We start from the raw sequence: 257,500 nt of genomic DNA, 5'->3' as shown, positions 1-257,500 counted from the left end.
TATGCATATCACTACATCTGAGTATCAAACAGTAAATCCCTTCTCCACGAAGGATGACCGAATGAAAGAAAGGATAAAGAAAATTCGTTTAAGCTTGCAGTGTTAAATTTTAAAATAATTATTTACGCTTAAACATAGATTTGAATGTTACAGTGTGTATTTTTGCCGATGGCTTAATTCAGCTTTGCAGCCATTTTCTCGGCGGTAGCTTTACCAGTCTTCAACCATAGTAACCTGGAAATTCACCCAAGCATTTCACCCACTGAATAAATTGAACTAACAAAACGAGGAAATCTCCATACTTTGTAATCACAATATGCAAATATTTAAATAGGAACCTCAAAAGTAAATTTAGCAAATCCTGTTTGTTTTGTCTCAAAATGGTTTGTTGACCTTTCTTGGTTTGTAACAACAGAAGAAGAAATTTTAGCAGTCTACGAAGCGGCTGTGCCAACTAACACAAAGAAAAGTTCAAAACTCGCCCGACAGTGTTAAAAAAATACAGTTTTGGTTAAGGGCCCATTAACCGATTCATACATGCGTTCGCGCGCGTTGCTAAGGAGGTAAAATTTCACTTCAGCCTGCGCGTGGAAAATAAAAACAACTTAATAACTTGCATATTGGCTTACATTTTAGACGTTTCTTTTTTTGTGTTTCACAAGATGCAAATTAAAAAAGTACAAGCAAAGACAAAATAAGAGAAGAACAGAAAAACAAGAGCAAAAGAAAGAGAAAAACTAACTCCATGTGGCTTTGTTGGATCTTACCGAAGTACACTGATAGTGTAAATTGCACTCGTGCTGATAGGGTAACTTCCAATATATATTGGGCGCACTTCCAGTTTCTTTAAATGCTAAGGAAAACATGGTTTTTCATTAAATCCAACCTTTTTCAACGAGTTTCGATTGAAGCCAATGTTGGAAACATAGGTATGCATCCCTTCCTCGAAATCATGCATTTTTCAGAAAATTATAAATTTTGCGATGTTTTGAAATTCTCTCAAAATCTGACCTTTTAGAAATGAAACAAAATCTATGCATAGCGTAATGAGGATTTCAATTAAAATTTGAAATCAATGAAAAAAATCTCGATAAAGTAATTTGCCCGGGAGCCTTTGCATTTTCTCACCGTTAGTCACATGACCGTGGGCGTGGCCTGATGACGTCATCACTAGTGTTCCTTAGCAACGGCTCGAAAAGATCGGTTAATGGGCCCTTAAGGTCATTCTCCAGTATTGCATTGCGCATCCCTACTGCGCATAATTTAATGCGTGCTTAGCGCGCGCGCATTAAAAAATGGCGGCTTTTTCTTTACGGCTGGACCTCACCATAGAGGTAAATCGTCATTTTCTCGCAAACGAGTATGGTGACCTATCATTTTTTTCTGTTGTTTTGAATTGAGTAATAAATTTCTCTGTGTAAAATAAATATGGACCAATTCTCAGAGTAGAACAAAAAACAATCGTCGGAAACGTGAATTTGGCAAGCAATCGTGACTACAATCGTGGTGCTATTGTAAGGATTTATTGGGTATAACCAGGTGTTGTTGCTCCTAAACGAACATGGTGACCCCTCATTTTTATTTCAAAATTTGTGTTCCTATAATATAATCAATCAACAGGCAAAGTTTCGGAAAAATCTCAGTGCAGACTTTATTTCAGTGGAATGACCTTAAGAAAAGGTCGACTTGTGGCAAGCCTAGCGGTTCTGTTGCAGTTCAGTTCAAGTGATGTTGAATCAGACTGCCGTTAACGACTCGAAAGGTGAATCTTTTCCGTCAGATGTTAATTTACAAGATGTAACCCACACCATAGAAGTAGAAATAAGCCCGGAAAAATACAAATAACGAGATTTTATAAAGCTTTTATTGAAGTACTGATCTGTCGACAGCTAGCAAGCTGCAGCTCGCCACAAGCGACCTTATGTACTGTTTTTCTGTCCTGTATTCATGCGCAATTAGATCTTCTGCGAACGGAAACAAAGTAGAGAGGGATGAGTGAGTTTGACGCGTTTGTCATGTTCGAATTTTAAATCTAAAAGGAACTTTTGCTCGTTTTTTGTTACCCTTCTTTTTCCTACAGAAAATCATTTCTGTTTTCTTTTGTCCGGACAAGTATTCCATTTGTTTCAGGATTGGGCTTATTCCAATTCTAATTTGAAATACACTCTTTTTTTCTAATGATAATATTGTTTTTCCGGACGAGGCTGAATATTTGTATTTTTCTGCCAGTTTTAGGTTGAAAATATCCTTGTGAATATTCTTAGATTATAGCATATAACATTTCTGTTTTCGAATGTATTTGGTGTCTGAATGGTGTTAAAGTAATTTTAAGGCCAGCCTGCAGGGATTATTAATAAAGACTTATCGATACAATGCACATAACTTCCTGCAGAAATGTTATTAGCATCGAGCATTCGGCTAGTGCTATTTTTGTTGCTTTCTGGCTAGTTTGTTGTTTAATTTAGTACGGTTTAGGTTGGGGATAGAAAAGTAACTGTACTGTAATTACGAATTTTCAACACACAAAATTATATTCTTTTCAAAATCTCAGCCTCAGCCTCAGGTTTATTCCTTAAGTACTCTTAAAATTTTGCAAATTTCAACCTCATTGTTCTTGTAGGTGAAGGAGATCATTAATATCTATTATGTGTTCAGTAAGAACTAATTTACAAATAGATGCAGAGGAAGGGATTTGAATTTATTGCCTTTTCCCTGTCTGGCCTCCTCTGGGGTCTCCTCCCCATTAGAGAAGTGAGATCTGAGGATATAAGTACCTCTGGATGGATTTCAATTAAAGATGTATGGCTAAATTGCCTTTGATTACCATCTTGGCACTGGAAAGGGTCAGTAAAAATGTTATGAAGAAGGCTTATGGGAGATAACAAATTTACAAGAGAATCTTACTTACCACAGAAAGACAATAGCAATAGATGATCTAGATATTTACTGCTTGTGCCACTGTACAATAATTTATGTCTTTTCCTTTAAAACATATACTATTTGTTTTCACAAAATTCATGGTGTACAGAATTACGGCCGGGTGGTAATTTTTCTTTGCAATTCTTGAGTTTGTAACTTTTTTGATTTTTCTACCAGTCAGGGAAGCCATGAATCTTGCCAGTGCCAACAGTAAATAAAAGAAATAACCTTGAGAAAAAAGTTGTGAAACCTGTATTACCTGATGTTGTTTCTCTACTCATTACTTCGACTTCTATCTCATAATCATAACAAACATGACAACAATTTAACACGTTTTCAAACACTGAGAAGAGAGTCCAAATTATAGCACAGCATAGCCCTGTATTTTCGATGCAATTTATGGTGTTTGGTTTGTGGTGAAACACTCTCTCAAATGCTTGATATATGGATATTCTTTCGGGCAGGGAAAGAACCTATAATCTACCGCAAAACGAATCGACACAGTACGCCACGAAATTCCATGTGCTCAACTCCTTTATTTTCTAGCCCATAATTTTACAATCCAATCCCCCGCGCGGCAGACGCCTGGGGCTTTTCTACTCAACAAAAGGTTCAGTTCAATCGTCTGTCCATATATATTGACTGTTTTTATACTAGAGGACGCATTATCCATCCAGACGGCTAATGAATAACGACAAACAACAGCGTAAATATCTGCCAGCAAAAACTATATAGTTTGTAGTGACAGAAGCACCCTTGCTAAGTAAGATTGGCAGTCATCCAAGCGATTGAAATTACCTCTATTCAAATAAATCAATAAAGTATGTAGAAATATCGGATTTTAACGAAACTTGGCCAAAATCTTCGTCAGATACTAGCGCACCAAAGTGTTTGAGGCTTTTAAAATCGAAATATTTTTCCTGTGACGTATCATTGAGTAACAATAGTCAGAAAATTTCCTATTGTCCAACTTTAAAAGGGATTCCCTAAGCAACCATTTACAGGATTTACTTGTCTGCTTTCACCAACATGGACTTCGCTCACCAACTGCTTGCTCATGTGGCAATAGAAATCAAGCCTTTAAACCATTTTTAACGTATTCATTTCGTGCTATTAATTTTCCGTTCCCAGCTCGGGAAGCAAATGCAAACAATTGAAAATAGGCGTTACCATGGGAATTAGGGAACCGGTCTGGAAAAAAACAAATGTTACCCCCGAAGCCCTGCTCCACCCCTCTCTGGATTTTCTTAGGCCTTTGACCCCCACCCCTCTGGAATTTCCAATCCCTTCAGCGGTGGTATGGATATTTTCTGGAACTATGCATTGTAAAAATAGATGCTATGTATATTTAACATTGCACATTTAGACAACTGTTATAGCTATGATATCCTCTGCATGTTCTAGACGAATTCATGAATTAATGGATTTGGGAGGGGATCATAGATATTCCAAGGCTGCCAACATTCAGGAATGAATTTGTGAGGACCTCAGAAGCAAGCATCCTTTTGTATCATAACGCAGCCATTGGACTTGATGAATTGGTTGCCACAATAAAAGCAATTCTAAGAGAGTGGCATATCACTAATCAGTAAAGGATAATTGATATGATATTTTCTCAACATAACTTGAACACAATATTCTTTTTCATTATACATAATTATTAGAAGGGTAATCATAGTCTTTATCTTCTCATGAAAATTATTGAAAAGCAAGAAAAGAAATACTCAGTCAAGGTCAAGCAAAGATTCCAGTATGGTCTATTAGTTTATAAAAAGTGAAGTCTATTGTTAACTAAATGCTGATGGTTCTCTGAGACCTTTTTCATTTCCACAATTACTCTTAGTTTCATATATAACAAGGTAGAGGCTGCTCTTCTCCTGCCTGGAGAAACAAACACAAAAACACTGCATGGGGTAATAACTTTTGTTTATTTCAGAATGTTTCTTCTGGCAGTTGGTGCTAACAGCTTCATTCTGAAAATGTACACCCAAATCCAAAACAGTTCTTGGGAGCTGATCACTGTTATTGCATAAAAGTGAAATGAACTCCACAGAAATGAGAAGCAAAATGATGTGTTGTGAGGGGTCATTGTAAAGTTGGAACAATCGTGTACTTTCAGCTGCTTACACTATTTCTTTTAATTTTATGCCAGTGAACAATAATTAACCACTTTTAATAATTTCTTGAGATCAACTCATTCTCGATTACATTCATTCAGCCATTGATATGTATATACTTCATTTGGAAAAGGAAACCATACAACACATAGTTCAGGCAAAAATATTTACTAGAGAAGGTTTGATTTCAGGCTAACTTTACTCAAAAAAGAGTCTAATAATCAAGAAGTTTCAAAACATTAAGCGATAAGAATGGCCACAGGTGGACACAAGTTAAATCATTGGCTTAAATCCATTTGTAGGAAATTAAACTCAATGCAACTAGGTCTCGCTCGTGTTTAGGTAAAAACAATTCCACTCATTTTGAGTTACTCGGCTCAGTTTATATCTTTTAAGTTCAATCGGAATTGGCAGTTACATAAAAACTGAAAGCACTGTAGGAAAAATAACTATAAACTTCTTTACTTTAAATAGACATAGTTTTTCATGTAAAGTACACTAAACAGGCAACTTACATTTCTGGATACAATTGTACGTACCGTAGCGCTCCAGATTCTTTAACTAAGCGACCTGCTTCCAAAAACCCGGCGAAAATAATGTGTTATCTTTCTAAGAAGTCATCGATCACTACCTCCTGCATAAGTTTTCCGCGTTCTAAGTGTACTGTCGTTAATTAATATTCACGAGTGAACACATCTTTAGGTCACGTGATCAGTGAGTAAAATTACAGAGTGAAGTTTTCCATATATACCAGCATGGCGTTGTGTTTCTTTTAACCTGCATTCGGTCCTGATACCACACTAAGGTAAATTTCTAACTCAATTTGGCTGCCATTTTGTTTTGGTCCTCTCAAAATGTCACGTGATAAAAATCCCCGATTTGTGGAGATTTTGTATCACGTGACCCAACCTTTGCCAGGGTCCTCTCCCCACGAGCCCCCATTTTGAAAATCGTCGAGGATAAGGCCCTAGGGACGAGGTTGCAGTATCTCGACGCGCGAATTAACTTGGGAAGTTCTGTAGTCTTCTGAGTCAATTTTTCGGGTATCTCGCGTCCTTTCTATAGCCCTCGTTAGCTTTGCTTTACGGCATTGTTCGGTATTATTTCATCTCCTTTCTCTAGCCCTTGACTCGCTATAATTCACGGCATTGTTCAGTACTGTTTCGATTCCCTCCCCAGCGCTGGCCCGATCTCTTTCACGATCTTCTTTGCCTGTTAATTCTTGCTTTCTGTTATCTTAATTTTTTTGCTTCAGTGCGACCCCATCTTAAAAACGTTTGATGAACCTCCGCTATCGTTTGTAACATGCATGTCAAATATCAAAGGCGTACGCTGTAACCCAAGACTTGGTATTATCTGGGGTATGGCCGCCATGTTGTGTGACGTCCTCGGCGTCGTCGTTGAGCGTACGCACCCGCGATCCATGCTGCTAGCCATGTTGACCATGATAAAAGAGTTGTATGGATTTCTATTTCTTTGCATGCATGCGGTTCTGTTCCTATTGTTACGGTGCTCCGCTTGGCGGCATTTGGGGCCGCCGGAGCTCCGCTATTACCAATCTTTATCAATGGATGCTACAATCATGTTATCAAAAAAACTGCCCAATCATTGATGAACACGTTGCTATCATTTTCATGACACTATATGTTACCTGCTAAAAACTCCCTTTATTTTAGCTATGCGAAAATGTAAGGTGGCTCTGAGACCCATACAACGATTTTTTTAAACTTTACTTCAAGTTGCATATTATCCTACCTATCAAATTTCGATAATAATTGAAAAAGGGTTTCGTGGTGTCGTTCTTAAAACATAAGTACTTAAAACTGAAACAAAGCGTGTTTTTAGCACGTCATACTGTTTCTTTGGTAATCAATTGTGTCACAAAAATCATTAGCAAAAACGTGTTCACCTATAATTTGGCAGTTTTTTGATACCATGATGGTAACATCAACTGATAGAGAGTGGTAAAAATGACCCATCAAATTCAAATTTAAATCTTGGAAAGTTCTGGAAACTGTTTTGAGCCAACTTTTAAGTACATTTTACCACTACCACTACCACTGTCACTGGAACTCATCACTCTCATTTCCATTGGCACCCATTGCTACAGCCACTGCCATTGCATGCCCCTACCACTGCTACTGCTACTACTACTCTTACTGCTACTGTTACCGCTAATTGACTAACTGTTATTTAGGTTCGCTGCAGCAGAGCAATGCTGAGCTGCCAGCAGTTGGTAATTGTTCATTCATGGAATACTACTGCACTGTCCGAAAATACGAAACGTGCTTCTTTAAGCGCTTACGTGAAGACCCAACTGGAGATTGCGGGTAAGATTGAATAATTTTGATTATAAAAACAAGGTTTTATTAATCTGATCCATTTCAGAGCAGCTGGCCTGAACTCGACTCCTGTCATAGAAAAGACGCCTAAATGTAGTTTTGATCTGAGAAATAATCGAGGTATCACATTCCTATTTGCAAAAACGAACAGCCTAAAGAATAGCTAGCTTTTTCCACAGCAGTGTACATAAACGATTTTATTTGGCACTGCTTTATTGCTATTTGCAACTTTTGATTTTATTTGGTGTTTTTAATGGATTACATTTCAGCATACTCTTGTTATTTCAATTATTTTGTAAAGTGTTACCTTATTCAGCTCTAGAGCTACGGTTTTAAAAAATTCAATTAAATATCAGCTAAGTGTATATTTTACTTACTACTGTTTTAAACCCTTGATGTTAATTTACGCTTGGAATGTTTTTGGTTTATTATTTAAGGCTTCAGTTTTGGATCTTGTACAAACAAGTCTTAGATGCATCCCAGAGCTGTTTGACTACCGATAATCATACAAAAAGCCTGCTAGGGGCCGATATAATGGACATCGAGAAGCTATACTGCAAAGGATTTGACTTGGAGAGACCTCTGCTGTTATCCCTCCCTACGTGTTCCGACAAGCACAAGGAGGAAGTTCATCACTGCCTCAGTGACTTTGCGGCAACCTTTTCCAGTAGCTTTTCACATCCATCTCTATGCAGGTATTTATAACATTAGACCTTTTATATATTTTTTTTAAGTGCACGGTAACGAATACTACAATCTAATTGGTTCTTAAGGTTACTCCAAACCTTCGCGGGGCTACTTTTTCCAAATTTTCTTTTTTCCAACTAAATTAAAGTCCATTATTCAAGGTAACATTTTCCAAAAAATGAAAATAAAATATTAAAACGCGCGCTAGTTATTGGGAAAAAGAGGTTTTGTAATAAAAGTTAATAAACCGTCAAGGTGTCATAATCCCAATAAGGCATGGACTCCTCGACGACCTTTTCGCGGCAAACGGCTTAATCCTGAGATCCTACATCAAATACTTTTAATTTGAGACTTCATGTCCGTCAAGAGTGCCTTTTTGTAATCACGCTTTGGCAATTGCTTCTCAGTTTTTGTTGTTGTTGCTGTTGTTGTTGTTTTGTTTTGTTTTCTTTTGTTGCACATCGTTTTTCTCCGTTTTGTCCTTTGTTGTTGACCACCCACCTCAAACGCATGCGCCTAAAACTTGACTGTAACACTATCGCTTTACCGCGAAACTCAACTTTCCTTACTGTGAACACTAGGGGTTCTGTTATTTCATTGGCTGACGGCATTTTGAGTTGACATATCCTTCTGAGAAGGCGTGACATGTTTATAAATCCTTAGAAGGCGAAAACTTGCACTCGTTTTTCGAGAGAATCCCTCCTATTTAAATGAATTAATAGGGTATGTAGAATCGACTGTTTTCCTTGAAATTTGGCCAGAACATTCACTGATAGATAGGAAACAAAACAGTGTCGGCAAATTCTTTTATTTCAAATACTTCTCTCGTGGCGGTCTCTAACGCAATACGTTACGCGAATTTTTCGATAATGGAACTTAACAGATCTCTGAAAAGATAACCAATGGATGTGAAAGAAAATGCTGACACGCTTTGAGAGATTGATGCTTTGTGATTAACACTGCACAGTTATTTTGCATTAACGATCGCATTTGATACCCGATTAATACGCCGGAATTTCAGTCGGTCGTTTTGGCGTTAACGGCTTCTGCCGCCTTAGGAAAGCGGCCGGCAAAAAATAATATAATTTTATCGAATTCTACATTTTATAACCTTTCTTTTGATATATAGTTTGTGGGGGTTTCCTTCAAAACAGCGCGCGTACGAATTTTTTTTCTGGAGGACACCCGCGAAGGTTTGAAGTAACCTTAACCTGGTCCGGATTTTTCTATCTCTAATCACGGTCACGTTATAGCGCGATGTATGTGTGTGGTAAAGGTCAACATTAGAGAAGAGGTTTGAGAAAAAGAGAGAGCGGAAAAAGTAATTTACCGGCTTTGCTCGGTCCGTATAGTGAAAAACTGTGACCTCAGCCTTGCAAATGCTGCCCTCGACCACAGTGATTCACTTTTCGGACCTCCCAACCGGCTATTTCTTTTTAACCATGTTGTCGTGTATTTGTGAGTGCATGAGAAAATAAGAAGGAGAGCCGGTCTCGCAGCTCATAATTATTTGAACAATGAAGTCAGAAAATTGTATACTCCTCTTTGAGATCTATCTATATTTAAGAGAATTCTACTAGTATACTAATGCAAATGCTGTAATCTGATTGGCTGAGCCAGTGAACACTATCAGCCATTAGAGTGCAGTGGCTGGAGGTCGTCTAGGAAAGGGCGACGTTTTTACGTTTTTCCAAAGTTTTGGAGGAAAATTTTGATGCAAATGGCTAATTAAATTCCTGAGAAGTCTAAACGAAGGGCATTTACGGTTTCTTGACTTTTAAAAAAGTTGAAATTATTGAAAAAACTGATGCGCGCGCGCACACACGACTTCAATTTTAAATGACAATTCAATCCGAGCGATCTTTTTCAGGCGCAAAGTTTAATAATACGTCAAGAAATAATTGGAAACCCTTATTTGAGGTAAACTATAGTAAAAAATCTACGAAAGCAATTAGATTATTCGCTCTCGATTTCTATGAGGTGATATCACCTCATAGAATTCTCGAGCTCAAAATCTAATTGTTAAATAGTGCCGGGAGAGTTTCAGGCCACTGGTTCCTATGCTCGCCGATGCCTACTTCTACCTGTGATTTTTCCTTGTCAAAAAAGAAAAAAATATTAACTCTTTTTTAGCGCGTTCACTAACTATAGTTATTATTCCGCACATGAATTGACCAAAAGCCTACCACGTGACCTGCAAATGACCTGCAAATAACTGCCTGCAAATAATGGTCTGCTTATGTGTAATACCGTCTAAATGTGTTTTGCTGCAAATAATATTCTGCTCATGCGTAATTGTAACTACGCTCTCGGGTGAAAAATGGCGGATCACTTCCCTGAGCTGTCAGAGAGTGATTTAAATATGAAAACAAACTTGGTGATCGAATGATAAAACAATTATTGAACTCGGTTATTGGGCAAAACATCGTTATTTCTCAGTGTCTTGCAAATCAGTTATTTGGCTCAGCCTTTGGTTTTGGCAATCTCCTCGGCACTGACAGGTCACGATCTTTTCCGCATACTCGTCCAATAGTTATTAATTATCCCCGCTACAAGTCCGCCTTTTCAAGTTAAATTTTTGGCGTGCGCTCTTAGATTTTCTCACCTACCATCTTCCAATCTTTTCCTTAGTGCACGCTTTTCTTTTATTTGGCACCAAGAACGCGGGCTGGGTCAAGTTCGATTTGGGGTCCTAAATTCACTGACTTTTTACCGTTTCTGCTTGGAGCTGATTGCTAGACAGTTAAAAATGAGCACGCGGGGCTTGCTCAAAATATCGGACCGGTCAGAGTCAGCGTTCTTGGTATTTATTAGAAAAAGAGCAGGGCCAGGAGACGAGATTGACCACGTAGCTCATGAAGTGATACCGTGTTATACAAATTGTTTTCGCAGTTTGATTGGTTTTTACTCATGATCTATTGGAGTACAGACATCTAGATGAAGTTGTTAGCATTCTTTGTTCTTTCTTCATATACAACAAGTAAATTCCATGTTTCCGTGCGTCTTTTATCAAAAGACGTCAAAATGTGGTAAGAACATCAGTGACACATTCAGCTGTCGCAACATGTGCCACTTTTTTGTTCTCACCACATTTTGACGTCATTTGTGATCTATTTGGTAAATAAACCTCTTCGAGCGGCTGGTATGTCGGCTGATAATGTCCGAAAACTGAATATTTGGCCGAGAAGCGAAGTTTCGACGGCAAATGTGAAATTTTGAGGACAATCTCTCAGCCAAGGGCATTATCAGCCAACATACCAGCGAGCCAGAAAGGGGTATATTTATTTTATAACCCTCCCATTAATTTCCATATCGCCAGCCAGTGTTGATCTGAAGACGAATGGGCGCGATTGTTGAGAGCGAGTTCATTTGATCGACTTAACTTTATTTCCACTGTGATTAGACCAAACCTTGATAGACTGATGTGAAATGAACTCTTGCAGTGCCCCTTAGATGAATTCGAAATACTCAAAAAAACGGCGCTCTTTAGCTTTCTGGTTCGTATTTTCTTGACTTCTTTGTAAGTTCCGAAACAACATTTGAGGCCAGCTTTCTACTGTCACTATCGCTAGACGCTACATAAGAAGGTCGTTTTTCTTCCAAGTAAAATAATAAAGATGAAAATTGAAACTCTCGTGCTGGCCTTTTTTTCCGCAGACTTTGCTTTTTTCAGTGGAAATCAGAGGAGGCGGACAAATATCGATTCAAACGGGGTTTATTGCGCGATAACTGTCCATCACATGACGTAAAGTAGCCAATGAAATCGCACGAAAATGAATGGGGGGGGGTTATAATACTGTACAGACGCACGGCAACAAGGGATCTATTTTGTTAAGTACAAACCGGCCGTTTCGCCAAGACCTCGCCTTTGTTCAAAAGAGATCTGAAGAGTGCCTGCCTGTAAAAATCAGACAAATTCGTAATTCCCGGCAAGGGTCGAAAATTCGATTTCGCTCATCTTTTTATGGTAGATAGGTTAGGGCATGACAAAAACTACTAGATGGTTTTTTTGGCAAAATATCCTTTTATTTCAAAGAAATATGCAAATTACCAAATTCCGCTAAAATCGTCATTTGACGCACCATTTTATTAAACAAGTTTGAGAGCCTCGCATGCAAAACCACATCATTCGTCCGTCTTTAAAACACCCAAATATTTTTGTGCAATGTTTAAATGTGTACTGGGTTGATTTTAGGGAATGTTGCGTTGTCTTTTTGGGTGCCAAAAAATTAAATTTCGAAGACATGTATTTCATTTACTTAAAAGTACTTCGTGAATATAATTAATTTTCATCATGTGCGAAACCTTCAAATGGATTGATCTTCTCGTGGCTGAATCACAAAAGTATGGTCTACAGATTCCTGTAAAAATTTCTTTGGGCAAATGATTGTGAGCGACGCGATAGCTTTTCAAAGTACGTCAAAATGTAAATATTTGATCATCCGTCGTCAAATTTCAATTTACCGGTTAGACATATATTTTAGCACGCGCCACATGCTTTGAGCTATATTAAGTTGAAATAGACACAGAGCTGATAATTTCGAAATGTTCTAACCTTATTTGCTGTCAAAGGCAGGTCCAAAAGCCGATTTGACGTATTTCTAGCCGATCTCTCACCATTCGTCGCACAAAGAGCAGAAGTTTGCTTTTGTTTACACGACGTTAACGTCCAATGTACATCGCCTACTGTCGACCTACTATTGGTCGAATACCATGAGTCTGTGACCATCTTTCGGCGCATATGATCACCCCTGCATCTAAGTCAAAAACGGCTGAGTCATTTGTAGATAGTTCCTTGCCTTGCACTGAGCCAAAATATCACGTTTGATCGATTGCTGACCATTGCTGATAAGCGCGTCGGCGCAGCACAATCTTACAGCTGTTATATTTGTTCGTCACGCAATGCTGTCACGGCATATGCTGCACATTTTGATCTATTTTCTAAAGATCATTCTCAGGATAAGTGAAACAATTTATTCATTGTTTATCTGTTCATGTATATAATAATATGTGTATATTTATACAATTGTCACGGTATTCTATAGTGAACGTTGCGTCGGTCCAAATCACGTTTGTTGTACGTTCTGATGTTTCAGACAATAGCTGATAAAGCTAGTGCCTGTACTCACTACAATTTTGAAAAAAAATCGCCATAAACAAATTATAGATCAATGAAGCAAGAACTAGCTGAAATAAAAATAGGAAATAATTCGTGAGAAAAATAGACTTAATTTAATTAGTAATTACGTGAGTAAACAAACCCTGGCCACGCCATTTTATTTGGCGTATTTTGTTTGCTTAGTGGCGAGACATTGGTATGTTTGTAACAGAAAATAGAGGACTGTTGTCAATACAGTCCAAAATTATTGTCAGTAAAATGCTGTAAATAAAACCCCTATTGACCAGTTACCTCTATTAAGCGTCCGCGGCCACCATTTAGTCGTTCCGATAAGGGTCTCTCTGTTGTCTTTACCCCTATTAAGCGGCCACCCCAAATTTAAAAGCTTTGGAAAGGGCGATGGCGGATAAGAGTCTCAAATAGAACGTGACGAGTGATAATTCAAACACACCTCTATCGTGGGTGTCTTGAATTGACACCATGTTCACCAAGAAATTTATAACCCGATAGTGAAAAATATTCAAGGTACACCAACCTCTATTAAGCGGCCAACCCCTATTAAGCGGTCACCACCCATTTCCCCGAGGGTAGCCCACTGTATTGTATGTAAAGTTAAACCAAAAATAATTGCCCAGCGCGAAAAGACCTAGGTACGAGTTTTAGCGTTACAGTATTACGCAGGGCATATAGGTAGCGGTGGTCGAGTAAACGATGACAACTGGGGCAATGGTAAACTATTCATTCTTTTCATTTCTTAATTTAATCTCTTCCTACTCAACAAGACCATGTGCTCCCAGTGGTTCCAAGCCTTACGGAGCCTTACCTATTAGGATAGAAATTGTCCTACCCCTGTCTCCTAAAATGGGATGACAGCATTGCGTGACAAAGAAACAAGGAACCGCTACAAGCAAGGATTCAAGCAGCAATAGATCAAACCATGATTATCAAACGTAATATTTTGGTGTAGTGCAAAGCAAGCAACTATCTATAAATGGCTCAGAAGTTTTTGACTTAGATACAGTGGTGATCATATGTGTCGAAAGAGGGTCACAGATTCACGGTATTCGACCATGACAGTTGGCGATGTACATCGGACGTTATGTAAACAAACGCAAACTTCTGCTTTATGTGCGACGAATGGTGAGAAAAACACGTCAAATCGGCTTTGGACCTGCCTTTTACAGCAAATAAGGTTAGAACATTTCGAAATTATCAGCTGTGTCTATTTCAACTTAATATAGGTCAAGTCATTTGGCGCATGCTAAAATATACGTCTAACCCGTAAATTGAAATTTGACGACGGATGGTCAAATATTTGCATTTTTGACGTACTTTGAAAAGCTATCGCGTCGCTCACAATCATTTGCCCAAAGAAATTTTTACAGGAATCTGTAGACCATCCTTTTGTGATTCAACCACCAGAAGCTCAATCCATTTGAAGGTTTCGCACATGATGAAAATTAATTATATTCACGAAGTACTTGAGTAAATGAAATACATGTCTTCGAAATTTAATTTTTTGGCACCCAAAAAGACAACGCAACATTCCCTTAAATCAACCCAGTACACATTTAAACATTGCACAAAAATATTTGGGTGTTTTAAAGACGGACGAATGGTGTGGTTTTACATGCGAGGCTCTCAAACTTGTTTAATAAAATGGTGCGTCAAATGACGATTTTAGCGGAATTTGGTAATTTGCATATTTCTGTGAAATAAAAGGATATTTTGCCAAAAAAACTATCCAGTAGTTTTTGTGATGCCCTAGCCTATCTACCATAAAAAGATGAGCGAAATCGAATTTTCGACCCTTGCCGAGTTATTTTCCATATTTATGGACAGGGACTCTGAAAACCAAATTATTTCCCTAGGTAGAACAACAAAGTTACTTCTTGATTTACTTTTATTTGTGGTTTCCTCATCATGTTTGGTTCCATCGTGACAGGAAACGTGACGAAGCCAAACAGTGCATCATCTACGCGTGGCGTACCTACTGCAATCGCTCAGATGTGGCCGATGGTATACTAAAAGAGGTCCTCGGTTCATTCAATCCCTTTTGTGACGGAGACAAGGATCCAATGGCAGAGAAAAGCGATCAATGTGCCAATTACACCACACCACCTTGTCAGAATCCCGATGATGAAGGTTGCCCAGGTCTCAGTCAACCGAAATTGTTAGGTAAGAGTACAGCGGAAAAGAGAGATGGCGTCCCTCTCTATTTGCTTTATTTCATGTTTTTCGTAGCGTTAAATTTGTGCCTGATCTGAGTTCAATCCGATTGTAGACGCGAGCGTGGCGTAGTGGTTAAGGAGCTGGACTTGTAATCCGCAGGTCCCGGGTTCAAATCTTCCCCCCTACCACTAGATGGATTTATGAAAGTGAAGTATGATCATCGCAGTAAATTTTCCAATTTAAGCAACTGGAAAGAAGAAGCCTGAAAAAAAAAATCAGGGCTTCAACGGGATTCGAACCCGTGACCTCCGCGATACCGGTGCGATGCTCTACCAACTGAGCTATGAAGCCACACATTGGGAGCGAGGTCAATTAATTGAGTTCCTATTAATTAACCTCGCTCCCAATGTGTGGCTTCATAGCTCAGTTGGTAGAGCATCGCACCGGTATCGCGGAGGTCACGGGTTCGAATCCCGATGAAGCCCTGTTTTTTTTTTTTTTTTTTTTTTTTTTTTCTTTCAGGCTTCTTCTTTCCAGTTGCTTAAATTGGAAAATTTACTGCGATGATCATACTACACTTTCATCTACTACCGCAGTTCAAATATGAATTATTTCATATATACTTCAGATGGATTTATGTTTCGTGTTCCCAAATTCAACTGCTCCGCGCTTTTTGTATACCGTAAACTTCCGAAAATAATGATCCCCCAAAAGTAGCGTCAAAAAGGTAATAAATCCCGAAAGAAGCGAACCCCTAAGAGTAGCTGCCCCTCCGAAAGTAGCGAGCCCACCCTAACCCCCTCCCCTCCCCGAAAATAGTGAAACCAAGTATAAATTTCTTTATGTAAGAGCGAGCCACCATTTTTAAAACTGTCGAGGAGAAGGCCCTGGGAACGAGGTTGCAGTATCTCGAGGCGCGAATTAACTTGGGAAGTTTTGTAGTTTTCTGAGTCGGTTTTTTGAATATTTCACCTCCTTTCTATAGCCCTTGTTAGCTTTGCTTTACGCCACTGTTCGGTATTATTTCATCTCCTTTCTCTAGCCCTTGACTCGCTAGAATTCACGGCATTGTTCAGCATTTTTTCGACTCCTTCCCCGGGGCTGGCCCGATCTCTTTCACGTTCTTCTTTGCTTGTTAATTCTTGCTTTCTGTCGTTATCTTAATTTTTTTGCTTCAGTGCAACCCCATCTTAAAAACGTTAGATGAACCTCTGCTATCGTTTGTAACATGCATGTCAAACATCAGACGTACGCTGTAACCCAAGACTTGGTATTACCTGGAGTATGGCCGCCATGTTGTGCGACGTCCTGGGCGGCGTCGTCGTCGTCGCCGTTGAGCGCTCGCGCCCGCGATCCATGCTGCTAGCCATGTTGACCATGATAAAAGAGTTGCTTGGGTTTCTAGTTCTGTGCATGCATGCGGTTCTGTTCCTATTGTTATGGTGCTCCGCTTAGCAGTCCTTGGGGTCGCCGGAGCTCCGCTATTACCAATCTTTATCAGTGGATGCTACAATCATGTTATCAAAAAAACTGCCCAATCATTGATGAACACGTTGCTATCATTTTCGTAACACTATATGTTATCTGCTAAAAACTCCCTTTATTTTAGCTTTCCGAAAATGTAAGGTGGCTCTCAGACACATATAACAATTTTTTTAAACTTTACTTCAAGTTGCATATTATCCTACCTATCAAATTTCGATAATAATTGAAAAAGGGTTTCGTGGTGTCGTTCTTAAAGCATAAGTACTTAAAACTGAAACAAAGCGTGTTTTTAGCACGTCATACTGTTTCTTTGGTAATCAATTGTGTCACAAAAATCATTAGCAAAAACGTGTTCACATATTATTGGGCAGTTTTTTGATACCATGATGGTAACATCAACTGACAGAGAGTGGTAAAAATGAACCATCAAATTCAAAATCTAAATCTTGGAAAGTTCTGGAAACTGTTTTGAGCCAACTTTTAAGTACATTTTACCACTACCACTAGCACTGGCACTGGCACTGGAACTCATCACTCTCACTTCCATTGGCACCCATCGCTACAGCCACTGCCATTGCATGCCCCTGCCACTGCTACTACTACTCGTACTGTTACTATTAACACTAATTGACTAACTGTTATTTAGGTTGGCTGCAGCAGAGCAATGCTGAACCGCCAGCAGTTAGTAATTGTTCATCGATGGAATACTACTGCGCTGTCCGAGAATACGAAACGTGCTTCTTTAAGCGCTTGCGTAAAGACCTTGCTGCAGATTGCGGGTAAGATTGAATAATTTTGATTATGAAAAGAATGGTTTTATTAATCGGCAATTGAACCATTTCAGAGGAACTAGCCTGAACTGGACAATTGTCGTAGAAAAGTGGCCTACATGTAGTTTTGATCTGAGAAATTATCGAAGATATCACGATCCTATTTGCAAAAATGAACAGACTAAAGAATGGCTAGCTTTTTCTACAGCAGTGTACATAGGCGATTTTATTTGGTACTGCGTTATTGCTATTTACAACTTTTGACTTTATTTCGTGTTTTTCGTGGATTACATTTTAGCTTATTCTTGCTATTTCAATTATTTTGTAAAGTGTTACCTTATTCAGCTCTAGAGCTGTGATTTTAAAAATTCAATAAAATATCAGCTAACTGAATATTTTATTCACTATTGTTTTAAACCCTTGATGTTAATTTGCGCTTGAAATGTTTTTGGCTTATTATTTAAGGCTTCAGTTTTGGATCTTGTACAAACAAGTCTTAGATGCATCCCAGAACTGTTTAACTACCGATGATCATACAAAAAGCCTGCTAGAGGCCGATATAATGGACATCGAGAAGCTATACTGCAACGGATTTGACTTGGAGAGACCTCTGCTGTTATCCCTCCCTACGTGTTCTAACAAGCACAAGGAGGAAGTTCATCACTGCCTCAGTGACTTTGCGGCAACCTTTTCCAGTAGTTTTTCACATCCATCTCTATGCAGGTATTTATAACATTAGATCTTTTACATTTTTTTAAAAGTGCACAGTAACGAATACTGCAATCTGATTGGTTCTTAGTCCCGTCCGGGTTTTCATATCTCTAATCACGGTCACGTTATAGCGCGATGTATGTGTGTGGTAAAGGTCAACATTAAAGAAGAGTTTTGAGAAAAAGAGAGAGCGAAAAAAGTAATTTACCGACTTTGCTTGGTCGGTATAGTGAAAAACTGTCACCTCAGTTTTGCAAATTCTGCCCTTTGCCACAGCTTTTCGCTTTTCGGACCTCCCAACCGGCAAATAACACATATTTCTTTTTAACCCTGATGTCGTTTATTTGTGAGTGCATGAGAAAATAGGAAGGAGAGCTTGTCTCGCACCTCATAATTATTTGAACAATGAAGTCAGAAAATTGTATACTCCTGTTTGAGATCTATTCATATCTTTTGCCGGAACCGTTTTAGGCCACTGCAAGGTTCATATGGCCACGCTATTATGGACCATTTTGCTCGCCGATGGCTACTTCTAACTGTGATTTTTCCTTGGCAAAAAAGAAAAAAATTAACTCTTTTTTAGCGCGTTCACTAACTATAGTTATCATTCCATACATGCATTGACCTAAAGCCTACCACGTGACCTGCAAATGACCTGCAAATAACTGCCTACTAATAATGGTCTGTTTATGTGTAATACCATCTAAATGTGCTTTGCTCCAAATAATATTCTGCTCATACGTAATTGTAACTACGCTCTCGGGTGAAAAATAACGGATCACTTCCCTGAGCTGTCAGAGAGTGATTTAAATATGAAAACAAACTTGGTAATCGAATGATAAAACACACTGGGGATAAAAACCCCTTTGAGCGCTCCTTTTAACATAACTTCAAATAAACTTGACATACCATTATCAAACTTGGCAAGTGGATAGAGAACACAAGTCCACATTTTTTGACAAAAAAAGTGGCAGAAAAATTCAGATGATGACGTCAAACCATACTCTTAATTTAAAGTTTGGATATTCCAACATTGTTTTAACGCTTTTAAAAGAGGGCAATGAGAGAAGTTGAAAACTGAAAACCGTTTTTTTAATATCAGAAATATTAAAGGAAAGATGACAATTCGAACTTCAAGGAATGCTCATTCAGTAAAGCAGTGATCCCCCCTGAGATAAAGTTTTCGAAATGAAAGCCCTTTTCCGTGTTTGCAACTCCACTTATATTGCAGGCTAATTGCTTGTGATGAAAAAAACGGGTATAGCTAAAAATTCCAAATTAAAGTTATTCATGTGTTTATAAGCAACCAAAAACTATTGTGTGACGTCACAAAAAGTTACGTCATCGATTATTTCGGAGAATAAATTATCGTTCTAAAGGCGAAAACAAAAAATCCAAAACGATACGATTGTTAGGTACACCAAGATCTTCATTTTTTCGAATTCGTAGCATTTTTCAATGAAAACTGAAGAAAGTAAACCAAGAGGGTTAAATTCAAGAAAAAAGTATAGTTCCGGGGGGACACTGAAATTAATCTAAATTGTTATAATTGATGAAATATTTGTCATATTGAGAAACGGTTTTCAGTACATTGTTTTCCTAGTCGTGCTCTATCATTTGATGTGGGTTATAGTATGAAATTATAACCGTCATATATCACGTGTTGTTGACGTCATTAATTATGACGTCAAAGTTTTTACATTTTGTCAGTTTTTTCCAACTAAAATGATCAAGACAGTAATCCAAGGATATGAGCAAAGTTTAACGAAAAATGAAGCAAAATTGGTGTACTTGCACCTGTTTAGCGCTGGAAGGGGGTTAAATCCCCAGTGTGAAACAATTATTAAATTAGGTTATTGGGCAAAACATCGTTATTTTTCAGTGTCTTGCAAATCAATTATTTGTCTCAGCCTTTGGTTTCGGCAATCTCCTCGCCACTGACAGGTTACGATCTTTTCCTCAAACTTGTCCAATAATTATTGATTATCCCCGCTACACGTCCGCCTTTTCAAGTTAAATTTTGGGCATACGCTCTTAGATTTTCTCACCTACCATCTTCCAATCTTTTCCTTGGAGCACGCTTTTTTGTTATTCAGCACCAAGAACGCAGGCTGGGTCAAGTTCGATTTGGGGGTGGAGTCCTGGATTCACTGTCTTTTTACCGTTTGCACTTGGAGCTGATTGCTAGACAGTTAAAAATGTGCAAGCGGGGCTTGCTCATAATATCGGACCCGTCAGAGTCAGCGTTCTTGGTATTTATTTAAAGAAAAAAAAAAAAAAAGCAGAACCTGGAGACGAGATTGACCACGTAGCTCATAAAGTGATACCATGTTATAAAAATTATTTTCGCATTTTGAGTGGTTCTTTCTTATGATCTATTGGAATACAGACGTATAAATGACGTCGTTAGTATTCTTTGTTCTTTATTCAAATAAAACAAGTAGAATCCATGTTACCGTGCGTCTGTTCAGTAATAGATCACAAAAGACGTCAAAATGTGGTAAGAATATCAGTGACACACCCGGCTATCGCCACCTGCGCCTCTTTTTTTTTTTTTTTTTTTGTTCTCGCCACATTTTGACGTCAAATGCGATCTATCCAGTTATGTCGAGGATTGAACGCAAGTATTGTTTAATTAGTATTTCATATATGGCAGGGTTATTTGACATTTTCATACTACTTCATATTTGACAGAATTGTGTGTTTTGGTGACTTTATTTATCAATGAGGACACTTTGTGATGCTTATTATAAGGAATTTGAATCTCAGTAGCGTTCAATCCTGGACATGTCTGGATCTATTACTGAACAGACGCACGACAACATGGAATCTATTTGTTAAATACAAACCGGCTTTGGCTAAGAACTCGCCTCTGTTCAAAAGAGATCTGAAAACCAAATTATTTCCCTAAGTAGAACAACAGAGTTACTTCTTGATTTACTTATATTTGTGGTTTTCTCATCGTGACAGGAAACGTGACAAAGCCAAACAGTGTACCAGTCACGCGAGGCGTACCTACTGCAATCCCTCAGATGAGGCCGATGGTATACTAAAAAAGGTCATCGGTCCGTTCAATCCCTTTTGTGAAGGGGACAAGGATCCAATGGCAGAGAAAAACGATCAGTGTGCCAATTATACCACATTACCTGATGATGATGGTTACCCAGGTATCACTCTACTGACTCCGACGATAGGTAAGAGTACAGCAAGAAAGAGAGATGGCGTCCGTCCCTGCTTGCTTTATTTCATGTTTTTCGTAGCGTTAAATTTGTGCCTGATCTGAGTTCAATCCGATTGTAGGCGCGAGCGTGGCCTAGTGGTTAAGGAGTTTGACTTGAAATCCGCAGGTCCGGGGTTCAAATCTTCCTCTCTGCCACTAGATGGATTTATGTTTGGTGTTCCCAAATTCAACTACTCCACGCTTACCGTAAACTTCCGAAAGTAACAACCCCCGAAAGTAACGTCAAAGATAATAAGAGACCCCACAAGAGTAGTGACCCCTCCGAAAGTAACAAGTCCACCCTAACTCCCTCCCCTCCCCGAAAATAGTGAAACCAAGGTTCAATAGCATAAACTGATTTTTCCAATCAATAGTCAAGTGAAAGTTAGGTTCCGTAACTTGATTCAAGGCATTCTACAACAAGGAAAGGCATCGTTTATGCCACGAAGCGCAGCTGTGAAACGTTAATGCAATTCGTGCTTTGCGTCGTGTTAAGACAAAACCCGCATAATTTTCTTTAAGTAACAAGAAGGTACTATAGGAACCCTTGATACAAATTATTGTTATATGACTAGCTCCGTGAGCGGGCAAGATGAATCAAATCCTGCGCTGTGATTGGCTACCAACTGAAACATATTGGAAAGAACGTTTCTTCAAGTTTAGATTGAAAACCTAACCGGTGCACTGAGATCTTGTTACAGCAGACTGACATAGTAGTGCGTCATGCAACAAAAACAGTTTACGGTATCTGGCAAGCTTTCCTGCCAACCAATGACAACACGATATAGACATAACGAGCCCATGTACCCATATGGCAGCACTCATAGATTTAGACTGGAACAAAGAGTTGTAGCTCATGTTTTAAGAACTATTTTCAAGAATTCTCGTCTTTCATTTCGTAAAAAGCGCTCATTCGTAACAACTTTATAGAACGTTTTTTATTCACCGCAAGTAATGACCCCTTAAAAGTAACGACCCCCCGAAAGTAGCAAGCCCCAAAGGCTGGTAATTCCGGAAGTAACAAGTGTCGTTACTTTCGGAAATTTACGGTAGCTAACTGACCTACCCCCCCAAAAGTTGGAATTTTTAACAAGTTTCTGCCTATTTCCAACATTTGTCTGTTTATTAAGATCGAGAGTCGCAATGTATACTACTGGAACACCAATAATTCTGCGTACCCAACGAAAACAAGATAAGTTTAAAGAGTTAAGTCAATTCCTATCAATATCGACTTGTGTTGATTGTGGAAAATTTCAACTCGGCAGACGTAAAGTTAATGGCCATTTTCTATTTAGCCAGCAAGTGAATAGATTACTCGTCATATTCAAGTTACAAATAATCTCGGGTTTCGTGCAAATTTTTGTACTGTAGGTGAAATTTAATAGACTTAAAATCGGTAGCTGACATGGCTGGCAAAGTTTAGCATTTAAAATGAACACGTGTTGCAGCTAAATAATTAAGTCATTTATTTAATTTCAATAACACAGGAAGTGCTTGCACAATCTTACGAGCCAGAGGCTCATGTTGAGGGTGCACGATAATAACAATACCGTAAAATCTGACAGTAACAACCCACTTTTCCCTTCCCACGCTCCCCGCCCCGAAAATAACATCAAAAAAATGTGGCGACTTATAAATCCCGAAAGTCGCGAACCCACCTCACCTCCCCTCACAATCCCCCAGTCGATAGTCAAGTGATAGTTCCGACCGGTCAGTAATTTGATGACGATAATTAAGGCACTATAGAACAGAGGAGGGTATCGCTTATATGTCGTGAAATGCCAATTCGTGCTTCCTCAGTTTACGCTGCGCATGTTTTAAAATACAAAACCCGTACATTTTTCATCAAGTAACAGGAACGTGCTAACAGAAACTTTTCTTCATATTAGAACGTTGGATCATTTTTAACAGGAACGTATTAAAAGGAACGTTTCTTCAATTTAAAATTGAAAACTCGGCCAGCGCACTGAGATATTGAAACAGAAGACTAACGTATGAAGTAGCAACAGTTTACAGTATCTGTAGGTAGACGCTACAGACAACGACGCCACAGTTCGAATGCACAGGTTTTAATCATTGTGCGCATAAGCGCGAGAGTGAGTGAGTGTGTTATTGTGTTATTGTGGGTGTGATTCAACTGAAAAATAAACAAGACAAAATGCCTAAGTGCAAAAATATAGCGACAAGAAACTGATAGCGAAGTAAAATAAACTAACAAACTGTGGCAAGTCCAACAGGATAAACTCTTCAGAATAATACTCCAGAAGCTCACAACAGTGAAATGCTAGCCAAGAAAACGCGGTAGAAACCGGAGAAACTTATCTGCCAGCCGCTAACAAGCACTGACGAAAATGGATACAAAACTATGCATAACGATCATCGCTTAAGCACTATCGAGTAGGTCACGCAAAAACGTGAGATAAAAAAACAAAAAGACAAAGAAAATCTAGTTGCTACAGTAATAATAATAATAATGATGATGATGGTGATGATGATGATAATAATAATTTACCAATTTATATAGCGCATATTGACATATTCTGATCAATAGCGCTTTACAATCACTACAGAAATAAAATAAAATTATAAATTATAAAAATACTTCTTAAAAAGATAAGTTTTAAGTCGAGATTTAAAACTGTCAAGTGATGTTGCTTGACAAAGCTCTTCAGGTAGGCCATTCCAGAGTTTCGTAGCTCCTGCTGAAAATGATCTGGCCCCCAATGTTGGAAGCATCTTACCCTTGGGATGGTCCAGTATCCGAGTAGTTTACTTGTCGAACCACAGAGAACACGGTCTAGACATGAAAAGTTCACCCATGTGGCAGCAACATAAATTCAAACTGTAACGAAGAATGTCAGCTCATGTTTTAAGAACTATTTTTACGAGTTTCCGTCTCGTCTCTTTAAAAAGAGCTCAGTCGCACCAGCTATATATAACGTTTTCTTGCTCCCCGAAAATAAAAGTAAAGGTAAAGTCCGCATACGAGCCAAGTGGCCCATCACGCTGGAGCTATATAATATCCCAGTTTCTGTAGCATGAAGCGACTATGAATGGGATGCTAGTTCATCGCAGGACTACCCTCAGCATTAAGTTCACCCGTACCCATTTATACAACTCGGAGTAGAGAGGCTCTGATGGATGGAATGTTACTAGACATGTGGCTTGAGATGTCTATTATTAGGAGGAATTCTCCTGTTAGGACCACATGCTCTGATGTGATTGGTTACTATAAATTAATGGATATTTTTCTATTTCTTCATGCACACTAGATTTTCCTTCTGATCACGATGACGACTACATGGGTGGAATGTCGCGTTACGTCACCGCTGCTATCGTCGTTGCAGCAGTACTCGTTCTTGCACTAATAGTCATTGTCTACATATACCGTAAAAGAGCCAACCAAAAGGCATGCAGATTCTGTTGTTAAGTTCTCTGTACTATGGTCAAGTCACTGGCGTGAGATCTTCATCCTGCGAGTGTTAGCAACGTAACGGTGTTAGGGTTTTTCCTGACCCGACTATATCCGAAGACATCTAAAGGTTTCTGTGTACGTTCTGAAGATTTCGACGGCAATCCCACAGTGCGTTTTGCCGAGAGGATCTGAATGGGGTAGTGTATTTTACGGCTATATTGGTTAATATTTTGGCTTTTAACGGCTAACGGTTAATTTTTCTATGGTTACGGTTAACGTATCTGTTAAAAATTTGTTGCCGTTGTTTAAAAAAATCAGCTTAATTTTCATTGTTGTAAAGTCTCAGGAACATTCTGGGGTAGAAAACTGTGGTAGTACACTACCACGGTAAACTATATCTGGTCTATATCTTCATTCCTACATGGACACTGCGATACTTTGGCGAATTCAAAACAAATAAAACAAGAAAGTATATTTACTTGTATTTGTTAAAGCTTAATGTGCCCAATGAAACATTTGAAATAACATCCATGCTGTATCGATAACAGTTCTTCAATAGCTGGTTTTCACATGACGTCACTAAAATTCAAACTACAAAACTAGTGATGTTCCTGAGATTTTACTTTAATGATGTATAAGAGCAGCTTAAAACTAATATTCATACAAATTTTCGCTCCGAATGGGTTCTCGGTTTTGTGATACACTACGCTTGAATTTCTAAGCTTTTGCGTGACGCGGCATTACATGACGGCCTAAAGAGCAGTCATGATGGTTAAAATAGTGATTTATTTCGGGAAATTTGGCAATCTGAACAGTTCATGTCTTAGAAAAAGTATTATTTTAATGTTTTAGAGTTCCTCGCGGGATAAATTCACGCTTTTGTAGCAAAACTCAGTGACAGATGTTTCTGTTGGTTTCCGGCCGCCATGTTGGTGCCCATACGGATGGGCACCAGCATGGCGTCTCCATACAAATCTCTATAAATTTGGGTAAAATACTTTTCCGCATATCTTGCATAAGAAAAGTTGCTGTGACCAGAATCTTGGCGAGAGACTTTCCATATTTACCTTCTTTCATTTCCCAGATTCTGGACTTTATCTATTGAACGGTTTTGATTTTTATTTTGATCTATTTTGAATGGCGTGACACTGAAAACCAGCAATTTACCGTAATGACGTGGCTGACCGTTTTTTGACCGCCTAATCAAACCGTATCCACGCTTTGACTTGCCACCGTTTGTGGCACCAGGTAGTACGAGGATGGATGGGTAAAGTATTTTACCCCCATTTGGTTACACGCCTTAATGACTTCTTTGATATTGTAGCGAAGTCTGTAGCATATTGAAGAGCATCAAAGGTCTCGTGCTTGAAATGAGAAACTGCGTGCAAATTCTCTACTGTTGTTGTAAGGAAAGTTTTCCAGTCTATGTTATCTTTGTAATGTGGATTACTAATTGAACTGCGATTTTGCTGGTAAGGCTCCTCGCACCATTCAATAAAAAGGTCTACAAAAGTTTGCACCTTTTGGGACACAGTCCCTTGGGAACCATTGGTTGCTGAATCTTCCTTGAGCTGGTATAATTCTATGTTTCTTTTACAATCCTCGCAACACATTTGATGTACTCGTTTACATGACTTTGTTCAAATTCTGACTGACTTGTTCGGCGCAATTAACTGAGAGGTACAACCTTTACAAGTTATACCAAAGCTGTCATATAGAATGCCTAGGTGACTTAAAAAGTTTGCTGTTCCTGTCAAACTGGTCATCACCTTAATTTTCCCTGCAGCTACATCCCTTTGCGAAAAGTGAATTCAGAAACCCTACAGAACCCTGAGTCGCTTTTTTTTCCTCTTGCTTTTTATCATCACAACAGGATCCTTTCCCCATTGAGTGACAGCTAGACTACCGTTATTATGTGAACGGTAAAAAGATAACGAAAGTGTCTAAATAAAATGACCCGGCCAGAACGTTTGCTTCTCAGCACTATATTTTGCAACATTTAATTTTCTGGCCAGTTGCTCGGTTGCGCGGTAGAATACGAGTAGTCCCTGACTTCTCGCTGATGAGACGAGTTAGCGACCGCGAGCGCGCGAGAGAATGCGCGAGGAGACACCTTCCCGCGCGTGGTGTTTTTTTTTTATGAGGCGATTCTCCGAAGCGCTCACGTTCGCCCGCCCGACTAATCAGAGAGAAACGATGGACTAATCGAACCTAATCGTAGCCTAGTTGCACGGCGCTTATCGCCACAAATTTGCTCTTTGAACAACCCGGCCCTGTATGTTTACTATCACACCGATATATTTTGTTGCATGGCTCTCCTGGAAGTTTTGTGATATTAAATTGGTATTTTGCAGCTATGATGATTGCACATTTAATAAACCGCTCATGAACCGGCGAAAACGTATATATGAAAACACCGTCGAAGTACTAAGCATTTGGCTTTAATTATGACGGAAATCACAAAATCCAGTCCAGGGGTTTTGCTTGACGACTGCGAAAGTACGACCACTGCGACCACGTGCCAAACCTGCTGGCCTGCAGTTGCGTCGACATAGCAAATGCATACACACATGCAGCCTATTTTATCGTTAATTATATAGCTGCATCAAAATCCAATAATGCCAACAGATCTATTTTTTTATCAATTTTTGCCAACTCTCCGAATTTAAAATAAATTGGATAGTTTTTGCTCGAACCTTTAGTTTAGCTTTGATCAGGGGCGGGGCCAGGGGCGTCTTTGATCAAACTGTCCAATTTGAGAAAAATCTGGATACTTTCCATCAACCAATTAAATGTCAAGATAAATAAAAGAGCCAAGCATTGACCAATCAGGTTGCAGCTATTATCACTGCCATCACACGTCACCGAGCGAATGTGGCTCGCAAAGTTTTATTATGTTTTGATAATGGCGGAATTTCCCGAGTTTTCTCTCCACCTTTTTGACGTCTCAAATTTTCAAATGGAGTCTTCAGCTAGGTTTCCAGAGATAGATGCTACTGATTTACTCGAGATGAGGGAGAATAATCAGACCAAGAACACTCAAAGAAGCACAAAAACCTGGCCGTTAAAGCATTTAATCTGTGGCAAAGTGAAGTGAAAAAGCTTGAGGAGATTCCTGAAGACGAGCTTGACGACGTTCTTTGCCGATTTTATCCGGAATGCAAAACGGAGATGAATAGGAGCCAGATAGCCTGGCTGTTATTCAAGGTCCTTTAGACCACCATCTAAAGAACAACCGCAAGAATTACAGCATACTACGAGACCGCAAGTTCACCATGTTCATCTGTTTTGGATGTTATTTGATTAATAGGTAATAGGACTACACGCTTGTCCAATTTGGAAATAATTGGATTCAAAAAATTCCTCGGACTGCCAAATTGGACTCAGCCCCATCCTCGGAAACCCGGGGGCTACTGGCCGGGACGAGGCTATATTTTCGGGCGAAAGTTTACTTCAAGAGCTGAAGAGCCCCTAGGAACTTATTCTTACCGAACCAGTTCCAAAAGTGGTCGATTTCCGTCCCGCTGATTGGCCAGAAAAATATTTTCCTGGCCAATCAGCGGGACGGAATTCGACCACTTCTGGAACTGGTTCTTCAGTTCAGCTCTTCAGCTCTTGAAGTAAACTTTCGCCCGAAAATATTGCTCGCCCGAAAATATCGCTTGCCCGAATATATCGGTTCGTCCCGGCTAGTAGCCCCTGGTTCTCCCTTCTCCACGGCCTCGTCCAATTTTGCAGTCCTCAGAATTTTCTACAGCATGTAGTCCTATTACATATACTAATTTAATGAAACTACTTACCGTTTAGCTCGCTCTCCTCATCTGAAGCAAGCAAGACGGGCAATTCCAGGGCTGTTCCGAAAACGTGGAGTGCGGAGTGCGGAGTGCGGAGTGCGGAGTGCGGAGTGCGGAGTGCGGAGTGCGGAGTGCGGAGTGCGGAGTGCGGAGTGCGGAGTGCGGAGTGCGGAGTGCGGAGTGCGGAGTGCGGAGTGCGGAGTGCGGAGTGCGGAGTGCGGAGTGCGGAGTGCGGAGTGCGGAGTGCGGAGTGCGGAGTGCGGAGTGCGGAGTGCGGAGTGCGGAGGGCGGAGTGCGGAGTGTAAAAAAAAATAATAAATTAAAATTAAATAAAAAAGAAAAAATAGAAATAAAATGAAATTTAAAAGTGAATTGAAAGAATAATTAAATGCATAATTAAACTAAAAGTAGAAATTTAAGAAATAATAATAATAAACACATTCACACCGCCTGAAGTGGACCGTTCATATCGCGGTAATTTCATTTATTCAAAATGGTATATATTCAGCTCACGATTTTCATAGTTAGCAGTTCACGTTTAGGAAAAAAATAAAGAACAGTCCAGTTTCAGTGGTGTCAACTCTTGTCAACTCCACCTCCTAAGTTCAAACGAAAACCTTGAAAAATTTTCAGCACTGAAAAATAGTAAGATGAAAAAGATATAGAAAACTAAAGAAACAAATTAATACACAGGTCAAGTTGCATCTTCAGACAACCAATTATAAAAAAGAATGTTTTCTCAAAAAAGCCATTTAACCCCACAGCGGTCAAATGATTTATGTATCGAGTGGAACGTGACTACCTAAAGTAGGCTGTGTTGTGTTACACTTTAGGCGCTCTACAAGGCATTTTAAAATAACGAGAGATAAAAAACGTGCAACGAAATAAAATATTACCTTCTTTTGAATAAACCAAAGAAAATATACTCATCTTGCCTGGTTTCTGTTGTCCATTTGGATTATTCCATTGTTTTGGGTGCTTTTTTTTAGGTATCTGTAGCTTTCTACACCGCTACAAACATCTCAACCTCCCCCTCTTACTTCTATAGTTCCCCGTGTAATCATAGGTGTACGGGCCAGGGGGGGGCGGGAGGTGCTGCAGTCCCTCCCCCCCCCCATCAGTTTCAGATATTTTGGAAATTTTTCGGGCAAAACGCTGACGATTCGGTCAAAAGTACTCATGGGGAGAAAACATTCTAAAGGGTTGTCAAGGCCAGGTTTGTAAGCTACTTACTCTGACGTTTTCCTTGTCAAAACGGAGTCGAGGTCAAATGATATAAGGATCCAGGTACTCTGTTTTGGAAAAGCCATATGTCGTTTGATGTGTATCGTGGAAATCCACGAGATGGTCATTATTTCCATCAACAAAACAACGACAAAAGAATCAAAGCAAACGAAGACCAAGACCTTTGTTTTTGTGGCATGGTGGCTCTGAAAAGAGTCGATTTGATTGGCTCCACAGAGAGCCGTTTTCAAATTTTCTTGAACTTTTCTTACGAGGAAGAATTAACTGTTTCTTTTATAAGTTTCTGAATTTACTACGCTGTCGATCGAGGTCATAGAGTATGCTAGATTTCAAAATAACTTTTTTTGTAATGATAACAGTATCATTAGACTTGAGAATTGTGAAGGTTTTTGTTTTTACTGCGATTTGAGTGCGTTTGAACAACACTCACACTTTCGGGCATTGTGTAATTTTTTTCGGGCATGAAGGTCACGGCCCCTCCCCCCCCCCCCCCCCCCCCATCACCCTTCAAACAGGATTCTCAAGGTCAAATTATCTAGTTTCATCTGATTGGTCCATTAACTCCATTTGAACCAAACCATGCGCTGTCAACACCACCCTCGTGTTGTTCCACGTTTGCAGAGTCGAATTTTGAGCTTGAGAAGCCTGTGCCTCTCCAAGTCCGAGGGTGCGCGTACGCCTATGCGTGTAATGTTCAACTAACGACCGACAACAATAAAAAAATTAAGATTGACTGCGACCAAGAATGTTTCAATTTTTCGAAATTCATTTTCAGACCAAGTATTTTGAGGTGAATAGCATCTTTTAGGATATATTTTTTCTTTGTTTACCGCTAAATGCCTTCAAGTAGTGTGTACTTCCTTACTTTATTTCGAAATCAAAATTTTTCCTCCTAAAAATAATTCCAACAGAAAAAGGACAGGGTGTCAGTAAAACGCAGACTCGGGATCAGGCCGGGGTCAGGGCCTGGGTCTCTTTATTTACAATTTTTTTTTCCTTCTTTCTTTATGTTCCTTTTTGCTCATGGATGAAGTAACATCCATGAGCTTAGGAGTCAGTCGGATGGCGCTCGATCACTCACTCATTCGATTTCGATTAATTTATTCATTAAAACCGGATTAAATAGTTTTCTCCTATCCCTCCCCTGCTAAGTATAGTTTTTGTCCTAGGCACTTCTTTGTGTAGGTTTGGCAGGTTTTAGCCGGGGACTAGAAAGGCGAAATTTTTGTCCGCAACATGGAGTTTATACCACAGGCAGCCCAAGCTCTCTCTATGAACCACACAAGCAACACAATATGGCATCGAATTATAAGGGTTTATATGGGATTTTCTACAAGATATCCTTGAAGGTAGTTAAAAGTGAAAATTCTCAATAAAAATGGCTTACCTTGTTCCATACGTGTGTTGTTTGCTCCTGGTGTGGTTATTTTACCGATTGAACTTGATTTAAGCGACTTTTTTGAATTCCGATATTCCCTTTATAAAGAGAGGACAAGGCGAAACACCTCAGTCGGAACAGCCTGCCGAACGAAGTCAAAAATCCCAGGCTAAAATGTGCCCACGGCCACAAATCCACCGCAGAATTCAAGGGCAAAGGTTGATCTTTCATTTCAATCCTCTAGCCACACAATTGCAGCCCTGCGAGCGACGCTTGGGCTGCCTGTGTTTATACATGGCGGTTAACGCGACACGATGATGGTTTTTGGTTCAATCCGTGGAGTTGTGAAATGGAAAGTTGATAAGCTAAGCAACAGTAGCCGCGACAAATGAACATGGAAAGGCTAGAAGGAAGTATTGTACCATTTTTGTGCGGCAGCATAGCGTATCGCGGCACGAGGATGGTTTTTCGTTCAATTTTATCGAGGAGACCTTCGTGGAGTGGTAAAATGGAAAATTATCAAGCTAAGGAACACTAGCTTCGGCAATGAACATTGAAATCCTGAAAGCCACGATGCTCGCTTCGAAATCTTTAAAGCTACGATGCTAAAAAGCGACGATGTTACGACCAAGGACGAATCGTTTAATTTTAAAATCTTTTAAAATGTCGCCGGGAGGCGCCAGGTATATTTTGCAGGGTGCAGGTTGCAGGTTGCAGGTTGAAATTCAATTATAACTGGAAAACCGCTGACACTAAAAATAATTACTAACCTATACGCACATAAAGTAGTTCGCCTCTTTCACATAGTGAAAACACGATCGATCCGCTATAAGTACTTATCGATCGACACGCTGGGAAATCTCTTCAAAGCCATCTGAACGGCCGCTCCACAGATGTTTCCATCGATTCCAGATTTGGCTCCGGTCTTCCTATGGGACTCCACGTGCGAATTTTTATTTTAGCTTGCCATTTATGAATGCAAATTAGGACTATTTAAACGCTACCGTTTCTTAGCCCGCCAATCTTTTCAACGTTTTCTATAGCTCCAAGTTAATATTGTCGCGGAATCTATACTCTACCTAGCTTCACCATCATCGCTACAGTCAGGAAACATTTGTAAGTCTTTATATTCTATCCTGTATTTTTCTTATCGCTCGGCTCTTCTTCACATGTATTTTTATTTATTTTTCTAGTCGAGCCTCGCTCGATCTTTTAATACTCAACGGGCTCCTCTAGTCTCTTCAACAGAGCATGAGTGCGAAATCTCTTGGCGCAGCGTCAACAAGAACTGTAAGCTACACTTCCCTTAACAACAGAAGATTGCCATCACAAATGAAGCAAATAAATAAAGAAATGAAATAATATAAGATTTTAACCGACGGAATATACTAGCACAAGCTCAGTGTGCTTTCATTTTGGTACTCACAGGGAAGAAACCAAATTCAGCAGATATTTCAGATGATATTTCAGATGTTTCTTCAAAAACAATAATTCATTGCAGGCTTAAAATCATAGGAATATACACTCCTACCATCGCTACGGCGGGCTTGGCACTCAGGTGGAAGCCACCTCTAGGGAAGCAGGGATGGCGCAGTGGTGAGAGCACTCGCCTCCCACCAATGTGGCCCGGGTTCGATTCCCGGACCCGACGCCATAAGTGGGTTGAGTTCGTATTGGTTCTCTTCCCTGCTTCGAGGGTTTTTCTCCGGTTTCCCCGGTTTTCCCCCCTCAGCAAAAACCAACATACAGCTGATTCCAGCTGGCTGTAAGCTGTGCTCCAAGGTCACACATGGACCGTATAGCGGCTGCCAGAGGCGCCAATGTATGCTTTCGGTTCGACCTTGTTGAGCTGCGTCGTTGCTGTACTTTTCGACGGCGATTAGCCGCGACAATTATTATTATTATTATTATTATTATTATTATTATTATTATTATTATTATTATTATTATTATTATTATTATTATCGTCCTCACGTAATGTTTGCTTAGAGTCCTTAGGGCCGAGACCAAACCATGGTCCTGGGGCACTAGGGGATAGCCAGTTTTTAGCTTGATAGCACCCTCCTCAAAATGTGTGCTGTACCTAGCAAGGTTATCTTTTGTAGTTCACTGATGCTTAATTGGCCGGGAATTCTTCCAAGATAAGTTTCTAGTCCCTTTTTGATAGCTCCAAATGCTCCAATGATAACTGGTATCGTTTCCGTTCTCATGCCCCACATTCGGCTTGTTTCGATTTCCAAGTCCTTATATTTGGATAGTTTTTCACTGACTTTCACGGATGTGTTTCTGTCTGATGGTACTGCCATGTCAATAAATTTACAGGTTTTCGTTTTGTGGTCTTTAATCACTATATCGGGTCTGTTGGCTGTTATTTTCCTGTCTGTGTGTATTGGCATGTCCCATAATATCGTGACATCCTCGTTTTCTGTAACTGCTTGCGGCTCATGGTCATACCACTTTTCTGATGTCTTTATATTATAGTTGTGACAGACTTTCCAATGTATATACGCGGCTGCTTTATCGTGTCTGTGGGTATATTCTGTTTTCGCAAGTTCAGGACACCCAGACACGATATGGTCAATTGTTTCGTCGTATTTGTTACACATCCTGCATAGGGGGCTAGTACCGTCTTTGATAATGCTGGCGTGGTATGATCTGGTAGCTAGGCTTTGGTCTTGGGCTGCGATTATGAATCCTTCCGTTTCTGCCTTCAGTCCACTGCTTTTGAGCCACTGGTTGGTTTTGTGGTGGTCAACATCTGCCTCCTTTATTCTCTTTGGGTGTCTTCCATGTAGGGCTTTGTTCTCCCACTGCTTTGTTAATTTTTCTTGGGTCTTATTTCGTGCCATTTGTTTGGTCCTCTTTGCATATTTGGTGGTTGTTTCTTCTGCTTGTTTATCTGGTATTGTTAGGTCTAGTTCTTGTTTGAATTGTTCTGCTTGCCTTTGTATAGAGTACAATTTCTTTCTGCCATCATGTTCTTGCACTAGTTCGATTAGGGCATCATCAGTGTTCTTTAGGTATGTATCGAGCCCTATCGTGGTTGTTTTGTAGGAGGCTTCTAATTGGATAAGACCCCTACCACCAGCATTTCTTGGGAGGTAGAGTCTGTCTACATCTGCTTTTGTGTGATGCATTTTTGATAGGGTGAGTAGTTTCCTTGTTTTTGTGTCTAACCTCTTGATTTCACTCATCTTCCAGTCGATTATGTTAAAACTGTAGGTCACCACTGGGATAGCTAAGGTGTTGATTGCCTCAAATCTATTGGCAGCATTGAGCTCCGTTTTTAGGACCATCCTTACTCTGCGGTAGCATTCCTTCCTCACTCTTTCTTTCATCTTGGCATGCTGTATACCATCACCTTCATCCACGCCAAGGTATTTATATGTGTTCTCTTGGTCTAGTTCCTTGATACAGGTGTCAATGTCAAGTTGTAAATCGGAAGTTTCTGTCAGCTTTCCTCTTTTGAATGTGGCTTTAGCGCATTTGTCCAGCCCGAATTCCATCTTGATATCATTGCTGAATGTCTTTACAATATTGAGTAGGCCGGTTTGCTGGCTGTCACTTTTTGCATATGTTTTTAGGTCGTCCATATAAAAGAGGTGGCTGATTGTTCTACCCTGGGCTTCATATCCATAAGTGGTTGCCTTTAGTAATGAGAACAGTGGAGCAAGGGCAAGACAGAACAGGAGTGGAGAGAGAGAGTCTCCTTGAAAGATTCCACTTTTGATATTGATAGGCCTTGATGTTATTGACCCTTCAGCGTGGTTGAGGTGTAACGTTGTCTTCCAACATTTCATGCTTTCTGCGATAAAGTTGACAGTCACAGGGCAGATCTTATAGATTTCCATGCACTTTATTATCCACGTGTGAGGTACACTATCAAATGCTTTCTTATAGTCTATCCAGGCTGTGGATAGGGTCTTTTTCTTGGTCTTACAGTCCTCCAGAATCATCTTGTTTATCAGGAGTTGGTCTTTGCATCCGTAGCTCCCTCTCTTACAGCCTTTCTGCTCTGATGGTAGGAGCTGGTGTTCATTCAAGAAAGTGTATGTTCGTTCTGCTATGATGGATGTCAGAATCTTATACATCGTAGGAAGACAAGTAATCGGTCTATAGTTCTTTGGGTTTTTTGTTTCTTCTGTTTTTGGTAGTAGATATGTAATACCTTCAGTAAGCCATTCTGGTGTTTCTTCGGGGTGTTCAATAACCTTTGTGTAAGCTTTTGCTAGGTCTTCATGTAAGCTGACAAGATGTTTAAGCCAGAAATTAGAAACTTTATCCTTTCCAGGTGATTTCCAGTTGCTGCTTTTGTTGATAGCACAGGTGGTCTCTTCGATATTTATTGCTCTCCATGATTGGGTCTTAAGGTCTTTGTGCAGGTCTTCTTGCCCTTTTATCCATGCAGAGTTTATTATTATTATTATTATTATTATTATTATTATTATTATTATTATTATTATTATTTCTGAGCGATTGTAAACAGTGTCATGTAACAGTCACAGTAAGTCTACCACCTGTACGTTTCCTTTAAGTGCCAGCGGTTTTCCAGTTATAATTAAATTTCAACCTGCAACCTGCAACCTGCGCCCTGCAAAATATACCTGCCGGTTCGTGAGTAACATGTTTGATATGGACAAGTACTTGCAGGGAACATTGATCTGTCCTTGAAATTTGACCCTCGCCGGCGATCAGAAGGTGGTCTGCGCGCGGAAATTTCACATTATGACACCAAAATCTGATTGGCTAGTCTCTACATTCCTCAAATTCATTCAGGCATATCGTCTTTCCCGTGGCGAATTCCCTGAGCTTCTGTTGTCGCTTTTCTTCAGCCATAACATCATTCCTGGGACAATTTTTCTTTCCTTTGATCGTTCGTTTACCTTTGCTAGTACGGTGTGAGACGAACTGACGCACTGAAGACTTTACTGTTCGATCAAAGAGGGTTAATTTCTTTGAAAGCACTCACCGCTGGAATCTTGACAACTCAATTCAAGGTGGTTGTAATTTGCATGCTTTGTGCAAGATCGGAGCTTCTGTCTAGATAGTTTGGTCCAAACTCTGCGACAGTAATTCGTTCTCTTACCTCTTCAAGGCAAAGGTTAGTTACTTCGCTTAATATGTTCAAAACGCAGCCTTCTTTAAGTTTGCTACACTTCGCTAACCCGGTGGCGAGTGATTCTTATCTGCGCGTCTTTGCATGACACACGAAGATGTCTCATACGTTCGTGACCCTCTGAAAAGATTTCTGTTTGATATTTATGTAGCAATAGAAGTCTGAAAATAACTGATGAAACCTAGAGATGCAACTTGGCTGATGAGCTATTTTCGTATTTCGTAGGATCTTAGCTTTCGGAAGAAGAAGATTCTTGACTTTGAGTTGTGGGTGGCACGTACAAAACATTTGTTTTAGCACTTCACAGAGAAGAAAGTCCTCTTGGCTTTCCTGCACGTGGGAACATAATGGCAAAGTTTTGGAGAATTGCTTCGATTGTACTGCTTTGTTTAGGTGAGCTTACATCTTAGATAACATAAATAGCGCTGTGTATTTCATCTTTGTGTGTTTTTAATCAATCGAATATTTTCCCGTCGTTTAATACCGCGCGCTCATCCGAAACTTTTATTGACATCACATGAATGTTGTTCAAGACGTCATGTCGATGTATGCCTACACCGATTTTTTTCTATAGTTAATTTAATTTATCATCTGTCTAAACTGACTTCATGCGAGTAATTTTTAATAGAAACTCTTAAATAAACTCTCAAATATTATGTTATTAGCGGCGGTTTAGTTTTGGCTCTGTTGACATTATGCCATGGGAGCGGTATTTTGGAATTTAGTGGTTTCCTCGGGTCGTTCACGCCCTGTCAACGAAGCGGACCATTTTGCTTCAAACGTCAAAACACTTTGTCGCTAAAAATAAACAGACAGTGTGTTTGTGGCGAAATTCTCTTGTCGTGTAAACTGCATATTGCCCAGTACCCTTAATTTGCACCAAAAGAAATCTCAAAAATTACATTGTGCCGTGTTTTGAAACTTGTTACAAACACAAATGTGCTGTGGGCTGATTGTAAATCGTTAGTTTAACCTCCGATTTTGGGAAATTTAAATAACTTGCGATCCAGCTTTTGTTAGACCTTACATCGACAATCAGATAAATGATAGCTTAATTAACCGCGCGGCCATGGGCCGAGCGCGGTTCATGTTCTACCCTTGGTTTATTTTTTTTTATTTTTTTTTTTGTCGGAGACCAGACGCAGATCTCCACTCGGCCAACTTTAAATTATGCAATCGGTAATGTTTACTCGCCAAACCTTGTTTCTTCAGGGTCAACAGATATCTCAGATTATAAGATCACGCCGAACCTACACGTTGCAAAAAAATCTCTTCAAAACCCTGACATCGAAGCGATATATCACTTTAGCGTTAATAGCTACCTCATATCGGCAGTATTAAAATCTATTCGTTAACAATCCAGCTTCATCATATTAAAATTTCAACGAAATCGAACAAAACCAGAACTAAATATTATTAGATTTTTTTTGTAACCTAGCTTCATTGCGTGAGTCGACAAAGGAAGCGACGGTCGCCCATAGCCACCGAAACACATTAACATAACCAGTGAACCTACGTTTCGGTCAAAAAAATCCAGGATTATTGCCTGAAAGCTGAAAATTCAAGAGGAACATCTTTTTCGAACTTTTCTCAAGTTATTTAGACGAAAAAATGACCTCGGCGGACTCCAAAAGAGAACGAAACAAAAAACAGAACGAGACAGTGAGAAGAGCCGATAATTTATTCACCGCATGGCCTTCGTTACGTTCACGTTAAAAAAACCTTATTTCTGGATAATTTCAGCCTTACAAGTCAGCAACTGGTCCCAAATTACTTTCTGTATCCTTACAAATGTCCTGACTTCCATCTCCGAAAGATTTGGCCGCAATTTTTTAGCAAATAAACATTTCGCCGACAGCAATCACCATTACGGTGGCTTGCAACTAATTCGCTAACTTTACAAAACCCTCCCGAGGGGGGGATATGACGAAAAGAGCTGAAAAATGATGACCGGAAATGTGCACTGCGTTCCGACAGTAGTGCTAAGCAAACAGTTAAATTTTAAAAGCGCGGTTATAAGATCTAACAGATCTTCTTGTTGGCTAGACAATAATCATTGATCAGAGTTTATTCCCCTAAAATAACTGCAGAAAAATTAAACCTTTGTAGAGAAAATTAATAGTTGTTAAGATACTTCGTTAAAGTGGGAGCAAAAATTGCCAATCGGCAACATAAACAGAATACATTTGAGAGTACGCTGACTTTCCAGAGGCCAATAGAGCAAAGAAGAGCTACGTTCGACCAAGTTTTTGAGACGTTTTCCATGAGTTGCTTGCAGTTTACATTATTTATAAAGTAACACTTTTTCAAATTCTTTCTTTGCGCCTCGCTTCCTAGCCCAGTCAGCAAATCACTGACCTGGCCACGTCTTTTTAACTACAGAACTGTACTTCTGTTAGTTAAACCCTTTTCCAATGAGGTTGCTCTTGGGATAGCTGGAAATTATGCAGTCTAATAACGTAGCACCGTCGACTAGCACTCTACTAGAACATAAGTGCTAACATTTGTTTATTATTTATTTATTTATTTATTTTGTCATTTAGTTTATCAAGTTATCAGTCAAAATGGCAACACCCAATGTGACAGGCGTAGTTGTTACCCAGCCACTGGGGACCTTTTGATTGGTCGTGCTGATCAGCTGATAGCCTCCTCAACATGCGGCATGGATGGTCCCGAGGACTACTGCATTGTGTCTCATCTTCAAGATAATCCAGAGGAGTGTTTTGTCTGTGACGCGACTATTCCAAAGCTAAGCCATGAACCGAGGAAAATGATCTCAAATTTCAATGGAAGAACAGAGAAGACCTGGTGGCAATCACAAAATATCAAAGAAGATGTGTACCTTCAGGTAAGTAAGTGCTACACTGAAGATGTTTTTCGGTAAGCAACGTTAGCATGTGGAGTGTGTGTATCGACGCAAGAAATATTGGGTTATTCACCAAGACAGAGTCGAAGTCCAAAACACACAAAAAAAGAATGAGGCCAATATCCAGCCATCTTGACCGAACAAGCTTGCCCAGCAAATGATTTACTATATGGAAAAGAGACACCATTTTCTTGCAGGACACAGCGGGTAATCCCAAGTGGGCAACATAGCCCCATGTTACATGCTTGGATAGCCAATCACAGAACAGGATTCGGTTCATCTTACCCACTCATGGAGCTAGCCATATAATAAAGAGATTATGCATGTTACCACGTGAGGAAGGAATTGCTACAGTCTGAGTGAATGAACATATAACAAATTAATGGTATTAATTGTCAATTTGAATTATGCACATTTTAGGTATGCATAAGTGGAGTAAAGTCTGAGTTGAAGCCTAATTGGCTATCATAGCATGAAGTGATTAGGGGTATATTTACTCCCCCCTGGATGGAATGTTAGAAGGGCTACCTCCTTTATTGCCGGTACCCATTTTCTGGATATTAATTCGTTGGTGGGCCCAAGGGCAAAGTCTAGTTCCTTGTCTTGTCCAAGAACCACGATGACCCAAGCATGTAACTGTGCTTCCCATGCACGTACATGTAAATAATAATAATCATGATTATTATTAATAATAATCATGCAAATATTTACTCTATTGTCTATGACTGTTGACAGCTTGATCTGGAAGCTCAGTTTCACTTTACTCACATGGTAATGACGTTCCGCACATTCCGTCCCGCTGGCATGGTTATTGAACGGTCATGGGACTATGGCAGAAACTGGAATGTTTATCGATACTATGCTGCAGACTGTAAGCAGACATTCCCTGACATTCCAAATAGGCCACAGGAAGATGTGGATGATGTTGTGTGTACAGAGGATTTCTCATCAGTAGAACCATCGTCAAATGGAGAGGTTAGTCTAGAATTTAGTACCTTTGACAGAGACTTACATGCATGAATCAGTGATGAGAAAGCAGGGCCTGTGGGTTGACAGAGAGGTACTGTGAGGGATAACAGTATAACCCAAGAATGTACATGTACCACAGTATCTCTGGTTGTGCAAGGTTTGAATCAGGTCACTTGATTCTGCCCTCCCTTGTCAGGGCTCTATCACCCTGATTGAGTGGAAACCAGGGTGTGGAGAGAGGCACTTGAGTCTACAGTGTGTCTTCAAAAACCACAACACCACATCTCTTGATAAGAATGTGCTGTTCCAGAAACTAATGATACCCACCCATGGAAAGTTTTTGGAAATTCTGAGGAAGGGAGTGGAAATTTTTAAGGATTTTAAGTTTGAACCTGGGCGGCTAACCAAAAACCTTTCTTGTGGGGTGTGGAAACAACACGATTTATTATCATTTGCAAGTAGCTTTGAGACCTTCTTAATCCTTTGGTGTTAGGTCATCTTCAGGGCACTTAATCCTCAAATCCCAGTGAAGAACCCATACAGTGAAAAAGTCCAGAACTTGCTGAAGGTGACCAACATACGGATCAACTTCACCAAGCTACACACCCTGGGAGATCTGGTACTTGATCCAACCAAACCAGAAGCCAGACTTAAGTACTACTATGCAGTGTATGATCTGGTTATTCGAGGAAGCTGTTCATGTTATGGACATGCTGAGCAGTGTCTTCCACTGCCAGGAGAACCTGATACCCCTGGAATGGTGAGCGATATGTTGTCTTATACGTAGTGACCAGGATTATAGTCTGAACTTGAAAAAGTGGACGACCAAAGTTTTTATGAGGTTAATGTACAGTATAGCATCCTCCAACAGGGGTTGGGGGGGGGGGGGGGAGGGGAGCGGAGGGGAGGTTATGGCAGGATTTGAGCATGGAAGGTCTATTTTTACAGGGATCAAAGATGTAGGGGTCAAATCTGTTGGAAGACATAAATTTGCTGAAAACTCTCAATCCAGCAGTTTATGTCAATTTTCTTTCAGTGTGAATGTGGATGCCTAAAAGCCCAAGGTGGGCAATAATACACATTGTTACAGGCTGGAAAAATTGAACATTATTTTTAACAGCAGTTGAAGTCACTAGATGTGGGACTTATATCAATTTACAGTGTTCAGTAGTAAAATATGGCTGTTAACTAAGGCCCTTGACTGTCTGCCGTATTTTGGTCCCAAGGAATTCATTTACTATCATTGTAAAATTTCAAACAGTGTTTAGTTTCCAGTTTCCTTTCTTGAGCTGGTTGCTGATTTGTAAAAGGGAAACTTTAGTGTATAATATATCACTAACAGTATATTAAGTCATTCCTCCAAAAATGATTACCTTTTAGACATATGTATCATAACTTACAGTAGAAGTAGCTGTGAGTTTCTAAACATGTTAAGTGTTCATTCACACCTACATTGTACATTTCGACTCAATTGTAACTTTATAAAAAAAATAAGAATATATAAAGTAAAATACATGATAAATGAAAATTATAAAAGAAAAACTTAAAATGGCAATACAAATCCTATTAATGAAATGAACACATTCAAGAATACAGATTACAAAATTAGTATCTTTTTCTCCAACAGGTACACGGACAGTGTGACTGTGCTCACAACACAGAAGGAAAGAACTGTGAGCGTTGCAAAGCAGGTTATAATGACAGACCATGGAGACCTGCAACTGCTGAAGACTCCAATGAATGTAGAAGTACGTGTTTTTGTGATAAAATGGCCCCAGTTGTTTGAAAGGTGGATAAATCTATCTACAGGAAAAAAAATCACTATCTAGTGGATAGCGTGGTTTGTCTTGTTAAAGTGCCACTGAAACGAAATTTTCGTACTCTCTTTTTTTAGCCCAATTTATAGTTTCAAACGTGCTTAAAATAATGGTGAACTTTATTTCTGTCAAATCCTAACGGAAAGTGCTCTTTTTAGCTGCTGAAATCGACTTTTTGGAGCAAAACTGTGTCCGGGCTCTGGAACCGAGTTTAAGGACCTTGTGACGTCACTGGTTGTATTCACGCAAGAAGCGCTAAAGATTCTCTCTTGTTTTCACTTGATTTAGTTAAGTTTGTTCTTCATATTGTCGATACCTACTAGTTTCCTACTTTGTAATTTCAGTCCAGCCTTGACAGGAAATACACATCATAAACGTTGGAGGGCGCCAAAGAATGTAGATTCACCAAAATGAATGCTACAGATTAGAACAGCTCAGTATACTTTTCGAACATCTTGAGTACTCGATTGGAGATTTCGAAGACGAGTGTGGCAACTTTTGTATCACGTCCTGAAGCCTAAACACGATATTTCGTCGTCTGTTTTCAGCCTGGTTCTGAAATTTGGATTCTCACGTTTATCTAAGGTCTATTAACAAGGTTCGAATATATCCTCGGCAACTTTGCTGCATTAAAAGCCGTAAGCGCATCAGCCATCCGCACAATCATGAAGTTATTTTAAAAAACGGTCCACAAGCTTTGAGTCGAGTACTTCTTTGCACACAGAGAGCATCTTTTTATGATACTAATAAGTGAGAGTTCTTGTGGTAGACAAAATGTATCTTTGAAAATTGTGATCCGCAGCAGGGTTTGCTTTATCGCCGCATACGTATCAGTGTAAACAAAGCGGGAATTTCGCTTCTCTTTTACACGTATCTCCCAATTGTAATATTTCACGGCCGATGGATAACTTGGAGTTCTTTAGCACATACTTATGTCTATGATCTTCATTTAATAGTATTCAAGTTCAAAGCAATTCGTTAAACGTCACTAGTTTATTATTTAGTCGAAGGTTTATTAAACAGAAATTTGAACCAATTTGCATATATGACCTTTCGCCGCCGACATTGTCACGCTTTCTCTCGTTTCCTGAAAACATATAATTGTAGGGTCATGGCAGCTAAGTTTACCTTTATAGTTTAAATTCGCTCCCTCATATAAAATAAGAGGGTTTCTTAAATTGTTGCTGTTGTGATAACTTGTAGGATGTAGCAGATACAACTAGACTAAAGGTCTCTGTGGCACAATCTCGTCCGCGGTGAAACTCACAAAGCGTCCGGTTTCCTCGAAGCGAAGCGACTCGAAAACTCGAAACGTTGTTGCTACGATTCGTGCAGCAGCACTCCGGATAATATTTTCAAAAGCCGCTTTCTCTTGTTTTCATGTCTTTTAACTTTATGAGTGTAGATATTGTTTAATTGAGTGCTGGCCATTTCACTAAGAGTCCCGATCATTTTGCGATCTAAGAACTCCCACTCGTTTGCTTGCTTACATAAAATATCCAATTAAATAGACTGAAAAGCCCCAGGATCGACTCTCCACCTCTTCATGTCTAAGGCTACTGTTATTATCTGCTTTACAGCCCTGAGATGTCCTTAAGATGTTTTTGGGGGGCTTCGAACAATATTCTCTTCTCCCATAATCACTCTAAATTTTCAGCGCGGCATGAGAGCAATACAACCAGTGACGTCACTAGGCTGTTTTGGCCGCGCCAAGATGACCGCCAATTTTGGGCTTAACCAGCCAATTTCGAACGGCTGAAAAAGCAGTTTTCGCTTGCCGTATGCGAAAAAAAAGTCTGCAGTGTTTCCAAGTAAGGTTGAAACTTTATTACTAAGCAAAAATTTCACATACGAAAATTTCGTTTCAGTGGCACTTTAACACTAAGATCCACTGGATAGCGATATACCCAGTGGATGGTGTTATCCACTTTTCAAGCAGCCCGAGCCAGTTCTGTTGACTAGACATTGAGCAAGCTCTGTTTATGCTTCTATTCTGACTAGTACAATGTAGTTATTTCATCTGGTGCCAATAACAGACCACTTATCCAATTTCGTGTACTAAGAATAAAATGTCTTATTATAAATCAAATATTAGTCTACCGTTAATAAGGTTAGTACCTCCAAGCATTTTGTTGGCGTAGTGTAGGTTGCCTTGAAAAGCTTTTTCTGAATGCATTAACTACTAGTCTACTACATGTACTGTAAGTAGAGAATGGCACCACAGGAATTTAGTTTTTTGTACAGGGACACAACACAGTGAACCCGAGCTATGTCCAAACCCAGATAGTCCAACCCAGAGACTGACATGCTTTCCATTTAATCAACATTGCAGGGTGTGACTGTAACGGCCATGCTGAGGAATGCAGGTTTGATCCTGCTGTATTTGCTGCATCTGGTAATGTTAGCGGCGGTGTCTGTGTCAGCTGTCTACACAACACTGTCGGCCGCAAGTGTGAGAAGTGTAAGCCATTACACTTTCAGGATCCTAGCAAGGACTTCAGGGATCCAGATTCTTGTATCCGTAAGTTCTGTCACTGGTAGATCATGTCTAGATGTAAAATAAATTCTGTGCAAATTTTGATTCCTACGCAAGTATTACTGGAGTTCCTGAACCACTTTATTTCGCAATTCTGAACATGCATACAGGAATAGGAAATTAAGAGAGGTTGTGTTGTGCACCTTACCAGGACATCTGGTAATTAACAATGAGAACTTTTCCTTAGAAAGATATTTTAAAAAAAAGTCAGCTGAGATGTTTAGAGTCGTCAGGCAAAATCAGGTGTCACACTATGTCAGTTTGGCAACAATTGACATTAAATAAAGTGCCTGCATTATCAATTATAATGTGGAAACGATTCATCTGGTACAGGTTTGTAATTTATCCATTTGGTACTTTTGTTTTCAGCGTGCAACTGTGATTCTGTGGGAGGGGTGAGTGGTGGAGAATGTGAGGGGAAAAATGACCCTGAAGCAGGCTTGGAGGCCGGCCGCTGTATTTGTAAGACAAATGTTGACGGACAAAGGTGTGATCGTTGTAAACCAGGATTCTGGAATTTAAGAAGAGATGATCCTGATGGATGTAAAGGTACATTGTGTAAAATAATTTTGTTGTCAGGGCTGTCGTAACACCTGTCGCAGCCGAATACAGTGTTGTAGGAGAAATTGTCATTGTTGATATAGGTTGTTTACCATTTACATGTATCATTTGCTATGAACATCGCTTTTTATTTGGCACTGAGTCATTACTTGCTATTTACAACTTTTGAACTGTTTACCATTTACTTTATTAACAGGACGCGTCAAATCCCAAATGAAATGTCCACGGGGACGCGCTCATTACATTTCCACGACTTTTTTCCCGAAAGATAGGATAAGAGGCGATCCAAGCCAAAAGGGCTGGAACTAGTAAAAACTAACAAATGCAACGCACATTTTCCATTTGGAAATTCCGTTTGGGAATTTTGGTCTACCTTTCAAGAAATCTCTTTTGTCCGAGAAAATTTTCGTTCGGGAGACAAAATTTATCTTTCCATTTACATTCCATCCGATGTTTCCGGTTTTTTGGGGTAAAAAGTAAACAACCACAATTTTCCTAGTCTGTGCACGGAAGTTTATTTTTTCCCTACGAGTTGTTTTTCTTCGAGCGAGCGCGCGTGCGCGCGCGAGCGTTCCCCAGCCCCCACCCCCGTTTCATATCCCACGCGTGGGGTTAATATTTTGCTAAGCTTGCGAACTCGACGAAAATGTTACGAGGGTCTGTAGACAGACAACAATACTTCCAAAAAGCAAAACGTTTGTTGCGGGTGTGAAGATCAAGGCATCAAGTGACTCAAAACTTATTGGCAGCCCTGGTATGTTACGCTAATCCCTCGTGTTTTCCCATTCTTGGCGTTGACTGTATGCTTTCCTCTTAAAAAAAAAGAAAAAGAAATGTTCTCCTGCACTTGGCTTCGTTTGCATATGTTGTAGTGTTTTCTTTTTTTTATTTATTGCCTTACTTTTGTTTCTTGTGATTCGTCAGATGTATAAACGTCAGCTTTGGTTTGGTTTGTCACGCACTCCTCACTCTGCAACGAGCTCGGGGAGGAATGCGTGACACGTAAAAAGAATGTGTGAGTAGGAAACTAGTGGCAGTCACGAAAGGGAATAACTTTCGTGGATTCTTACAAGTACAAACTACTTACGTATTCTTTCAGCTTGTGGCTGCAGCTCAGATGGCACCATTGGTGTCTGTAACCCAAAGGACGGCAAGTGTCTGTGTAAACGGTTTGTGATGGGAGCAAGGTGCGACCGCTGTCAGGTGTGTGTATGTAAGAAAACACATAGGAACGAACGTCAGCAGTTTGACTTTTACCTTACCGAAAAATTTTGAGAGTTATCAACCGATCAGAAATTCTAGACTTTATAACATATACTGGCCAGTTTTCTAACGACGTCATGGATTGGTTGGAAAAATTGGCCTGACACATGCGCAGTATTGCTGGATTTCTCCAAAAGAAATGGCAGCCAAACTTTTACTTGAAAGCAGGAATGTGCTCTGTATGTTAAGGAAGCGTTCAGTGTATATATAGGTAACGTTTTGGGAAAAAAAAGTAAATCAATTTTCGCCCCAAAAACATATCTGGCCATGTAAGTCATGCTTCACTGTACTCGTAGTTTTCGCTAGAAATCGTTTGCAAAAACAATTAAAGCTCATCACCTCAATCGTTTTATCGTCCTTTGAACAGATTCACCTCAGGAGAAAGAATGAAGACACGAAAGATAGTGTAAAAATCATTCTAGTGCATACAATAATGTAGATCACTGAAAACAGCCCTTTCAAATGAAAACTGAATTTGCTTTTCATCTAGCCTGGCTACTGGGGACTGGGCGGGAGTTCGTTCGGATGTGAATCATGTGAGTGTGACGTAGGCGGCTCGTACGAGAGGAACTGTGAACAAGTCAAGGGACAGTGTCGCTGCCGTAAGGGCATCACGGGAAGGCGTTGTGATCAAGTGCAGACAGGAAACTTCTTTCCCTTACCAGACCACTTGAAATACGAATCTGAGGAAGCAAAAATCGTTGGGGTATGTGCTTGATAATTTTAGCTTTCACTGTAATGGCAGACTGAAGTTAAAGTGTGTGTATATTACCTTGCGCCCTCGCAATTCAAGAATGTTCGATCAGAGGGAAATAATGATTGGAATTATAAAATCTTTTCATCTAAGCCATTAGATTTTGTTTTTAATATTTGTCGCTCTAAAGAATTTGTCGAAAAGTGAAATGGCGGACTGAGCTTTTCTTCAAGTCAAAGTAAATTATTCGTAGTAACGTGGTCTTTGTATTTAAGTGGTCGTGTTACTGTACATGTATTTCGTTCATTAAATAAGTGAACTGTTTGTAGAGTTTTAAGTGGAAGTATTGAAAGTAATCTCCGCGATAGCGACTTGACCTTTTAACCAACTAGCGACAGGCTTCAAGATACAATGCAAAACGGCCTCACGTTAAGTTTTTACCAATTTTATTCATAAGTATTATTCGTATTTCTCCTACAGGGAGAAACCAACGGTAAAGTTGTTTCAAGGGAGCCGAAAGCAGGTGATGTTGTCACGTGGACTGGTGATGGGTTTACAGAAGTCAAAGACAAAGCGACTTTGGAATATGCTGTTACTAATGTGCCTTACACTGGAGAGTACAACATCTTAGTGCGATATGAACCAAAGGTAGATCGTCTTTATTATTCCCGGAACATACCTCTTCATACCTCTCACAGCTTAGGAGAAGACTGTTCGATTCGTTTCATTTTAACATCTGAAAGAGAAACCACATTCAAGTGAAATTACTGCTCAGTAGCTTTCATTTGAATGGTCATACGCTAAGGTTTCATCCACAGACTTAAAAGTTAGAACCTCCTTGTTTTCGTGGAAGCGTTTAGGAACAACTTCCTAAAATGTTTCACATTTCTTTTTGTTCCCCAGGATTCCGGACTGTGGAAAGTTGACGTCAAAATAGAGCGCATCGACGGGCTCCCCTTGACCAGCGGTAAATGCCAAAACGCAACTAATGCCCAGGACCCCGACTATGGGAACTTCTCGGCCATACTACCCACACCACGTCGTTATGTTCTTATGCTGCCAAGTGTTTGTATGGAGAAAGATGTGGCGTACGTAGTGAAGGTCACTTACAGCCGTGACGAGTCTAACAGAGATGGTGTGGGAAGTATCTTGACAGACGCGGTAAGTTACCTTACCAGGAAGGTGTTAGTGGTCTCTTGCAGCCGTGATTTGGATCGTGAGGTTACCCGTCTATATTACGTTACAACCCAAATGTGTGACGATTTCCAGATTCGTGACGAAACCGAATGCGTGACAACCCGAATGCGTCACAACCCGGATTTGTGACAACGCGATTGCGTGAGAACTCGAATGCGTGACAACCCGAATGCGTGATACCCCCTGTACTTTCAGCTTTAGAGAGATTATTAGTTAGCATTACAGAGCGCACAAGCTGCTTCATAAGTTAACACCTTTACTTTTCTTTTGTTCTCACAGATGGTTCTTGTACCTTACGAGGAGTCCGTGTCCATCTTTCAAGGACCTGATGGCGAACAGCGCAAAAAGTTGTTTAACCGTTTTGACTGTCTGGATTATCATCTGTCAGCTTCAACGCCACGGCCAGTTCTACCAGATGTCTGCAAACAGCTCATCTTTGCCATGTCGTCAGTTATCTATGATGGCGGAAAGCGTAAGTTCTCATTTCGTTGTTGATTGGTACTGTGAGAATGTTTTCGTGCAACTAGAAATTTTTCTGCCGCTCTCCCGATCTTCATAGAGTCCCAAAATGGAACTGGAAAGGATTGAAATGAGAGAACGAGGGCAGGAGTGAGACGAAAGAAAACACGGAATGTTTTTCTACGTCTCTCCTCCCTCCCACATGTACCAACCCTAGATGGTGCTCGCTTCCTCAGAAAATACGCGCGCCTGGTCAAAATACGCCTGCACTACAAGATAACGTAACTCACGTTAGACTGTATTCAGTCTGTTTTTGTCACGGAAATTAAGGAGTATGTGGTATGGGGCGAGGGTTTTTTCCTCGTTCGTGCCTTATTGTAAGTTTGTTCTGCCTTACAGCATGTGACTGTGATCCCACGGGCACGAGGCGGGACGTGAACGGGACGCTGATTTGTGACTCTGTTGGAGGTCAGTGTCAATGCAAGGAGAATGTGATGGGTCAGAGGTGTGACCGCTGTGCACCAGGATCGTACGGATTTGGATCGCAGGGCTGCAGTGGTAAGTAAAATAAAACAGGACGCAGTAAAAAAAAAACGCAATATAGACGCACCTGGATGGAGTGGAAACACAAAAGATACTCAGTGTTGTGGCACAAATGAATTTTTACAAAAATTGTTAAAATGATTCGAGTTGTGTAAATACACGTATACATTTTAGGAATTTTTTTAAGAAACTGGCTATATCAAAATTTAAGCAATATCTTGAGACTTTCTGCCCAAAATAGTCCACGTTTGAAGTATCCAATTTATAACATGCCCCGAGGCATGTTATAAATTAGCAATTGTAAATTTTGTTAAATTTCTATGTCTGCTAATTCCCATAAGAAACTTGGTACAAATATTAAATATTGAAGTTTGGCAGAAAGCCTCGACGATTTCTACAAACACTTGAGGGAATTTCTTTGACCTTTTTTTAATTTTTTTTTTCTTCTCAGCTTGTAACTGCGATAGAGTTGGCGCCTCGGATAATCTTTGTGATTTGCAGACAGGCGAGTGCTCCTGCAGAATCAAGGCAGGCGGACGGCAGTGCAACCTCTGTCCTCCCCGTAACTGGGATTTTCCGGCCTGTCGACCGTGCCGCTGCAACGGACATGACACGTCAAACTGTCATCCTAGGACTGGCGTGTGTCTAGACTGTCAACACAACACGGCGGGCAAAAACTGCGAAGTCTGTGCCACTGGTTACTATGGTGATGCGACAGTTGGTGAGTGTTTAGAAACGAGGGCTCATCCACTGTACTTGCCTCGTTTTGAAGTTGTTTTTTCTTGGGATCCATATTGAGCCCATGCCTCGTGGACTGCAAGTAGTCTTTATTTTTATCTCAAAACTGAGCTACATTTACGCATAGCGAGCAGCTTTCCGACGAAGAAAATAGAAACCACTCGACCACTGGCAGTTTGTAGTAAAAAGAAATCTGTTTTCCTACGTATTCAGTTGCTCGCCATACCCTTTGCCACCAACACCTATCATTTCTATCATTTTTGTCGCCTTAAGCATTAAGGACAATTGTGTTGCTTTTCACAGGGACGCCAAACGATTGCCGACGCTGCCAGTGCCCCGGCGGTAGCAGTGGAAACCAGTTTAGTATCACCTGTCGATTAAGTGGAGCGGGATCTTCCATCTGTGACGCCTGCGAAGTAAGTAGAGTATATCTTAGGAACTAATTCATACTTACTAAATCACGCAATGATAAAGGGTCTTTTATCCACACTAGTGTCAGTAGCCGGGTTGTTCAAAGCTCGGTTAAGCTAACCCGGGATTAGCCATAATTTTGATTTCAGCGTTGTAACTTTTCGGTGAGGTTTTCTGTTTATATAGTTTGTCCCTCAGTTTTAAGTTTAAATAATCTCAAACTACATAAAACATAAGCGGTGAAAAACGTTTGTAATAGGAGAAAAAAATAATTCTTCGGTGAACTTTTAATTTTGGGTTAGCGTTAACCGGCTTTCGAACAACCCGGCCCCGATGACTAGACCGCTTGATTTCACATGAAGTGATAACCACTTAATTTATAAGCTTTGATTCCAGAACTGGTTTATGAGATGTGGATCACTTTCTAGGCTTATGTGGAAGGGGGGGGGGGGGGAAGGGGGGGGATTTATTAGATGTAGGCCGTGTAAGGAAATTGGAGGGGATTTGAGGGACAATTATTAATTAGGCATCATTATACATGTACATGTGTCTTCCAGGTCGGTTACAATGGAACACAATGTGAAGAATGTGCCGACGGTTACTATGGAAACCCACTCGTCCCAGGCGGCCGCTGCCAGCCGTGCTCGTGTAACAACAACATTGATCCGGCAAATTTCGGCAACTGTGATACACTTACTGGAAGATGTCTTGCTTGTTTGTACAATACCGCAGGCTTTAGCTGCGAGCGCTGTAAATCGGGTTACTATGGTGACGCCATTGTTAGGAATTGCACAGGTGAACGAGCTGCTGCTAACATTTTTGTCCTTGAATGACATCCTAGTGTACAAATGAAAGCCACTAAGGGACCGTTCATTTTTTATAAGGTAGGGGGGGCTGGTGGGATTTGGTGGGGGGCCATGCGAAAAAAAATGGCTTTCGAGGGGGGGGCCATCCCAAAAAAATAAGGGAAAAAGGGGGGGTCACGTGAAATATTTTAGTAAAACTTTAAAATGGCATAATGTCTGAATATCAAAAAAATTGCTATAGAATAAACATAGAAGGCAGGATACAAATTTATTACAAACTTTCCTTCTGCTTTAAAAAAACGTTTGGCGACAAAAAGCATTTGTAGATACTGAAACAAAGTATTTAACACTTATTTTGTAATGCAACTTTCACTGGCACTCATCTTCATCTTCGCTGTCGTCGAGTTCTTCGTCGCCGCTTGTGCTGCTATGGGAGTCTCTTTCACCAATGCTGCAAGAAGCAGCAATGCTTTCCGTCAGAGTGTACTCTTCAGGGTACATGAAGGTGTAAACACAATCTCTGACTTCCTGCTCAAGGTTGGTGCTCTGTGTTCTTTGATGGAGAAGTTCAGTTTTCTTCCATTACTGGGCTTCAACTGGTACCCTGGCATGGAAAACTCACTCGCCCTTTCTGAACGGCCATCCGCACTTAGAAAGATTGCTTTTTTTTCTTAAACCAGTTCCTGACCATTCCTGCCTACCGGAATACCACTACCTCTCCTACCAGAAGACCCCAAATGAAGGGCGTGATCCAGATGACTGGCAGCCAATGGTCCAAGCGAAGAAAGAGCATGGAAGTGGCAGGCTGGTTTTATCTCACCCAGAGAGCGTTGCTCTATTTGCAGATAAGTTTATTGTCAAATCAAAGTTTGTGCTGGATTATCTTCAGCATCTTGAAGTGCTGGAATTTAAAAGGAAAAAGAGAGCAGAAGAAAAGGCAAAGTTAAGTAGGGACGCAAAAGATAAATCATATGAGGATTATCCTTGGACTGAGTTGTGCGAAGATCTAACCAAGCTTAAAACGCTACGTGTTCCAGAACTAAACAAGTACTTGAACCACCTCGGGCTGAAGCAGCATTTGAAAAGCAGCAAGAGTGAGAAAGTAAAGGCAATTGTAAGACATTCATGCTTGCAGCAGAAGAGTCCTCTCAGAGCTGGCCAACCAACACTGAGAAATGCCAGGACATTGACACAAAATGACAACAGGGCAAGTGCTGACAGCAGTGAAACGGATGAAAGTGACAATGATGAGTATGACAGTGATGCCATTGACTCTGGGGGAGAAGATGACTCAAGTGACGTCATTCTTGCATTCATCAATTCAGATGAGGAAGATGCCAATGAGAGGCCAAATGCCACACGCTCAGGGCGAGCCATAACTAGGAGATCCGAAATTGACTTCTCTTTCTTTTGATTTGTTTTTTAAACAGCTCTCTGTAGTATAGGGATTGTAAATATTGTCTTCATAGTGAGCACAATAACGTGAAGTAGGGGGATAATAGAGAAATATTAAAAAATTTGAAATCTAAATATTGTTTGTTCAATTTTTTTTTTGGGGGGGGGGGGTCATCCCAAAAAATTACCGCTATAAGGGGGGGGCCATGTGAAAAAATTGGTAAGCTGAGGGGGGGTCATGTGATTTTTAAATGGTGCTTCCCAAATCCCACCAGCCCCCCCTCCCTCATAAAAAATGAACGGTCCCTAAGCGGTACTTTCATGTAGTACTGTTTATTATGCTGTACAAGGTGGTTCTAACTTTCAAGTCTGTTGGTAAAACCTTGGTGTGTGACCATTCAAAAGAAAGATATTGAGCAGTACTTTCATGTGGCACTGTTTATTATGCTGTACAAGGTGGTTCTTACTTTTAAGTCTGTGGATGAAACCCTAGTGTGTGACAATTTCAATAAAATTGTTAAACAGTACTATCATGTGGCGCTGTACATGTTCAAGGAGTTAGCTGTTTATTGCAAGACAGATCTAAATTCTACGTCTATGAATAAGTCTATATTAATTTGAGCTCGGGATTTAGTAGCGTTGATAATTAATTCACAGATTTTGAAAACTGTTTCTTTTGCTTGTTACAGAATGCGTTTGCAACAGCAATGGCACGGATCCCGGTCTTATTGACACGTGTAATCACGAGACAGGCCAGTGCAAGTGTCTCCCAAACGTCATCGGGACTCAGTGCGACAAGTGCGCCGACGGGTTTTGGAACCTGGGCAGCGGGGAAGGCTGTAAGAAGTGTGACTGTTGTGGAGAGGGCTCGACTCAAGCCACCTGTAGTGAGGTAAACAGTAAGAAAACAATCTAGACCGTAAAAGAGTTAGTGTTTCATCTTGATACTTGTCAATACGTGACGCGCGAATACCTCGCGCGGAAAACTTGCGAGCTCGCAGCCTTGCCCCGATCCCACTCGTAAAGTTACTGTCGTCCTGAACCTTTCTTGGAGTCGATTTCGGTTTTGTAGACCTTAAAAAGCGCTTTTGTCTCGTCCTTTACTTTCTTGATAAGAGGACGGCCTATAAAGCTTTCTTATCCTCGGTATGAACGTACCAGTTGCGATGAACCCTTCATGTACCCCTACTAGTTTTCCTGTCGTAATACACATGTGAGCATGTTTTACCGCTCAATGATTTCTCTGTACACCCTTAGGATGGTGGTCAGTGTAAATGCAAACCTGGATATGGAGGCTCCCGTTGCTGTGACTGTGAGAACGGCTACTGGGGAACACCGCTGGCAAATTGCAAACGTAAGTAGAAAACTCTTCGGTACCAGTGCCCTCCCCTTACCCCAACTCCTCCACGGCTACTTCACTCTCACCCAGGTCCTTCTCGGTGGGACCCTTCCAGCCGGAGCTTGTTCACAGGCTAGGGTACGTTCAGTAACCTTGAGAAGTTACATTACCGAAACACAATTCAGGGCAACAATTGTTGTTTCCTTCGGCGATTTTTCGATGCCAACATATTTATACCTAGTAACATTTTACAGGTCTTTAGTTGTTGTTGTTGTTGTTGTTGTTGTTGTTGTTGTTGTTGTTGTTGTTGCTGTCGTTGTTATCAGTGCTACTGTTGTTGTTGGGACAGATTTTACATTCTAGAGTTGCTATTGGTCCGAGCTGTCCTGGTCAAATTATTATTTCTTATTTGTAAATAATTTTAATTTGTTGTTGTTGTGTCCCCAATTAGTTGTGAGAACTAAATACATTGACACACGAATAAAGCTTTTACTTTTTTACTTTATATTCCGTTTGAAGATTAGCCCCGCCTCGAAACTTCTAAAATGAAAATGAGCTTATCGTCTGAAGTGCTTGTTAAGTTTGTGTTTACCCTCTTTTGGCAGGCTTTTTTTTGAGACTAAGGCAATAGGCACCGCCGTATTGACGTAGCGTAGTACTCTCTTAGTGCACGATCAAGTGGTTATCAAAAACATAACTTCAAGATTTACTTCTGCCATTTATACTTTCAGCGTGCGACTGCAATCTGGCAGGATCCGAGTCTCTCCAGTGTGACCGTGACACAGGAAAATGCCAGTGTAAACAGGGCATGATTGGAGACAAGTGTGACCAGTGTGACGCCGACACAGCCGGCAAGATGCCGCAATGCGAAGTCTGCGGTGGCTGTTATTACCAATGGAAAGTCACGTTAGACTCCCTGTCACGCAACATTAGCGTTGAGATTTCAGGGGCTTATAACATCTCCCTTACACCCAACCAGCCAGGTATTGTAAGCATTCTACTTCAAAGCAGCATTATATTAAGATTAACGCACACCGAAACAAACTAACAGGGATTGTTAAAGGAGCTCAGTCACAGTATTTTAAGTCATTTTGGCTGCGTATAAAATAACCTGAAATCGAAGGGAACCTGAAAGTAGTAGTTTACTAAGATAGCAAAACACCAAAGCGATAGTGATAAACCGGAGAGGAACAAGGATGGTTAAGGATGGAGAAGATAAGAGACCTTTAGATCCACGTTTACCGCAAACGTCGAACTACGGTTTTGAGGTTAGACGTTTGCCGTTTGCCGTTTGCCGTTCGCCGTTCAGACGTAAACCGATTTAGATTGGAGTAAATTGGAGCGATTTGGAAATCACCCGGTCAATGTAATGGAAATTGTCAAAATATCGCCATTTTTGAAAAAAAAGGTTTTCTAGCATGTATAGCTTTCTAAAGAAATAATCATCATGAAACATACATTCAACTTAAGCCGCCGCCATGTTGGATTTCCACTTAGTATCACTGCCTTTCCACAAACAACAAAAAGAGGCTACGTAATTGCTCATTTGTCAGAAAAAAATCATCCAAATTGTAGAAAAAGGGTCACTTTATTCGATTTCAGTATTTGTACGTGGCATAAAATATAATTCAAGGCAATAAAGCATGTGGTAAATGGCTTACGTGAAACTTACCTCTTGACGTTCAAAACGCGAGTAGAAAACCTCAAACGTGACGTCTGGCTTCCCGAGCGGTGAGCCGTTCGCGGGAAAACGTGAATCTAAAAGTCTCTGTTAACGCGGATTACAAACGACGAACTTGAAAAATTTAGGCTAAACTTTTCAAGATGCGCGAATCGTGACGTAGCTTCTTTAAGACCCAGAGAGGTACTCTGAATATTTTTAGTGGGATGTGTGAGTTAGGGTTTGTCATTTTTAGACCAAAACAAGCTGTGACGGAGATTGGGCTAGCCTAATAATTTTTTGGCTGTGGGGTTTCTTTTACAGACCAAAGTATATGATTTTTGTTACCCTATGTCAGACCTATCACAAATCTCTAATAGATCACCAGCGATTATCAGGAATGGTTTCAATTTACGTCAACATTTAAGAAGAGCTGCAAATTCTCCTATTTTGATAAGAAAAATAAACTAAGTTTCGTATAAACAACATAATCAGCCCCAGGGCAGAGTGTCACCCATACCCATGTTCAGATCAAAGCGGCTCAAAGACCACAACCTTTGACGCTGATCATACCTATAAAGCTTGGTAAGGAAATACCCCCGGGGATGGAGAATACGACCACGGAAGTTTGATAGGGATTCCGAATGCTGCGCGGTTTGATAAATGTCGATTACATTATCAAGGTATGTGGGACGTGACGTGGGCTCGATTATCAGCCGCTGTTCGGGAAAGGAGCCCGCGCTCCAGACCGGACCCGGGAGAGCGGCGAAAATCGAGCCTATCGTGTCGAACCTTCTTAACTCTCTGAGGTGAAAATGCTGTTAATTATTTATTTATGTTTTCTTTAGTTGGAAATATTAATGCCTACAGCAAGGAACTGCAAGAGCTGGAAGACAAATTGAAAAAAGTAGAAATGATACTGGAAACCCAAGCAACAACTGCAAATGACACAACAGTAATCGAAAAGGAATTAGATTCTGTGAACACGCAATTGGAAACCCTACAGGAGAGGGTAGAAAAAATGGACGAAGAGTTGAATTCAACTGAGATGCGAACCTCCGAAGCCAACATCGAGATCGAGGAACTTCGTCAGAGACTCGCCGATCTTCTTCGAAACGGGACGCGGCTACAAACAGAGATGGAGAAGATATTTCGTTCGGACATAGAAGGAGCATACGAAAAGATTTTGGAGAATCATGTGCGTTCGCGTGAGGCTGAGGCAAAGGTGGATGAATCTATGAGCATTATTGACATGTCGCAGCAACAGAGGAATAAAACAGAGAACCTTATCGCTGGCCCGCCTTCATTTAGCAACAAACACGACGAAAACACCGCTTCCCTTTTCGACATCAGCGAAAAGTTAAGAGAACTTCTGGAACAAGTTGACGTTCTCAATGGAATCGTTTGTGGGCCTCCCATGAGTCAGTGTGGCGGATGCGGCGTCCTTAATTGTTCGACGTGTGGTGGGCCCGGGTGTGATGGCTCCAGGGACTTGGCCGCGGACGCGTTAGAGAAAGCCATCGAGGCTGAAGAGGCTCAGCGAATGAGAGAGTGTCAGTACATTTATTGACCCTAGTTTTATTTTCTAGCTGCCTCAACTGACTTCTATTCCGCAGCAGTGTACCCTGTTAGGATATCTGGACTCCGCTACAAACAAAGAAAAAAAGAAAAAATAGCCAATTAAACAATCACCCTTTTGTGATTTTAGATTAGGTTGCCCATATTGATAGTTAAATCTTGTATCTTTTTGTTGCATGAAAGCAACAAGCCTCTACGATACATATATCTCTGACACTACCAACAAAAACCGCGTGCGACGCTGCTTAAAAAAAATTGTCATGTGAAGAACTTAAACGAATGCAGTGTAGAACAGTACCCTAATCCAAAACTGACCTGGTTGTTTTATGTTTTAACATCAGTAAAAGCAAAGGAAAAATTGGAGGAAGTAGAGGACGCTGAAATCATGGTAAATATGACCCTAGAAGCCGCTGACCAGGCAATGATGAGGGCCATGGATGCTGACCAGCGAGCAAAAAATGCAAGTGCCCGTATGGATCAACTCATACAGGTATCACGTGATTTTAATTACAAGTAATTTTTGTTCTTTTCTTTTTCCGAATGCGGGTTTGTAATTTGTAGCTGCTCATATTTCGAACGTTTCAAAATTGACTTTACACATTCATTCTTTCACAGTTCTGAAGTTTGAAACATTTCGTGTTCATATGGACGAAGGACACATTTGAAGGAATTCGTCCAAATGTGTGCCAAACCTACGGAAAATAACCAGAGGGATTGTTTGTTTGTGTTATGATTTGTTCTCAGTTCGCTTTGATTGCGGATCCATTTTATATTTTCAGGACATTTTGGACTTCCTCAGCCAAATGTTTGGCGACACAGACAAAGTACAAGAAGTAGCCGACAGTGTAAAAAAACTTAAACTGTCTGTGACTCCAGAGGAGGTAGCCAAGCTTGCAGAGGATATTAAGAAAGCCTTGAATTCGTTAACGGGTATAGATGACATACTAGAGGAAACCGAAGAGAGGTTAAACATCGCGGATGACTTGAAGGGAAGAGCTGAAAAAGCTAGGTAACCTTTTTCGTTTCTTGTTAGAGGGGCCTGAAGGGGTAAAATTGGAACTGGTATTTATCTCTTTTATCACTGGAAAAATGGGATTTGTGTCACCAGGGGCCCGTTTCTCGAAAGCCTCGGAAACTCTTCGGGCCCGTAAAGCCATTTTTAGTCCATCTGTATCTAAAAACGGAGAAGTGTATACGCCTGAAACTTCTTGTATCAAGGGAACTTCTCTTCATATTAAGAATATGTGGATAAAACAACTCTGTAATCGTAAGGTTCGAGATTTTGCTATGGCTTTACGGGCCCGAAAAGTTTCCGGGGGCTTTCGAGAAACGGGCCCCTGGACTGGAAATCACAATTACAAAATAGAGTGACTGGGATGTGGGCAAAAATTAGGTTCAGGAATGGGATTTGAGCAAAATTTATGCGGGGAATGGGATTTAAAGGAGCTCAGTGACGGTATTTTGGGCTATTTTGACCACGTGCAAACTTTTAAATTGAAGGAAACCTGAAAATAACAGCTCACTAAGATAGGGAAACACCAAAACTATAATTTTAAACCATAAAGGAACAAGGATAGTTAAGGATGGAGGAGATTAACACGGATTACAAACGACGAACTTGGAAAATTTTAATTTCTTTAAACTTCTCCCTTTTCCCAACTTTTCAGGACCCTGCTTCAAAGTCAACAGCTATGTTCGGAAATAAAGTAAATTAATCCATTTTTTCGGTGCACAAAATCCCCTTCAAATGGAAGCAAACCTCAAAATATAACGGTTTGCTCAAGTAGACAACACTAGAACGATAATAATAGACAGAAAATTATCAAGGATGGCTAAAAGTGGACAAGATTGAGACGGATTCTAAAGGACCACCGTAAATTCTAAAGGTCTTGTCTGGAGCGTACCTGTTTTGGTCAAACAAGCCAAGGGTTTCACCTTTGTCACTCACTGACAACATTCCGTTGTCTTTTGACAACCGTCGACATCTATCGGACCGGAGAATTTTCAAACTCATTTAGTTGTTTGTTTCTATCTTTAGAGCGAAAGCAAAGGCAGTGACTGACGTCATTGCGGACATCACAGATGTTCTCGCAAAGGCTGCTGGGACTCAGAAAGCGGCCAAGGACGCCATTGACGCGACTCAAGATGATATTAAAATGGCGGAAGATATTCTAAATCAAGTAGGAGCACATCTTTTTCTGTAGTTATAAAAGATCAAACTTAGTTATTTGTTTCGTTTTTGGTCGATACTGTCTCCTATGCAAACGCCTTTATGACTCGTCACGCAATCCTTGGTAGTCACGCAATCCTTCCAAAGGTTGCTTGACGGGCCTTAAGAACGTCTGCGTAAGAGGTCAGAATATTGGCGACAAATAATCGCTTTGGGACCCTGCTTGACAACCAGCATCTTCAACGCGAACTACGTTTTGAGATTTTAGCGTTTTACCTTTTACTTTGAGATCTAAGATGGTAAACTTTCCATGAAAGGAACAACCAAGTTTCACTCCGTGATCCAAGGCATTCCCTGAACAACACTTTTATTTTGCCTTGTTTCAGCTTCTTGCAGCTCTGGATTCCTTAGAGAAGGCCGTGGACACAGCACAAGCGAATGTTACAGACATGGCGTCAATGGTGCCAATGGTAAAAGAGCAATTTCAGAAGAACCAAGAGCAGCTTGCTATCACGGAGCAGAATGCGATGGATGCTCACAATCAGTCGCAAATAGCTAATCGGGTTTGTAATTGTAATTATTTTTATCCCTAAAACTTTGCCCCTACCCTCTACCCTCTGGTTATCAAAACCCCAACTACCTAGCTGAACTAGACAATTAACAACTACTGTTATTTAACAAATTGTCACCAGGCCCAAACATAATGGGAAGAGTCTACGATCTGTGTAGTTTCCACATTTAGTAGTGCGTTCAACATTGTTGTAGACTATGGTTAGTCCTTCTTTCGCTCAGTCCGTCGCGCGTGACGCGAAAGAAAACCGCGAGAAAAAATGGCCGCGCGAACTCCTGGGGACCTTGTTGCGAATCTCTGCACAATAGCATTTGATGTATCTCTAAAAATGCAATTTTTTTTGTTGAAAGGTTAATGTACAATTATCCTGCTAAATCATGTAAAACACCGTCTAATTTTAGATTACCAGCAGGATGATTTTTTAATTGATTTATACTGGGAATGCACTGCGTACGAATGAGCCATTTTAAAACATACAAGAGACGCCTTCCCCCACGTCCTTCTCTCTTCTCTCCCTCCCCCCACCCCCCCTCACACACACCTTCACCGCCTGATTGTTTTCTGATTTACTTGTTTGCTGGTTAGTTTTATTTTCTTGTTATATTTTCTTTTTATATTTTCTTGTTCTATTTCATTGTTTATTTTATTGTTTTATTTCATTGTCAGGAAGCTGATGAGTTAGTTGAACTGTTTGAGCAAGCCAGAGACAGAATTGATGAGAAAGTCGAGTCAGTACAGAATGCCTCAACAAAAGTTCAAGATTTACAAAGTACTGGAGATGCCCTTGTGAAAAACCTGCACAGTAAACTTGAACGGATTTTAGGTAAAAACGAAAGATAAAATCTAGAATTTCTTCCAGTCTTGAAGTCCTCTATTGCTGTGCTTGTTATTGCTGTATTTTATTACAGTGTTTTGAGATTTATGATGTTATCGTGATGATGGTAGAACTCGTTTTGTGTTCAACATTATGCTGAGAGGGTTTGCCATCAGATATCCTGTGTGATGTGAGAATTTTTAGACACTAAGTCCCATCCAGCCCAACCGGTTTTGAAGCGCGAACTGATTTTTTCTCATAATAAGCTCCTCCGTAGATAAATCCGTAAAAATTAATATTCCCAAGACGGAGCCCAATAAAATTTCTGTTAATGTTCTTTTCAAAAAATGCCTTTTGAATTTGAAAAAGTCAGTCGTGTTAATAATAATGATAATGGTGATGATAATGATATTGATAATGATAATGACAGTGACAGTGACAGTGACAGCGACAGCGACAGTTACAGGGACAGTGACAGTGACAGTGACAGTGATAGTGATAATCATAATCATAATCATAATCATAATCATAATCATAATAATAATAATAATAATAATAGTAATAATAAGACTTTATTTTATACACGGTAAACATTTAAAGCTACAAGCTAGTAGTGTCTTGTACAACTTAATATGTTCATTTTTAAAGTAACCCCAAAGAAAAACGCACCAAAAAAGCGTTTTGTAAACTAAGCCAGTAAGATTTGTATTTGTCTTTCCACAGTTGTAGAGAAAGAGACCATTCGGTTTGAAGACCTGATTCAGCAAGTGACGACATTGCAAGATGAAATGAAAATACTATTGGGCAAGTTAGAGAAGAGATATGGATGTTATTTAGGTTGCAGTCCTGATAATCCAAACAACCCTTGCTTTGAAGATTAACCCTTATATCTAAGTACAACTTCTCCCTTTTATATCAACCTATTTCGAGCAGTTAGGTAATGAGAAGATAGACAAATGTCTGTGTTTTCGATCTACTGCCATATTCTCCTTATTGTCATGAAAGAACTTGCTGGCAGTTGTGGTGAGGAGAATATATATTTTTAACTTGGAATGTGATGGATTACCTTTCGGTACAACATGTCTCGCTGATTTGAAATACCTTGAAATTTCGATAATGACCTCCCCTCTTTACACAGAAATAATTCCTTGAAATCTGTTCTGAGTTTTAGCCCCTTACGGCAGAGCTTTTTTTGTATGTTTGGTCGTTAGAGACTTGTGTTCCCCATTTATCATCTGTGGAACAAGCTTTTTTTGTTTTTATATGGATTTGTTTGGGAACGCTGCATATTAAGGCTGTCGTATTGTGTATACACATTTCTTTCATTAAAATTTGCAGTGTGTTTCAGCGAGTCCATATCAAAATCAATTAAATAAGCAACGAAAGACAACGATTTGTTGAAACTAAAACCTAGCGAAAAAGAATAGCAATCCTACGTTCTTAATTATTTACGTATTTATCATAAGCAGAGTACCCTGGGTGCCAGAGACTTCTCATGCGCGGTTTCCAGTATCCGAACCATCTCGGCGCATGAGCAGACCCAGGGTGACGTCAGAGCAGCGAATTATCTTTTTACAGTTGTATGGGGTAGGGTTTTTTTAAGTAGATAGGTGGCATTAGAGCGGTTTTCAATTGAGTGTCGTAAAACAAAAATCAAAATAATCACTCTATCCAATCAAAGGACGCAGACAATTCAGTGAACCAATCAAAACTCCAAGTAATTACATGTAGCTGACGCAAAGCGCGGGAAAACGCGTGCGAACGAGTCACAATTGGTTTTAGTTTTGCTTCTGATTGGATGAAAAAGTGGCGCGCGTTTTTTAAGCCAATCCTGTTGCGTTGTTGATGCGAAACCAATTATTTTTCGACACTCAAATGGAAACCGCTCTATACCTCAGTTGACACGAGTGGTTTTAAACTGACCGTCATTAAAGTTGAAATAGTAACGTGGATTAAATCTCAGTAACACCCACAACACACGGAAGTCGAGAACGAAAACAAATAAACAAAAAACAGTGGGAAACTGTGTTCGACACTGATAACAAACAACTGGGGCCAGGCACCCGAAAATGTCCAACCAGTTACAGGGACGGAGGAATCATATAATTACTGGTGCCAAGTGTTAGCAACCGCCCATAAAGAAAGTCACTATTGGCTTGCTTAGTGGTCTGGTAAAATATTTTTTTCATATTACCTGAGTTACTTACATTTTTTTTCACTAATATAGAGCTTAGAAAGCATGTGGTCACTTGAGACAGTCGATGGAAAAACCGCTCTATTGTCAATGTTATGTTTATTAGGGGAGCTTCAGTGATTGGTTGGCTGGAGGAGCAAGTGCGCATCCCTCTGAGATTCATCTTGATCCGCCTTAAGTTACTCAAATTTGTCGCTAGACACTTGGCCCAGATTTCGTCAAATTGGTCACTACGCAATTTGATGTGTTGAAAATTAACGCCACCAACTTTATGGTAAAATTTCAATAAACTCGAAAATGGTCGCTTGTTTTATGGTTTGAGAATCGGCGGAACTTACTCGAATTCTTGCTATCTTGCCATCGACTGCACTTGTTTCTCCGACTCTAAAAGCAATACAAAAAGGGTAAAGCAGGACAGTAATGGTTATTGTTACAGTAATTTACGAATCTTACTTCGACCGGTATAAGAATTATATATATATTATATATTTGCGACGCTTTTGTCTAGGATATCGCTTGACATTTTTTTGCTTTTTTTTTGTTTGTTTGTTTGTTTTTTTTGTCCCAAGAAAAATAATAAATATAAATATTTCTTACCTCGGCTTTCTGTTGTGTACCTTAAATTACCGTAGGTAAATTCCCCATTAGCCAATCAGAAGCCGTGTCTACTGTCCTGATATACTGTGATATCACGTGAAGTCAACTTAACCCTAACCTGGCCGAATTTGGGTGCGGTTAAGGTGCAAAACTATTTTATAACATAGCGTGCGCGCTGGTCCTACCTAATTCCTATTGAGCTATCAGAGTAAAACAATCTCTATTTACGCACGGTTGTGCCTAAATAACTTCTTTTTAGCTGCAGCTGAGTTAAGCTGCGAGTTCCTCTTGATAAAGTTTCGGCAATATGAACATCATTCTGAACAATCGAAACCGTACTTCGAGCCTTTGACTTAACTAGACGCTCTAAGAGCGTTTACTCGGGCTTCGTACCACAGTATCAAATCGTACTTTACGAAAACGTGTATTGGACACAATATATACAAATTAAAGAATCAAGATATTTTAGCACAAGAGTCCCGCTTAGATGTTTACTGTTCAAGTTGCTTCGTTGAGTATTCTCCTCATCCTACTGCAAGTTGTGAGTTTAAACCATTTTGGTTCAAGAATGAAGCACAGCTGTCTACGCATTGATGGAGAAGTTGTTTGCAAAGAGATTTCGAGGTCTTTTTACAACTTATGGCGATTAAATTGTGTAGCTGAACTTCTTTGCCGTGTTGCGATCTTAAACCCTTTTCAAGTCATATCTCCTTTGGAGAGCGAATAATCCCTTTCGAGAGAGCCAAAACGAATTATGATAAACTCCTTTGGGAAAACAACAGTCCTGTGACTAGGCTCAAATTGCATCGCACATAATTTGCGTAAACTTTCAGTTGTGTATTTTGTGAATAACTTCCAAGAATTTTCGACCATTAACGCGCGCAGTTTATGAAGAAATATTCAAGCTACATATTTTTATCGAATCAAGGTAGGAGTATTTTTAAAAAAGGACTCTCATTTATAAGGGAAGATGCGGCATTCTGTTTTGCTATTTATTTTGGTTTCATGCTCGTCTAGTTCATGTCACGCAACATGATTTTCTTTTGCAGTCAGACACAGTTTTCTAGACTAATTGGCGATTGCTAAGACTGCTAAAAACATTTGAACTACTAGTGAAATAACTGGCTAAACTATCGTCAATGCAGATTTTCCTCAGGACTTGGCAGGAACATTGATTGGTCAATAATCCCGCACGATTCCCCCGCACAATCGAAGGTTTAATTCTCCCGTACAATGTGCCTCCAAATTTTCACGTTATTTTATTTTCCTGCACCCTACTAGAAAGCCAACTAACTTGGAGGTAAGATATTTAATTCTAGTTACGGAAAGTCTTATCTTTACAAGTTTGGAGATCGACATATTTTGCGCGATGCAAGAAACAAGTCCCATGTTTTTAATGAGTTACGAGTCCAAAAACGTTTTCGTATTTAGCGCCTTTTATTGCAATATGATTTGTTTTACTGCAATGTTCTAAATAATAACAGCAGTAGCCACATACCGTCATTGACTGCCTATTTTTTGCCAGCGTTGTCGTAGATTGAACTCATACCGCAATAGGCTTAGTTGTTATCTAACGAGAACGTTTCGAGCGTGAACTTTGCTTACCTGGTTGGCTTTCAAGCAATATAATTCGTGGACCAACCCTTTCTGAAAACGATCGACATCTTTGTATGTGAGATGAACGTACCCCCCCCCCCCCCCCCCAAGGTGTGATTCTTGCCAAAACTTTCTTCGCAAAACACCGCATTCTGTCACGAACAGAGAGCAATGTCGCGTTTTTCGTCCTCAGTTTCCATGGTCTACGCATGGAACGTCTGGGACCATGACCCCCAAAACGCTTGCATTTTATGACTCGGGCTTTCCTACGGAAGCCCGAGTAATTATTTTGATTCTTTGGCTACATTTTCATTGACTATTTTCACTTTGTTGGCCCCCGGCTCCCTCCCCTGGATCTGCCACTAAAAATTATCGAAGCTAACATAAGAAGAAATGTATGGTTCTCATTGCGGAGACATCGTTTTACATCAACACAATGCTTACCTGAAAAGTAGATTAAAACAGGCTGCTTCTCACCAAAGGCCAAACAAGTATCACCGGTGAATTTTCGGTGACGTGGAATATATTTCGCCAGAAGCGTATAACCTCAAATTAGGGTCATTAATTCTATGCCTCCGATTCTTATACCTAATCAAACCTTTTTAGTACACTTATCTTCAGCGGCATTGGTCGAGCCATGGCTCGTATTTTGGCGAGACGTACATGTAGTAAAGCCAAAATGGCGAGGCCAAACAACCTTGATATGCCGCCGAAGCGTACCAAAAAAAGGTACGATTAGGTATTTCGGCCCAAGCGAGCATGATATCCTAGCCATATCAGGTCAGTGACTTGATTGCAGGATATGTAGACAGTAGACAAGGCTTCTGATCAGGTAATTCCGAATTTGGATCCGGCCTGATACAAATTATCGTATTTGCAACTTAGCTCTTATTAACCAAGCAGGAGGTCTGTATGGGAGAATCTTGACCGAGGTCCTGAGTACAGACCGAACGCAGTGAGGTCTGTACACACGACCGAGCTCAAGATTCTCGCATACAGACCGACTAAGCTCGGTTATAATAAAATGTTTATGACATGGCAAAGAAGAACAATTTGATTCGTTTAATGTAACTTGTTTGTACTAGCTGACATCTTGCTTGCGAACGGCGATGAGCCGAACTTTATTTTGCCAAAGTTTGCCCGTCCTCTTTACTTTTTTTTTTCTCATCAGGCTTTTTGGCACTTCCATAAATAAATATTGTTAGAAGAAAATAGTAAATATTTTACATGTTAGTTTGCAACTTTTTCACCGCAAAATGTAACCGGTCTAGATGCCGATCTAGATGGGAAACTCTAGACCGCTTTCAAAATTGATTTCAGCCAATCAAATTCGTGAATTCGGTAGTTCCCAGTCCTTGTGAGACACAGCCATATAATAATGCAAATTAACGACTCGGTCATTACGCGCGTGCTCAAATTTTGATAGTGATGTCATACCACTAATTGCTCTTATTAATCCAAACCTGGTGACAATGTAGGAAGTTCAAACATGAAAGCTTGGCGGTTTCTCGTGCTTATCGGAGGCTGTTTGCTCCTGGCTGACATTTCGACAGTTTTAACGTTAACACCAGCACTTGTGAAGGAAAAGTCGGCGCTCCAAACAGCTACGTTCACAGCAGACCTTCATAGCGACGCAGCAGACAAACCGAATGGTAAGTGTTATTTCTTTCCCTCAACAGGGTTAAAAATTTTTGGCACTCGACAAGTTAGAGATACTGATTAAAATTCACCATCAGCAAACTATCATTAATAGAAGAGAGGGTTTATACAACAAGGGAAAATTGATACTGAGTTAGTCGTCACGAAGATAATTTTAGGAACTTTTTCATGTTCTATCGTCATGAAATGATTGGAAGAGACTTAACCAGCAGCTAAAACTAAAAGGCTTCTGAATATTACGAAAAGAGGATGTCTATGAGTCTAGCACAATAACGTAAAAGCAAATCCTTTAATTGACGGTTGATAATTGAGTCTAAAAGAAACTGAAACGAGACACTAAGAAAGTAAATATTAACCACTACCATCCAGCTAGGATGGTCAGGCCGGGGCCGAGGAAGACTGGGACAACTTACGAAAGACGTTCTCAAAGAATGTGACTTTTCTTTGTAAAAGAATCTTCGCCATGCACGTTCATACTGCTTATTTTAATATTTTTCTTTTCTTCAAGGGTACACTAAGATCAAAGAACCAACCACCATTCAGATGGCTAAATCGTCGCTACAGGCTAAAAAAATGCCATATGCGTTGAAACATAACGTACCTGCTCTCCAAAAAAAGGGAAGTTTACAACTGGTTGAGCCAGGCCAGCCCTTCCGTAAGTGAACACAACACAACACAACGCAACACAACACAACACAACACGGCACAGCACAGCACAGCACAGCACAGCACGACACGACACGACACGACACGACACGACACGACACGACACGACACGACACGACACGACACAACACAACATAACATATTTTACAATAATTGTTTAATTTCTCGCGCGCTGATTGGCTCATTTTTGTCATCAATAAGAGTACAGACGGATATAATTTTAATTTATGCAAGCTTTCAACAGTTCAACTTTCAGCTGTGAACTGTCAACTTTTTAACCAATGGGATTTTATTAACTTTTTAAGTAGCCAGTCAAAAAGCCAGAAAAGCTATTGACAATGTAAAATCCACTTGTCTTTGTTTACGGCAAGTTTACGGCGTCTTTTCCCTCAATTATTCCCGGCATTTGACCATTCTGGGGTCTTGTTATTGTAAAAAAACAAACTGACCTCTGTCCTCTTATTACAAGCGAATATATGAAAGTCATATATTTGAACTGCGAAGAAAGATGTGAGGACTGATCATCGCAGTTATACACACAACTTGAGCAGTTGTGAAATCAAAGCCTGAAAAAGATTCAGGCCTGAACGGGAATTGAACCCATGACCTCTGCTATACCGGTGTAGTGCTCTACCAACTGAGCTACCAAGCCAACTGGGAGCTGGTCACATTGTGAGTTCGTAATATACCCGTAGTTGGTGAAGATTACAAGTGAATATACGAAAGTCATATATTTGAACTGCGGAAAAAGATATGAGGACTTATCATCGTAGTTATACGCACAACTAAAGCAGTTGTGAAATTAAAGCCTGAAAAAAGTTCAGGCCTGAACAGGATTCGAACTCATGGCCTCTGTAATACCGCTCATGACCTCTGCGGAACCATAAAAATAAAAACTGACGTCAATTTGTTGAACATAACATAACATAACATAACATAACATAACATAACATAACATAACATAACATAACATAACATAACATAACATAACATAACATAACATATAACATAACAAAACATAACATAACATAACATAGCATAACGTAACGTAATGTAACGTAAAATACATAACATAATTTCTCTATTCAAGATGTAATCAAAACTATAACAAAATTCTTGAACGTGATTGGCTATCAGCAGCCCGATTTGAGCATTAATTGGACAGTGTACGCGTAATGCTTGTAATTGGACAGTACGCGTCATTTTGTGCGCGCTGTTGCGATGCGCTTTGTTGAGTAAACTGCTGTGTTTTTCAGCATTCATAACGACGTTTAATCGTTCAGCGCTCAATCGATGGTTTGTTCGTTTCTCGATTTTTGTCATAGTTTTGATTGATTGGTAACAGGGCTTCGCGTCGTCCAATTCAGTCTGTAATCATACTCGTGATTAACAAATCGGACTCCCGCTTCGCGGTCGTCCGATTTTGTTAATCACTCGTATGATTACCGACCGAATTGGACTCCACTCAGTCCTATTACCATTATTAATAAAAATAAAAGACATCTTGAAAAGGAAGAAAAAGAGGTCGGCCCTATGACATTTCACCTTAAAAGAAAAGGATTAGAATTAAAAACATTTATTTATCTATTTATCTATATACAAGAAAATATTCATTAAAATAGCTAAGAGACTAAGTTGAAAAGACGCTTAAGTTCGTTCTTAAACTTTTTAAAACTACCAGCTTCGACCGCGTACCAGAGCTCTCGGAAGACTGTCCCATTCTTGCACCGTACGAACGGCGAAATAATATTTGAAAGCGTTACACTTTGGTAGCTTAAGAGATAGTTCAAAAGAGTAGTTTGCTCTGGACAAAGAACAGAGCAAAGCGATTAGTTCTATCTAAAGAGGATCATTGTGCCCTTCGAGGGGCAAGTAAAACACTTCAGTAGCGTGAGGTCAAGATGGTTGGAGATTGGCCAAATTTTTTTTTGTATGTTTAAGGAACGTGACAGAGTCAAGGTCCATTATCTTGCAAAAAAAAAAAAGAACTAGGCCAATATCCAGCCATCTTGAGCGAACAAGCTTTGTCAATAAAAGACTTCTTTTGTGGCTTTCTTGGAAATTTCTCCTGCGGGAAACAGCGGGTAATCCCGAGCTTTTTGGGCGCTATCTCGCCCGCTCGAGTAGCCAATCACAGCGCAGGATTTGGTTTATCTTGCCGCTCACAGAGCATGCCCAATAATAAAGGTTATTACCAACGTGAGTCGTTAAAGGTAAGTCAACAGTCGCAATAGATTTTGTTCCCTCCAAAGCCTAACGCTCAAAATGTTAGATTTCGAAATTCGCCACGACGTTAGCGTAATTATAAGTGTAAGTAGTTGCGCTTTTCTAAACAAAATTAAAACTCGCTACAACGGCCATATGCACCTTGAGCAGAAATAACTAGCCGCTGTAAACAGGTGCATGGCCAATCTGAGAATAACTAGATGGAAAAATTCGGGCCGTTATAGAAAAGTCGGGCTCTGTAATTCAAGTTCGACTTTACAACCATTTTGAATTTGAAGTAGTTCAGTACAGTGATGCCATTAATTGATTAGTGACATATCAAACACGAAAGACCGTGATTGACCACATTTCTAAACACCGAGAAGAGATTTGAAAATATATACGACTCGCAGTGGGTATTTTTGGACGAACTTCCAAGTCTTAAGTGTTTGATATATTTTCTCAATCAAAATTAAGATTAACTGAGGAGAAAATGGAGAATGAAATCGTAAAAATCTATGCTAATTTAGATCAGATATCCAAGCATGGCCACGGTCATGATTTACTTTGTTTAAACAGATCTGGGAACGAGATTGACGTCGAACTGCCATGACCAACCTCTTGTCTTTTGACCCCACTTTAGTGCTCAGGGGGAGGGATGTAATATTTCAAACACGAGAGACAGTGTTTCATTGGAAGAAGACAGTTGAAAATACAACGCGCAGCGGAGTATTTTTTGACGAAATTCCAGGTGTTTGGATAACCGATGAAACACTGTCTCGAGTGTTTGATATATCTTCTCAATCGATAAAACCAAGAGATTATCAACTTAAGAGAGCGAATCCCCCATATAGGTCCTCTAACTAAGGTAACCCCTCTTAAGTTATTTTTAGACATGGTACCTAGTTCTTCCGAGGATGCTACTCACGCGATGGGTGGACAGCCGAGGTGACTTTCTCGAAACCGTACCTGAGACGAAATGGCGGGAGCATCATTTTATATGTTTTGATTTCGTTTCAGAGCAGAGATGTTTTCTGCACTCTCAGCCGTCTTTTTGTTCAGCCGGGCTTTCGTTTGTTTTGTGCTCGTTTCGCTGTTCATTATTTGGCTGTTTATTCGGTTTTAGGAACTTTAATTAAGCAAACTGGCAACGGCAACGAGTACAATGGCGGTGTAAGCGTGCGTTATAATTCTTTGTCCATTTCTTTGCCGTTGTTTACAAAAGGTCACAAAACAACAACGTGAAATAGCTACATTCTGCATATTCGAGAGAACGTGAACTATACAACGGCCAATTTTTAAAATTTCTTTTTCGAATTTTGACGCTGTCTTACATATTCTGTTTGGGATTTTCTGACAGAACAGACAAACTGAATGAATTCAATTCTCGCGCGATTCATAGGTTGAATATTAAGTCGTTTTTTTAATCGATGTTGCCGTTGGCGTTGTTGCCGTTGCTGCTTACTGCTTTTGCTACTTGGGCAACGAGCGTCTTCCCGCACTTTCGAAGAACGTACCGATCTGTTTGTTGGGTTGCCTAGCTTGTGTTTGGGCGTTTGTTTTCTTTGCACACGATTGTCTAAACATTTCTCTGCTGATCATTCAGTCAGTTATTGTTTGTGCAGGGGACATCCGTCTCTTATTTAAACTCCTATTAAAGTTTCGAAATGTATTAAAACATACCGAGAGCCGAAGCTCCTTTGCCTGAATTGTAACCAAAATATCATAGAAGACATCCCTACAGCGTTGGAAGTTTTCCTTTGCTTTGAAACGAAACGAAACGCAACGAAACCTGAACAGGTCCTCCATGAAGACATCCACGCAACGCGCGAGTAATATCCGCTGAAGAACTGGGTACAATGTCTAAAAATAACTTGAGAGGGATTACCTTAGTTACTTTGAGGACCTATATGGGGGATTCACTCTCTTACCTTGATAATCTCTTGATAAAACTAACGAGTAAACGGAGAAGTAAAATCGTCAAAATATAAAATATAAAAAAAAAAAATCTAGACTGGGTTTCCAAACCTCCATCACGGTTGTGATTTTCTTAGTTTTCACGTGATGAATTATTAATGAGTACGTTAATTGGAGAAGGGAAAGATGAAGGACTTTATAAACAAGGTTACGCGCGGATGCCTTTCCACTGCATAATTAAATTGAAGAGATCTAGGTGACTCTCTGGGACATTGTTGCTTACCCAGTCAGTGTGTTCATTAATAAAATTGCTTTCTTTTTTTGTTTTTGTTTTTGTTTTTTTTAAATCTAAACAGGGAAGTATGCTATTTCCTGCTCAAAGGCAATACCTGATGACTGTCCACAAGGCTCCACTTGCGGTTCTTACGATTTATGTTGGTGCACAAATAATACCAGCCTTCGTGCAAAGGGTGATGGGAAAGAACACCGTAATTGTATAGGTCTGTGTGTTGATTAGAGACTTACAGATGTACAGCCTCAAGCATTGAAAACAGCTTTGGGCAGCTAGAAGAGAAAATCAAAGTTTATAACTGGACAATAATCAAGACGTAGCGAAATAACCATTAAGCTAAAGAGCTGGATAATGTTTCGCCATGATGTAAAGTTCTTAAAAACAAAAAACCTTTGTTTAAGAGGGAGTTCCGGTTATTTCCACTTTCTACATTGCTTAAAAAGAGTTAAAAAATCAAATGGCTATGTTGGAACATTTGATGAGACGTTTTGTTCTTTTTTTCTTTCTTGCAGATCTCAAATTCCCTTGTAAAAATAAGAAGCATTCCCCTTGCCACCGGAATGCTACCTGTGTAGATTTTGACGAGAAAACATTCTATTGTGAATGTAACAAAGGTTTGTTAGGAGACGGACGCACATGTGAAAAGAAACGAGGTATTGGTTTTATTGATTTTTTACTCTCATGGGGAGCAGGTTTGGCGCAGCGGTGAGAGCGTTCACCTTTCAGCGGCTCCCACCAATGCGGCCCAGCTTCGATTCCTGCCCAGTGCCATATGTGGGTTGAGTTTGTTGTTGGTTCTCGCTTTGTTCCGAGGGGTCTTCTCCGGGTTCTCTGGTTTTCCTCCCTCTTAAAAAAACCGCATTTCCAAATTCCAATTCGATCAGGATATAGGACCTGCATGAAAACCAACTAAGGCTGATATGGCTCATTATGTTTATTTTTTTTATTTTTGAACCATAATTATATTACATATGAGTTGCTATAGTTAACATGCAAGTGGTCCTGGCCCAAGGTTATACTGCGGTGAGTCAAGATATCGAGATAATATAAAGTGTTTGACTTTAATTCTCATGGTCTTTCCAAGATGGTGGACGCGGCGAGAAAAGTCTTTCCTTGCCGGTGCCGCCATCTTGGAAAGACTATTGGAACAGGGTTTATAACTGTCACTCTGCGAAAATTCAACAATTAGCCCCGACCAATCAAAGACATGATTTTCAGTAGCGCTACGTCATCATTATAGAATTGTTTATTTCGGGAGGACGAGAGGGTGAGAAGGGTGAGAGGAAACTAGGTCTCCTGAGAAACGACGCTATGCATATGTAAAGTAAACATTTTTTGTTTATTTGTATTCATTTTTTTGTCATTCCTTCGATTATAGGACCAGCGACCACGGCCATCACGGTAAAACTTGAAACGACTACGACAACTCACAAATCCACCACAAAACCGAAGCCTTCCAAACTGCATGACATTATCTTGCACAAGATCATGTCTATTTACCACAAAGTCGTTAGGTTTGTGAAAAAGCACTTAGGATTATGGATCTTCGGAGCAATCGGTGTTGGACTTGTGATATTTACCATTACGATCTGTTTGTGCAGGTATGAAGCCATGATTTCAACTTTACAGAACCCACCCTCAGCATGCGACAGAATAACTAAACAGCTTTTCCTCCCGGCGGCAAGGTTGGAAATAAAACGGGATAGGGGTCAGTTAAATGTATTTACGGCCTGTACCTAGTCTGGCTGTGAGGCACGGTGGCCTCATGGTTAGGGCACTCGACTCCGGAGCGAGTGGCCCTGGCTGGGTAGACTGTGTTGTGTTCATGGGCAAGACACTTTACTCTCACGGTGCCTCTCTCCACCAAGGTGTATAACTGGGTACCAGCGAATTTAATGCTGGGGGTAGCCCTGCGATGGACTAGCATCCCATCTAGGGGGGAGTAGAAATACCTCTAGTCGCTTCATGTTACAGGAACCGGGATAAGCTTCGGCCTGATACGATGGGCCACTTGGCTCGTATCCAGGCTTAACCTACCTAGTCTGGGCATGGGTAGTGTAGTATTATAATTAAGGTTCCTGTATAACTTCAGAGCACCTTTAGAGGTGTCTCGCGTCCAAGGGATGTAGTGCGTCCGGTTTAAACTGAGATACCTAAACCCCTACATAAAATTAAATCTTACAGAGCTGGCTATCGCATTATACCAATTATTGAATTTTTCACGACCTCGATCTAAATGTGAGCGTCCGAATCATCTTTTGGATCCCTTTTGAAAGCTACAAGTCAAAGGGAATTTGTTCGTTTGCCGTCAAATTTGGACTGTAGCTAGTTTGATATATAAACAGCAAAAACATGTCCAAGAATTTTTTATTTCCAAATATTTTTTTCCCCGTGAGCGATTTTTCTACAGTCACTCCATTTTTTTAAAATCCTATTTCGAAAATGTTCTGTAACTTTTCAAATTGCCCATACTTTTTTTTAGCGCTTTGGGTCCGGAAAATGAGGAACAAATTAAATAAGCGAAAAACCAGGAGCCTCCTGGAAAAACCAAATTTCCTTCGACTTGTATCTTTCAAAAGGTGATTCGGACGTTGGCATTGAGAGGTCGTAAAAAATTCGACAACTCATTTTATTTCAAAATTCTTGGTATAATGTGATAGCCAGCTCTACAAGCTTTAATTTGATATGGGATTTAGGTGTCTACAAATTAACCTGGACGCGCTACATCGCCTGGACGAGAGACACCTCTAAAGGTATACGGTAACCGTAGTAATTTGAATGGCAGTTTAATAGACGTTTTAGCCTAAAGGCGTAAACTAGAAAAACGCTTTTTAAATAGAAACTCGACGTCATTTGACGAGAGAAAAGAGAGGCAAGGACGAGACGTGACTGGATTCAAACGGAGAGCACAGATCACATACTACACATCATTGTAAAATGGGTTTTTATCGGCCTGCTATAAAGCTAATTTTGGATTAAGATGCTTATGCTACAGGCCAGTGTTGACGTGAAATTGCAGACTTGCGCTATGGGCACGATGCATAGAAAAAAAAAGAACGCAAAAAAATGTCCCAGACAGAAATGGGAGTCAACAGACTTCTTTCCTATCCCCCTCTAAGGAAAAAAAAAAATAACAGATTGAAAGTCACAAACGTAAATCGCAAAAACTCTAGAACCTTCCCTGCTTCTCTTATAAAATCGGCGAGAACTTTGCAACAACAACAACAACAAAAAAACAAAACAAAACAAAAAACAAAAAACCTCATCAAGGAGAAAGCAAAAGAGGAGAATAAAATATTCCGGGCTCAATGACGCGTTTTCAACTCCCTACAACTTGAAGTAATCAACCGAAACCGTGTTTTAAAGCAGTTTGGAGTTATGAAGAGTTCCTTTTTCACCGGATATTTTGAAACTGTTCTTCTGTTATGTTAGATGGAACAGTTGGTAGAATTCTAAAAAGTTGTTTACTGTACCGCTTATAACTACGTTTTCTCTTAACAAACTTTTTATAGCATTTTGTTTCTCAATTGTTCTGTTTAGGAGGCGGATAAGACGAAAACGTGAAAAGAAACTCTTACAGTACATGGAGGACGAATCACATGAGGGCTTTGAGCAGAAACAGTTTTCAAGTTATCCCGTCTATGACGAACCCGATCCACAAATAGAACCATATTATGAGAACTATACAATGGATCAAGAGCTAGGTCCTCTTCCACCAATACCGGGACCAACCCCACCACCTGCGTCCGCGGCCCCTCCGCCACCGCCACCACCGCCACCACCTCCGCCTGGAGTGACATCAAATCTTGCGAAAAAGGCTCCAAAAGCCAAAACAACATCGCAGTCAAGCTTTTTTTCAGATGAGGAATATTAAGATTGCAAACTCTAACCCTGATTATTTTATGCAAGGTAAGATCGATTTCAATCAGAGGAGATATTATCAAAGCTTTATTATAGTTGTTTGAACCCCTGGTCCCAGTCTTCCACGCTCTATAAGTTGTGCTCAGTCTCCCCCTTCCATTCTACCCACAAGTCATGTCAGCCTCTAAGCCTGTAGTGTTTTTAATACATAAACACTGTATGAACTTCGAGTAGCAACACACACATGGCTAGAACGCGACATAGTTCGATCGTACACGATCCCGAGCCACGTGACAACTCCACTAGTCCCAGGAATCCACAGCCAAAGATACTGAAAGATTCTCCAATTTCGGCTGCTGAGGGTCTCACAAGGCGACGAGAACTTATTTTGGCAGAAACAACTAGTTAACGTTTATTTACCTATTATAACTTTATTTAATTTTATTTTTCAGGTTTCTGTGGTTCCATTTGCTGGTTTTGAAGAGTCTTCGTGATTTCAAGTGATCATTCTGTAACGCATTTATTTAATCCGGATATACACAAGTTAAATCATACTTTTCTTTAACTTTAAACAAAACTTATTCTTGCTGTAGTTGTTACAAATCCTAATATTTTAAGTCTGTTAACGTTAACTTTTAATCACAAAGTGACAAATGGCTTTGAATTTATATTGCCATAAATCTACACCAGGAAGTTAATAACGTCTTTCCGAATATATGACTCCTTTAAAAAAGAAAATGCGAACATTCTGTGCTTCAAACTAAACCAGAGTTTTGTATAATGTATGGCTGCTGTAACATGCAATTACACGTTTTCATTAATCACGAGTCTGTGGAAAAATACTCATAGTTACGACTTATCGTTGCGAATTGTACACAAACAAAAATGCAGTGTGCGACCGCTGTGTGGCAATGCGTGCGCGGGGATGTGATTTTGCGCAGTGTCAATCTCGTTCCCAGAGTCTTCGTCCCCCTTGACCAGCGGTCGGAAAACGAGAGCTCTGCTCCCAGAGCTCTCGTTTTCCGACCGCTGGTCAAGGGGAACGAAGACTCTGGGAACGAGATTGGCGCAGTGTTGTCTTTATTGCGTATAATCCCATTCCGCACTTTCCAGACGAGAAGAGATCTGGGGCGAGTCTCATCTTGCAGTCCCTTGTGCGTTTTAGTGGGGACAATATGGCTTCTCATCTTCGTCCCCAACCTCGTCCCCAGGGCCTTCTCCACTGTTTATCGTCGAGGAGAACGCCCATCATAAACACTCTTGTTCTTTGGCCATTTCAATTTAACAAGAAATAAAATGCAAACGGCGGCAACAAACATAACACATGAACTACGCATGGTTTGGAACAACAATCTAAAATTTTCTTGACGTTTCGCATGCTACAGCACGCATCTTCAGAAGTGGCGGTTACCAAAAAACCCGAAAGATTTAAAACTTAAAAATACAAATATTTATGCAGGGGACGAGGCTGGTTTTGTCCCCAGTACTGCACCCAAAAGCGACCGGGGAAAAGAGGAAAAATGAAATGCGAAAAAAAAATAATAACAACCCGAAAAGCCTAACAAAAAATTCACTTTTGGCAAAAAGCGAATTTTGGCTAAAAGCAAAAAGCGGCGGGAGTCAATGGGTTAATCTAGTGACCAAATTTTTCGAAAGATGAGTCTTTTTGTGATAAATTGGGTAAATCAATCCAAAACAACTGAAAAACGCCAGGAATTCTGCAAAATTTGGATTTGAGGGGGTTTTTTTATGTGTATTCATAACCAGTCCCTTGGCCTTTACGCGATCCTCATCCCAGTCTCCCACTGGCCAGCATCCCAATCCAACATGGCGGCAGATTTCTATTTTGTGTTACTTTTCGTTGTGTTTTGTGTCCATTTATTCAATTGCCCGTTTACCAAAGTAGAAGAAAGTTTTAATATGCAAGCAACGCACGATATACTGTACCATGGAACAAACATTAGAGAGGTATGTGATATCTTTCACTTTGGCACTGATTTTGAACTAAAATACATATACGCATACAAAATAAACTACAGTTCGCATTCCTCGATGAAGCAAGCTCAAGCTTCAGCTTATAAAAGCTTAATTGGTTTAACAGCAGAATATTCAATTGATTGCACTGGTTTTGGACTCCTAATTGAATAGCGAAAGGTGGAGAAACATACCATGGCTTTTATGCAAAGATCTACAAAGTGTAAGCATCCATACAGAAATAGACCATTTTACAGTTGTCTGCTCACTGACCTGGCCTTTGAATGGCAGCGAGGCTGGAGGTGACCTTGTTTTGATACAGACCTCACTGTTTTTGTTGTGTAAATAAAGTTGTTCTAATGCTAACTAGGTGCATTTACATGTCAAAAGTAGAGAGGTCTTTATCAAAGCAAGGTCACTTCCAGCCTCGCTGCCATTCAAAGGCCAGGTCGCCGAACAAACAATGCTAAAATGGTCTGTTATGAACAGGGGTGCGTGCATGGCTCAAGGAATTAAGCTGAAGATTGGGGATGACCGGAGGAGTGGGTGGGGGGGAAGAGATCCCAGGCTCTAGGGAAATGTCCTTACAAAATGTCTCTGTTTTGATCAATTTGGCTCATACACTGTATCATTAAAGATGATTTCCAGTCTGTACTGCCCACTTTTGAGAATTTGTTTACGTTTTTTTGTTTTGTTTCGTATGAGACATTACAAAATGTAAACATTTTGCAGCTACTTACATGAAGTAAATTCAAATTTCATGTCAACCACCATTATGGATGCAAGACTATGCAAAGCTTTATGCTTTGTTCTTTCCCATATTACTTGATGAAACAACTTTGCAGCTGTAAAAATCCATGAAGCTGTTGGAAAAAGAATTTGAAAGGCCTCAAAGATAAGGTATGTTTATAAACATTAGGGTGCTGAGACTACACAGTCTGGACTGGAAATCATCTTTAAGTAAGAAGTTGTTTGAGGGGGGGGGGGGGCAGGGGGGAAGGGGAGGAGGAGCAGTAAGTTGCTCCCTCAAACCCTAGCTCTGGATCTTAAAGTGGACCTTGCACAGCATGGAGAATGAGGATTCTGTTTTAAACAAATAATAATAATAATAATAATAATAATAATAATAATAATAATAATAATAATGATTAAAAACCTTTTGTATAAAATGTGCTGTGTGCTTTGATTCTGGTTGAAGATCAGTCTTAATTTAGTAGTGTCAATTTTTATCTCAAATATTACTGCAGTATGATCATTTGGAGTTTCCTGGTGTTGTACCTAGAACTTTCCTTGGTCCACTTGCTGTCTCCTCTTTTGGATATCCCATTGTCATGCTTCTTAAGGCTGCAAACACATCAAAATTATGCGTGCAGCTTGCAGGTAATACATTTGACATGCGTTTGCTCTCTGTCTGGAAATATATTTATAAATTTTATATTGTGTTAGCAAAGAGCCTTACATGTTGTATCATGGAGTTCCTTGCATGCTTTCATGTTTTTCATTTTGTCTGTTTGTTCTGGCAGTGCGCTTTTGTCTTGGATTGCTTTCCCTGCTCGCCTTTTCAAAGTTCAGGAGCTCTGTTTCACTCAGGTTTGGAAAGGATGTTGGAAACTTCTTAGCGGTCATTACTGCTACACAGTTTCACTTTTTGTTCTACATTTCAAGACCACTACCAAACATCTTTGCTCTTATTTTAGGTTAGTACATGTGCTCAACTATGTAGTTACATGTATAATAAGGGCCAGTCTGCATCAGGCCAAGGGATCCATAGTCCTGCAGCTTATCCCGGTTTCCATAGCATGATAAGTGACAAGGAGTATTTCTAATCCCCACCCAGATGAGATGTTAACTAGTCCGTCACAGGGCAAACCCCTCAGCATTAAATTTGCTGGACTCCGTTTAATTTACACCATGGTGGAGGAAGTTACAGTGAGAGTAAAGCGTCTTGCCCAAGAACACAACACAATGTCCCCAGCTGGGGCTCGAATCTGGACTACCCAATCCAGAGTCTAGTGCGCAAACCATGTGGCCAGCAGGCCTCCCACTACCAAACATATGTACTTACATTTTATTTAATTTTTTTTTTCTGCAGTGCTTTTTGCTTTCCAGTACTGGCTTGATCATTGTCATTCAAAATTTATTTGGACTTCAGCATTTGCCATTATCATCTTTCGATCGGAGCTGTGCATTTTACTGGGTCTAATTTTACTATTGGAGCTTGTAACGAGACGTCTATCTCTACTCATAGGATTCTGTCACGCAGGTCTGGCAGGCATTAGTGCTTTAGGTGAGAACAGTACAGGGAGACATTTCTTTTTTTTTTTAAAAAAACACAGTTGAGAACTATTCAGATTGGTGACAAATTTATCAATGAAAAAGTTGAGGTTTGTTACTGTTGTTAGTTTGAGTGGCAAACTTTCTTTTTTTCCTAGCCCTAACTGTTTCTGTGGATTCATTATTTTGGAGAAGGTTCCTGTGGCCTGAAGGAGAGGTGCTGTGGTATAACACAATACAGAACAAAAGCTCAAACTGGGGTGTATCTTTTCCTTTGATAACTTAGGCGGCGAAATACAAGATACAAAAATCCTCAACTTGTCGTGCAACATGAACAAATCTGTTGTGTGACAAGTTGTGAGTTTGATGAAAAACGAACAACAAAGCCAAAATTTGTTGCTCAAAGTAGACCTGCACTCTACTTTTCTTCAACCTGCAACAAATGTTTTTGTTGCACAACAAGTTGACCACGCAAGGTGAAAAACACGAAACGTCGACCCAAAACTTGCAATGAAACAATATTGCGCGACAAGTTGAGGGGTTTTGTATCTCGTATTTTGCTGCCTTTAGATACATGTACATGCATCTTCTAAGCAAGTATAACACCTGGAGAAAAAATAGGAGGAATGTGCGGGTTACTTCCCAAAACCCTACTTTATTTATGACCAAAATCTATGATTTTCCCTACCCTGGTTATGACCTAATTAAAAGATTTGATACCCTATTTAAGACTTGATCCTTAAATCAGTACCCTGTTTCAGACTGGTCTACCTTGTAATTACCTTCCTAGTTCAAACCAATGTTAAAGGCAATGTTTGTTTGTTCTTATTGGGTATGATAACTTCTTCTAAAGAACATACCCAATTCAAGACTAGAGTACAAAAACCATACCCTATTTGAGACCAAAATGGTCAAAAATTGATATCTTACTTCTGACCAAACTATCAGCTAAAACACACACCCTTTGGAACCGCACAGACCTATATAGCCCATAAAAGGGAGAACCCCCCCCCCCCCGCCCCACGGGTATAAAAGTACTGCAGTTATTTCAGCTTGTTTTAAATGATATTCATGTGTCTGGCATCACTGTAGGCTCTTAATGCATTCCAGAGAGATAGATTTGTGTTAAAGGAGTTATTAATTAAAAACAAATTTCCTTCACTAAGTGCCAGACATCTCCTTTCCTTTGGTATTTCTACTCTGTTTTTCCCAGATGTTTGTTATTTGGCCTCGTTCTAGTCCCTCTGGGGCTGTGGAGGGACAGGAGGACCTGGACACTAGCTGCACCATGTGTTGGTTTTGTGTTCCTATATTCATTTCTTCCTCACAAAGAACTTCGTTTTATTATTTATGTCATTCCTGTGTTTAATGCAGTTGCAGCCTGTGGATTGAGCTTCATGTAAGTTCTTGCAATTGAAGTATTTTACATTGTGGAAGTAACCATTAAAAAAATGTCTTAATCTTCTCCAATCTAAGTAATCCTTGAGATGTGTTTTTTTCTGCTATTATCTCTTGCTTTCTTACTCAGGCCTCTGTTTGTTAGTGCGCCCAGCGAAGCTTGAAAGAGAGCATGAAAAATGTAGGAAAATACAGAAAAAAAAAGAAAAGAAACTGCTTGTAGTCTTGTATTTCGTTTATCACAACGAATGTAAAAAGCTGTAATATGAGATTGCATGCAAAATGTCCAGTTAATTTTTTTGTTATTTGTTTTTGTTTCTAAAGAAACAAGAATGAAGCCAAATGGAGGTCATTTGTGTCCCTTGGGATCAAAGTAATTACTTGTGGGGGACTCCTCAGTAACTGTTTGGTTACAGGATTGCTGCTGTTGATATCCCATAATAATTACCCTGGAGGAGTGGCATTGCAAAGACTTCACAAGCTGCTGGAGAACCATACAGGTATAATGGAAAATATCTGTTTAGGCATAGGGCTCTATAAGTCACTACAGTAAATCTAAGTCCAGAAGGCAAATCTAAGTCATGATGTCATTGGCAAGGGTCAAAATTAATTTTTTCGTTCTGGAGCCAGCTGGCGACTAACGGAAAAATTTTGGTCGCCAGATCGTAAATTTTGGTCGCCAACTTATTTTATATATAACTTACACAAGAACTCGACTTTATACGTTACTTTGCATGCGAGAAAGTCACAATTGAAGAGCGAAAACAATTAGAAATAACACGAGTAACACTTAGTTATAAAGCTACCATTGTTCTCAGGTGACATGTCTCTGGTCGGAAGGTGAAGGTTGTCTCCACAGTCATTTTAAATGAAGCGAGGCATAAAACGTTTTAAGTCCGTGGTTTTCATTGTGAGACAAACACGGGTCCTTGCGTATTTTCCATTTGTTACTTCTTCGAAATGCCGTTCTTTATTTTCGACTTGCTTTCCACGACTCCTTTAGCTCACGTAATTCCTTCAACTGATTGGTATCTGCCGCCATTTTCGCGGCAAATGAAAAGCACATGGTGTTGAAGCGCGCCTGCGATCCCAGTTTCAGAGTAAGCCGCTGAAACAATGTGGCGCGCCGTGAACGCAGTATCGAGGTGTCGAAATTCATTCCATTTTTTCGATTATCTTGTAATAAAATATTCAGACATTATTTTACTGGGGACGGAAAGGTGAGTTGTATACTAGCTACCATATCCGATTGATTTCCTAATATAAAGATTTAAAAACAAAAGTTGTGTCGTGGTTTTCTTTAGTTATCGGCCAAAATGCGAGTCGCCAGTGCTCAATTTTTGGTCGCATTGGCGACCAGTGAGTCGCAATTTCGAGCCCTGATTGGGCAAGACACTTCTTACAGGGTTTCTTTTTGGCTGGGTATGCACAAGGCAGTTTGAAGTATTCTCTATGCAGCATTGATAAAAAAATAAAGAATCAATGCACTAGTGTTAATACCTTGTAACATAAGTGTACTTTTTAGGAGGTAAAACCATTTCAACTTAACTGAGATGGTTGAAATTTCAACAGTTAAAAAATGAAGGTTACATTTTAGAAGTAAACTGGAAGTAGGTAAAGGTAAAGTCTGCATACAAGCCAATTGGACCATCAGGCCTGAGCTTATCCCAGTGGCATGAAGCGACTAGGAATATTTCTACGGCTCTCTGGATGGGATGCTAGTCCATTGCAGTATCACCCCAGCATTAAATTTTTCAGTACTCATTTATATACCTGGGTGGACAGGCACTGTGAGAGTAAACTGCAGGTGAACAACTTTTTTTTTCCTCTGGTTCCTCTTCAGTAGGGGTCAGTTAGAAATACAAAAGTTGTACCACCACAGGAACACCACAGCAGCACCGCAGCAGCACCACAGCTGTTGAAACTCTTAGCTGTACAACTTCACGAAGTCTTGTCTCTAGACTTTTGTGAACGCAGAGTGAGCGTGAAAGGAGAGACAGAAAAAAACGAGTAAACTCAATCTCCTTGTTTGTCCATAGAACCGTGCCATGTTCATATTTCTGTTGCTGCAGCTCAAACTGGCATTTCTCGGTTTGGAGAAATTAATCCATTATGGAGGTGAGGAAACTTGCTCCAGGCTTTCGGTTGTTTGGGGAGCAGCGCGGGTGAATGGGGGGAAAAATAATTAGGAGAGAGGTGTTTTGGGTGTTTAGCTCTCCACACTGCTCCCCTAATTTTTCTTCTTGCCGTTTTTCGCGCTGTTCGTAAACTAACCGTAGGCCTGGAAAGACTAGGAGGTGAGGGTTTTTTGTTAGTTAACACTGTATAACTAGTATAAAGTCCAACTTGATAGGTGACCGGAAGTTATACACTGAAAATAGACCAATTTCGATATATTAAGATTCAGTCTAACACAATAGACCTCAGCAAGAGGCTCTGGAGGATAAAACCCCACAAACTCTGTAGTTATTCCCCGGAGCCTCGTACTGAGGTCTGTTGTTTTAGGCTGAATTTTAATATATCAAAATTGGTCTACTAGCTTCTTAAACTCATTAATAATTCATCAAGTTTAAACAAACGAACTCACGAGCGTGACAGTATTTGCAGGGTTATCTGATCTTAATTAGCATAGATCTATACGATTATCTTTCTACGTGTTCTCCTTAGTTTTAGTTGCGATTGAGAAGATATATCAAACACTCAAGACATCGTTTAAGCACATTTCCAAAAACCTCGATGTTCGTCACAAATACTCCGATGCTTGTCGTAATTTCAACTCTCTTCTCGGTGTTTAGAATTGTCGTCAAACACGGTCTTTCGTGTTTAATAGATTTCTTTCAAATAGATTTTGATGGGTGGCGTAGCGTTGAGACGAGATAGGTTTTCTGTTGAAACCGAATAATAGGCGTCAACTGGGTTGTTTTTAAATGATCGTGTTTCTTGCTTCTTTCCAGGTATTCCAAAACGGAAGGTCTGATGGAAGGAGGCCCTGAAATGCTGGTCTTCTCACACCTTCTGACCGAACCACCCTGCATCAGAATGGAGCGCTCGCATTTACTACTGGACAAAGTGGAAGGATTCGACAGAATGGCATTTAATTTTAAACGTTTTCCTTTTGTTTTTCCAGTCATGTCGACTAAAATTTGTATTCTGGAAAGACGGAACTGGAGAAAACCTGACAAAGAAAGGACGTGAACTTTCATGTGAAAATGTAGCTGAAGGGTGTGTAGAGTTAGGAAGCAGAACGATTTAGCTTTTGGGCCTGAAATAGAAACTAAATAATATATTAGAATTTATCTACAATGTCGGCTTGTAGGTTAATTTGCAAAAGAGGAGATGACCCCATTTCACGGCTTTCTACTGTTAATTTATAATGCATGGAATGATCAGTCATTGTAGGAAAACCTTAAGACAAAACTACATGGACAATCGGTGTGCTAAAAAGCGCTAGAACGAAGAAGAGCTATTGCTTTTCAAATTCATGAATGTTAATCCATCGCGAGCCCCACTCCTCCCTTGCAGGTATTTGCCGTGAAATTAAATTTAACAAAATTACTAAATGATTTAAGATGAAGACAACAGAACTTGAATCTAGAGCTTCGGTTTATTTAAAATTGAGTTGGGAGTGGGGGTGGTCAATGGGGTTTGGAGGTTGGGGGTGTTAAATTTTAGAAAACCTGCCTTGATCCAACTTGTAATAAAATGAACAACAAAAATATCTGCTTAAGAAATGTTCCAAGCTTTCAGTGTTTATAGACCGTCGCAAATCTTAGTAGTGGTAGTCGTAGTGTCGTAAAGCTTCACCACTATAGTCCTGGTGGATGCACTTGGTGAATACTTTACAGATTTCTCGCTTAAGTCTGCGGTAACAAGTCGAAGGGCGGAACAAACATGATGTTGACATACAACCGCTGGATGCGATGGACCACTAGCTCGAGTCTCCATGGCCATATGACGAACATCATGAAGAAGAAGCCGAACGTCACGGTGAATAAATACACCGGAAGTTCCGCAAGCGAAGAAGAAGCACACCGTTAGGAAACAGACAAGTGCAGTGCTCAGTGCACAGATCAAGATGATAATCACCGGTAACATGAAGATCACCAGGATCAGAATGAAAGGAGAAAATGCCAGGAAAAATGCCAAGATGAATGGACTATTTAGGGCAGCTTGTTACCAGGCTTTGTAGGTATCCACGGCCGCCTGAATCCATTCCGGAATCCATCCCTGGATCCATCCTTCTTGTTGTGGTAATCCTGGCACTGGACCAGCAAAAGGCGCCATGTTTCTTGATGCACAGCGTAAACAAATGAATAAAGCTATGAAAAGTTTTAAAGTTGCGCCACTCTATAGCGACCTCTAAACAATAGCCCTCTACCGAAGTCTGTACAATGAACCCTCTAAACAATGGAATAGAGGGAGTAAGTTTCTAAAGAAACTGTGGTGCTGCGTCGGTTGGGAACATAACAAGATAATTTGGTTTTATCAACTGGGTTGATAATGTGAATTGGCCACCGTAGAGATTCGAAAGCTGACGTTTCGAGCGTTAGCCCTTCGTCGGAGCGAAGAATAGATAACTCCTTCACTGCTGGCCATGGTCCAGTATTGAAACCGATATACCCTAAAAAAATCGCCCCTCACCAAATTTTGGTACCTTAATCGATTTAAATAAAAGCTTCCCTTTCAAGGGATTCACCAGCACAACTACTTCGCGTGAACTTTTAATGCAAGGGCCGGCCGAAGCACTCTTATAAGTTTTCGAGTTTTTGTTTTTCCTTTTGAGAGTCGCGCTTATCTGCACGTCAAAACTCGAACGAATGGATTCAGCTGACTTGCCTTCTGTTTGATATCGGTAGTTTCTACTTTAAAAGTTATCTTCTCTGAGCTCCGTCAAGATTTTTTCAATCTGAACAACTTTGGGCTAAACAGCGAGCAGTTGAATAAAGTTACGAGGATAATTGAATTATCACTCAAAGCAATCAACCGTGAAGTCCCCGCGTTCCAAATGTAGAACTTCCATCACGCGCGACTTCTCAAACACAGGTCAACACAACCGTAACCGCAGAAACAAACAAGGCGACCTTTCCTATCTCCAGAGCTATTCCGCTATGAATTGTCGCTTCGCCCGCGTCAATTTGGACAAGGATGCCTCGCAGCCAAACTTAAGAGAAGCTATTTATACGCCTGATCACCAGAATGTACATCCTCGTACCCAGGCTATTAATGAAATTTCGGTCGGTCGGCCAAAAAGATCGAGGGCGAAAAGGATAAAAGGAAGGCTCATGTTCTTCACTGCGCTTTCAAAATTCCAGCGAAAAACGGTACAGTGACTGACAGGAGGCACTGCGCAGTTAATACACAGAAAGCAACTTTAATTCATGAATTTTATTTGTTGATCCTAATGCTGGTGTACTAATTCGGTACAGCAGAATGTATAATACGCAAATTGTGATTGTGACTGCATTATTTGTGCATATAACGGATAGAAATTCTTTAAATGAGACAAAAATCAAATAGCGATTTTACTGCTCCAAAATTTCTGTCGAATATTATCATAATTCTAAGAATGTGTAGGGGGTGGCGGGAGGGGGGGGGGGGGGGTGCTTTGTAACAAGTTAATGCGTCGTGCAAAATTAAAGTTACATTATAGAAACAAATCATAATTCAAACCAATAACACTCCTAAAAACACTCCTAAAAACATTGAAACAACTTAAAACAGCGACTGGAAATCCGAGTCCACAGATTTCCTCGTTCTTCCCAAACGTTCATTAGTGTTATGATTCTATCAAAACATGAACAGCGATAATATTCTCTAAGTTTTGATCTCGTGAGAAATTTCACCAATTTTATGTGATACGTTATAAGTACCTATATTTGGTACGAATGCAATATGGATACATTCGAATATGCTATCGTGGCTATGAGCCTGCGCAGCAGTCGTTTTCTTTCCGAGAACTCATGAAGACACACTCTCGTTCCCAGAGCCCTTGCGTTTTCGTTACAGTCAACGAAGGCTCGAATCGAAAACTGGATTCAAATAATCCTGTTTCCAGTTTCATCGAGCGCATGCGTTCAGGTTCAATAAAGGTTTCTAAAAGTCCGTGGAGAAAGTAACCGCTGTGATTAATGCTGGCTCACCTGATTTCACCCGGAGGTCTCCACTGCTGACCAAAAGGATCGTGGCCTCTGGAAACGAATAGATTGGTAGAGGCATGGGGCGAGAGACGGGACTGATCTCACTCGTGCGCAATCAGTCACGTGCCCATCGCGCTCTCGGAAAGGAAATGAATGTTAGGCTGGCTTCGTGATTATATTCAACAACAACAACAAAAAAATCAAATCAGCGCTTTACACACAGCCCTTCCTTGTTTGTGTCTAGTCACCCATTGAAATTTCTAAAGTATAGATGAAATATTACAGATAATGCGACTAATAATTTAATTCCTGGTATTATGAAAAAGATCTAAAACGCAGCTTAAAGTAAAATGCTTAACTGACGTGCAACCCCGGTTAAGCGACTTCCGGTATAGCAAACATCCGGCTATGACGAACAAACTCGGCGATCCTACCCATTTCTCCAGCTTTTTCAGACTGCACATTTTTTTCTGATAAAAGAACCGCACCTAATTTCAGCTCAAAACGAACGGTCGTTACAGTGAAAAATTCAGTAGGAAACCGACGACATTGAGATTCAATCTTAAGACACGCTGTCGCGCTTTTCTGCAATATCTCGCTAATAAAGGTAAAAACTATGAAAGCTGTTGGTAATATAGCTTACAGTGAACCACATTAATAGAATCGAGTCAGTTCGATTAACCGAAGTTGCACGAATGAAGTCAAACTGAGACACTAAAGAGCTCCCAAGGAGGGAGGAGCTGGTCCTTTTGGTGGCATGGGAGCGAGGCCCTTCTTGCTGAAGTACTCCTGAACTTGTTTGGGTATTTCCGCTAACACGTGTTTAGCAAGAACTGCTGGAGATTGCTGTTGAAAATGAACGGAATAGTATGAGACCTACACAGAAACTTTTTACAACTAGGTTTTAAGCCATGAGATCAGGGTCAAGTAAATTAAATTTCCTCGAACGCCTGACTTTGAAATTGGCATCATGAAGAGAAATCAGTTTCTGATGACATCGACGGTTATGTCATTAATCACGCGTGATTTGCGTGACACTAGTCTCTGATAAGGTTTCGGTCGACTCACTGTCCTAATAATTTCTGACTTTGTTTAAGTCGCATACACAGCCATTATTTGAATCACCACGCAAGGCTTTTTTTAGGAAAGAAGTATGGCGTGACTATTTAAGTAACGTAAAGCTCACTTTGTGCGCTGCTGTTAGGCCTGGTCACGTACAATACCGTTCCAACTCACAAGATGTCACAAAACGTTTTTGACAGAACAGAAAGTCAAACTAACCGTTTTAAATTCTCTAAAAGGCACAAACTGTACAATGTCCCTGTCAGCGTAATGATGGCCACATCTCAGCCTGAAGAAATAAAACAAAAATCTATGTTTGTTCTCACAGATAAGGTCAAGTTGTAACCACGAAAACATTTAAGACAGTTTGGTTGGTGAAAAGAAACTGCTTCTTTATTGAACGCTGTTCAACTCGTTGTAACCTCACCTTCCTTCATCAGCATCAAGTTCGTTCATATCCTTGAAATCAGCTTGACCTACTCCAACGATAATCACGGACATGGGGAGACGAGACGCTTTGATAATGGCGGCTTTTGTGTCCTCCATGTCTGATAACACACCATCAGTCAATAGCAACAGAACGTAATATTGCTGTAAAGACATAAGATGAAAACGATTTACTTCAACATGTAAATAAAGTTGGTCAAGGTCTCCAAGGTGAAGTGTAGTCGTTTACGGCCGTTCCTTGAGAAAAGAAACATTTTGTAAAGAAATGTCTGAAGAAGAAATTCGTACCGCTGTCATTTGGTAGCCTGCGAGCAAGTTCCTTCCGCTCCCCCCACCCCAAGAGAGCTTGCTCGCAGGCTACTTATGTACTGCTTCTCTTCTTCTGTGCCCAACAGCGCCGAAATTTTAATTTAAAATCTTAGGGGAAGGGGTACGCCTGCAATAGTCTAGCATCTCATCCAGGCGGGGTGGGGGTAGAAATACACCACGTGTCTTCACGTTGCATGAAACCCGTAGATTCAAGTGAACACGGGCCTGATGGCCAAGTCGGTCTCGACACAGATATAACTGTTCTGTGCTTTATGTTCGCCCTTAAACAAATTACTAGCACTACTTGATGGCGCAGTTACATCGTGACGAATTGCTTCATTCTCATCACTTGTCTGCTTAACAATGTGCCGTTACTGTAACGAGAAGTTAGATAAGGATCACTGACACTGCATTGTACATACCGACGCTGTGTTTTCCTTGGCCGCCTGCTCGGCAAATCTAACCACGTGATTGATGATCGGCGAGACGTTGGTCGGGCCATAAAGTTGCACTTGACGAATACAATTCTGATACGCAGCGACGATTTCGGGGATACCTGTACAAGATAGGAGAAAACAGTTTTGTACTTTTACATGGGTATTGTTTAAGACCAGCCTAAATATCGGACGGTTTGTTTTGTTTATCATTATTGTGCTTGGATATTTTGATTAACGTGTTTTAAGGCTCCCTCCACACTACACTGGAGAAATTTGAAAACACAACAGCAATTTATTTCTACGGTTAGGTCTACCGTCTACACTACTCCGTCACGAAAACGGAACTTTTCGAAAATGCTCTTCAAACCGGAGGAATCTGAAAACGCCGGCTTCACGTCTTGGTGTGGACGGAAAACATTTTGAAAACGATGCTTTTCGAAAACGATGACATCAAGGTAATAATGTGATTTCCCTGCTAGAGCTTTCCTCAAGCATATATCCAAAATGACCCTGCCAGTGATTGTTGCGTTTTCAAAATTTCTCCGGCGTAGTGTGGACGCAAAACATTTGATGCGTTTTCAGAGTGAAACCATCGTTTTCAAATTTCTCTGGCGTACTGTGGACAAGCCCTAAGCCGTTTACCAAATTGGATGGAATTGGAAGGAAAAATAACCACTTCCATCGACCACAAACTATCAACAGCGCAGATATTACGGAGTTAAAGCAAAGGTAACGCCAGCGGAGACTTGACATTCAAGGTGAACATTGTGAATCATAACTGAGATATCACATCAAAGTTTCGAATTTTTCCTTACCGTGACAATACGGGTTGGTGGGGTTGAAATTTAACGGAAACTCGTGGGAAACCTAAGAGGACAATCACAAAATAAACTCAATCAGTTGAAGAAACAATTATCTTTTGTACATGTACTTAAAAACAGTGCACAACAAGCTCAAGCTGATAAAGAGAAATCGATCTCTGTAGCAAATTTAAAAAGCTGCGGATGTTTTGAGCGTTAGTCCTTTATCAGAGCAAATCACTTTACTCTGACGAAGTGCTAACACTCAAAATGATAGCTTTCACAATTCCTTGTATAGCTATATAGGAGAACCTTTGCTGACGTCATTGTTCACATTTTTCCTCGTTAACATACGACTTTTGGCAAAGAAGGCATTATTCTAGACACAAATTGACTCCAAACATTTAAAGAGCTTTTGAAACTTAGCAACTGGTGAAATGTTTGGCTGTTTGGGTGTAATATTCGAGGAGAAATTGGCTTTCAAAAACTGCAAATTTTTGGGTGGTTAAAGTGCTAATGAGCTCATACATTCTTTGTAAAATTTCGAGTTTTTAAACCGGCGTACATGTAGCACAAAAAAATATTCATTAAATCGAGCTCAAATTCATTGGGACTGTTAATCGTGCTATGCTCATTCAATTATTGTAAACAAAGATTCTCCTATAGCTATCTGGAACCTGGATTTGTGTCATCCCAGAGGCTGTGACTGAAGAGCTTCGTCACCCTTTACCTGATTCGCTGGAGGTATTCTTGCTCCAAATCCTAACGCTGGAAAATACTTGTCCCTTCAAAATAAGATGTAAGCAAAAGACAGTGTTAATATTTTGAAACTTACTAAAATTAATCCAAATACATCAGTGTCACAAAAATAAAAAATCTGATTCTAGCTAGACTGATCAGAATCAAAACATCACAGCAACCCAAATTAAAACTTTTTTTAGAAAATGATTGGACACGAGCAGGTTCTAGTGTTTGGATTTTGCACTAAACCACTGCTTTCTGGCTTTTCAATTTGTCGCACCAGCGAGCAAGTTTACGAACAGGGTGGAGGGGAACTTTGAGTGTGTGTGTCTCTTGCGCCTTAGCTGCTCTCGCCCCCTGACACAAACAAAAAAGCCTACTTGCAGGTTAACAAAAAAGAGAGCTCAGAACAGTGTACATCAATTTTCCAACTTCTCACTTGTTCATCATTACTTCCAAATGGATTCCTATAAATTGTCAGACAGCCTTCAACAGAATTGCTTTAACTTTTAAGCCAAGCAAAATTTAGTCGAGCGTCCTGATTATTATTAGTTATTACAAGTAGACAACATAAAAACTGAGCCTCACGTGTCATAGTCCTGACAGACCTCTCCCACAGCCACCAGAGCCTTGACGTACTCATTAGGTTCATAGGGATTCATATAGTGCAATGACTGGGGATGATTTGGATCACCATTAGATGCTGTGAAGTCTATACCAACCTGTGTTAAACCAACAAAACGAAATTGTAACCAAAATGTCCAACCTTTAGGTGAAACTACCAGTGGGATTTTTGGAGGCACAGTGGCCGCCTCATGATTAGTGCAATCATATCTGATTCAAGTCCAGGTTGAGCCCCACCCAGGGACATTGTGTTGTGTTCTTGGGAAAGACACTTTACTCTCACAGTGCCTCTCTCCACCCAGGTGTATAAATGGGTACCGGCAGATTCAGCGCTAGGGTAACACTGCGATGGACTAGCATCCCATCCAGGGGGGGAGTAGAAATACCCCTAGTCACTTCATGCTTTACAAACCGGGATAAGCTCCAGCCTGCTAGGTCACTTGCCTCATATACAGACTTTTACCTTTTACCTTTTATCTTTTACCAGTGGGTTAAAAGAAATGGGAAATCCACTTTTCCACTTTTGTGTGCTTCTATCATATTAATATTTTATACTTACATGTAAATACAATTATTTCAGACTTCCCCAAAGCGTAGTAATAGCATTTTGAAAACTTTTCTCTCTTCTTTTCCAGTCTTTTTTGACCTGTAATTTATTTTCATTCAACGCTGATGCCAACTGGCTGCCTGGCTCTGCTAGCCACTTTGGTTATTCCAGGCAGCCAGTACACTAGCTATATTTTATTAGCTATATTTTGTGTAATTAGTAGACCTGAGAGAGAGCACAAATAAAGATTGTTGTTGCTCTTGTTTTCCAAAGTTCCACCACTATTGTTACAGGGAGGAGGCAAGGAACATTGTCCAAGTCTCCTCCATTCCTAAACCCTACATTACAAACTTGCTAGTCAAATGCTGGTTGAAGTTCAACATCTAATTACTTACTGTGAAGTTAATCTGACATCCTCCCATTACGTAATCTAAGAATGTGTGAACTTTGGTTATCTGGGGAACATAACAAAATCCTACTTCACTTGAGATCAATAATTAAACAAATAAAAGAAGACAAAGCTATTGTTTTGCAGCTAAGTGAAATACAGGCTCTGTGTCACCCTTGTCAGAGTGTTCAGTGTCATTGCAATTCAAGTGAACATTTGGTTGCTTATTTTGGCTGCTTTTGCTATTTCCATATAACATTCCAACTGCATCATTCATTGGTTTCTAATCACAGACAAAGAAAGGTACAGCACATCATAAATGTGAAAGACTTGGAGTAGGTGTATGGATATTTTTGTGGAACCATGCATTCCACTAGGATACATGTATGTACAGAGCATACCTCACATTAACACTCAACAGTTTTCAAGGCACGTGTGTTTACATACATTACACTGGACAACGTACAGAACTCCAGAGTTCACATATCCTTTCTTCTTTTGTTTTTTCTTGGCATTCACTAAGTCAAGCCCTTTCTGAAATAAAGCACATTTCACAAGATATAGATCTAACTACCAGGCACAATATTGATAAAAGTCGATGATTCTATTTATTTGACATTAGTGCAACTGACACATTTACATGTACACAATTTTCAATTTTGAAACTGTTCTCTAGACTCACATAAAGTAGACCTGTAACTTGTTTGGACAAAATTATACCCAATTAATAGGGATATTGTATAAGTACTCCTAAAGGGTAGCATATTGAACTTTTAATTTATTGGTCCATGTTGGATCCCTCATCATGATCACTGGAGCAACCACTTTCTCTCGCAGACTCTCTCGCAGATATGCCCCACTTGACTCCACCCCTAGCCAGTTTCCATTTTGCTTTTGGCTGGGTGGAGACCGTACCTCCTTCCACCAAGCTAAATAGATGGGTGCTGGCTGGGGGGGGGGGGGGGGGGGGGACACATGGAAACTTGTGATTCAGAAGATGGACTAGCATTCCACCTAAGGGGGAAGTATCACACTCCTAACTATAGTCACTTAACGTTACAGACAGTGGAATGCCGGCATGAAGACAGACAACTGGAATACTTTGAGATTTTACCGAGTTCAAATCAGGAAAATTTTATGCCCCACTCCCCTAATCTGATAACAATGATTGTCTATAGTACATTGCACTAAAACTTAATCACCTTACCCCACTTTGTTTTGTCTCTAACAACTGTCGAAGAGTAGCACTGTTTGACCCAATAAAGTCATGACTGCCATCGTCATCATAATCAAAGCAATCAATCTGCCACGGTCAAACACAAAATGACCAAAGAAAAAACATCAGTACGTATGTACATACCCCAGACTCTTTAGCATCAATCAGTTGTCGTAGGCTTAGGTCCACATAACCAATCAAATCATTATTGTCATCTTCATCCCAGTCGTAACAGCCAATCTGGTTATGTCATGGAATTAAATGATTGTCATTGTTAGCATTTTATGGAGGCAAGGTTAAGCCTAACATCAGTCAATACCCATCATGTCAATGCAAGACTGTTATCACCAGCAGGATAGCGTTCATTGTACATCTAGGACTGAAGGGGCATATTTTACTCATTTTTGTTTTTTGCATGGCATTTCTTTCAGCTTTTTTTATAATAAGTTTTATTATTATTCATGTTTTCCTGTCTGTTAGATTAAAAGAACATCGCTCACAGTACCTAGCAAATGAGACATTTATTTTCTGATGCTAAAACCAATTTTACTCATTCACTGCTGGCACTCATTCTTAAAAATAAAGATCATATCCAATTATGCACTAAATAAATATTTTCTAATAATATTTACACAATGCAGACATGCATGTAGCCTTACCTTAATTGTTGCATCATAGTCTCCACTGCAGAGAGTTTGAACTGAGATGCTAAATGACTGCCATGATGGATTCAAGTTATTTTTGATAACCTACAGAAAAGCAGGTAATTAGCAAAACTCATTAACTTTTGTTATTCAGTTATTATGCTGATCATCAGACCTGTCAGGTCAGTTCATTGTTTATACCTCATCTACAGATCCTCCTCCCACCCCACCCATTGCATCCTTGCAGTGACCTGAAACACACAAACCAAACCTAACTGACATAGCAACAAACGTACATGTATTTAGGTCAGCAAAAGTATACAGTGTACATGTGACAATTGAACCACCTCCAGGGTCAAAGTCATTGCCTTGTATGTTTGTTGTTGTTGTTGTTTCATTTCTCTCAACCCAGCTCACCTCAGTTCGATGAACAAGCAAGGTTCCACCATCACTCTTCACTTTTGACAGTTGCAGAAAAGGATCTGACTTTCCCATAAAGTCCTATGAAAGCACATGATACACGGTCAAAAACTGTTAATATTTAATGTGTTGTTCAATAACCACAGTTAGCTGAACAAAAGTAAGTAAAAAATTCACGTTAATAAATAAGCATGACCTTAATGCAAGTAAATTGCCAAATCAGCTAACAGTTTGTTGTATAATAAGGAATTTTACAGCTGCAGCTTCAAACAATTCTTCTTAACTGGCAAACTCACTCAGACTACAGTACATGTACACACATCAAGCATTTACAAACACTCACGACAGATAACATTAATTTTACAGTTAGTAGTACAAAACATTACATTTTGTGTTAAACTAAGAGAACTTGATTGCACTGTATTTAGATCCATTCACTACAGTACATTTCTTTTCAGTTCTAAGATAATAACTATTAGACTAGTATAAATTTATCTTCATTCCAAAGGCACTGTTAATAAGTTTATAGCAAATACAAGTATGCACTGCTTACTACATGTCTGCTTCCTACATTCATGACCAAGGCATGATAGTATATCATCATTGTTAACTAATTAATTACACTATAATAATGTTGATTAATTATCAATTAAAAGTACATCAAACTCATACTGTACTTTTTTATCCAAGTTTGAAGCTCTGAATGTCAACTGAACTATTTCATTTCCAGCTCCTTTTAATTCTTCTGCATATACCTAAGTATAAAGAAATGGCATTAGAAATTAATTTAAACATTAGACAGTATGCAAGTTCTATACTTTTAAATTCTGGCACTTTTTAACTGAAAAAAAAACAATGACATTTTGCTCACTATCTAAAATTTTTTGACGGCTTGATCAGTACAAACAAGAACTATTTTTCCCTTTCAATGAGTGAACATTCTATATATTTTTTTTAATACTAATAAAATACACTAAAGGCAGTCCACAATAGCAGTGGGTAATCATGTCAAGTTGCACAGTCAGTGTCCCATGTTGGGCGTCATTCAGCTACTGTTAATAAATATACTAGTTAATAAACAACTATTAACAGTATGCATTTACTAATTCAGGAATTATGTATACTCACAGTTATTGTTCCAACTTGCCTTCCATGTATTTGCAGCGTCTTTGAATATGATTTCTTTGATACGACCTTGAATAAATAAGAACAGGGAATTCAAAAGAAATGGAGCAGAATGGTCAATGCCATTAACCAAATTGAATCTTTTTTTTTCCTCTTCAATGTTGGATCATCATCAACTTTTTTTAACATGCTTATATACAATAATTATGTCAAGTGCCTTACTGGTAGTTAAGTCAATTAAGAGTTACATTGCTTTTTGAGGATTTGTGAAGACGCATGTTCCCAGCACTTGGTAGCCATGCCAACTCTGCCTTTGTTTACACTCCAGATATCAATGAATCTGCTGGTCCCAGCTTATATTGGTCACCAAACCTCCTGAACATTAAGGAAAGTGCTTAACCCTCTCACTCTCAAGAGTACCGTGTGGTACCAAATACCATTACATGCTCAATATTTGGTCAATTTTTCTCATATTTGAACGGCAAAAAGTTCTTGGACAGAGCTGCATTATTTAAGCTATAGCTTAAAGGTATACAATGTACCTCAACTATACAAGGAGTGAGATATTTTTTAACACATTTTTCATTTTTCACTTTGATTGCTTTTCAATTCAAACTGTATGTATGGTATGGTATCCCACAAGTAATGTCTTTCAAATGGTATACTATGTCTGGTCCTGGAATCTATCTATACATTGTACCGTTTACCCCACGGGAGTGGGATTTCTAAGTCAATTTTGAGAAATTTAATTCACAGGACACTTTCCAACATTTAACCATGTTTTTGTGGTTGAATTGGCAGAACCTTTTTTGGCTAGTTAAATTACCAAATATTTTGAGCTGAGAACAAGCAAAATTATTGTTGATCTTTCAGAATTGTGTTTCTGCTTTGGCATCACTAAGTAACTCTGTAAAGTGTGTTAGTCAGCAAGAGTTTCCATACCTGACCCAGATTACACTCCATGTCACCCAGAAAATCATCATCTCCCAGAGCACTTGTCTCATTATCGATATCGTAAACTGCAAACCTGAGTTTCTGTACCATCTCAAAATAGTAATCCACAACAATCCCTTTGGCAAAATCAGGGTTGAGGTTATTCTTGACTCTTTCTGTTCTAGCATGCTATATGACAGGAAAAGAAAAAGACATTTTACTGTTTTAAGTGTCCACTTTTTTTTATATAATCAAGTCTAGGCTTTACATGTATATAACTACCGCTCAGGGTAAAACGCAGACTGCAGACTGCACACTGCAGACCGAGGATAAAATGTAAACTGAGGGTAAAATGCAGAATGCAGTCTGCAGTCACTCAACCAATCAGATTGCAGGTAGAATTGAACTGATCAGAAATTATTAGTATAAATCTACTACATGTAGTTAGCACTCTACCACAGATGCTGTTCTCTTATTACCTTAACACTACTCACTATAAATTGTGTTGTAGATAGTCAGTAGCCTACAGTTTAGCTGTTGTTGTTTCAATTGATTTTTATCATAAAAAATAGATGGACTAGCCATGCTTGAAATGAACAGTTGACTAACAAATAAGTTTAAGGGTTGTCAAAAGCAGCTGGCTACCAGCACAAATCACTGTCTACTAATTCTTGCTTGCAACTGCTTCATCCATCCACTAGGCTATCTTCCAACTCTTTAGAAACTGATGGCATTTTAAAATCAGCCACCTTCAATAAAACAGCACCGTCTTCAAAACTTCCTGACAGGCATGTAATTTTAAGACAGTGTTTTTTTCTGGTGCAATGATTATAAAATTTAAATTACCTCTCAGTACAGCTCAGTGATAAATCAAAATAAAATATGCTTGAAATAAGCCGTATATTATACTGTGATAAAATGTAACTGGCATTTGAGAACACAAGGAAAACACAAACACGAGCCGCAGGCGAGTGTTTTCTACACATTTCTCGAGTGTTGTCAAATGTCCGGAGTGTTTTATCACAGTGTAATACACGGCTTAGGCTTCTTCATTTGCTTTAAGATATAGAGGTAATGTGGCGAGAAGCAATAAAACACGCTTTTTCTATGTTTTATACTCTGATAAAACATGGGTTTTTGAAAGCAATCAGAGTGTGCGCAGGGTTCTATCTATATTAGTATTATGTAAATTCACCATTTTCAAACCAGATATTTCAATTTCGACAATTTTGCTTACTCTATTTTATAGAAAAATCTGAAACTGAAGAACCAAACAAAGAAAAATCGAAATAAGAAATGTTTAATAAAATCAATCAAACGCTAGAGGGTGATATCTAACTAAAGATTAAAGCCTAAACAACTTGTTAAACTTTAATAAATTCTTCAATCAATTCCCAGCTGATCACTAGGATTCCATAAGTTAGTGCAACGGTTAGAGTTTGTCTCTTAAACAAAGCTTCACACAAGATGAACTCTTCCATGTAAACTTAGGACATTTTATATAAGCTTAAAACATTAAGCTAAGGTAACCTAAAAGTATACAAACTTTATTTATAGCTATTACGTTGTGAGTCACGTACGAAGCACGCCTACCTCTACCCATTTTCCGTGTGCATCTTGAATATACATGGCACATAGAGGATCTGATTTTGAAGTAGTGTCTTTATCAAGCAGTCCTCTACAGGACAAATGAAGTTCTACGCGAGTTACACAATCTGCCATTTCCAGATGTTTTTGTCTCTGTTTGACTGCGAATCACCAGACAATGAAGTCAGCCGACTGTTTGTCAGCAGACTTTTCGTACGTAGTTGACGTTGAGCACTGTGAGGAATATAATCTCGAAGCGTGACGATCTCCAGAAAATGTATAAGTCTTTGCAAATACAAGACTGATCGTACGTGCAAAGCAACACTTCTCCCTGACAAACTCGCCCACCCTACTCTTCGGGATTCTTCTCGGCTGGAGACTGGGTCAGAGTTCAGCCAAATGCCTTCTGGGTTGCGGGGCTTGACGCAGTTTTCCTGCAAAATATCCGCAAAATAAACGCGATCATACTCTGTTTTTCGGGCCGCTTTCATAATTCGTTTGTCCAAATATACGAGCATCAGAAAATTACCTTGATCACAGGCAAGAGAAGATTAAGGTACCTTGATTTTCTCTTGCTAACGCTGTGTCATTATCAGGAATTATTTCAATCCGTTTTTCATTTTCGAAAAGGGAACAATCGTTCGCGCATTATAGACGGGAAAATATGAATAAATTTAACGCTATGGAAAATGAAATACGAAAAGTTTTTCAGCGGGGGTCCCAAACTTGTGGAGAAAATATTACAAAATCTGATATGTTCAAAAAATATGTTTTAAAAATCCAAAATTTTAATTTTTAGTTACATAGAACTGATTTTACTGTGCTTTGTTTAACTCCAAATCCTTTTATTATGTTATATAGTTCAATGAAAAGCCCCAAGGGGAAGTAAAATAGACTACGTATGTATGTATGCATATGGTTCTCAATCGGCTACATCCTCGTTCCCATGGCCTTTTCCATGGAAGCGAGGTTGCTTGATTGAAATTAAGATGAGTGCGGACGCACAGTTACAAAAGATCTTGAGGGTCTACAGAAAATAAATGTAGCGTGTGAACAGGCTCCGGCTGGAAACGTCTGAATGCGGCTAGAAGGACCAAGAAGGAACAAGCTGAGAGTGAAGTAGCTGAGGAGTAACGGGGTGGGGATGTTCCTTCGCCTTTCCCCTCCCCTCTCTATCCTCTTTTTTCTGTCCTCTTTCTTTCAGTCATTTGTCTGACTGGAGACAACCGTTGCTATGGCTGTTGCTACGTAAAAAGGAACTTATACCATTGTGTACTTTCCTTGAATTTCACACTATTAATACACCAGCATTAGGATGAACAAATAAAATTCATGAATTTAAGTTGTTTCCTGTGTATTAACTGCGCAGTGCATCCCTGGTCAGTCACGCAACCGCTTTTTACTGAAATTTTGAAAGCGCAATGAAGCATGTTAGCCCTCCCTTTATCCTTTTCGCCCTCGGTCTTCTGCGCCCTACCGAAAATTCCATTAAAAGCCTGGGTACGAGGAAGCACTGTACATTTTAATGGTAATCACGCGTATAATTAGCTCACCCCTAAAGTTTGGCTACGAGGCATCCTCGTCCAAATTGACGCGGGCGAAGCGACAATTCATAGCGGAAAAGCTCTGGAGATAGGAAAGGTCGCCTTGATTGTTTCTGCGGTTGTGTTGGAGAAGTCGCACGTGATGGACGTTCACCTGGAATGCGCCTGACGTCACTGCTAATATTGCTTTGAGTGATAATTCAATTATCCACGTTAACTGTTCGCTGTGCAGCCCAAAGTTGAAAAGATTCAAAAAATCTTGATAGAGCTCGTAGAGGATAACTTTGAAATTAGAAAGTTCCCAAATCAAACAGCAGGTAACTTAGTTAAATCCATTCGTGTGAGTTGTCACGGCAGATTAGAGCGACTCTTCTTAAAAAGAAAAAAAAATTGAGGATTGTGCTTCGGCAGGCTCTTGCAACATTAAAACTTCGCAAGTAGTACTTTCGCTGGTGAATTTCTTAACAGGCCATCTTGCGAGGCGAGCATTTAATCAATTAAAAGTACTAAAGTTTGGTAATGGTTAGTTTTTTGGGAGTATATCCGTTTCAAATGATGGAGTTGTTTATTGTTTAGAAGTTTAGTGTTGAAATTGGCCTTTGTAGAGGGCTATTGTTTAGAGATCGCACGCAAATCGCTGTATAGAGTGGCGCAAACGTCTTTAACTTTTCAAAGCTTTATTCATTTGTTTAGGTTTGCATCAAAGAAAGATGGCTCATGCTGGTCCAGAGCCAGGAATACCAGAACAAGAAGGATGGATCCAGGGAAAGATTCCGGGATGGATTCAGGCGGCCGTGAATACCTGCAAAGCCTGGAAACAAGCTGCCCTAAATAGCCCATTCATCATAGCATTTTTTCTGGCATTTTCTCCTTTCATTCTGATCTTCATAATCTTCATGTTACCGTTGTTTATCATCCTGATCTGCGCACTGAGCACTGCACTTTTCTGTATCATCACAGTGTGCTTCTTCTTCGCTTGCGGACTTCCGGTGTATTTTTTCACCGTGGCGTATGGCTTCCTATTCATGATGTTCGTCACATGGAGACTTGAGCTAGTGGTACATCGCATCCAGCGGTTGTATGTCAACGTCATGTCTGCCCCATCGAATTGTTACCGCAGAATTAAGAGAGGGATCTGTGAAGTATTCACCCAGTACATCCACCAGGACTATGGTGGTGAAGTTTTACGGCACCACTAGTAAGATCAAGTGCGTAGATCTATAAACACTGAAAACTGGGAACATTTTTCTAGTTAATTTAATACCCCCCACCCCATCCCATCGAACACCCCCACCCCCATCCCTGTGATATGTACAATTTTAAATAAACCGAAGAGTTTGTTTAAGCTAACAACCGATTAACATACAGTCGAACCTCCCGTGAGCGACCAAGCAAAATGTCAAACCTTAGGTCGTCTCTTTTAAGACTGATAGAGCACAGTATATGGGCATTTCTTCTTTAAATTTTTAAATGTTTCATTCATGTGAAAAGTCAATTTCGAGAAAAAATCCGGTATTACCCAGGAATGCAATAATGTTAGAACACCTTATTATCCAATTTTCGTTCTATTATCTGTCAAGTGGTCGAGTTACGGGAGGTCAAAACAAAAGAAAATTTTCAACTTTTAGCTCTAGAAGTGGTCGCGGTCGCTTATGAGAGGTGGTCGCTTACAAGAGCTTTTAAATATAGTGATTTGACTTGGAAACTTTTGATATTTTGCAAAACTGGTCGCTGAAGAGAGGTGGTGGTCGCAACCGGAGGTTCCACTGTATTCTTGAATATTTCGGAAAAGAAACAGCCGTACCAGGTTAGAGCCCTCTGAAAAAACGCTTGTCCCTGCAGTTTTGTCTTAAGGTTTTTATTAACTTGAGGAATGATTACTCCAGGTATTCCGCCCGATCCTCGACTAGAGAGCCTGTTCACAGGTTAAAATAACTAGCACTCGTGCACTGAACAATTGCACTAATAGACATGAACAGAAAAAAATCCCAGCATGAAGGGGTTATTATTTTTATCATCAATGCCACTTTTGAAACTGTTTTAATTTGATTCACAGACCAATCGTCAGTTATCCAATCAGCGCGCGAATTTGGGGTCACATGGGAAGTCTGTCGATCTAAATCGTGGTCAGCGATGACTTGAATAATAACAACAATAATAATATTAATAATAATAATAATAATGATAATAATAATATTTATAATGCGCAAATTTCATAAAATGTTCAAATGCGCGTGACAAGATTAAAAACGAAATAAAAAGGCTAAAAAGCTAAAATTACCATTAAAAGTAAACTTACAAAGATTTTAAAAAGCTAAAATTACAATTAATAGTAAACTTATAATGATAAAAACAACTATGATAAAAATGCATGACGGAAAAGGTGAGTTCTTAGCTTGGCATTAAAAATACTAACAGTGCTGGCGCTTCTTATATCAAATGGTAGCGCATTCCAAAGTCTCGCTGCAGCACAGGTAAAAGAACGGTCACCTAGTGTAGCTTTTGATTTAAAGCGCGGATAACTAAGTAAAAGTTTGAATGAAACAAAATGAAAATTAACTGATTGCAAAGTGAGAAAAATGCAAGTTATATCTCTTGGCAAGAAACAAGTTGAGATAAAGAGCCCTTCATGTCGCGCGTAACATGCAAAAACTATTTTTTTCGTCAACTCAAATGACATTTCAAAAGAATATGTTAATCAAGAGGCCGAAAACAAAAGCTAGGAAAGTACTCGTGGTTGCAATACTCAATTAATTGAAGTAGATCACTCCGAGTAACGTAAATACAGCTGTCAGAGATTGAAGACCGCTAATGTATTCATAATAAGTTGAGGTATCTCAGTTAAAATACATTTCACCAAGCTCGTAACAAGAAAAAACATTTATAACATTTTCTATTTCTTCTACTGATTTGTATCAGCAGGTTTCATCCTATCATATAACATAACTTCTTTCATTTTGTATTTACAAATTCACAGGTAAAAAGAAACAAAAAGCTGGTTTTGAAAATAACCATTTAAAACTGACTTTCAGCTGGCTACTAAATCAACTAAACAGGTACAAAAACCAAAATCCACCATGACTTTTTTTCAAACTTTCTTCTTCACTTTGCTCTGGGTTACCACGCTTGCTTGTGTTCTGAGTTACTCATTATAGGTACTGATTAGCGACTGCGTAAATGATTTATTTATTTGATTTATTTATTTGATTCATTTATATTTTGCTATATCTGGACTACGAGTAGTCCCTCTTTCACTTAGTTCGTCGTGCGTGACGTGAAAGAAAACCGCGAGAAAAAATTGGCCGCGCAAAATGCTGAAGGAGAGAAGCGCGAGAAAAGAGCGGCCGCTTTTCGCTCCCCGGATTTTGCGCGGCCATTTTTCTCCTCGCACCTTATTACGGTATCGCTCGACGGACTAAGCGAGAGGAACTACTCGTCGTCTACACTATCACATTATTTTCGCTTGAGTGCCAACAGTTGGCTCTCAATAAACCGTTATGGTAATTGAATTGTTGCTCTCTGAACTCGTTTTAGTTCTGCTTTTATACACTGTCGTGATTTAAGTCATCCATATTCATTGTCGGACCCAGACTCTAGGCCGGTGTCTTCAGCCGGGAGGTACGAGTACGAGTAGGAGTCTCCCACTCTCAGTACATCCGGGAAATCCGAGGTGCTGAAAAAATAAAACAAAAATAAAACAAAACAAGAGAGAAAACATGTCAGTTATTATCGGCAGTGAATATAACAGTGAAACGATGGACCGACGCGAAATATCGAGGCCTAAAAACTAGGCAACGTTAGCTCGGGGTTAAAAACGAGAATAAAGCATTGAAACCTTGTGTTTCTGCTGAGCCTACTCCATGCGAAACTGATCAAGCATTGATCACAAATAAGATTTGGCTGACCGCTTCCCGAAGTGGTTTTCAGGGAGGTCCTTAAATAAATCATTAAACCAGTAACACAAGACGGAAAAACAAAGCTGAGAACTACAAGGGTGAGGCAAGACATGTCCAGTACACCCTTGAAAAATCACGGTGGATTTCGAAGCCTGGAAACATATCCTTCGATTTTCCGTTGATATCATATCATTTATGTCCTTAAATCATCAATAAAATCATCAAGGAAATGATAATTCGCCCATAACAAAACGCAAAGTTGGTCCTCCCAGGCTCAGGTCAAACGTCGAACTTCACCTGAGAGTGATAAGACGAGCTAAATTGCAATTTGAGTCGATCCAAACGGGTAAAGCTCGACCGCTGGGTTAAACGTCGAACTTGTTTAAAATTTAGACCGATCAATAAGCTCCATCGGTCTGAATTGACCAATTTCGATATATTAAAATTCAGTACGAGGCTCTGGGGAATAGCTAGAGAGTTTGTGGGGTTTATTCCCCACAGCCTCGTGTTGAGGTCTATTGTGTTAGGCTGAATTTTAATATATCGAAATTGGTCTATTCAGTCGGACGAGCTCAGTTGAGCAAAAACGTCACACTTAATATCATGAACTTAATTCGCGCAGTTCAGTTCGTCTCATGTGAAGTTCGACGTTTGACCTAGGCCTAACACAAAAGACGTCTGTTAGTTTTGAATACGTCGTTCAAATGGGCGAACACTCAACGTATTGACCTTGCAGGACTTAGAAGAATTAGCCGAAAAGCAGTAATAACGCTCACCTTCTGAAGAAATCCTTTAGAAAAGTCCAGTACACCATAGGCCCGAACATAGTATAATATAAAATCATGGTGAAATCCAAAATACTGCAGTGAAAACGTAAATACAAAACATTGAGACTGATAAACTGAACTGTCGAAGTTACTCATAAAATCTACCAGTATAATCTGCTTTCGCTGTTACGGACTTTTGCACAATTTATTCGCCAAATATTTGGTACAAATGTAGCTGTTTTCTATCCAGTATCCTTGAAGCGGACACCTAGAACTCGCCTACACGGATCCTTACTGTTTCGGGCCTTGACTGTGAAGGGCCCTCACTCAAACAGACCCTCACTATTAAAAGCCCTTATTATGAGAGCACCCTGTCTACAAGGGACAAAATATCAACATGGTTCCCACGGGTGGGAACAAGAGGGTTGACTGTAGTGTCAGTACTATATAAGGATAGAAAACACTGAGTGAATAAGACCTGAATCTAAAGCTTGTATTAAGTCTTCTACCTACCACAAACTTTGCGTGATACTTTCATACAACAGAAGACTCATGCAGCCCTGCAGTAGGTGCACGACACATAACACAACGCAGTACACGTAAAATGACTTCCTTTCTGAAAAAAAGAAAATGCTCACGTTTAATAAAAAGGAAATCTTAGAAAATAAGCTTAATGACATGTTGAAACGTTCGCCATAATTGCATAGTATTATCTGATACAAAAGAGTGAGATAGTCATGCGTGTAAAATTAAGCTCTAAGAAAGATTTACAATCCAAGTGTTTTTAGTCCTTTCTGCTTACTAGGGCGTATTTTTCATTTCTTAATACCTTACATCAGACTGACTCACTAATTTGGAGAAATATCATCTTGGAAAATTAAATTGCGATCACTGTAATCGCGACATTGTATTATTAAAAGTCTGTAGGCTTAAAATGTCACTGATATAGTATAGTCAAATATCTTCGGGTCTTCTTCGGAAATCGTTCGACGTCCCCGATAAACTTCTTTATAGTCGACTCTACCTGCTGAATACAACTCAAAATCCGCTGGAGCAGCTTACCAGGTATGATACAGCGTTCTCTTAACTTGGTACATGGCAAGATGACAATGACGAAATAAACCTGCAAAACATTGACAATATTGTACAGGTAAATTCACAAGCTCCTCAACAGGGCAAGTCCGCCTTCCAGTCTCTTCTCTATCTATTTTCTGATATTAGAAAATGTTAGTCTTAGGGTCATTAGTATGGCAAATGTTCATGCTTTTATCATCAAATGGAACAATTCAATGTTTTTGCGTCAATAACCACGACAGCTGGACTATTTCTCATTTCTCACTTGATCGAAGCCTCCTCTTGGAAAGGTGTGGTGCGTTCGCGGACGCGCCTTGGCCGCGCCTAATCTTTCTTGCACCCAGATCTCCGCGTCCGATTTATTTTACAACTGGCGGAAACCAAGGTACATTTCAGGCATAAAATGGTACCCAATGAATTATGTACATCTGAAGACAGTCTGTGCTATCAGGATGAGGAAAAAAGGGTAAAAACGTCCACATATATGAAAGAACAGTTGTACTGTATATATTGGAAATTTTGGAAAAAAAAAAAAACTTTTAAACTTCAAGGTACTTTACCGGAACCAATTGACTTGACTGTAGTTTCTTTTCATGATAGCTACATTGTAGATTGCACAGTGCTGAAAGCGTTACCAAAAATGTTTCAGAAATCTTGAAGACTTCATGGACACTCCAATGCCAGACAGGGAGCCCTGGGCATTTACACGAAACGATATAGAGACTTAAAGACTTGCATGCAGCAGCCATGTGTAAGCTAAATTATATGATGTCTGTAATTATAGTGTAGGTCTTTCTTACCAAAGCCAAAAACAGTGATGTAGATGCCATAAACAGCAATCCGCCATGTCCATATAAATCATACTTTGTTTTACCATAAATTTTGCCGTTTATTCCAGGACATCTGATAAACTCAAGAGTTGCCTGAAGGGAGGCAACAACAAGACAGTTAATTTGGAGCAAGAAGCTGAATGACAACTCAATGAGCCTGTGAGGTTCAGTGCTTGCATATGGAAACAGTTGTTACGGATGGCACGACAAGACGCCATTTGCAATGCAACTCAACTCGTTTAATGCGTACTTCATGTAAGCTACATAGAACTAGAACGCACATGTTTACTCCAAATATGGTAAGACAACCCATATACGTAACATCTCCCTTTCTTTAAAAAAAGAAAAACTAATAAACAAATATCTGGCAAAAACTAGCCTAAAACAAACTTACACAAATCCACTTTGTTTCTGAAAGTGTTCTATGTCAAACTAAATCAGTTTATCCGAGCTTGCTAAAACAAACTTAAAGTGTTCAAAGTCTAGCCTTTGCCTAACGCTTCATGTCAAAATCTTTAAATCTTGAAGGGGGACGAACAGTCCGGGTTCTTGTCTTCTGAGGTGCTAACAATGGAACATTAGTCTCTTCAGCAACAGTTTCATTCAAGGAATCTTTGTCAGGCCTAGTAGGTATAGCAGGTAACTCAGGTACTCTAGGTATCTCCTTGTGATTTACTCCTGACTCATGTGAGCTAACCTTGGTGCTTTGCTTATCTGGTGTCGAGGATTCTGCTGCAGGTCTCAGAAACTGCCTGTTTCTTCGGAGGGTCTCACTGCCTGCTTGGACTACATGTGACCTGTCTGACAGTTTCTCGACACAAGTAGCTGGTTTCCACGTTTGGTTCTTTCGCAGGGGTGCACTTCTGACTTCTTGTCCAATCTCTAATTCAGGTAACTGCTTCACATGACGGTCATGGTAGAACTTCGCCTTTTGCCTTTTCCGCTCTAATTTCTCTGTAGAATGTGCGCTTACTTTGGGACGGAGAAGGCTTGACGCTGTTGGTAAGAGAGTTCGTGTTCGGCGCGACATAAGCCTCTGTGCGGGGCTGTCACCTATACCTTCAGTAGGTGTGTTCCTGTAGTCTAGTAGCGATAGCCATGGATCTTTCCCATCTCGGTCCGCTTTCTTAAATAGCAGTTTAACTGTCTTCACTGAAGACTCTGCTGTCCCATTTGACTTTGGGTAGTGTGGTGATGATGTCACATGGTTAAATTCCCAGCTGAGTGAGAACTCGTGAAATTCTTGACTGCTGTACTGTGATCCGTTGTCTGAGACAACAGTGTCCGGGATTCCATGTCTACTGAATTGTTCTTTGAGTACTTGTATAACTGCACGTGAGGTGGTATCTTCAAGTTCACTAACTTCTACAAAATCTGAGTAATAGTCGACGACTGTGAGGTAATTCTTTCCACTAACAGTGAACAAATCTGTAGCCACTTTACTCCAAGGTCTGTCTGGAAGTTGATGAGACTGCATTGGCTGACTAGCATTCCTAGCCTGAAACTCGGCACAGACAGCACATCTTTCAACCAGGGCTTTGACTTCTGAATTCATTCCAGGCCAGAACACGATGTCTTTGGCCTTTCTTAGACATGATGCGACTCCTTGATGGCTTGAATGAATTCTTGAGAGCATCTCTGGCCTCATGGCTTTGGGAACAATCACTCTCTGACTCTTAAACAGAATACCATTGTGGAGTGAAATCTCTTCTCTGTAGTTCCAGTAGTCACGAACTTGTACTGGGCATTGCTCTCTTCTCTCAGGCCATCCTGTTAGAACAGTGGTCTTCAGGCTCTCTAAGACGAGGTCTTGTGCTGTGCACTTCTGCAGTTGAGTTAACCTTTCTGGAGCCACTTTGATGGAATCAAAGGGAGTAAGTGTTTCAAGTTCAAGAGCGAAAACTTGAAAGTTGTCTGTCATCTCCTTCTTGACAGCAAGCGAGGCACGAGACAAGTGATCGGCAACATACATCTGTGCACCTGGCTTGTACTTAACCTCTAGGTTAAAGCGCTGTAGCCTCAACATCATTCTTTGTAGTCGACATGGAGCAGAGAGGATTGACTTCTGGAAAATGGACTGTAAGGGTTTGTGATCTGACTCAACCGTTATCTTTTTACGACCGGCGAGGTATTGACTGAACCTTTCGCAGGAGAAGACAATCGCTAAACACTCTTTCTCGATTTGAGCGTATTGCCTCTCAGTCTGTGATAGGGACCGTGAAGCAAAAGCAACTGGCTGGCCGTTTTGTAATAAAGCTGCTCCTAACCCGTATTCACTCGCATCACATTGCACTGTGACTTCTTCTTGAAGGTCATAATACTTGAGCACAGGGTGTTTGACTACAAGCTCTCGCACTTCCTGGAATGCTGTCTCGTGATGCTGGGACCAGATGAACTTTACATCCTTTGCTGTCATCTCTCTCAGTGGCTGGGCGACCTCTGATAACCTAGGGAGAAACTTTGCCAAGTAATTAACGAATCCTAAGAGACTCAGGAGTTCCTTCTTGGATGTAGGCCTTGGCATTTCCTGAACTGCCTTCACTTTCTCAGGATTTGGCTGTAACCCATCTTTGGTGATCAAGTGTCCCATGAATCTGACTTCAGACTTCTTGAGGTTCAACTTGCTGCTGTTTAGACGCAGATTGGCTTTTCGAGCTTGCTCTAGCAGACGAATCAAGTTCTCATCATGATTTCGATTTGCTTCTTCATCATTTTCTCCATAGCCCATGACCAATATGTCATCTCTTATCACTTCTACACCGGGAAGACTATCAAGCTTCTCATGCAATTTGCATTCGAACTCTTCTGGAGCCAGGTTGATACCAAAGGGTAGCCTCAAATACTTGTAACGCCCAAAGGGAGTCCAGAATGTTGTCTTGAGACTGCTGCTCTCATCTAATCCAACCTGGTAAAACCCATCTTTAGCATCTAAGGTACTAAACACTTTGGCATTGCTAAGCTTGGGCAACAACTCGTCTAGAGTAGGCATTTGGTACTTTGGATGGATGACTGCCTTGTTAAGATCTTTAGGATCCAAACAAATCCTAATCTTATTTGGTGTTGCGACAACCACCATACTGCTAATCCAGTCGGTCGGTACTGTGACTTTCTCCACGATTCCTTTCCTTTCCAGATCATCAAGTTTGGCCTTGACCTTATCACGCAGGGGAACTGGCACTCGGCGCGGAGAATGCTGCACTGGTTTTACGCTGGGGTCTGTGATAATCGTTGTATCACCAATATGGCCTAACCCTTCAAAAACATCTTTGTACTGAACAAGAATCTGATCTTTGGTCAGGTTACTACTGCTTTTCAGGACATGAATGGACTCTTCAGGATCTATATCCACTTTGAGAAGTCCCAACTGCTCACAAGCCTCAGCCGATAAGAGGGGTTTGTTAGAACTCTCAACAACTTGGAATCTCAGGTCCAGACGCTTGCCCCTTCTCTCTGCTGTGAGTGTGGTCTCACCTACAGGCTTCATCAAGCTACCATCAAATAGCTTTAGCTGGGCATTGGACTTAGACAAGGGGGGATCACCATTCTGCAACAGCTGAACTAAATTTCTGTGACTGATCACATTACAAGTTGCACCAGTGTCCAACTGACATACTAGTTGCTCTTTGTACTGCTCTTCTATCACAAAGGTAATACTGGATGTCAACTGTTTACCACTACCATTAATTGCAGTAATTTCTTCTATCTTCAATAATGATTCCTCAGACTCGTAACCTTCTGCCACTTCAGCGACATGAACCTTCTCTTTGCCTGCCTGACACACTTTGGCGAAGTGGTTCATTCTTTTACAATTGCGACATTGTTGACCATAAGCTGGACATTCTGTCTGCTTGGCATGCTTCTTTTGTTGGCCACAATATTTACATTTCCATTTTCTGTCAGGTTTCTTTGGATTTGGTGGTTTCTTCGGATGAGAAGGCATCTTGCCTTGCATCGGTTTACGCTTCACATGAACTAAGTTCAGTTTCTCATTGTTTTGTTTCTCATCCTTTTGAATCGACTTTAGCTGCTTATTCGTTATTTCACTTGATTTACACATGTCAAGAGCTTTATCCAAAGACAAATCTTTCTCTCTGAGCAATCTAGCTTTCGTACCCTTATCTTGTATTCCAATAACTAGCCTGTCACGTATCATTTCTTCTGCAAGTGCTCCAAACTGACACGATGCTGCGAGTTTTCTTAATCTATTGACATAGCAATCAACAGTTTCTTCGGGTACTTGAATGCAAGAGTTAAAGACATACCTCTCATAGACGACATTTCTCTTTGGTAGGAAATAGTTTTCCAGCGCCTTCAATGCTGAAGTTATCGTCAGTACTTCGGTGCCAAAATTCAGATTCAGGAAAATTTGCAGACACTCCTTTCCCATAACAGAACGGAAGGTTGCTAATCGGATCGATTGACTCTTCTGATCCAAACCCGTTGCTACCTCATAATCTTGCCATTGTTGCTTAAAAAATTCCCAGTTGCTCGTGATATCTCCACGACAAACCATAGCGCTTGGTACTGGAAAATTTGAAGGAAAACTGAGGACTTGAGGCGGCGGAGTAGGCTGTGGAGCTTGCGGTGGAGCTGGTGGTGGAGGATCTTGTTCGGTGTCTGACATCGTTTCGCTGGGTTTCAACGCACGTGGTCGGTGTTGAAATTCGCTGTACGTACCGTAAATCAAGGAATTGTCGCTTCGTTTCGCTTCAGTAACTGCTTTGACTGAATATCAACCAGAAGACGTAATCTTGAGCACTGCAGCTCGCCATAAGATCAACAAAACACTTCTGACACCATGTTACGGATGGCACGACAAGACGCCATTTGCAATGCAACTCAACTCGTTTAATGCGTACTTCATGTAAGCTACATAGAACTAGAACGCACATGTTTACTCCAAATATGGTAAGACAACCCATATACGTAACAACAGTTACATGAACCCAAACAGTTAGCTATGCTTCTTTTCTGTTCTTTAAGCATCAGATACTGATGCCTTGATTACTGAAAACTAGATTACAGTAGAAAGCTATTTGCACATGCATGTTTACTCGTGAATGTTAGGAATATCGTTATGGTTGTATATGACTGCTGTCTTAAGAATGAAAGGGTAAGAGTGAACATTTTTTTTTTTTTTTTGATGATACTAGTAAGTCTGATGCTAACCACAAAATCATGTGCATTCTGTGACGGGAATGATGATGATAATGATGATGATGATGATGATGATGATGATGATGATGAAGATAACATTGATGATAATAATGATGTGAAATGTAAATGTAAATCTTATTGATAGTGGACGTGCACTTAGCTATACAAGCACTAAGCTTGGCTAGTTTAAAGGTATGCCACTAAAAGAAAGGAAACAAATATTTTTACATCAACCTAACATGACGACCATGATGATGATGAGGAGGAGGAAGATGATGACAAGGAGGATGAGAAGGACTAGGGAGGGCAAGGGGGAGGAGGAGAGAAAGGAATGGAAACAAATTGATGGTAATGAAGTTGACAAATTATGACGATGGACAATATTGCTGACGTCAAGGAAGATATTACTGCAGACAAAAATCAACAAACCTGTGCTGACGAATATGCTATAGCAAATAATGATGATACACACAAGACTCTTTGAACACCTTTCCTCCCATCTTGCATGTTACCTTCAAGCAAAATAAATTATTGTACATTATTTTACATTATTGTACATTATAGTACATTAGAAAACCTGTTGCTAATGTGTAATGTCTTTTGTTCACTGTCTTGTCAATGACTTGATGATTAACGGGATAAGTACTTCCACTTGTAGAAAAAAAAAAACGACTATGTGATCAGTCCCAAGAATTCATACCTGCCCAAACACCAAATATTATCACACTTAATTCCACAGCTAACAAGAAGCAACACAACAGAAGCCATAAAATCTGGAAAACATTAAAAAAAAAGTAATGGCAAAAAATTCATTTAATACAATAAATAGTTCAATGAACTTTTAAAAAATAGATAGGCCATAAATTTACTCTGGGTGCCAGAGGTTTTATTTCTCTTTCTTGTGAGGAGTGGTGAACCCCTTATCTATAAACATGACGAACACAGCTTTGCCATTCACAGATACTGGCTAAATTATCACCACTATAAAAAGAACGAAAATTTCTGGGACCCAGCCGATACCAGAAATTGCAGTAGCAAAAAAAAACCTGGAAATGTATATTGTACACGTAACAAAGAATAAAATGTTTTAATGATTCTTCCAAAAAATGTGTCGCATAATTTTAGCCAAATTTCAAGGGTCTTGTCCCAATTTTTCATGATGCCCAGGCTCACAGAAAGGATATTAGTTTTGCCTTGCCACCTTGCAGAGTTCCTCGTTTACTATACAATGTTTAGTGTTTGTGTGATTGTGTGTAAGTATTACTATTAAAGGAAAATTATTTTCACACGTACCTTTGTTAGCAGAGAATCCTTATGGGGTTCATTTAAGATGGATGTCAAAAGCATGGAAACAAAACATCTTATTATGCCGACAATGCAAACAAAGAATACCTAGTAGAATAAAAACAAACAAATCTAATCTCAATTAAGTTGCACTCTATTATTTAAACAGAAATTAAAGTTAGTTGCTGGTCCCAAGATTTATGAGGAAAGCTCACAGACCTGTATGTGCTATTAGTAAATTATTTTGTATACCTCACTCATACCAGACTTCCAAGTGCCAGTGGCTTGATAGAAAATTTAGCCCTGTGATAGTCGCCAGTGTCCGCATGATATCAATACAGCTGAGTGCCAGGAAATTAAATACAATCCTATATCTCAGTGGGGAGCTGGCAGAGGTGCAAAAGTAAATTGATGGTCTAGGAAAATGTCTATACCCCGCTCACAGAAAGCTTCTATTTTAACCCGTCCCCATCCCATCCCATTTCTCTGGAAGTTCTGGTCTAGCTTACATGTAATTCACTTTTCCCTTTTAAACTATTGGTATGGACATGAATTTTTTAGAACCACTCATTATTATGCACTTGAAAAAGAAAAAAAAAATAGATTTAACTCAGTTTCTTTATGGAAACTCCTGCACCATTCCGTTAAAAATCACTCAAGGGATTATCAGTCCTAAAGACATACAGATATACAAGGTATATGTGCCAACTTTTTCTGGAGTGTATTAACCAACTAGTCAGTTCTAAATATCCAAACTATTTAGTTTCAACCCAGCCTTCAAAACATTTTACCTACCATGAAATAAACAGTCTTTACAATAGGACATCTTATTTCATAAAGTTGCACATGAGCCACTCCAAGTCTGTACATAAGGAACATCAGGAAGAGGACATTTGGTACAAGGAGAAGAACGTCAAAAATCCTGATGGCACTGTACACAATGGAAGCAAAATATTAGGTGAATCTTAAGTGTACAATCTCAATGAAGAGCAGAACAAATTAGTTTTCTTGTTGTGTTGGTCTCACTTTTTTATCTCTCTAGGGTAGAGCAGGGAAGACTCACCCTTTCAATATAAAGGTTTTCCTTGTTTGACTATATGTAGAAAGATAAGAATCTTGCCAACAGGCTGGTTTACTCCAAAGGTGTAACATGTGACCACATAATCATACCCATTGAACCCTCTCCCAAGGTGGTTGGGTGCGAGTGTGTGGACGGGGGTGGGGTGGTAGCAGGAGACTGCATTGACAACTCTATGCGCTTGATGTGTGCTTGATTTTGCCAGGATGTCTGTTCATAGACTTTTAGCTTTGTACAAGCTTAACAAATTTTTTTTCTCTCGCCCGTTTAGACTTTTCCCCACCCCCACTAACTGCCCCTGGGTCTCCGAGGATGAAACACTGCAGTGCCTGAAGATAATACCAGTGTTCTAGTATGTTATATAACTCTATAAGATCTCCAACAGTGTAGTTATTGTAACCCTCCCCTCCTACCCCTCAGTACCGTTCAGGCACCCCCAAAAAATAATACCATAACAGTTCTCGATCTTTCCTTTGAAAGTGAGCCCACTCTCGAACTTCCTGTCGTTAACTTTCAACCAATTAAATTCTCAGGACAATCTTTCTTCAGAGCATGGGAATTAATATGACATGTATGGAAGTCGTGTTCTATTGGTTTGTTTGCGGTCAATATTTTGTCTGGAACCCAGTAAGCGTACACTGGGGTTTAATTTTTTGCTGATCTTCCTAGCAACGACGAAGGACTCTACACTGCTTGCAGGGTTCGATCAAGAGGCAGTTTACATGTGTCTCAGTAAAACCCTCAACATATCTAGACTGCTTACCTATCGTGGACCGTCCCATATAAAATACTTTGGCAGACACTAAGAACTATATGGTCCGCGGGAACAGTCGTCGTTGAAAAATCAGGAGGTAGCTGACTGGAAGATGGTTTAGACATCATTTCCATTATCCTCGATTTTGTTGATTTTGTTGATTTTGGAAATCCTGCCAGTGTTTACTCGCGGTCACTCACAAGCTTACGGTTCGTTAAAATACGCTAAGATGGTGTCATGCAACCATACCAGATTACTCGGATCTCTTGGAAACATTTCGCTTTTGATTTGCTTTAAGCCATCCTTCCAATTAGTAATCTAAGGAACATCATTTACCAAGAAATCGAAGTCGAAAGTGCTCGGATCGACAGTTCTCGAATTGCCGGGTCATGTTTTTATCGCGTGACTCGTTCCAAGCTACCACTGTTGGGTTGGCAATTTTTGCCGGCGTGGATCCTGGAAACCAGATTTTATATTAAGATTCCGCATACTCGGTTTTTGTGGAATTTTCGGCTCAGACATTGTATTGTATCACCACGTCAATTGTATAATAGGAAGTACTTGAAATCATAGTGCTACTTACTTGCTCTTTAGAACCACAATTTCCGCGAAATTGACATAGCTTCGTTCAGCTTTTCTTTTAACAACAGTGGAATTCCGATTTCCCGAACCCTCAATTTTTCGAACCTTCCGATAACTCGAACCAAAAGTGGTGTCTCCTCCTCAGTCAAACACTGTAATTTTACCTCCGATTTTTCGAACTCTCCGATTTTTCGAACCAATTCTCGTTTCCCATGGAGGTTCGAAAAATCGGGATTCCGCTGTATTGTTGACGTCATTTCCCAGTGGGTACCAGCTTACTCCTGAACAAACAAAATTAAAGCAATTTTCCTTTATGGTTACGGCGTCACCAACGTGAGTGATTTAGGTGATTCTTCGAGAGTGCCGCGGGCTGTCCAAACCATGTGAAAGGCTCCTGCCCGATATCCTAGACAAAACATAAGAAAGGTCAAAACTCATAAGATTATAACGCGATCTTTGTTGGAAGGCGATCAAGTTTGTAGGGTTTTTCTAATCTTTCTGAACTCTGAAAATATTTCAGACTTCTCTCAGCCGTGATCAACACTGTTTACTTCTAATCATTGCCTGCGAGCAGGCTCACCTTTGAGTCACACGCGCGAGCGGCGAAGAGCAAAGCGATCCGGCGGGAAGGAGTCAGGTGAAGAGGTGCCATTTCGTCTGGCGGCTTCGCCGCTCAATTTCGCGCTCGCAGCTACGCCGCGCGCGCTTGTGCTCCAACGTGAGCCTACTCGCAGGCTATTTTAATCACGGCTATGGTGCCGAACTACGACAGTTATTGCTTTCCGCTAACGGCAACAAAACTTAATTATAACTTGCTTGTTTTAAAGAATGCGATCTTTAAAAGTCGAAAAAGGCTGTAATGGAAAAAGACTGGAATAGCCGAAGATGTGGCCGAGATCTCTCGTCTGTAGTCTTTCCTGAACGTGTGTTGATAGATGCCGAAAGGCAAACCTATCTTGAGAAGTTTTTCCAAGAGTAAGTGGTAGTTTCTGAAAAACTATTTGAAATTTACTTTGCGAGTAAAACAATTTCCACTGAACTACCCAAAGTCCACTTGTATGTGCCGATTTACATGTTCCTTTCATGTTTTTGTCAAAACAGGAAGCGCCTGGTCCTCCTGTCACATCCTTACGTTGCTAAGAATATGGAACAAAATAGTAGACTGAACTGCCAGTCCCACCTTTAGCCCAAACTTCCCGTATAAAAAGACGGGGGTGCTCGTCGGAAATTTTGAAAAGAAACCCTAAGAGGTACCAAGATCCTGTTCTGTGGGCGCGGTTTGACATTTTTTTTCTTACATTGCACAGTATCCCCGTCATATTTTTTCCTAAAAGGTCCGACGAGCACCCTCTGATTTTTATATGGCAGCCCCCCTCCGGAATTTCAGCCCAAGAAACGACGCATTTGGACACCTTCAGATAGCTTTTGAGGTCTTTTCCCTCTAAATCGTTGCAATAGATAAGGATCTTGTTTGCGAGAACGTTTTGCGATACAGGCGCAAATCTGTAAAATGAGAGGTGCTGGTACTCGATTTGGCGTCTAACACGTTGTCAATTTTGGGTCTTTTGAAGCGTGCAGCATTGCAGCTGCAAAATACACGTTTGTCAATATATAATTATTCACCGTATTTTCAGATTTTTATGACGTCAGAAGCTGTGCGCATTACACAAATATCGCCACCTTACAACAAAAGGTCAACAGGAAACCATTGTTTATAACACGTCTCAGCTTTAGCGACAGTTTAGTTCGCGTTAGTAATTTAATTATGGAGGAAAGTTGTTCGTGAAAGTTGTGCTGTTTTGTCGGTGAGTATTTTAAAGGATTTTGAAATTTACCTTTCTTAAAATGTGGCTTTAGTATAACGTTTGTACGCAACAAGATACCTCCCTGTGTAAACAGACCTGGTGAAACATGGTCAACTAGGTTTCGATGTACGAAAACTTTGGGATGAGACAGACAAAATTCAATCGGAAAGCTAACGATTTATTCAGGGCTATTTTTTTGTATATTTACGGCAAAACTGTATAATAGAACCGTGTTGCACGGTTGAAATACTACAGACCTTTTAAAATGTATTTCTGTAGATCTGAAACTCGAATTCAGACAATGGTGTGTATCACTTGAAGTGCTATTTAACCAAGTTATCTGGTCCGTTCAATCTGTTGCTTCCATGCCTCTCTTTCATAAAGTTTCCATTATCAAATTTACCCAAAATGAAAATTTGCCATTAATCTGTTTTCGTGGTTTAAAAGGAAAATCTGTGGTCACCATATCGATGACCATCTGTTTACGAATTATTAACAGAGTATCCGTTAAAGAAATATTAAACTTGCAATTTAGAAATACGTGTTCCTATTACATAATAAATTACACGTACGAGCTGAAAGAAATAAATCACCCACCCCCCTCCTACCCCGCCGGCCTAATTGATACCCTTCTACAGATAAACATTAAAAGTTTGAAGAACTAATGTAGTTTAATGTCAGAACAAAAGCTTGAAATGTTTGTTTGTGTTGGTAACAAAAAGTAAATCAACAACGGTTGTGTAATAACATGGTTCTCTGACACTTCTGACGTAAAATGGTAAGAATACACAATTTCCGGGACGATCTCAACATTCTTCAGCAACTAAACAGGAGAGAGAGAGAGAGAGAGAGAGAGAGAGAGAGAGAGAGAGAGAGAGAGAGAGAGAGAGAGAGAGGACCCGCTCTAATCTGGTTAGCCAACGCAAAACTTGTTCTCTTTTTTAGGGTCCACAGGTTTTGTTCAATGATGGAAAATTATTCACCAGCGTTATGTAGAATTATTTATCTGCTGCTGTTGCTTATTGTCACACAACGCGTCGAGAATACAAGTATTGGGGGAGATATCACTGTCGACACCACTCTATCACTGAACGAGTCAGCTTATGTTGTATATCAAGACCTTGTTATAGCTGGGAACGCCACTTTAACTATAGAACCAGGAGTTCAGTTGCACTTTAAAGCTGGAGTTGCTTTACAAGTTAAAGGCTCTCTGCAAGCAAACGGAAACTCGAATGGCAGAATCGTCTTCAGCAAAATACCAACAAACAGTTCAGTAAATGTGGACGAATTGAACGTTACGGCGCCTTATAATAATGGAAGTCGCCTTGTTGGCGGGAAAAATTATCGAGTTGGTCGCCTCGAGATTTTTCTAAGAGGTCAATGGGGAACTGTGTGTCATGACTCGTTTGATATCAACGATGCTCGGGTAAGTTGAATGCGTGATTCGTATGTAATTTCTCCTTACACCATCGATACAATGACTAGCATGTAGGTTAGGAGAAAAAGATAATTGAACATTGTGCTATGCAACAGTTATGGACATCTTAAAGTGTAGTCCTTTAGTAGCTCCTGAGAAAACTAAATTTAGGCAAACAATACTAATACGTATACAAGGGAAATATCAAATGCAAAGATGCCCACGTTGGTAACAAAGTCTACAAGACCCACCGTGCTGCGGGAAATGTTTTGCGGGAGTTTAATTTTGCCGATCGGTAATTTTCTGTATTCTGCGGAAAATAATTTTTACGATTGTGAAAGACTGGGTTTTCGAGCTGGGTATCAATTTCAGAAAGTCGCGTTTATTTGAAATACAACATTTTCGGCGGTTTTTTAATATTACGCTACACGGTAATCAGTCACTCCATTACAATTTCGTTTTGCCCTTTCTGTAAACTTTGAGCAGCAAATCTCTTCAACAAGATTCTACATCTGGGGTCTGTCTGTGGAATAATTTTTTCGCGGAGAAAATTTTTGCGGGAACTTTATGTGCGCAAGAACTTTTTTTTTTTTTGCAAAAATCGCAAAAATTTCGTGCAATACGTAAGCGACACTGGGGCGCAAAAAGGACAGATCGACAGAGATTTATATTTGAAGTGTACATGGAACAAGTTATTAGTCGGACTGATGTATTGTGTAACATAATTAAATAGCTGTGGTCTACCGAACTGCCTTATTTTATAATCCATTCTGCCTACTACATCTATAACATGAACATAGCAGCGACTAGGGTTTATTTCATAGCAGCAATTCATTGCCCACATACCGAAGTCGAGGAGGAGGAGGGGAAAGTAACAGCACGTTTAGGGATAGGGGGAGAGGGTGGTGGTTAGGTGCAAAAGGCTTTTGTACATTATGCTAGCATTTTTTCGAGCATTTTAGTGAAGCAAAAGCATTAACCATTATTCGAGCATTTTAGTAGCATTTTCCCGGAAAATTAATATTTTTTCCACAGAAAATAGGAATAAAAACGATTTTTTTATGAGAAAATGAAGACTAAACCTAGCCTCTTCACGTAAGTATCACTGAAAGGGGAGAAAGGATTAACAGAACAACAGATCATTTAGAGAATTATCCTTTGGTTTGTTAAAACTATAGATCGTTGTCACGCAACGTCATCAAATTCCAAAATCCAAAACTAAAGAGCCACGAAAATTTTAACCCTCATAAGACATAAGGGGATCTAAACTTATTTCTGTTTACAACTTTTCAGCTCAATAGCGTGCTTGGTTTGGAAACCAGCACCGTTTGAAGTTCAGAGTTTATGGCGGTGCGTGAAATACCGTTCCGATCGCGTTTGTGGAAAAATATACACTTATCCAGTGATTTTTAGCCTTTTTAGGCATTAAAGTGTTAGGTTAAGTGCCTGTGTAAATGTTTGTGGGTTCAGTTCAGATAATCAGTCGCCTAGATAGCCAAAGTAAGTTCCAGATGTTTGCACTATTTTCCGGCCGCCATTTTGGTGGAGCACAGAGCTCCACCAACATGGCGGCTCCATACTGGGCTCTGTAAATTTGCGCAAAACATTTCGACGAATATCTGAAGTTTGGGAAAACGCAGAGACCCACAACTTGGAGAAATGTCTTCTCTACCTGTCTCCTATAATATCAAAATTTCTTGACTTTATCAACAGAATAGTTTTCGATTTATTTTTTCGTTGCGTGACAGTGAAAGCCATCTATACATTCGTTGTTGTAAACTTATTATAAAAAGGACACGTTTTTGTTCAGCACTCTAAATAAAAAATTTGGAACTCTTTGTATGAGCATTTACCGAGCATTTAGTGACCTTTTGGGGGGGAAACCGAGCATTTTAGTGCAAAAATGGAACATTAAGATGGAGCATTTTAGTGGGGAAATAAAAGCATAACGTACAAAGGCCTCTAGAGCAAGCTCTTAGTTGATCGAAAACTAGATTAACACTGACTGGGCCTATGAGATGTTGTTTGGCTTTTGAAAGACGATAAAAGAAACTAACTTTTTATGTTTATTTTGTGTTTGATTATCTCAGGTTGCTTGCAGACAGCTGGGTTTCTTGGGAGTCAAAAGGTACTACACACACGGCAGGGGAACCGGGCCTACTTGGTTGGACAAGGTAGACTGCAAGGGGACTGAGGAGAGTTTGCTGGATTGCAAACATCCGGGAATCGGAGTTGAAAATTGTGGTAAGGCAAACAGGAAAAGAGGGCGACTAGCAGTAGATTAGAGAAACGGAATTGATATAATGCGCGCTATCAAGAGAAGATGATCTTAGGGAAGGGCCGTCACCTATAAACTTTATAACATTTCGTCACAAAAGGAGGAACAGTTAGCCAACCACGATTCCAGTCTTTTTCACCTCTGCTTCGCTTGTCGTCGATTCGGGGAGAATTCCCTCCTCAGCGACAAGGGAGGCAGAGGAGAGAGAGCCTGGGATTGAACTTGGGAGTTAGAAAGGTAAAGCTTAACGCTAGCCATGCATGATTTATTTCATAAGTTTTTCAAATTAGTACCTTGTGTTTTTCTTTGACGCGTTACTACGTAACCTTTGATGTATTTTTAAATTCTCTCCTCCTGTTTGCTTGGAAGAATGTAGACATTGCAAGGCTATATTCCACGAGCAATTGTTGTGCTATTTAAGCATTCTAAGCTATTTTCTTTTAGCTCATTCTGAGGATATTGGAATAGAATGTCACAGCTTAGCAAAGTTACTATCAAGCAAAGTTTACTGGATGGGAATAGATTTTTCCAGCACACAAAAGACTTCATCTCTTCAATATGTGGACGTGTTCCAGGCCTATGAAGCCATCAAGGGCGGGGAATACCTACCAGACCTTGACCATGTGACAGTAAAAAGCGCTGTATATGGAGTGAGATCTGACAAAATCAATTCTCCACTGACCATAAGTGACAGCAGCATCAGAGACAACCAATACGCAGGAATCCAGATTAAAGGCAAATCAAAGGTACTGACGATTCAGAACACGTCAGTGTGCAACACAACAAGTGGAGATGGGCTGTCCTATGGCCAAATAATTCCTGATCCAGTGGATTTTTGCTCTGTAGATGTGAATGCTACCACATTCCCGATCAATTTGCAGGCCTTTGGCAAAGCAAGAACAAATGTTGAATGTACCAAGGTAAAACGCTTTAATTGCTATTTTTTAATATACTAAAGCAAAGATACCGGGATAAAAAAAAATGTCCATTAAACCCTTTTCTTATAACCTTTAGGTTTGAAGCAAGTTTGAGGGAAAATGTAACCAATTCTTCGATTTGAAGCATTTTCAAGCCCTAAAAAGAATTCTGACCTTTTTTCAAACAGATTGTTAGAACTCAGCCAGGAAGACATCTGGTCGTGCATTATCAATTCATAACTGGCGAAACGTTTGAGCTCCATGTGCATGACGGGGCCACGATCAATGGCGCTCGACTCACGCTCGTAAACCAATGGACAGGTGTCAATCAGGCTGTCATGCCATCCTCAAGCTCTGGTCACGAACTCTACATAAAGTTTCGATTCAGTGCGGGATACAAAGATACAAGACTAAAATTCCTGATCACGGATGATCAAGGTAGGAAAAATATTACTGTGTTATAGCTAGAAGCTGAGGAACACTTTGAACCCGAAAAGTTAATGACGCAAAGTAAATTGAATTTAATCATGCGTCCTGTTTTCACATTTTCGAAGTCCTCATTCTTTTCTGCCTATACTCCGCGATTAACTAAAAAACACTTTGTCAGTGTAGGGTATTAAATTGATAAAAAGCAAAGAAAAAAAACTTTGTGCAAAAGCAAAAACAGGTAGTGGACAAGAGTTTACAAACTCGAACACCCTTACATAATCATCACGGCTGCCGTCGACTAGCCATGTGATGTGTTTTTATTATATGGCTAGCTAGCTCCGTGAGCGGGCAAGATGAACCAAATCCTGCGCTGTGATTGGCTACCCGAGCGGGTAAGATAATACTATCTTGCCCGCTCGGGATTACCCGCTGCGTCTCGCAAGAAAAAAGTGTTCCTTCTGCATATAACAAATCCTTTATTGACCAAGCTTGGTCAAGCTATCTTATCAGATAGCTGATAAGAGAGAAAGTCCCCCTTCTACCGCAAAAGAAAGAAGGACACAAAGGTTAAGTTAATTCATTATTACTTCACGATTCTTTCTCTTCCTAGATGTTTCCTCTCTCGTGATAGCCAACAGCACGTTTAATGATAATCATGGGAAAGGCGTATCCTTAAAAGACTTTACAGGAAAGCTGACGATTTCCTCAACTGAGGTCTTTCGGAATAAAGGAGAAGGCATGACTGCTCAACGTATTTCTGGAGAAATAGCAGCTACTAGCGCTCGCTTTATTAACAATAGCGCCAACGGTCTCGCAATCCTTGATAGCAGTTTCATATCATGTAGTATTCACGGACTGTCTACCAAAGGAAATGTACGTAATGGAGTATATTTTCAGCGTGTTGCATTTAGAAGTAACGTTTCGGACTCTGTATTCGATAGTAACGAACTCCAAGGATTTGCGATTACTAATGGAGCCGGTGAAATTCACTTCCGAAATATCAGTGCGGTTTTGAACACATACAGCGGGGTTCGAATTTACGATGGCAAAGTGTCGTCTTACTTCGAATCTTCAAATTTGTCCAACAACAGAGAAGACGGTTGCTGCATATCAAACCAAGTTGGATCTCATCAGTTCTTTAACTGCACGGCAAATTCAAATCTGAGGCACGGACTTAGCTTATTTGACGTGAGAACTACCGATCAGTACGCTCCACCAAGGCACCAGTTTACGCATTTTAGTTTGGAAGAGAACACAATAACTGACAATAGTCAATATGGAGTCAAACTAGGCCCGGAGTGTCAGTATTGGAGTGATTCAGTCGTCAACGTTACTATGGCAATCAGCAAGAACCAGATTGCACGCAACAACAAAGCAGGCATCTTCTTGTCCCCAGACTCCTGCTGGTGGAGCTCTTCCTCGTTGAGACCGAGAAGACTGGAAACTATTGTTACTAACAACTATTTTGAACAGAACAAAGGGAATGCATTTTACGTTTACTGCACTGGTTTTCTTGGCTTGGATGCTGTTATCGAGTCAAACACCTTCATGAACAACACGGATAAAGTACTGACTTTGTTGGACAATAACAACTGTGGCGCAAACTACAAAAGTAACCTTGTTAACGTGAAAATAGACAAAAACATCTTCATGAAGAACCGCGCTGAGAACGTTTTATATATCGACTACAGTTCGTTTCCCGAAACGCGTCATGCCATCGTGAGAAACAATACTTTTGAAGACAACGAGGTCGCCCCAAAAGACCTTTTTCCAACATTTTTTCGAAGGTCTACAACTCGGGCAGTTATTGTTCTTAAAGAAGGTACTTTCAATTTGCGTGAAAACATCTTAGAAAATGCCGGCTTTGCTTTCCAGCTCTCTACTCTACGTCATGCTCACCGACGAGTTATTGATGCTGAATTCAACTGGTGGGGAACGGCAAAGGAATGCGAAATCGTGGACAGAATCTTTGACTTCCAACACAGAGTACAACTGTCTCCAGTGGATTTCTTCCCTTACCTTCTATCTTCGATAAAGACGAGAGCCATTAATTCAAGCATAGCAAGATCATTCTGCTTTTTCAAAGGTGCAAGTATCGGTGGAATTCTAGATAGACCACTGGCCTTATCAAGCGCTGTCTCATCTTACCAAGTTCGGGATGACATCATCATCCTTACTAATGGATCGTTGTCCATTCCAAAAAATGTGACGCTACAGTTTCCTTCCAGGTCAGCAATAGTTGTACATGGAAGGCTTCTTGCCGATGGAACAGAAAACGAAAAAGTGAGGCTTATCAAGAAACTTCACCAAGGAAGATTCCGTTTGGGTGGGGGGCCTGGGCCGTGGGAGGGTAGAGTGGAATTTTTAGTCAGTGATACCTGGTGGCCGATGTGTTTGCCATACTGGACATCGTTCACCAACGAAGGTAAAATCATTTGCCAACAACTCGATCTCTACTATCATACCTACAGGGTACATTTCCCTCCTGCAGAGGGACCTGGATTCGTCCACAATGTTCGTTGTGACCCGAACGTCGATGGGGATATAATGAACTGCAGTGCAAATACCTGGAGTTATGGACCAAAGTGTTCGGGATATACGACATTCGTCTACTGCCAGCATTACAACTGGGCGGGACTTCATCTGGCGATGACAAACCATAAAAGTTCATTGAAACACCTGGAAATCCACGATGCTGGCTACGCCTATCGCAGTGATATCCAGATTCCTGGCGCAGCTCTCAAGGTCGATCTGTTTCACCACAATATAAGCAATATTTTCATAAACAATTCAGTGGGTATTGGCATGCAAGTGGTATATCAAAGCGTGTTCCACAACCAGTCGTTGATGCCGCATTCTGCTGTATCAAACACTAAATCTCACGGTGTCCTCTCACGGTCTCCTTCGCTTGCACTTACAGACGTAAACTTGACGAGAAACGACGTCAATGGTTTCATTTATGAAAGTACCTGGGATAAAATAAACACGTTCACTGCTGAAATGGCCAGCCTTGATGTGTACAAGACTTTCCACGTTTGCTCAGGGAAAAGAACGTTTCTTGCTGGGGACAAAGTATTCCACTTCACCTTGGAGAAATTGGAATATAGCTCGGACCTGAGGTGTCAACACCTCATGGAAACAGAGCCAGGTTATAAACTTGTTATTCAGGATCTGTATTACATATCTTCGTACAGCTACAGCCATTTCGCGCATGTGTATGACGGTGCAAGTACATCAGTTGGTTCGCCATGGAAGATGGAATCTTTACAATGGAAGGATCGTCCTGCCTTCATCTCGACCAAATCATCAATTGTGTTTGATCTCTACAAGCGCAACAGCATAAATCTTGCGATCAACTTTTTGGTATATACAGTAAGAGGTTAGTAATAATTCGTTGATTTCCTGAATTTTGTTTAACTGTCACTGACCACATGTTAATACAATTATTAATCCTGAGCTGTGTCTCAAAACAGTAGTTGGCACCGTCTTGGCTGAATTCCCCCCAATCATCCCACATAAATGTATTTCTGTATCTGGGATCAACGTCTGCCCCGTGGCCGCCCTTACCAGGTTTTTTTTTTCAATGCTGAGGCAAGTTGATAGGAACGCTTCTTAACGTCGCTACGTTCTCAAATTAATATTTCCCTGCATTTTGCTAGACGAACAGGACAATGCTTTAAAATGAAAGGCGATCCTGGCATACTTACATAAACGATTGGAAAAGTTAAGGTTACGTACTCAAGTCCTAACTGATGTACTAAGGATTTATTTCCATTTTTCTTTTCTATAGAGAGTGAGCAACTTAATTACTTCGGTGGAGAAATCAGTATATCTCAATCGAAGATTACCAACAGCCAAAAAGGAAGTATCCTGATTGGAGGAAACGAGTTGAAATCTCTCAGTATTACTGAAACGGACATTACCAACTCCAAGGAATTCGGAATAAAACTTATGCCTCGTGGCATCGAGGAAGTTAAACTCACCTCATTAGCTCTTGAACAAAACAAGCAAGGAATTGTAGTAAATCCCATGTACTCAGGTTCGAAAGAATTTACGATTGAGAACTGTGCAATCAATGGATCACAGCATCAAGGCATGTATATCTACTCGGACGTCAAGAGCACAATCCGCATTTTAAACTCAACTGTCACGAACGGTGAGGGCCGGGGTCTCCATATCGAAGGACATTATCGACAAATGGATTTGAGCTTGTTCGTCAGTGGCAGTACATTCGCTTGGAACGAGAAGGGAGCCATAAGCTGCAGCAACAATTATAGAAACGTACCTGTCACCATGCGATTCGAGTCGAACAACTTCTTTCGCAACCAGGGACCCACTGTTGAAATCCTCTCTGGAACTGAAAGAGTAAGGTGGGTGTTCCTCAATAACACTTTCAGTGAAAACCGAGGCTTTTCTGTCATCACCACGGGAACTTACTATTTCTATGGTTCGCAGTACAGACCAAACGTGATTGTCAGTGGCAATAGGTTCTTGACCAATCAGTGTCCAGATAAGGCAGTGATTGACATTCGCAGGGAAGCAAGTAGTTTTATTATAGAAAACAACGATTTCGAGTTCAATTCAGGGTGTTGTGTGCTTCTTGAAGGTACAGCTGCATATGTTCCGATTTCCATAGCCGATAACGTGTTTAACGAGAATGATTGCGGGGACAGGAGTGTGGTAGAAGCCCTGCGCTTGGACCAACAAGCTAAGTTTGCAAACAACACTTTCACCCAAAACAGGGCCGGTAGTGTTTTCTTGCTTCAAGTCGTACATAACCACCAACCAACTGCTCAAAAGGAAGAGTTGACGTTCAAAAACAACACTCTATCCAAAAACACTCCTTATAACTCAGCGCAGTCGTCAACTGCAGCTGATTCGTGCACTGTAATCATTTCCGGCATCTTGTATCACAAAGAAACAGAGTTGCGCTTTAACAAATTTAATAACACCAAATACCAAAGGGAGCTTTGTGTCTGGGTTCCTGCCATTTCTCCGCGTGACATTGTGAGCGTGACACACAACTGGTGGGGAACTGCAGTCGGAAGTCAAGTGCGTGACAGGATAAGAGATTTTGATGACAATTACGATTTCGCTATCGCCGATGATTGGCCTTTCCTTCTAAGTGATGATGACCCAACTTCAACTGTGGTTGAACAGCACGATTTTAATCAGCATGGAAGCCTTCTTTCAGGAAGACTGTTCGCGTCCATAACACTGAAACTTTCCCAGAGCCCGTATAGCGTGACATCAGATTTGACTGTTCTAGATAACGTCACGCTAACCGTAGAGGCAGGTGTCACGGTTAAAGTAAGCCCTGGAATGAGCATACTTGTTGCTGGGGCGCTCAAAGCTCACGGAACACTTGAAATGCCAATTGTCTTCACAGTAAATGGACCTGCAAGTAGTAATAACGATTCACATTTACCTGTGAGACTTGTGGATGGAGAGTTTCCATGGGAGGGGAGGGCAGAAGTGCTTCACGAGGGCTCTTGGAAACAAGTGTCTGCTTCTAGCAGCACCCCTTTGAGGAACATCACAGAAGTTGCATGCAGACAGCTTGGATATGGTCCACCAAATGTTACCGAGGAGAACTCAGATGTCTTCAGACGGAATTTAAACGACACGTGGCTAATGGAATTACATTGCTATGGTCACGAGACATTTCTACACGAATGCCTCTATAAGCAGCGAGCGTTCAACCATAGCAGTGCCTTTGCGGTTGTGAAATGTCATGGTACACCCTGGGGAAATATCCGTTTTATATCCCCCAGAGAAACGAACGGGTCCCGTGAGCAGTCCATATTGGATCACGTGGAGTTTTCACACTGTGGTTATCGCCATGGAATGGCTGTCCCAGCAGTAGAAGCGGTAATCAATGTGCCAAAATTGGAATCCGTCACGATTAGAAATTGTACATCCGGGGGCTTACGAATTCACTTCCCAGGAACTGATGTACATCTAAATAACAGCAAGTTTGTTAACAGTGCAGAATCCGGAATAACCTTTTTACAAACACACCGCAACATTCTGGTGGAGAGTTCGGAATCATCAGGAAACCAAAGAGGTATTTCCTTTGAGGAAGGAAATGCAGAAAACCTCCCTCGAGTCCATTATGGACGAGCATTTCTATGCAATGCGGAAAAGGTTGTCAATGTTACGAATCAAGCACTTCTTTATTTCGACATCCCGAGGCTGCAGAACACAATGGCGACGGACAATTGTGAGAAAGTTTTAACCGTACCCAAGGGTCAAGGAATCAAGTTGACCCTGTTATACTTCAAGGGTTCTCAGAGGTTGATGGTCTATGACTCCACCCACACTGTCAATTTGATCGTGGACAGGTCAAACAATGACATAACAGCTCTTGTTCATAAAGAGTTATTTATCCCACATGATATAATTTTGCTGAAGTGGAATGGTGACGTGGACTCTAAAGTGGTTATTCAAGTGGAGGACATAAATATTAGTGGTGAGTACATCTCTTTATGATTTTTCCCAAGATGTCAAATAATGATGCAGATGTCTACGCTTGCAACGTAAGAACCAATTTCAAGGTTTTAAACGAACACGGAAACGGAGTTAAAACTAATAGATATCTTAGATAATACATAGCTTTGGTTCTAAAGAATAAGAAAATAGAAGAACTTCTGATCTGAATTTGGTGCTTACACACGCTAAACCAAACTGGGTTTAATCAGAGTAAATGGTGCGTCTGCCTCGGCCAGATCCTTGCTAACATCTGCGGTGTGCTAAGGTTATACACGGTCTCGGTGAAGGCTGTCAAGAGTACCACGAACATCACCGAAAAACTTGGTTTATGAACGTTACTTAATAATATGAAATTTTATTTCAAACTCGTTAGATAAGTTTAACTATAAGCACCAACATATCCTTAATTATAAGGATGTCATTGGTTGTAATGAAAGTACAAATATACAAGGAGAAGCAAAGGAAAGATGTATTTCCGGTATTTTGTGGACCTTGCAGATAACGTTTCTGTTGTTCCTTTGCAGATGCGCCTTGTACCTTCGAGCTGGACTTTTGTGGCTGGGAGACATTTGACAACATGACCATCAATGGCCTCCAAGTCACGAGAACATGGAGAATAGCTCGGCATACATGGCCAGATGCCGCAAATGACTATTCTTACTTTTATTCAAACGGTACGTTTTTTTTTACAATGTGATGCCAGCTAAATATATGAGTTTCAACTGATATATACCTATTTGAAAAGCATCTAGTAGCGGAGATCTTGTGTGTTCTTTGCACCATGCGTCGGATTTCCTATTTAGCTCTATTTCGTGGGAGAGACTTTTGGGAATGGCGGGTGAAGGATAAAGGTTTTCAGTCCTCTTAGCAGTTTATTTGCGTAGTGAGACATCGAAGATATTGTGGATAATTTCTCCACGTCGGCATACGCTGACATTTATGTGTCACAAAATTCAGTAAATAATCTGGTGACAGGTATTTTCCTTGGCTGCTTTTGACAACTCTTTCTAGGCCATGGGCTCCTCCACTGAGAAAGAAGTGAAATTTGAAACTCTTTTCCCCATTTCAGGAAAACGTCTTTTGATCGGTAATGACCAGTGGCCAACAGTTGACGGGCGTGCAGCGATCATCAGCCCTCCAATCACCAAACTGTCCAAGTTATGCTCTCTTGTGTTCTTCTACCGCGTGGTAAAACAAGGAAGAGCTGGACTGTCACTCTACATACAAACAGGTAAGTCAAGTATATGACTGGTTTTCTGTTCCGCCGTCTAGTAATATAAGGTTTTAAATGGTAGCTAGGGAAGTACAATTTCTTGCATACACCTTTACACCAGTGCTATTTAGCGATTGAGGTAGACTACTATTAAAAGAACTTTTTCACTGAAAAGAGCAGATTTTAATCGTCAGAATGGGACTACGATATTGAATAATCTCTGGTATAGCAAGGACATTCAAAGTTTTTGCTTCACGCCTGTCTTTATAACCTTATTTGATTATCTATGAAAATTACTTCTCATCATTCCACAGGAACGTATCCCAACATTGAACAGAAGTTAATCTGGGAAGGAAAAAATATCGAGGTATCAAGTTGGAGAAAAGTGATTGTTGAACTTCCTAATGACGTCGATGAGTATAGACTGCTGTTCGAAGGCGAATATAACAAGACTACAAACTATTGGACGAGAAACTTTGTGACTATTGACAATTTAGAACTACGAAGCTGTTATCAAAAAGGTAAAACTATTACCAGCAATTCCTTATCATTTGCAGGACAAACTTACCACACTCTTTTTGTTCAGGGTCATTCGTTACCCAAACCTACCTCAGAACCTGAACGAATCGACCACACCCTCTATATTACTTGCGTAGCGAGTCGGTGTACGTTGAAGTGCTCAAATGTGACGTTGGTTCATACACTTTCTCCCGACGTGAGGTCCAGTAGACAGTTATCTTCAACCATTTTCCTGTGTCCAATCAAGTCAAATGCTGGAAGAGTCAAATTAAGGTTGAATACCATACCTAGTTCCAAGATACAAGACAGGATTTTTTTTTTTTTTTGCGTTTATTATAGTTACCAACACTGGTCTCTTTCGTTACCATTCCCTTACTAATTTTTTTTGCTTGTTTGTCGTTAAGAGGTTACATGCTATCCTTGAGACAAATTTCGTGTTTTGGAATCTAACCATTTTTTTTCTGCAGAACACCGCATTTTCAACAGTGTACTCAGTAACAACATCCACCAAGCAATAAGCTACATGTCTGTGTCCGATGGAAGCGATAAGCGACCTTGCTTTACCACCGAACGTTGTAAAATCACTGACACACCTGCATCTCCATTAAACGTGCCTCAAAAGAGCGCTATTTTCTTGGAAATCCAAGACAATAATTTTACGCTCACCAACAACTTCATCTCTGACAACCGTTTGGGTGGAATTCAAGCGCAATTGGGACGAAGCAACGGAACAAGCTTACCAAGAAGCTTAATATACGGCAATACGTTCATCAGTAATGCAAACGGTACGGTACTCATAGAAGAAAGGAAAGAAGTGAAACCCAATAACAGCTTTGTTTACATTGTGGACAACGCGTTTGGAAGTAACAAAGGTCATGGTAGCACCATTAAGCTTTCTGAAACGCAGAGTGAAATCGTCAACAACGTTTTCTACAACAACTCAGGATTACACTCCATTGAGTACGACTTTTCCAGTGTTTGGTCCAAAGAACAGAAGTGCGAGTTAAACACCTTCTATCTTAACAAAGGTCTTGGCGAAAACTACGGTATAACTATCGTGTCTAACGGACCAATGAAATATCACAGCAACAGCGTGAAGAATCCCTCCAACCTTTACGAGTTTAGTTCAACGACACAAGCGGCTTTTGACCCGATTGATGCTGCACGGAATTGGTGGGGCGTTGGGATAGAGCCTTCGGTTGGTTCACGAATTTATGAGAAAGAGGACGACTACAGACTGGCCGCAGTGGAATATAAACCTTTCAAAAAGCTTCCGCCGAGAAACATCTTATCCAGTGAGTACAATGGAAAACAAAATATAAAAAAAAAAATTAAACTAAGGAAACCCATGCCATTTAAACTAAGGAAACCCTCATAACCAGATTAGTGTTCGAATTACTACTACTACTATTATTATTATTATTAGTATTAGTATTAGTATTAGTATTAGTATTAGTATTAGTATTAGTATTAGTATTAGTATTAGTATTATTAACCGACCTGAATTACAGTTAAACGCTCTTGTTCACGTTATTTTGTAGTTGGCTGTCCTGCTGACTGGCTGAACGTAGAATCAATGTGTTTTGTGTTTAGAGGTGGAAGTAGGACTCTAAACAAAGCTAGGGATTATTGCCAGGTATGTAATTCAACAAGCTGTTGGTTGCTTCAGAGAATTCCTGACCAACGTAATGTTTTCGTTTAGTACTGATGTTCAATTTGGTGCTGTCGCGTTTCTTTCTTTCTGCAGTGTTAGAAAATGACCCCTTTGCAGTGGTGCAAAAATATTGGAATAAAAACTTTTTGACGAAAACTGTTAGAAATATCAAATCTCGACATAAGGCTACTATCAGCTTTTAGTATAGATCTACTAGCGTTCTATCATGAATGCCGTTCTCTGATTGGCTACGCTACCCACTATCTATTCTATGATAGATGGTGAGTAGCGTAGCAGTGTGCCCTTGTTAAGAAAATGACGGCCGCTTCTTTGCGTTTCCGAAGTGTTGTGTGAATAGGATTTAGATAGAGTTTTTAACGACTGGTAGATTTATACTAAAACAATTAAATTATTCGCTCTGGATTTCAATGCGCGATAGTTGACCCGGGCTGCGCCCTCGTCAACTATCACGCGATAAAAATCTCGAGCTCATAATCTAATCGTTTAATATGTTACCTCAAGCTCATACCGGAATCATTTCTCGTCGTCGTATCTTCTGACGTTTGTATTTTACTTGTATTTAAGTACTACGGAGGACATGTGACATCGCCTTCTATACCAGATGATATGGAATTTATCAATATGGCGATACAGGCATCAAGACCAGATGGAAAACCACCTGTACCTATATGGGTGACAACGGAAAATGACTTGGTATGCAGTTACATTAAAACCAGAGAGTTACAGAGTCTGTAGGTAAACCTAAAAGGTGACGAAGGCAACTAAGAGCACAAAAGTAAATGCTGATTGGCCAAAAGGACACCATTTCACCCAGTTTTTATTCACTTTTTGTTTCCAGGAAGAGGAGAGCGGTGGCGAACGAACAAGTCCTCAGTGTACAGTGATGACACACAACAGAATTCAAAAAGTAGTCTCGTGCAACAGTCTTTATCCTTTTGTCTGCACAAGAATAGCTGGTAAGTCATATGTGATGAGTACATTTCTTGTACTTCTGGATGATTAAACATCAAAGAATAAGTTTACATGGGCACCAACAATGAGTGATCTTCATGGCACCTGTCTCTTTTAGTTATCCGCTGTCCAAATGGTTGTTTTCACAACGGCGACTGTGTTGGTGCCACATGCTTCTGCTATCGAGGCTGGACTGGACGCGACTGTTCTCAGTTTCACTGTAATGACGTGCACAACTGCTCTGGCAATGGGCAATGTGTGGGACCAAATGTGTGCAAATGTACACCAGGATTCATTGTAAGTTTTGCACTCTAGTAAGATAAGCTTAGCTATAAACAATAGAATTTCTGATTACTTATTCTTGTTTTTGCTCTACCTTGTCCTACACATTATCTTCTTTGTGCTTATTAATTGTTGTTGACAGTGCTTACGTCTCAAGAGTAAGTCAGGCATATTTACCTAGAGGGCCAAGGCACCAAGTGGTTAGAGAGAAGTTAGTTTTGTATTCTGAGTGCAAGCCCTGCATACCACAACTCCAAGACTTCAGTCGTATTATGGACTTAGTAAACTGGTCCACCTCCACAACGTTTTCACTATGTTGTATTTATTTGCAGTATTTGATTCAAATTTAATGTAGGTGCAGTGCTACTTGAATGGATAATTAACACAGAACAGAACCATGCAATCAGACCGAGATTCTACTTCCCTTGCTAAACAAAGCACTTATTCCCTCTCAGGGTCGAGGCTGTTCCTATTCCTACTGTACCAAGTTTCACCGCTGTTCGACTTGTTCGCAGGACTCAGCATGCGGCTGGTGCGACAGCTCACAACAATGCATGCCGGGTACCTCTGTTGGGCCTTACGCCAAGCAGTGTCCAGACTGGTTTTACTATACTTGTTACACTATTGGTAGCGTTAACCATTGTTCCAACAAAATACAGGTAAATGTATGTGCTTATTGACGATTCGGACTCGGGAAAGAGGTCAAGAAATTGGCATTTTAAGGAGGCAATCAAAGATGATGTAAAGATTACCAATGAAAATGTTCATATGGGTATCCCTAATTTCATCAATAGTGGGTTGATCTGTGTTTGTTAGTAAAAAGGGGCATTAAATGAGCAGTGAGAAATATTATTGGTCGACATCGATGATTTCAGTGGCCACCTCGAAGACTGTTGTTGTTGTCGTTTTATAGAGGGTCGACTGCACCAACAGACATTGTAATGCCACTCAAGAGACAACTACCTCAGAGTCATGTCAGAAGTGTGAAGATCTAGAGAAGTGCTATAACTTTGTGGTGAGTTCCTTGTAACATTAACGAACATGTTGTGGCAAAAACGGTGGTACAATCAGCTAATGGATTTGCCAAGGACTCCCGACTTACATTTTTTGTAAAGATGGGACCATTGCTCGTGTTGTGGGTTTGGGCCAGACAATTCACCTTTTCAACTGTGATGTAACTTACATTGAATCCAGGAAGTTACCATTCTCGTCCCCAGAAGTGTGGCCTCTGGGGACGAGAATAAGGATTTACTTGGAATGGATTAGCATTCCTTCCAGAAGGAGAAGAATTCTCTCAGTCATAGTCTAGAAAACTAGGACTAGCATCCCAACAAGGACAGCCGCCATATTTCCATTCGCTTGCATATGTCGAGTAGAGCACTTGCAAGGAGCGCGAAATTTCCCGTGGTTTTTTTAATTCCTGAAATTTGAAATTTCCACAAATAAACTAATTCTCTCTGATAAAGAAGGCTTGCTGATTTCTTTATAGGAAAAGGGCAGATGCAGAGCGTGGAATGAAACTCGTTGTCCTCATGGCTTAGTACAAGTCGATTACACAGATCCAAACCGAATAAACAACACCTTAATCAAAAGCAATGTCAAAGTCATCGATCCCAAGACCACCATCATCTACAGCTGTCCCGTCCTCCTTCCTTGTCAAGATGATGCAACGTCGGTGTTTGTCGCCCCTAGAGACCTGGGAATCAAAGCTGGAGACGTGCTATCTAGCGCACAAGCGGGCGGCGTGATGCACAAAGTTAATGACACAACAAACACAGGCAAGATTTACTTTTGTAAAATAGGAGAATCCGTTATTTTGAGTATTGTAAGGTTATTGAGTTCAAAATATTAAGGGACCGGACTCTTTGAAGGTGGAATACAACCTAGCGCCCAGGGGTTTTATTACCTTGGAGCCTTTACACAAACATAATGTCTGTTAATTGTTACTTTGAGCAATTTCTGAAGCCCTATTTTTCTCTGTTCTGGAGCCTTGGATTCTTTAATTTTGGAACAACAAGTGTTTCTATTTTCACAATCTACAGGGCCTTACACGATAATAGTTGGAACACCTTCTAAGATTGAGGACGTGATTCAATATGCCGATTTTACTCAGAAAGTTTCTGCCGTTGAACTGGTTGATGACACAACGCTGGATGAAGAAGCAAACTTAGATGATTTGTATGGTCTCGTGGATGGAAATATTAAGCTAAACAACACCGATCTTCATGTGTTACCAGCAGGTGAATTTCAAAAATATTCAATACAAATTGAATTCTAATTTGAACACGTTGTAATCTGAACAGGTTGTATCGTTCTACTTGTGCGGAATTTATTTATCTGACACACAGTGGAAATTTGTTTTTATTTCACTTGAAAGTAAACCAGTAACAGACTGATCAAAGGACCATGATCTTCTCTCATTTGGTAGTTAACTGAGAGTATTATTTTACTATTTTCAACAACATTTCATTAAAGAGCCGCGCAATCTTTAGGATTGTTGATTATCTAATTGAGGCTCCTTTAGGTTCGTATCCTCCTGGCGTTCAGCTAGCTTACAAATAAAGCATGTCGGATGGGATGAAGAGAAAACATTCTGTATTTGATCGATCTATTGATCAATTTAACGTGAATTTGACTTTTAGACACGTCAGTTTTCAAGTGCGTAGGACACATTTACAAAGTGGACGATGATTTAGTGACCTCTCAGTTTCTGGTAATACACAAAGATCACGCCATAAGTGTTAGACCAGGGGATGTAGTGGTATCTGCACAGAGTCATGGATTTATAGAGAAGGTGGTTAGAGTCAACCAAACTTCAGATATGGTGTTCATGGAAACAGAACTTGACAGGTGCACAGAGAACTCTACCTGGACACACAAGTAAGGGCGTAAGGGGCAATGGATATTACTTAATTTTCACAGTTTAGAATAAGCTTTACCGAGAAACCTAAAGGATATTGTCTAGATTTACTTGTATCAAAGAACATTAAAAAAACTATACCTTTTTGATAAGCATTCGCTAGCAGCAAATAAGAGCTAATATTTCAAGTTTGGAAGCAATGAATAAGGTTTCCATTGAGAGGCAAGTTGGTAACTTGTCTAGATAGCCCTATAGCTAGAGGTCTTATTTTTAATGAATTGCTTTAACGGGTTAGGGTTAGTGGTTAGGGTTAGGGTTAGGGTTTAGGTTAAGGATGGTTTTTTCGTTACTTAAATGCATGCTCCATAAAGCATATAGTAATTGACAGAGGGCTGTTGAGTTATGTGTCTGAATAGCGTTTATCTTAGCAAAATAAATGGCGCTGTCTTAACACGATTTTAACTAGGCTTTTTTCTTGCTTCCTTAAGGTTTAAGCCTCGTGTGCAAGGTTCACCATCTGACAATGATATGGTCTGTACCGGTGGTGATAACAGTTATGGATTAATAATCACTGAACCTGACGGTGAACAACAGCAAATATCGGTTAACGATTCCATCATCGGAAGAAGCAGTAACCCCTTTATTGCAAAGGTTGGAAACGTGTTTTTACCTGAAATACAGTTACCATCCTCTCGTGATTAGCGAAACTGAAGTAATTCGAAGTAGTCAAATTACTGACCTCTCAGATAGCACAATTATCCAATGAAGCCTCGTAACTGAATTTTTTAAATGGTGGTAAGGGTGTGAAAGAAAACGCAATTGATTAAGGGTATGTGTCGCTAGAGTATGCTTCTTGCTATGCCTAGTATATTCGTAACATATTTTTGTGCCGGGATACATGCATACATATACTTCATTTCCTCTGGAATGCGCATCTTCGTTTGCTTAGCATTAGCGTCAAGAACTATTACCGCGTCTATTCGGATTTCCTTTCTTCGAAGGGGGAAATTAGTTACACTTCCAGTCGATTGAAGCTTCGGCGTCGGAGCTGCCAGACCAATTTCCGGCTTTTTCAATCCCTAAAATTGTAGTGTGTTCACTCGAGTCTTAATCATTTCCCATTATTTCTAGGTGGTGGAATCACATGTTACCGGGGAATTTATCCTGATTGAGGTTCTTCCAGTTCAGTCTGTTTTTAATGGTACAGCTAATACCATCGTAAGTCTGGACCAACTGCACAAAGAACACAGAAGGCATAAGAGGGATATAGACAAGGAGACAGTAAGATTTAGGAAGACTCATCGGGCGGAAAATAAATTATCGGTAAGTGTAGAAAGTTATCGCTGAAGTGACCAAAATGGGGGAAATGAATCGAATGTAAGTACTATGGTCATAGATCAGTCAGCCAGTTGATCGGTCGATTGCGTGAATGAGTTATCGACTGATTTACCCAGAAACTGACTGGTTGGCTTACTGACTGACCGATTAACTAACGGACTGACTGACTGACTGACTGACCGACTGACTGGTGGACTGACTGACTGACTGACTGACTGACTGTGATTGACTGACTGACTGACTGTGATTGACTGACTGACTGACTGTGATTGACTGACTGACTGACTGTGATTGACTGACTGACTGACTAAGGGCCTCCACAGACTAGACATTTAGTTGTCGACAACTATTTTTTATCCGATGACAAGTAGTTGTAATCGACAACTAAATGTTATTGACAACTTAAAAACGTAGTGCGTGAGATGAATTGTCGACAACTGAACGCAAAATTTTAGTTTTCGCTTACTAAGTAGTTTCCCTTTTGGAGAAGGGAAACTGCTTTAGTTGTTGACAACTACGTTTTCACCGTTTTTACCCGTTTTATGGGAATCATTGGTTTAGTTGTCCACAACATCGAAACATGACACACGTTTGAGCGTGCGTATTGTGTTTTAAGCATGCGTAGTGAACGTTAGTTTCCAAGATCTCGCTGACCTGACTTAGACATCGAAAACTAACACGCCAATATGTGGAATACTAGCATCGGACACAATTAGTTGTTGATAACAAATAGCTGTCGAGAACTAAGTGTCCAGTCTATGGAGGCCCTTACTGAGTTTGCCACCAACCTGCCGACCTTTTGATGTGTCAGACAAGAAGACCGACCGACCGACCGACCGACCGACAGCAGGCCGGGGGCTGGGTGGCTGTAGGTTGGTCTACCCTCTTAGTTAACATACCGACCTTAGTTTGCTAATTAATTGACCTGCTTGCTTTTGTTTTAATGCATAGATTGCTGGTGGCAGGGGATACATCAATGTCCAACAGACGTTCAAAATGAATGCGGACTTTATTGTGTCCATGGGAGTATTCACTGACAGGAATGAAAATGGTGAACTTATCATCACGGACGCGTTGTTTGGTTTGGAGATGATAGGCGAAGTCAACTACGATGTGGATGTGCAGATTGGAATTGAAGTCAAGTAGGTGACTAAAATATGTGATAGAAGAATGTGATGGTTGTCGTCGTCGTTGTTGTTCTTGGGGTCACCTTCAGTTGTTTTCAAGTTATTGTCCTTCCTTGTAAATGTCGCCGTCCTTCTCGTCGTCCCTATCGATGCAATTCTCGATAAAATTGTAGATATGAAGCGTACCGTGAAAATCTTTTTAACGTTTATGTCCTTTTCTGTCTGTTTTCCCCCTTGCAGTCGCGAATATACTGTGAAAAAGTGGAAAATTCTTCGTCCAGTGCAGATAGGACCAAACTTTTGCATCCCCATCACTGGTGTGTGCATACCATGTGCCTTCTTCCTGGAAGCAGACGCCAACGCAGTAGTAAAAGTTGTGGTAAGTCCTGGTTAAAGTTTTTGTTACGCCTTTTTTTTTTCGCTTAAGCTTGTGAGAGGCGCGGAACATGGCTAGCAAAAAATGAGCGCGTTGGACTCAGGATCTAGTGGTCTTGGTCCCGCCAAACCTTACCCTGAGTCAAGATGAGGTATTCTTGGAATTGATGTACTTTTGGATATCTCAGGGACCTCCATGTTTGTTTACATTGCTGTTAAGAATTCTCAGTGATATAGCTGCGCCTAAGGAGACTTTGAAAACTGGACATAGTGAGAAATCGAAGTGAATTAAAAATAAAATGGGATTAAGTAAGAACAAGGTACTCGATAAGACGCATTTGCTTTTTGTTGTTACTGTTACGCAGGGAAAGGCTTATGTTCCACTGTCGCTGAGGACCTCAGTTCGTTTAGGGATGGGTGGATTCTGCACCAGAAGAGGCGGATGTAACACCATCAGTCCTCTCGTAAGTACTGCAAAGCAATGCTGTTGTCTTAGGCACGTTTTACTATCCTGGCTAACCAACCTTCCTCGATCCCAGATTACGCTGGAATTTTAAGTAGAGTCGATTTCTGAGGAGGACGTAAAACCAGAAGATGTCAGTGGAGAAACGCTTGGAAAGAGGCACATTCCATCAACAAATTAAACACCCATCCAAGTCTGACCGGATGGGAAACATTGCCGGGGGATCGAGGCAAGGTTACCTAACCTCGCCATCCTTGCTTTCTCCTAGATGAGATGAACTTGATTTCCTCGGTTACTTCAGTGTATAAGGTGTAATAAAGATTTTTATTTTCATCTTTTTTATTGAAATATTGTTGAAACATGCATGTACACAATTCACAATTATTTGTACACTTTATAGTCACTGTTTTTTAAGAGTCCTAAATTAGTCCATCTAACGTATCTCAATTATATTATTTCTGTGATTCATTTTATCACTTAGTAAAGCTAAAATGCCTTGTTTTTCAGTTCAAGTTTACTCGTCGTTTAACTAAAGACCGGGTTAAAGCAGAATCCGAGATATCAACAGAAGTTCTGTTCACTCCTAAATTGACATTTAGACTTCCATCTCTGCCAAGAATTCTAAGAAACCTAGTGAATAGGTTTAACAACCTTTGGAAAAAAGTCTTCAAAAAATTCCGTAAGTAACACGCTATCACAATGTTCTGCTTTATAAAGTAACTTTGTTGGTAGACTGCAGTCACGCTCGCTTTGCATTCTTCTCTACACGGGATTTCGAGCGAAAGAGACACTGGTCGCAGTCTACTTTGTTGGTAAAATAATGCTTTGATTGGCTACAACCTTGGTCCTGATTGTTACAACAATGGTTGATGTTATCCTCTGTATAAATCAAGTAGTATCTAGTGGATAGTGTTATCGGGTTCACTATTTACACGTATCCACTGGATAGTGATACATCTGGGGTCAGTTGTTCAAAGGGTAGATATCGCTATCCACGTGCACTAGATAAATCGCTATCCAGTGGATAAGTGTTAGAAAAACAAGCTATCCAGCAGATAGTGATTTATCCGGTGGATAATTTTGCAAACGCTTTGAACAAGTGAGGCCTGATTGATAATGTTATTAGGGCTAAATATTTACGTTAGCGTCTACAACGTCAGCTTAGTTAGTGGGAAGAACTATGCTTAATCGCGCATAATGTAACTGATACCAAATTTTGTTGAAATTGTATGTTATCCGAGTGTTCGATGTTTAGGCTTATTACTATCGACGTTTTGTCAAGTCACAAGTCATAAAGTCATTCAAATTTCCTAACAATTGCCATTGGAAAAAAATTGTAACACTGCATTGTGCATCCGCGGGCAATTCGCGTAAAAACGTGTATACCTACATGTACAGCAGATTTTCAGAATTTTTTAAGCTTATGTTTACCTTTTATCTCATTGCAGTTGGTTACAGCCCTTGTGGTGGCTCACGTACCCGTGATTTTTCAATCCTTCGACTCAGTACCGAGGTTCCTTTTGGAATAAAGGCTGCTGTCAAACCCTGCAGTGACAAGTGTAAAAGCGAAAGAAAGCCATTCGAGCTCGCACTCAGTTTCGGATTCTCGGAAGCTGTCGGACGACTGTCGATTGGCTTCGGAGCAACGAGTTACGAGTTGGCTGCTTTGAGTCGAAAGTTGTACAGTGGAGGGTGGGAGCCGAGGTACGTTTGTTTAATTACATAAAGAGGTCAGCCTATGACTTCTCTCCCCTCGGGGGAAGGGATATTTCCAGATATGGGCTATATATATAGGCAGCTGTCGTGGAATAGGGTAGGGTTTTTGAGGTTCTCGATTCTTTTAAATAGGGCACCATTTTTGACCCTGTTGGCACTATGGTCCCCGTGTGATCCTTAGATAGGGTACCTAAATTGTACCAGCTAAAATCACAGTGCGTAAAGGCCTAGACTGTTCACAGTCCCCTATTTTTCCGTGAGATCGTAGATGTCGATCGTTGAGTTTCGACGGGCCGCCATCTTGATCTCTTGATGCGAGCGAAACTGGAGAGAGTACAAAGTGCCCGTGGGTAGGGGTGGTGGAGGGCACGGCTGGCGGAAAAAAATTTTTTTTCCCGCCCCGTCACCCCTACGCTATTAACCCCACCGCCATTACCCACCGGCATTTTGTACTCTCTCCGGTTTCGCTCGCATAAAGAGACCAAGATGGCGGCCCGTCGAAGCTCAACAATCGACATCTACGATCTCACGGAAAAATAGGGGACTGTGAACAGTCTAGTAAATGCCCAGCCAAACGAGAAACAAATGGTCTGTTAAAACTGAACTATTTGTAAACTTGCAATGTTACACCAACGAAATAAAGCATTTTTTTATTCTTAGTTCCGTTTTTCTCTTCAATAGGGTGTCATTTTTAGGGTTTGGGCCTTAAATAGGGTACTTCATCCTTAAATAAGGTCAGGGTTGGTTTAGTTTAAGACCCCTCCCCAGACCAGTCAATCACTCATCAATGAAGACATCAATAATGATATGATCTAGTCGTGAATGTCAAATGCCTTGAAGTATTTAAACTAACAGTTTCAATCTGTGCTATGTACACCAAACAGCAAAGAGGTGATTCAAGGACCAAAAGTTTACTTAGGGTCTTGATCTTGAGGGATATTTGCAGTTAACGTTAACGTGTCTTCAGTTTGTAGTTTTCCGCATCGTGTCCTAAGGCCCGTTAATTCTCTAAGGTCCCGAAAAGTTTTCGCACCAGAAAAGCCGTAGCAAAATCTCAAGCCTTATGATTACAGAGCTTTTTTATTCGCATATACTAAATATGGACAGAGGCTCCCTTCATACAAGACGTTTCAGACGCATACACCTCTCTGCTTTTAGATAAAGATGAACTAAAAATGACTTTACGGGCCCGGAAAAATCCCGGGGCTTTCGAGAAACGGGCCCCTGATCCGACATCGATATCTTGATTGGGGGAATGAAGAACTGAACGCACCTAGAAAGACGTATTATTAACCCCTTCAGTGATAAGTTCAAAATATTTTATCTTTCTACTGACAGCGATACAGTTGCTTTTATGTCACTGAGATTTTGGTGGTACATCACGACATTCATACCTAGTTTATTACTTTCTATATTCTTGTAACTTGTCTATCCTGATAATGTTAAGTATTGGTATTGTGATAAGAAACTAGATTTGATCAATTGTGGGGATTAAAGGAATAACTACAGCTTGGTAGGGATTTACTGGTAGAAATAAATCATTTTTGTCAACTCTCAATCTACATGAGCTGGAGTTTACAATTTTGTAATGTACTTAGTCAAAGGTTTTTTTCTGTTGTTGTTGTTCTCTGTTTACAGCTTTTGCCTTCCATGCGAAAATTCCAAGGTAAGTCGATTTTGCTTACTATTCGCATTTGGTGCTTCTAAGCGTCATAAAAGTACTTTGATTGTTAGACCGTGTGCGACTCTCCCTTTGGATGATTTTAGAAACCCTCTAACTGCACATTTTGAATAATGCAGCTCAGCATGACGCATCGAGGAAGACATGTCTGTTGCTTAGCAACCGTGGTGAAGGAAATGAAGGTTTATTCATGTATTTTTCGCGGATAGTATATTGCAAGCAGTTTTTTAGAATGAATTACGTTGTTGACGCACAAACGATGTCGTCACACCAGACAAAAAAAATAATACTACAGGCGGAAATTATTACAATAAATGTCATGAGGAATTTCTTGACCGTTTGTAAGGTCTGTCCGTTCATGGCTACAAGACAAGTTTTCAAATAGAAAAATTGCATAGCTGTGGTATGATCTGATTTACGTAGCTTAATGTTTTAAATGGTTCCTTTCAGCCTGCATGTGGATGTCCAACAACGCCACCGCCAACGACAACAGAGCGAACAACAACTGAGCGAACCACAACAGTAAAAACAACGGCGGCGACTACAGAGCTTACTACCGGAATTGCAACAACTGTCGCTACAACGGAGTTAACCACCGGGACTGCTACAACCGCAGGTACAACAGAACGGACAACTGTCACCGGGACAACCAAAGCGACAACTCCGCATACCGGCGAAAGTACTACTCCATACACTGAAACCACACCCGCTCCTACAACTCCCGGTACAACTCCACCACCGACCACCCCACCCCCGTGCGAATGCGCTGACGGAGAGACGGGGATCCTTGATGAAAATGGAAATTGTGACTGTCCACCGTAAGTGTGTAAAAGGGACTCAATGAACAGCAATAACAATAAAAATCTTTATTTGGTTCTTAAATTTACCTTTTTTAGAGTTAGACTGGCCCGTAGATAGCTAGAGCTAGCCTAGAAGGGCCAGTTATCAAGATCAAGAGATAATCAACATAAGCTCTTGTCAATATCTAATTACAAATTCATTGTTGCATAGACACTTAGAGCGAATTATTTGAATCGCCCAATTGTAATATCGAAATTGTTATCGCAGTTTGTGGAATAGAGGCTTTGAACACTGCAGCTAAAGTGTAAATAGTAAAGAACAAAAATATTTATCAATCGGAATTGCTTAGAATATTCTATTACAGTTTTTAGACCCGATTTCCCTCTTTTTGATCAAGGGATTGAACGACACTTTTTCGAAAAGAAAAAGGAGTCCTGCCAAACTGGAGGGCAACCCTGAATATAACCAAGTTTGTCGATATTGTAGGTTTTATCATTTCCAGCCTCAACACCGTTAGTCGTCCTGACTGACCTTTTTATGACGCCTAGCGCTTCATAAAACAAAACTATTCTTCTAGATTTCTTATCGTAAAGTCATGCCTTCTTTTACAACATTTCTTTCTCTCAATTACGCTGAAATCACAAACTAAACACAGCAAGAGGGTCATTTGACGAATGAGTAAATCTAGTTTCTTCCTTCTTCCGGTTTTTTTCTTTTTGCCGAAATATTTATCTTCTTTCGTTAATTTTAAGGGAATGCCCGAAAGGAAAAAAAGCTGTTATTGTGAACAATCGTTACGAATGCCCGGATCATCCACCGTGTGGCGAACACCCGAACTGTGTTGTGGGACGGAAAGGACCCGGATGTTCTCAACCCGACGTACAACCTTGCTCAGGTGAGGTTTGATTTGAAATTTTTCATAATCAATATTGAGTTGCTTTTTTGATGTACACGATTGCCTAGTTACCAACCTACTTTCTGGTCAACAATGTGTCAAGCGAGCGAATCCTTTTCTTATTATATCTAAAGGGATTGCTTCATTTTCTTTCAGCGGACTGTTCTGGTAATGGTGTGGCAGTAGCTGTGGGAGATTGTGGGTCTCGCTGTGTTTGCTCGGTCAGGTGGACTGGAACTTGCTGCGAAACGAGGCGGCCGTGGAGGAACTCGGGCGATCCTCATCTGGAGACATTAGATGGTAGGCCAGTCTTACGTACCACACAAAGAAAAATTGTCTTGTGAGATGTTTTGACCGACAAGGAATTTGTTTTTCTTCTAAAGTAATCATAATTTCTTGCTTCCTCTTCAGGAATCGAATACGATTACTACGGTATTGGTGAATTTTGGGGTTGTAAATCTCTCTTCAATGACTTTGGAATGCAGTTCCGTTACTTTGCTTACGAGCGCGCGTCATTGACAGGAGGCGTGGCTGTCAAGGCGGGGCTGAGTGTACTGTCAGTCATGACTGTCAACACGACTGACCCGAAAGAATTTCCAAAACTACGGTAACTTATTTTTAATAATCCTATTCTTGCTTATATTCAAGGTGTGTAAAACACTTTTCCACTCTTGCGTCAATTGGGAAGCACATTTTAGCTGAAGGACAGGTTTTATGTAACGTACATTTTACTCTATATCATTATCTTACCCCAGTTGGTAATCAATTGTTATAAGAACCAGTGGCTTTCAGATTCTCAAAGTCAGAGACAAATGAGACAAATTGTATAAAATCAGTGGAGAGTGGCTACAGATGGGACATAGTACTACATTATATTGCCACTGTACTTAAAGATGCCGGTATAATTTCCTCCAATCTTTTATTTCACACGGCTCAAGGTACTATCCTCTTTTTGTGAACATGTTTTGCTACTTTCTACAGAATCGACGGACAGCTGGTGAACTTAACAGCTCGTGTTGGTCAGAAGATGAAGCTTGATAATGGAACAGTCGTAATGGATATACAAAAGACTTTCAGCTCACAATCAGACGAGACAGGAGTCGTGCTCATTTCGTTACAATACGAGTCAGGTTTGTTAACCTCTTTACGGTGGGGCTTTGGTAAAACACTATGAAATAGCACAATTCTCAGAAAAAAACGAAGAGCGATTTCTATAAAGTCTAATCTTGTCATAACTGGTTATATATCCATTTAGGTTCCTTTGCAATGTTGGTATTAAGAACCTAGCTTAAAATAAAGGGAGGAAAATAATTTGCCCCTTGTATGCTACGTGTTTCCACGATTGGCTAATGCATTTACATGCAACAAACACTCTTTCTTTATTTGGGACATTCTGCCGAAAATAACAGCTATCATTAGCACCCATGATCCAATATCAACGTCGCAATTTATTGCAAACTGTTATGTCTACAATATAGGTCTAACAATAACAGCGGATGTACGTCACAGTCACGTGATGGGGCGTCAGTACCTGAATGTGCTGTTTACACCGACAGCGGCGTTTAAAGGTCACACGGAGGGACTCTGTGGAGTCATGGATAATGACCCGTCCAACGACTTAAAGGGCCCCGATGATGAACAGTATAAAGATCTTATTCAGTTCGCCGATTCCTGTAAGTGGAAAGTAATATGTATTAAATGTAGAGATGCATTTAAGATAATTAATCAATATTTATTTGGCATGGCGACAGTAAGTAATGGGAAAAGGCACGTCACGTTTTTGGAGCTAGGCGTATCCCAAAAACCATTTAAGTCGAACAATGGTTTTCAAACGCAAACAATGTTCGTATAAACCTTTGAGAACAGTTAGTGTCGACTTGGTTTAGGTTTAGATTTATTGTATAAGTTAACATTATGCATTAACTGCAATTATTATATGGCTGTGTCTCACAAGGACTGGGAACTACCGAATTCACGAATTTGATTGGCTGAAATCGATATTGACGGCGGTCTAGATTTTCCCATCTAGAGCGGCATCTAGACCGGTTTCATTTTGCGTTGAAAAAGTAGCAAACTAAAATACAAAAATGTTCACCATTTTCTTTTATTTTCTTCTCAATCATTTATGGAAGTGCCAAAAAGCCTGATGACAAAAAAAGGTAAAGAGGATGAGCAAATTTCGCCGGGCAGGTTTAAGTTAAGCTCATCGCCGTTCGCAAGCAAAATGTCAGCAAACCAGTTGCATTAAACGAATTAAATTTTTCTTCTTTGCCATATAATAAACATCTTATTAACCGAGCTAAGTCGATCTGTATGGGAGAATCTTGACCTCGGTCGTGTGTACAGACCTCACTGCGTTCGGTCTGTACTCACGACCTCGGTCAAGATTCTCCCATACAGACCTCCTGCTCGGTTAATAAGAGCTAAGTAAAAAAAAGTGTAAAATATATCGTATTTGAGACTTTTGTTTAAAAGAACACTTTCCCTTGCTTCATTTCCTTTCAGGGCGTATAACCGCTGTCCACAATGACTCCGGCCTTAAAGGATCATGGTTGTGGAATTCATCCAACTTCCACAGTAATGATGTCATGGACTCGTCATACAATGACCCTAACTATGTTCCTCTGTATTCTTTAGATGGTATTAGCGACGCCATTGTCGAGGTATGAAGCTTGATGAACTGATAGTTTTTATCTGTAATCATGAATTTTCAATTTATTGCGCAACCAAAAAGGGGGTTCGTTATAGCCTTTAAAGCCTTTTGCAGATGCCTCTATGTGATCTTTTCAAGCATAAAAAAGATCCTTGCTTTCACATCTTTAATGCAATTTACCGGAGTAAAGAGAGACAAGACGGGGTAAAGTAAGACGTTTTTGAAAGTCTAACAGTCACATGAGAATTTATTTTTATATTTCTGTTGCATTGCAGAAAGCCACTGCAGCCTGCTCGGCTCTTGGACTTTCAGGCACAATGCTGAAGAGCTGTATCTATGACGTAGCCGTGACAAATGACACGTCACTGACTGCTCAAGAAACTCTGCAGCAAGGTGAGTAGAAACAGTAGAACAACAACAACAACAACAACAACAACAACAACAAAATGACAGTCACAGGAAATAAAGATTATTTCTTAGTGTTTGTGTTAGCAGAACTAGATTGTGTTAACTCATCGCTTCTTACAAACGTGGAGTTAAATACTTTCCTAACGAATTGTGTGGTCTGAGACTGTGTCATTCATATAATCACCGAAGTCGTTTAAGTAATTTTGTCTTCTTGTATTTTTATCGTTTCTCTTTCTGTGATGAAGGTTGCCCTGATCAGTGTTCTGGGAAGGGAAGATGTGCTAATGCCACGTGTCAGTGTATGATTGGTTGGTTAGGTGACAGCTGTGAAATTGGTAAGTAACGTTGCTAATTAACTATATCACCGCCGATCAGAAGGCTGAAAAAAACTTTCTTTCATTACATTGTGTTCAATTGTCTGCTGCAATGCTAAACTTGTGGTGAAAAATTATTTGTTCTCTTTTACCCAGGGAACTGCACAGCCTGTTCAACAGAACACGGGAAATGTGTTAAAGGATTTTGTGAATGCGAAGACGGCTGGGAAGGTGCCACTTGTGAACAGAAAGGTGAATCATATATTGGCAATGGCCACTAATTGCTTTACTTTCATGATTTTAAATTTTATAGTACGCATTAAACAATAATTACGGCAGCGCGGAAAGAGTCAAAACAAGGCATGGGAACGAGGCTCAGGCACAAGGTCTCGATCCACTGCACCATGTGTTTTTGGTTCAAGTCCCTTTTCATTCTTGTCGCCATTTGGGACTTTTAACCACACCACTACCAGCGCTTTAACAATCATCATTCGCTTTCTCGAATTAATTAGTTTTTGCACTGCATTGCAGCCACCTGCTACAACGTCAACAACTGCACAAGTCCCATCAACGGGATTTGTCAGAGGACAGATCAATGTCGCTGTCATGACGGATTCATTGGTAAGTTATTTAAAATAAGCTTTTATTGCCAGTGACGTTAGAAATGTGGCCTCCACAGGGATGTGACCAAAGCATTTCGGAAAATGTAGAAATTAATTGGTATGTGGGTGTAGCTGGCCTAATAGCAACAGGTTTAATGACATTATTTTTTATCTTGTCCTCAGGTCGTGATTGCAGTATTATTCCAACTTGCTCTAATGTGTCTGATTGCTCCGGACGAGGCATCTGTATTGATTACGACGTATGCAAATGTGATAAGGAGTGGACTGGTAAAGACTGCAGCCAGTTCTCTTGTGGATCTCTAGACCATTGCTCTGGTAAGAGTCCTTTCTTGTCAGTTACTTCACCTCACATTTTCCAGTCAACCTTTTCTAAAGTCCGTCGTTAAACTAGGTATAAGGCTAAATGGAGACTTCATTTTTTACCCCCTCCCCCTTCCCCACTAGGTCATGGACGCTGTGTAGCTTTCTACAAATGTGACTGCGATCCAGGCTGGGCTGGGGCCAGCTGCGCTCTCCCTGATTGCGCAGACGTCAACCAATGTTATGGTCAAGGCGAGTGTGTGTCAAGGGATACTTGCCGGTGTTACCCAGGATTCCAAGGTGCCAACTGTAGTGAAGTAGCAGATTGTGCGAGTCTTGGAAACTGTAGCGGAAATGGAGTTTGTATGCAAGAGAAACAAGGCGGCGATCTCACTTGCAGGTAAATGCTTATCAGTACTCGATCAAGTACTTTATACATTACCTTATCTCACATCACTTAACTTATACAATAACTCTGTTCACCTAACCTCATCGCCTCCCTTCGCCTGTGCACCCCTGTCATCTCCTGTCGTCGCCTCCTCTCCCCTCCTCCATTCTCTTGTTCACTCCTGTCTTGTCCTGTGCGATCCTATCCTTTCCTTCCTTGTCCTCTCTTCTCCTCTCCTCTCCTCTCCAGTTTCCTCTCCTTTTCTTTCCAGTCTCCTCTCCAGTCTCCTCTCCTCTTCTCTCCAGTCTCCTCTCCACTCCTCTGCTCTCCTCTCCTTTCCAGTCTCTTCTCCTTTCCTCTCCTCTCCAGTCTCTTCTCCTCTCCTCTCCTGTACAGACTCCTCTCATCCCATCTCATTTCATTAGTGATTAGTGAAACTTTATTTCATTCAAATTCCAGATGTTATGCTGGCTTTAGTGGTGTCAACTGCAGTCTTGCTTTGTGTCTTTCCGTGAACAATTGTTCTGGAAATGGTCAGTGTTTAGAAGCAGACCTCTGTAACTGCGATGTGGGGTACACTGGTGCCGACTGCTCAAATGTGTCCTGTGAAGGCGTTAATTATTGTTCAGGTGAGGAAAAAGTTTAGTCTGGAACACATACGACGACGAGATAAGAAAGTTACTGTTCAAATGTCACGTTGAGTTGCAATAATTGTCTACTATTTTTTTATTTGCCGCTTAGATTTTTTTCAATTGATACAATTTGGCAGACTTGCTGATCCAATCAGTTCTCAAAGCGAAGCTTAACTAATCTTCTGCATCATAGTTAATAGAGGAAAATGGCGAGGAACGCGGGTAAAAATCAAAGAAAACAAACAGGCTAAGATTTATGCTGGAAGGTCCTTGACCCTGCATATATTTTGTTTTATGCTCATTGACTATGCGTGAGTCACATAATCGCAATGCTTTGCCAGGTTTCCTAACCATTTCCATCTTTTAAGTATGCGGTCTGCACCGGCTGTTTCAATTTTTTATTAATTGATTTGGACTGACAGTTTATACTTTTGAGGGAAGTAGCTTTGGAAAAGTGAAGAAAAATTGTGACGTCTTCGATCCACAACTTTTAACATGACCACCTTATTAATCACTACCACAAGCCTAGTTTAAACTCCAAATACTTATTGTCTTTGCAGGTCATGGAGCTTGTACTGGCTATGACACTTGCGCCTGCAATCCTCTATGGCATGGTCCAGCATGCAGTGTGGCCGACTGTTCCAGTCTCAATCATTGTTCTAGCAAAGGCGATTGTATTTTACCAAATACTTGTGAGTGTTATCCCGGATATGATGGTGCGGCGTGTAACACAACAGCTAAGCCGAACCTTCACGCTCCAGTTTTTGCTTCTGTGCTGTACAATGCGACCGTGTTGGAAAACAGTCCCGTCGGAACGAAAATTCTCCAAGTGCAAGCGAGCGATGCCGACTCAGGACGAAATGGACAGCTTTTGTTCTCGTTAGACAACGGCAATGTGGCGAGTCCATCTTTCACAATCGATAGCATTTCGGGTGAAGTCTTCACCTCATCGGCTTTGGATTACGAGAGTTCATCTCCGCACTTGTTTAAGTTGAAAATCGTAGCTTCAGACAATGGAACACCGCGCAAATCAAGCTTCGCGTACTTGTACATTAATGTTCTTGATGTAAATGATCACTGTCCGGTTTTCGACTCTTTCCACACAAATAGGTTTAATATCTCACAGCATACTCATCCGGGAACACTTCTGACGGTGATATCCGCTTCTGATAAAGACAGCGGGCTCAATGGAGAAGTGAGGTATGGCTTGTCATACGCAAGCAATCTTGACGGAGCATTTAAAATGGAGGAAAATGGTGAACTGACAATTGTTGGCGAACTAAAGGTGAAAGAGTATCGGCTGGAGATCGTTGCACGTGATCTCGGCAAACCATCGTGTTCCCGCCGAACTGATGTGACGGTGAATGTGTTTGGTGGGTCAGCGTTTACCGAAGGTCCAAGTGAGATTTCAACAACAGAAAACACTGAAGGTATTGCAATTTGTTGACCTCTTATTTATTTTTCAATAAGTGAGGTTTTTGTTTCGTCGACTTTTTTAACTCAAACACGAAGTTAGTATTTCTTTCGTTCTGCAGAAAGGTTAAACATTTCAGGTCAAAGAGGCCGCACTATTGAGTAAGGCTCGAAAAATTAACCAATAACTGTGTGCGGAATGTCTGAGAGACACCATGTGTGCAAATTAAAACCCTGAAGTATGATACATTTGTTCAAATGATGAAATGAACTTTTTGCCACAAACAATCACACGGGACAAACGTTACTAGATGGTAACCTATGCACTTTGACATCCCGAGAACATACAAATCAAAGAACAGTCAAGCCTGGCTAAGTCCCCCTTTTAGGCTGTCGCATTGTTCTGTCGTTTCAGTGTGGCGTATTTGTATTATGTGATCGTTTGTTGCAGAAGGCCCATTCTAGTTGCGAATCACACTAAATCGAAGGCCAGCCCAGTAAAGTAAATGCCCCTCTCTTTCCCGCTGTCTGTTTTCCCCGTATCTATTTTCTCCTCCCCCCTCTTCTTTTTCTCGCTTTCTATTTCACCCCTCCCCTGTTTTTTTCCCGTCCTCGAGTTTTTCCCGCGTTGTACATTTCCACGCTTTATTTTTCCCGCGCTCTATTTTCTCTCGTGCTCTATTTCCCAAGTTTTATTTTTCCCGCGCTCTGCGTTTTTCCGTTCTTTATTCTTTCTGAAAAATGACTCAAATTTAATTTTATAGTAACACTGTCTTTTATTCCTTAACAGCTGAAAGCACTGTAAGCGTGTACACCAGAGCGAAAACCGATGAGATTCCAGTTTCTGTACCCACGAAGAGCTGGTACAAGAACCCAATGATAATTATGGGAATTTCCATGGCCGGTTTCTTCGTTCTCTGCATCGTTCTACTTGTGATCCTCGTTCTCCTGACCCGGAAGTGGAAACGGAGAAATAAGGTAAATGTCGACTCTCCTCTCTTCCGGAGTTCTAGACTCGCTGGTATAACCGGAAGTGCGGCGAGCTCTCGTCCTTCAACGCCAGACTGTGACGTCATCGAAGACTTGGAAATGGAACATTTAGAAAATGTTTTACGTGGAATTAAGACCACAGAGACATTCGAGATGAAACCCATGCGTCATTTAGACTTTTAAAACAAACAAGCAAAACATTGTATATGGTTAGAACTTGTAGTTAAAGTTTCTAAAAAGGGTTTTGCTTAGTCGAATTCTGTCTGTAATCATACCAGTGACTGAATTAGAGTCCGCTCAGTCATTTTGGTATCACGTGATTATTAGAAAAGAAGTAAATGAAAGCCCTAAGTACAAGTGCGTCATGTGCTCATCGCTATGTTAAGCTAATGAGAGAATACATATTTCCTCGAAATGTCAAATTGTAAGCGTCAATCAAGGGCTAAACGCTTCCCACAGATTGCAATCAGGAGGAAAGAGCGGCATTCAGATCTCGCTGTCAACGAATCGAGCGAAGCTACTTGATTTCCTGGTTCCTTTATTAAGTTAAAATAGATATCGTCCTTCTCGACAATAATTTTTTGGGTTCAAAGCTTCTAATAATCAGCTTGAACTTTGAAGAGTCTTCAGCTACATAGAAAGCTCGTTCAAGCGTCGCCGGTATTTTTCGGCGTCCCTAAACAATAACTGGAAATCTGTATGTTCAATTGTAACATCTCCCACGACGGGATACAAAGATAAAAAACATTCTCTGATTGGACAAGTTTCAAAGGGCGAATTTGGCGCGAAAACGTTCTTGAAAATGTAATGGAAGTGGTGATTGGCTAATTTCGTGAAAGGGATGTTGTTCGGATGTGAGCAGCCGTTTCTTTGGGGGGAGCGTTACGTGACATCCCAAAAAACGGCTGCGGAGGAGACTAGGTGCTGGACCGCCTGGGCTCAAAGCTTGGAATTCGTGGCTCTCACTACAAAACGTTTGAAAGTTCGCGTTTCCTTTCTTCGTAAAGACTAAAATATCGTTACAATTAACATACACACTAGAAAGGTTTATACCCATACCAGAGAGTATTTTTCTCGGTTAAGGGTTTTTGCATTGCTATCATTGCTTACTTGAACACCAGGGGCGGATCTCCCTCTCCCTTTTTCTGACTTGCAGTTTTTTTTGTGTTGTTGTCCCTGAACAAGAAGCGTTCCGCATGTATACTGCTGGTAGATAACTTTAGCCAAATTGAAGTTCTTCTGTGTCCTGATATAGGCATAAAGGCTGGGTGAAATGCATTTAATAAAGGAAAATGCCGGCTAGGAAAAGCGGCTGGCAACGGGCAGGGACGGACGTACGGAAGCGAAGAATTCTGACGCCCATAACCCCTCCCCTCCCCGCCCCCCTTCCTCCACTCTACCCACTTGCCAAAACAAGAAAAACAAAGCAAGATCAAAAAACATGAAGCCAAATGTATTTCATCATGTCCATTTCTTGCACAACGTAACGCTACAAACGCTACAAAATGTCTACAGGCTCTGGTAAAACAAAAAGCTAATACAAAGCAGATACAGTTTGAGTTTCTAACAAAAAAGTATAACAGACAATCGCTTTCTAACTCTTGCCTTAACTAACGAACATAGTCAGAGCTAAAGCCGAGAAAATGGCATAAAAACTCGCAGCAAGAACCAGGGCTGAATTGCACAGGTCTCCCTCACAACACTTGAGGGAGCAGTCGGACACCAGACCGGTAATTTCAAACACCTTGCACCCTAAAACAAATTAAACACAAGTTGTCAGTATTGTGCTGTTAAGCCAGTAGCGGATTCAGACCCAGAGATAAGGAGCGGAGGGGGGACGTTCTTTACCCTGCCGGCTTTTCTTCCTTCTGCGATTTTTTTTCACCCAAAATAGGAGGGTGGGGGGGGGGGGGGGGGAGAGGGGGGCTAGATCCGCCACTGAAAGCTAATCTGCTATTGATAGATTTCTAATCTTAAATCTCTATTTAGACAATAATACTTATGTCTGGCATTTTCTTTGTGAATAACATATTATTTATCATTCCTTGTTATTCCAAATGTCCAATATAATAAACATAAAGAAAATAGCAAGTAAACACGATAAAGGGGCAATGTTTCTTTCTCAGAGGTAAAGGGCCAGTGTCCCGTTCTTTCATCTTGTAATCAAAGAAAAAAAAGTAACAAGTCGTAAATTGGACCGAAAAAAATGTTGGCTAAACATATCAAAATTGTGCGGAAACGGCAGTTACGATTTCTTGATATCCAGTCTTATTATCTTTTATAAATTATCTGTCTTATTATCTTTTTATATTTATTCGTGTCATTCATTTCGATTTTCCCCATTTACACCAAATACATAACATCTATAATATTGACATAAGGAGTGGACTGCGAACAGTTTCTCTTTTCCTCGAAAATACGTGGAGAAGAACCCAAAACAAATGAGCGTTCACGCATGACTGTGAGCGTAACGTGCGGTTCGCGGCTTCACATATCACGCTGTAGGCTCGCGATTGCTCACTTGTGTTGCATCCTTCTTTTGCGTTCTTCCCCACCGATTTTCGAGCAAAAGAGAGACTGCTCGCGAACTGCATAAAGAGAAAAGATACGAGTGCTATTATCGTTATACACAACGACTAGTAGATACAAAAGTCGTGCTAGCAAATACTTACAGCTGAATTCGAATTGTGGGTCACAAGCGAGGCTGCTGGAACAGTTCTTTGTCTCAATGATTTGGGAGTTCAGTAGTGTAAAGTTGTAGGTCACTGTCATGCAGCGGTTAGCAAGCCCATCGCAAGTTCTCTTCGTCACTTCGTCACTGTCGCACTTTGATACTCCAGTAAATCCAGTTGCATTTGTACACTCGTAGCACTGAAGTGATAGAGCTGGTAGGTAAGATTATACGAGTCAGCTTGCATGACAAAATATCATATGATCTTTCATATATTCACTTGTATTCTTCATCATATACGGGTATATTACGCACTCACAAAGTGACCAGCTCCCAGTTGGCTTGATAGCTCAGTTGGTAGAGTACTGCACCGGTATCGCAGAGGTCATGGGTTCGAATCCTGTTCAGGCCTGAATGTTTTTCAGGCTTTAATTTCACAACGTTAACTGCTCAAGTTGTGTATAACTGCGATGATCAATCATGTCTTCATATCTTTCTCCGCAAATATATTTCGATGACTCCATGTCATCATTATCGAGTTCGAAATACATGACAGAATATTGAATAAATATAAACAGAAATGGTGTGAGAATATTTGGAATTGTCTTGCCTTTCAAAGATCAGAGATCGGCCGACGCTGTACGAAAAAATCTCAGCGAACTTAGCAAGCAAACTGGAAGTGATTTGCGCCCAGTGTTTACTAGAAAACACTGATTAACGTATATTGCGTTGTTTACAAATTTTCGTGTGAACTGTGCGATACAGATTACAGGAGATTGTTGGATATACATCCCGAAATCTCTTTCAACGCATAGCCGAACATGAACATTCTGCTACTGGTAAAGAAGAACACAAGCTGCAATCAACTAATCTACAAGACCAATTTACAGTTTTAAAGAGATGCCGAACAAAGTCTGACTGCTTGATCTACGAGATGCTGTTCATCAGAACATAAAACGAAAACTTAACACGCAGCCAGATTCAGTTCGCGCCAAACTCTTTACATAATGAATTGAATACGTTAACACCCTTTTAATTCCCTAAATATTTTCACGCCATTTCTGCCATTTATATTTATTCAATTCTATCGTGTATTTCGAACTTGATAATGATGACATAGAGTCATGGAAAAGTCGTTCACTTTTCATATCGCTAATTTTCATTCTAAAGTGCTTTACGAAACCTTTTCTTATCAGAAATTCCATATATTCACGCCATTTTGTTTATCCCTTGAGTAGGGTGTAATTTTTCTGGTTTGTGCATTAAATAGGACACTGGGTGCAAATCACTTCCAATTTGAAAGCAATGATGTATAACCGTGGACAGCTGTTTCGACTTGGCTGGGTCTCGTTATAGAATATAAGTTAATACAGTGGCACCCACCCTGCACTCGCATTCTTTAAATACAATCTCCTCCTTATTTAATGCACAAGTGAACACTTGTCCGCGGCTGCCTGGTTTTAATCAGTGCATCTGCTATCAAATTTGGTTATGGTTTATATTTTCACTAGCTTTGTAGGCTTACTTTCGAATTATTTAGATCCCGTTGCAGGAATGTTTTTATTTGATTTGAGTTGGTTCCAAGTGTTTGCATGCCTGAGAAGTAATTTGCATAAAACTGATCGAAATTTGCATCACACGCAAAGATTCTTAACTTCGTCACTCACACGCAATCTCGGGGGGCCGGGGGGGCGGGAGGTACTCCCGACATTTCAGGTAGGTTTGTACGGCCTACCCCTTGAGAGCATTACATGCCCTTACCCAGAAATCAGGCCAAGGTAGGTGATTTTTGATGCCCTATTTCTCACCTGATTCAGAAGTCGCTATTTTATTTCAGATCTCCTAAGAAACGACCTCACACAGGAGCTATTAAACCAGGGGCTAACCGCCGAAGTAAACATTTGTAATGGGCTTTCAACTGAATTCCCTGATATTCATGGGGAAAAGAAAAGTAGCTTTTACTAAACAACATACCCAATTCCCGACCAGAGGGTACCCATACCTACTTTTGACCAAAATATTCATAAGCCCTATAACCTTTCTCAGGCCAAAACGGTTCGAAAACCGTACTCTTTTCAATAGCGCAGTGTAAAGCTAACAAGTTTAACAAGGCAGTCATCCCCCCCCGGAACGGACGTTCCGGTTAACTGTTTTCAAGTCGAAGTCTTGGTTTTCAAGATATCTGGAAACAAGACTGAAAGGCGAATACCATAAATGGAGTAACGCTGATCAACTGGGACTCCTGTTCGTCATTTACCGTTATTTTGATGGCAGAAATAAACTCACTGGCAAAGTTAATCTTTTTACCGCCCTTTACAGGCCGTTGGCTACCTCGTTTCGACCGAAATGTTTCAACTATTTGCAGCTAACAACAAAGTTTCAAGATATTTATCAAATTCTAAAGTCTTTACGGAGTTTAACTTACCGGTTGTTATCATACACAGAGTGAGCAGAGCCACAAGAAGCGAAGGTGAAGTTTTCATGACTCGGCACTCGAGGAACAGAGCTAGAGCACAAAGAATCTTTTAACTGAATGCAGTTAATTATTTATGACTCACCGCCCTTATTGTGTAAAAATCCAAGCTTCAAGCTGTGACGTGAAGCGGGCGTGGCAAAAAGATCCGTGGGGTGTCCCATGTGAAAGGCGCAGGGATGCTCGCGGGAAAACTTAAATTGAACTCATAAAGGACATGACTTAGCAACTAAAATGTAATCGAAACTCTATCTTGATATTTAAATCAGTGTAGGTAGCCTGAGTATCAGGCTTTTCGAAAGTAAGAGATCTTATAGACACAAAGGTTCAAGTAAACAAATTTCTTTTCTAATTTCAATCAGAGTACAATTGACGAACAGGGTACAAATGCTAAGGTTTACACAAACATTAACCAGGCTTCATCTTAGGACACGAACCCTGCGTTTTCCAAGGATTTGATGCGCAAGGTGCTTGGCCGTCTGTGCTAGAGGCTCTCACTACAACACGTTTAAATGGTTCACGGATTTTAATGAAAAGAAGAAGGGCGTATGGCTTAATTCTGTCTGAGTGAACATTGAAAAGGGCTCTAGATTATCCAGGCGTAGTCAATCGATAAAAATGGATATCGGAAATCAATCGATTCCATCGATGGCTGTAAACTAGCCAAGCTTAGTGCTTGTATAGTTAAGTGCATGACCACTATAAATAAGATTTGCATTTACATTATATTATCGATTGATATCGGCAATCGATAACAATCGATGACTTACAGAAAAATTTCGTTACTGATTGCTATCGAACTTAAAAAAAAAAACCACAATAGCCACCTGGACTATTCAAAGATGGCTCTGTTATTGGGTAAAATAATACCTGGAACAACACGAAACGTTCATCTTCAGCATGCTCCTAGATTGTATTTTCCTTTTGGCCTAATTGAAATCACTAGAACACTGACTTTGCTAAATGGTTTGAACCAAGGAGTATCAGTAGTTCGTATAGTGTGATCGTCCGGGCGAGGGTAGTTCTGAAAAGAACTGTTGTTGGTGACTGACGTTTCGACAACCTGAGCGGAAGTCATCTTCAGAGTCAAGTGAATAGTGTTCGTCAGTCGATGATGTTATAAGTCTGGTCCGTAAAACGCCAGGCTTCCTACATTGGTGAGACTGGCAGAAACCTTAACACGAGACTGACTGAACACCAACGAGCCACGAGAAATGGTGATGCCAACAATCAAATTACCGTACATCATTAACTGACAAACCACAACATTGACTGGGACTCTTCTCAGTGCTTAACCTACAGTAAAAACTATTTTCAACGACTGACTCTGGAAAGCTGGTACACTAACCTAGAACAAACGCCTCTTAACAGATGTCAACAACTACCGGCGCCTTACAAACGACTTATCCATGACGGAAACGAAACCGACAAACGGACTTCCAACAGACCGACTTCATTTGATTAACAATAGACGGACCAAAAAACTGACCAATCTGACTAACAATAGATGGATCGAAACCGACCAATGGCTGATGAAAAACTTTACACGAGTCTTTCAGCCAATACCATCATGGTTAAACTGATCAATCACGTTTAACGGACCAGACTTATAACATCATCGACTGACAAACACTATTCAATGTCGAGGAAAAGGTTGTTGTTATTCATCGTGGTAGATGCAATAATAACGTGTATTATCTATGCAGGAGAGGATCAAAGAACACGACAGGGATATACGACTCGCCCGTACCCAGACCTCCGCCGTTTCTGAACACGCCCACGAGACCGGCCACTATCCCATCTGGAATGCGGTCAGGTTTATTGATCGAAGTCCTCACTGGTACACACGTAGGGTCAAGGAAGCTATTCACATAAAACGTCACCCTAATAACATCAACAGGAATGGTGGAATTGAAATTCCTGAAGCATGGATGCCCACGATCAAAATACACAACAACAGGAGAACGGTACAACAGCGGACCACTGAGGGAACAGCTACTCGCCAGAACAATGGAACAATAGGAGGATCGAAATGCACCAATCACAGCCGACCTTTGGGATATAAATGATACCGTGCAATCAGTCGACCTTATCGCCTGAAGAAGACTAGCAGTAAGGAGTCGAAACGTCGCGATCTACATCTCAAGTGACTACATCGTGAGACAAACGATAATACACTTTATTATTAACCACTATTCACTTGACTATGAAGATGACTTCCGCTCAGGTTATCAAAACGTCAGTCACCAACAACAGTTCTTTCCAGAACTACCCTCACCCGGACGATCACACTATACGAAAAACTGACTTTGTTGTTTATTTTGCTTCATCTTTATGCCGACGCTACAATGAGACTGGGGGGTTTTACGCCGCTACTCTGTCTGAGCTTGTTCCGGTGCCGTAAACTAGCAAAGAAAGATGCAAAGCGAAATGGGCGTAAATGCACTCGATCTTTGAGCTCGTTAAACTAAGGTTTACACAAATATTAATTAGGCAGCATTTTAACATATAGGCGGGCTTCATAAATCTGGCCACAGATTGCAAACAAAACAAGAAGGTTAAAAGAAAATCGGTTTAATGCTCGCCTTAACCTACAAACATAGTTAGAGCTAAGGCCGAAAAAATGGCGCCAATGTTGGCAGATAGTTTCAAGACTGCACTGGTTGGCGATGCGACACTGGTTGGCGATCCGTCATTTGGACTCGAAGTTGGATTCGACGGGCCATTACACAGGTCACCTTGACAACAATCTGTCGAGCAGTTGGAGGCCAGGCCGATGCTTTCAAACGTCTTGCACCCTAAGATAAACACAGGTTGTCATCATCGTTATCATCATCATCATCATCATCGCCATCATAATCATCATCATCATTATCATCGTCATCATCATCATCATCAAAACGTGTCAGACTTAGCAAATCGAGAAAAACACCCTTCCAGACTTCAATTTTAATCCGATCGATCATACCTTAGAAAATAATTGGCTCGCATTTTTGGGGGGCCAACATTCCATTTATCGTATTTTTTTTTATTCCAAATGTCCACCATGACTAATTTACACGTAATTTAACCAACGTAAAAGAGCAGTGAATCGCCGGCTGATATGCTTGCTATAAAATTTCTTTTTGATCGTGCAATGAAAGGGAAAAAAAACGCCAAAAGGACCAAAAGTCGTGAATTTAAAAGTAAGGGAAAATTAACTAAGAAGAAAACAAAACGCTGACCGAAAAAGTTCAATATTTCACCAGAATGGCAACTCTATTTTCTGGTCCCAAACAGACCATATTCGTATACTCGGTTTTAGACTGGAACTAGCTTGCAATGGAGGCTCATGCGGGGAAATATCACTGAAAAGAGATTAATGTCATTTGCAATTAAAAAGACTCCCCGCATTAGCCTCGGTTACAATCTAGTTCCAGTCCATTATCGAGAATACGAACATAGCGTATTCAAATTTGATGACCTACATTCCACTTCAGTTCTCGATCGTAATTGGTTCACCGCGCTCCTATTTATCACATTAATCGGTAGGTGATCACGTGGGTGTCAAATTACAGGTATCCAAATTCAACGTTTTGTAACTGGATACCTCTTATTGGATACCCAAATGATTCGCACGTAAATTACGCGCGCTTTAATGGCTTCCTTCTTAATGTTCTCTGCAGTTTTTAAAACTTACAGAAATTTGTAATTGATGCAATTTATTAGTAATTGGACCTCGTGTCGTACAATTCAGGGAGTAATCGTGCTCGTAATTTCAAATAGCCATCGCGCTGTGCGCTCGTCCGATTTTGAGATAACTCGTTTGATTATTCCCTTTTTTTAGCATGGTCCATCCCCTACTTATTTATCATTGTTCAAAGGGAAATGCGGGCGCTATTTACACAGACTGAAGGTAGTTTACAAAAACTTGTTAGTAGGTGTACTTACAGTTGAATTCGAACTGTGGGTTACACGCAAGGCTGCTGGTACAGTTCTTTGTCACCACGGATTGGAAGATCAAAAATGTCGAATTGTAGGCCATTGTCATGCAGCTGTCTGATATCCCACTGCACGTTCTCTTCGTCACATTTTCACTGTCGCATGTTGTCACGCCAGAAAATCCAAGTGCATTTGTACACTCGTAGCATTCCAGTGACAGAGCTGCCGGTAGGTAAGATTAAACAATTAAGATAATTTGTTGTGAAAAAGATTCTCTTATGGGTAGCTTACTACTGGGTAGATTACTTTCTTAAATGCACATTTTTAATTATTAAGATTAGTACAGCTCATTTTGGCGAATTATACAGCACCTAGAGCAGGCATGGATAGGCGCTATATAAATATTTATTTATTTATTATTTATTTATTATGGATAGGTGGTATTGGGGAAATGTATCTAAAGAATGCAAGCGCGAGGCGAGGTCAAAACAGCTGTCCACGGTTGCAGGTTAGCTTTGAGTTTGGCCTCTGTTATGTCGTTGTCGTTCTACGTAGTATCATCCTTGCTTAACAGATGTTATTTTATTTCTTTTGTTGGCTGGTCAGATATTTTACAGATCCTGAGTATACCAACAGAATTTTGTTTGCGGTCTCTTGTCACATTTACACTATATTCTTATTTTGTATAAATCTACTGGCGTTCTATCACGAATGTTGCTCTCTGATTGGCTGCGCTACTCACTATCTATTCTGTGATATATAGTGAGTAGCATAGCAGTGTGCGGTTTTCAACAAAATGATGACCACTTCTTTGCATTTTCGAAGTGTCTGTGAAGAGGAGTTAGGTAAAGTCTCGAACGACTACGAGATTTTTTACTAAAACAATTAGATTATTCTATAAGATTTTTCTAGATTTCTATGCGTGACAGTTGACGAGGGCGCAGCCCGAGTCAACTATCACGCAATAGAAATCTCGAGTTCCTAATCCGATTGTTTATTAGTCGGCTCTTGTTTGTATTTTGCTTCATTAGCATACGACTCCACACATAGAAGGCATCATTATGTTAGATATATATTGAATCCAAACGGTTAAAGAACTTGTGAAACTAAAAACTTGTTAAACGTTTTAGCTCTTTGGGTGTAATACTTTGAAGGAGATACTGACTTTTCAAAATTGCAAAATTTATTTTATTCTTTGTCAAATTATGAATTTTAAACCTCCGTGACCCAAAATTCCTTGTTATACCGTTTCAGTATTCAGAACTTATATTTTTGTAGTTCGGCCCCCTATGCTAATGAGGCAAATATTGTAAACAAAGATTCTCTACACTTGGACCATAGTGGTCTGCTCCGCAGCCGTTATTAGGGTCGTCACGCAACCCTTAGTAGGGGAGAAGCGTTGCGTGACGACCCTAATAACGGCTGCGGAGGAGACTAGGACAATAGTTAATAGAGGACTGAATGGTTTTGAAACCCGACGAAGTTCTTTGTAGTATGTTTTTGTTCGCTCTTGGCCTTGACCGTGCACAACTTCGTACTGAGGGACTAACCAATAGAAACGTTTTGGTTACGTAATACATGCATAGTGTATGAGGGCAAACAAAAGATTGTGCACAGTCGTGGACCTTCGATCATAAATCTTGACATCTTTGTTTCCTCGTTTAATGTTTGCCGGGCTTCATAACCGGTCACCTCTATTAACTATGCTTGGACAAAGGCGACTTCAGTCGCACTTTAATATGAATTTCGATTTACGCCACAAAGCTCAAAATTATTCCGGACAAACCAAGTCAGTTATGACGGCAGAATTTTTTTTTTCCTGTTTCAGCTTGTTAGGCGCCTGGTTTCAATTATTTGTACATCTCTATCAACAATTATTATCAATTGCGGACGTGCCATGTTTTTAAACAAGAACGTTCGTTTATAAACAAGAACGACATTATCTGATTGATTTGATTTGATTTGATTTGATTTGCGTGCCTGGGAAATAGTTTGCATAAATTTGCGTCGCGTGCAAGGATTCCAAACTTCTCACACGCAATCTCCACTCCCCGGGGGAGGGGTACTCCCGATATTTCATGCGCACGAGGAAAACAGTAGTTTCCACTGAACAACATATACCTTTTTCGGGAAACAGGACAACCCATACCCTATTTCCGACCAAAATGTTTGAGTTCTATACCATATCTCTGACCGAAACGATTCGAAAACCTTATTCTTTCCAATAGGGCCGTATAAAGCTAACACGATTTTGCACGGCAGTCACCACCCTCCCCCCCCCCCCCCCCCACCCCCACTTCTCCTCCCAGCTCACGGCTCAGGCGTTTTAAGTCCTGTAATTGTTTTCAAGTGAAAACCTGCGTCTTTGTTTTCTAGGCACCGGAAAGTAACACTGCAATCCTAATAACACGCATAGTACTAAAGCTGATCGACTCGAATTCTCGTCATATGCCCATATTCTGTTGGCAGAAATGAACGTAAACTCGCTAACCATGTTAATTTGTTTGCACCGCCGTTTACGCGTGGTTGAATACTCATCTTAGGCCCAGTTCAGACGCCGAACTTTTCATGAGCCGAACCAAATATATTGAATTAAGTACATGAAAAGTTCGGCGTCTGAATCAGTTAAGAACGGCTATTTGAATTTGGAACGGTCCAGCCGTTCTTCCCACCTACTAGCTCAGCCGGGAATTTCGGCTTTGGAACGGCTTTGATTCAGACGTCGAACTTTTCATGAGCCGAACCTAATGCATAACTTATTATAACGTATTTTACAAGCAGTTTTTACTTTGCCTGACAATCGCTGACATTTCGATGTGTTTTGGTTTAAACTAAATAAAGTTCGGCGAATTAAGTTCGACGTCTGAATCAACAGGTGTACTTTTGATAATTTGGGTCGGTCCAAATTCGAATTAAGTTCGGCTCATGAAAAGTTCGGCGTCTGAACTGGGCCTTAGCCTGCGAACAGGCTCCCTTGAGGACGGAAAAAAAAATTCGGCGATCGCGAGACAGAAGAATTCGGAGAGCGAAACGATCGGGGCGGCACAGGCTATACTGATCGACCGAAAATGCTCCACATTTTACAATGAAAGAACAAAGCCTTAATATAAATAGATATTTGTCGAAGTCTGAAGTGATACGGAGTTTAACTTACCGGTTGTTAACGTACACAGAGTGAGCAGAGCCACAAGAAGCGAGCGTGAAATTTCCATGACTAAGCAACTCGACGAACTGGGCTGGGACACTAAAAATATTTGAACTGGTTGTGGTTTACTATTTATAGCTCACTGGTGTCATGGTGAAGTGTCGCTGAAGCGCTAGCGGTAATGGCCTGATGGGTGTAAGTAAATCGGGGTCTCATTTTATACTTTTTTTCTTCCTTTTTTTTACATATTTTTTAGTCCTTTTTTTTTATCCCGGAAAAAGTCTCGATACAGGCTGGAATAGGATTGCGCTACACTTCATGGCGCAACGATTCGATTTAGCGTCCGGGGCGCTCATTTACTTTTTGTACCTCAAGGGAGGGCGGTTATTCGAGACAGGGCGCTCATTTCTTTTTTGAGAAACAACCGAATGTTCAAAAACAAAATTTTAATACGGTATTCATCAACAAAAGACAACAATGGAACAATAGGAGGATCGAAATGCACCAATCACAGCCGACCTTTGTGATATAAATGATACCGTGCAATCAGTCGACCTTATCGCCTGAAGAAGACTAGCAGTAAGGAGTCGAAACGTCGCGATCTACATCTCAAGTGACTACATCGTGAGACAAACGATAATACACTTTATTATTAACCACTATTCACTTGACTATGAAGATGACTTCCGCTCAGGTTGTCAAAACGTCAGTCACCAACAACAGTTCTTTCCAGAACTACCCTCACCCGGACGATCACACTATACGAAAAACTGACTTTGTTGTTTATTTTGCTTCATCTTTATGCCGACGCTACAATGAGACTGGGGGGTTTTACGCCGCTACTCTGTCTGAGCTTGTTCCGGTGCCGTAAACTAGCAAAGAAAGATGCAAAGCGAAATGGGCGCAAATGCACTCGATCTTTGAGCTCGTTAAACTAAGGATTACACAAATATTAATTAGGCAGCATTTTAACATATAGGCGGGCTTCATAAATCTGGCCACAGATTGCAAACAAAACAAGAAGGTTAAAAGAAAATCGGTTTAATGCTCGCCTTAACCTACAAACATAGTTAGAGCTAAGGCCGAAAAAATGGCGCCAATGTTGGCAGCTAGTTCCAAGACTGCACTGGTTGGCGATCCGACACTGGTTGGTGATCCGACACTGGTTGGTGATCCGACACTGGTTGGTGATCCGACACTGGTTGGTGATCCGACACTGGTTGGCGATGCGACACTGGTTTGCGATCCGACACTGGTTGGTGATCCGACACTGGTTGGCGATGCGACACTGGTTGGCGATCCGTCATTTGGACTCGAAGTTGGATTCGACGGGCCATTACACAGGTCACCTTGACAACAATCTGTCGAGCAGTTGGAGGCCAGGCCGATGCTTTCAAACGTCTTGCACACTAAGATAAACACAGGTTGTCATCATCGTTATCATCATCATCATCATCATCAAAACGTGTCAGACTTAGCAAATCGAGAAAAACACCCTTCCAGACTTCAATTTTAATCCGATCGATCATACCTTAGAAAATAATTGGCTCGCATTTTTGGGGGGCCAACATTCCATTTATCGTATTTTTTTTTTATTCCAAATGTCCACCATGACTAATTTACACGTAATTTAACCAACGTAAAAGAGCAGTGAATCGCCGGCTGATATGCTTGCTATAAAATTACTTTTTGATCGTGCAATGAAACGGAAAAAAAACGCCAAAAGGACCAAAAGTCGTGAATTTAAAAGTAAGGGAAAATTAACTAAGAAGAAACAAAACGCTGACCGAAAAAGTTCAATATTTCACCAGAATGGCAACTCTATTTTCTGGTCCCAAACAGGTCATATTCGTATACTCGGTTTTAGACTGGAACTAGCTTGCAATGGAGGCTCATGCGGGGAAATATCACTGAAAAGAGATTAATGTCATTTGCAATTAAAATGACTCCCCGCATTAGCCTCGGTTGCAATCTAGTTCCAGTCCATTACCGAGAATACGAACATAGCGTATTCAAATTTGATGACCTACATTCCACTTCAGTTCTCGATCGTAATTGGTTCACCGCGCTCCTATTTATCACATTAATCGGTATGTGATCACGTGGGTGTCCAATTACAGGTATCCAAATTCAACGTTTTGTTATTGGATACCTCTTATTGGATACCCAAATGATCCGCACCTATATTACGCGTGCTTTAATGGCTTCCTTCTTAATGTTCTCTGCAGTTTTTAAAACTTACAGAAATTTGTAATTGATGCAATTTATTAGTAATTGGACCTCGTGTCGTACAATTCAGGGAGTAATCGTGCTCGTAATTTCAAATTGCCATCGCGCTGTGCGCTCGTCCGATTTTGACATAACTCGTTTGATTATTCCCTTTTTTTTTTAGCTTGGTCCGTCCCCTACTTATTTACGCTATTTACACAGACTGAAAGTAGTTTACAAAAACTTGTTAGTAGGTGTACTTACAGTTGAATTCGAACTGTGGGTTACACGCAAGGCTGCTGGTACAGTTCTTTGTCTCAACTGATTGGAAGATCAAAAATGTCGAATTGTGGGTCATTGTCATGCAGCTGTCCGATATCCCACTGCACGTTCTCTTCGTCACATTTTCACTGTCGCATGTTGTCACGCCAGAAAATCCAAGTGCATTTGTACACTCGTAGCATTCCAGTGACAGAACTGCCCGTAGATAAGATTAAACAATTAAGATAATTTGTTGTGAAAAAGATTCTCTTATGGGTAGCTTATGTGACATATGGATAGGTGGTATTGGGGAAATGTATCTAAAGAATGCAAGCGCGAGGCAAGGTCAAAACAGCTGTCCACGGTTGCAGGTTAGCTTTGAGTTTGGCCTCTGTTATGTCGTTGTCGTTCTACGTAGTATCATCCTTGCTTAACAGATGTTATTTTATTTCTTTTGTTGGCTGGTCAGATATTTTACAGATCCTGAGTATACCAACAGAATTTTGTTTGCGGTCTCTTGACACATTTACACTATATTCTTATCTTGTATGAATCTACTGGCGTTCTATCACGAATGTTGTTCTCTGATTGGCTGCGCTACTCACTATCTATTCTGTGATATATAGTGAGTAGCGCATTTTCGAAGTGTCTGTGAAGAGGAGTTAGGTAAAGTCTCGAACGACTACGAGATTTTTTACTAAAACAATTAGATTATTCTATAAGATTATTCTAGATTTCTATGCGTGACAGTTGACGAGGGCGCAGCCCGAGTCAACTATCACGCGATAGAAATCTCGAGTTCATAATCCAATTGTTTATTAGTCGGCTCTTGTTTGTATTTTGCTTCATTAGCATACGACTCCACACATAGAAGGCATCATTATGTTAGATATATATTGAATCCAAACAATTAGAGAACTTGTGAACCTAAACACTTGTTAAACGTTTAATTTTAGCTCTTTGGGTGTAATACTTTGAAGGAGATACCGACTTTTCAAAATTGCAAAATTTATTTTATTCTTTGTCAAATTATGAATTTTAAACCTCCGTGACCCAAAATTCCTTGTTATACCGTTTCAGTATTCAGAACTTATATTTTTGTAGTTCGGCCCCCTATGCTATGAGGCAAATATTGTAAACAAAGATTCCCTACGCTTGGACCATAGTAGTCTCCTCCGCAGCCGTTATTAGGGTCGTCACGCAACCCTCAGTAGGGGAGAAGCGTTGCGTGACGACCCTAATAACGGCTGCGGAGGAGACTAGAACCATAGTTAATAGAGGAGAATGGTTTTGAAACTCGACGAAGTTCTTTGTAGTATGTTTTTGTTCGCTCTTTTGGCCTTGACCGTGCACAACTTCGTACTGAGGGACTAACCAATAGAAACGTTTTGGTTACGTAATACATGCATAGTGTATAAGGGCAAACAAAAGATTGTGCACGGTCGTGGACCTTCGATCATAAATCTTGACATCTTTGTTTCCTCGTTTAATGTTTGCCGGGCTTCATAACCGGTCACCTCTATTAACTATGCTTGGACAAAGGCGACTTCAGTCGCACTTTAATATGAATTTCGATTTTACGCCACAAAGCTCAAAATTATTCCGGACAAACCAAGTCAGTTATGACGGCAGAATTTTTTTTTTTCCTGTTTCAGCTTGTTAGGCGCCTGGTTTCAATTATTTGTACATCTCTATCAACAATTATTATCAATTGCGGACGTGCCATGTTTCTAAACAAGAACGTTCGTTTATAAACAAGAACGACATTATCTGATTGATTTGATTTGATTTGATTTGATTTGCGTGCCTGGGAAATAGTTTGCATAAATTTGCGTCGCGTGCAAGGATTCCAAACTTCTCACACGCAATCTCCACTCCCCGGGGGAGGGGTACTCCCGATACTTCATGCGCACGAGGAAAACAGTAGTTTCCACTGAACAACATATACCTTTTTCGGGAAACAGGACAACCCATACCCTATTTCCGACCAAAATGTTTGAGTTCTATACCATATCTCTGACCGAAACGATTCGAAAACCTTATTCTTTCCAATAGGGCCGTATAAAGCTAACACGATTTTGCACGGCAGTCACCACCCTCCCCCCCCCCCCCCCCCCACCCCCACTTCTCCTCCCAGCTCACGGCTCAGGCGTTTTAAGTCCTGTAATTGTTTTCAAGTGAAAACCTGCGTCTTTGTTTTCTAGGCACCGGAAAGTAACACTGCAATCCTAATAACACGCATAGTACTAAAGCTGATCGACTCGAATTCTCGTCATATGCCCATATTCTGTTGGCAGAAATGAACGTAAACTCGCTAACCATGTTAATTTGTTTGCACCGCCGTTTACACGTGGTTGAATACTCATCTTAGCCTGCGAACAGGAGAGCGAAACGATCGGGGCGGCACAGGCTATTTAATTTTTCTTTATGATAAGTGAAACTTCCATCATAACTCAGTTAAATAGTGCCAGCTTGAGATCCTACCACGTCACTGACCATGCGATGTTAACTTCCATTCCCACTGCTTACGCTCTTTGTCTTCTCCCTTCCCCTTTGAAGAAGTACGACTTCTTTTAATACCACACTATATTTACAATACTAATCTTACTTACAACATTGCAATTACTTACGAAAGCAACATTGCTCAGAGTACAACTAGCAGCACAAAATGCCGTATTTGGGTGCTATTTAAAAAAAATCAAATTAAGCAGCGTTGAAGCAGGCTTGATCGATAATTTCTTCTCCTATTTCATCCCCAGAATTTAATACATAGGGCCTTGTAGAATGTAAACGAGGTTTGTGGCAAAAAAAGGTATTCTTTTGATGGAGAACAATACTCTATGGTATGCGTAAAAACCTTTCCTAGCGTGTAAATTATAAAAGCAGTGAGTTTTAGTCTGTACAAAGAAAGGAATATGGGTGAGCTTTTCAAACGTATTGCCGCGAGAGTGACGAACTGGAAGCCTCCAGCACTAGCGGCCCAGCACCATGAAGCTCTTCGAAAACAGAGAGTTTGTATGCTCGTGTCCAAGAGGTACAACTAATAGCTTGAATAACGCGTTTCATTTATAGCGAAACGTTTTTGTAAGATCCACTGATGTGTATAAACAAGACTTTATTCCGACGCTGGAAATCAACTTAACGTGAAATATATAAATGACTAGTGTAACTATCTTTAAGTCTACGATGAAATTGGGTTTAAAAACGTCAACCGGGTCAGCAGTTTTTTGTCGAAGCTAGGGAATACAAAATAATGCATATATCTTCACGGCGTATAACATTTTCTAATTATCATAGAATAGTAATAGGACTGTGTGAAGTTTAATTCGGTCTGCAATTACACGAATTATTAACGACTGATTTGATTAATCAAGAGTATAATTACGGACAGAATTCAGACGCAAAACCCTTTTTAGAACTTTCAAAGTTTCTAATAACTACAAATTCTAACCGTATACAATGCCCTCAATTAAAAGTCTAAACGAGGCATAGGTTTTATTTTGAATTGTCTCCGCGCAAAACGCTCTCCAAATTTTCCATTTCCACTTCTTCGACGACGACAAGACCTGGCGTGGGGTGATGGGAGCTCCCTGCGCTTCCGGTTATGCCTACGAGGTGTGAACCTAAGATGTGAGGAGGGCTGGCATCCACTTTAACTTTGCGTTTCCACTTCCGGATCAGGACAACGAGGATTACAATCAGAAGGATGCAGAGAGCGAAGAAACCACCCATGGAAATTCCCATAATAATCATTGGTTTCTTGTACCAGCTTTTCGCGGGTGCAGAAACTGGAGGCCCATCAGTTTTCTCTCTGGTAGACACGCCTGTGGAGCTATTTTCGACTGGTGAGGAATTAAAAGATAGCGTTAATAAACCATTTATTGTTTCTCGTGCTCTAGTCTTTCCAAAAATTGATTCAAATGTTTTTTTTTGTTTTTTTTTTTTTTGCGATAACGCCCTCAACGGCAAAGCGATGCGTGGAATTTCCTTTTTAAAGGGAGGAAAAATAGAGCGCGGGGAAAAAAGAACGAATGTTTACTTTGTTAGGCTGGTCTTCGATTTGATGTGATTTGCAACCAAATTATCCTTGGGCAAGAAACTATCACATAGCAAACACAAAAACCGCCATGTTGATCGCTAAAATATGTGACAGGCTCCAAAAGGGGCTTAAATCAATAAGGCTAGGTTATTCTTTGATTTGGATGTCATTAGGATGTCCCAGTGCGTAGCTTTCCATCCAGTGTGGTCTATCATGTGACCGTTTGTAGCACAAAGCTCATTTAATTTGAACTTAAGTATCATGCTCTAAGGTTTTCAGTTGTTCACATGATTTATCTCAGATATTGCACTAACAGCTATTGATTAATTTTTCGGGCCGTATTCTATTACGCGGCCCGCTTGCGGCCTGTTTGACCTGAATGCTATTTTTTTTTCTTCCAGAACAAACTTCGCGTTTGCACTTCAAGGAGAAAACAAAAGATTTCTCATATTAGGAACAGGTATATGTGAATTAGCATGTACCTTTTTACCAACGTCACGCTTTTCCGAATCATTGTTTTATTTTTTATTCAGAAAAACAGCAAGCGTCACCGATCTATTTATCTTGTCGAATTTAGTAAATATGCGAAGTTTCATAAGAATCTTTTGCAAACTCATGGAAATATGGAATCCAAACTTGCCAGTTTTAACCAAGAGCTGTATGCCAGGGCGTAACGCTTGCCCCCTGGAATACATCTTGATGGATTTGCAACTGATTATTTTGAAACTGCGCATATTTACTAAATTCAGTATGAAAAATTGATCTCCGGAGGTAGTTTTTTATAGGAAAAATACGAGAAAAAATAAAAAGCGAAGGAACCACAATACCTTCAATGTTTTCTGTTGTTGAAATCTCACTTGGACCCACAGTAACTACTGACTTAACAAACACATTCACCGTCACGTCAGTTTGGCGGAAACACGATGGTTTGCCGAGATCACGAGCAACGATCAGCAGCCGATACTCTTTCACCTTTAGTTCGCCAACAATTGTTAGTTCACCATTTTCTTCCCCCATTTTAAAATCTCCGGAGTGGCTGCTTGCGTTCGATATGCTATACCTCACTTCTCCGTTGAGCCCGCTGTCTTGATCAGAAGCGGATATCACCGTCAGAAGTGTTCCCGGATGAGTATGCTGTGAGATGTTAAACCACTTTGTCTGGGAAGAGTCGAAAATCGGACAGTGATCATTTACATCAAGAACTTCAATGTAGATGAACACGAAGCTTGACTTCCGTGGTGTTCCATTGTCTGAAGCTACGATCTTCAACTTAAACAGGTACGGAGACGAACTCTCGTAATCCAAAGCCGATGAGGTGAAGACTTCACCCGAAATGCTATCGATTGTGAAAGATGGGCTCGCCACATTGCCGTTGTCTAACGAGAACAAAAGCTGTGCATTTCGTCCTGAGTCGGCATCGCTCGCTTGGACTTGGAGAATTTTCGTTGCGATGGGACTGTTTTCCAACAAGGTCGCATTGTACAGCGGAGCAGCAAAAACTGGAGCGTGAAGGTTTGGTTTAGCTGTTGTGTTACACGCTGCACCATCATATCCGGGATAACACTCACAAGTATTTGGTAAAATACAATCGCCTTTGCTAGAACAATGATTGAGACTGGAACAGTCGGCCGCACTGCATGCCGGACCATGCCATAAAGGATCGCAGGCGCAAGTGTCATAGCTAGTACAAACCCCATGACCTGGAAAGACAATAAGTATTTGGAGTTAATACTAGGCCAGGGGTAATTATTAAATAGTAGATTGAGTCGATCAAAGACGTCACAAGTTTTCCACATTCTTCCAAAGCTACTTCTTTTAAAACTATAAACTGTCGGTCTTAAATAAGTCATATAAAATCGACACAGCGGATTCAGAAGATTAGGTAAAGCTTCGCTTTAGACGATACCAACTCGATTTAATATTTTAAATGTTACTTACTTTTCTCGTCATCGTATTTTTTTCAAGACAAGATGTCTTCCTCACCTGAACAATAATTAACGCCTTCACAGGACGCATTTGAGCAGTCAGCCCCAGTGTACCCCACATCGCAGTTACAGAGGTCTGCTTCCAAGCACTGGCCATGTCCAGAACAATTGTTCACGGAAAGACACAAAGCAAGACTGCAGTTGACACCACTAAAGCCAGCATAACATCTGAAATTAAAATGTAACAAGTACAGTAGAAGAGATATTAAAAAATGGGAAGGACTGGATAGGAAATATTAGATAAGCGGACAGCATAGCAGAAAAAAGGAGCAGGGAAGAGAAGAGAAGTGAAGAGAAGAGAACAGAAGACAAGACAAGACAAGACAAGAAGAGAAAAGAGAAAACAAGAGAAGAGAAGAGAAGACAAAACAAGACAAGACAAGACAAGAAAAGAGAAGAGAAGAGAAGTGAAGGGAAGGGAAGGGAAAGAAAGAAAGAAAAGAGAAGAGACGAGAAGAGAAGAGAAGAGAAGAAGAGAAGAGAAGAGAAGGGAAGAGACGAGAAGAGAAGAGAAGAAAAGAGAAGACAAGACAGGAGAAGACAAGAGAAGGTAAGGGAAGGGAAGAGAAGAGAAGAGAAGGGAAGAGAAGGGAAGGGAAGGGAAGGGAAGAGAAGAGACGAGAAGAGAAGAGAAGAGAAGGGATGGGAAGGGAAGAGACGAGAAGAGACGAGAAGAGACGAGAAGAGACGAGAAGAGAAGAGAAGAGAAGGGAAGGGAAGAGAAGAGAAGAGAAGAGAAGAGAAGGGAAGGGAAGGGAAGGGAAAGAAAGAGAAGATAAGATAAGAGGTCAGGCATATACCTGCAAGTGAGATTGCCGCCTTCTTTGTCCTGCATACAAACTCCATTTCCACTACAGTTTCCAAGACTCGCACACCTTCCTTCTTCACTACAATTGACACCTTGGAATCCTGGGTAACAATTGCAAGTATTACTTGACACGCACTCGCCTTGACCAGAACATTGGTTCACGCCTGCGCAATCAGGGAGACCGCAGCTGGTTCCAGCCCAACCTGGGTCGCAGTCACATTTGTAGAACGCGACGCAGCGTCCATGACCTAGAAAAAGGTTTTGGCGTAAAAATTATGTCTGCAAGGTGTCTCGCACCTTATTTAACGACGGACTTATAGGAAAAGTTTGACAAAACAAAGTGAGTTGAGCACACTGCACACTCCTACCGGAGCAATGGTCGAGAGATCCACAAGAGAACTGGGTACAGTCTTTACCAGTCCACTCCTTATCACATTTGCACACGTCATAATCAATACAGATGCCTCGTCCAGAACAATCAGACACATTAGAGCAAGTTGGAATAATACTGCAATCACGACCTGAGGACAAAACAAAAATATGTTACTCTGAACAGTTTCCCTTAACTTACTTGACTTCAAACTTGTTTTTATTAGGCCAACTACACCCACGAACCAATCAATTTTGTACGCGGTGCATTGGCGTTAACCCTGTGGAAGCCAAACTTCTAAACTTCACTGAAACAAAAGCTTGACATAACTCACCAATGTATCCGTCATGACAGCGACATTGATCTGTCCTCTGACAAATCCCGTTGATAGGATTTGTGCAGTTGTTGATGTTGTAGCAGGTGGCTGAAATGCAGTGAAAAATGCGATTAATGGCCAATTCACTCTATGAGATACACCTGCAGGGAATCATGGTAGTTGTATTCATCATTTTGGACTGGATGGTTATTTTGATGAATACTACTACCATGATTCCCTGCAAGCACATCTCATAGAGGGAATTTTGTTAGGAAAAAGTAAAGGTAACGTCTGCATACGTCTGTAGCGCACTAACCATGAGGCCACCGGCGCTCCACAATTTTGTTAGTAATTTAGAATGAAAAGAAAGTCGTAGACGGCAACAGCACTGATAAAGGACCCAAGTTCCCACGTTTTGCTCTTAGCGCTTTCTGCGCCGTCAAAATTCTTGAGTTGTGTTTATTTTACCTTGACTCAGTGTCTTTCCTTCATACCAATACTCACCTTTCTGTTCACAAGTAGCGCCTTCCCAGCCGTCCTCGCATTCACAAAATCCTTTAACACATTTCCCATGTTCTGTTGAACAGGCTGTACAGTTCCCTGGGTAGAAGTAAAAAAATTTAACCAGACTTTTATTAAGTTTCGTCTAGCGGGACGTTTGACATGCTTGAATACAATGTTATTATTAAAAGGAGAAGATTCTGTTAGTCGCCAACTTTATTAAGAAACATTCTGAATTCCATATCGAAGTTAAGGTAAAATAATAAAATACAGACAATAAAAGTATAATTATGTTCGAAAATGAATCTTTTCTCGTAGAATTGCGGGACTTTTGAAAGATTTCACAAAAATTGAAGAATTTTGATATTTTTACAATAATATTTTAAATACTTGTTTAATAATGTCTCTTATGAAACGTTTTTCCAGCCTTCTGATTGATTGTGATACATACAATTACTAATGTTACCTACCGAATTCACAGCTGTCACCTGACCAACCAATCATGCACTGACAGGTGGAATTAACACATCTTCCCTTCCCAGAACACTGATCAGGGCAGCCTTCATCACAGAAATAAAAGAATGTGAATGCATCGGGAAAAAAGTAAATCGACATAATTATAAATGACACAGTCTCAGAGCATATGATTCGCTAATTATAAGCAATTATCTTGAAATCCTATGACTTTCGTGTTGTTGTTACTATTGTTGCTGTTGTTGTTGTGGCTGTTGCTGTTGTCGTAGTCTTCGTTGTTGTTGTCCTTGCTGATGTTGTTGTTCTACTGTTTCTACTCACCTTGCTGCAGAGTTTCCTGAGCACTCAGCGATGTGTCATTGGTGACAGCTACGTCATAAATACAGCTCTTCAGCATTGTGTCTGAGAGTCCAAGAGCAGAGCAGGCTGCAGTGGCTTTCTACAATGCAAACGAAAAGAAAGAAATATTCATTTGATAATTCGACTTGATATAAAACACGGCTCTCTTTACTCTGACTGCATTAGAGATTTAAATGTGAGCATAACGTTCTTGTCTAACAAGATCTTTTGCAGGTCCCCGCAAAAAGGTAATCCAAACCCGATTTTTGGCTGTTAAAGTTATCAGTAGAACAAACTTAGTACCTTGAGGATGACGTCGCTAATACCATCTAAAGAGTACATGGGAACATGGTTAGGATCGGTGTATGACGAGTCCATGACGTCATCATTGTGAAAGTTGGATGAATTCCACGACCATGTTCCTTTAAGGCCGGAATCATTATGGACAGCGGTTATACGCCCTGAAAGGTACAGAAGCAAGGGAAAGTGTTCCTTTAAAAAAAAAGTCCCAAATACGAAATATTTTACATATTTTATTTTTGGACTTGCAGTTGATGCATAATGTTAGTTTATACATGTATTGTCTAAACCAAGTTAACAGTAGCTGTTCTGGAAGGTTTAAACGCACATTCGTGTTTGGAAACCATCGGTCGACTTGCTCTTTGGGACGCGCCTTGTTCCAAAAACTTGACGTGTCTTTTGCCATGGGTTGTCCTGTCAAATAAATGCTAATTAATAATCTTAGACGCATTTACATTTAATAGCTGGTTTTCACATGACGTCACTAAAATTCGAACTACAAAACTATTGATCTTCCTGAGATTTTACTTAAATGATGTATACGAGCAGCTGAAAACTAATATTCATACAAATATCCGCTCAGAATGGGTTTTTGGTTTTGTGATACACTACGCTTGAATTTCTAAGCTTTTACGTGACGCGGCATTTACGTGACGGCCTAAAGAGCTGTCATGATGGTTAAAAACGTGTCTTATTTCGGGGAACTTGGCTATCTAAACAGTTCATGTCTTAGAAAAAGTATTATTTCAATGTTTTAGAGTTCCTCGAGGGATAAATTCACGTTTTTGTAGCAAAACTCAGTGACAGATGTTTCTGTTGGTTTCCGGCCGCCATGTTGGTGCCGATACGGATGGGCACCAGCATGGCGTCTCCATACAAATCTCTATAAATTTGGGTAAAAAATCTCTCCGCATATCTCGCATAAGAAAAATTGCTGTGATCAGAATTTTGGCGAGAGTCTTTGCATATTTACCTTCTTTCATTTCCCAGATTCTGGACTTTATCCATTGACCTGTTTTGATTTTTATTTTGATCTATTTTGAATTGCGTGACAATGAAAACCAGCAATATATGTTCCATTCCACTTACAAGAATCAGAGAACTTTATGGGATCGTTGTGCTGTTCTCCATTAGGGCCCTTAAAGTCGTTGGACGGGTCGTTATCCATGACTCCGCAGAGCCCCTCAGTGTGGCCTTTATACGATGCTGTCGGTGTGAACAGCACATTCAGATACTGACGGCCCATCACGTGACTGTGACGTACGTCCGCTGTTATCGTTAGACCTGAAGTGAAGTTACAATGATTTACATCATGCTCAGGAAGGTTATTTAAAACAAACAAGGCGACATTAGAGGCAATGTCATTACGGTCATGACGCAATGATATTCGGTCGCAGTTAGCATTTCTCGAGGCTTACTACATCGAGAACCGAAAGCCCAATATTAGTGAGGGGATCAAAGCCTGTAGAGTTCTAGTTAAATCATTTTTTTTTAACTGTTTGATAACATCATGTTATGCCATTGCTTGTTTATACACCTAATTAGCCTTGATACATAAGCTGTCTACTTGTTTTGATCTAATACATGACTATAACTCTGAAATTGAGCAGAAATATAACCATACTGCCATGCGTCCCTTGACAATGACATCCGACGTTATCGAAATGTCGTTTGTTTCCTTCGCTAATTTTGTGTTGAAATTCAAGACTTGAGTGCAAAAACCATACCCTTTGGGCCACACATACCGATATGTATATATATATAGCCCATATAAAGGAGTACTTCCCCTCTGGCGTTGGATGAAGTTTGTTGTTTTAAGAATGTCTCGAGTGTCGTATAGTTTAGATTTTTTCCCTCTTGTTTTGTGAAGCTCTTGATTGCAAATGGATATATATTAATGTAGCTAGTTTAGACTACTAAGTATTACGAAGATTGATCTTTTTTTATTGATCTTTTTTTTTTAATTCTGAGAAGTCTTTGATTTCATAGGAGTTGTAAAACGTCTCCCATAAAGAAGTTAAACGAACCTGACTCGTATTGTAAAGAAATGAGCACGACTCCTGTCTCGTCAGATTGTGAACTGAAGGTCTTCTGGATATCTATTACGACTGTTCCATTAGCAAGCTTCATCTTCTGACCAATATTAGCCGTCAAGTTTACTAACTTTCCATCAATTCTTTAAAAGTGACAAAACATGTTGATAAAGAAATATTTGAGCCATACAGTAGGAACTAAAAGATGAAGGGACGAAGCTATAGCAGTTTCTCTAAGTTTGGGGTAATATAATTAACGAGCCTTTGAGGAAAAAAAAAACATTTGTTAGAATGGGGAAAATACAATTTTTTGGTACAAACTACTGATTTTGCATTTCCGTGGAACCCCACCTTACGGCCACTGCACCCAGTAAATATGACCATTTATTTTGGCTCATTTCATTTTTATTTAAAGAACCCGTTCAATACGGCCAGATTTTTGTGGCTCGTTGATGACGGGATTGATGGAGTTTCTCTGTAATTTAATTGTCTAAATTGTCTCAGACTTTGTAAATCTTGAACTGATCACCAACTAGGGAAAAATAGGTATGAAATGCCTGTTTCATGAAAGCGATTCGTCAGTCAAAATGAGCTTCCAGAATGGTAAAAGTAAGTAATCAACTTTATTTATCCAGAGGAGGGGGGGGGGGGGGGGCAGCCAATTCAACAACGAGGCTGGTATCCACAGGGGCCCTGGGGAATAAAGATATGTACAATTTACAAAATTTAAAAAATAAAGTACAATTTAAAAATTTAAAATTAGAGTAAAAATAACAAAAACTCTAAAGAACATTTAAAAGGCTGATATGTACAAATATGATAAAATGTTCATAGATTTCCACAGGATAAAAATTACAAATAAAAATGCTTAATATTGAAACTTTTAAAATTACTCAAGAATGGGGCACTCTTAATACAAGCGGGAGATGCGTTAAAATCGTTCCTGCATACTTAAAAGTTCTCTTTCCCATATTGTGTTTCGGCTTTGGTGGGTGCAGGTCGTTACTTCTGCTAGTCGCATGATCATGAAAAGCCCTTTTCCTTACAAAAAACTGATTAAGATATTTTGGAACCAAATTATTTAAGCACTTAAAAACTAAAATACATTTTTGCAGTTTCCTTCAGCTGGCTAAACTTAACCAGTTAAGCACGCGGAGAGTGTCTTTTGAAGTTTTTCTTCGAAGATTAATTCGAGCCGCACGGATAATGAGTCGCAAAATAAACTTAAGTGAGAAAGGTATTTCAAAAATGGATTATCTAAAAGTTACCGCAGTTTTGGAAATTCTCTAGGGTCAGTAGTGTTGACAGTCATGATTGACAGCACACTCAGTCCCGCCTTGACGGCCACGCCCCCTGTCAATGACGCCCGCTGGTAGGCAAAGTAACGGAACTGCATTCCAAAGTCATTGAAGAGAGATTTACAACCCCAAAATTCACCAATGCCGAAGTAATCGTACTCAATTCCTGCGGCGGAAACAAGAAAAACTATGATTAGATAAACTACTAATTTGCTTCTCGGTCAACTTTTATCACAAGTCAATTTTTTTTCTGGCACGTAAGATTGGCTCACCGTCTAATGTCTCCAAATGAGGATCACCCCAGTTCCTCCACGGTCGCCTCCTTTTGCAACAAGGTCCAGTCCAACTGACCGAGCAAGCACAGCGAGACCTGGATGCTCCAGCTACTGCCACACCATTACCAGAACAGTCCCCTGAAAGAAAATGGCACAAACCTTTCACATGAAATAAGAGAAAGGGACGCTCGTTTGACACATTGCTGACCAGAGTGCGCGTTGGTAATATTAGGTAAACTACAGGTAATCGCACAAGTAAATATATGAAAGATCATATATTTCAACTGCTGAGAAAGGTAAGTTATGTATATGACTGTGATGATCAATCATGTCTTCATTTTCGAGGTAATCGTTTACATCACGAAAAAGGTGCTTAAAACAGATTTCAAACCAAACCTCACCAGAGCAAGGTTGTACGTCCGGTTGAGAACATCCGGGTCCTTTCCTGCCCAAAACACAACTCGGGAAATCACCATACGGTGGACGATACGGGCATTTGTAATAACCATTCGTGCATTGTCTAAAAAGTAAAGAAAAAGGATAGACATTTTGGTAATAAAAGATCCAGAAAAAAGGAAAACACTTGTTCGCCTTATTTTGCAAATGAAACTCTTGTGGTAAATGACATGAGGAAGTCAGTCAGTATCACCAAAGGTTGTGAGGCTGTAAATGATAAAAGTTACAATATGGAAAAACATCGCAATTCAAAGAATTCACTCTAAGTATTTATTCAGCATTGAATCTATTGAGTCACTTTTATACACTTACGGTGGAGAAGGACCAGCGCCAGCACCAGGGCCAGCACCGGCACCAGCACTAGCACCAGCACCAGCACCGGCACCGGCACCGGCACCGGCACCGGCACCTGCACCAGCCCCAGCATCAGCACCAGCATCAGCACCAGCACCGGCACCAGCACCGGCACCGGCACCGGCATCGGTACCGGCACCGGCACTGGCATCGGTACCGGCACCGGCACCGGCACCAGCACCAGCACCAGCATCAGCACTAGCATCAGCACCAGGAGCGAAGGCGGTTGCGGGAGTTATTGGTGACAGCGTTGTTGGACATCTACAGGTAGACTGAAAAAAAACCATTGAAGACCATTAAAATACCTGAATCAGATCATGCCATGGCTGTGCAATTGTTTTGTTCATTAAAAAATTTAAAAAGAAATACGAGTTATTCTGAAATACAGGGATGACCCCACGATTTTCATCACCAAACAGACAGACTTATCCTTTCCGTTGCGCGATGCTGAGCTGCATTATCCTAGATGTGCAGTTCAAGAAAAGGGTTTCTGAAAGCCGCGCCCAGCCAAAGAAATACTTTAATGAAGCTTTGCAGCGCAAAGGCTTAGTAAACAAAAGTGGCTTACCTTGGAATTACCGCATTTCAAGGGAAATCTGAAAACAGAGAACTAAAACGCGTTAGATTGAGTACACCGCAAAATGGTATCCCAATACTCCGGCTCTTGTTGTCTGAGTGTTGATTGATTGATTGATTGATTGATTGATTGATTGATTGACTGATTGATACAATGATTTATCTCTGTAGGTAAATCCATGCCTGTTTACTGCGCCTTTCAATAACATGCGGATTCTAAAATCCAAAGCTCAATCCGAGAAATGCATTTTTCGCTATCGTCAATCAAATGTTCGGCGGCTTCGTCCAGCTCCCGACTAGTGCCGAGCACCATTTCGTTGTCTGACCTGTACTCAACGATTTGATTACCGCGCGCTCGGCAATATTCGGAAGATGGGTGGAGCCGCCGAACATTTGATTGACGGTAGCGAAAAACGCATTTGTCGGTTGAGCTTTGCGCAGTAACCCTTTAATTCCCACCAGTGATCAAGCTCAATTCCTTACTACAATACCAAAACATTATCACGAAACAAGTGATGATACGACAGAATTCGTTAACTAAGTAATATTCCCTTCATGTACCATCAAGTTCTCAGAACTGGCATTTTAAAAAATGTATGGCTGTCAGTAAGAAAAATTAACTCTGAGACTGAACAGCTCTACTAATGAGAAACAGCTCTACATCAAATGTTCACTGCAAATGTCAGTCAAGAGTGGCTCAGTAAACTGAGGGTCCCTTTATCACACCGGACATTGTGACTGCTAATTGCTTAGCGTGCATACTGTGTGAAATATTGGTTGCGATAGAGTACCATCAATTAAGTGAGAGCTGATCGCTTTTGAACAAACGTACCTACGCTCCCCTACATCGGCGTTCAACTTCCGACTCAAAACTTGCAACTCGTATTTCACTGCTCCAAAGCCGATCGACAGTCGTCCGACAATTTCCGAGAATCCAAAACTGAGGACCAGTTCGCGTGTAATAGTGTCGTCTTTTCTGGCACATTTATCGCTATTGGCTTTGACCGCAGCATTTATTCGAAAAGGAACTTCTAAACTGAGTCTGAGAACTGAAACATCATAGGCACTATGGCTTTCTTCGGGGCGTTTGCCACCTGCAATGAGATTAAAGGTTAAACTGGGGAAATTGGCTGTTGTGGAAAGGTAATACGTACTTATACATGTCTGAAAAGTTGCCGGACGCAATCTGCAGTACGAAATTCTTTTGCAATTGCACTGGAACCTCTCCCCAAGGTCACCAGAATAGGGATTGTGGCTGCTGTAGAGAGGTGGCCGTTATGGTGAGATAGGGTTGTAATACGACACCTTTTTTTCGGGGGTGAAACTTTTTTTGTCAAATAATACTTATTTTAGCATATATTAAAATCAAAAGGTATCAATAAAAGAGAAACTAAACAGAAAGAGAAACCAACAACGCGCGATTTGGATCACAGTTAGTGACAAAATGGGGTTTTGAACATGCCGTTCGTCAGTCGTTGATTAATTGGCCGTTGTCGAGAGGTAGTTTTGGCAGCTGGAACGAATTTTAGTGGCTCTTGCCTTTGTGGAAAGGTGGTCTTTGTAGATAGATTTTAAAATTAGAGTAAATTTATGGACTGTCTATCGGGGCCAAAACATTGGCCGCTGTAGAGAGGTCCCGAAGGAATACTTGACCCATGTTTGGGTATAGGAGTGCCGCAGAGGGTGTGAAATGCTGACCATGTTTAGGACAAAAATACTCTAAAGACCCTACTATGTGTAGGACAAAGAAACAAAAAGTAAACTAGAGTTTTACCGGTACGATCTGTTCTGTCAATGCGCGTTTGCCCAGAAAATTATCTGATGTTGATACATTATCTTATCTTGACAGAGGGTACCCCGAGGAAAGGAGTGCTTGATGTTTTTGTTTCATATGGAATCGGAGCTTTAGTTAGCCGACCTCCAACTCTGATAAGTCAATGAATGAGGACTGGCTGCGATGGAAGTAGTGAACTGTTGGACGAGAGAGCTCCGTTCGCTTCCAGGGCCTTGTAGTCGTCCTTAAATGATTTAACTTTGGCTTGTTTACATAGGGCCATGGAGGCTTCTTCTTCAGGCAACATTAGAAATTCTGGACCAGTGATCCAACGACATTACGGAGTCAACTCCAGGAATGCGTTTAATCGATTTCCAAGTCGATTTCTTCAAATATCTTAGACTTCAATCTAGAGGCCATGACGGCAGCCTGTAGCTCCTGCCGTGCTACAATCAAGGCTTTGATTGGGGCTAGCCTTGTCTTGCTTATAATAAAGCTCACATTGAAGCATTCACGAGTCACCGTGTGGAAATACGCAACTCCTTGGTAAGCGATTTCGGAGGCGTCGCAGAACACGTGTAGCTGCACATTCTGGCATTCGTCGCGGCGAAAGCCATACCACCTGGGAATCGCGATCGTTCGTGAGGCTTTCAAACCTTCTTTCCAACTTTGCCACTTCTGGAGGATATCATTAGGCAATTCGTCATCCCACTCAGTATGACGCCTCCACAGCTCTTGGATGATCAGTTTTGCCTTAATTACATAGGGCACGGCAATATCCAGTGAATCAAACACGCTGCTCGAGGTACTCAATATTCCCCGCTTAATATTTTGGAATTCACTCTTCACCGGTTCAATACTCAGCCGATTTTGCTCTGCACACCACTTGACACCTAAGGTTCTTTCCTGTGGCAACTCATCACGCTATGGACAAATAATGTCGCACGCCACTTCAGAAGAAGGGATCACTTTAAGCACTTCTCGACTGTTTGACATCTGGCTGTTAAATCTTTGGCTAGACCTGTGGCTTCATCAGAGCTTTGCTTCGATGCTAAGAGGTCATCCATATAGAAATTACGTCTAACAGCGTTGATGGTATCCTCACTGAATCCCTTGCTGATCACGAGCAGAGTTCTGCAATCCATAGTGTGCACAACACGGCAAGTGAACAGCGCCAAACACATGAACAGTCATTTTATATCCAATTGATCTCTTGGTTTCATCGAAGTCTCACCACAAGAAGCGCAAAGAGTCTCTATCTTCTTCACAGACACCCACTTGATGAAACATTTGTTCAATGTCTGCCATTACACCAATCTTCCCGGTGCGAAATCTCACAAGGATTCCTACCAAATTATTTAACATGTCAGGGCCAATCAGAAGCTTGTCATTTAAGGAAACACCATCAAATGTTGATGCGGCGTCAAAGACCAGACGGACCTTTCCAGGATTGTTCGGATTTACTACTGCATGGTGTGGCAAGTACCATATTTTTGAGTTTGTCACTTTGGCCTCTTCTTTTGTCATCCTTTGGGCGTGTCCTTTAGTGACATAATTGTTAATCACGTTCTGATATATCTCTGCTAGTTCCGGGTTTCTCTTGAGTTTCTTTTCAGTGGAATGAAGTCTTGAAACTGCCATAGCATGATTGTTAGACAGGGCTGATCCACGTTTCCATAACATTACTGTTTTGTAGTGGTTTTCCTCCTTGACTGCGCTGCTTTCAAGGATGGCAAGTGCTCTTTTGTCTTCAACAGACATGGTGGACTCAGAGAGAACCTGCTTGGTCACATAAAAATCGATCTCCTAAAATCGTTCAATTTGATTTTGCAATGTGATCTCTTTTCTGATGCTAAAAAGTTTGCATTGATTGTTTTGCAGTGTCCTTGGCTTACATTTCCAAACAGGGTCTATCCAGGGGGTCTTCACTTCGATGGGTTCATCCCATCGTCCCTGGTGGACTTCAAGGTGAATCAATAAGTGAGCTATGTCATCTCTAATGAGAATCATCACGTCATCACCTTCAAGTTCGGGAAGGTCCACATCAGATAAGTGATTCCACTGCTCGGCGGCACTTTTCTTGGAATCCTTTAAAGACAGATTGTTAAGTTCGTCAATGACCCAAGCTCCATCCACCATCACTGGGTCTGGCTGATTTTAAGACGAAAGACCAAAACTTACTCTGTCTAAGTTCTGAGCGATAGCTTCATTGCCAACTGTATTAATATTAAGGCGATATGTTTCGCCATCAAGTCCGTTCTGATCAGAGTCGAGTCACTTCCAGGACCAGGGACAGCATGTGTGTTAACCAGATTCCAATGACTATGAATCTGAACTGGGAGCGCTTGCAAGAGGACTTTGGTTGATGTTGCTCTGCACGGCGGGCAATGAGCTAGAGAGATTCCGAGCTACGCACATTTCTTATGGAGAAGCAGATAGTTGGGTAGAGTTACCTCTGTTACTGGTAAGACTAGCACGCGATCCTAATTGATGATCTGCATTTAACAGGGTGTGGTGGGGAAGCCAACACCGGTTTTTTAGACAACGTTTCACACTCGGACAACTCCTGGCTTGGTGGTTTGCTTTCACGCAATTGAAACAAAGTCCATGGTCCCATGGAATTTTTCTCCTTTCTTGCGGGTGCTTAGACTTAAAGGCAGGAAAAAAGGCAAAGGGTGTTTGCGCTTGCAAATGACATACTTCTTTTCACTTGATGGTGTTTTCTTCTCCTGCTCCTTGTTCGGTGATTGGGATTGGTTTAGGCTGTTGCTCGGAGCATCAGTAGAGGTTTCTGTTATCGTAGTAAGGGGATTTAACTTGAGTCTTAGCTTGACTTGGGAAGCGTCTGTCTCTTGTTCCGTTCTTCACATATGCAATCTTCAAGGGGATTAAACAGTGTTTCTACTCGCTTGCGTAGCCACTTCTCAAACTCTACTAGGGTAGATCTATTACTGCGTCCATTTATGTGTTCATACAATCTTACTCTCAGGTTCATGGGTAGTTTCATAGTTTCCCTACTGAGATACTTTGGGGTTTGAAGAATAGCAGACTGACCCATCTTTACACACCATGTCGTACAGGCCTTCACTTGGTAATAGTAGTCACGAAGTGCCCGCCTATCATTCGAGGTTACATAGGAATTATTGAGCGTATCATTCAGATAAGCTGTGGCCACACTGTTAGGTTTCCCAAACTGACGTTTCAATGTCTTAAGGGCGGTTGGGTAACTATGACCTGTGACACCAGACTCTCCACTACTTTCTTTGCTGCCCCGTCAAGATTTTGGAACTGATAAGCCATGCGATCTGAGTCGGTGAGGGTTGTCTTGTTGTGAATCTGATCACGAAATCTCTCGGATGAATTCGGTCCACTCAATAGGTTTTCCTGTGAATTTGAACATTTCAAGTGGTGGTATTCGCTGCTGTTCATGAGCTCGTAGAAGAGCTACACTTGAATCCGTTTGTAAGCTTGTAAAGGTGAAGTGGAACGCAGTTTCTTGACCTTCTTTCAGTTTACCAATAAATGTATCTACAGGTTCGTCTACTTGTAGAGAGTGATTGGTATTTCTACAAGGTCCACCGAAGTAGGGGGTTGATGTACTTTGGGTTGCTGGGGTCCATTGTGTTACATAAGGTAGCTGAGAGTGGTTAAATGGACTTGTTGGGAGTTCAGGCTAAGTTGTCGGGGGGATCGAACTACCCATAGATGTTGACGCCAGAGTAACATTAGGGAGTTTAAGCAAATCGCTACGGCTGGCTCTGATACGGCTGCCGGAAGTAGATTTCCCCCAAAATGAGACACTGCGCATGTACGTCGGTTGCATCCAGCCTTAGCGTGAAATCTGACTACGTGAGTCGGGATGTTTTGCTGTAGTGGCTACTACGTCGGGTTTATTTCGCTTCTCTGGCCCTTTTCAACGGACATCTTGGCATTTTAAGAATTCCATTGGATACTATATCCTTTAAACTCAATTTAAGTCAAAGATTGTGTCAAGGTTGCCTTTCATAAGCTTGTAAATTCGTATCCTGAATGTACGATAAGTTTTGGCAAAGGTGTTGCAATGGCGAAGCTAGTCAAGTGAAATATTCGTGTTGAGCACGAAGTTGTTTTTCTTCGGTTAAGTTTGCTTTGAGGGTTTAGAGAAGATGTTTTATATCTGGATAACTATACGATGCTATTTTGCTTCTTTAAGTATTGATATATTTGTGTTCTTCATGGTGTTGCCATGGGCTCCCCTTTGGGTCCTATCTTGGCCAATATTTTTATGTGTCATTTTGAGGAGAAGTGGGTGATGAATAACAGTGCTCGTCCTACCATTTGGTTCAGATACGTTGAAGACACCTTCACCTTATTTGACAATAAGGACGCTGCTGTTAAATTTCTCTCTTATCTCAACGACCGACATGTCAACATCAAATTTACCATTGAATTTGAACAGGATCACGAACTTCCATTCCTTGATGTTCTTGTCAAACGCCATAACAACTCATTCTCAACATCCATTCACCGTAAGAAAACTTTCACTGGCCTTTACACGAAATGGGACTCCTTCACACCTCGCAAGTACAAGATAAACCTCATCCGCACCCTTACTTATCGTTGTCTTCGCATCTGTTCATCGTCTTCATCATTACAGTCTGCCCCGGATGATCTCAGGAAGCTATTGTCACGCATTGGTTATCCCCGTGGTATCATCACGTACAACATGAACGATGTAGTGAATAGACATCAAAACAAACCTAAAGACCCTATCACTGCATTTCCCAAGAGAGAAATCTTCATTGGTTTACCATTTTTAGGGTTCCAAAGTAAAGTAATTACCCAGCAACTTAAATCTTGTATCTATAAGTTTTATGGTTGTTTTAAGGTTAAAATAATTTTCCGAAACACCCGCCGAATTAAGTCTTTTTTCCCGTACAAGGACAGGTTCAGCCGTTCTCAGATGTCTAAGGTGGTTTACAAGGCAAACTGCTGGGACTGTGATGATTTTAATATAGGAAAAACAAAGCGTCGACTACACGATAGAAAAACTGAACATTTTAAGGCCTTGCTAAAAGCGGTCACACCTCAGCCATTACGGATCACGTTACTTCCAAGGGTCATAATATTAAATGGGACAATTTTGATATCTTAGCAACTAGTAGGTCAGATATACATTGTAAAATTAAGGAAACATTGTTAATTCGTGATTTAAAGCCAGCCTTGAATGAAAACGTTGGCAGTGAAAAACTTTTTCTTTACTAACATTTTGTATTGTTATTATTATTATGGTAATTTTTTTTTTCTCTCCCGCAGACTCATCTGTTTGTTATTAACTATTAGTCTTGTTACATATTATTAGATACCAGTCTTTTTCTTCTTCTTCGCGTTTAAATTTCGACTGTAATCTAGTTAACGGTCACTTCTGAAGATGTATGTTGTACATACGAAACGTCAAGGAAATTAACTTTGTTTAACATGCGTTTTGGTTCCATGTTTATCACCGCGGTTTGTGTTTTGTTTCTGCTAAAGCTACGATGGCCAAGGAAAAAGATTGTTCTTTGAGATATTTGTCTCTGAAATTATATATTTCATCCATCAAATTGTTATGGTACAAAGTGTATGGCATTCGCTTTCGCTCAGAAATAACCTGTTCGTCCTACCGAATAACGGCCATCGTCCTTTGAGCGAAGCCATTTGGCTGTGAGAAACTAAATAAAAGAGATTTTAAACTCCTTAGCTGATGTTTCTTTCATCTTTGTATTTCGCTTTACTCGGTAAACTTAAAATTTGGCAGACCACCGAGACGTATTCTCCCCAGACCTTTTTTAGTCACAGCAATCGTACTAGCACCAGCCGTAGTGATTTGCTTAAACTCCCTATTGTTATCCCCACTACGGAACTAACTGTTGGAGGGATTTCTCCACCAGGCCCAAGGCAAGATGGCCATGTGACAGAAGTTGCTGGAGGAGCAGCGGTGTCACTATTATCACAATGAAATGCCATGGCTTTTGGTTGGGACACAGACACATAACCAGGTGAAGACAAGTCTCTGTACAATGGAGGCTTTGCAGCTAGACTAATAGGGTTAGCTGAAATTTGAAACGAATATTTACTTTGAGGACTGTAATACCCTTGTTGAGGTGACCGTACTGCAGCACAGAATGTCAGCATATCTGATTCATTTCCTTTGGCAACTGGTGGCTGAGCAGAACCCGAGGTAAGGCATTGCTGGGAGCTTCAGGGAACTCTAGGTTCTTTACTGGCAAGGACTTAGAAATTGTAAAAAATAGAGCATTCATACTAGACAGCTTGTCTATCCAGAGATGAATCTGTGTAAAGATTTCCATTAAGATCTTGGAAAACCTGTTCCTTAATAATTCCAGTATTAACTTCAGTACAGGGACCAACTTTTCTTTCAAACTCAGTGATTGCTTTAGGACAGGGCACGACATAATAGGGACCTTAAGATACGAGGACGGGAAGGCCAGGACGGGAACGGCAGTGGACGCGGGAAACTTTCGCGGGTCCCGTCGTGTCGCCAAAAACAAAATGCTTAAGATGTGTATTTTTGCAAAGGACGGCGACGTCAATAATTCAAACATCCTTTAGACAATAAAAAAGATGGTAGAAATCTTATCCTATTAAGCTTAAACGATAGTGAACAGCGATGCTGAATTTATTTTTCTTTATAAGCCAAGCAAACATCTGTCAATATTTTAATAGAGAAACCTGAATTTCCGTATGAGAAAATTAAACGAACAATCTGATCGACCTGCTTCAGATGGCTTTTTACCACTGGAGCGTTTGAGAATTCTGTCGCCGAAGAATCCTGACTTTTGGTGAACATTTCAATTTCCATCTGTAATTGTAACAAGCATTATGACAATAAAACAAACGTTGCATCAAGTTCCGGGTAGTATAAAAAAACAACAACTAAACATCAGTTTGAAAATGTGTATTCTATTTGCTCGACAGACGCTCCATGGCATTCATTCTTACAACATTTTATCGACTGTACTTACACTGATGTATTCTCAATGCATACAGTTTGTATCGAGCTTGCACACTCGTGACAGCGACTGAACAGTGACTGAAACACAAACGAACAAACGAGGAATATTTTTATTCACATTTTGGCATGTCAGCGTGGTATTCTACACTACAATCACCAAAACTGCGAACCTTATAAACATTCCTATCGATGTAACTAAAAATAAAGTCGATAAGAACATTTATTGGGGCAAAACAAGCGCACAATACTCACGTTTTCGGTGCGACGGCTAGTCGGGCGAAATGACGTCCTCGACGAGACGAGGACGGCAGAGAGATTAGTGGAGAGTTCCCGTGCGCATGCCCCGTTGAGTAAATTTACTTCCGGTAGCCGTCCTAGCTCTTCCCGTCCTAGTATCTTAAGGTGCCTAATGTTTCAAAGACGGCGAAGATTTACTGACCTTGCTGATTTTATCATTGAAGGCCTTTCCTTCGTTAGATTCTTGACCTAGTATTTCATGCTCGAGCTGTGCTACTTCAGATTGATTTTGGGAGGAAATCACAATCATTTCGTTATTTGTTTTCCTTCGCAGTGGTCGAGTTCTCGCTTTCGACATTCAAGTTTCCACTCTAATTTTGAGCCATTTCCTCTATAAACTCCTGTTCACGTACTTCATTGTCTCCTTACTCGTTCGGCAAGTTGTTTTACTTGAAGGCTTACAATGGCCGCCTTTATTTTAGCGTCTCTTCTTCTCTTTGATGAAGACGACTTAGTAGTACCGGGAGAAAGCGCTTTCGAATGACCAGAATCGACCTGGCTTACTCTGTTTACCGAATTTTCAGGAGTCATTTCAAGGCTGCCGTGGCGCGGTGAAACCACACGTTCGTCCACCAAATGCCACGATTCTTGATTGTCCATCATGAGCGGCTGATTTTCATCCGGTTCGAATAGACCAAAAATTGTTAGACCAAGTAAAACGGCTTTAATTTTAGACCTTTGACATAAAAACAAAATCCTTTGACATATTGACCTCGTGCTCGATATCACGCGCGCAAGTTCTCCTGGTATAGATTTAATACAATTCTAATGGCCAGCGGACGCTCCATGAACATCGCACACTAATTAACAATTATTCCATGAAACCGCGTTGGATATGAAGTGATAAATAACCAACGAGCGCGTAGCGCGAGTTGGTTATGATCACTTCATATCCAACAAGGTCGAATGGAATAATTGTTTTAGTATATTCTTAATCGGGTTTTTGCCGCCGATTTTTATTTCAACAATTTTACAGAGCGGAAAATTTTTAAACTTGGCGCACTGTTTTCCATATAAGGTAAAACTCCGACTAATGGCTCATAGTCGGAGTTTTTGAGCCAATCAGAGAGCTAGAAATGCAATAGTCGGAGCTGAGAATATACTAATGTTCAATATCGGGAAGATTGTATGCGATAGGAAAGCATACTTTTATCCGCTTACTAAACTGAGTTGTTTGCCATTCAGAAATTGGGTAGGGAACTGGGGCGAGTTTTAAATTAACTAACACCACCACATGAAAGATCCCGTTGAGATTAGTAATTTGACCAAGAATGAGCAGAGATCAGGTTATAGATCTTGAAACGTGGTTATCCGGTTTGGGGGGACGCTAACTCAACATTAGAGACGTTTGTATGGATTTTGAACCATGTTTAAAGGTCCATAACTTGGTCTCTGTTTACCCTAAAAGTATCAAACTTGGCCAAATGACTACTCTCAGCGTGATCTTTCATGTGGTGGTGTCAATTTATCGATTGGTTAAAATATGAAACTCGCCCCATTTCCCTGCATGCGCACAGTTTCGGAATGGCCTATGGAAATACTCGGCCCGAATAATGCCATCATCTGGCACCAGTTGTGCTAAGGCAAGGGTATAATTCACTATATAGTGGATAATGTAGCTTTTTTTTGCACTGGATTAAACGATTTATCCATGCAGTGAATAGCGTTATCCACCTTTGAAAAACTTGTTCTAGATGAATTGATTTTGTAGAATAGCTTCAGCCATTGTTTTAACGATCAGCCCCGAGTTTTAGCTAATGACAAAGCATTATTTTACCAACAAAGTAGCCTGTGGTGTGGTGAACATAAAAAAAGCAAAATAAATATAAATATAATATATAAACATAAACATAAGAAAGTATACATTATGATGTAATAATGTGTTACTTACTGAATTTCTTGACGACCTTTTTCCAGAATGATTTAAGCTTCCTCAGAGGTATTCTCACAAATTTAGGTAGAGATGGAAGTTTAAAAGTCAACTTTGGAGTGAACAAAACTTCTGCTGCTATCTCAGCTTCTGTTTTAACGGAGCCTTTATCTAAACGAGGAGTATAAACCTTGAACTGCAAAACAAGTTACTTACATTTTACTAGGTAATGAAATGATAACACAAATGGAATAATTGAGATAAGTTTAATGGACTTACAGGTGAACGCTTTGCAAATATTTACTATTAGGGGCACGAATAATTGCGCATTTGACTACAATATTTCAGTAAGACTAGAATACGAATCTTAATCGGACCTTACACGGTGAAATAACCAAAGAAATCAAATTCATCACATTTAGGAGGAAACAAAGGTGGTGAGGGTTAGATAACGTTGCCACATTCCCATCAATGTCTCCTAGCCGGTCATACTTGGGTGGAGTTTAATTTGTCGATGATCTGTGCCTCTTGCCAAACTTTCTCCACATTTTCCGGTTTTACGTCCTCCTCGGAAAAAAAAAATCTACATAAAATTCCAGAGCAGGGGTTTCAATAAAAGCCGGTTACCGGCAGTCTACCGCCTCCTGTAGGACCTCTTACCGCCGTCTATTTGGATTTCATTAGTGAAAATAAAAATGATATTAATAAAAAAAGCAAATACAACAACAACGACGACCACTGAAATTTTTAAATGCTACAAAAGCGAGAATCAATGAAAAGTTGTAAATGAGCTTTGCTTTTGTAAGAATATTAGTAGAAAGAATTTTGTTGTAAAGTTTATCTCACTTCATTTTTTCTGAAGAGTTAAAAATCAGTTTGTTGCCATGCTGGTACATTTGAATGAGTAGCAGAGAAGTTGTACTTATTTTAAGAAAGGACTTCAAAGAAATTACTGCCTAAGTGGATATCAAGTGTCACTGAGAGATACCTGCCTAGAAAGGTATTCAAAATGCACCTCTTTGCAAAAAATTTATAGCTTGTCCAAAAAAATCCTGCTTTGTGATCAATAAAAATACCCATCAACGGCGCGCTTTTTGATGTCCAGAACGCTGGAAATCGCATTTCCGAGCTTCTAGATTTCAAGTTTTTCTGGGGGGGGGGGGCATGCCCCCAGACCCCCCTAGGGGAAAGGGGCCTTGCGGCCCCTTTACTGGTCACAGCCGTCTATTACATCTTCAGTGGCCGCTTATAACTAATGTTATTGAAACCCCTACAGTGCAATCTGGGATTTGAAGGTGATTAGCAAACCAGGATACCAAAAAGTGCTTAAAATGATGGGACTGATTTGCAGTACTTACAACAGGGCTGATGATGTTACGTCTACCCCTAACTGTGGAGGATCCGCCCACAGCCAACCGAACTGAAGTCCTCAGCGACAATGGAACATATGCCTTTGCCTAGGTAACAGTACCAACATTGAAATTGAATGCAAATCAGTGGAGTCGAACCCTTAACTGAAGATTTTAAATGAAAAAACCCAACCAGATCTGAAATCCCATTTTTTTAAAATTAACTTCGATTTTGTCCAGTTTACGACATCTCCTTATAGAAGCGACTACGAGTATTTCTACACCTCACTGGGTGGGATGCTAGTCTATCACAGGGTTACCTCATTCATTTAATCTGTGAGTGCCCATTAAAACCCCTCAACGGAGAAGAGCAGAATTAAGAGAAAGGTTGTCTTTGCCAAGAACATCTCCCATTGGCCCAGGCTGAGTTTCGAACCAGGACCGCTCGATCCGAAATCCAACATGCTAACTATTAATCCACCACGTCTCGCACAAATGTAAGAAAAAAACAACAACAAAACACAAAACAAACAACAGCGGTTAAAACAGAAAGAAAACAGACACAGAAACAAAAAAAGAAAAAAAGCAGAAACAGAAATGGAAACAAGATCTTACCATAGCTTGTATTTCTGCGCTGGCGCTTGTCTCCAGAAGCAAAGCACATCGCATGGTAACAATCCCGATTGGAATGTAAAAGCTTATCTCAAAGGGGGGATGAATGGGCCGTCTTGCCTTCATATTTCCGCTGCAAAAAGAAATCCGGGAGGAAAAAACCTAAACATTAAAAAAAATATTTACAGTAACCACATCTACAATTTTATCGATAATTGTGTCGGAAAGGACGCCGGTGAGATTGACAAAGACAGTTAACTTGACGGAAATTTGGCCAGAATCGACGAAGCCGACGCCAGATCTAGGAATATCAACGACATCGACAACGCACTTTATTAAATCCCTTTTGAAATCACTGGCTATCCTTGCAATCTGATTGGCTCTCAATGGTGCGATTTATTCACGAATCGCACTATTTTTTGCTCTAAATCGCATCTTTTTCTCAGCCATTGAGAATGGGACAGTAAAACAAAACAACAAATCAGATTTCAATATTAGTTTAAAGTAAACAATAAAATTTCAGGAAAATGAAAGGCAAAAAGCCATTGTGTGGAGAATTTAGCGACTAGTATTGCCAAAACTTTGTTGTTATTGTGTTTTTTTTTCCAAAAAACTTGACGAATGTAATTAATTACAGTTTCTAAATGACGATTATCAGCTCCTTCAGGCTGAACACCTACTTTAATGGAAGTTTCCAACTTTCAGTGTCCATTTTGATGAATATTTTGGCGATTTTTCTTCAACATCTGCTCAAAATCCGTATGATACCGAGTCCAGTAAAACATAAACAAACGAAAACCACACAACAACAAATTCAGGGCCATCTCAAGAAGGTAGATGTTTCCAGGTTTCTAGTAGTTTCAAACGAAGCAACAAAACAGCTCAACTCTGTCGCTGTGAATAAACATAGTCAAAATACACCCCGCTCCACAAAACAGTGAATGAATGAACGTCTTACGAAGCTGGTGTTAGTCCCGCCATCTTGGAAATATCTTGAAACAAATGGCGCCGCAAGAACTTGACAAGGTCCTGAGTATTGAGTCCTTCGCCGAGGTCACAAAAAGAAACGGAGATGATAACGAGCTGGAATCCCTTAAAATCATGCCATTAAACGGTATGAAAGAAAAAAAAACAAACCATCCACTGAGCATCGTGCACTCGAGGGAGTTTCACAACTCAAAAGAAATCCATCGCAGAATTACGCAGGATGCACCTTCAAATTCCTTCTCCAAAGACAATGAAAAGTCTCAGCCTCAACCACAGAAGAAAGAAAGACCTTCCATCATTGATTCAAGCGACGAGAATTGAACTTTTATACCTGAAGCAGACTATTTTCGTTCTGACTTCAAAACCGCTTGTTTCTTTGTCATGCTCGGATGAGTTTTAGGCACATGACATCGTTTTGCATACTAAATGAGACGTAAAGGCGTTTCCGGTTCCACTTTTTTTTAACAAACCGGCTACTGGAACAATACACCAAAAGTCTAAAAATTAAGGCGATAAAATTGTGCGATTTCAAAATGGATCTAAAAAAGTGGCAATTGAACTTCATGTCGTGCAATTTTGGTCTGAAATCATACTTATGATTTCAAATCGAACTCGCGCTACGCGCTCGTTCGATTTTGAAATCACGCGTATGATTTCAGACCAAATTGCACTCCACTCAGTTCAATTACCATTATATATCATTCTTCGAATTAATAAATGAAAGGAAGACTTCATTTGAACCGAATGTCAAAAGGTATTAAGAGTGATTTTCTGAGTGTTGAGAATAGGAAGACAGTTACGAAAAATCGATTTTTCTTTTATTTCGCCAAAACATACCTTTGGGTGAACTTATTCATGGGAAAATAGTTTAAAGTTCCAACGATTTATTTTACGGCCAAAATTTAAGAAAGTTCGAAATTTGCATATAATGGCGGTTGTCGCGGCTTAAAATGTTCAGAATTTCACGCTTCTTTACGAAAACAGCGGGGGCGTAAAAACGATCCTATGAAAACAAAACTTGGCACAAATATTATTTCATTCTTATACTTTAAAATCGTATAACAAGTTTCAAGTTTTTGTTTCAAGTTTTGTTTGTAGCTTTTTAACGAAGGGTATTTGTACAGCCGCCATTTGTGTCTCTTGGCAAGAAACAAATAAAGGACAACTTTGACTAGTATAACTGGCCTTTGGTATATATCATTTAGTCAAAATATCTACATTTTAGGAAACCTTGGTTATTGTTTTTTTCACCCGAAAAGTTATAGCTCTGGGAATGAAAATGTTCTCCGTCAGTAAAATAAAATGTTACGGCATGTAAGCGAGTTCAATTTTATGCAAATCTCAAGGTTATTCTTTGGAAGTCAACGGTTTGAAACAGGAAACAACGACTCACCGTTACTTACGTTCCTTCTGCTGCTATAGAAGCGATGTTAACTTCCCAGTGTCCTTGTGAGCTGTTCTGTGAAATATTTCCAGTAAAACAGCGAGCGTAAACGGCCATAAAATTCGACAAGGTCGACAATGTTTATATTTGATATGAGACACTGAGTGGCACACACAGTCCTGGCTGTTTTCATCGTCTTGCTCAGTCGAGAGTCCTTTAGAAATATGAGAGAATATACGCTTCAAACCGTAGTAAATTAGTTTCTCATATCCATATGCCCCATGTCGACTCATGAGTAAATAACTCAGTCTCCGTACACCGAATAAACAACTCCGATGACCTCTGAGGTCAGGAGGTCACCTGATATGTCATTATGTTGCTTTTCCCCGGTTTCACATTACACGCGTAACGCCGTATTTAAGGGTGTTCGCGCGAAAATTTTCCAGTGGATAGATATTTTCTTAATTTTTACAGCAGTCAGATAATGAGTTACTTGTGTCAGAAACGCAAAAAAAAAACTGGGGGTCACCGACTTCGTTGCAGAAATAAAGCGTGTAGAAAACTACCTGATTTTGAAAATACAGCATGGTCTACACGGGTTTGTAGGTAAAAATATCGAATATGAGTCAAAGGAGGCAAACGATCCTACTGCATAGCACCACCGCCTGTGGTTTTTAAAGCAGCGACTATCCGGGTCAGATCTCCATACTTCGTCAGTTACACGGACTAGTAATAAGTGGAGATAAATAATGCCCTTGGCAGTGAATGCGTGATTTAGAGGCGCGAAAGGAACGAGCTGAAAACGCGAATCTCACGCGAAAAAAATAAGCCTTGCTCTCGCTGCTCGTATATCACCAGCCGTTGCTAACTAAAACGGCACAGCCTGTGTTTCTGTGTTTTAGTCATTTCAGTCACCTATGAGGCTAAATTTTGCTGTTATGATTAGGTTTTAGAAGTAGCGCTAATCCATCCCCACCCCACTCCCAAGAAAACTAATTTCAAAAGTCGTGACGGCTAATACTCCCTAGCACAGAATGCAATCTGAATTTGTATGGAGAGGCACTAGCCTGCGAGCAGGCATATATTGGAGAGGAGAAAGTAGGAAAGAAAAAAGGGAATTAGAAGTGCCACCCAAGCCTGTTCGCCGTAAAAGAATCTACCTGGACATACTTTAAAAAGCCATATTAGCATTAAAACGGATGAACTCTGTGCTGCTGTAACTGAGGATCATGTATTAAATGCTTGTTTAATTTTTCGCACAAAATGTCATGCTGCTCTTGACAGATATCGCAATAACAATATAAGGAAGTGAACATGTTTGATTTGTATTAGCAAGCGTATCTTAAAACTATTAAGAGTACAACTTCAACAAGTAAATAATAAATGTCTGACACTTTTTTGACGCCTTTAACGACACAGGCAAATATTGAACTTCCTCAAGATATGTGATTGTAAAGTTTTACAGCAATCAAATGCGAAGGAATGTCTTCAAATATGGCCGGGATAGGAAATTGAACGGTAAATTTGGAAAGAAAATCTTAAGCCTATATAACAGAAATTTCAGATTAGAAAAATAAAAGAATGAAACAAATGTAACTAAGCCTTTATTTGCATAGAGTAAGTTTGTCACTTTTGCTAAGCGACACGAAGCGTTACTGAAAGCAGGTAGCTTGCGTTACTCGAATAAATAATATGCAGAATTTAAAACATTATTATCTTCGGCGGTCCAGCTTTTTCTGCAGATAAACGGTTTCTTATTTTTGAGTATTTATCTTTGCGCACGTTTAGATGTGTGCCAAATGTTACTACGCGCAAAACTATGAATCACGTCGACATCAAAGAGATCAATCTAGTGTTGAAATTATGTCAGGGTATCATGCATCTATGAACGATATCTTAGAAGCTAACAATTACGTCAAAATGTTGCTTTTTCAATTTTCTTTTTAAATCGAAATGTCTTTAAAGAGATTTTGAATACCGTAATTCAACTAAATGCCGTGATGTTCAATACGGCGTTACACGTGTAATGTGAAACCGGGGAAAAATAACATAACGACATATCAGGTGACCTCCTGACCTCAGAGGTCATTCGAATTGTTTATTTAGGGCCTGATTACATGGCGAATTTCAGCCCGAGCTGAAATTTCAGCCTGGTTAGCCGGGCTGAAATTTCAGCCCGGTTTCTGAAACAAATTCTCATGAAATCAAATTGGCGATTACATGAAGAAGGATTCAGCCCGGGCTGCAATTCAGCCCGGGCTGAAAAGTCTGAAAAAATCCCATGTAATCGAAACGGAATTTCAGCCCGGGCTGAAATGCAGGAAATAAGATGGCTGCCGCTACGAAGTAGAAGCGATCTCAGTGGAATAAAGGCGATAAAATAGAGAATCTCTCCAATTTCAAAGCTTAGATGGAATATAAGAACATCGAGACAAGGTTAAACAGAACTAGGCTGTCAGGGAAGCCATGAACTCGGCAAGCTTGAGGACATATTTTCTTTCTATGCAAGTACGTCTTTCTGGCTGAGAGACAGGTTTCGTTTCAGTTCCATCATCATTGTAGGGTGTTACTATCCTAAAAAGTTAAAAATTGAACGCCAACAAAAGGTCAAACTACGAGAGAAGCAATGCGCCTATTTTCATGATTCGTGTTCTCGGCGCCATTTTGATTCTCTGGAGACTTTTCGCACACAATTTCATATTTCGCGCCGAGGCTAATATTTCAGCCCGGGCTGAAATTCTTTATGTAATCGCAACAAAATTTCAGCCCCCCTAGCCGTGCTGAAATTTCAGCCCGGGCTGAAATTCGCCATGTAATCAGGCCCTTAGTGTACGGGGACTGAGTTATTTACTCATGAGTCGACATAAGGCATATGGATATGAGTAACTAATTTACTACGGTTTGAAGCGTATATTCTCTCATATTTCTAAAGGACTCTCGACTGAGCAAGACGATGAAAACAGCCAGGACCGTGTGTGCCACTCAGTGTCTCATATCAAATATAAACACTGTCGACCTTGTCGAATTCTATGGCCGTTTACGCTCGCTGTTTTACTGGAAATATTTCACAGAACAGCTCACAAGGACACTGGGAAGTTAAAGTCGCTTCTATAGCAGCAGAAGGAACGTAAGTAACGGTGAGTCGTTGTTTCCTGTTTTAAACCGTTGCCTTCCAAAGAATAACCTTGTGATTTGCATAAAATTGAACTCGCTCACATGCCGTAACATTTTATTTTGCTGACGGAGAACAATTTAATTCCCAGAGCTATAACTTTTCGGGTGAAAAAAACAATAACCAAGGTTTCCTAAGATGTAGATATTTTGACCAAATGATATATACAAGAGGCCATTTATACTAGTCAAAGTTGGCCTTTATTTGTTTCTTGCCAAGAGACACAAATGGCGGCTGTACAAATACCCTTCGTTAAAAAGCTACAAACAAAACTTCGAGAAACCTGTTACACGATTTTAAAGTATAAGAATGAAATAATATTTGTGCCAAGTTTTGTTTTCATAGGATCGTTTTTACGCCCCCGCTGTTTTCGTAAAGAAGCGTGAAATGCTATACATTTTAAGCCGCGACAACCGCCATTATATGCAAACTTCGAACTTTCTTAAATTTTGGCCGTAAAATAAATCGTTGGAACTTTAAACCATTTTTCCATGAATAAGTTCACCCAAAGGTATATTATGGCGAAATAAAAGAAAAATCGATTTTTCGTGACTGTCTTCCGATTCTCGACACTCAGAAAATCACTCTTAAGCTTTAAAATAAACTAATTGGGGACACTACACACTACAAGTTAAAAGATATCTTAGCCACATAGAATTAACATTATTTACAATTTAATTCGGGAAAACCTTACTAAATAAACAACTATATTAATGAAATATGTGAACCTAGTTTGATACAAGAATTTTAAAGATATCAAATATATATGTCTGAATCTCTGAAAACCATGTCAAATTTAGGGCAAAACTTTTTGGCCTGCCTGCCGGGATAACCGGCAGGGAGGCCTTTGATGCCCTGGAAAACCCATGGCGGTTTCCCGATGGAGCAGACAGTCCAGGTTCCCAGCTACTAGCCGATACCAAGCGGAGTCCCCAGGGTCTAACCCCAGGGGGTGGAGTGGGTCACAGAGAAAGGCATTTTTGTCAGTTGAGCGGTTTTCTTTACAGGACGAGCCTTGGCCACCTACGTCCTGCAGCCTTAGGGGCTGGCAGCCAGCTAGCCAGTCACAAGCAAGGTGGGTGAGTAGGCTGTTTATTGACAGACTACCTGTGATTGATTGAGTGAAAAAGCCTGTGTATTTTCTTTAGCACGGTTTACATAAATCCAGACATGTATTGGGGCAGAATGTTTTGGGGTGGCTCTAGTTTAGCTCTTGTTGCCCCCAACTGGTTGTGGGTGACACTCCGAGGATGCCGGTGCATGCTGGAAGATTTTCCAGGCATTCTGTGCCAATATATGTCTAAATTTATGAAAACGGCGTCAAATTTGGGCCAAACTTTTGCGGCGCTTGAAAACGCAAGGGGCTTTCGTCGTAAAGGGCTAGGTCAGAGAACCCAGGTGCCTGGCTACAAGTTGATTCCAAGCTGGAGCTCCAGGGCCTAACCCCAGGGAGTAGGGTGGGCCACAGAGACAGGCATTGTGTCAGTTGAACTGGTCATTTTCTTTGCACGACAAACCTTGGGGGCTGGCAGCCACCCAGCCACACGCAAGCAAGGTCTGTGATTGACTGAGTGAAAAAGCCTGCGTATTTTCTTAGAAGAGTTTTTGGTTTTCACGTTTTCACGTTTTCACACATGTCAGGTTATCACGCTTTTCATAAATCCAGACACATATATATAAAATGTAAAATTTATAAGTGACATTTTAGCCACGTACCTGACTTTAACTTCAATCTGCACATCCACGTTGTAGATGACCTCACCTTTTATCTCCAAACCAAAAAACCGGTCTTTGATGATTTGCTTACCATCCTTATCCTTTTCAGTAAACACTCCCATTGATACTATAACTTCCGCGTCAATTTTGAACGTCTGTATGACAGTTATGTAACCCTTGCCATCAGGAAGCTACAAATAAAACAAAAGCAACCAATCAATCTGGTTCGGTCTGTACGAATCATGAAGGCAGGCCAGCCATCTGGCAATCCGGTCGTTCAGTTGGCTAGTCGGCAAGTCTTCAGGTTGGATAAATATTGCCAGCTCGGAGGTACAGTCAATCAATCAATCAATCAATCAAGCAGTCAGTCAGTCAGTCACTCAGTCCGTCTGTCAGTCAGTCAGTCAGTCTTTCATTCGGTCAGTCAGTAAGTCGGTCAGTCAGTCAAGCAGACAGGAAGTCAATCAGTACGGCTCTGATGGTTAAGTCGCTCAGCTCAGTCAGATTATCTTTCGACTCACTGACTGTTTCGTGGACATTGTCCAATTCATATTTTTTGGACACTTCGGCGTTAACTTTTTACTGACTCACCGATAATGTCTTTGGCACGGAATAAGTCCTCGTTAATCTATATGTGTCCTTGTCGATATCCCTCTTGTGCCTTCTGTGTTCTTTGTGCAGTTGATCTAGACTTGCGATGGTAACAGCTGTACCATTTAAAACAGATTGAACTGGAAGAACCTCAATCAGTAAAAAATCCCCAGTCACGTGTGATTCCACCACCTACAAGCAATAGGAAATGGTTAAGACACGTGCCAAAAATCCACTCCAATCTCTAATCTCAAACATGTCAAACTCTACAAAACATAAGCAGTGAAACATTTTCATACAGTAATAATTCATACCTCGCTTAGCGTTCCTGGGTTAGCGTTAACCAGCTTCCGAACAACCCGACCTGATTACAAGTTTACCTGGTTGAGCCCGCGATCTAAACGAAAAACAGCACTCGGTCAGCAAACAACTTCAAGAGCTCGAAACTTGAGCCAGCGATATGGTCTCGTGATACAGGTCAGAGGATACCTTGCCTTGACAAGTGCCAATTGACCATAGAATGGATGTCCAATATCAAAGAAGTACGCAATCAACCAAGGCAGTATGGCCGCCATGTTGCGCGACTCCGTCGGCGCCGTCGTCATTGTGCGTACCCTCCCATGGGCGATACCGCTAACCATAAAAACCACGAGAAAATCAATTCATGGGTTTCCTTTCTTTCCTATATGAGTATGGTGACTATATTGCGGACTCAAGTTCAGAGCTCATCGAGGTCAAGTGTATTTTTTTAAGTTGACCGCTGTCCAAGTATTGTTTTTTCTTTTTTTTTCGATTGGATCGCGTGCCCAAGCCAGGTTAACTTACTGTTATTAGGGCTCGGTTGTTCGGAAGCCGGTTAGCGATGACCCAGGATTAAAAGTTAACCAAAGGTTAATTTTCTTTGGTATAAAAATGTTTTTTCACCGCTCGTGTTTTGTGTAGTTTGAAATTATTCAAACTCAAAACGAGTAGCAAAACGATATAAACTCAACGCATAGTTACAAAGCTCAAATCAATATTATCGGTTATCCTGGGTTAGCTTAATCGGGCTTTGAACGACCCAGCCTGGGAGTTCCGCTTTTAGGCTTGGTTAAGTAAAGTTCTTATCTTAAGACCAAGAAGCATACTCTAGATGGAAAATTAAAGGCACCCTTTAAACCATCTTGATTTTGTCAGTCCGTTTACGCCATTTGTAAAGTTTTATTATTAGTTCTGACTAGATTTGTAAATCATTGTGCCTTTTGTGTGAGCTGTGACTTGATACGTGGGATAGCTTAAGTTTCAGTTATCGCATCAAGATGTTTACTTTTTATTTCTTCTAAATTCAGGTAGAAAAAGGTTACCAACCTTTGCGATAAAGGGATTACTGCTCCTTCCTATGATGGAATCGTTTACTGATATCTGTTGTTTTTCACTGTCAGGTTCAGTTATTATTAATCTATAACTGTTATCACCACCGGTACAGACCACGTCACTGTCAGATTTCAAATTTTGCAGACGAGGTTTAAATCTAACAGAAACAAGAAAAAAAACACTTTACTGTAATATGGGTTATTGAACAAGTGTGAGGCCAAGATGGTTGGTGTTTGTTTTAACATAGTTCATTATATGGCTACGCTGAGCGGGCAAGATGAATCAGATCCTGCGCTGTGATTGGCTATCCAAGAGCGCAAAATGCCGCTCGGGATTACGCGCTGTGTCCCTCAAGGAAAATTTGTTCTTTATCCCATATAATAAATCCTTCATTGAGTAAGCTTGTTCGGTTAAGATGGCTAGATGTTGGCCATGTTATTTTTCCCAATAGAAACGCCATTCATTACTTCCAAACTTGATTTATTCTAACTTTCATTACTTGGCCGGCCCCTAGCTTGATCAAGTTAATTTTGACAGTTCTGTAACACATAAAGACAATATCCCATAGATTTATTGCCTACTATCAACTTAACTTTCAGAAGTAAGTGTCCCCTATTCACCGACCCGTTGTGCTCTTACCTGTGTATCCAGGTAGAGTTCTCTGTGCACCTCTCAAGTTCTGCTTCCATGAGCACCATATCTGAAATTTGATTGACTCTAACCACATTCTCTATAAATCCATGACTCTGGGCAGATACCACTACATCCCCTGGTCTAACATTTACTGCGTGATCTTTGCGTATCACCAGAAACTGAGAGGTCACTAAATCATCGTCCACTTTGTAAATGTGTCCTACGCACTTGAAAACTGACGTGTCTAAAAGTCAAATTCAAGATGAATTGATCAACAGATCGATAAAATACAGAATGTTTCCATTTAATTCTATCCGACTTTCTCGGACAATTCCATAGAAACGTTGCTTTATTTGCAAGCTTCTTAAACGCAATGAGGATACAGATCCAAAGCAGCCTCAATTAGGTAACTAGCAAACAATCTCAGATTGCGTGGCTTTTAAATCAGATGTAGTTAGAAATAATTAAGTGATACTTTCAATGAACTAACAAATGAAAGAAAATCCTGGCCCAGTGAACGGTCTGTAATTGCTTTACTTTAAAGTGAAATTTAAAAAAAGAATCCCGCTGTGAGCCCAGTAAATAAATTCCCTACAAATAGAACGATAAAATGTATCCAAACTTGTTAAAGAAAATTTGTTGTATTGAATACATTTAAGACTCACTCGCAGGTAACACATGAAGAACAGTGTTGATCAGTTGAATTTTTCCATCAATTAGACCATACAAATCATCTAAGTTTGGTTCTTCATCCAGCGTCGAGTCATCGACCAGGCGAATAGGAGAAACTTTCTGAGTAAAATCGGCATATTGAATGACGTCCTCAATCTTGGAGGGTGTTCCAATTATTATTGTGTATGGCCCTGTAGATTGTGAAAAAATCAACATTATTCTTTGTCTCAAAAGAACCCAAGGCTCCAGAAGATAAAAAAAAAGGTTCCATAAATTGCTTCAAGGAACAAAAGTCAAAAATTGTGTCAAGGCTCCAAGGTGATAACACCCTTGAGCTCTGACTCTCTGGGTCCGATTCTATCTCATGAGCTCCGGGATTTCAAGGAGCCTCTTCCCTTAAAATATTGAAGCCATTAACCCTAGAGTGATGGGTGCTAAGGTCTGTTAATAGTTGAGAATAACAGCTAATAACGGATTCTCGTAATGTGCACGTGTAAATCTTACCCGTGTTTGTGGTGTCAGTAACTTTGTGCATCACACCGCCCGCTTGCGCGCTAGATAACACGTCACCAGCTTTGATTCCCAGATCTCTAGGGGCAACAAACACCGACGTCGCATCGTCTTGACCAGGAAGGAGGACGGGACAGCTGTAGATGATGGCGGTGTTGGGATCGATGACTTTTACGTTACTCTTTAATATGGTGCTGTTTATTCGATTTGGATCTGTGTAATCCACTTGAACAAAGCCATGAGGACAACGAGTTTCATTCCATGCTCTGCATCTGCCCTTTTCCTATAAAGATATCAACAGACCTTCTTTATCGAAGACAATTAGCTTATTTGTGAAAAATTCAAAGTCTTGCAAGACTAAAGCTTCAGTCAAATATTTAAGCGACTGGGAATATTGTGGCTGCCCTTGTAGGGATTCTAATCCTAACTTTATTTACAAATGGCCGGTAGCTTTCCATCTACAGGAATTTAGAGTTACGTAAACCTGTGCGGAAGTGTAACTAACTCTAGAATCATGTGCGGACACCCCGTAGGATCACAACCTTAGCTTGTCGAGGTCGGGGGGCTTGTGCGTCTCAATGAACCTGAGAGCTATGCCAGCGGGCGATTCATCTCCTGGTAGGGCCACCTAAGCCGGACAGGTCAAAGGATAGAGGCCTGACAAAAAGTGATCCAATGGACCTCGAGGTTTGGGGGTTGGGCACAGGGTTAATAACCCAGTCTCATAAAAAGGTTTTTGTTACGGAAACAGTAGCAAAGGAAACTGTATATACTGGGTGTGCGGGCCTCCCAGAACATCGGTAGATACTCGTATGAATGTCAGTTGTGGAAGCCGAAAGGAAGTCACTGGCAGGATAATGGAAGTTCTGAACGCCAAGTGCAAGACCAAGATAGGATTCTGGAATCTGAGAACAATGTATCACACTGAGAAACTGGCGCAAGTTACATCAGAGATGAGACGTTACAGCTTACACAGTACTGTACTCGGGAAGGGACCGTGAACCGTGAAGAGAAAGGCGAGAGCAGACAAACGAGAGCGTCGAAAAACTGAGGATAAATGAAAGCAAAAGGCATACGATAGAACCCCTTCACAATATTAGAAGATCCTGACTTTGCCGACGATCTATCTGGCTTTGATCTCCCACAGCCACCAACACATGCAGGTCTGAAGATCAGCTAGAAGAAGATTGAGCTGATGATTTAAAACATCACAAATCCTCCACCAATCCGAGTGAACGGAGAGGATCTCCCAACAAACGAGGAGCTTACATACCGAGGCAGCATAGTCAGGCATGGTGGGGGAGCAGGCAATCACATCAGCAATGTCTACTCAAGGCCAGGAATGCATTCAGAATGCTCAACAATATACGGAAGTCTTAACAGTACAGCATCAAGACCAAACTAAGGCTGTACCAGAGCTGTGTGACTCCACCCTTCTGTACGGCTCAAAATGTAGGAGAATGAAAGTAAGTTAAGTGACATAACCAAGCTATCAGTCTTCCACACAGAGAACTTAATTTAATAGAATATTCTGTTCAAACACCATCTCAAACAAAGAGTTACTTGCTCAGTGTCATCAAGAGCGCATGTAGATCATTCTCATGAGAAGGCAATGGAAATGGATCGGCCACGTGCTCAGACGAGAACCCGACAACGTACATCACACGTGTAGCCGTCCATTGGACACCAGAAGGAAAGAGAAAAAGAGGAAGACCCAAAAACACCTGACGAAGAACTGTGGAGGGAGAGTTGAAGATCCTTTAGGGTACGATGCTGAAGCTAGCCCATAGCAGGCAGCGGTGGAGGGCCTCTGCTGCTGCCCTACATGCCAGCAGGCATAAGGGCAGTAAGAAAGTATGTAAGTAAGTACACCTATGCGGAGGAAGGAACTGTGCAAGAGAAGTGTCTTGCCCAAAATTACGATGCAAGGGTAATTAATGGCCGCACTTCTAGATTGTTAGTCCTTAACCAGTTTATTGGCTGGTCAGGTTACTCATTTTGTAACGATATTGAAATCGTAATTAATGGTTTCAGAAACTCACAACATAATTATAGCACTTCTCTAGATCTTCACACTTCTGGCATGACTCTGAGGTAGTTGTCTCTTGACTTGTGTTACATTGTCTGTTGGTGCAGTCAACCCTCTGTAAAACAACAACAACAGTGTTCATCGAGGTGGCCACTCAAATCATCAATGTCGACGAATATTTCCCTTCTCATTAAATACCCAATTTTTATGTGAAAACAGATGCAGCTCACAACTGGAGATATTAATGGAACTTATTACCCAATTCAAACCTTTTCGTTTGTGATCTTGCATCTGTTTGATTCTTTCCTTAAAATGATAACTCTCTTTCGAATCAGAATCAGTGACAGCTATTAATAGACACATGTATTTACCCGTATATTGTTGGAACAATGGTCAACGCTGCCAACAGTATAACAAGTATAGTAAAACCAGCCTGGACACTGCTTGGCATAAGGCCCAACAGAGGTACCCGGCATGCATTGTTGTGAGCTGTCGCACCAACCACATCCTGGATCTTGGGAACAGGTCAAACAGCGGTGAAACTTGGTGCAATAGGAATAGGTACAGCCTCGACCCTGAGATAGAACGAAGTGTTTTATTTAGCAAGGACAAAAGAAAAAGTATTTAAACACCTAACGCTCGGTTTGATTCCTCGGCCCCTTTCCGTGTTATTCTGCGACGACTTCAACCATGAATTTTAACCAATCACAGCACGATTCTAGCAGTGCGATTGTTAGCCGTTAGATAATTTTGATTGGCTCCTAAATTGATTTAAATGTCGTTGACTTCAACAGCACTCGCAACAAAAAAGTAACGAGATTTAGTTTTATTTGAAACTAGCGCGTCGGAGACATCTCTTAAATTTCGAGCGACAAAATCATAATTTGAAACAAGTAATTTTCAGCTCGACTGAAAATTCCGGAATAATTACAAAAACACCTCGGAACTCAGCAGAAAATAACTCTGACCCGAAGCCTGTGAAAGTGGCGACGAAAAGATGTTTAAATGAACCAGCCAGCGCGACTCACCAGATAGTCTTCCGACTGTTATAATGACTGACCAATCAAAATTGTGTATTTCATTGGCTAACATTCACGCCGCTACAACATGATTGGTCTGATCACAAACGAACTCAAGTCTAAAAGTTTCGGGATGGAGGGCACGAACCAAGATTTGCACAATTAAGGTAATTTTCGTGCCAAGATAGAACAAAGCCAAGAACTGGGAATCATTACTTCAATTCTAATGTTTACACCTCAACTTATCTTACAAGATCGAGCGACATGTATTTACTAATCTTTGATTTTAAACCTACAAGAAATCCTGGTAAGCACTTGCACACGTTTGGTCCAACACATTGGCCATTGCCAGAGCAGTTGTGCATATCATTGCAGTGAAACTGAGAACAGTCACGTCCAGTCCACCCTCGGTAGCAGAAGCATGTGGCACCAACACAGTCGCCGTTGTGAAAACAGCCATTTGGACAGCGGATAACTAAAAGAGACGGGAATTTAAGAGCTACAATAGTACAACTAAAACGCACTAACGGTAAAATCGGTTTCTAACGAGTCGTGAAGTTCACTCAGTGTTCTTCTGTGATGCTCAAACTTCTATCAGAAGTACAAAAAAAATTGGACTTCTGATGATCGGGTCGATCTATTTGACTTACCAGCTGTTCTTGTGCAGACAAAAGGGTAAAGACTGTTACAGGGGACTTCTTTTTGAACTCTGTTGTGTGTCATAACTGTACACTGCGGACTAATTCGTTCGCCACCTCTCTCCTCTTCCTGTTGAAACAAAAAGTGAATGAAAACTGCGTAAAATGGTGTCCTTTTGGGCAATCAACACCTTCATCGCTCACTTTGGTGCTCTTAGGTGCCTTCCAAAAACATTTTTTGTGACATTTGGTCATCTTGCAATAAAGTTTATCTAGAGAGTATGCCACTCTTTGGTTTTAATGTAATTACATACCAAGTCATCTTTCGTTGTCACCCATATAGGCACAGGTGGTTTTCCATCTGGTCTTGATGCCTGTATCGCCATATTGATAAATTCCATATCATCTGGTATAGAAGGCGATGCCACATGTCCTCCGTAGTACTTTAAACACAAGTAAAATACAAAAGTCAAAGGATGCGAGGGCGAGAAATAATTATAGTATGAACTTGAGGCAAGAAAAACATTCCCATGTCTGAGTTTGGTCCTTAGTACAAGCGTGAATATATCACAGCTGAGACAAAACTTATCATCAGTGGCGAGGTTTCCGATTTTTAACATTAATTTTTTACTCTAGTGTTTTTGTTTCAATATTTTGTACTATGGCGAAAGCGTCATTTTGATATTTTCTTAGATTTTTACATAACCACACCAAATTGGTCTTCACCACCATGAGAAATCCCATTGCTCAGGAATTCTCTGAAGCAACCAATGGCTCAGTGAATTGCATACCTGGCAATAATCTTTGGCTTCGTTTAGAGTCCTACTTCCACTTCTTAACGCAAAGCACGTTGATTTTATGTTCCGCCAGTCAGCGGGACAGCCAACTACAAAATAATGGAACAAGAGCGGTCAGTTATAATTCATGGTAATTAGGGATCATTTGACTGTGAATTCACAAGTTTTCTTAGTTAAAAGTCACTTTTTTAGATTTTCTTTTCCATTTTGTACTCACTGGATAAGACGTTTCTCGGTGGAAGCTTTTTGAAAGGTTTGTACTCAACAGTGGCCAGTCTGTAGTCATCCTCTTTCTCGTATATTCGCGAACCAACCGAAGACTCTATTCCAACGCCCCACCAGTTTCGTGCGGCATCAATCGGATCAGTAACCGCTTGTGTCGTTGAACTAAACTCGTAATGGTTGGACGGATTCTTCAAGTTGTTGCTGTGGTATTTCATTGGTCCGTTGGACAGGATCGTTGCACCGTGGTTTCCGCCAAGTCCTTTGTTAAGATAAAAAGTGTTTAACTCGCACTTCTGTTCTTTGGACCAAACATTGGAAAGGTCGTACTCAATGGAGTGTAATCCTGAGTTGTTGTAGAAAAAGTTGTTCACGATTTCACTCTGTGTTTCAGAAAGCGTTATGGTGCTACCATGACCCAGGTTACTTCCAAACTGGTTGTCCACAATGTAAACAAAGCTGGTATTGGGTTTCACTTCTTTCCTTTCTGCTATGAGTATTGTACCGTTTGCATTATTGATTAACGTATTGCCATATATTAAGCTTCTTGGTAAGCTTGTTCCGTCGCTTCGCCCCAACTGTGCTTGAACTCCACCCAAACGGTTTTCAGAGATGAAGTTGTTGGCAAGTGTAAACTTATTGTCTTGGATGTCCAAGAAAATAGTGCTCTTTTGATGCACGTTTAATGGAGATGTAGTTGTATCAGTGATTTTACAACGCTCTGTGGTGAGTTGAGGTCGCTTATCGCTTCCATCGGACACAGATATGTAGCTTATTGCTTGATGGCTGTTGTTACTGAGTACACTGTTGAAAATGCGGTGTTCTACGGAAAAATGGTTAGATCTCAAAACACGAAATTATTCTTAAGGACAAACTGTAACCTTGAAACAACTAACAAGCAAACGAAGAAAGAAAAAGTCAGCAAAGAAATCGTTACGAAAGAAACTAGCTTGAGTCCCTGCTATAACTATGATGAATTCAAATTTTAGTACGACTATCGCGTTGACTTGGAACAAGGTACGCTGTTTAACCTTAATTTGACTCTTTCGGCATTTGACTTAACTGGACACAGGAGACAATCGAACATAACTGTCTACTAGATGGACGTACATTACATTTGAGGAAATCTACGTACATCGACTCGCTGTGCAAGCAATCTAGAGGATATGTTTGATTCTTTCCGTTCTGAGGAGGGTTTGGGTAACAAATAACCGTGATCAAAAAGGGTGCGGTAAGTTTGTGTTGTAGATGATAAGAAATTAGTTAAAGAAGTTCACCTTTATGAGAGCAGCTTCGCAGTTCTAAATTGTCAATAGTCACAAAGTTTCTTGAATAATAGCTTGTCGCATTGTAGTATTCGCCTTCAAACAACAATCTATACTCATCGACGTCGTTAGGAAGTTCAACAATCACTTTCCTCCAACTTGGTACCTCGATAGTTTTTGCTTCCCAAATTAACCTCTGTTCAGTGTTGGGATACTTTCCTGTAGAATGACACATGATGAGTCATATATATAAAAAAATAGTGACTTAGGTAAATTTTAAAATCAGTTGGACAGACAGGGTAACAAATGAGATGCTGTGGGTAAGAGCAGGCGAGGAAGCAATCGAGACTCAGTTTTTGAAGATTAGAGGTTGACAGGTCACACCTTAAGGAAACCAGCTAACAACATCACCCGACAGGCACTGCGATTGAACCCTCAGGGCAAGAGGGAGGGGGTCGTTCCTGGAGAAGGGGTTTGCAGTCTGAAATGAGGTGGATGGGCCACGCATGAAACACACTAGGAAGGCTTCCCCAGGCAGAAGCCGATGAAGAACGAAAATGGTCAATAGCCGATGCTCCAGCCGGAGCTCAGGGACAAATCATCACATAACAAAAGTTATAAATTATGGAGATAGATGTCAACACGACCCTTGACTTTCCCTGCTGTACCAGAAATCATCGTTATCTTATGCAGAGGGTTAAATTCTGCTTTATCCAGTTTAAAATGTTTCCATTTATAGCTAGTCAGCTACCTCAATACCTTGTGGACGTTAAACAGACTTTCAAGACTTTCAGTGCAAAACTAAATGGCTGAACAGAAAACAAGTCATACTTGACTTACCTGTTTGTATGTAGAGTGACAGACCAGCTCTTCCTTTTCTTACCACTCGGTAGAAGAACACAACAGAGCATAACTTGGACAGTTTTGTTATTGGAGGGCTAATGATGGCTGCGCGCCCGTCAGTGTATATATATAGTGAGTTGTCATTGCCGATCAAAAGCCGTTTTCCTGAGGAGAAAAAAAAATGTTTGCACATTGCCCACTTTTACCACTTTCTCAGTGGAACAAGTTATTGAAGCTACAAACGGAAAAAACTTATCATGAATGACATTACAGCCTTATAGTGATAATAACCAATTTGGCATAGTGTAGACATAGAGAAATTCCCGTAGTCTTCCATTTTTACATGTACTACGCAAATAGATCTGTTAACACAACTGAAAACCATAATTATTTACACTTCCTCCCTTCCCCCACGAAAAAGGAAAACCACCAACTACCGAAACACATTACTGTCAGTGGAAACTGAACAAATTAAATACTTGAGTCTTGTTTTCAAATTGGAATAAATGAGTAAAAACGCATACATTTAGCTGCCTCTTACACGGTAAAAACACGTACCGTTCGGAGAAAAGTAAGAATAGTCATTTACGGCATCTGACCATATATGCCGAGCTATTCTCCATGTTCTCGTTACGTTGAGACCTTTGATTGTTATGTTGTCAAACGTTTGCCAACCGCAAAAGTCTAACTCGAAGGTACAAGGAGCATCTGCGAGGTAACAAAATAAAGATTAGGGCGTGTAAGCCCTAAATTCAGATGAGGTTACATTTTATCATCATGAACTGACGTTTCTTTGCAAGTTTTAATCTTTAAGTATTATCAACAAAATAACGAGCGATATAGAACAGTTTTTAGTTCCGTTTCCGTAAACTCCTAACAAAATCAAAATTGGTTATTGTTTTACTGATGTATATCATATGGAGAAAAATCATAAAGAAACGTACTCACCGCTAATATTTATGTCCTCCACTTGAATAACCACTTTAGAGTCCACGTCACCATTCCACTTCAACAAAATTGTATCCCGTGGGATAAATAACTCTTTATGATCAAGAGCTGTTATGTCATTGTTTGACCTGTCCACGATCAAATTGACAGTGTGGGTGGAATCATAGACCATCAACCTCTGAGAGCCCTTGAAGTGTAACAGGGTTAACTTGATTCCTTGACCCTTGGGTACGGTTAAAACTTTCTCGCAATTTTCCGTCGCCATTGTGTTCTGTAGCCTGGGGATGTCGAAATAAAGAAGTGTTTGATTCATAACATTGACAACCTTTTCCGCATGGCATAGAAATGCTCGTCCATAATTGACTCGAGGGATGTTTTCTGCATTTGCTTCCTCAAAGGAAATACCTCTTTGGTTTCCTGATGATTCCGAACTCTCCACCAGAATGTTGCGGTGTGTTTGTAAAAAGGTTATTCCGGATTCTCCACTGTTAACAAACTTGCTGTTATTTAGATGTACATCAGTTCCTGGTAAGTGAATTCGTAAGCCCCCGGATGTACAATTTCTAATCGTGACGGATTCCAATTTTGGTACATTGATTACCGCTTCTACTGCTGGGACAGCCATTCCATGGCGATAACCACAGTGTGAAAACTCCACGTGATCCAATATGGACTGCGCATGGGACCCGTTCGCATCTCTGGGGGATATAAAACGAACATTTCCCCAGGGTGCACCTTGACATTTCACAACCGCAAAGGCACTGCTATAGTTGAACGCTCGCTGCTTATAGAGGCATTCGTGTAGAAATGTCTCGTTGCCATAGCAATGTAATTCCATTAGCCAAGTGTCGTTTAAATTTCGTCTGAAGACATCTGAGTTCTCCTTGGTAACATTTGGTGGACCATATCCAAGCTGTCTGCATGCAACTTCTGTGATGTTCCTCAAAGGGGTACTGCCAGAAGGAGACACTGGTTTCCAAGAGCCCTCGTGAAGCACTTCTGCCCTCCCCTCCCATGGAAACTCTCCATCCGCAAGTCTCACAGGTAAATGTGAATCGTTATTACTGTTTGCAGGTCCGTTTACTGTGAAGATAATTGGCATTTCAAGTGTTCCGTGAGCTTTTAGCGCCCCAGCAACAAGTATGCTCATTCCAGGGCTTACTTTAACCGTGACACCTGCCTCTACGGTTAGTGTGACGTTAAATAGAACAGTCAAATCTGATGCCACGCTATACGGGCTCTGAGAACGTTTCAGTGTTATGGACTCGAACAGTCTTCCTGAAAGGAGGCTTCCATGCTGATTAAAATCGTGCTGTTCAACCACAGTTGAAGTTGGGTCGTCATTACTTAGAAGGAAAGGCCAATCATCGGCGATAGCGAAATCGTAATTGTCATCAAAGTCTCTTATCCTGTCACGCACTTGACTTCCGACTGCAGTTCCCCACCAGTTATGTGTCACGCTCACAATGTCACGCGGAGAAATGGCAGGAATCAAGACACAAAGCTCCCTCAGGTATTTGGAGTTATTAAATTTGTTAAAGCGGAATTCTGTTTCTTTGTGATACAACATGCCGGAAATGATCACAGCGCATGAATCCCCTGCAGCTGACAACTGTGCTGAGTTATGAGGAATGTTTTCGGATAGAGTGTTGTTTTTGAAGGTCAACTCTTCCTTCTGAGCAGTTGGTTGGTGGTTATGTACGACTTGAAGCAGGAAAACACTACTAGCCCTGTTTTGGGTGAAAGTGTTGTTTGCAAACTTAGCTTGTTGGTCCAAGCGCAGGGCTTCTACCACACTCCTATCCCCGCAATCATTCTCGTTAAACACGTTATCTGCTATGGAAATAGGAACATATGAAGCTGTACCTTCAAGAAGCACACAGCGCCCTGAATTGAACTCGAAATCGTTGTTTTCTATAATAAAACTACTTGCTTCCCTGCGAATGTCAATCACTGCCTTATCTGGACACTGATTGGTCAAGAACCTATTGCCACTGACAATCACGTTTGGTCTGTACTGCGAACCATAGAAATAGTAACTTCCCATGGTGATGACAGAAAAGCCTCGGTTTTCACTGAAAGTGTTATTGAGGAACACCCACCTTACTCTTTCAGTTCCAGACAGGATTTCAACAGTGGGTCCCTGGTTGCGAAAGAAATTGTTCAACTCAAACTGCATGGTGACAGGTACGATTCCATAATTGTTGCTGCAGCTAACAGCCCCCTTCTTGTTCCAAGCGAATGTACTGCCAATGACGAACAAGCTCAAATGCATTTGTCGATAATGCCCTTCGATATGGAGACCCCGGTCCTCACCGTTCGTGAAAGTTGAGTTTAAAATGCGAATTGTGCTCTTGGTGTCCGAGTAGATGAACATACCCTGGCGCTGTGATCCATTGATTGCACAGTTCTCAATCGTAAATTCTTTCGAACCTGAGTACATGGGATTTACTACAATTCCTTGCTTGTTCTGTTCAAGAGTTAATGAGGTAAATTTAACTTCCTCGATGCCACGCGGCATAAGTTTGATCCCGAATTCCTTGGAGTTGGTAATGTCCGTCTCAGTAATACTGAGAGATTTCAACTCGTTTCCTCTAATCAGGATACTTCCTTTTTGGCTGTTGGTAATCTTCGTTCGAGATATGCTGATTTCTCCACCGAGGTAATTAAGTTGCTCATTCTCTATAGGAAAGAACAATGGAAATAAATCCTTAGTACATCAGTAAGGACTTGAGTACGTTACCTTAACTTTTCCAATCGTTTATATAAGTACGCCAAGATTGCCTTTCATTTTAAAGCATTGTCCTGTTCGTCTGGCAAAATGTAGGAAAATATTAATTTGAGAACGTAGCGACTTTAAGAAGCGTTCCTATAACTTGCCTCGGCATGAAAAAGAAAACAAAAACCTGGTAAGGGCGGCCACGGGGCAGACGTTGACCCCAGATACAGAAATACATTTATGTGGGATGATTGGGGGAATTCAGGCAAGAAGGTGCCAACTACTGTTTTGAGACACAGCTCAAGATTAATAATTGCATTAACATGTGGTGACAGTTAAACAAAATTCAAGAAATCAACGAATTATTACTAACCTCTCACTGTATATACCAAAAAGTTGATGGCAAGATTTCTGCTGTTGCGCTTGTAGAGATCAAACACGATTGATGATTTGGTCGAGTTGAAGGTAGGACGATCCTTCCATTGTAAAGATTCCATCTTCCATGGTGAACCAACTGATGTATTTGCACCGTCATACACATGCGCGAAATGGCCGCTGTAGCTGTACGGAAATAAGTAATATAGATCCTGAATAACGAGTTTATAACCTGGCTCTGTTTCCATGAGGTGCTGACACCTCAGTTCCGAGCTATATTCCAATTTCTCCAAGGTGAAATGGAATACTTTGTCTCCAGCCAGAAACGTTTTGTTCCCTGAGCAAACGTGGAAAGTCTTGTACACATCAAGGCTGGCCATTTCAGCAGTGAACGTGTTTATTTCATCCCAGGTACTTTCATAAATGAAACCATTGACGTCGTTTCTCGTCAAGTTTACGTCCGTAAGTGCAAGCGAAGGAGACCGTGACAGGACACCGTGAGATTTAGTGTTTGATACAGCAGAATGCGGCATCAACGACTGGTTGTGGAACACGCTTTGATATACCACTTGCATGCCAATACCCACTGAATTGTTTATGAAAATATTTCTTATATTGTGGTGAAACAGATCGACTTTGAGAGCTGCACCAGGAATCTGGATATCACTGCGATAGGCGTAGCCAGCATCGTGGATTTCCAGGTGTTCCAATGAACTTTTATGGTTTGTCATCGCCAGATGAAGTCCCGCCCAGTTATAATGCTGGCAGTAGACGTATGCCGTGTATCCCGAACACTTTGGACCATAACTCCAGGTATTTGCACTGCAGTTCATTATATCCTCATCGACGTTTGTGTCACAACGAACATTGTGGACAAAGCCAGGTCCTTGCGCAGGAGGGGAATATAATCCATAGCTATAATAGTAGAGATCGAGCTGTTGGCAAATGATTTTTCCTTCATTGATGAACGGTGTCCAGTATGGCAAACACATCGGCCACCAGGTATCATTGACCAAAAATTCCACTCTACCCTCCCACGGTCCAGGCCCCCCACCCAAACGAAATCTTCCTTGGTGAAGTTTCTTGATAAATCTCACTTTTTCGTTTTCTGTTCCATCGGCAAGAAGCCTCCCATGTACAACTATTGCTGACCTGGAAGGAAACTGTAGCGTCACATTTTTTGGAATGGACAGCGATCCATTAGTAAGGATGATGATGTCATCCCGTACTTCGTAAGATGAGACAGCGCTTGATAAGGCCAGTGGTCTATCTAGAATTCCACCAATCCTTGCACCTTTGAGAAAGCAGGATGGTCTTTCTATGCCTGAATTAATGGCTCTTGTCTTTTTCGAAGATAGAAGGTAAGGGAAGAAATCCACTGTAGACAGTTGTACCCTATGTTGGAAATCAAAGATTCTGTCCACGATTTCACACTCCTCTACCGTTCCCCACCAGTTGAATTTAGCGTCAATAACTCGTCGGTAAGCATGACGCAGAGTAGAGAGCTGGAAAGCAAAGCCCGCATTTTCTAAGATGTTTTCGCGCAAATTGAAAGTACCTTCTTTAAGAACAATAACTGCCTGAGTTGTAGACCTTCGAAAAAATGTTGGAAAAAGGTCTTTTGGGGCGACCTCGTTGTCTTCAAAAGTATTGTTTCTCACAATGGCATGACGCGTTTCGGGAAACGAGCTGTAGTCGATATATAAAACGTTCTCAGCGCGATTCTTCATAAAGATGTTTTTATCTATTTTCACGTTAACAAGGTTACTTTTGTAGTTTGCGCCACAGTTGTTGTTGTCCAACAAAGTCAGTACTTTTTCCGTGTTGTTCATGAAGGTGTTTGACTCGATAACAGCATCCAAGCCAAGGAAACCAGTACAGTAAACGTAAAATGCATTCCCTTTGTTCTGTTCAAAATAGTTGTTAGTAACGATAGTTTCCAGTCTTCTCGGTCTCAACGAGGAAGAGCTCCACCAGCAGGAGTCTGGGGACAAGAAGATGCCTGCCTTGTTGTTGCGTGCAATCTGATTCTTGCTGATTACCATAGTAACGTTGACAACTGAATCACTCCAATACTGACACTCCGGGCCTAGCTTGACTCCATATTGACTATTGTCAGTTACTGTGCTCTCTTCCAAACTAAAATGCGTAAACTGATGCCTTGGTGGAAAAAACCGATTGGTAGTTCTCACGTCAAATAAGCTGAGTCCGTGCCTCAGATTTGAATTTGCCGTGCAGTTAAAGAACTGATGAGATCCAACTTGGTTTGATATGCAGCAACCGTCTTCTCTGTTGTTGGACAAATTTGAAGATCTGAAGTAAGACGATACTTTGCCATCGTAAATTCGAACCCCGCTGTACGTGTTCAAAACTGCACTGATATTTCGGAAGTGAATTTCACCGGCTCCATTAGTAATCGCAAATCCTTGGAGTGCGTTACTATCGAATACAGAGTCCGAAACGTTACTTCTAAATGTAACACGCTGAAAATACACTCCATTACGTACATTTCCTTTGGTAGACAGTTCGTGAATACTGCATGATATGAAACTGCTATCAAGGATCGCGAGACCGTTGCCGCTATTGTTAATAAAGTGAACACTAGTAGCTGCTATTGCTCCAGAAATATGTTGAACAGTCATGCCTTCTCCTTTATTCCGAAAGACCTCAGTTGAGGAAATCGTCAGCTTTCCTGTAAAGTCTTTTAAGGATATGCCTCTCCCATGATTTTCATTAAACGTGCTGTTGGATATCACGATAGAGGAAACATCTAAAATGAGAAATAGCCGTGATGTGACTTAACTTCTTAACCTTGGTGTGGGTGTGTGGGTTTTCTTTTTGTGCGGAAGGAGACGGGGCAGGGCTCGTGGGCATGAGAAATACAGTGCCCTTTTTAGATCGTGTGTACAGTCTAAAAAGCCGAGATGATGGGAAAATTGCAATGAACTCATCGTATGCCTGTCAAACGCGTAAAAAATGGTCAAAATGAACATCAGATAAGGCTGCTCGAGTGTTTAAAATCGTGTCGACTTTGTTTGCTTTTGTACAAACCTTCTTGCTTTTTATCAGGTTAATAGCCTGTACTGAGAAGCGGTTTTTTTTAATTACGCAGAACGGACAGAAAAGAATGAGGCTTTTTAAAATGTACAACGGGGCAGATGATGAAATTCGACTAATTTATTTGGTGTCACTCGACTTTCAGATTTAAGGTGTTCTTCATGTTCTACGAGTGAGAAAAATTTTTACCTTGATCATCTGTGATTAGAAATTTCAGTCTTGCATCATTGCTGCCCGCGCTGAATCGAAATTTCATGAACAGTTCGTGACCAGAGCTTAAGGATGGCGTGAGAGCCTGATTGACACCTGTCCATTGGTTCACGAACGTGAGTTGGGTTGCATTTATCGTGTTCCCGTCGTGAACATGGAACTCAAATTTTTCGCCAGTCATGGATTGATAATGTACGGCCAAATGTCGTCCTGGCCGAGTTTTAATGACCTGTGGAAAGAAGGTGAAAATTGAGATTAACCTCCTCCGAGTATTACTTAAGATTTTATTGAAATCTAATGAACTTAAATCGTTCGTCAAACATGTTGACGAACTTAAAGTTCTTCTTGCTCAGTTTTCATTTGATATTCTGGCAATTAATGAAACCAAACTTGACGAATCCATAAAAAGTTTCGAACTCCATATACCAGGCTACGAATTTATCCGTCGTGATAGAAATAGACATGGTGGAGGGGTAGGTTTTTAAATAAAGTCTCCTAATTCTTTCACAGTGCGCTCCCATCTAATCGTAATTAATCTTGAAAATTTAACTATAGAAATTCGTAAACCGAACTCTAAGCCTTTTCTTGTAACGAAGTGGTACAGACCTCCCTGTTCTCCAACCGATCTATTTTCGAGTTGTGATTCATTTATAGGTAACTTAGATTCTCTCGACCTCGCGTACTATTTGTTTGGTGACTTAAACTGTAATTTGGCCTCTCCTACACCTGATGCAAACACTCTTCGTTTACTTGAGATTTCGGATTTATATGGGCTCAAACAACTAATTAATGAACCAACACGTGTTACAGAATCCTCATTTACATTAATTGACCTGATCTATACAAATTATACAGACAGGGTAGGCTGTTCTGGAGTGTCCCATATGGCCATAAGCGATCATAGCCTCGTCTATATTTATCGGAAACTATCTTCTGATTTACCGTCTAAGGGACACTCTGCCATCTCTTACAGATTTTTTCGAAATTTTGATCGTGAAAATTTTCGAAATGAAATTCCCCAGCAAAACTGGTCGTTCGATGAATCAGAAGATCCAAATTTGGTATGGTCAAACTAGAAAACAAACTTTTTGCGCATTGTTAACTCACATGCTCCTCTTCGAACTAGACGTACTAAATTGAACAAAACACCCTGGATTAATTCAGCCTTGAAGAAGGGTATGCGTTGTCGCGATGCTGCTAAAAGGAAAGCGGTAAGAACAAAGAATCCTCAAGACTGGGCCAATTACAGAAAGCTCCGAAATCGAATCAACAATGAAGTGAAAACCACTAAGGCATCCTATTATCACAATAGCTTTATTCAATCTGAGGGGAATGCTCGAAGGACTTGGAGAACTATAAATAACCTCATGTCTCGTCGTCAGAACAACCAGATAGTAAAGGAAGTGAAAGTAAATGACATCTCTATCTGTGACTCTAACAAGATTTCCAACGCCTTTAACGAACATTTTTCAACTATTGGGCCCAGACTAGCCCGTGAAATACCTTTAACTTTGGACGAGGAGTCGGTTTAATTTAACTCTGTTCCTGAAAACTACAACAAATTCTGTTTTCGTCCAACTACAGTAACTACCAGTGTTGTCTTTACTCATCTAAATAAATTGGCAAAACCTAAAACTACAGGGCTAGATAATATCTTGACTAGGTTGATTCGTGCGTGTACTGACATTATCTCAGGCCCGTTATGCGATCTGTTTGATAAATCCCTGACGTCTGGCATATTTCCTGACGACTGGAAATGTGCCAGAGTGACTCCGTTGTTTAAACAGGGCGAGTCATTGATCTAAACAACTACCTACCTATCAGTGATTTCCGTTGTCGCCAAAGTGTTCGAGAGGATTGTGTACGATGAGTTATACAACTTCTTAAATAGTGAAGAAATCATCTCTAAACAACAATCTGGTTTCAGGTCTTTACACTCAACTGTTACTGCTCTTCTTGAAGCCCCTGACAGCTGGGCGTTTAATATCGATCGTGGCTACGTCGATGGTGTAGTGTTCCTCGACTTAAAAAAGGTATTCGACACTGTTGATCATGAGATATTACTTACTAAAATGAATCGGTATGGCATTCAAGGGAAAACTCTTGATTGGTTCAAATCGTGTTTGACGAATCGCACACAACGGTGCTCAGTTAACGGTTATCTCTCTGACTTCACCCCTCTTAAAAGTGGTGTGCCACAGGGAACGATCCTTGATCCTCTTTTATTTCTAATTTATATTAACGATTTGCCTAACTGTTTATCGTTCAGCGTACCTAGAATGTATTCTGATGACACCCACATTACTTATGCTGGTTCTGACTTACATTTGATCCAGTCTAATCTATCTCACGACCTTGAAAAGCTAAGCAAATGGCTAGTGTCTAACAAACTTACCTTGAACGCTACAAAAACTGAATTTATGCTGATCGGCTCTAGGCAAAGATTAAGTACTCTATCTGATACACTCGAACTTTCCATTGATAATGTTCCGATTGAACAAGTTTTTTCTGTGAAATCCCTTGGAATACATATCGATGAAAATTTAACGTGGCATTCCCACATTAATAAACTGTGTAAAAAGATCTCTTCCGCTGTTGGAGCCATAAAGCGAGTTAAGCCATTTGTGCCTCAATCGACCCTACTCAATATTTACAACTCACTAGTTCAACCTCACTTTGATTACTGCAGCCTTATCTGGGGTAATTGTGGCAAAACATTATCTAAAAAGCTACAAAAACTACAGAACCGTGCTGCTCGTGTTATAACTTCATCAAACTATGACGTGGATGTCGATTCCTTATTTCACAAACTCAGCTGGAAAGACTTGAAATCTCAACGTTAAATTCAGAACGCCTTAATGGTCTTCAAGTCTTTAAACGGTCTTGTGCCGGAATATCGCACGTCTAAATTTATAAAGCGAATTGAATCAAGCTATTCTCTGAGGAACTCGGTAAACAAACTTGTTGTCCCCTTTCCAAGAACTAACTACATGAAAAATAGTTTTAGTTACAGCAGCGCAACCCTTTGCAACAGCTTACCCTGTAACATTAGAGAGTCTGGTTCATTAAACAAATTTAAACGCCTTCTCTACCATAATTTTTAAACACGGCATTCATGGAAACCAGGATTTTTCTTCAGCGACATATTAATGTAAGTTAATACAATGTTAGGATTTGGATTTTTAGTCATTATTGTTTAATTTTTTCTACCTGATGTTTTTACTGTGTTTAAATAATGATTAAAGATTAAAGATTAAAGATTAAAGATAGAATGCCTGACGTAGAAAACATGGAAGTGATAAACAAAATCCCTATGTAGGATTGCCGGAGACAAGGGAAAGTTGACAAAATTGAGGCCGTTTTTTTCAAAATTTACCATCCGTTGCGCGGCTGTTTAACGAACCAAAGAGAGCCTACACGACGTTTGCTAAATTGCAAATGTAACAAACTGTTTGAAAATATATACGTCATCGGCTTGGAACTGGCATGTTGAACAAGTTTATAGATCTACAAGCACGCCGCAACACTGTGCCTCTTTGGCTATGCAACAGTTTGCGATTCACGATTCATACGCAGGCATCATTTAGAGGGAGAAGGAGTTTTGTCTAGTCTCCTTTGTTTCGTATAAACACAACAATGGGCGTGTTACCTTGGTGCATTCAACATTCGTTCTTGCTTTACCCAAAGCCTGCAAATTGATTGGAAATGTGATAGCATTCACATCCACAGAACAAAAATCCACTGGATCAGGAACTATCTGGCTATAGGACAGCCCGTCTCCATTTGTTGTGTTCCACACTGCTGTGTTCTGAATCGTTACTGCCTTTGATCTGCCTTTAATCCGGATTCCTGCAAATTGGTTGTCTTTGATGCTGGTGTCGTTAATGGTCAGTGGAGAACTGAGATTGTCAGACCTCACACTATGTAGAGAACCTTTTATTGTCACATGTTCAAGGTCTGGGAGGTATTCGCCGCCTATGATGGCTTCATAGCCCAGGGACATGTCCACATATTGAAGAGATGAAGTCTTTTGTGTGCTGGAAAAATCGATTCCCTTCCAGTAAACTTTGCTCGACAGTAACTTTGCTAAGCTGTGGCATTCTACTCCAACATCCTCAAAATGACCTAAACAGTAGGACAGAACCCTCTATTATCTCACCAAATGGTCATGGAATTTAACCTCGCACTATCTACATCCTGCTAATCAAGCGGGTAGAAAGAATTTAAAAATACATCAACTGTTGGTTACGTGGAATGCGTCAACGACAAAAGACAAGTTACTTCATGACGTTATTACTTAAGATGTCATGGCTATCGTTACGCTTAAGCTTGATAAATGTTACTCCCTTAAAGGTGACGGAATCTGATTTTCTTGGGTTCTCTTCACTAAGCAAAATCTCTTTATACGTCTCGACGTATTCTGATCGTATTTGTTCTCTGATCAAAGGCGTCGTTCAGTTGATTAACTTTAGATCATCTTCTCTTGACGGCGCGCATTATATTAATGCTGCGGCGTTAATCTACTGCTAGTCGCCCTCTTTTCCTGTTTGACTTACCACAATTTTCAACTCCGATTCCAGGATATTTGCACTCCAGCAAACTCTCCTCAGTCCCCATGCAGTTCACATCGTCCAACCAAGTGGGCCCCGTTCCCCTGCCGTGTCTGTAGAACCTTTTGGCTCCCAAGAAACCCAGCTGTCTGCAAGCAACCTGTAATCATCAAACACAAAATGAACATAAAACGTCATATCAGTCAACTCATAAGCTCACCCGGCCAGTGCTATTCAAGATTCCATTCAACAAGATGGAGTATGATCTCGCCTCCTACCCCCACCCTCCCAGTTCTCACCCTTGCCTCTTCCCCGTTTACGACATGCGGTCAATGAACTGCTGCTATGGAATAAACTCTAGTTGCTGTTATGCTCTTGTTATAGTAGGCGAAATGGATTATAAAACAAGGCAGTTTCCCTTCGGTATAACATAGTTGTCTTATTATGTTGCACAATGCAACTAACAAACTTAATTTATTTCAGGACCCTTTACATTTCAATCTATCCTTTTCGCGCTCATTCCCATACAAGTCTAAAAACTGTTCCTGTAAACTTTGTTATCAACATGGGTATTCTCCTTACTTGTCTCTGCATTTATGCAGAGGTACTAAGGAGAATTTGACTCAGTATCTATAACTGAACTTAATTTCCGTGTACGTCTTTGTTATGTCATGAGTGCTAAGTTTAGTTTTTTTCGTGTGCTTCAATGTAAGATGCCAATCACTGTTCAATTATCTTTTCTCCTAACCTACATGCTTGCCATTGTATCGATATTGTCAGGAGAAATTAGATACGAATCACACATTCAACTTACCCGAGCATCGTTGATATCAAACGAGTCATCACACACAGTCCCCCATTGTCCTCTTAGAAATATCTCGAGGCGACCAACTCGATAATTTTTCCCGCCAACAAGGCGACTTCCATTATTATAAGGCGCCGTAACGTTCAAATCGTCCACATTTTCTGAGCTGTTTGTTGGTATTTTGCTGAAAGCGATTCTGCCATTCGAGTTTCCTTTTGCTTGCAAAGAGCCTTTCACTTGTAAAGCAACTCCAGCTTTAAAGAGCAATTGGACTCCTGGTTCTATAGTTAAAGTGGCGTTCTCAGCTACAACAAGGTCTTTAGATACAACATAAGCTGACCCATTTAGTGTTAGAGTGGTATCGACAGTGATATCTCCTCCAATACTTGCATTCTCGACGCGTTGCAGTGTGACGATTACCAAGAGCAGAAGATAAATGATTATATGTATCACTGGTGAATAATTTATCATCTTTGAGGTATAAGCTGTGGACACTGAAAAAGAAAATAAGGTGTAGTAATGACGATCATTAATGACTGCGAAGCATTTCAGCCTAGATCTATCTTAATGTTATCTAATCTCAGATAGCTGGTAACGAAGCCCTCTATAACAGACCTCGTGAAACCCGACCTGGTGGGCTATCTTTCCCTCCCTGGGTGACCTCCCTGGGACTTCCCTGGCTCCTGCTAAATTTTAGAGTCACTCGCAGCAGTTTTCGTTATTTGAGTTCGGATTGCGACTGAGATTTTTTTCCACCTACACTCGCTAACTTTCAACACATTACCACCCTCCGATACCAAAAGCAAAGAAAAAACTCGGAAAGATAAGACAGCGTCGACTCAAGGAGCCATTTGAAAAACTAGGCCTTCGGATTCTACATCGGCATCTTTGCCTGAGCTTTCCTTTGGGTTGCTAACTAAAGTTGATCAAGCGCACGCCGGAACGCGCCTAGCACACCACACGAAATCATACGTCAACAGCTCACGGCATACAACCATGACTGCACGTAAATTCACAAATTGGAGTTGCGAGTGCAGTTGGCACAGTTCTGAAACAAGAATTTTAAAGAGTTCTCAAACAGCAAATGACTCAGTGACACGAATAAACCCCAGACGATCGTGAATCCGCAGAAATGGCCACCCATCTATGTGCCAGGTGAGTCTAAGCTTAACGGTGATCTTTCTCACACCGAATATTCCGCGGGCTACCTCGTCATAATTAAGCAATTCGCGGATAACCCACCTCGAGATTTTTATATCAACCATTTTCATGAGCTCATGACCGTCGCGTCGACCTATTAATAGTCGGCAGCAGGAGCCATAATAGGGGATGGAGACCGTAAGTCTTGGGATCCGCGCGCACCTATGATATGGGACAATTTTTCTATTTTTAGAACAAATTGCGCCATCCTGACGTCACATATCCGCGCGGATCCACGCACATGTCCGGGGCTCTCGCGTGGATGTTGTCACGTTGCGTGATCAAATGGTGAGAGTTGAGAGATTCTCTTGCGTATTTTTCATAGCGATGGCAGGGAATAAGGCAGGGAATACGAACCAAGGCACTTATATGTAGTTTTATGCTCTGAACTAACGGAAAAGGTGGGTTTTTCAGGGTAGAAAACAAGACTTTAATCTCGCGCTGGAAATGAATAATAAGATCTGCTCACGCTAGTTGTAAGCTTACGCGTATGTTTTTGCGTTTGTTCTGACTTAAGGATATAGCAAGAAAACTCTCTACTCTGGTATCGAGTTAATTTGTGAGTTTCTCAGACAATGGTTAACCATAACCTAAACCTGTTTTGATGGTTTCTTATTGTTTCTGCTTGTTTGGTGAGTTTGCAAAAGTTCAGTGAAAGGAAAGCCTGACGCGTACAATTAGCTCATTTGCATAGTGCAGCTCGTGCACTTTCAAGTCCGAGTCGGTGTTTTCAATTGTCAACAAATCTTGACAAAGATTTCTTTCGTTATCTTTTGTGCTGAGATGCTGCAACAAATTTCACGAACGCAAAAAAGGCTACTAACATCATGTGTGTTTCTTCAACATAAGCATAGTGAAGTTTTACACTGCAAAAATGAAAATAGACAAGGAGTTTTGATAACTCGATCAACAAAATCGAAATCATTATTCCAAGTTGATTAAAGAAAGCGTCATCGTAACTTTGGTGATTATTTCTGCCTTATTCACATATTTTCAGCTAAGCTTAATATGTTCTCAAACATTTATCAATGTTAAACACATTTAAAAACTATAGAGCTATTGTTTGAGTTCGATGAACGCTCTCACACGAAAGTGCGATGGAACTTCGGTGCAATTTGTCATGTTTACTGGCTGCACAAAACACGCATCGGCGGACGCTCTCATTCATCGAAAACAGAGAATTTACTGGATTTTTACACGAATAAAACTGAGCAGTATCTACGGACGTAAAGTTATTAAGCCTTGATGAAACATCAAGCGCTGCTTACAATTCAAGCGAAACTCAAACTAGCAATTATTTTGTTTTACTTTTCGGTCGCGATAGACTGACAAATTCCTTGCAAGCGTGTGGCAAGAGGAGCTAGGAAACTGTGAAGTCCTGAAGCTCTGCTATATCTAAATATATCCAGCTAGTTTTTTGCTGTGTAATGGAAAAGCTGTTAATCTTCAACATATGTGAAATTTAAAGTGGAGTAATGTACAGCTCATGTAAAAGAAACATCCGTCGGAACACAATTTGGTCAGCGATCTATATAAGTTTACAGCGGAACATACCTAAATTCGACACTGTCTTACTTCACTCAAACTGGAGCAGCTTACGACGAAAATACTTAAGCAAAATTCCAACAGACGTAAACGCGTTGAGTTGTGGGCCAAAAACATGAAAAATTTCGGGAATTTCGGACGCCATTTCCCCCGCGCGACATCCGCAAAAATCCTCGCAGCATGTACGCGCGTGTGCCGCAGGTGATGGCGCAATTTGTTCTAAAAATAGAATTATTGTCCCATATCATGGGGACAACCCCAATACTAGAAATGGCGCGCGCTCACGGTCTCCGTCCCCGATTATGGCTCCTGTCGGCAGTTAAGTCCTACCATAGCAGAGTAATGCGGTCTATCGAGATGGGATTAGTCAATTGAGGAGACGGCTTCCAGCCCTTTGAAGCAGCCATTTCTCCTTTCTTCTTGCCTTTTCATCAAAGCTCGCCACAAGGTTTTCAAATCTGCTTCCAATTCACCCCGGCACCAACTACGTGGCAATTATAAAGTACCATACCACACCATCAAATTTGTGATTCATATCAGTTAGTATTACGACTGCTTCTCTAAAGTGTGCCCCGAATCACACATGTAAGGACAAGCATCATCAGTGTCTCTGTTGTCGGAAACGGACGTTCCCTGCTTCTCCTAGCCGTACCAATCAAGCTTCTCGAGTCAGCTCGAAATTAAATCTCTGGTACTACAAGCCATCCCTCTGAGCGCCCAGCTCACCCACTCGCATCTGATGTCTTTTCCTCGCCTTCCCCTTCCCTACGCCATGCACGGTTTCCTTTATAAATTCTCTTACTTAGCGTCTTATTTGTCTCCACGCCCGGCTACAGACAACTTTAGGTCACAATGCTTTCGCTACGCCTCCCAGCGACCGGTTCGCGACTCGACATGACAGCGTGGCGAGGCCGCCTTGCAACATATCCAGATGCTTGTCTCTGAGGCTTCTTCGAATTTGGATGGCCAATTGGCTACTCTAGCGATAAACCCCACGATCCCAAATCATGCATCCACGTTTTCTCGCGAACACGGTGCTACTTGCGGTCCTTTCTCATCCAATCCACTCTCGATCGCCCTAACAGCCTCCCCCAAATTAACTACAGTCGATGATGGGAAACAGGTTTCGTAGACCTCAGTTTCCCTCACGGGAATGCACAGGAAATTCCAGCATGTAATTGACTGTTTATGCGTTTTCTTTGTCTTGAATGCCACTGCTGTGACCTTTCTTTTCTGTATGGCAATTTGTACGCTACTGAACTACTAAACAATTACTGTACTATCTAATGGTTTACACGTTCGTTTTCCCTAACATGTTAACACGGTAATTTTTTTTCTTTTTCAGGGTGACTGGCCGCTGTAAAATAGAGGTTTGTTGACATTTTATGCTGTTTATGTTTTTCTTGAGTGTTTTCTGTATACCGTAGTCCCTAAGCAGTTGCATACAAATTTATGTTACGTGATTTTAACACAAAATGACCTTTCTTTTCACCGACCTACTTAACTCAGCGGTGAGAACACTCTTGTTTTGTTTACGACCAAATATGTTGTTTTCTTGGATAAAGATGAATTCTGCAATAAGCTGCTTGTTTCAAAACTTTTCTGTGCCCACTTGTTGTGAAATGCGAGTTAAATAAAAAAAGGTCGATTTTCAGCCCAGTTGAAACTCGTTTATTTGAGTCTGAAGGTTAAATCGAAAGTGTCGTTTTTCTCGGAAAGACAAAACTATTTCAACGAAAAAACGCACAGTCTATTTCCATTTTTGCTGGGGGTTACCTATATGCAAAAGACGAACAAAGTTGAGTTTTCTAGCCTTGACGAAAAAAATTGATTTTGTTCGATTTTTGTGGACATTTGTTCTTAAATGGCTTTGCCTGGTGATAAACAACTCACATGTAAACGCTTCAGTTAAGTGGCCTCCGTTGGCTTGCTTTCAACCTTTTTAAAACACAACACGTTTTAAGCAAAGTAGCTATCATACATAGTAAGTCAAATACCGGGTGCCACAGTCTTGCAAGTGTGTGCATATATGATTACATTATATAAATCGTTGGGCTCCCTGGTAATGTCTTGGTGAACAACTGAATAACCCTGGTGGATTGAGCCTTCCATGGTAGAGTTTTTGTTAAAATCCTGGTGAACAACCAGGTCTCACAAGGTCTCTCACACAGTGGGTGTTGGGTTACGATCATACGTTATGTTAAAAACGTACTCAAATGAACAATTTCAATTAAGAGAGGCAAATCCCAAGTCCAGAATACTCAGCGACAACACAACACAACCTCTACAAAGAACGTCCCTCCATAATCCTGTATCATTAACGCCAACCAGACTGTCGCTAAATTGAACTGAAACGTGCTATAAGCAATTGTTTCCAGTTGACCTTAGGTCATAGAATGGCGATATTTTTGTGATGCTTTGGTTTCTAAGAAGTTTTCCGATGTACTATTGATCGAAATCGATATTGACATGTTTATTGCAGCTGCACAGGGAAGAGCGGAGTCCTATTTGACCGTATTCCTAGCTAAATTCACAGTACAATTGCAGTGCCAATCCATATGTTGGAGCTAATTGGAATGATCACAGGGGTGGCGAAATCTCTGGGTCTCGCAAAATTTTCATCGAATTTCACGGGTCTCGCAGTCTCGTTTTTTTAGCGGTTATGTGCGTCTCGCAGTCTCGATTTTTATACGATCAGCTGTCTCGGAATCTCGATTTTTCGCAAGGCGGCTAAGGGTCTCAAAGTCCCGATTCCATTCCTACGCTTTGGAGTCCCGGTCTCGCCGAATCTAATAAGTCAAAATGTCTCGACCTCGCAGAGAAAAACGCTTGTCTCGCCGTCTCGCAAAGTCTCGCATTTACCAGTCACCACCTCTAGTCACTGATCGTGATCAAACTGTCTACCCGCGATCATGTTACGCGTCAGTTGAAACCCTAACCTCGACAATGGTCGTGGATCCGAACGTAGCCTGTGAACAAGCTTCCGATTAGGTTATAGTCTTATAGGGCAAGAAAGGCGAGTGTAACTAGCCGAGAGCGATTCAGGGAAGAAAACGTGTTACCTTATTCCAAGAGGTTTCCTTTCGTCTTTCCGCTACTGAATTGAAAAAGCAGTCACGGCGTTCAAAGCCAGCGGAAGAAGTAAACCTCTGGTAGGCTTGAATCTCACTTCCATTCTGACGCAAAATATCAAACCTTTTAAAAAAGAAATTTAAGTATCGACCAATGGCAGTCAGTGAAGCACGTGTATATCATTCGTAATTTTGTCAGATCGGTTCATTCACACAGACTTTATTTCCACCTGAATGGAAAGCCCTGGTTATTGTCATTTGACTGTTTTGAGTTTGGCGGTTTGGTCGTGTTAGTGTAGGAAATAACAGGGTTTCTAGGGCTATTTGGGATAAATACCACGAGTGATATTTCAAAATTCACCAAAATATCACGAGGTGCCATGGCGAGTGATATTTGGAGAGTTTTGAAATATCACGAGCCGGTATTTATCTCAAATACCCCTAGAAACCGTGCTACGTTTTGTTTTTACTACAAGGCAAAGAAAGTATTTAAAATGTTCTGTTTTGCAACATATTGCTCTCTGGGTCCTCTATACGTGTTAACTTACAGGCAGCTTTCACCACCTGTTAGGTAAACTAGTATCAAACCTAATAATACTTTTTGTCACGCGCTCGATGGCTGACGTGATTTTGTGTCTTTTGTAAACGATTTTTTACAAATGCTCAATCATTTGCCCAAACTATTTTAATTTTACATCTATTAAAAGACATATCCTTATACAGCTAGAATCTTAAATCTTTTGGAATTCCGAGAAATGGCACATAGTCAAAATGACCTTTCTTTTCACCGACCTACTTAACTCAACGGTGGAGAACACTCTTGTTTTGTTTACGGCCAAATATGCGCTTTTCTGGATAAAGATGAATTCTGCAATAAGCTGCTTGTTTCAAAACTTTTCTGTGCCCACTTGTTGCGAAATGCGAATTTGGTTTGGTTTGGTCGTGTTGGTGTAGGAAATAGCACGGTCTCTAGGGCTATTTGGGATAAATACCGCGAGTGATATTTCAAAATTCACCAAAATATCACGAGCCTCCATCACGAATGATATTTGGAGAGTTTTGAAATACCACGAGCCGGTATTTATCTCAAATACCCCTAGAAACCGTGCTTTTTTTTGTTTTTACTACAAGGCAAAGAAAGTTCGCATTTTATGTAACACACATATTTTCACAACAACATGTGATTAAACATGTGATCGCTCAAACATCACACAACTGTGATGAAACTGTACTCGAATCTCTGTAAATCTCAGTTCTAAAGAGTGAAAGTTTTTAACAGGCTTATAAATCAAAGGTTAACAATCATCTGTAATCGATTCTGCCTGTGGAACATTGCACCTCGGCTCGGGAAACTTTTGGCTAAGCTGGTAGTTGATGGTCACTTGACAGCCGTGGAAATTGTTGATTGTCATCAACCGCTCATTATTCATCATAAGCGTGTTTTCCACAGCAGAGTAAAGGCCAACATTTTGAAGAGGACGGCGTTGGTTGGACGTTCTTACCTGACCGTCTGAGTTTATGATTGAGGAAATTAGCCGTTGTTCATTCTCATTGCCTACCTAGTGGTCGGCAAAAGAGCGCTCATTTGTATGGCCAGTGACACCAATGATTGTGGAGCGAGGTTGGTTGGGAGCTTTGAATTTCTTCACCAGCGTTTTGCGTGCACTGTGTTTTGTGAGCCTTTTACCTTCAATCTCGGCCTTAACAGCCATAGATTTCAAGAAGGAATGAATGCTGTGGATCCCCATTCGCTGTCGCTTATACCACACTTGAGACTTCGGGCGCTCAATCACCGCGAGGTAAAATGGCCCACTGATTTTCATTTCCACAGGTCTGTATGACAGAAACGTCTTCAGAAGCTTGACTGGACATCTTGGCCCACCAGTTGCAAGCATTTTCGGCTGAACCACTCTTCTTTTTTTGCGAAGCCCGCCCTGATGCGTTTTTGTGGGATTTTCTTCTTATGTGATGTACTCGACGCCATTGTCGTCTTTGCTGAATGAAAAATCTTCTACATACATGTCGTGGTGCTCCCGGCAGCCTCGTAATCCGAAATGCTGCGTCAAAACAAACCACATTATGGCTATTAGGGACTTCGGAGATTGGCTGCCAACGAGCCCTTTGGACCAGCCACAACAGCTCTTCATCTTCAGTGGTTAGTGCCTTTCATGCACGGGGGCGTTTGCCGTAGCCCTGTTCACGGAGGAAGCGCGCTTTCCCCTCGAGCATAATGCCTACTTCTTTTAATGACGGTCCAGGGACGCTGTCATTACCCGCAAACTGTCTGGCTCGTGGTCTGAACCATCCTTCTTTCTCACCACGGTGAAAAACTTCCGAAGTTTCTCGTCGAGTTCCTTGACTTCGTAGCTTACAATATCTGGACTGTATCCTTTTTCTTCAGCCCATGTGGTCCAAACATTAACCCAGATTTTGATGCTTTTCCTTGTGTTTGAATTTTCTCCATTTTCCTTAAAATGCTGCAGTTCTCTCGCGTCACAATCGGGAAATCTATCCGCCATTCTTTTAAAATTAGAAACAATAATTTTTCAGTTACCATGGAAACTGGCTGTAATTTTTACATGTAAGTATTTCAAATTTGGCTTAAATACAACTGGCCTTAGCCAATCACATTTTAGAAATTTCGCAGCCTGTAGAATATGCTGCTATATATGTCAATTAGACTTTTACCCGTGGGGGATACTCCCCAAAGTATTTGGTAGGTGTGTGTGTCCCGAATCGTGACACCCTTATTCTATTTCAGACTAAACCCTGAGATTTTCTATATACCGTATTTTCTCTATTAAACACCGGGTCTCGAATAAACGCCGAGTCTCCCACGTACATTCGTAAATAATACCGTGAAGGAATTTATATTTGAGTTATAGTAAGCTTTAGGTATAATTTTAAGATATTTTAAAGCTCTGAAAATAATGAATAAAAAACCTAGTATACTCCAGGCTCGAATAAACTGCAAAAGTCAATAAACGCCTGATCCGCGAGTCAAGTTTAAAATAAACGCCGGGGGCGTTTAATCGAGAAAATACGGTACCCTAGTCGGGACGAAAGGGTCACGACTTTAAAATGTCTCGGAGTCGTTCTGGATAAAACTCTCTCTTAGGTTTCCCACATCTCCGAAGTCATAAGTAGTTTGGCAAAAGTCGTGTTTGGAGTTAGAAGCTTCGACAGAAAATAGAATGTTGGCGTGGTTACTCCAGGGTTAACAGTTCACACGGATCATCTCATATGATACTGCGAACAAGATGCGCTTTAGATGAATTATGCTGGTGGAACGGTTCAGCCAAATAGAAGTTTGTCGAAGTCGTCATTTATGTAGGCACAGTGCTAAGAGATATTTGTTTAAAGAAAGAGAAGAAAAACATTATAAAGAGAATGATGACTACTGCTGCAACGGCGGTGGGAATAGAGAGGGAAGCACAGATGTACGGGAAGTGGTTATATTTTGACACTAATGGGTCATTTATGTTTCCAGCCAGCTCCTCCCCACTCTGATTAAAACAAGGCAAAGAGCCAAAACCGTCCAGAAAGCCGTAAAGAAAGAAACAATGAGCTTTTTGATGTGACTCATTTCAAAGCCAACACAAACAAATGTTCACAGACTGAGATTACTAGAAACACCGGTAAGTAAGTTAGTAAACTGTATTTAGATAGGGTAGTACATTCAGTTCTAAGGCTGGTCTCCATAGGGGCCCAGTTGAGACATCGATTGATACATCCGTTAAGATATCGATACTCGTCACTTAGCCAGCTTCATCAAAGTGGTCACAGATTTGTAACAATGGTCGCCTTAACCAACAAACATAGTTAGGACTATGGCCCAAAGAATAGCGCCAAAGCTCGCAATTACTTCCAAGACCGTTGAATTCGACGGGCCGCTACACAGGTCACTTTGACAACACTCTAACGAGCAGTTGGAGACTGGGCCGGGAACTGCAAGCTTCCTGCACCCTAAGACAAACACAGGTTGTCAGTATTGTGTTGTTATAGATATCGGACTTCCAAACCTAAACTGATCTCTTCTTTGAGAATGAGTGACTCGGCCCTTATTAAATGAATAACATATGCAGCAATTTATTCCAAATGTCTACAATAAGTATTGAGGCAGTAAAAATGCTCGCCTCTTTGGTAAAATGCTTAAAGGTCGGTACACATCGTGTGAACCAGCCATTTTTATCACAAAATCTAGTCGCAGGGACTAAAATATGGTCCCTGCGACTTGTTCCTCAAAACGCTGCGACCAGTCCCTTCGTGTAAACTCTTCAGGGGACTAGTTGAAGGGACTAGTCACCTCGTGTGCGCCGATTTTAAGTCTTTAACAATCGTATGCGACAAATTGGCTTTGTTTAAACAATCATCCAAAATTTCATAACAGTCGGCAAAACATGAAATTTTTCGCAAACTAGGAAAGTGTAAAATTTTGTCTGTTTCAAAAATACTTTTAAAAATCTGTCTTGCATATTTTTGGGGAGCTTATTTCGATTCTCCCCATTTACAACAAATCTATGCTAATCTGTGTAACACTTATAGTGTTCACATGAAGGGAAAAGGGCTGAGTATTATTGTCGCAATACATGGTTGAAATGCAAATGCAATATACATACACAATGAAAAAAAAACATTCTACGGGAAGTGGTTAGCATGGGTACACTTACAGCTGAAGTTGAACTGTGGGTCACACGCGAGACTGCTAAAACAGTTCTTTGTCTCAGTAGATTGGAAGATCAGAAATGTGCAGTTATAATTCATTGTCATACATCTGTCAGATATCTCATTGCCCTTTTTCTTCACCATATTGTCATTGCCGCACTTTGGCACTTCAAAAGATCCAGCTGCGTTTGTACAGTCGTAGCATTGCAGTGATAGAGCTGCCAGATAAATAAAGAATACCCTCTTTTCAGTAACCTGGGCGACATAGGCGATACTGACCGGAGGGGGCGAGTTATCGCCGGGGGTGGTGTACTCCCATATATATATATATTGGCTATACAGATATGTTCCGGGGGATAGGGTATGGTTTTTGAGGTCCCCGATCCTGAAATATCATTTTTGCCCCCGGTTGGCACTGTGTTCTCGGTGTGATCCTTAGAAGGGGTACCTATATTGTTTCAGCTAAATTGCAGAGCGTAAATGCCCAGCTAAACCTAAAATAAAATTAATGTTTGACGGCTTAACTTCCATATGCCAATGTTATAGAAACGAAATAAAGCTGACCCGTTAACGCTATTCTTAGTTTTTGTTTTTCCCTTGAACAGGATGTAATTTTTCTGGTTTGTGCCTTAAATGAGGTATCAATTTCCGTTTGCTTTATCCTCAAATAGGGTCAGCCGTGAAAGACTCTTCGCGGCACACACCCGTCCGAAATTTACGGGAGCACCCCCTCCCCCTGGGGAGCTTTATCGGTAGAATGCGACGACTGTTCAATTCGGTAGTTCGGTTTATTAGCAGTATTGAAAGATGAAAGGTTTGGGACAAAAGCGCAGTCAAAGGCAAACTCAGTTCCACTAAAAAATCTCAATTACGAAAAGCCAAATTTACCTTAATTCTGCAGAGTTACGCAGGGAGATGACTCAAAATTATTCAACAAATTGAGGTAGCTGTGACAACAGAAAGGCATATTTCTTCTTGTTCAACCTGTCAGCTCGCTTGATCCAATTAGTGACTCTTGCCGTTGTGCTTTTTCTTTTCTCTGGTTTACTTTAAAAAAAAACAGTTGATTCCCGACCTCGACTTGATTTGATTTGATTTGATCCCAATCAAAGCATTACCCTGATCCCAAAGGCTTTCTTTCTTTTTTTTTTTTTTTTCTTTTTTTTTTCTGTTAAACGTTCTCTTTTTCTGACAAACGTTCAAAGGTCCTGTTTTCTGAGATACCAGGAAATCATTAAATCAATTCTAAACTGAAATGCAAACAGTATAACTGCTAGAAAGCTGATCGGCTCCTGCTGGCTCGTCGTATTTTGTTGGCAGAAATGAGCAAAAAATCACTGGTGATGTTAATTTGCTTTCACTGCCTTTAACGCGCCATTGACTAACTCACTTCGTCCGAAAGACGACTGACATTTTCAGTCTCAAATATCTCGCCACGATTTACATGAAAGAACAAAGCCGCAAAATATTTAGCCAGTTCTAACTGACTTTAACTTACCGGTTGTTATCATACACAGATTAAGCAGGGCCTCAAGAAGCGAGGGTGAAGAGTCCATGACTCATCAACTCGCGGACCAGATCTACAACCCAGGGGGAGTGGGTTGAGCTGCCATATGAAAAGGACGGCGATGCTCGTCAGCAATTTTGAAAAGAACTCCTAAGAGGTACCAAGATCCTGTGTTCTGGGCGTGGCTTGAATTCTAAAACAACACTTTAACTAACACTTTCATAATTTATAATAGCGATAAAGACGAATGAGACAAAATTTAAAATCAATTACTTGTCAAATATCCCCTGTCATATCTTTTGGTTCAATACCCTAAAGGCTCCCGCTATGGACCTTTTGAGGCTAAACACTCCAAGAGGTACCAAAACCGTTTATTTTAACTCCTAAAAGGTACGACGAGCACCCTCGTCTGTTTTATATGGAATCCCCTCCCTTCCGGATTTAGAACACTATGAACATAGAGTGGGAGAGATTTGCCATTTATAACTTACTGACCTCATTGTGTAACCAATAGCAACACAAGTGCCCGCTTAAAGCTGCCCAGCGGTCACGCCAAAGAGTTGCGATTCTCGTCAGAAACTGTACTTCTTGGGGAGGTTAATTAAATTAACTAAATTTATTTTTTAACTCCACTCAGGGTACAAATAACAAGCGTAATGGGTGTAAATAAACTCGATCTTTGTACTCGTTAAGCAGTAAAGTTTACACAAATATTACAATTAAAAGGAACAAATATTTCTCTCTGCCGTCACCGTTATTTGTCAATTACGAGCGGTGACTAAATGTTTTCTCTTTTCTGTGTACACATGGTTTGTTAAGGTCAAATAAGAGTACCCTTACAGAAGCGGGACTCGCTCTTCTATCTTTTTCACCCGTAACCGATACATTTGTACCTGTGTATTTTCTGATTTGTAAATCAGGGGAATAAATTTATATATCCTTTAGTAAGTATAAAACTTTCTTTTCCTCTTTGGTAAAAAAGCTGGTCCTTAAACGGTTTCAGTTGAAAACAAGGAAAGAAAGTGCATGTATTTCTGCTGTCACAGTTCACTGAATTTGTCACACGCAGGAAGCTATAATTTTCGGTGAGGTAGCTGGCCCTACAGTGCTGCTATTCCTGGGTGCTATTAGAATTTCTTTTGACTCCAGTTACAGTTAACGTTGTTTTACTTCGTAACTGTTATTAACACGTTTACTGTAAATATAACTATGCCGAAACTGATACTCCGCTGGCTTCCAGTTGCTCCAACGCAGACGCTCTTTGGGCTTGTCACGTAATCGTAAGCGTCCTTGCGGAACATAAGTCCGACACCATCGCCTCACTGTCGCTTTCCATCTGATCCTGTATTGAGCTGTTTCCTTGACAGCAACCCAAGTCACGTCCATTCCTTTCAACTCTTACTAGCAGCCGATGAGCCTTTATGACTGCATGGGCCTTCGTTTACCTTATGGATTTCACTCAAGGGCTGTATGACTCGGGGGGGGGGGGGGGTACTTCCGGAAAAGTTAGGTGGGAGTGTACGGTCCACTTCTTAAAACCCTAAGCCTACTTATGAACAAAATCTGCGAACTTTGTTACCCTATTAATGGCCTGACCAAAAATTCGATACCCTATTTATGACCGTTGTGGCTAGCATAGTTGCCTTTTAGCATAAGTTTTGAAGGACTTTCGTTGATGGTCTTATCGATAATGATAAAAAAAAGTAGCTTCTTCTAAGAAACATACCCAATTCAATACTAGAGGGTTAAAAACCATACCCTATTTATGACCAAAATAGCCAAAATCGATACCCTATTTATGACCAAAACGGCTGAAAAACCCTACCCTTTGGGGCCACACATACCTATATAGTCCATGTAAGGGAGTACCCCTTCCCCATGCCCTGGCTATGCTATGCGTGCGCGTAGGAGAGTATTAATTAACAAATAAAGAAGCCCCGACTGTGCTCTGTTCTGTTGTAAAGCACGCAGGAAGCGGTAGAGCACGAAAGAAGTGTAGGGGAAAACACGAGACGTAGTCGAGTGTTTTTCCCTACTTCTTGAGTGCTCTACCGCTTCCTAAGTCCTTTACAACAGAACAGAGCACAGTCGAGGCTTCTTTATTTGTTTTATGATGAAGAATTAGATAATTTCCCCACGCATTCGGCTGAATTTTCAAACCAAACTTTATTTTCCAAACGAGCAAAAGTGGCGTCAGCAGTGCACTGTTCTCTGATAAAGCACGCTAAAATAAGCCAATCACAATCCTTGTTAGAATTGTTCAAATAATTTGATTGGCTAACGAAGCGACAGCTGTCAATCACAAACTGGACTTCAGCTAAGCTCTCAGTTTCGAGAAGTTTGAGCGGCTTTCGAGAGAAGAACGATGCCTTCAAAGTTCGCTTTTAAGTTAATTTTTAAATACGGATCTCAAGGCAGGTAAAGGTTTATAGTCCAGAGGAATCCGGCCGTATTGTGGCCCATGAAAACGAGCACTTTTCTAGTGGAAATTACGAAACGCGGAGTTCAAAGCTTGTGGATGAAAATGCGAAATGCCGGGTTGAATTTGAAAGGAGCTACAGTTATTTACGGCTTGTAGCCGCATGCAGCAAGATTGCCCGAACTAGCGTAAAAGTTAGAAAGACTTAACGGCTCCCACTGGTTCTACTTCGAACACAGAAGAGAATATCAGAGCAAGTTTTGCACTGACCACTCGTCGGTTTACTTCGCTGAGATGACCGGAGAACGAGCGTTACTACACTGCATGTAAGTGTTGTTTGAGCAAATGAGCATTTTTAATTGTAAATTTACAAAAATAAAGCTTCTCATCATTCAACAGAGACAGTTCAATTGTTTTCTGTCGTTGTTTTACTTCTTAGTATAATTTCTGCCTTCGTAACAAAATTAATGTCTTTATCGAAGCACTGTTTAGGTTGAGAATTTGTGAATTTCGCTACAGCTGTACATGTTTTGTCGGCGGGAATCTAGCAAAACTTGTTATTTTAGTACAGTTTTAACACTACTGTTGCTAACAATGGTCTCTGTGAGCCATATTTACTGCAGAAAAATAGCTCACTTCCAGTGCGTTTGTCTGAGTCACAGGAGATGTTTAATTTGGGTCAAATTTGTCAAAATTCCGAAGCAAAAATTTGGAAGCCAACTTACCGTCATCAACCCGTGCTCTGTTCTCTGATAAAGCACGCTGTTTCAGCCAATCAGAGCGCGCGTTATATGGAAACTTTATTATAATCTGTAATGTATGACAGCAAGAGGCAATCATCAGTTCTTGCTCAGACATATCTGTGTAATATTTAACAACAAGGCTATTCTTTATCACAGCGGGAATTTGGAACCAAGAACTAGTATCTTTCGGTTCTCAGTTTAATATAGTTTCTTGTCGAGCACTTGCTTGAAGCTCTGCTTTGTTTTTGTTTGTCTTTTGCAAGCTTCAATTTGCGACTTTCTTTCGTTAATAGCGTGAAAATCGAAGAACATTGCTCTGAGCAAGTGCTGAAAAGTCATCCAAACCATTTCATATTTTGTCCTTACACAAAAAAAGAAAGAAAACTATATGCTGGTCAGGGTAGGCAGGGTAGATTTAATTGGAAAAACGAATTAAGGCACACTTAGCTGAATGAAATCACCATTCCATTGCTGCGTCATGCCATGAGTTATCGAGTACACAAATAGCACAAATCTCACTTCAAACTGACCCCAGCTATTCAGGTTCAGTTATGACTGGCGCCGCATTTAATTAGACAAACTACAAACAATGAAAATGCAAGGCCCCCAAATAATTAAAGTCGAAAAGCTTGTCGTGTGGTTATTTCAAAACAAACTTCAAACCTAAGGTTTTTCTTTCGCTTCGCTGTAGCTGTAGGTGTGCATAATAAAAGCGTGAAACATCAGAGCTGGGTAAACAATCTTGATAGCAACAAACGTATATACGTGTCAGAGCTATTTGTCTGTTAAATCAGCCGGCTGGAATAAATCAGAACAGGAACATAATGTCATTATGCTTGCACGACAGCAAGGAACTTTTTTTTCCCTCTTTCTTCACCAATAGCATCAGTAACGCACTCCTATAGCGCCAGCCCATTTTGCAAAATGACACAAATAAAACTTCTACATTATTACTCTTCATCTCAGGGAGAATTGAAAACAATTCATCAATCCTACTAGTTCATGTAAACCTCATGAATACTCCCTCTTCGTGATCTATATTTATCAGAGAGGGGTGGGGCGAATGCTATCGCAGTATTCCGTTTCTTTCTTTGACCAGAACATTCTAAGTAATCTGATTGGGCCGCTATCAAGTGATATTTGATTAACATCATTGCTTACAAACAATGAATTAAAAAGAGCATAACGGCACCGCCAACATGGATATTAAATTGCTCGCTGCAGCATTTCAAATTACATCTAGCTCTGCTCCGCGAGTTGGGGAATCATGGAAACGTTGCCTGTCGTACTTGTCGCTTTTCTGGCTCTGTGCATGGTGCCTTTCGGTAAGTTAACTCCATTATGTTTGAACTTACGAAACAACTGCAGTTTTCATGTTTTCAAATGACTCGAGGGCGACGACTCTTTGACAGTAGGGAGCTTAAGCAACGACGACGACGACGACGTCGAGGACAACGCCTAGTAAATGATGAATTTATATTTTACCTGCGAAATTCGCGATTGTCTAGATCTGTTAAGTAGGTCAATGACTCTAAAAACGTGCTTACGCTAAATATGCAACGACAACGGTCAATTCCAAATGGAAATGCGAAAAATTAGCCGTCGTCGTCCACGTTCCTTAGACGACGCAGAACTTGGTCATTCCACGTTGTTGGTTTGCAGAGGACGGCAAAGAAATGTACAAAGATTCAAAACGCACGTGCACAGCTATTGTTTTGCTCGTTAAACCTTTTTCTGGTGACGTTTTCGTTGTCATCGTCGTCGTGGTTTGCTTAAGCTCCCTAGTAAGTAGAGGAGTCCACAAGACAAAATTCACACTCGGTCAAGACTCGACGTTGGCAAAGCAACCCAGAAAGCATGTCGAAGTCAGCGCTACTCAGTTAACCTTGATACAGGTCTGTTCTTCCCTGACAAAAACCTTACCTGAACAGCCCGAGACATATTCTCGTGTTCTACTCAGTGTTTATGCCATTCTTGCACTCTCGTCTTTCTCACTGATTTTCGTCTTTGCATCTTTTATAATTCATTCTGTCACCGATGATTGCAAAGTGGTTTCATTGTAATCGTTTCGAGGTCTAGTTTTCCCATCATAAGAATCCAAGACGGAAATGATTTCGGTTTCTACGTGGTCTAATACCTGAAGGACTTAGTATGGAATCATTCAACCAATTTAACTTGTGTCTACAAAATCAATATCAGAGACTGCTGTCTGGCGAAAATGCATAATGCCTAGGGCAATCATCACAGACCGAGAGATTTAGGAAATTAAAATAGCATAGCACAGGCATACGCTTTCTTCTTTGTTACGATCGAGTGCAAATTTTGCAAACTGACCCATGTTGGTCCAGGTTTATTGAAAACTTAGACCGACGTCAAAAATGAAAAATGTTCCAGAACCTACTTATCTTTAGCAAATGTACTTCTGTTATCACCTCAAGTATTTGTTGATCAGTTGCAACCAGTGTTTTGTATCGTTTACCTTGTTGTGCTAAAACTGTAAAGGATTACGCTGAAAGTATCGTGTCAAGGAAACGTAAATCTTCTCTTTCAGTTTGTCGCGAAGCAGATTTTGTGTCACAACACTGTATAATTTATTGGATATTTTCGTCAGGCGTACAAAGGTTTCCCAAGTCTTCCAAGTGTCTTCAAGATCTTACAAGTCCTTTACAATTTAATTTGGCACTCATATTTATGTCAGAGAAACCTAATTGACTAAAAGTCGCTAAATCAAATATCTTTGTTATGGATAAGAAGGTGATTTCAACTCGTCGAGTTGCCCAAAATAAGAGATTTCATTATCATATCTCGGTATGTTTACTTGTGCAAAAATTCCTATTTCAAGAGATTTCTATGCAAAGGAATGCTTAAAAAAAGAAAGTAAACAGTCGGAAAGCTGGCCATGACCTTGGTGTAGGTCTTGATGAGAAGTGAATTAAGTTTTAGACTGAAAGAGCATCGAAATTTACGTTTAAACTCTCGGATTGAGAAGAAAGGATCTCGGAGGTGTTAGAAATGTAGAGGTCAGCAAGATTTTAATAAGGTTCAGAAAACTCCTCATTATGCATGCATAAATGTGTGACCTCGCCACAATCTAAAATAAATTTTTATCTTTAAGGATACTGCTTCTCGGGAGGCACGCCAGCTGGAGTTACGTTTTCGGATTGAATGTTAGCTAAATGTAATGTTGTCCTAAATGAAAGTAACGTAAATGCCAACGGAAATAGAGTTCGTTGAAGTTTGGTTGTTTGTCCAGATTTACAGGTTAAAGTAAACCCATAATAAAAATGGCAAAAATACGTGTTTGTAGAATATGTTCAGCCAAATCGTTCCTCAGAGTTTAGCCAGAAGATTGAAGTTAAGTTAGGTCGTCCGAAGACATTACTAATCGTTAACTAAACTTTTAAGTTTATTTTAAAAACTGATCAACAAATTCCAGAACATTTAAATGAACAGTTCCAACATGGTTCTGTTACTGTAAAATCTTTTGTAAGTCAAAACAGACGGAAACACATAAATTGAAAAGCTACTCAAACACGATCAGCTACGATAAACACGCAAAACTCCCATAGTATAGATAAGAGTATTTTGAATAAATCTATCTAAAAATAAATAAAGCATAAACGAGTTTCCTTCAAAAGCTATTAGCATTTTTTTTTGATGTTTTCTTTTCCAATAACCTTGGATGGCCGGTTTAATTAGCAGACAACGGAGCTCTGAACATTTCGTAAAAGAACATTATTCTTTTTCTTGGTGGTTTATTAACGCTTTGATAATTTTCACGATAATAAGCCCCTAAAACGATCTCTTAACAATTGTTTACTCAAAACCAAGATTTAGTAAATACCACTAATACGTTCAATTCCCCAAAACGAACGAAAAATAATAAAAATAGAAAAATCTTCTCCTACAAGCAAATTAACCGACGTACTCAAAGAGTATCAGGGAATATGTCCCGTCATAATCAGTTCTATAGGTGGCAGGAGAAAGTCCCGAATAAATGAAATACCTAGTTAATCAAATATGAAAAGATATCGCTTGAGTAAGTATCAAATGAAAACAGTGCCAAATAAACAAATGCCAAATAGATTCCAAACATATCCTAAAATTCGTGCCAACAAGTTTTTCCTTTTTCCTGTTCACGAAATCACTTCATGAAAGTTGGGTGATAACAAGATCAGAGGTTATTCTGTTTCGAGTCATACTGTTTACCAATTTAGACAGTTATTAGGCAGTGGACTAATTCCTGTAGGAAAAAAGTATCCTGGACAGGAGAAAAACATTCTGAGGTCAATTATTTATTTATTTATTATTTAATCATTCATTTATTTACTTATTTATTAAATTTTATTAATAGGCAATTTTCGAGTTACCTTTTGCCTCTGTGTGTTATTTTACTTTACTTTATTTTATGTTATTTTATGTTATTTTACTTTATTTTATTTCATTTTATTTTTTTTATTATTTTATTTTATGTTATTTTATTTTATTTTATTTTTTATTATTATCTTTTTTTAATTTTTGACAGCATTTGGTCTTGAATGCTATGCGTGTACCAACCAGCCAGGACTTCCTGGAGGAAACAGTTGTGAAAGGGACAAAGCTGAGAATATTACTTGCGATACGTTAGGGTTACTCGATAGATGCATAACAGTGAAATACACCACGTCTCTTGGACAATTGGGCTCGAGGTCACTCGAGCTAAGGAACTGTTCCAACAACATTTCGTGTGACCCGAACAGTCAGTCCTATGGTAAGTGCAAAAATAGTTACTATTTGGTTAGCCTGCGAACAGGCTCCCGGCGAGGTCGGTGAAAAATTCGGCGAGCAAAGCGAGCCGAAGAGCGCAAGAACGGTTATTATTTAGTCACAAACGGCACGGTGAACCGTTTTTTACATTATCAACTTTTGATAAGCATGATAAGACGCAACTTTTGGTAAAGTTTAAAAAAATTCTGAAGGTAGGGTTCAGAGCCACCTTAAATTTTCAAAAATTTTCATTATTTTTCATTATCTTGCAAATCAAATTCATTTCCATATGAAGGGTTGTGCACCAGGACTCATTTTTGAAACAGAGCGGAAAAGCAACTCAGAAGTGGCTTACTGAAAATCTTTCGTTCTTCTAATTACAGTCTGCAAACTGGTCAACCAGACGGGAGAGTTGACCAATTGTTCAGCTGACTGTTGTGACGGCGACCTGTGTAACAAGATCCCAGAGACAACAGCAAATCCCCAGCCACCAGGTAAGGCCTTTGGATTGGTTGCAAGCTATGGAGCCATTTTCTTTGTTTTTGTCCTGAACATGTTTGCTTAATCGTGTGTCCATCTTTTGTTTTGTGACTTCATTAAAAGTCCGTTTCTTCAAAAGTTTAAACAGATTTTTTCCGTTTGAGTTTGGATGTATTTGTTTACCTGTATAAGAAATGCCAGTTTTCATTTTCAATAAAAATTTAAAATCTGTCGAGTTTCAACTTGCCATAAATTTTGTTAAGAATTAATACCTGCTTCCTTCCTCATATGAAAATGTGTAACGCCTACAGGTTCATTTTCATGCGAATCAAACTCATTTTCATTTATGAAAGATTTTGCACGAACACTCGTTTTAAAACAGAAGCACAAGGTAACTCGGAAATGGCCTATTTATTTTATTTTCTATCATTATTGTTTTTCTTATTTTTGACAGCTCTTGAATGCTATGCGTGTACTAACCAGCCAGAACTTATTGGAGGAGCCAAGTGTGAAAGCGACAAAGCTGAAAAGATTACCTGCGATCCGTTATTGTTTAATAGATGCGTGACAGTGAAATACACCATGTATCTTGGACAATTGGGCTCGAGGTCAGTCGAGCAAAGGAACTGTTCCAACAGCGCTTCGTGTGTCCCGAACAGTCAGATCAATAGTAAGTGCAAGAATAGTTACTACACATTCAGTTAGCCTGCGAACAGGCTCCCGGCGAGGACGGTAAAAAATTCGGCGAGCGAAGCGAGCTAAAGAGCGCGAAAGTGAAGGATTCAGAGAACGAAGCAATCGGGGTGGCGCGCTCGCCCGGAGCCTGTTCGCAGGCTATTATTTAGTCGAACATGCTTGATGATGTTTTATTCGTCGTGGTAGACGCAATAATAAAGTGTATTATCGTTTGTCTCACGATGTAGTCACTTGAGATGTAGATCGCGACGTTTCGACCGCTTAAGGTCGACTGATTGCACGGTATCATTTATATCACAAAGGTCGGCTGTGATTGGTACATTTCGATCCTCCTATTGTTCCATTGTTCCATTGTTCCAGCGAGTGGCTGTTCCCTCAGTGGTCCGCTATTGTACCGTTCTCCTGTTGTTGTGTTTTTTGATCGCGGGCATCCATGCTTCAGGAATTTCAATTCCACTATCCCTGTTGATGTTATTAAGGTCAAGTCTTATGTGAATAGCTTCCTTGACCCTACGTGTGTACCAGTGAGGATCTCGATCAATAAACTTGACCTCATTCCAGATAGGATAGTGGCCGGTCTCGTGGGTGTGTTCAGAAACGGCGGAGGTCTGGGTACGGGCGAGTCGTACATCCCTGTCGTGTTCTTTGATCCTCTCCTGCATAGATCTCCCTGTTTCCCCGATGTAGACTTTGCCGCACTCATAGGGAATCCTGTAGACAACACCATCTTGTTTAGCCGGGTTAACGGTGTCCTTTGGTCGCACTAAGTGTGACCGAAGTGTCCTGTCGGACTTAAAGACGGTGCGAATGCCTTGTTGTTCTAGGCAGCGGCGGAGAGACTCCGAAACTCCTTGGACATAAGGTAAAACGGCGGTGGATTTAAATTCTGCGACGGGCTCTCTTCTTGGGGTTGTTCGTGCCTTTGTAATCTTCTGTACAAAAGAGGAGGGATATCCGTTAGAAACAAGTACAGATGACAGATGTTTCTTCTCTCCAACGATTACTGATGGTTTGGTCACGAGACGTTTAGCCCGGTCGTACAGACACTTCAGTGCGACCAAAGGACACCGTTAACCCGGCCAAACAAGATGGTGTTGTCTACAGGATTCCCTGTGAGTGCGGCAAAGTCTACATTGGGGAAACACGGAGCTCTATGCAGGAGACGATCAAAGAACACGACAGGGATATACGACTCGCCCTTACCCAGACCTCCGCCGTTTCTGAACACACCCACGCTTGATGATGTTTGTCATGAAGGCATCACCCTTAAGGTAAAGGTCACGATTTGCGCATCTTGAAAAGTTGAGCCTAAATCTTTCAAGTTCCTCGTTTGTAATCCGTGTTAATCTCCCAGAGGGGAGTGCTTCCTTATATGGGCTATATACCTGCAGGTATGTGCGGCTTTTTCAGCCGTTTTGATCATAAATAGGGTATGATTTTTGCACTTTAGTCCTGAATTGGATAGAATAACCTACGTTTTCATCATTATCGACAAGACCATCAACAAACGCCTTTTATAAATTATGTTTAGGTTAACTGAGCCAGCCGCAACGGTCATAAATAAGGTATCAAATTTTTGGTGAGGTTGTAAATAGGGAAGGGAAAATCGCAAATTTTGGTCATTAATAGGGCAAGGGTTCTGGGAAGTGGGCCTCACACCCCCACCCAATTTTCCTAGGTGTACCACCCCCCGTATGATCTCTCTCATTAGCCATCCGTCTTACTTTATGGTTTATTATAATCTCTTAAGTGTTTTTCTCCCTTGGTAAACTACTATTATCAGGTTTCCTTTAATCTAAAGCTGATAGGTGGTCAAAATAATTCAAAATTCTGTGGCTGAGCTTCTTTAAATTGCCGTGCCTAGCTATAACTTGGATCAACGTTTTGGCTGCCTGACTTGAGTTTTCAAACTTTACCTCAATTGTTGAATTGAGGTGAAAGAGTCAGGAGATGGAAAGGCGGAGCACAGCACACTCATAATTGAAAATCTTTCTTTCTTTTTATTACAGCCTGCAAACTGGTCAACTCGACGGGCATGGTGACCGATTGTTCACTTGACTGTTGTGAAGGCAAACTGTGTAACAAGGTTCCACAGCCAACAACAAAACCCCAACCAACAAGGGAGCCAACAACAAAACCCCAACCAACAAGTGAGGCCTTTGGATTGGTTGCAAGCTTTGGAGCCATTTTGTTTAGTTTTGTCCTGAACATGTTTGCTTAACCCTGTATCCATCTTTTGTTTCGTTACTTTATTAAAAGTCCTATTCTTAAAGCGTTTAACAAATGTTTTCCGTTTGAGTTTAGATCTATTTGTTTACCTGCATAAGAAATACCAGTTTTCATTTTTAATCTGTCGGGTTTCAACTTGCCATGAATTTTTTGTTAAGAATTAATACCTGCTTCCTTCATTCTTTTACCCAAAAGGCTAAATTGGTCATATTACTGATCCATGAAATTCTAGATACGTCATTTATATATAAATTTAATTTCCTCGTCCATTGCAGTTCTTTCTCCTCCCCCCCCCCCTCCCCCGCCCCGCCTCCCCACCTCTCCCTCCTCGAAAAGAAAGATTAGTGTTTAGGATAATACCGTAAATCCTGGAAGTAGCGCCCGGAGCGCTTATTTCAAATTTGGGAGAGAACGGTGGGCGCTTATATATTCGAGGAGGGAGGGGGGGCGCTTATTTCATTTTTCTCAAATCATGGCTTGACGTGATCATTTTTAATAAATCATCTGCGTGTAAACAACAACATAAGCTGTTTATCGACATGAAAAGCTTAAATCGCGGCACCGTTAGCGTGTTCACAAACTGAAACAGTGTACAAATTTAACACCACACGACAAAAACTATGCATCCCTTGTTGTCTCACTACTCGTCCACAAAATGGGTGGAGGGGAGGGGACGCTTATTCGAGGGGAGAGCGCTTATTCTAAGTTTTGGCCGATAGCTTTGGCGCTTATTTGAAGGGGGCGATTATTCGAGGAGGGGGGAGGCGCTAACTCGAGGATTTACGGTAAATCTCGATATTATTACTTTTAAGCTTCCCGGTGACATATTTCTTTTTGTGCCTTTTACGATCAAAATTAACATCCGCGGAAAGTGAGTCATTCCAACAAATGTTCGCTTTAAAGGAGCCATGTCACGGTTTAAGCACCTTGAAAAATTTGGCCTAAGATTTTGCCCATGACCAAAATACCGTGACTGAACTACTAATTTAATAATAATTTTAACCTCAATTTATTGACTCTTCAAAGGCAGTTAATATCACTTGGAGTTTGATAACATAGCCGACGTTCAAGCGGCAAATCGCGAACAAAATCAGACGTACGACTTCTTGCGAAAGCTTATTAGGTATTTTTAAAATAATTTTAGTAAGCCGTAAGGCTTTTAAAAGCGATAGCGAAGCAACGAAAAATTCGACTTGTGTTAAAAAGCAATTTAATTATACATCTTTGTAGTTTTCACTGATGTGCATTTAATAAAATTTAATATTTTTCCGGTCGCTTACAGGATGAACCGTAATTCTTTGTCCAGTTTTTTTCCGCATCCTTGACCAAATATCCGTTTAATGCATCAAGTGTTTTAACGTTCGATTTATTGTTGACGATTTTGACGTTTACTCCAACTGTTCCTCTTTTTTCATTTTTTCTCTTTACATCATTTTCCATATTATTTTTCTCTTTACGATTTCTGGTTTGTTTTGTTCTTTTCTAGTTTTATCTACTTTCCTGCGTCACGTGATCCTTAGTTGGTCCGGAATTTTTAATTAACTGCATCTTAAACTAATAATAGATATGTCCGGTGGTCTGTTTCTATAACGTCGCCAAACAAAAGGTTTAACTCGCAAAACAATGGCTGTGCACATGCATCATAATTCTTGTTACATTTCTTTGCCGTCCTCTCGGCAAAACAACAACGTGAAATGACCAAATTCTACGTTGTCTGGAGAACGTGAACTAAAACGGCTAAGTTTTCGTATTTCTATTTGGAACTGAACGCATTCGTAGCATATTCAGCAGGGGCAAGTTTTAATACCAACAGAAACACTTTATGGTCCCAAATAAATGCGAAATTCCAAAGTAAAATAGAAACACAATTTTTACTAGGCGTCGTCCTCGCCGTCGCCGTTGGCTAAGGTCCCTTTTGTCTCGCCGGACGTGACGTTTGTTGCGGTTAGACACAAGACAAAGGCATATATTTAACAGTTTATGGTCTGTAGTTCCGTTGTCAACCAAGTGAAGGCACTTCTTGGTCGATTGCATGCTAAAATGAGCTAGAATGGTTATCAACATACCGACTGTAATTAGAAAAACTGCCGGAAAAGACTAACTTCTATGATAAGTGAAGCTCGACTGCTTGAAATTGACTCTTATCGAGGCCGTGCCTTTCTCGAAGCCGAAACCTTTAATACGAAATCGATAATAAGCACTTAATGACTGGCCCTAAAGGAAACAGTGAGTTTTGTTTCCCCGAGACCCTCAAAGTTTGCCGAGGGGAACATTGAGGTCGACGGGAAACAAAACTTACTGTTTCCCGCGGAGCCAGTCATTAAGTGTTTCGTTATACCTCCCAACTCAAAAATAGAAGAAAAAATGCGAAAAATCGTTTGTTTTACACCGGCTGACACACAAATTTGCCGCGGTTTCAACGAGCACGACCTGATCACGTGCGACTCGAAAGTTCAAGTTGTTGTTTTCCTAGGGAGTTAGTGAGTTTTGACCAACGGCACGTGACACTTTCTCCTCCAATCGGAAAATGTATTTGAGTTGCGAGGTATGACAAACTTTCTTAATCGCGAAAGGCCTTATCTCAAAGTGAGAGCAACCTGAAAATTAGTTCATGAACGCGCTTAATGTGCCAGCCAGGGGAGGTTACGCTCTTTTTTATATATGAGAATATTGTTTTTCGGCCCAGACTGAATGTTCATATTTTTCTGGTGATTTTAGGGCTGAAAGTATTCTTTGTGAATATTCATAGATTATAGCGTGTGACATTTCCGTTTTATTGACTTTGATGGCGTTGAAGTAATTTTGGAGCCGGGCTGTAAGCAATAAAGCCTGATATGGCACAGAAATTCTTCAAGAATTGATATTAGCGTCGAACATAAGGCTAGTGCCGTATGTTGTTGTTTTTGGTTAGTTTTGCCGTTTAGAAAAAGGAAGTATTTTATACAGTTTAGTTAAAAACATATAATTATATTGTATTAACAAATTTACAACACACAAAATTATATTCCTTGCAAAATCTCAGCCTCGGGTTTATTCTTAAAACATTCTTAAAATGTCCCAAATGTCAGTCTCGATATTCTTATAAAATATATTCTTACAGAAAAAAAGAGAGTTTTATGACCACAGCCTTCGTTAGACTAAAATTTTTACGGAGGCAATATCAAGAAAAAAAAAACGTTTCTTCTATATTGATTTAATTTTTTGATATAAATAAATAAATAAATAAATAAATAAACATTTATATAGCGCCATTTTCCACTAATTGTCCATGGCGTTTTACAATACTTTAAAATTAAAATCCTAAGTTTAAAATCCTAAAACTAAAATCCTAATCCTTTAAAAACCTAAAATCCTAAATCCTAAAAGTTAAAATCCTAAGAATGAAATACGCTATATAATACAATTAGGCTACAAATAAAAAGTAAAAACTACAAATCAAAGATATGTAGCTTCTTACGGGAACTTGAAATAAATATGAAATAGATTCAAAATTGTTAATACCGAGCTAGGTGCCTCGCCTGTTACTAGTTACAGCCTGTTCCGTTTTTCATACACGTCTGGTTTGTACCTTAAATAAGGTATCAATTTCCGTTTGCTTCATCCTCAAATATGGTCAGCCGTGAAACACTCTTCGCGGCACACATCCGTCCGAAATTTACGGGAGTACCCCCTCCCTCTGGGGCTTTATTTGTAGAATGCGACGACTGTTCGGTAGTTCGGTTATTAGCAGTATTGAAAGATGAAAGGTTTGGGACAAAAGCGGCAGTCAAAGGCAAACTCAGTTCCACTAAAAAATCTCAATTACGAAAAACTAAATTTACCTTAATTCTGCAGAGTTACGCATGGAGATGACTCAAAATTATTCAACAAATTGAGGCAGCTGTGACAATAGAAAGGCATATTTCTTCTTGTTCAACCTGTCAGCTCGCTTGCTCCAATTAGTGACTCTTGCCGTTGTGCTTTTTCTTTTCTCTGGTTTACTTTTAAAAAAATTGATTCCCGTTAACAAGAACGACCTCGACTTGATTTGATTTGATTTGATCCCAATCAAAGCCTTTCCCTAATCGCAAAAGCTTTCTTTCTTTCTTTTTTCTTTTTTTTTTTTTTTTTTTTTTTTTTTTTTTCTGTTAAACGGTCTTTTTTCTGACAAACGTTCAAAGGTCCTGGTTTCTGAGATACCAGGAAATCATTAAATCAATTCTAAACTGAAATGCAAATAGTATAACTGCTCGAAAGCTGATCGGCTCCTGCTGGCTCATCGTATTTTGTTGGCAGAAATGAGCAAAAAATCACCGGTGATGTTAATTAATTTTGCTTTCACTGCCTTTAACGCGCCATTGACTAACTCGCTTCCTCCGAAAGACGACGGACATTTTCAGTCTCAAATATCTCGCCACGATTTACATGAAAGAACAAAGCCGCAAAATATTTAGCCAGTTCTAACTGACTTTATCTTACCGGTCGTTATCATACACAGATTGAGCAGGGCCTCAAGAAGCGAGGGTGAAGATTCCATGACTCATCAACTCGAGGACCAGATCTACAACCCAGGGGGAGGGCGGTTGAGCTGCCATATAAAAAGAGCGGGGATACTCGTCAGAAATTTTGAAAAGAACTCCTCAGAGGTACCAAGATCCTGTGTTGTGGGCGTGGCTTGAATTCTAAAACAACACTTTAACTGACACTTTAAAGACGAATAAGACAAAATTTAAAATGGAATGCGGAAAGAGAGTGTCCTACTTTCGTTTTACAAATGACTGGATGTCTCTCCCAGTATTTTTAAGAAAGCCAATGCCATGCACAATTTTTAAGAAAAACCTTATAAGGTTCTTAATGGATAAACATTTTTAGAAAAAATGACAGTAGGTAGTTTTGGTAGTTTTAGTAGTTTTAATTATTGTATATTTTATATTTTAGATCTGTGATACTTATATTTCTTATTTTAGATTTTAGCACTTTTTATTTTATAGAGGACCTCCCTGAAAACCACGTATTTACGTGACGGGTGCTTCCTCTTTAAAGATTGTTATTATTATTATTATTATTATTATTATTATTATTATTATTATTATTTTTAAAATCAATTACTTGTCAAATATCCCCTGTCATATCTTTTGGTTCAATACCCTAGAGGCTCCCGCTGTGGACCTTTTGAGGCTAAACACTCTAAGAGGTACCAAAACCGTTTATTTTAACTCCTAAAAGGTACGAAGAGCACCCTCGTCTGTTTTATATGGAATCCCCTCCCCCCGGATCTAGGACACTATGAACATAGAGTGGGCGAGATTTGCCATTTATAACTTACTGACCTCATTGCGTAGCCAATAGCAACACAAGTGCCCACCTAAAGCTGTCCAGCGGTCACGCCAAAGAGTTGCGATTCTCGTCAGAAACTGCACTTCTTAGGGAGAATAATTAAATTAACTAAATTTATTTTCTCACTCCACTCAGAGTACAAGTAACAAGCGTAATGGGTGTAAATAAACTCGATCTTTGTACTCGTTAAGCAGTAAGGTTTACACAAATATTACAATTAAAAGGAACAAACATTTCTCTCTGCCGTCACCGTTATTTGTCAGTTACGAGTGGTGACTAAATGTTTTCTCTTTTCTGTGTACACATGGTTTGTTAAGGTCAAATAACAGTAACCTTACAGATAGTCAGGGAGCATATGTAATCCCGTGGGATTTTTATGCTGAAAGCAAACCACCTACCCAGATGTTTTAAGGGGACCCTAAGGAACACAAAAACTGTTGTCGGCAATTTTGTAACCTGCACCGGCGGCTGCTATGGGGGGTCTATTTTTAGACCCATATGGCTCAACATGGAATCGAGGCTCGAACATAAAATGGCGTGTAAATACAATTAACTACAATAAATTTCCACAAAATTACCAGGAATCTTTAATATAGTCTATCTAATACACATTCATAGACTTAAGTAGTAAATACTGATCACGTGATCAACACTGCACGAAAGCGAGGCTGGTCGTTTGTTGTCTTCAAATAAGCATTAAAAGCATATTTCTTTTTCTCGAGTTGTTGAGAAAAATGACTACAACAAGTGAACTACATGATATTTTTTGTTCACGTGAATTAAACTACATTTGAATAGGTTTTGTTCACGTAAGACGACATGAAAGTGAGGCTGAGCTCCTCGGCACTTGTTAGGCCTGTTCTAAGCGTCGAGCCAACGTCGTGCTGAACCAAATTCCTTTCCGAAAATTAGGGCTTTCGGTGCGAAGAAGAAATACAACTAGATGAAAACAGAACTAACCAAATTGGCGTTTAGAACCACTGCCGTGCTAGCGTCGCGCTATCATAAAACCAAATGGAATTAGGTTCGGCACGACGTTGGCTCGACGTTTAGACCAGGCCTTATATCAGCTATTCGATATGTTAGCGATAATTAAGGTTGCTCCGAGGGCGTAATGTTAACCATAACAGGTTTACAGGTATATATAATTATTACTACCCAGAACCTAGTCAGGCTTTTGGCGATAATAACTGCTTTAAAAATAACACAACTGAGCCCATAATGCATTGCAGTCTACAGAACATAGATGTCAGGTAAGAATCATTCATCATCCTCGTCTTCCTTGTTGTCATCGTCCTGCTCATCCGATGTTTCATCATCACAGCTATCATTCTCAATCATATCGACATTGTCACACGCTTCCCCTGTCTCGTCATTGCTGCAGCTGCATAGATCTGTGCAGGTGAGACCCGCCCTTCGACAGCTGCACCTGTTGTTTCTGCATTTGTCCTTCCCACAGCCACACTTGACAAGATAAAGAACAGCGTCGGGTGCCGGCTGCAGTTTCGTCATCACCGGCATCCATTTGTCTGAAATATAAAAGAATAAGGCAATGCATTAAATTCATCTCGATCTGCAGTGTCGAACTTGAGAGTGTATTACTATATCAACTGTTAATTTATAATAACCTTTGTCCTTTTTCCATCCATAGTTCTCTGGTGATGGAAGGTCTGGATTAGGGACTTTGTCATTGGCCCAGATCATGGCTTGGTAATGCGCTCGCTTAATGGCCTCTCGGAGAGCAGCTTGTGTAGGCGGTAGTCGTTCTGACTCGGCCTGTTTTCTTCGAAAGAGGAGCTACCTTAGATCTTTCAGGCTGGATATCTTAGTCTTGGGCAGGTAAAGTTGGCACACTAGCTTCTCTATTGCATAGAACATGCCCACTGTGGGAACGACGGTAGAGCCGAGATCTGCAAGTGCAGTGACACATTCTTCATCAGCTTCAAGAAACGCTTTCCAGCATTCCAGCTTTCCTTTAAATGCAAAGTTTCCAGTGACATCAGCTCCGCTCCAGGCATGAAAGCCAGGTAGTGCTGCCGTTCTAGCTGCTCCTAAAGCGCGGACAATTGGACAAAGCTGGATAGCTCGGTGGCGCTGTCCTCTTCCAGTGACGAATGAAGTGTCCGCACATAGCTCCGGGTAACGTCTAAGGGCCAGTACAAACACGTCAGTGTCCGGTGAAAAGATCTTGATACTCGTAGCTCCTGATGTGGTGGCATCTACTGCATGTAGCAGTATTTTGGTATCTGCCTCCTCTTGGTCGCTATCGAGGTACGCCATATCCTTGTGTGTTGCCCTACACTTACTGCTCCATGCAACCACCACGTGCAAACCATTCTGACGCCCCTTCTCTAGAGTCTTGCTGGCAAGATATTGCGTCAGTTCATCCTTGGTGCTGACATGTGCCAAAAGTCTCTTCATCGGTACCTGCATAAGAAAGGGTGTACTAGTTTTAGTGTCTTTACCTCTATATCTGGCCCTATTCTTCTTGTAGTACATTATATATAGGATCATTGCTTTTGTATGAAAAACCGTTAATAGTATACCTTGGAAATCTGAGTGGTGTCAGTAATCTTGTAGCTGATAGGTTCCAAGCATCCCTGACGAAATTCGCGAGTTGCGGTCTTTAAAGACAATGGTACATCATACCTAAAAGCAGAATAACGTGCCCACTAATGTAAGTAATTATATCTAATATAAACACAAAGGTTACAAGGTAAATATCAGCGGGAGTGACAAACCTGTTGAAAATAAGACGAATTTCATCTGCCTCCTTGTACTTGTCGAAGATCGTCACAGTGAAATGATTGGCCAGATCCGAGCAGGTCTTGATCCAATCCGGTTTTTCCAGTGCTTGTACTTCGGCCATACCATCTACAATGGAAACCTTGATCTGCACATCTGCATTAGCGAACTGGTCAGTGGGTTCAGCCTGCGCAACTGATCTGTCACTTGGCAGCTTCTCTAGAATACTCATCAAGGCGCTCTTTGCGGAACAGTGCAGTATATTGCCATCGGCGGCAAACATTGATCGTGGAACTACCGAGAACTCGTACGCTCCCACTGCCTCTTTGATGTCTATCTCTGGACGGGACTTGCAGATTACCATCATCCGCGCGAAGAGACATCGATCTTCCTTTAGCTCGATGATCTTATCCTTTGTAGCCACCCTAACTGTTTTCCCAGTAGTCTTCCACGTTAGGAGCTTGCGCTTCTTCATCACGTCCCAGATGCTCTTCTCGGCTGTCTGTATCCGTTCCTTAACGAATGTTCCGAACAGCTTGTTACCAATGACGCTTTGATCGCAGAGATCTTTCTTCACTTTCTCGGGCATGCGCACTTTCGTCACTAGGTTGAACAGATCAGGGCCTTCTACTGTGAAGGGGTTGGTGAACCGTTGAATACTAGTGGTCAGCTGCTGGACGCTCCTTTCTTCACGTAACCTGACAGCAGTGGCGAGGTTGTGATGGCTAGTCTGTGTCTTAGAAGAAGTACCTGCCATCAGCTTGGCTTGTTCTGCCAGTCTTGCTAACTCAGGTGCAATCAAAAAATACTTTGTGCGTGCAGTAGGGTTCAGCGTGATGCCAATCAATCCACCTGAGACTTTCATTGATCTGTTGACGTGTTCAAGCGCGTTGTCAGCGCCAACGGCACAGAATGCTACGTTCGCGTTCTTGTTCACCACCCAGTTGCCATTCTGGAACTCATGGTAGATTTCAGGATCGGTCTCCTTTATTATCTCCATCTCTGCCAAGTAAACAGGAATCATACGAGCGTAGTTTAACACGTCATGCGCAAAGAAGTACTTCACAAACAACTTTAGGGCTTGTAGATGAAGATC

General features: G+C 40.5%; 15 protein-coding genes, 2 long non-coding RNA genes and 1 pseudogene across 21 annotated transcripts in view; 7 read left to right on the top strand and 11 right to left on the bottom strand.

Moving 5' to 3' along the window:
• Positions 1-26,502, top strand: part of LOC110044854 (uncharacterized) — a 34,720-nt gene extending 8,218 nt beyond the window's left edge. The window contains exons 2-8 of the mRNA XM_089281299.1: positions 7,234-7,366; positions 7,816-8,073; positions 15,130-15,362; positions 17,488-17,620; positions 18,077-18,334; positions 21,293-21,516; positions 24,815-26,502. Of these exons, the coding sequence (XP_089137425.1) occupies positions 7,234-7,366; positions 7,816-8,073; positions 15,130-15,362; positions 17,488-17,620; positions 18,077-18,334; positions 21,293-21,516; positions 24,815-24,972 (1,397 nt within the window). The 3' untranslated portion in view covers positions 24,973-26,502. The remainder of the gene's footprint in view (positions 1-7,233; positions 7,367-7,815; positions 8,074-15,129; positions 15,363-17,487; positions 17,621-18,076; positions 18,335-21,292; positions 21,517-24,814) is intronic.
• A 6,905-nt stretch (positions 26,503-33,407) lies between these two features.
• Positions 33,408-35,017, bottom strand: LOC149096673 (uncharacterized). The gene has a single exon (XM_089280963.1). The coding sequence runs from the start codon at positions 34,965-34,967 to the stop codon at positions 33,420-33,422; it is 1,548 nt and encodes a 515-aa protein (XP_089137089.1). The 5' UTR covers positions 34,968-35,017; the 3' UTR covers positions 33,408-33,419.
• Positions 35,018-36,147: 1,130 nt separating this feature from the next.
• On the top strand, positions 36,148-63,667 carry LOC110044852 (laminin subunit beta-1-like). The gene is made up of 27 exons (XM_089280962.1): positions 36,148-36,475; positions 36,716-36,883; positions 39,034-39,338; positions 40,092-40,331; positions 40,819-41,085; positions 41,953-42,073; positions 44,475-44,663; positions 45,048-45,227; positions 46,339-46,442; positions 46,993-47,208; positions 47,677-47,844; positions 48,100-48,357; positions 48,673-48,865; positions 49,252-49,410; positions 49,847-50,116; positions 50,437-50,549; positions 51,102-51,339; positions 53,435-53,637; positions 54,003-54,099; positions 54,816-55,067; positions 56,593-57,297; positions 57,664-57,812; positions 58,102-58,331; positions 59,361-59,502; positions 59,879-60,055; positions 60,730-60,886; positions 61,601-63,667. The coding sequence occupies exons 2-27, from the start codon at positions 36,838-36,840 to the stop codon at positions 61,756-61,758; spliced, it is 5,337 nt and encodes a 1,778-aa protein (XP_089137088.1). The 5' UTR covers positions 36,148-36,475; positions 36,716-36,837; the 3' UTR covers positions 61,759-63,667.
• Positions 63,668-72,223: 8,556 nt separating this feature from the next.
• LOC149096672 (uncharacterized) lies at positions 72,224-76,689 on the top strand. The gene is made up of 4 exons (XM_089280983.1): positions 72,224-72,656; positions 73,382-73,604; positions 75,544-75,912; positions 76,317-76,689. The coding sequence occupies exons 1-3, from the start codon at positions 72,461-72,463 to the stop codon at positions 75,875-75,877; spliced, it is 753 nt and encodes a 250-aa protein (XP_089137109.1). The 5' UTR covers positions 72,224-72,460; the 3' UTR covers positions 75,878-75,912; positions 76,317-76,689.
• A 968-nt stretch (positions 76,690-77,657) lies between these two features.
• LOC110044762 (dol-P-Man:Man(7)GlcNAc(2)-PP-Dol alpha-1,6-mannosyltransferase-like) lies at positions 77,658-85,241 on the top strand. Of its 2 annotated transcripts, none has more exons than XM_020750340.2 (9): positions 77,658-77,832; positions 79,086-79,218; positions 79,362-79,535; positions 79,931-80,125; positions 80,271-80,374; positions 81,285-81,511; positions 81,835-82,010; positions 83,550-83,628; positions 84,465-85,241. In XM_020750340.2, the coding sequence occupies exons 1-9, from the start codon at positions 77,692-77,694 to the stop codon at positions 84,703-84,705; spliced, it is 1,470 nt and encodes a 489-aa protein (XP_020605999.2). In that variant the 5' UTR covers positions 77,658-77,691; the 3' UTR covers positions 84,706-85,241. The 2 variants fall into 2 exon arrangements, with proteins under 2 accessions (XP_020605999.2, XP_020606000.2); XM_020750341.2 differs by having other exon boundaries at positions 77,676-77,832; positions 79,121-79,218.
• Positions 85,242-86,877: 1,636 nt separating this feature from the next.
• On the bottom strand, positions 86,878-99,326 carry LOC110044764 (copine-3-like). 2 transcript variants are annotated; one of them, XM_089280981.1, is made up of 16 exons: positions 98,934-99,326; positions 97,350-97,529; positions 96,411-96,476; positions 95,960-96,037; positions 95,280-95,363; positions 94,878-94,967; positions 94,363-94,458; positions 93,450-93,536; positions 93,010-93,069; positions 92,032-92,165; positions 91,433-91,487; positions 90,718-90,769; positions 89,888-90,021; positions 89,137-89,300; positions 88,929-88,998; positions 86,878-88,493 (listed from the first exon to the last, which is right to left on the bottom strand). In XM_089280981.1, exons 1-16 carry the CDS (start codon positions 99,060-99,062, stop codon positions 88,362-88,364), a joined length of 1,611 nt encoding a protein of 536 aa, XP_089137107.1. In that variant the 5' UTR covers positions 99,063-99,326; the 3' UTR covers positions 86,878-88,361. The 2 variants fall into 2 exon arrangements, with proteins under 2 accessions (XP_089137107.1, XP_089137108.1); XM_089280982.1 differs by lacking the exon at positions 94,363-94,458 and adding an exon at positions 94,210-94,305.
• Positions 99,327-100,398: 1,072 nt separating this feature from the next.
• LOC149096671 (uncharacterized) lies at positions 100,399-103,980 on the top strand. Its single transcript, XR_016204528.1, has 2 exons — positions 100,399-100,788; positions 101,165-103,980. It is a non-coding gene; the product is annotated as an uncharacterized LOC149096671 (long non-coding RNA).
• On the bottom strand, positions 103,337-115,724 carry LOC110044742 (transmembrane protein adipocyte-associated 1 homolog). Its single transcript, XM_089281036.1, has 10 exons — positions 115,321-115,724; positions 114,275-114,410; positions 113,489-113,587; positions 112,896-112,968; positions 112,625-112,707; positions 107,009-107,131; positions 106,197-106,257; positions 105,648-105,750; positions 105,144-105,227; positions 103,337-104,144 (listed from the first exon to the last, which is right to left on the bottom strand). The coding sequence occupies exons 1-10, from the start codon at positions 115,443-115,445 to the stop codon at positions 104,036-104,038; spliced, it is 996 nt and encodes a 331-aa protein (XP_089137162.1). The 5' UTR covers positions 115,446-115,724; the 3' UTR covers positions 103,337-104,035.
• Positions 115,725-117,602: 1,878 nt separating this feature from the next.
• On the top strand, positions 117,603-153,205 carry LOC110044851 (uncharacterized). 2 transcript variants are annotated; one of them, XM_089281177.1, is made up of 44 exons: positions 117,603-117,698; positions 118,644-119,124; positions 121,206-121,359; positions 121,838-122,313; positions 122,499-122,748; positions 123,350-126,118; positions 126,530-129,211; positions 129,756-129,905; positions 130,301-130,462; positions 130,759-130,965; positions 131,431-132,258; positions 132,505-132,599; positions 133,203-133,331; positions 133,477-133,594; positions 133,708-133,886; positions 134,327-134,530; positions 134,785-134,886; positions 135,361-135,649; positions 135,914-136,111; positions 136,514-136,751; positions 137,220-137,382; positions 137,863-138,054; positions 139,021-139,211; positions 139,437-139,575; positions 139,937-140,035; positions 140,542-140,713; positions 141,483-141,738; positions 143,389-143,416; positions 143,882-144,249; positions 144,985-145,127; positions 145,284-145,427; positions 145,539-145,734; positions 146,109-146,257; positions 146,606-146,800; positions 147,633-147,790; positions 148,056-148,173; positions 148,434-148,523; positions 148,659-148,754; positions 149,034-149,123; positions 149,288-149,440; positions 149,570-149,825; positions 150,273-150,442; positions 151,006-151,875; positions 152,649-153,205. In XM_089281177.1, exons 2-44 carry the CDS (start codon positions 118,663-118,665, stop codon positions 153,029-153,031), a joined length of 14,511 nt encoding a protein of 4,836 aa, XP_089137303.1. In that variant the 5' UTR covers positions 117,603-117,698; positions 118,644-118,662; the 3' UTR covers positions 153,032-153,205. The 2 variants fall into 2 exon arrangements, with proteins under 2 accessions (XP_089137303.1, XP_089137302.1); XM_089281176.1 differs by lacking the exon at positions 117,603-117,698 and having other exon boundaries at positions 118,568-119,124.
• A 1,075-nt stretch (positions 153,206-154,280) lies between these two features.
• LOC110044731 (uncharacterized) lies at positions 154,281-158,087 on the bottom strand. Of its 2 annotated transcripts, XM_089281181.1 has the most exons (3): positions 157,945-158,086; positions 155,521-155,733; positions 154,281-154,600 (listed from the first exon to the last, which is right to left on the bottom strand). In XM_089281181.1, the coding sequence occupies exons 1-3, from the start codon at positions 158,000-158,002 to the stop codon at positions 154,455-154,457; spliced, it is 417 nt and encodes a 138-aa protein (XP_089137307.1). In that variant the 5' UTR covers positions 158,003-158,086; the 3' UTR covers positions 154,281-154,454. The 2 variants fall into 2 exon arrangements, with proteins under 2 accessions (XP_089137307.1, XP_020605962.1); XM_020750303.2 differs by lacking the exon at positions 154,281-154,600 and having other exon boundaries at positions 155,143-155,733; positions 157,945-158,087.
• Positions 158,088-160,150: 2,063 nt separating this feature from the next.
• Positions 160,151-165,267, bottom strand: LOC110044803 (uncharacterized). Its single transcript, XM_089281180.1, has 3 exons — positions 165,068-165,267; positions 161,923-162,135; positions 160,151-160,790 (listed from the first exon to the last, which is right to left on the bottom strand). The coding sequence occupies exons 1-3, from the start codon at positions 165,123-165,125 to the stop codon at positions 160,579-160,581; spliced, it is 483 nt and encodes a 160-aa protein (XP_089137306.1). The 5' UTR covers positions 165,126-165,267; the 3' UTR covers positions 160,151-160,578.
• An 844-nt stretch (positions 165,268-166,111) lies between these two features.
• Positions 166,112-237,219, bottom strand: LOC149096667 (uncharacterized). Its single transcript, XM_089280936.1, has 3 exons — positions 237,022-237,219; positions 167,531-167,743; positions 166,112-166,467 (listed from the first exon to the last, which is right to left on the bottom strand). The coding sequence occupies exons 1-3, from the start codon at positions 237,077-237,079 to the stop codon at positions 166,112-166,114; spliced, it is 627 nt and encodes a 208-aa protein (XP_089137062.1). The 5' UTR covers positions 237,080-237,219.
• LOC110044849 (uncharacterized) lies at positions 170,607-225,521 on the bottom strand. Its single transcript, XM_089281182.1, has 43 exons — positions 225,052-225,521; positions 224,244-224,397; positions 223,337-223,812; positions 219,667-219,916; positions 216,419-219,190; positions 213,327-216,008; positions 212,937-213,086; positions 212,376-212,543; positions 211,548-211,754; positions 210,266-211,093; positions 210,043-210,137; positions 209,566-209,694; positions 209,264-209,381; positions 208,910-209,088; positions 207,966-208,169; positions 207,608-207,709; positions 205,560-205,848; positions 205,049-205,246; positions 204,390-204,627; positions 203,745-203,907; positions 202,398-202,589; positions 201,807-201,997; positions 194,551-194,680; positions 193,945-194,043; positions 192,608-192,782; positions 182,484-182,745; positions 181,644-181,671; positions 181,034-181,347; positions 180,667-180,785; positions 180,263-180,403; positions 179,961-180,156; positions 178,687-178,835; positions 177,749-177,943; positions 176,663-176,820; positions 176,342-176,459; positions 176,017-176,106; positions 175,550-175,645; positions 175,064-175,153; positions 174,728-174,880; positions 174,352-174,607; positions 173,550-173,719; positions 172,394-173,266; positions 170,607-171,369 (listed from the first exon to the last, which is right to left on the bottom strand). Exons 1-43 carry the CDS (start codon positions 225,511-225,513, stop codon positions 171,023-171,025), a joined length of 14,406 nt encoding a protein of 4,801 aa, XP_089137308.1. The 5' UTR covers positions 225,514-225,521; the 3' UTR covers positions 170,607-171,022.
• Positions 182,796-192,587, bottom strand: LOC149096670 (uncharacterized). Its single transcript, XM_089281179.1, has 2 exons — positions 190,672-192,587; positions 182,796-190,497 (listed from the first exon to the last, which is right to left on the bottom strand). The coding sequence occupies exon 2, from the start codon at positions 185,184-185,186 to the stop codon at positions 184,656-184,658; it is 531 nt and encodes a 176-aa protein (XP_089137305.1). The 5' UTR covers positions 185,187-190,497; positions 190,672-192,587; the 3' UTR covers positions 182,796-184,655.
• Positions 232,096-233,776, bottom strand: LOC149096669 (uncharacterized protein KIAA1958-like; annotated as a pseudogene).
• Positions 234,300-236,026, bottom strand: LOC149096668 (uncharacterized). Its single transcript, XR_016204562.1, has 2 exons — positions 235,529-236,026; positions 234,300-234,824 (listed from the first exon to the last, which is right to left on the bottom strand). It is a non-coding gene; the product is annotated as an uncharacterized LOC149096668 (long non-coding RNA).
• A 4,147-nt stretch (positions 237,220-241,366) lies between the features above and the next one.
• On the top strand, positions 241,367-248,398 carry LOC110044783 (uncharacterized). Its single transcript, XM_089281178.1, has 5 exons — positions 241,367-241,517; positions 244,718-244,942; positions 245,322-245,432; positions 245,873-246,088; positions 248,124-248,398. The coding sequence occupies exons 1-5, from the start codon at positions 241,460-241,462 to the stop codon at positions 248,333-248,335; spliced, it is 822 nt and encodes a 273-aa protein (XP_089137304.1). The 5' UTR covers positions 241,367-241,459; the 3' UTR covers positions 248,336-248,398.
• A 5,830-nt stretch (positions 248,399-254,228) lies between these two features.
• LOC149096666 (uncharacterized) lies at positions 254,229-256,386 on the bottom strand. The gene is made up of 3 exons (XM_089281389.1): positions 256,206-256,386; positions 255,288-256,086; positions 254,229-255,188 (listed from the first exon to the last, which is right to left on the bottom strand). The coding sequence occupies exons 2-3, from the start codon at positions 255,361-255,363 to the stop codon at positions 254,920-254,922; spliced, it is 345 nt and encodes a 114-aa protein (XP_089137515.1). The 5' UTR covers positions 255,364-256,086; positions 256,206-256,386; the 3' UTR covers positions 254,229-254,919.
• Positions 256,387-257,500: the final 1,114 nt, after the last annotated feature.

The sequence above is a fragment of the Orbicella faveolata genome, unplaced genomic scaffold, assembly GCF_042242905.1.
Source record: "Orbicella faveolata isolate gen_17 unplaced genomic scaffold, um_ofav_v1 contig_48, whole genome shotgun sequence".
Classification (NCBI taxonomy): domain Eukaryota; kingdom Metazoa; phylum Cnidaria; class Anthozoa; order Scleractinia; family Merulinidae; genus Orbicella; species Orbicella faveolata.
The sequence above is the reverse complement of the archived record's forward strand: the minus strand, read 5'-3'. Positions and strand labels throughout refer to the sequence as shown.

Bases quoted from the DNA above. Each gene is read 5' to 3' on its own strand.
- LOC110044762 (XM_020750340.2), top strand. From the start codon at position 77,692: ATGGCGGCAGATTTCTATTTTGTGTTACTTTTCGTTGTGTTTTGTGTC. The intron at 79,219-79,361 runs GTAATACATTTG...TTGTTCTGGCAG, and splicing joins ATTATGCGTGCAGCTTGCAG to TGCGCTTTTGTCTTGGATTG. The intron at 79,536-79,930 runs GTTAGTACATGT...TTTTTTCTGCAG, and splicing joins CATCTTTGCTCTTATTTTAG to TGCTTTTTGCTTTCCAGTAC.
- LOC110044731 (XM_020750303.2), bottom strand. From the start codon at position 158,002: ATGAAAACTTCACCTTCGCTTCTTGTGGCTCTGCTCACTCTGTGTATG. The intron at 155,734-157,944 runs GTAAGTTAAACT...CTTACCTACCAG, and splicing joins TCTGTGTATGATAACAACCG to CTCTATCACTTCAGTGCTAC.
- LOC110044852 (XM_089280962.1), top strand. From the start codon at position 36,838: ATGGCAAAGTTTTGGAGAATTGCTTCGATTGTACTGCTTTGTTTAG. The intron at 48,358-48,672 runs GTAAGTTACCTT...TTGTTCTCACAG, and splicing joins GAAGTATCTTGACAGACGCG to ATGGTTCTTGTACCTTACGA. The intron at 59,503-59,878 runs GTAGGAGCACAT...GCCTTGTTTCAG, and splicing joins CGGAAGATATTCTAAATCAA to CTTCTTGCAGCTCTGGATTC.
- LOC149096672 (XM_089280983.1), top strand. From the start codon at position 72,461: ATGGCTATGTTGGAACATTTGATGAGACGTTTTGTTCTTTTTTTCTTT. The intron at 72,657-73,381 runs GTATTGGTTTTA...CTTCGATTATAG, and splicing joins CACATGTGAAAAGAAACGAG to GACCAGCGACCACGGCCATC. The intron at 73,605-75,543 runs GTATGAAGCCAT...TGTTCTGTTTAG, and splicing joins ATTACGATCTGTTTGTGCAG to GAGGCGGATAAGACGAAAAC.
- LOC149096670 (XM_089281179.1), bottom strand. From the start codon at position 185,186: ATGTCTGTTGAAGACAAAAGAGCACTTGCCATCCTTGAAAGCAGCGCA.
- LOC110044803 (XM_089281180.1), bottom strand. From the start codon at position 165,125: ATGGAAATTTCACGCTCGCTTCTTGTGGCTCTGCTCACTCTGTGTACG. The intron at 162,136-165,067 runs GTAAGTTAAACT...ACCTACCGGCAG, and splicing joins TCTGTGTACGTTAACAACCG to CTCTGTCACTGGAATGCTAC. The intron at 160,791-161,922 runs GTAAGTACACCT...TGTTTATCTTAG, and splicing joins CCCACAGTTCGAATTCAACT to GGTGCAAGACGTTTGAAAGC.
- LOC149096673 (XM_089280963.1), bottom strand. From the start codon at position 34,967: ATGGACGACCTAAAAACATATGCAAAAAGTGACAGCCAGCAAACCGGC.
- LOC110044849 (XM_089281182.1), bottom strand. From the start codon at position 225,513: ATGATAAATTATTCACCAGTGATACATATAATCATTTATCTTCTGCTC. The intron at 212,544-212,936 runs GTACGTGTTTTT...TTTTCTCCTCAG, and splicing joins TTCTTACTTTTCTCCGAACG to GAAAACGGCTTTTGATCGGC. The intron at 194,044-194,550 runs GTAAGATCTTGT...ACTGTTACCTAG, and splicing joins GCGCAGAAATACAAGCTATG to GCAAAGGCATATGTTCCATT.
- LOC110044742 (XM_089281036.1), bottom strand. From the start codon at position 115,445: ATGGAAATGATGTCTAAACCATCTTCCAGTCAGCTACCTCCTGATTTT. The intron at 112,969-113,488 runs GTACGTGTGAAA...AATGTTTTCCAG, and splicing joins AGGATTCTCTGCTAACAAAG to ATTTTATGGCTTCTGTTGTG. The intron at 106,258-107,008 runs GTAAGAAAGACC...AATGTTTTGCAG, and splicing joins CATCACTGTTTTTGGCTTTG to GTTTATTTCGTCATTGTCAT.
- LOC110044764 (XM_089280981.1), bottom strand. From the start codon at position 99,062: ATGGCAGATTGTGTAACTCGCGTAGAACTTCATTTGTCCTGTAGAGGA. The intron at 94,459-94,877 runs GTAAGGCTACAT...TGACATAACCAG, and splicing joins ACTATGATGCAACAATTAAG to ATTGGCTGTTACGACTGGGA. The intron at 88,494-88,928 runs GTTAGTTTGACT...CATTTTCAACAG, and splicing joins CTTTTAGAGAATTTAAAACG to CAATCTCCAGCAGTTCTTGC.
- LOC110044783 (XM_089281178.1), top strand. From the start codon at position 241,460: ATGGAAACGTTGCCTGTCGTACTTGTCGCTTTTCTGGCTCTGTGCATG. The intron at 241,518-244,717 runs GTAAGTTAACTC...AATTTTTGACAG, and splicing joins TCTGTGCATGGTGCCTTTCG to CATTTGGTCTTGAATGCTAT. The intron at 245,433-245,872 runs GTAAGGCCTTTG...TATTTTTGACAG, and splicing joins AGCAAATCCCCAGCCACCAG to CTCTTGAATGCTATGCGTGT.
- LOC149096667 (XM_089280936.1), bottom strand. From the start codon at position 237,079: ATGGACTCTTCACCCTCGCTTCTTGAGGCCCTGCTTAATCTGTGTATG. The intron at 167,744-237,021 runs GTAAGTTAAAGT...ATCTACGGGCAG, and splicing joins TCTGTGTATGATAACAACCG to TTCTGTCACTGGAATGCTAC. The intron at 166,468-167,530 runs GTAAGTACACCT...TGTTTATCTTAG, and splicing joins CCCACAGTTCGAATTCAACT to TGTGCAAGACGTTTGAAAGC.
- LOC149096666 (XM_089281389.1), bottom strand. From the start codon at position 255,363: ATGATCTGGGCCAATGACAAAGTCCCTAATCCAGACCTTCCATCACCA. The intron at 255,189-255,287 runs GTTATTATAAAT...TTTATATTTCAG, and splicing joins TGGATGGAAAAAGGACAAAG to ACAAATGGATGCCGGTGATG.
- LOC110044851 (XM_089281177.1), top strand. From the start codon at position 118,663: ATGATGGAAAATTATTCACCAGCGTTATGTAGAATTATTTATCTGCTG. The intron at 121,360-121,837 runs GTAAGGCAAACA...ATTTTCTTTTAG, and splicing joins AATCGGAGTTGAAAATTGTG to CTCATTCTGAGGATATTGGA. The intron at 148,755-149,033 runs GTGAATCATATA...ACTGCATTGCAG, and splicing joins TGCCACTTGTGAACAGAAAG to CCACCTGCTACAACGTCAAC.